This window comes from Symphodus melops, assembly GCF_947650265.1.
Source record: "Symphodus melops genome assembly, chromosome: 22".
Lineage (NCBI taxonomy): Eukaryota > Metazoa > Chordata > Actinopteri > Labriformes > Labridae > Symphodus > Symphodus melops.
The window spans coordinates 12,653,120-12,896,119 of NC_136712.1; the positions used below are offsets into that span (position 1 = coordinate 12,653,120).

The 243,000-nt window shown below is 43.8% G+C and overlaps 1 protein-coding gene across 1 annotated transcript; it reads left to right on the plus strand.

The window, feature by feature from the left end:
* Positions 1-82,817: 82,817 nt before the first annotated feature.
* Positions 82,818-209,339, plus strand: LOC306818135 (uncharacterized protein; the record flags this gene model as incomplete). Its single annotated transcript, XM_079335510.1, is given in 7 exon segments — positions 82,818-82,878; positions 195,006-195,108; positions 195,390-195,477; positions 196,457-196,532; positions 196,649-196,743; positions 196,745-196,765; positions 209,202-209,339. Coding segments are annotated over 7 exon segments (582 nt in total).
* Positions 209,340-243,000: the final 33,661 nt, after the last annotated feature.

The following is a 243,000-nucleotide window of genomic DNA, read 5'->3' on the forward strand; positions in this document are numbered from 1 at the left end:
GATTACATTTCTGATGCTGTAAAGAACCTGAATAATTTCTTATTTATTCCCTGTTCACAGTTGCATGTCGAGAGCCGACTTTCAAAATTCTTGATCAAACAAGTGACCAGGCCGTGCTGCAGTGTGTCGTTAAAGGAGCTTCTCCCTTACCTAAAGTGGAGTGGAGGGACAGTTCTGGAAACATCCTTCATACTGAAGAACCACAAGTCACTAAAAATGAAGATGGCAGCTACGACATCATCCTCCAAACGACTGTGACCAAGACCGACACCTGGTCACACAGGACGCCATCTGTCATCAGATCAACTCCAGCAACTATGTGTACATCCAAGGTGAGATTCTCCTTCATAATAATTAAATGTGTCTTTGTTTTAGTGTGCTCAGACTCAGGTCAGAGTGATTCAGCTCAAAGCAGTGTATACAGGGATTCAGTCCCATTGAGCCATCAGGTAAATGTGTCCACCTGAGAGCAACGTTCAAATCTAAACTGGGACTCTGTTTGATGAATCACCAGTGACAGGAGAGATAATGAACTGGGACCATTGAGAAATCACCAAAGTCCCAGTGAGCTGTAGTGAACATGTGTGTTTTCATCCTATCAGCTGACTGTGCAGAATAAACACACAAACCGTGACAGGATGAAATGAGGCTGAGATGAATGTCACCTTCAGTCTGAATCTCCAGACTGTCTGCACGCAACCTCTACAGACTGTCTGCACGCAACCTCTACCGTCTCTACAGATTGTCTGCACGCCACCTCTACAGACTGTCTGCACGCAACCTCTACCGTCTCTACAGACTGTCTGCACGCCACCTCTACCATCTCTACAGACTGTCTGCATGCCTTTGTATTGTAATCTTTGTATTCAGATTTTAGATGATTTAATATAACTGGATAAAGTGTTACTTTCATAGTCTGAACATGACGCATATCTGCTCTATATGTCATGCTAATAACATCACACACATTCTCTAGCTTTATATATTTTCTTTTTTCTTTCAGAGTGCATCTTAAAAGACAGAACAACGGAGGAACCAGGTGAGTCCTGATGATGTCACCCTCTGCCTGTCACGCGCTCAGGTTGACCCCACAGACCTCTACCGTCTCTACAGACTGTCTGCACGCCACCTCTACCGTTTCTACAGACTGTCTGCACGCCACCTCTACCCTCTCTACAGACTGTCTGCACGCCACCTCGACAGACTGTCTGCACGCCACTTCTACAGACTGTATGCACTCCACCTCTACCGTCTCTACAAACTGTCTGCACGCCACCTCTATGTCTCTACAGACTGTCTGCACGCCACCTCTACCGTCTTTACAGACTGTCTGCACGCCACCTGTACCGTCTCTACAGACTGTCTGCACACCACCTCTACGTCTGAGATGTATGCTTGCAAAAAAGACAGAGGACTAATGTGAATGTCTTCAGGTTGTCTACTTTAAAACAATTCCTCAACAGCAACAGCTACCATTAATAGTGGTAGTTCTAGATGCCCGGAGACATCTCTTAAAGCAGGGGAGAGTGTAATGGGTTGAAAATGCCATATCTGTAGTTCATAAGTGAACAGAAACCCCCCCCTATTTTTTTGTTTTTAATTGGAACTAATGTTAATAGATTGTGAAGGTCAGTTACACTTTTCCGCCAGTAGGTGGTGCTCTGATTCTGTTGTGGATCAACTGGAGAGATTATGCCTATACACTCTGCCCATGCGCAGTCCAGAAATAAACGCGTGAGGCATGAGGAAGACGCTAACTTTGTCCTCTCTCTGTTGATTCACAGCCATAGTACACATAAGGTTACACAGTGTTTCCTGGCCTGTGCAACCCTTGCTGCCGGTCCAGATTATCCCTAGGTCTGGTGCCGGTAACACTCGGTAAACCTGGAGGTGACAATGTCATTGAAGAGTACAACTCACGAAATTCGCTGAACCACCGCACCCGGCCACAGCTTGTCAACATATTGGCTAGCCATATGACTGAGAATCATGGGTAAGCGTTTCTTAAATACATTGTTCATTTTAAACCATTTCAGACTGAAAGGCTTTATATTAAGAAATAATGTAATGAATTTTCAAAATGCATGGCATTGAATTAACATAGCTGGGACATAGCATACAGTCATTAGTGGGGCACTTGAATTGTCTTTTTGTAGTATAAGAGTATGGTCTTGACCTGTTCTGTATGAGAAGTATTATAAGATAACTTCTGTTGGGTTTTGGTGCTCTATAAATAAAACTGACTTGAAATTAATTATTGTCTTTGCTCTAAAGGAGGATGCCTTCCCGTAAGCACAAGGAGAAATATGCCCTGGGAATTATTGCACTCTTTCCTTCGCTGAAGGATCCTTTTTCTCCAAAGGGCTATGTAAGTTTAAAAAACGCATTACTTCCTGAAAACACCAGATTTACAGACTACAGCTTTGGAATTTTAGTTAACATGATTGATGCACCATAGTTACATACTTAAACAGTGGTGAAATTTCAATATTTTTGCATTTATTCCAAGTTCTTGATACTGACCTCAAATGCCACACCTTAGTACCACTAAATTGAAACTGTGGAGTATGCTACAAAGTTCACCTTGGACATGAATATGCAAAATACAATCACATAAATGAAAAATGTTCGTAGTGGCAATCAGAATGAATTGGGTTAATAGGATATTACACATGAATTGGAGAATTGCAAAAAATATTACTTAAGTAACTGTCCTTTATTTTCACAGGGCAGTAACTGCACGTTCTGTAAGATCAATGAGTAATAGACCTTTGTAATGACTTTTTAAAAATAAAAACTTTTAACAGGAGCATCTCTATGATGGGGAAAAAGGCACTGGATATTTAGCATGGCGCCTCAAGACCATATCCAGGAAGACAGAAAAACGGCCAGCCAAGGCAGCCACAGTGGCTCAAGCACCAGGACCAAAGCGCCGGAGATTAGCAGCCACATTGCCTGAGCAGCTTGATGGAGATGCCTGCAGGGATGCTATTTCATTTCTTGTTCACTCTCCCGATGAAGCAAGTGTGTTTCAGAAGATGAAGATGACCTTGCAGCATCGCCAGGACCTAGTGCACGATCCGCAGAGAACCACAGATGTCTTTAAAGCATTCACACGATTTTTGGATGTCAAAGGACTGGTGAGTTGTTCTCCATTGTTTTGTTTGGTTGCATGTAAGCAATGAACAATACACTGACCATTGGTTTGATGTATTTGCATGTGTGTATGATCAACAGCTGAGTCAAGACTTCCTGCTCTTCTGTTTGGAGCTGAAATAGCCTCCAAGATGCTTGAGAAGTGGGACACAGCATTCAGGCCCAAAGTTATCAAAGAGGCCAAACACCTGACTCAGTCAACTGAGCTGTGCCGACTTTCAGAAGTCGCTGCTGAGAAACTCGCAGAGAACGATGACACCAGTAAGCGACATGACATGCTTGCTTTATATTCCAAACAGTTAGTGCTATTTACTTTGATAGATAAATAGCATAGGGAGATACTAATGATGTGTTTTGCTCCATTTTCTTCCTGATAGACTGGGACATGGCTTCTCTGCTGCTCCTTCTCCATCTCTTGCCACCCACAGCTGGACGGAAGAGAGCCAAGATAAGTTCCAGTGATGCAGTGGAGAAAAATGGTACACTTTCACAAGGTATGTACGTATCTCAATTAGAAAAAACCTGCAAAGGCATGTGATTCCCCTGTCTGCACGCCACCTCTACCGTCTCTACAGACTGTCTGCACGCCTTTGTATTGTAATCTTTGTATTCAGATTTTAGATGATTTAATATAACTGGATAAAATGTTACTTTCATAGTCTGAACATGAAGCATATCTGCTCTATATGTCATGCTAATAACATCACACACATTCTCTAACTTTATATATTTTCTTTTTTCTTTCAGAGTGCATCTTAAAGGACAGAACAACGGAGGAACCAAGTGAGTCCTGATGATGTCACCCTCTGCCTGTCTGCACGCCACCTCTACCATCTCTACAGACTGTCTGCACGCCGTCTCTACCGTCTCTACAGACTGTCTGCACGCCACCTCTACAGACTGTCTGCACGCCACCTCTACCGTCTCTAGAGACTGTCTGCACGCCATCTCTACCGTCTCTACAGACTGTCTGCACGCCGTCCCTACCGTCTCTACAGACTGTCTGCGCGCCACCTCTACCGTTTCTACAGACTGTCTGCACGCCACCTCTACAGACTGTCTGCACGCCACCTCTACCGTCTCTGCCTGCTCTACAGACTGTCTGCACGCCGTCTCTACAGACTGTCTGCACGCCACCTCTACCGTTTCTACAGACTGTCTGCACGCCATCTCTACCGTCTCTACAGACTGTCTGCACGCCACCTCTACCGTTTCTACAGGCTGTCTGCATGCCGTCTCTACAGACTGTCTGCACGCCACCTCTACCGTCTCTACAGACTGTCTATACGCCACCTCTACGTCTCTACAGACTGTCTGCACGCCACCTCTACAGACTGTCTGCACGCCACCTCTACCGTCTCTACAGACTGTCTGCACGCCACCTCTACAGTCTCTACAGACTCTGCACGCAACCTCTACCATCTCTACAGACTGTCTGCACGCCACCTCTACCATCTCTACAGACTGTCTGCATGCAACCTCTACGTCTCTACAGACTGTCTGCACGTCTTTGTATTGTAATCTTTGTATTCAGATTTTAGATTTAATATAACTGGATGAAGTGTTACTTTCATAGTCTGAACATGACACATATCTGCTCTATATGTCATGCTAATAACATCACACACATTCTCTAGCTTTATATATTTTCTTTTTTCTTTCAGAGTGCATCTTAAAAGACAGAACAACGGAGGAACCAGGTGAGTCCTGATGATGTCCCCCTCTGCCTGTCACGCGCTCAGGTTGACCCCACAGACCTGATACCACGCCTCCATAAAGATCAGGAAGACGAAGGTGGCCGACAGTGGAGTCTACACCTGTATTTTTCCTCATCTGATCTCATCTCATCCTCCTCAGCAGTTCACCATTGAGCTGGTTGTTGGTGAGTTTTTTTTTTAATTTATTTTTTTAATTATATTTAAAAACATTGTTAGTAAGATGACAGGTTTAAGAGTCACTGATGAACTTAAATAAGTCTCTAAATGGTGCATTCTGTTCAATAAGATGCATTGTTACACATTTTAGTTTTCCCAAGCTTGATAATGTTGATTTACTGTACAGCCCCTGCCCTGACACACCCCTTTGTCATTTGACTGCAACTCACTTGGTTCATTTTGTCTAACCCCTTTGTTGGCCCACTGCTTCTCTCTGCACTTTCTTTAAAAAACAAACAAACACATAAATTCATAATATTACATGTGTCATCCAGTAATAATAGATCCCTAGACCTTGATAAGTCAATCATCTGTCAGCATTTTCGAATGTGGCGCTGACCCGAAAAGGTGGAGCTAAACCCTGCAGTCCGTTGATTGGTTGAAAAAATCGTCACTTCCCGTGTTACGTCGGTAAACAAAACTCCGCCGTGTTTAAACCATTGACTGTAACACACAGCTGATTGTTTACGTGTGTATTTCTCCTCGCCGATCACAGCCTTCTCTGAAACAAAGCTTGATTGAGTTCTTGTAATAAAGAGTCACATGTCAGTGACAGAGAAGATGAACTGCTGGATGTCTTCCAGCGTTGGTTTTGTTTATGTTGCGTTTTTCTCCTTTGTTGAATTCATTAGTTAGCGGTTAGCTGCTATCATATGACGCTATTTACATAGCGGCTATCGTCATCCGGCTGACACGGCGTCTACCAAATAGGGCACAGGTGGCTGTAGAAACGTAAACAGGATCAGGTTTAAGCTTTTCAGTACCGGTATTCGGCAAACATATTCTTTGCCAGAATGTAGCCTAATCAGATATTTAGCGCACCCGTGTAGTAAGCACGTCTATTAAATGTAGATATTTGCACGGCCTAGGTCAAGCCGTGCAATAATTTCAAGGCCGTGTTTTTTTTAAATAGGCCGTGCAAAAAGCGGTTTCGCGGTAGGCTACCTAAATCTATGTCAAGGACTAAAGTCTGTGTACATGTGGAGTTCAAACTAACCACTTGTCCACCAGCATCCGACTCTTTGACTCTTATTACAAACAAGTCTCCTCTCTCCTGCTGCAGCTTCAGCTGATTTATAAAGTCAGAGACTGAAGCTTTGTATTCAGATTTTAGATGATTTAATATAACTGGATAAAATGTTACTTTCATAGTCTGAACATGAAGCATATCTGCTCTATATGTCATGCTAATAACATCACACACTCTCTAACTTTATATATTTTCTTTTTTCTTTCAGAGTGCATCTTAAAGGACAGAACAACGGAGGAACCAGGTGAGTCCTGATGATGTCCCCCTCTGCCTGTCACGCGCTCAGGTTGACCCCACAAACCTGATACCACGCCTCCATAAAGATCAGGAAGACGAAGGTGGCCGACAGTGGAGTCTACACCTGTATTTTTCCTCATCTGATCTCATCTCATCCTCCTCAGCAGTTCACCATTGAGCTGGTTGTTGGTGAGTTTTTTTTTAAATTTATTTTTTTAATTATATTTAAAAACATTGTTAGTAAGATGACAGGTTTAAGAGTCACTGATGAACTTAAATAAGTCTCTAAATGGTGCATTCTGTTCAATAAGATGCATTGTTACACATTTTAGTTTTCCCAAGCTTGATAATGTTGATTTACTGTACAGCCCCTGCCCTGACACACCCCTTTGTCATTTGACTGCAACTCACTTGGTTCATTTTGTCTAACCCCTTTGTTGGCCCACTGCTTCTCTCTGCACTTTCTTTAAAAAACAAACAAACACATAAATTCATAATATTACATGTGTCATCCAGTAATAATAGATCCCTAGACCTTGATAAGTCAATCATCTGTCAGCATTTTCGAATGTGGCGCTGACCCGAAAAGGTGGAGCTAAACCCTGCAGTCCGTTGATTGGTTGAAAAAATCGTCACTTCCCGTGTTACGTCGGTAAACAAAACTCCGCCGTGTTTAAACCATTGACTGTAACACACAGCTGATTGTTTACGTGTGTATTTCTCCTCGCCGATCACAGCCTTCTCTGAAACAAAGCTTGATTGAGTTCTTGTAATAAAGAGTCACATGTCAGTGACAGAGAAGATGAACTGCTGGATGTCTTCCAGCGTTGGTTTTGTTTATGTTGCGTTTTTCTCCTTTGTTGAATTCATTAGTTAGCGGTTAGCTGCTATCATATGACGCTATTTACATAGCGGCTATCGTCATCCGGCTGACACGGCGTCTACCAAATAGGGCACAGGTGGCTGTAGAAACGTAAACAGGATCAGGTTTAAGCTTTTCAGTACCGGTATTCGGCAAACATATTCTTTGCCAGAATGTAGCCTAATCAGATATTTAGCGCACCCGTGTAGTAAGCACGTCTATTAAATGTAGATATTTGCACGGCCTAGGTCAAGCCGTGCAATAATTTCAAGGCCGTGTTTTTTTTAAATAGGCCGTGCAAAAAGCGGTTTCGCGGTAGGCTACCTAAATCTATGTCAAGGACTAAAGTCTGTGTACATGTGGAGTTCAAACTAACCACTTGTCCACCAGCATCCGACTCTTTGACTCTTATTACAAACAAGTCTACTCTCTCCTGCTGCAGCTTCAGCTGATTTATAAAGTCAGAGACTGAAGCTTTGTATTCAGATTTGAGATGATTTAATATAACTGGATAAAATGTTACTTTCATAGTCTGAACATGAAGCATATCTGCTCTATATGTCGTGCTAATAACATCACACACACTCTCTAACTTTATATATTTTCTTTTTTCTTTCAGAGTGCATCTTAAAGGACAGAACAACGGAGGAACCAGGTGAGTCCTGATGATGTCACCCTCTGCCTGTCACGCGCTCAGGTTGACCCCACAGACCTGATACCACTCAGGAATATTTAAAGTATTTCTAATTCACTTCAGTGGACATTTTTCTTCAGTTTGTGACGTAAAGACTCACAACACGTCAGTTTAAAGGACTCAATCAAAGCTTTTTGTACGTTAATATAACAATGAGTCCTCCACACCTAGCAGCTCTGATGAAGGGGGTTCAGGTCAGGTGGTCTACAGGGTCCTTCAACATGTCAGCCTGCTGGGACAAATAATCTGATTTATCATTGAGACATGAATTTAGCTTCTCTATTCCTCCTTTTATAAACCTCTTTAATCAGATATGTGATGACCAGAGGATTCACATGATTACATTTCTGATGCTGTAAAGAACCTGAATAATTTCTTATTTATTCCCTGTTCACAGTTGCATGTCGAGAGCCGACTTTCAAAATTCTTGATCAAACAAGTGACCAGGCCGTGCTGCAGTGTGTCGTTAAAGGAGCTTCTCCCTTACCTAAAGTGGAGTGGAGGGACAGTTCTGGAAACATCCTTCATACTGAAGAACCACAAGTCACTAAAAATGAAGATGGCAGCTACGACATCATCCTCCAAACGACTGTGACCAAGACCGACACCTACAGCTGTGTGGTCACACAGGACGCCATCTGTCATCAGATCAACTCCAGCAACTATGTGTACATCCAAGGTGAGATTCTCCTTCATATAATTAAATGTGTCTTTGTTTTAGCGTGCTCAGACTCAGGTCAGAGTGATTCAGCTCAAAGCAGTGTATACAGGGATTCAGTCCCATTGAGCCATCAGGTAAATGTGTCCACCTGAGAGCAACGTTCAAATCTAAACTGGGACTCTGTTTGATGAATCACCAGTGACAGGAGAGATAATGAACTGGGACCATTGAGAAATCACCAAAGTCCCAGTGAGCTGTAGTGAACATGTGTGTTTTCATCCTATCAGCTGACTGTGCAGAATAAACACACAAACCGTGACAGGATGAAATGAGGCTGAGATGAATGTCACCTTCAGTCTGAATCTCCAGACTGTCTGCACGCCACCTCTACAGATTGTCTGCACGCCACCTCTACAGACTGTCTGCACGCAACCTCTACCGTCTCTACAGACTGTCTGCACGCCACCTCTACCATCTCTACAGACTGTCTGCATGCAACCTCTACGTCTCTACAGACTGTCTGCACGCCTTTGTATTGTAATCTTTGTATTCAGATTTGAGATGATTTAATATAACTGGATAAAGTGTTACTTTCATAGTCTGAACATGACGCATATCTGCTCTATATGTCATGCTAATAACATCACACACATTCTCTAGCTTTATATATTTTCTTTTTTCTTTCAGAGTGCATCTTAAAAGACAGAACAACGGAGGAACCAGGTGAGTCCTGATGATGTCCCCCTCTGCCTGTCACGCGCTCAGGTTGACCCCACAGACCTCTACCGTCTCTACAGACTGTCTGCACTCCACCTCTACAGTCTCTACAGACTGTCTGCACGCCACCTCTACGGACTGTCTGCACGCCACCTCTATTGTTTCTACAGACTGTCTGCACGCCATCTCAACCGTCTCTGCAGACTTTCTGCACTCCGCCTCTGCCTGCTCTACAGACTGTCTGCACGCCGTCTCTACAGACTGTCTGCACGCCGTCTCTACAGACTGTCTGCACGCCACCTCTACCGTCTCTACAGACTGTCTGCACGCCGTCTCTACAGACTGTCTGCACGCCACCTCTACCGTCTCTACAGACTGTCTATACGCCACCTCTACGTCTCTACAGACTGTCTGCACGCCGTCTCTACAGACTGTCTGCACGCCACCTCTACCGTCTCTACAGACTGTCTGCACGCCACCTCTACAGACTGTCTGCATGCAACCTCTACGTCTCTACAGACTGTCTGCACGCCTCTGTATTGTAATCTTTGTATTCAGATTTTAGATGATTTAATATAACTGGATAAAGTGTTACTTTCATCGTCTGAATTTACGCATATCTGCTCTATATGTCATGCTAATAACATCACACACATTCTCTAGCTTTATATATTTTCTTTTTTCTTTCAGTGCATCTTCAAAGACAGAACAACGGAGGAACCAGTTGAGTCCTGATGATGTCCCCCTCTGCCTGTCACGCGCTCAGGTTGACCCCACAAACCTCTACCGTCTCTACAGACTGTCTGCACGCCACCTCTACAGTCTCTACAGACTGTCTGCACGCCACCTCTACCGTCTCTACAGACTGTCTGCACGCCACCTCTACCGTTTCTACAGACTGTCTGCACGCCATCTCTACCGTCTCTACAGACTGTCTGCACGCCACCTCTACCGTCTCTACAGACTGTCTGCACGCCACCTCTACCGTTTCTACAGACTGTCTGCACGCCATCTCTACCGTCTCTACAGACTGTCTGCACGCCACCTCTACAGACTGTCTGCACGCCACCTTTACCCTCTCTACAGACTGTCTGCACGCCACCTCGACAGACTGTCTGCACGCCACTTCTACAGACTGTATGCACTCCACCTCTACCGTTTCTACAAACTGTCTGCACGCCACCTCTATGTCTCTACAGTCTGTCTGCACGCCACCTCTACCTTCTTTACAGACTGTCTGCACGCCACCTGTACCGTCTCTACAGACTGTCTGTACGCCACCTCTACAGACTGTCTGCACGCCACCTCTACCCTCTCTACAGACTGTCTGCACGCCACCTCGACAGACTGTCTGCACGCCACTTCTACAGACTGTATGCACTCCACCTCTACCGTCTCTACAAACTGTCTGCACGCCACCTCTATGTCTCTACAGACTGTCTGCACGCCACCTCTACCGTCTTTACAGACTGTCTGCACGCCACCTGTACCGTCTCTACAGACTGTCTGCACGCCACCTCTACCATCTCTACAGACTGTCTGCACGCCACCTCTACCATCTCTACAGACTGTCTGCACGCAACCTCTACCATCTCTACAGACTGTCTGCACGCCACCTCTACCATCTCTACAGACTGTCTGCATGCAACCTCTACGTCTCTACAGACTGTCTGCACGCCTTTGTATTGTAATCTTTGTATTCAGATTTGAGATGATTTAATATAACTGGATAAAGTGTTACTTTCATAGTCTGAACATGACGCATATCTGCTCTATATGTCATGCTAATGACATCACACACATTCTCTAGCTTTATATATTTTCTTTTTTCTTTCAGAGTGCATCTTAAAAGACAGAACAACGGAGGAACCAGGTGAGTCCTGATGATGTCCCCCTCTGCCTGTCACGCGCTCAGGTTGACCCCACAGACCTGATACCACGCCTCCATAAAGATCAGGAAAACGGTAAAGTATGACGTCATTGTTTAAAGTATTTGACCCTTTAACAGTCATTTTTAATTCCTCCGTAAAAACGAAAACCTGAGCTTTCAAACTATATATAATATGTTTGTAGCTATGTTTACAGTCATAAGAAAAAAACGTCTTTTTGTAGTTAATTAGTCTGAACGTTTGTATTTGGGGTCGCGCGCATCCTCCGCGTGTTAAAAGATTAAAGGACAGAAGAACGGAGGAACCAGGTGAGTCCTAATGATGTCACCCTCTGCCTGTCACGCGCTCAGGTTGACCCCACAGACCTGATACCACGCCTCCATAAAGATCAGGAAGACGAAGGTGGCCGACAGTGGAGTCTACACCTGTATTTTTCCTCATCTGATCTCATCTCATCCTCCTCAGCAGTTCACCATTGAGCTGGTTGTTGGTGAGTTTTTTTTTTAATTTATTTTTTTAATTATATTTAAAAACATTGTTAGTAAGATGACAGGTTTAAGAGTCACTGATGAACTTAAATAAGTCTCTAAATGGTGCATTCTGTTCAATAAGATGCATTGTTACACATTTTAGTTTTCCCAAGCTTGATAATGTTGATTTACTGTACAGCCCCTGCCCTGACACACCCCTTTGTCATTTGACTGCAACTCACTTGGTTCATTTTGTCTAACCCCTTTGTTGGCCCACTGCTTCTCTCTGCACTTTCTTTAAAAAACAAACAAACACATAAATTCATAATATTACATGTGTCATCCAGTAATAATAGATCCCTAGACCTTGATAAGTCAATCATCTGTCAGCATTTTCGAATGTGGCGCTGACCCGAAAAGGTGGAGCTAAACCCTGCAGTCCGTTGATTGGTTGAAAAAATCGTCACTTCCCGTGTTACGTCGGTAAACAAAACTCCGCCGTGTTTAAACCATTGACTGTAACACACAGCTGATTGTTTACGTGTGTATTTCTCCTCGCCGATCACAGCCTTCTCTGAAACAAAGCTTGATTGAGTTCTTGTAATAAAGAGTCACATGTCAGTGACAGAGAAGATGAACTGCTGGATGTCTTCCAGCGTTGGTTTTGTTTATGTTGCGTTTTTCTCCTTTGTTGAATTCATTAGTTAGCGGTTAGCTGCTATCATATGACGCTATTTACATAGCGGCTATCGTCATCCGGCTGACACGGCGTCTACCAAATAGGGCACAGGTGGCTGTAGAAACGTAAACAGGATCAGGTTTAAGCTTTTCAGTACCGGTATTCGGCAAACATATTCTTTGCCAGAATGTAGCCTAATCAGATATTTAGCGCACCCGTGTAGTAAGCACGTCTATTAAATGTAGATATTTGCACGGCCTAGGTCAAGCCGTGCAATAATTTCAAGGCCGTGTTTTTTTTAAATAGGCCGTGCAAAAAGCGGTTTCGCGGTAGGCTACCTAAATCTATGTCAAGGACTAAAGTCTGTGTACATGTGGAGTTCAAACTAACCACTTGTCCACCAGCATCCGACTCTTTGACTCTTATTACAAACAAGTCTCCTCTCTCCTGCTGCAGCTTCAGCTGATTTATAAAGTCAGAGACTGAAGCTTTGTATTCAGATTTTAGATGATTTAATATAACTGGATAAAATGTTACTTTCATAGTCTGAACATGAAGCATATCTGCTCTATATGTCATGCTAATAACATCACACACGCTCTCTAACTTTATATATTTTCTTTTTTCTTTCAGAGTGCATCTTAAAGGACAGAAGAACGGAGGAACCAGGTGAGTCCTGATGATGTCACCCTCTGCCTGTCACGCGCTCAGGTTGACCCCACAGACCTGATACCACTCAGGAATATTTAAAGTATTTCTAATTCACTTCAGTGGACATTTTTCTTCAGTTTGTGACGTAAAGACTCACAACACGTCAGTTTAAAGGACTCAATCAAAGCTTTTTGTACGTTAATATAACAATGAGTCCTCCACACCTAGCAGCTCTGATGAAGGGGATTCAGGTCAGGTGGTCTACAGGGTCCTTCAACATGTCAGCCTGCTGGGACAAATAATCTGATTTATCATTGAGACATGAATTTAGCTTCTCTATTCCTCCTTTTATAAACCTCTTTAATCAGATATGTGATGACCAGAGGATTCACATGATTACATTTCTGATGCTGTAAAGAACCTGAATAATTTCTTATTTATTCCCTGTTCACAGTTGCATGTCGAGAGCCGACTTTCAAAATTCTTGATCAAACAAGTGACCAGGCCGTGCTGCAGTGTGTCGTTAAAGGAGCTTCTCCCTTACCTAAAGTGGAGTGGAGGGACAGTTCTGGAAACATCCTTCATACTGAAGAACCACAAGTCACTAAAAATGAAGATGGCAGCTACGACATCATCCTCCAAACGACTGTGACCAAGACCGACACCTACAGCTGTGTGGTCACACAGGACGCCATCTGTCATCAGATCAACTCCAGCAACTATGTGTACATCCAAGGTGAGATTCTCCTTCATAATAATTAAATGTGTCTTTGTTTTAGCGTGCTCAGACTCAGGTCAGAGTGATTCAGCTCAAAGCAGTGTATACAGGGATTCAGTCCCATTGAGCCATCAGGTAAATGTGTCCACCTGAGAGCAACGTTCAAATCTAAACTGGGACTCTGTTTGATGAATCACCAGTGACAGGAGAGATAATGAACTGGGACCATTGAGAAATCACCAAAGTCCCAGTGAGCTGTAGTGAACATGTGTGTTTTCATCCTATCAGCTGACTGTGCAGAATAAACACACAAACCGTGACAGGATGAAATGAGGCTGAGATGAATGTCACCTTCAGTCTGAATCTCCAGACTGTCTGCACGCCACCTCTGCAGATTGTCTGCACGCCACCTCTACCATCTCTACAGACTGTCTGCATGCAACCTCTACCGTCTCTACAGACTGTCTGCACGCCACCTCTACCATCTCTACAGACTGTCTGCATGCAACCTCTACGTCTCTACAGACTGTCTGCACGCCTTTGTATTGTAATCTTTGTATTCAGATTTTAGATGATTTAATATAACTGGATAAAGTGTTACTTTCATAGTCTGAACATGACGCATATCTGCTCTATATGTCATGCTAATAACATCACACACATTCTCTAGCTTTATATATTTTCTTTTTTCTTTCAGAGTGCATCTTAAAAGACAGAACAACGGAGGAACCAGGTGAGTCCTGATGATGTCCCCCTCTGCCTGTCACGCGCTCAGGTTGACCCCACAGACCTCTACCGTCTCTACAGACTGTCTGCACGCCACCTCTACAGTCTCTACAGACTGTCTGCACGCCACCTCTACAGTCTCTGCAGACTTTCTGCACTCCGCCTCTGCCTGCTCTACAAGACTGTCTGCACGCCACCTCTACGGACTGTCTGCTCGCCACCTCTACCGTTTCTACAGACTGTCTGCACGCCGTCTCTACCGACTGTCTGCACGCCGTCTCTACCGTCTCTACAGACTGTCTGCACGCCACCTCTACAGACTGTCTGCACGCCACCTCTACAGACTGTCTGCACGCCACTTCTACAGACTGTATGCACTCCACCTCTACCGTCTCTACAAACTGTCTGCACGCCACCTCTATGTCTCTACAGACTGTCTGCACGCCACCTCTACCTTCTTTACAGACTGTCTGCACGCCACCTGTACCGTCTCTACAGACTGTCTGTACGCCACCTCTACAGACTGTCTGCACGCCACCTCTACCCTCTCTACAGACTGTCTGCACGCCACCTCGACAGACTGTCTGCACGCCACTTCTACAGACTGTATGCACTCCACCTCTACCGTCTCTACAAACTGTCTGCACGCCACCTCTATGTCTCTACAGACTGTCTGCACGCCATCTCTACCGTCTTTACAGACTGTCTGCACGCCACCTGTACCGTCTCTACAGACTGTCTGCACGCCACCTGTACCGTCTCTACAGACTGTCTGCACGCAACCTCTACCATCTCTACAGACTGTCTGCACGCCACCTCTACCATCTCTACAGACTGTGTGCATGCAACCTCTACGTCTCTACAGACTGTCTGCACGCCTTTGTATTGTAATCTTTGTATTCAGATTTTAGATGATTTAATATAACTGGATAAAGTGTTACTTTCATAGTCTGAACATGACGCATATCTGCTCTATATGTCATGCTAATAACATCACACACATTCTCTAGCTTTATATATTTTCTTTTTTCTTTCAGAGTGCATCTTAAAAGACAGAACAACGGAGGAACCAGGTGAGTCCTGATGATGTCCCCCTCTGCCTGTCACGCGCTCAGGTTGACCCCACAGACCTCTACCGTCTCTACAGACTGTCTGCACGCCACCTCTACAGTCTCTACAGACTGTCTGCACGCCACCTCTACAGTCTCTGCAGACTTTCTGCACTCCGCCTCTGCCTGCTCTACAGACTGTCTGCACGCCACCTCTACGGACTGTCTGCTCGCCACCTCTACCGTTTCTACAGACTGTCTGCACGCCGTCTCTACCGACTGTCTGCACGCCGTCTCTACCGTCTCTACAGACTGTCTGCACGCCACCTCTACAGACTGTCTGCACGCCACCTCTACAGACTGTCTGCACGCCACTTCTACAGACTGTATGCACTCCACCTCTACCGTCTCTACAAACTGTCTGCACGCCACCTCTATGTCTCTACAGACTGTCTGCACGCCACCTCTACCTTCTTTACAGACTGTCTGCACGCCACCTGTACCGTCTCTACAGACTGTCTGTACGCCACCTCTACAGACTGTCTGCACGCCACCTCTACCCTCTCTACAGACTGTCTGCACGCCACCTCGACAGACTGTCTGCACGCCACTTCTACAGACTGTATGCACTCCACCTCTACCGTCTCTACAAACTGTCTGCACGCCACCTCTATGTCTCTACAGACTGTCTGCACGCCATCTCTACCGTCTTTACAGACTGTCTGCACGCCACCTGTACCGTCTCTACAGACTGTCTGCACGCCACCTGTACCGTCTCTACAGACTGTCTGCACGCAACCTCTACCATCTCTACAGACTGTCTGCACGCCACCTCTACCATCTCTACAGACTGTCTGCATGCAAAGTCTACGTCTCTACAGACTGTCTGCACGCCTTTGTATTGTAATCTTTGTATTCAGATTTTAGATGATTTAATATAACTGGATAAAGTGTTACTTTCATAGTCTGAACATGACGCATATCTGCTCTATATGTCATGCTAATAACATCACACACATTCTCTAGCTTTATATATTTTCTTTTTTCTTTCAGAGTGCATCTTAAAAGACAGAACAACGGAGGAACCAGGTGAGTCCTGATGATGTCCCCCTCTGCCTGTCACGCGCTCAGGTTGACCCCACAGACCTGATACCACGCCTCCATAAAGATCAGGAAAACGGTAAAGTATGACGTCATCGTTTAAAGTATTTGACCCTTTAACAGTCATTTTTAATTCCTCCGTAAAAACGAAAACCTGAGCTTTCAAACTATATATAATATGTTTGTAGTTATGTTTACAGTCATAAGAAAAAAACGTCTTTTTGTAGTTAATTAGTCTGAACGTTTGTATTTGGGGTCGCGCGCATCCTCCGCGTGTTAAAAGATTAAAGGACAGAAGAACGGAGGAACCAGGTGAGTCCTAATGATGTCACCCTCTGCCTGTCACGCGCTCAGGTTGACCCCACAGACCTGATACCACGCCTCCATAAAGATCAGGAAGACGAAGGTGGCCGACAGTGGAGTCTACACCTGTATTTTTCCTCATCTGATCTCATCTCATCCTCCTCAGCAGTTCACCATTGAGCTGGTTGTTGGTGAGTTTTTTTTTTTAATTTATTTTTTTAATTATATTTAAAAACTTTGTTAGTAAGATGACAGGTTTAAGAGTCACTGATGAACTTAAATAAGTCTCTAAATGGTGCATTCTGTTCAATAAGATGCATTGTTACAAATTTTAGTTTTCCCAAGCTTGATAATGTTGATTTACTGTACAGCCCCTGCCCTGACACACCCCTTTGTCATTTGACTGCAACTCACTTGGTTCATTTTGTCTAACCCCTTTGTTGGCCCACTGCTTCTCTCTGCACTTTCTTTAAAAAACAAACAAACACATAAATTCATAATATTACATGTGTCATCCAGTAATAATAGATCCCTAGACCTTGATAAGTCAATCATCTGTCAGCATTTTCGAATGTGGCGCTGACCCGAAAAGGTGGAGCTAAACCCTGCAGTCCGTTGATTGGTTGAAAAAATCGTCACTTCCCGTGTTACGTCGGTAAACAAAACTCCGCCGTGTTTAAACCATTGACTGTAACACACAGCTGATTGTTTACGTGTGTATTTCTCCTCGCCGATCACAGCCTTCTCTGAAACAAAGCTTGATTGAGTTCTTGTAATAAAGAGTCACATGTCAGTGACAGAGAAGATGAACTGCTGGATGTCTTCCAGCGTTGGTTTTGTTTATGTTGCGTTTTTCTCCTTTGTTGAATTCATTAGTTAGCGGTTAGCTGCTATCATATGACGCTATTTACATAGCGGCTATCGTCATCCGGCTGACACGGCGTCTACCAAATAGGGCACAGGTGGCTGTAGAAACGTAAACAGGATCAGGTTTAAGCTTTTCAGTACCGGTATTCGGCAAACATATTCTTTGCCAGAATGTAGCCTAATCAGATATTTAGCGCACCCGTGTAGTAAGCACGTCTATTAAATGTAGATATTTGCACGGCCTAGGTCAAGCCGTGCAATAATTTCAAGGCCGTGTTTTTTTTAAATAGGCCGTGCAAAAAGCGGTTTCGCGGTAGGCTACCTAAATCTATGTCAAGGACTAAAGTCTGTGTACATGTGGAGTTCAAACTAACCACTTGTCCACCAGCATCCGACTCTTTGACTCTTATTACAAACAAGTCTCCTCTCTCCTGCTGCAGCTTCAGCTGATTTATAAAGTCAGAGACTGAAGCTTTGTATTCAGATTTTAGATGATTTAATATAACTGGATAAAATGTTACTTTCATAGTCTGAACATGAAGCATATCTGCTCTATATGTCATGCTAATAACATCACACACACTCTCTAACTTTATATATTTTCTTTTTTCTTTCAGAGTGCATCTTAAAGGACAGAACAACGGAGGAACCAGGTGAGTCCTGATGATGTCACCCTCTGCCTGTCACGCGCTCAGGTTGACCCCACAGACCTGATACCACTCAGGAATATTTAAAGTATTTCTAATTCACTTCAGTGGACATTTTTCTTCAGTTTGTGACGTAAAGACTCACAACACGTCAGTTTAAAGGACTCAATCAAAGCTTTTTGTACGTTAATATAACAATGAGTCCTCCACACCTAGCAGCTCTGATGAAGGGGGTTCAGGTCAGGTGGTCTACAGGGTCCTTCAACATGTCAGCCTGCTGGGACAAATAATCTGATTTATCATTGAGACATGAATTTAGCTTCTCTATTCCTCCTTTTATAAACCTCTTTAATCAGATATGTGATGACCAGAGGATTCACATGATTACATTTCTGATGCTGTAAAGAACCTGAATAATTTCTTATTTATTCCCTGTTCACAGTTGCATGTCGAGAGCCGACTTTCAAAATTCTTGATCAAACAAGTGACCAGGCCGTGCTGCAGTGTGTCGTTAAAGGAGCTTCTCCCTTACCTAAAGTGGAGTGGAGGGACAGTTCTGGAAACATCCTTCATACTGAAGAACCACAAGTCACTAAAAATGAAGATGGCAGCTACGACATCATCCTCCAAACGACTGTGACCAAGACCGACACCTACAGCTGTGTGGTCACACAGGACGCCATCTGTCATCAGATCAACTCCAGCAACTATGTGTACATCCAAGGTGAGATTCTCCTTCATAATAATTAAATGTGTCTTTGTTTTAGCGTGCTCAGACTCAGGTCAGAGTGATTCAGCTCAAAGCAGTGTATACAGGGATTCAGTCCCATTGAGCCATCAGGTAAATGTGTCCACCTGAGAGCAACGTTCAAATCTAAACTGGGACTCTGTTTGATGAATCACCAGTGACAGGAGAGATAATGAACTGGGACCATTGAGAAATCACCAAAGTCCCAGTGAGCTGTAGTGAACATGTGTGTTTTCATCCTATCAGCTGACTGTGCAGAATAAACACACAAACCGTGACAGGATGAAATGAGGCTGAGATGAATGTCACCTTCAGTCTGAATCTCCAGACTGTCTGCACGCCACCTCTACAGATTGTCTGCACGCCACCTCTACAGACTGTCTGCACGCAACCTCTACCGTCTCTACAGACTGTCTGCACGCCACCTCTACCATCTCTACAGACTGTCTGCATGCAACCTCTACGTCTCTACAGACTGTCTGCACGCCTTTGTATTGTAATCTTTGTATTCAGATTTTAGATGATTTAATATAACTGGATAAAGTGTTACTTTCATAGTCTGAACATGACGCATATCTGCTCTATATGTCATGCTAATAACATCACACACATTCTCTAGCTTTATATATTTTCTTTTTTCTTTCAGAGTGCATCTTAAAAGACAGAACAACGGAGGAACCAGGTGAGTCCTGATGATGTCCCCCTCTGCCTGTCACGCGCTCAGGTTGACCCCACAGACCTGATACCACGCCTCCATAAAGATGAGGAAAACGGTAAAGTATGACGTCATTGTTTAAAGTATTTGACCCTTTAACAGTCATTTTTAATTCCTCCGTAAAAACGAAAACCTGAGCTTTCAAACTATATATAATATGTTTGTAGTTATGTTTACAGTCATAAGAAAAAAACGTCTTTTTGTAGTTAATTAGTCTGAACGTTTGTATTTGGGGTCGCGCGCATCCTCCGCGTGTTAAAAGATTAAAGGACAGAAGAACGGAGGAACCAGGTGAGTCCTAATGATGTCACCCTCTGCCTGTCACGCGCTCAGGTTGACCCCACAGACCTGATACCACGCCTCCATAAAGATCAGGAAGACGAAGGTGGCCGACAGTGGAGTCTACACCTGTATTTTTCCTCATCTGATCTCATCTCATCCTCCTCAGCAGTTCACCATTGAGCTGGTTGTTGGTGAGTTTTTTTTTAAATTTATTTTTTTAATTATATTTAAAAACATTGTTAGTAAGATGACAGGTTTAAGAGTCACTGATGAACTTAAATAAGTCTCTAAATGGTGCATTCTGTTCAATAAGATGCATTGTTACACATTTTAGTTTTCCGAAGCTTGATAATGTTGATTTACTGTACAGCCCCTGCCCTGACACACCCCTTTGTCATTTGACTGCAACTCACTTGGTTCATTTTGTCTAACCCCTTTGTTGGCCCACTGCTTCTCTCTGCACTTTCTTTAAAAAACAAACAAACACATAAATTCATAATATTACATGTGTCATCCAGTAATAATAGATCCCTAGACCTTGATAAGTCAATCATCTGTCAGCATTTTCGAATGTGGCGCTGACCCGAAAAGGTGGAGCTAAACCCTGCAGTCCGTTGATTGGTTGAAAAAATCGTCACTTCCCGTGCTACGTCGGTAAACAAAACTCCGCCGTGTTTAAACCATTGACTGTAACACACAGCTGATTGTTTACGTGTGTATTTCTCCTCGCCGATCACAGCCTTCTCTGAAACAAAGCTTGATTGAGTTCTTGTAATAAAGAGTCACATGTCAGTGACAGAGAAGATGAACTGCTGGATGTCTTCCAGCGTTGGTTTTGTTTATGTTGCGTTTTTCTCCTTTGTTGAATTCATTAGTTAGCGGTTAGCTGCTATCATATGACGCTATTTACATAGCGGCTATCGTCATCCGGCTGACACGGCGTCTACCAAATAGGGCACAGGTGGCTGTAGAAACGTAAACAGGATCAGGTTTAAGCTTTTCAGTACCGGTATTCGGCAAACATATTCTTTGCCAGAATGTAGCCTAATCAGATATTTAGCGCACCCGTGTAGTAAGCACGTCTATTAAATGTAGATATTTGCACGGCCTAGGTCAAGCCGTGCAATAATTTCAAGGCCGTGTTTTTTTTAAATAGGCCGTGCAAAAAGCGGTTTCGCGGTAGGCTACCTAAATCTATGTCAAGGACTAAAGTCTGTGTACATGTGGAGTTCAAACTAACCACTTGTCCACCAGCATCCGACTCTTTGACTCTTATTACAAACAAGTCTCCTCTCTCCTGCTGCAGCTTCAGCTGATTTATAAAGTCAGAGACTGAAGCTTTGTATTCAGATTTTAGATGATTTAATATAACTGGATAAAATGTTACTTTCATAGTCTGAACATGAAGCATATCTGCTCTATATGTCATGCTAATAACATCACACACACTCTCTAACTTTATATATTTTCTTTTTTCTTTCAGAGTGCATCTTAAAGGACAGAACAACGGAGGAAGCAGGTGAGTCCTGATGATGTCACCCTCTGCCTGTCACGCGCTCAGGTTGACCCCACAGACCTGATACCACTCAGGAATATTTAAAGTATTTCTAATTCACTTCAGTGGACATTTTTCTTCAGTTTGTGACGTAAAGACTCACAACACGTCAGTTTAAAGGACTCAATCAAAGCTTTTTGTACGTTAATATAACAATGAGTCCTCCACACCTAGCAGCTCTGATGAAGGGGGTTCAGGTCAGGTGGTCTACAGGGTCCTTCAACATGTCAGCCTGCTGGGACAAATAATCTGATTTATCATTGAGACATGAATTTAGCTTCTCTATTCCTCCTTTTATAAACCTCTTTAATCAGATATGTGATGACCAGAGGATTCACATGATTACATTTCTGATGCTGTAAAGAACCTGAATAATTTCTTATTTATTCCCTGTTCACAGTTGCATGTCGAGAGCCGACTTTCAAAATTCTTGATCAAACAAGTGACCAGGCCGTGCTGCAGTGTGTCGTTAAAGGAGCTTCTCCCTTACCTAAAGTGGAGTGGAGGGACAGTTCTGGAAACATCCTTCATACTGAAGAACCACAAGTCACTAAAAATGAAGATGGCAGCTACGACATCATCCTCCAAACGACTGTGACCAAGACCGACACCTACAGCTGTGTGGTCACACAGGACGCCATCTGTCATCAAATCAACTCCAGCAACTATGTGTACATCCAAGGTGAGATTCTCCTTCATAATAATTAAATGTGTCTTTGTTTTAGCGTGCTCAGACTCAGGTCAGAGTGATTCAGCTCAAAGCAGTGTATACAGGGATTCAGTCCCATTGAGCCATCAGGTAAATGTGTCCACCTGAGAGCAACGTTCAAATCTAAACTGGGACTCTGTTTGATGACTCACCAGTGACAGGAGAGATAATGAACTGGGACCATTGAGAAATCACCAAAGTCCCAGTGAGCTGTAGTGAACATGTGTGTTTTCATCCTATCAGCTGACTGTGCAGAATAAACACACAAACCGTGACAGGATGAAATGAGGCTGAGATGAATGTCACCTTCAGTCTGAATCTCCAGACTGTCTGCACGCCACCTCTACAGATTGTCTGCACGCCACCTCTACAGACTGTCTGCACGCAACCTCTACCGTCTCTACAGACTGTCTGCACGCCACCTCTACCATCTCTACAGACTGTCTGCATGCAACCTCTACGTCTCTACAGACTGTCTGCACGCCTTTGTATTGTAATCTTTGTATTCAGATTTTAGATGATTTAATATAACTGGATAAAGTGTTACTTTCATAGTCTGAACATGACGCATATCTGCTCTATATGTCATGCTAATAACATCACACACATTCTCTAGCTTTATATATTTTCTTTTTTCTTTCAGAGTGCATCTTAAAAGACAGAACAACGGAGGAACCAGGTGAGTCCTGATGATGTCCCCCTCTGCCTGTCACGCGCTCAGGTTGACCCCACAGACCTGATACCACGCCTCCATAAAGATCAGGAAAACGGTAAAGTATGACGTCATTGTTTAAAGTATTTGACCCTTTAACAGTCATTTTTAATTCCTCCGTAAAAACGAAAACCTGAGCTTTCAAACTATATATAATATGTTTGTAGTTATGTTTACAGTCATAAGAAAAAAACGTCTTTTTGTAGTTAATTAGTCTGAACGTTTGTATTTGGGGTCGCGCGCATCCTCCGCGTGTTAAAAGATTAAAGGACAGAAGAACGGAGGAACCAGGTGAGTCCTAATGATGTCACCCTCTGCCTGTCACGCGCTCAGGTTGACCCCACAGACCTGATACCACGCCTCCATAAAGATCAGGAAGACGAAGGTGGCCGACAGTGGAGTCTACACCTGTATTTTTCCTCATCTGATCTCATCTCATCCTCCTCAGCAGTTCACCATTGAGCTGGTTGTTGGTGAGTTTTTTTTTTTATTTATTTTTTTTATTATATTTAAAAACATTGTTAGTAAGATGACAGGTTTAAGAGTCACTGATGAACTTAAATAAGTCTCTAAATGGTGCATTCTGTTCAATAAGATGCATTGTTACACATTTTAGTTTTCCCAAGCTTGATAATGTTGATTTACTGTACAGCCCCTGCCCTGACACACCCCTTTGTCATTTGACTGCAACTCACTTGGTTCATTTTGTCTAACCCCTTTGTTGGCCCACTGCTTCTCTCTGCACTTTCTTTAAAAAACAAACAAACACATAAATTCATAATATTACATGTGTCATCCAGTAATAATAGATCCCTAGACCTTGATAAGTCAATCATCTGTCAGCATTTTCGAATGTGGCGCTGACCCGAAAAGGTGGAGCTAAACCCTGCAGTCCGTTGATTGGTTGAAAAAATCGTCACTTCCCGTGTTACGTCGGTAAACAAAACTCCGCCGTGTTTAAACCATTGACTGTAACACACAGCTGATTGTTTACGTGTGTATTTCTCCTCGCCGATCACAGCCTTCTCTGAAACAAAGCTTGATTGAGTTCTTGTAATAAAGAGTCACATGTCAGTGACAGAGAAGATGAACTGCTGGATGTCTTCCAGCGTTGGTTTTGTTTATGTTGCGTTTTTCTCCTTTGTTGAATTCATTAGTTAGCGGTTAGCTGCTATCATATGACGCTATTTACATAGCGGCTATCGTCATCCGGCTGACACGGCATCTACCAAATAGGGCACAGGTGGCTGTAGAAACGTAAACAGGATCAGGTTTAAGCTTTTCAGTACCGGTATTCGGCAAACATATTCTTTGCCAGAATGTAGCCTAATCAGATATTTAGCGCACCCGTGTAGTAAGCACGTCTATTAAATGTAGATATTTGCACGGCCTAGGTCAAGCCGTGCAATAATTTCAAGGCCATGTTTTTTTTAAATAGGCCGTGCAAAAAGCGGTTTCGCGGTAGGCTACCTAAATCTATGTCAAGGACTAAAGTCTGTGTACATGTGGAGTTCAAACTAACCACTTGTCCACCAGCATCCGACTCTTTGACTCTTATTACAAACAAGTCTCCTCTCTCCTGCTGCAGCTTCAGCTGATTTATAAAGTCAGAGACTGAAGCTTTGTATTCAGATTTTAGATGATTTAATATAACTGGATAAAATGTTACTTTCATAGTCTGAACATGAAGCATATCTGCTCTATATGTCATGCTAATAACATCACACACACTCTCTAACTTTATATATTTTCTTTTTTCTTTCAGAGTGCATCTTAAAGGACAGAACAACGGAGGAACCAGGTGAGTCCTAATGATGTCACCCTCTGCCTGTCACGCGCTCAGGTTGACCCCACAGACCTGATACCACGCCTCCATAAAGATCAGGAAGACGAAGGTGGCCGACAGTGGAGTCTACACCTGTATTTTTCCTCATCTGATCTCATCTCATCCTCCTCAGCAGTTCACCATTGAGCTGGTTGTTGGTGAGTTTTTTTTTTTATTTATTTTTTTAATTATATTTAAAAACATTGTTAGTAAGATGACAGGTTTAAGAGTCACTGATGAACTTAAATAAGTCTCTAAATGGTGCATTCTGTTCAATAAGATGCATTGTTACACATTTTAGTTTTCCCAAGCTTGATAATGTTGATTTACTGTACAGCCCCTGCCCTGACACACCCCTTTGTCATTTGACTGCAACTCACTTGGTTCATTTTGTCTAACCCCTTTGTTGGCCCACTGCTTCTCTCTGCACTTTCTTTAAAAAACAAACAAACACATAAATTCATAATATTACATGTGTCATCCAGTAATAATAGATCCCTAGACCTTGATAAGTCAATCATCTGTCAGCATTTTCGAATGTGGCGCTGACCCGAAAAGGTGGAGCTAAACCCTGCAGTCCGTTGATTGGTTGAAAAAATCGTCACTTCCCGTGCTACGTCGGTAAACAAAACTCCGCCGTGTTTAAACCATTGACTGTAACACACAGCTGATTGTTTACGTGTGTATTTCTCCTCGCCGATCACAGCCTTCTCTGAAACAAAGCTTGATTGAGTTCTTGTAATAAAGAGTCACATGTCAGTGACAGAGAAGATGAACTGCTGGATGTCTTCCAGCGTTGGTTTTGTTTATGTTGCGTTTTTCTCCTTTGTTGAATTCATTAGTTAGCGGTTAGCTGCTATCATATGACGCTATTTACATAGCGGCTATCGTCATCCGGCTGACACGGCGTCTACCAAATAGGGCACAGGTGGCTGTAGAAACGTAAACAGGATCAGGTTTAAGCTTTTCAGTACCGGTATTCGGCAAACATATTCTTTGCCAGAATGTAGCCTAATCAGATATTTAGCGCACCCGTGTAGTAAGCACGTCTATTAAATGTAGATATTTGCACGGCCTAGGTCAAGCCGTGCAATAATTTCAAGGCCGTGTTTTTTTTAAATAGGCCGTGCAAAAAGCGGTTTCGCGGTAGGCTACCTAAATCTATGTCAAGGACTAAAGTCTGTGTACATGTGGAGTTCAAACTAACCACTTGTCCACCAGCATCCGACTCTTTGACTCTTATTACAAACAAGTCTCCTCTCTCCTGCTGCAGCTTCAGCTGATTTATAAAGTCAGAGACTGAAGCTTTGTATTCAGATTTTAGATGATTTAATATAACTGGATAAAATGTTACTTTCATAGTCTGAACATGAAGCATATCTGCTCTATATGTCATGCTAATAACATCACACACACTCTCTAACTTTATATATTTTCTTTTTTCTTTCAGAGTGCATCTTAAAGGACAGAACAACGGAGGAACCAGGTGAGTCCTAATGATGTCACCCTCTGCCTGTCACGCGCTCAGGTTGACCCCACAGACCTGATACCACGCCTCCATAAAGATCAGGAAGACGAAGGTGGCCGACAGTGGAGTCTACACCTGTATTTTTCCTCATCTGATCTCATCTCATCCTCCTCAGCAGTTCACCATTGAGCTGGTTGTTGGTGAGTTTTTTTTTTTATTTTTTTTTTTAATTATATTTAAAAACATTGTTAGTAAGATGACAGGTTTAAGAGTCACTGATGAACTTAAATAAGTCTCTAAATGGTGCATTCTGTTCAATAAGATGCATTGTTACACATTTTAGTTTTCCCAAGCTTGATAATGTTGATTTACTGTACAGCCCCTGCCCTGACACACCCCTTTGTCATTTGACTGCAACTCACTTGGTTCATTTTGTCTAACCCCTTTGTTGGCCCACTGCTTCTCTCTGCACTTTCTTTAAAAAACAAACAAACACATAAATTCATAATATTACATGTGTCATCCAGTAATAATAGATCCCTAGACCTTGATAAGTCAATCATCTGTCAGCATTTTCGAATGTGGCGCTGACCCGAAAAGGTGGAGCTAAACCCTGCAGTCCGTTGATTGGTTGAAAAAATCGTCACTTCCCGTGCTACGTCGGTAAACAAAACTCCGCCGTGTTTAAACCATTGACTGTAACACACAGCTGATTGTTTACGTGTGTATTTCTCCTCGCCGATCACAGCCTTCTCTGAAACAAAGCTTGATTGAGTTCTTGTAATAAAGAGTCACATGTCAGTGACAGAGAAGATGAACTGCTGGATGTCTTCCAGCGTTGGTTTTGTTTATGTTGCGTTTTTCTCCTTTGTTGAATTCATTAGTTAGCGGTTAGCTGCTATCATATGACGCTATTTACATAGCGGCTATCGTCATCCGGCTGACACGGCGTCTACCAAATAGGGCACAGGTGGCTGTAGAAACGTAAACAGGATCAGGTTTAAGCTTTTCAGTACCGGTATTCGGCAAACATATTCTTTGCCAGAATGTAGCCTAATCAGATATTTAGCGCACCCGTGTAGTAAGCACGTCTATTAAATGTAGATATTTGCACGGCCTAGGTCAAGCCGTGCAATAATTTCAAGGCCGTGTTTTTTTTAAATAGGCCGTGCAAAAAGCGGTTTCGCGGTAGGCTACCTAAATCTATGTCAAGGACTAAAGTCTGTGTACATGTGGAGTTCAAACTAACCACTTGTCCACCAGCATCCGACTCTTTGACTCTTATTACAAACAAGTCTCCTCTCTCCTGCTGCAGCTTCAGCTGATTTATAAAGTCAGAGACTGAAGCTTTGTATTCAGATTTTAGATGATTTAATATAACTGGATAAAATGTTACTTTCATAGTCTGAACATGAAGCATATCTGCTCTATATGTCATGCTAATAACATCACACACACTCTCTAACTTTATATATTTTCTTTTTTCTTTCAGAGTGCATCTTAAAGGACAGAACAACGGAGGAACCAGGTGAGTCCTGATGATGTCCCCCTCTGCCTGTCACGCGCTCAGGTTGACCCCACAGACCTGATACCACGCCTCCATAAAGATCAGGAAAACGGTAAAGTATGACGTCATTGTTTAAAGTATTTGACCCTTTAACAGTCATTTTTAATTCCTCCGTAAAAACGAAAACCTGAGCTTTCAAACTATATATAATATGTTTGTAGTTATGTTTACAGTCATAAGAAAAAAACGTCTTTTTGTAGTTAATTAGTCTGAACGTTTGTATTTGGGGTCGCGCGCATCCTCCGCGTGTTAAAAGATTAAAGGACAGAAGAACGGAGGAACCAGGTGAGTCCTAATGATGTCACCCTCTGCCTGTCACGCGCTCAGGTTGACCCCACAGACCTGATACCACGCCTCCATAAAGATCAGGAAGACGAAGGTGGCCGACAGTGGAGTCTACACCTGTATTTTTCCTCATCTGATCTCATCTCATCCTCCTCAGCAGTTCACCATTGAGCTGGTTGTTGGTGAGTTTTTTTTTAAATTTATTTTTTTAATTATATTTAAAAACATTGTTAGTAAGATGACAGGTTTAAGAGTCACTGATGAACTTAAATAAGTCTCTAAATGGTGCATTCTGTTCAATAAGATGCATTGTTACACATTTTAGTTTTCCCAAGCTTGATAATGTTGATTTACTGTACAGCCCCTGCCCTGACACACCCCTTTGTCATTTGACTGCAACTCACTTGGTTCATTTTGTCTAACCCCTTTGTTGGCCCACTGCTTCTCTCTGCACTTTCTTTAAAAAACAAACAAACACATAAATTCATAATATTACATGTGTCATCCAGTAATAATAGATCCCTAGACCTTGATAAGTCAATCATCTGTCAGCATTTTCGAATGTGGCGCTGACCCGAAAAGGTGGAGCTAAACCCTGCAGTCCGTTGATTGGTTGAAAAAATCATCACTTCCCGTGCTACGTCGGTAAACAAAACTCCGCCGTGTTTAAACCATTGACTGTAACACACAGCTGATTGTTTACGTGTGTATTTCTCCTCGCCGATCACAGCCTTCTCTGAAACAAAGCTTGATTGAGTTCTTGTAATAAAGAGTCACATGTCAGTGACAGAGAAGATGAACTGCTGGATGTCTTCCAGCGTTGGTTTTGTTTATGTTGCGTTTTTCTCCTTTGTTGAATTCATTAGTTAGCGGTTAGCTGCTATCATATGACGCTATTTACATAGCGGCTATCGTCATCCGGCTGACACGGCGTCTACCAAATAGGGCACAGGTGGCTGTAGAAACGTAAACAGGATCAGGTTTAAGCTTTTCAGTACCGGTATTCGGCAAACATATTCTTTGCCAGAATGTAGCCTAATCAGATATTTAGCGCACCCGTGTAGTAAGCACGTCTATTAAATGTAGATATTTGCACGGCCTAGGTCAAGCCGTGCAATAATTTCAAGGCCGTGTTTTTTTTAAATAGGCCGTGCAAAAAGCGGTTTCGCGGTAGGCTACCTAAATCTATGTCAAGGACTAAAGTCTGTGTACATGTGGAGTTCAAACTAACCACTTGTCCACCAGCATCCGACTCTTTGACTCTTATTACAAACAAGTCTCCTCTCTCCTGCTGCAGCTTCAGCTGATTTATAAAGTCAGAGACTGAAGCTTTGTATTCAGATTTTAGATGATTTAATATAACTGGATAAAATGTTACTTTCATAGTCTGAACATGAAGCATATCTGCTCTATATGTCATGCTAATAACATCACACACACTCTCTAACTTTATATATTTTCTTTTTTCTTTCAGAGTGCATCTTAAAGGACAGAACAACGGAGGAACCAGGTGAGTCCTGATGATGTCACCCTCTGCCTGTCACGCGCTCAGGTTGACCCCACAGACCTGATACCACTCAGGAATATTTAAAGTATTTCTAATTCACTTCAGTGGACATTTTTCTTCAGTTTGTGACGTAAAGACTCACAACACGTCAGTTTAAAGGACTCAATCAAAGCTTTTTGTACGTTAATATAACAATGAGTCCTCCACACCTAGCAGCTCTGATGAAGGGGGTTCAGGTCAGGTGGTCTACAGGGTCCTTCAACATGTCAGCCTGCTGGGACAAATAATCTGATTTATCATTGAGACATGAATTTAGCTTCTCTATTCCTCCTTTTATAAACCTCTTTAATCAGATATGTGATGACCAGAGGATTCACATGATTACATTTCTGATGCTGTAAAGAACCTGAATAATTTCTTATTTATTCCCTGTTCACAGTTGCATGTCGAGAGCCGACTTTCAAAATTCTTGATCAAACAAGTGACCAGGCCGTGCTGCAGTGTGTCGTTAAAGGAGCTTCTCCCTTACCTAAAGTGGAGTGGAGGGACAGTTCTGGAAACATCCTTCATACTGAAGAACCACAAGTCACTAAAAATGAAGATGGCAGCTACGACATCATCCTCCAAACGACTGTGACCAAGACCGACACCTACAGCTGTGTGGTCACACAGGACGCCATCTGTCATCAGATCAACTCCAGCAACTATGTGTACATCCAAGGTGAGATTCTCCTTCATAATAATTAAATGTGTCTTTGTTTTAGCGTGCTCAGACTCAGGTCAGAGTGATTCAGCTCAAAGCAGTGTATACAGGGATTCAGTCCCATTGAGCCATCAGGTAAATGTGTCCACCTGAGAGCAACGTTCAAATCTAAACTGGGACTCTGTTTGATGAATCACCAGTGACAGGAGAGATAATGAACTGGGACCATTGAGAAATCACCAAAGTCCCAGTGAGCTGTAGTGAACATGTGTGTTTTCATCCTATCAGCTGACTGTGCAGAATAAACACACAAACCGTGACAGGATGAAATGAGGCTGAGATGAATGTCACCTTCAGTCTGAATCTCCAGACTGTCTGCACGCCACCTCTACAGATTGTCTGCACGCCACCTCTACAGACTGTCTGCACGCCACCTCTACAGACTGTCTGCACGCCACCTCTACCATCTCTACAGACTGTCTGCATGCAACCTCTACGTCTCTACAGACTGTCTGCACGCCTTTGTATTGTAATCTTTGTATTCAGATTTGAGATGATTTAATATAACTGGATAAAGTTGTTACTTTCATAGTCTGAACATGACGCATATCTGCTCTATATGTCATGCTAATAACATCACACACATTCTCTAGCTTTATATATTTTCTTTTTTCTTTCAGAGTGCATCTTAAAAGACAGAACAACGGAGGAACCAGGTGAGTCCTGATGATGTCCCCCTCTGCCTGTCACGCGCTCAGGTTGACCCCACAGACCTGATACCACGCCTCCATAAAGATCAGGAAAACGGTAAAGTATGACGTCATTGTTTAAAGTATTTGACCCTTTAACAGTCATTTTTAATTCCTCCGTAAAAACGAAAACCTGAGCTTTCAAACTATATATAATATGTTTGTAGTTATGTTTACAGTCATAAGAAAAAAAACGTCTTTTTGTAGTTAATTAGTCTGAACGTTTGTATTTGGGGTCGCGCGCATCCTCCGCGTGTTAAAAGATTAAAGGACAGAAGAACGGAGGAACCAGGTGAGTCCTAATGATGTCACCCTCTGCCTGTCACGCGCTCAGGTTGACCCCACAGACCTGATACCACGCCTCCATAAAGATCAGGAAGACGAAGGTGGCCGACAGTGGAGTCTACACCTGTATTTTTCCTCATCTGATCTCATCTCATCCTCCTCAGCAGTTCACCATTGAGCTGGTTGTTGGTGAGTTTTTTTTTTAATTTATTTTTTTAATTATATTTAAAAACATTGTTAGTAAGATGACAGGTTTAAGAGTCACTGATGAACTTAAATAAGTCTCTAAATGGTGCATTCTGTTCAATAAGATGCATTGTTACACATTTTAGTTTTCCCAAGCTTGATAATGTTGATTTACTGTACAGCCCCTGCCCTGACACACCCCTTTGTCATTTGACTGCAACTCACTTGGTTCATCGTGTTTTCGTGGAAATAGCAGCGGAAAACTTTCCTATTCAAGGGAAACGCTGCTCTCGCTCCGGTCAGCGGGACAAGCCGGCATCGTTCACCCGATACCAGAGGAGCTGAGGCGGCGGTACAGAGGCTGTCGGGCCGGGGCCCTGGTAAGGGCTAAGCTCGCGGCTAAGCGATGGAGGTACAAGCCCTCGGTTCCGGTGATAGTTATGGGGAACGTAAACTGTCTAACAAACAAGACAGTTACTACAGTGAGAGCGGACAGAGACATGAAACGCAGCGGCAAACGGAAAGGAGGAGGACTCGCGCTGTTTATTAACAACAGATGGTGCCACCATGGACATATTACTGTGAAGGAGGCAACGTGCAGCAAAGACATCGAGCTGCTGGCGTTGGGTCTCCGTCCTTACTACATGCCGAGGGAATTCTCTCACGCGATCGTGCTCTGTGTCTACGTTCCTCCCCGGGCACACGCCGAAACTGCGTGTGACGTCATCCACGCGACCACCTCAAGATTACAAACGCTGCACCCGGATGCTTTCATCGCCATCTCAGGGGACTTTAACCATGTTACTTTGAACTCCACACTACCGGACTTTCACCAGTTTGTAAGCTGTCCCACCAGGAAGAACAGGACAATAGACCTCCTGTATGCAAACGTGAAGGACGCCTACACTGCCACCCCGTTACCACCTCTGGGTAAGTCCGACCACAACCTGGTCCTACTCAAGCCACAGTACAAAACTATGATCCAGAGACAACCGATAACCACACGCACCTTCAGAAAGTGGTCTCCCGAGGCAGAGGAGGCCCTCAGAGACTGTTTTGAGACCACTGACTGGAGTGCCCTACAAGAGACCCATGGTGATGACATTGAGGGGGTCACACACTGCACAACTGACTACATGAATTTCTGCATGGACGTTGTGGTTCCCACTAAAACTGTGCGCTGCTTCCCGAATAACAAGCCCTGGATCACCAGCGATGTCAAGGAGATCCTTAACAGGAAGAAAAGGGCATTCAAGGAGGGAGACCAGGCAGAGCTGAAGCGGGTGCAGGGGGAACTCAAGGTCAGACTCCGAGAGGCAAAGGAGGAGTACAGAAGGAAGGTAGAACAGAAGCTTCAGCAGAATAACATGAGAGAGGTCTGGGAGGGCATGAAGACCATCACAGGCTGCAAGAAGAAAAATAACAACGCAGAAGACGGGGACCCTGAGAGAGCAAACCAGCTCAACTTGTTTTTTAACAGGTTCGACAGCCCCGTCGCTGCAGCCAGTGCCTGTCCCCCCAGCACCCCTCTACACACCCCCTCCCCCCCTCCACACACCCCCTCCCCCCCTCTCACTCCTCCCCCCCCCAGCACCCCTCTACACACCCTCTCACTCCCCCCAACACCTCCACCAGAACAGATACAACCTCCAGTGACAATCCATCCCCCCTCCCCCCCACTATCACCAGAGACCAGGTGAGCAAGGAGCTGAAGAGACTCCGCCCCAGGAAGGCAGCAGGCCCAGACAAGGTGTGTCCCAGGATGCTAAAGGCCTGCTCTGCTGAGCTGGGGGAGCCACTTCAGCACATCTTCAACATGAGCCTGCGGCTCGGGAAGGTTCCTGTGCTCTGGAAGACCTCGTGCCTCACCCCTGTCCCCAAGAAGAAGAACCCCAGTGAGCCAGCCGACTTCAGACTTCAGACCAATCGCTCTGACATCCCACGTTATGAAGACCTTCGAACGGCTGCTGCTCCAACACCTCAGACCCCAGGTACAACACGCACAGGATCCCCTGCAGTTTGCATACCAGGCAAAGGTGGGCGTGGACGATGCCATCCTCTATCTTCTACACAGGGCTTACTCTCATCTGGACAAAGGGAGCAGCGTGATGAGGGTATAACACTGTATAACACTTCACTGTCACGGCAGGGAAGAAGCGCACGGTGATCCCTGGAATCTTTTTTCACTTTTTTCTCATTCCTCATCTGCACTGCTGACCTCAGAGTCAGCCCCCAATTTGGACACTGTAATGCATATTGATAGTCACTTTACTGAGCACTGGTCACTTTAAAGATAATCACCCTAATCATGTCTGGTTTCATCCTACTGTTGTGTTATGCTACATCTGTAATGGCTGACATGATCACCCTAATTAGGTCAAGTTTCACTCTATTGTCTCCAACACTTAATGCTAATCTGCCCCTCAATAGTTGGGTACTTAAGATAATCACCCTAAGCACTCCTGGTTTCACCATATTGTCTAGGACACTTAATGCAAATCACTGCTCCTTTAAGTGGGTGAGCCAATTTACATTCCTGCATTGACTGTTTAATGACTGTTTAACGACTGTACTCACACCTCTGGCATAAGCTCAAACACCTCTGTACATGCACATGTAACTAGTTTCTAGAAGGTCAGCACTTTGTTTCTAAGGCTCTTTAACTGTTTACAGGTCTCTTTTAATCAGCACATGTTTTTCTCTCCTCACAGGTTATGTACATTATGCTATATTAGTTTTAAGTCTAACTGCTAATGCTAACTGCACAGGTTTAACATATAATTATATTTACTCTTAGTCACATAGGGGCTGCTAAATCTTGTTTGGGGGATTTTGTATACAGAGGGGAGGGGGGACAGCGGGTGTGTATTGTAATTAATGTCTTGTGTCCTGCCTGTCTGTATACTGCTACTGGATGCCTTGAATTTCCCTCGGGATCAATAAAGTATCTATCTATCTATCTATCTATCTATCATTTTGTCTAACCCCTTTGTTGGCCCACTGCTTCTCTCTGCACTTTCTTTAAAAAACAAACAAACACATAAATTCATAATATTACATGTGTCATCCAGTAATAATAGATCCCTAGACCTTGATAAGTCAATCATCTGTCAGCATTTTCGAATGTGGCGCTGACCCGAAAAGGTGGAGCTAAACCCTGCAGTCCGTTGATTGGTTTAAAAAATCGTCACTTCCCGTGTTACGTCGGTAAACAAAACTCCGCCGTGTTTAAACCATTGACTGTAACACACAGCTGATTGTTTACGTGTGTATTTCTCCTCGCCGATCACAGCCTTCTCTGAAACAAAGCTTGATTGAGTTCTTGTAATAAAGAGTCACATGTCAGTGACAGAGAAGATGAACTGCTGGATGTCTTCCAGCGTTGGTTTTGTTTATGTTGCGTTTTTCTCCTTTGTTGAATTCATTAGTTAGCGGTTAGCTGCTATCATATGACGCTATTTACATAGCGGCTATCGTCATCCGGCTGACACGGCGTCTACCAAATAGGGCACAGGTGGCTGTAGAAACGTAAACAGGATCAGGTTTAAGCTTTTCAGTACCGGTATTCGGCAAACATATTCTTTGCCAGAATGTAGCCTAATCAGATATTTAGCGCACCCGTGTAGTAAGCACGTCTATTAAATGTAGATATTTGCACGGCCTAGGTCAAGCCGTGCAATAATTTCAAGGCCGTGTTTTTTTTAAATAGGCCGTGCAAAAAGCGGTTTCGCGGTAGGCTACCTAAATCTATGTCAAGGACTAAAGTCTGTGTACATGTGGAGTTCAAACTAACCACTTGTCCACCAGCATCCGACTCTTTGACTCTTATTACAAACAAGTCTCCTCTCTCCTGCTGCAGCTTCAGCTGATTTATAAAGTCAGAGACTGAAGCTTTGTATTCAGATTTTAGATGATGTAATATAACTGGATAAAATGTTACTTTCATAGTCTGAACATGAAGCATATCTGCTCTATATGTCATGCTAATAACATCACACACACTCTCTAACTTTATATATTTTCTTTTTTCTTTCAGAGTGCATCTTAAAGGACAGAACAACGGAGGAACCAGGTGAGTCCTGATGATGTCACCCTCTGCCTGTCACGCGCTCAGGTTGACCCCACAGACCTGATACCACTCAGGAATATTTAAAGTATTTCTAATTCACTTCAGTGGACATTTTTCTTCAGTTTGTGACGTAAAGACTCACAACACGTCAGTTTAAAGGACTCAATCAAAGCTTTTTGTACGTTAATATAACAATGAGTCCTCCACACCTAGCAGCTCTGATGAAGGGGGTTCAGGTCAGGTGGTCTACAGGGTCCTTCAACATGTCAGCCTGCTGGGACAAATAATCTGATTTATCATTGAGACATGAATTTAGCTTCTCTATTCCTCCTTTTATAAACCTCTTTAATCAGATATGTGATGACCAGAGGATTCACATGATTACATTTCTGATGCTGTAAAGAACCTGAATAATTTCTTATTTATTCCCTGTTCACAGTTGCATGTCGAGAGCCGACTTTCAAAATTCTTGATCAAACAAGTGACCAGGCCGTGCTGCAGTGTGTCGTTAAAGGAGCTTCTCCCTTACCTAAAGTGGAGTGGAGGGACAGTTCTGGAAACATCCTTCATACTGAAGAACCACAAGTCACTAAAAATGAAGATGGCAGCTACGACATCATCCTCCAAACGACTGTGACCAAGACCGACACCTACAGCTGTGTGGTCACACAGGACGCCATCTGTCATCAGATCAACTCCAGCAACTATGTGTACATCCAAGGTGAGATTCTCCTTCATAATAATTAAATGTGTCTTTGTTTTAGCGTGCTCAGACTCAGGTCAGAGTGATTCAGCTCAAAGCAGTGTATACAGGGATTCAGTCCCATTGAGCCATCAGGTAAATGTGTCCACCTGAGAGCAACGTTCAAATCTAAACTGGGACTCTGTTTGATGAATCACCAGTGACAGGAGAGATAATGAACTGGGACCATTGAGAAATCACCAAAGTCCCAGTGAGCTGTAGTGAACATGTGTGTTTTCATCCTATCAGCTGACTGTGCAGAATAAACACACAAACCGTGACAGGATGAAATGAGGCTGAGATGAATGTCACCTTCAGTCTGAATCTCCAGACTGTCTGCACGCCACCTCTACAGATTGTCTGCACGCCACCTCTACAGACTGTCTGCACGCCACCTCTACAGACTGTCTGCACGCCACCTCTACCATCTCTACAGACTGTCTGCATGCAACCTCTACGTCTCTACAGACTGTCTGCACGCCTTTGTATTGTAATCTTTGTATTCAGATTTGAGATGATTTAATATAACTGGATAAAGTTGTTACTTTCATAGTCTGAACATGACGCATATCTGCTCTATATGTCATGCTAATAACATCACACACATTCTCTAGCTTTATATATTTTCTTTTTTCTTTCAGAGTGCATCTTAAAAGACAGAACAACGGAGGAACCAGGTGAGTCCTGATGATGTCCCCCTCTGCCTGTCACGCGCTCAGGTTGACCCCACAGACCTGATACCACGCCTCCATAAAGATCAGGAAAACGGTAAAGTATGACGTCATTGTTTAAAGTATTTGACCCTTTAACAGTCATTTTTAATTCCTCCGTAAAAACGAAAACCTGAGCTTTCAAACTATATATAATATGTTTGTAGTTATGTTTACAGTCATAAGAAAAAAAACGTCTTTTTGTAGTTAATTAGTCTGAACGTTTGTATTTGGGGTCGCGCGCATCCTCCGCGTGTTAAAAGATTAAAGGACAGAAGAACGGAGGAACCAGGTGAGTCCTAATGATGTCACCCTCTGCCTGTCACGCGCTCAGGTTGACCCCACAGACCTGATACCACGCCTCCATAAAGATCAGGAAGACGAAGGTGGCCGACAGTGGAGTCTACACCTGTATTTTTCCTCATCTGATCTCATCTCATCCTCCTCAGCAGTTCACCATTGAGCTGGTTGTTGGTGAGTTTTTTTTTTAATTTATTTTTTTAATTATATTTAAAAACATTGTTAGTAAGATGACAGGTTTAAGAGTCACTGATGAACTTAAATAAGTCTCTAAATGGTGCATTCTGTTCAATAAGATGCATTGTTACACATTTTAGTTTTCCCAAGCTTGATAATGTTGATTTACTGTACAGCCCCTGCCCTGACACACCCCTTTGTCATTTGACTGCAACTCACTTGGTTCATCGTGTTTTCGTGGAAATAGCAGCGGAAAACTTTCCTATTCAAGGGAAACGCTGCTCTCGCTCCGGTCAGCGGGACAAGCCGGCATCGTTCACCCGATACCAGAGGAGCTGAGGCGGCGGTACAGAGGCTGTCGGGCCGGGGCCCTGGTAAGGGCTAAGCTCGCGGCTAAGCGATGGAGGTACAAGCCCTCGGTTCCGGTGATAGTTATGGGGAACGTAAACTGTCTAACAAACAAGACAGTTACTACAGTGAGAGCGGACAGAGACATGAAACGCAGCGGCAAACGGAAAGGAGGAGGACTCGCGCTGTTTATTAACAACAGATGGTGCCACCATGGACATATTACTGTGAAGGAGGCAACGTGCAGCAAAGACATCGAGCTGCTGGCGTTGGGTCTCCGTCCTTACTACATGCCGAGGGAATTCTCTCACGCGATCGTGCTCTGTGTCTACGTTCCTCCCCGGGCACACGCCGAAACTGCGTGTGACGTCATCCACGCGACCACCTCAAGATTACAAACGCTGCACCCGGATGCTTTCATCGCCATCTCAGGGGACTTTAACCATGTTACTTTGAACTCCACACTACCGGACTTTCACCAGTTTGTAAGCTGTCCCACCAGGAAGAACAGGACAATAGACCTCCTGTATGCAAACGTGAAGGACGCCTACACTGCCACCCCGTTACCACCTCTGGGTAAGTCCGACCACAACCTGGTCCTACTCAAGCCACAGTACAAAACTATGATCCAGAGACAACCGATAACCACACGCACCTTCAGAAAGTGGTCTCCCGAGGCAGAGGAGGCCCTCAGAGACTGTTTTGAGACCACTGACTGGAGTGCCCTACAAGAGACCCATGGTGATGACATTGAGGGGGTCACACACTGCACAACTGACTACATGAATTTCTGCATGGACGTTGTGGTTCCCACTAAAACTGTGCGCTGCTTCCCGAATAACAAGCCCTGGATCACCAGCGATGTCAAGGAGATCCTTAACAGGAAGAAAAGGGCATTCAAGGAGGGAGACCAGGCAGAGCTGAAGCGGGTGCAGGGGGAACTCAAGGTCAGACTCCGAGAGGCAAAGGAGGAGTACAGAAGGAAGGTAGAACAGAAGCTTCAGCAGAATAACATGAGAGAGGTCTGGGAGGGCATGAAGACCATCACAGGCTGCAAGAAGAAAAATAACAACGCAGAAGACGGGGACCCTGAGAGAGCAAACCAGCTCAACTTGTTTTTTAACAGGTTCGACAGCCCCGTCGCTGCAGCCAGTGCCTGTCCCCCCAGCACCCCTCTACACACCCCCTCCCCCCCTCCACACACCCCCTCCCCCCCTCTCACTCCTCCCCCCCCCAGCACCCCTCTACACACCCTCTCACTCCCCCCAACACCTCCACCAGAACAGATACAACCTCCAGTGACAATCCATCCCCCCTCCCCCCCACTATCACCAGAGACCAGGTGAGCAAGGAGCTGAAGAGACTCCGCCCCAGGAAGGCAGCAGGCCCAGACAAGGTGTGTCCCAGGATGCTAAAGGCCTGCTCTGCTGAGCTGGGGGAGCCACTTCAGCACATCTTCAACATGAGCCTGCGGCTCGGGAAGGTTCCTGTGCTCTGGAAGACCTCGTGCCTCACCCCTGTCCCCAAGAAGAAGAACCCCAGTGAGCCAGCCGACTTCAGACTTCAGACCAATCGCTCTGACATCCCACGTTATGAAGACCTTCGAACGGCTGCTGCTCCAACACCTCAGACCCCAGGTACAACACGCACAGGATCCCCTGCAGTTTGCATACCAGGCAAAGGTGGGCGTGGACGATGCCATCCTCTATCTTCTACACAGGGCTTACTCTCATCTGGACAAAGGGAGCAGCGTGATGAGGGTATAACACTGTATAACACTTCACTGTCACGGCAGGGAAGAAGCGCACGGTGATCCCTGGAATCTTTTTTCACTTTTTTCTCATTCCTCATCTGCACTGCTGACCTCAGAGTCAGCCCCCAATTTGGACACTGTAATGCATATTGATAGTCACTTTACTGAGCACTGGTCACTTTAAAGATAATCACCCTAATCATGTCTGGTTTCATCCTACTGTTGTGTTATGCTACATCTGTAATGGCTGACATGATCACCCTAATTAGGTCAAGTTTCACTCTATTGTCTCCAACACTTAATGCTAATCTGCCCCTCAATAGTTGGGTACTTAAGATAATCACCCTAAGCACTCCTGGTTTCACCATATTGTCTAGGACACTTAATGCAAATCACTGCTCCTTTAAGTGGGTGAGCCAATTTACATTCCTGCATTGACTGTTTAATGACTGTTTAACGACTGTACTCACACCTCTGGCATAAGCTCAAACACCTCTGTACATGCACATGTAACTAGTTTCTAGAAGGTCAGCACTTTGTTTCTAAGGCTCTTTAACTGTTTACAGGTCTCTTTTAATCAGCACATGTTTTTCTCTCCTCACAGGTTATGTACATTATGCTATATTAGTTTTAAGTCTAACTGCTAATGCTAACTGCACAGGTTTAACATATAATTATATTTACTCTTAGTCACATAGGGGCTGCTAAATCTTGTTTGGGGGATTTTGTATACAGAGGGGAGGGGGGACAGCGGGTGTGTATTGTAATTAATGTCTTGTGTCCTGCCTGTCTGTATACTGCTACTGGATGCCTTGAATTTCCCTCGGGATCAATAAAGTATCTATCTATCTATCTATCTATCTATCATTTTGTCTAACCCCTTTGTTGGCCCACTGCTTCTCTCTGCACTTTCTTTAAAAAACAAACAAACACATAAATTCATAATATTACATGTGTCATCCAGTAATAATAGATCCCTAGACCTTGATAAGTCAATCATCTGTCAGCATTTTCGAATGTGGCGCTGACCCGAAAAGGTGGAGCTAAACCCTGCAGTCCGTTGATTGGTTTAAAAAATCGTCACTTCCCGTGTTACGTCGGTAAACAAAACTCCGCCGTGTTTAAACCATTGACTGTAACACACAGCTGATTGTTTACGTGTGTATTTCTCCTCGCCGATCACAGCCTTCTCTGAAACAAAGCTTGATTGAGTTCTTGTAATAAAGAGTCACATGTCAGTGACAGAGAAGATGAACTGCTGGATGTCTTCCAGCGTTGGTTTTGTTTATGTTGCGTTTTTCTCCTTTGTTGAATTCATTAGTTAGCGGTTAGCTGCTATCATATGACGCTATTTACATAGCGGCTATCGTCATCCGGCTGACACGGCGTCTACCAAATAGGGCACAGGTGGCTGTAGAAACGTAAACAGGATCAGGTTTAAGCTTTTCAGTACCGGTATTCGGCAAACATATTCTTTGCCAGAATGTAGCCTAATCAGATATTTAGCGCACCCGTGTAGTAAGCACGTCTATTAAATGTAGATATTTGCACGGCCTAGGTCAAGCCGTGCAATAATTTCAAGGCCGTGTTTTTTTTAAATAGGCCGTGCAAAAAGCGGTTTCGCGGTAGGCTACCTAAATCTATGTCAAGGACTAAAGTCTGTGTACATGTGGAGTTCAAACTAACCACTTGTCCACCAGCATCCGACTCTTTGACTCTTATTACAAACAAGTCTCCTCTCTCCTGCTGCAGCTTCAGCTGATTTATAAAGTCAGAGACTGAAGCTTTGTATTCAGATTTTAGATGATGTAATATAACTGGATAAAATGTTACTTTCATAGTCTGAACATGAAGCATATCTGCTCTATATGTCATGCTAATAACATCACACACACTCTCTAACTTTATATATTTTCTTTTTTCTTTCAGAGTGCATCTTAAAGGACAGAACAACGGAGGAAGCAGGTGAGTCCTGATGATGTCACCCTCTGCCTGTCACGCGCTCAGGTTGACCCCACAGACCTGATACCACTCAGGAATATTTAAAGTATTTCTAATTCACTTCAGTGGACATTTTTCTTCAGTTTGTGACGTAAAGACTCACAACACGTCAGTTTAAAGGACTCAATCAAAGCTTTTTGTACGTTAATATAGCAATGAGTCCTCCACACCTAGCAGCTCTGATGAAGGGGGTTCAGGTCAGGTGGTCTACAGGGTCCTTCAACATGTCAGCCTGCTGGGACAAATAATCTGATTTATCATTGAGACATGAATTTAGCTTCTCTATTCCTCCTTTTATAAACCTCTTTAATCAGATATGTGATGACCAGAGGATTCACATGATTACATTTCTGATGCTGTAAAGAACCTGAATAATTTCTTATTTATTCCCTGTTCACAGTTGCATGTCGAGAGCCGACTTTCAAAATTCTTGATCAAACAAGTGACCAGGCCGTGCTGCAGTGTGTCGTTAAAGGAGCTTCTCCCTTACCTAAAGTGGAGTGGAGGGACAGTTCTGGAAACATCCTTCATACTGAAGAACCACAAGTCACTAAAAATGAAGATGGCAGCTACGACATCATCCTCCAAACGACTGTGACCAAGACCGACACCTACAGCTGTGTGGTCACACAGGACGCCATCTGTCATCAAATCAACTCCAGCAACTATGTGTACATCCAAGGTGAGATTCTCCTTCATAATAATTAAATGTGTCTTTGTTTTAGCGTGCTCAGACTCAGGTCAGAGTGATTCAGCTCAAAGCAGTGTATACAGGGATTCAGTCCCATTGAGCCATCAGGTAAATGTGTCCACCTGAGAGCAACGTTCAAATCTAAACTGGGACTCTGTTTGATGAATCACCAGTGACAGGAGAGATAATGAACTGGGACCATTGAGAAATCACCAAAGTCCCAGTGAGCTGTAGTGAACATGTGTGTTTTCATCCTATCAGCTGACTGTGCAGAATAAACACACAAACCGTGACAGGATGAAATGAGGCTGAGATGAATGTCACCTTCAGTCTGAATCTCCAGACTGTCTGCACGCCACCTCTACAGACTGTCTGCACGCCACCTCTACAGACTGTCTGCACGCAACCTCTACCGTCTCTACAGACAGTCTGTAGAGATGGTAGAGGTGGCGTGCAGACAGTCTGCATGCAACCTCTACGTCTCTACAGACTGTCTGCACGCCTTTGTATTGTAATCTTTGTATTCAGATTTGAGATGATTTAATATAACTGGATAAAGTTGTTACTTTCATAGTCTGAACATGACGCATATCTGCTCTATATGTCATGCTAATAACATCACACACATTCTCTAGCTTTATATATTTTCTTTTTTCTTTCAGAGTGCATCTTAAAAGACAGAACAACGGAGGAACCAGGTGAGTCCTGATGATGTCCCCCTCTGCCTGTCACGCGCTCAGGTTGACCCCACAGACCTGATACCACGCCTCCATAAAGATCAGGAAAACGGTAAAGTATGACGTCATTGTTTAAAGTATTTGACCCTTTAACAGTCATTTTTAATTCCTCCGTAAAAACGAAAACCTGAGCTTTCAAACTATATATAATATGTTTGTAGTTATGTTTACAGTCATAAGAAAAAAACGTCTTTTTGTAGTTAATTAGTCTGAACGTTTGTATTTGGGGTCGCGCGCATCCTCCGCGTGTTAAAAGATTAAAGGACAGAAGAACGGAGGAACCAGGTGAGTCCTAATGATGTCACCCTCTGCCTGTCACGCGCTCAGGTTGACCCCACAGACCTGATACCACGCCTCCATAAAGATCAGGAAGACGAAGGTGGCCGACAGTGGAGTCTACACCTGTATTTTTCCTCATCTGATCTCATCTCATCCTCCTCAGCAGTTCACCATTGAGCTGGTTGTTGGTGAGTTTTTTTTTAAATTTATTTTTTTAATTATATTTAAAAACATTGTTAGTAAGATGACAGGTTTAAGAGTCACTGATGAACTTAAATAAGTCTCTAAATGGTGCATTCTGTTCAATAAGATGCATTGTTACACATTTTAGTTTTCCCAAGCTTGATAATGTTGATTTACTGTACAGCCCCTGCCCTGACACACCCCTTTGTCATTTGACTGCAACTCACTTGGTTCATTTTGTCTAACCCCTTTGTTGGCCCACTGCTTCTCTCTGCACTTTCTTTAAAAAACAAACAAACACATAAATTCATAATATTACATGTGTCATCCAGTAATAATAGATCCCTAGACCTTGATAAGTCAATCATCTGTCAGCATTTTCGAATGTGGCGCTGACCCGAAAAGGTGGAGCTAAACCCTGCAGTCCGTTGATTGGTTTAAAAAATCGTCACTTCCCGTGTTACGTCGGTAAACAAAACTCCGCCGTGTTTAAACCATTGACTGTAACACACAGCTGATTGTTTACGTGTGTATTTCTCCTCGCCGATCACAGCCTTCTCTGAAACAAAGCTTGATTGAGTTCTTGTAATAAAGAGTCACATGTCAGTGACAGAGAAGATGAACTGCTGGATGTCTTCCAGCGTTGGTTTTGTTTATGTTGCGTTTTTCTCCTTTGTTGAATTCATTAGTTAGCGGTTAGCTGCTATCATATGACGCTATTTACATAGCGGCTATCGTCATCCGGCTGACACGGCGTCTACCAAATAGGGCACAGGTGGCTGTAGAAACGTAAACAGGATCAGGTTTAAGCTTTTCAGTACCGGTATTCGGCAAACATATTCTTTGCCAGAATGTAGCCTAATCAGATATTTAGCGCACCCGTGTAGTAAGCACGTCTATTAAATGTAGATATTTGCACGGCCTAGGTCAAGCCGTGCAATAATTTCAAGGCCGTGTTTTTTTTAAATAGGCCGTGCAAAAAGCGGTTTCGCGGTAGGCTACCTAAATCTATGTCAAGGACTAAAGTCTGTGTACATGTGGAGTTCAAACTAACCACTTGTCCACCAGCATCCGACTCTTTGACTCTTATTACAAACAAGTCTCCTCTCTCCTGCTGCAGCTTCAGCTGATTTATAAAGTCAGAGACTGAAGCTTTGTATTCAGATTTTAGATGATTTAATATAACTGGATAAAATGTTACTTTCATATTCTGAACATGAAGCATATCTGCTCTATATGTCATGCTAATAACATCACACACACTCTCTAACTTTATATATTTTCTTTTTTCTTTCAGAGTGCATCTTAAAGGACAGAACAACGGAGGAACCAGGTGAGTCCTGATGATGTCACCCTCTGCCTGTCACGCGCTCAGGTTGACCCCACAGACCTGATACCACGCCTCCATAAAGATCAGGAAGACGAAGGTGGCCGACAGTGGAGTCTACACCTGTATTTTTCCTCATCTGATCTCATCTCATCCTCCTCAGCAGTTCACCATTGAGCTGGTTGTTGGTGAGTTTTTTTTTTAATTTATTTTTTTAATTATATTTAAAAACATTGTTAGTAAGATGACAGGTTTAAGAGTCACTGATGAACTTAAATAAGTCTCTAAATGGTGCATTCTGTTCAATAAGATGCATTGTTACACATTTTAGTTTTCCCAAGCTTGATAATGTTGATTTACTGTACAGCCCCTGCCCTGACACACCCCTTTGTCATTTGACTGCAACTCACTTGGTTCATTTTGTCTAACCCCTTTGTTGGCCCACTGCTTCTCTCTGCACTTTCTTTAAAAAACAAACAAACACATAAATTCATAATATTACATGTGTCATCCAGTAATAATAGATCCCTAGACCTTGATAAGTCAATCATCTGTCAGCATTTTCGAATGTGGCGCTGACCCGAAAAGGTGGAGCTAAACCCTGCAGTCCGTTGATTGGTTGAAAAAATCGTCACTTCCCGTGTTACGTCGGTAAACAAAACTCCGCCGTGTTTAAACCATTGACTGTAACACACAGCTGATTGTTTACGTGTGTATTTCTCCTCGCCGATCACAGCCTTCTCTGAAACAAAGCTTGATTGAGTTCTTGTAATAAAGAGTCACATGTCAGTGACAGAGAAGATGAACTGCTGGATGTCTTCCAGCGTTGGTTTTGTTTATGTTGCGTTTTTCTCCTTTGTTGAATTCATTAGTTAGCGGTTAGCTGCTATCATATGACGCTATTTACATAGCGGCTATCGTCATCCGGCTGACACGGCGTCTACCAAATAGGGCACAGGTGGCTGTAGAAACGTAAACAGGATCAGGTTTAAGCTTTTCAGTACCGGTATTCGGCAAACATATTCTTTGCCAGAATGTAGCCTAATCAGATATTTAGCGCACCCGTGTAGTAAGCACGTCTATTAAATGTAGATATTTGCACGGCCTAGGTCAAGCCGTGCAATAATTTCAAGGCCGTGTTTTTTTTAAATAGGCCGTGCAAAAAGCGGTTTCGCGGTAGGCTACCTAAATCTATGTCAAGGACTAAAGTCTGTGTACATGTGGAGTTCAAACTAACCACTTGTCCACCAGCATCCGACTCTTTGACTCTTATTACAAACAAGTCTCCTCTCTCCTGCTGCAGCTTCAGCTGATTTATAAAGTCAGAGACTGAAGCTTTGTATTCAGATTTTAGATGATTTAATATAACTGGATAAAATGTTACTTTCATAGTCTGAACATGAAGCATATCTGCTCTATATGTCATGCTAATAACATCACACACACTCTCTAACTTTATATATTTTCTTTTTTCTTTCAGAGTGCATCTTAAAGGACAGAACAACGGAGGAACCAGGTGAGTCCTGATGATGTCACCCTCTGCCTGTCACGCGCTCAGGTTGACCCCACAGACCTGATACCACTCAGGAATATTTAAAGTATTTCTAATTCACTTCAGTGGACATTTTTCTTCAGTTTGTGACGTAAAGACTCACAACACGTCAGTTTAAAGGACTCAATCAAAGCTTTTTGTACGTTAATATAACAATGAGTCCTCCACACCTAGCAGCTCTGATGAAGGGGGTTCAGGTCAGGTGGTCTACAGGGTCCTTCAACATGTCAGCCTGCTGGGACAAATAATCTGATTTATCATTGAGACATGAATTTAGCTTCTCTATTCCTCCTTTTATAAACCTCTTTAATCAGATATGTGATGACCAGAGGATTCACATGATTACATTTCTGATGCTGTAAAGAACCTGAATAATTTCTTATTTATTCCCTGTTCACAGTTGCATGTCGAGAGCCGACTTTCAAAATTCTTGATCAAACAAGTGACCCGGCCGTGCTGCAGTGTGTCGTTAAAGGAGCTTCTCCCTTACCTAAAGTGGAGTGGAGGGACAGTTCTGGAAACATCCTTCATACTGAAGAACCACAAGTCACTAAAAATGAAGATGGCAGCTACGACATCATCCTCCAAACGACTGTGACCAAGACCGACACCTACAGCTGTGTGGTCACACAGGACGCCATCTGTCATCAGATCAACTCCAGCAACTATGTGTACATCCAAGGTGAGATTCTCCTTCATAATAATTAAATGTGTCTTTGTTTTAGCGTGCTCAGACTCAGGTCAGAGTGATTCAGCTCAAAGCAGTGTATACAGGGATTCAGTCCCATTGAGCCATCAGGTAAATGTGTCCACCTGAGAGCAACGTTCAAATCTAAACTGGGACTCTGTTTGATGAATCACCAGTGACAGGAGAGATAATGAACTGGGACCATTGAGAAATCACCAAAGTCCCAGTGAGCTGTAGTGAACATGTGTGTTTTCATCCTATCAGCTGACTGTGCAGAATAAACACACAAACCGTGACAGGATGAAATGAGGCTGAGATGAATGTCACCTTCAGTCTGAATCTCCAGACTGTCTGCACGCCACCTCTACAGATTGTCTGCACGCCACCTCTACAGATTGTCTGCACGCCACCTCTACAGACTGTCTGCACGCAACCTCTACCGTCTCTACAGACAGTCTGTAGAGATGGTAGAGGTGGCGTGCAGACAGTCTGCATGCAACCTCTACGTCTCTACAGACTGTCTGCACGCCTTTGTATTGTAATCTTTGTATTCAGATTTGAGATGATTTAATATAACTGGATAAAGTTGTTACTTTCATAGTCTGAACATGACGCATATCTGCTCTATATGTCATGCTAATAACATCACACACATTCTCTAGCTTTATATATTTTCTTTTTTCTTTCAGAGTGCATCTTAAAAGACAGAACAACGGAGGAACCAGGTGAGTCCTGATGATGTCCCCCTCTGCCTGTCACGCGCTCAGGTTGACCCCACAGACCTGATACCACGCCTCCATAAAGATCAGGAAAACGGTAAAGTATGACGTCATTGTTTAAAGTATTTGACCCTTTAACAGTCATTTTTAATTCCTCCGTAAAAACGAAAACCTGAGCTTTCAAACTATATATAATATGTTTGTAGTTATGTTTACAGTCATAAGAAAAAAACGTCTTTTTGTAGTTAATTAGTCTGAACGTTTGTATTTGGGGTCGCGCGCATCCTCCGCGTGTTAAAAGATTAAAGGACAGAAGAACGGAGGAACCAGGTGAGTCCTAATGATGTCACCCTCTGCCTGTCACGCGCTCAGGTTGACCCCACAGACCTGATACCACGCCTCCATAAAGATCAGGAAGACGAAGGTGGCCGACAGTGGAGTCTACACCTGTATTTTTCCTCATCTGATCTCATCTCATCCTCCTCAGCAGTTCACCATTGAGCTGGTTGTTGGTGAGTTTTTTTTTAAATTTATTTTTTTAATTATATTTAAAAACATTGTTAGTAAGATGACAGGTTTAAGAGTCACTGATGAACTTAAATAAGTCTCTAAATGGTGCATTCTGTTCAATAAGATGCATTGTTACACATTTTAGTTTTCCCAAGCTTGATAATGTTGATTTACTGTACAGCCCCTGCCCTGACACACCCCTTTGTCATTTGACTGCAACTCACTTGGTTCATTTTGTCTAACCCCTTTGTTGGCCCACTGCTTCTCTCTGCACTTTCTTTAAAAAACAAACAAACACATAAATTCATAATATTACATGTGTCATCCAGTAATAATAGATCCCTAGACCTTGATAAGTCAATCATCTGTCAGCATTTTCGAATGTGGCGCTGACCCGAAAAGGTGGAGCTAAACCCTGCAGTCCGTTGATTGGTTGAAAAAATCGTCACTTCCCGTGTTACGTCGGTAAACAAAACTCCGCCGTGTTTAAACCATTGACTGTAACACACAGCTGATTGTTTACGTGTGTATTTCTCCTCGCCGATCACAGCCTTCTCTGAAACAAAGCTTGATTGAGTTCTTGTAATAAAGAGTCACATGTCAGTGACAGAGAAGATGAACTGCTGGATGTCTTCCAGCGTTGGTTTTGTTTATGTTGCGTTTTTCTCCTTTGTTGAATTCATTAGTTAGCGGTTAGCTGCTATCATATGACGCTATTTACATAGCGGCTATCGTCATCCGGCTGACACGGCGTCTACCAAATAGGGCACAGGTGGCTGTAGAAACGTAAACAGGATCAGGTTTAAGCTTTTCAGTACCGGTATTCGGCAAACATATTCTTTGCCAGAATGTAGCCTAATCAGATATTTAGCGCACCCGTGTAGTAAGCACGTCTATTAAATGTAGATATTTGCACGGCCTAGGTCAAGCCGTGCAATAATTTCAAGGCCGTGTTTTTTTTAAATAGGCCGTGCAAAAAGCGGTTTCGCGGTAGGCTACCTAAATCTATGTCAAGGACTAAAGTCTGTGTACATGTGGAGTTCAAACTAACCACTTGTCCACCAGCATCCGACTCTTTGACTCTTATTACAAACAAGTCTCCTCTCTCCTGCTGCAGCTTCAGCTGATTTATAAAGTCAGAGACTGAAGCTTTGTATTCAGATTTTAGATGATTTAATATAACTGGATAAAATGTTACTTTCATAGTCTGAACATGAAGCATATCTGCTCTATATGTCATGCTAATAACATCACACACACTCTCTAACTTTATATATTTTCTTTTTTCTTTCAGAGTGCATCTTAAAGGACAGAACAACGGAGGAACCAGGTGAGTCCTGATGATGTCACCCTCTGCCTGTCACGCGCTCAGGTTGACCCCACAGACCTGATACCACTCAGGAATATTTAAAGTATTTCTAATTCACTTCAGTGGACATTTTTCTTCAGTTTGTGACGTAAAGACTCACAACACGTCAGTTTAAAGGACTCAATCAAAGCTTTTTGTACGTTAATATAACAATGAGTCCTCCACACCTAGCAGCTCTGATGAAGGGGGTTCAGGTCAGGTGGTCTACAGGGTCCTTCAACATGTCAGCCTGCTGGGACAAATAATCTGATTTATCATTGAGACATGAATTTAGCTTCTCTATTCCTCCTTTTATAAACCTCTTTAATCAGATATGTGATGACCAGAGGATTCACATGATTACATTTCTGATGCTGTAAAGAACCTGAATAATTTCTTATTTATTCCCTGTTCACAGTTGCATGTCGAGAGCCGACTTTCAAAATTCTTGATCAAACAAGTGACCCGGCCGTGCTGCAGTGTGTCGTTAAAGGAGCTTCTCCCTTACCTAAAGTGGAGTGGAGGGACAGTTCTGGAAACATCCTTCATACTGAAGAACCACAAGTCACTAAAAATGAAGATGGCAGCTACGACATCATCCTCCAAACGACTGTGACCAAGACCGACACCTACAGCTGTGTGGTCACACAGGACGCCATCTGTCATCAGATCAACTCCAGCAACTATGTGTACATCCAAGGTGAGATTCTCCTTCATAATAATTAAATGTGTCTTTGTTTTAGCGTGCTCAGACTCAGGTCAGAGTGATTCAGCTCAAAGCAGTGTATACAGGGATTCAGTCCCATTGAGCCATCAGGTAAATGTGTCCACCTGAGAGCAACGTTCAAATCTAAACTGGGACTCTGTTTGATGAATCACCAGTGACAGGAGAGATAATGAACTGGGACCATTGAGAAATCACCAAAGTCCCAGTGAGCTGTAGTGAACATGTGTGTTTTCATCCTATCAGCTGACTGTGCAGAATAAACACACAAACCGTGACAGGATGAAATGAGGCTGAGATGAATGTCACCTTCAGTCTGAATCTCCAGACTGTCTGCACGCCACCTCTACAGATTGTCTGCACGCCACCTCTACAGATTGTCTGCACGCCACCTCTACAGACTGTCTGCACGCAACCTCTACCGTCTCTACAGACAGTCTGTAGAGATGGTAGAGGTGGCGTGCAGACAGTCTGCATGCAACCTCTACGTCTCTACAGACTGTCTGCACGCCTTTGTATTGTAATCTTTGTATTCAGATTTGAGATGATTTAATATAACTGGATAAAGTTGTTACTTTCATAGTCTGAACATGACGCATATCTGCTCTATATGTCATGCTAATAACATCACACACATTCTCTAGCTTTATATATTTTCTTTTTTCTTTCAGAGTGCATCTTAAAAGACAGAACAACGGAGGAACCAGGTGAGTCCTGATGATGTCCCCCTCTGCCTGTCACGCGCTCAGGTTGACCCCACAGACCTGATACCACGCCTCCATAAAGATCAGGAAAACGGTAAAGTATGACGTCATTGTTTAAAGTATTTGACCCTTTAACAGTCATTTTTAATTCCTCCGTAAAAACGAAAACCTGAGCTTTCAAACTATATATAATATGTTTGTAGTTATGTTTACAGTCATAAGAAAAAAACGTCTTTTTGTAGTTAATTAGTCTGAACGTTTGTATTTGGGGTCGCGCGCATCCTCCGCGTGTTAAAAGATTAAAGGACAGAAGAACGGAGGAACCAGGTGAGTCCTAATGATGTCACCCTCTGCCTGTCACGCGCTCAGGTTGACCCCACAGACCTGATACCACGCCTCCATAAAGATCAGGAAGACGAAGGTGGCCGACAGTGGAGTCTACACCTGTATTTTTCCTCATCTGATCTCATCTCATCCTCCTCAGCAGTTCACCATTGAGCTGGTTGTTGGTGAGTTTTTTTTTTAATTTATTTTTTTAATTATATTTAAAAACATTGTTAGTAAGATGACAGGTTTAAGAGTCACTGATGAACTTAAATAAGTCTCTAAATGGTGCATTCTGTTCAATAAGATGCATTGTTACACATTTTAGTTTTCCCAAGCTTGATAATGTTGATTTACTGTACAGCCCCTGCCCTGACACACCCCTTTGTCATTTGACTGCAACTCACTTGGTTCATCGTGTTTTCGTGGAAATAGCAGCGGAAAACTTTCCTATTCAAGGGAAACGCTGCTCTCGCTCCGGTCAGCGGGACAAGCCGGCATCGTTCACCCGATACCAGAGGAGCTGAGGCGGCGGTACAGAGGCTGTCGGGCCGGGGCCCTGGTAAGGGCTAAGCTCGCGGCTAAGCGATGGAGGTACAAGCCCTCGGTTCCGGTGATAGTTATGGGGAACGTAAACTGTCTAACAAACAAGACAGTTACTACAGTGAGAGCGGACAGAGACATGAAACGCAGCGGCAAACGGAAAGGAGGAGGACTCGCGCTGTTTATTAACAACAGATGGTGCCACCATGGACATATTACTGTGAAGGAGGCAACGTGCAGCAAAGACATCGAGCTGCTGGCGTTGGGTCTCCGTCCTTACTACATGCCGAGGGAATTCTCTCACGCGATCGTGCTCTGTGTCTACGTTCCTCCCCGGGCACACGCCGAAACTGCGTGTGACGTCATCCACGCGACCACCTCAAGATTACAAACGCTGCACCCGGATGCTTTCATCGCCATCTCAGGGGACTTTAACCATGTTACTTTGAACTCCACACTACCGGACTTTCACCAGTTTGTAAGCTGTCCCACCAGGAAGAACAGGACAATAGACCTCCTGTATGCAAACGTGAAGGACGCCTACACTGCCACCCCGTTACCACCTCTGGGTAAGTCCGACCACAACCTGGTCCTACTCAAGCCACAGTACAAAACTATGATCCAGAGACAACCGATAACCACACGCACCTTCAGAAAGTGGTCTCCCGAGGCAGAGGAGGCCCTCAGAGACTGTTTTGAGACCACTGACTGGAGTGCCCTACAAGAGACCCATGGTGATGACATTGAGGGGGTCACACACTGCACAACTGACTACATGAATTTCTGCATGGACGTTGTGGTTCCCACTAAAACTGTGCGCTGCTTCCCGAATAACAAGCCCTGGATCACCAGCGATGTCAAGGAGATCCTTAACAGGAAGAAAAGGGCATTCAAGGAGGGAGACCAGGCAGAGCTGAAGCGGGTGCAGGGGGAACTCAAGGTCAGACTCCGAGAGGCAAAGGAGGAGTACAGAAGGAAGGTAGAACAGAAGCTTCAGCAGAATAACATGAGAGAGGTCTGGGAGGGCATGAAGACCATCACAGGCTGCAAGAAGAAAAATAACAACGCAGAAGACGGGGACCCTGAGAGAGCAAACCAGCTCAACTTGTTTTTTAACAGGTTCGACAGCCCCGTCGCTGCAGCCAGTGCCTGTCCCCCCAGCACCCCTCTACACACCCCCTCCCCCCCTCCACACACCCCCTCCCCCCCTCTCACTCCTCCCCCCCCCAGCACCCCTCCTCCCCCCCCCAGCACCCCTCTACACACCCTCTCACTCCCCCCAACACCTCCACCAGAACAGATACAACCTCCAGTGACAATCCATCCCCCCTCCCCCCCACTATCACCAGAGACCAGGTGAGCAAGGAGCTGAAGAGACTCCGCCCCAGGAAGGCAGCAGGCCCAGACAAGGTGTGTCCCAGGATGCTAAAGGCCTGCTCTGCTGAGCTGGGGGAGCCACTTCAGCACATCTTCAACATGAGCCTGCGGCTCGGGAAGGTTCCTGTGCTCTGGAAGACCTCGTGCCTCACCCCTGTCCCCAAGAAGAAGAACCCCAGTGAGCCAGCCGACTTCAGACTTCAGACCAATCGCTCTGACATCCCACGTTATGAAGACCTTCGAACGGCTGCTGCTCCAACACCTCAGACCCCAGGTACAACACGCACAGGATCCCCTGCAGTTTGCATACCAGGCAAAGGTGGGCGTGGACGATGCCATCCTCTATCTTCTACACAGGGCTTACTCTCATCTGGACAAAGGGAGCAGCGTGATGAGGGTATAACACTGTATAACACTTCACTGTCACGGCAGGGAAGAAGCGCACGGTGATCCCTGGAATCTTTTTTCACTTTTTTCTCATTCCTCATCTGCACTGCTGACCTCAGAGTCAGCCCCCAATTTGGACACTGTAATGCATATTGATAGTCACTTTACTGAGCACTGGTCACTTTAAAGATAATCACCCTAATCATGTCTGGTTTCATCCTACTGTTGTGTTATGCTACATCTGTAATGGCTGACATGATCACCCTAATTAGGTCAAGTTTCACTCTATTGTCTCCAACACTTAATGCTAATCTGCCCCTCAATAGTTGGGTACTTAAGATAATCACCCTAAGCACTCCTGGTTTCACCATATTGTCTAGGACACTTAATGCAAATCACTGCTCCTTTAAGTGGGTGAGCCAATTTACATTCCTGCATTGACTGTTTAATGACTGTTTAACGACTGTACTCACACCTCTGGCATAAGCTCAAACACCTCTGTACATGCACATGTAACTAGTTTCTAGAAGGTCAGCACTTTGTTTCTAAGGCTCTTTAACTGTTTACATGTCTCTTTTAATCAGCACATGTTTTTCTCTCCTCACAGGTTATGTACATTATGCTATATTAGTTTTAAGTCTAACTGCTAATGCTAACTGCACAGGTTATGTACATTATGCTATATTAGTCTTAAGTCTAACTGCTAATGCTAACTGCACAGGTTTAACATATAATTATATTTACTCTTAGTCACATAGGGGCTGCTAAATCTTGTTTGGGGGATTTTGTATACAGAGGGGAGGGGGGACAGCGGGTGTGTATTGTAATTAATGTCTTGTGTCCTGCCTGTCTGTATACTGCTACTGGATGCCTTGAATTTCCCTCGGGATCAATAAAGTATCTATCTATCTATCTATCTATCTATCATTTTGTCTAACCCCTTTGTTGGCCCACTGCTTCTCTCTGCACTTTCTTTAAAAAACAAACAAACACATAAATTCATAATATTACATGTGTCATCCAGTAATAATAGATCCCTAGACCTTGATAAGTCAATCATCTGTCAGCATTTTCGAATGTGGCGCTGACCCGAAAAGGTGGAGCTAAACCCTGCAGTCCGTTGATTGGTTTAAAAAATCGTCACTTCCCGTGTTACGTCGGTAAACAAAACTCCGCCGTGTTTAAACCATTGACTGTAACACACAGCTGATTGTTTACGTGTGTATTTCTCCTCGCCGATCACAGCCTTCTCTGAAACAAAGCTTGATTGAGTTCTTGTAATAAAGAGTCACATGTCAGTGACAGAGAAGATGAACTGCTGGATGTCTTCCAGCGTTGGTTTTGTTTATGTTGCGTTTTTCTCCTTTGTTGAATTCATTAGTTAGCGGTTAGCTGCTATCATATGACGCTATTTACATAGCGGCTATCGTCATCCGGCTGACACGGCGTCTACCAAATAGGGCACAGGTGGCTGTAGAAACGTAAACAGGATCAGGTTTAAGCTTTTCAGTACCGGTATTCGGCAAACATATTCTTTGCCAGAATGTAGCCTAATCAGATATTTAGCGCACCCGTGTAGTAAGCACGTCTATTAAATGTAGATATTTGCACGGCCTAGGTCAAGCCGTGCAATAATTTCAAGGCCGTGTTTTTTTTAAATAGGCCGTGCAAAAAGCGGTTTCGCGGTAGGCTACCTAAATCTATGTCAAGGACTAAAGTCTGTGTACATGTGGAGTTCAAACTAACCACTTGTCCACCAGCATCCGACTCTTTGACTCTTATTACAAACAAGTCTCCTCTCTCCTGCTGCAGCTTCAGCTGATTTATAAAGTCAGAGACTGAAGCTTTGTATTCAGATTTTAGATGATGTAATATAACTGGATAAAATGTTACTTTCATAGTCTGAACATGAAGCATATCTGCTCTATATGTCATGCTAATAACATCACACACACTCTCTAACTTTATATATTTTCTTTTTTCTTTCAGAGTGCATCTTAAAGGACAGAACAACGGAGGAACCAGGTGAGTCCTGATGATGTCACCCTCTGCCTGTCACGCGCTCAGGTTGACCCCACAGACCTGATACCACTCAGGAATATTTAAAGTATTTCTAATTCACTTCAGTGGACATTTTTCTTCAGTTTGTGACGTAAAGACTCACAACACGTCAGTTTAAAGGACTCAATCAAAGCTTTTTGTACGTTAATATAACAATGAGTCCTCCACACCTAGCAGCTCTGATGAAGGGGGTTCAGGTCAGGTGGTCTACAGGGTCCTTCAACATGTCAGCCTGCTGGGACAAATAATCTGATTTATCATTGAGACATGAATTTAGCTTCTCTATTCCTCCTTTTATAAACCTCTTTAATCAGATATGTGATGACCAGAGGATTCACATGATTACATTTCTGATGCTGTAAAGAACCTGAATAATTTCTTATTTATTCCCTGTTCACAGTTGCATGTCGAGAGCCGACTTTCAAAATTCTTGATCAAACAAGTGACCAGGCCGTGCTGCAGTGTGTCGTTAAAGGAGCTTCTCCCTTACCTAAAGTGGAGTGGAGGGACAGTTCTGGAAACATCCTTCATACTGAAGAACCACAAGTCACTAAAAATGAAGATGGCAGCTACGACATCATCCTCCAAACGACTGTGACCAAGACCGACACCTACAGCTGTGTGGTCACACAGGACGCCATCTGTCATCAAATCAACTCCAGCAACTATGTGTACATCCAAGGTGAGATTCTCCTTCATAATAATTAAATGTGTCTTTGTTTTAGCGTGCTCAGACTCAGGTCAGAGTGATTCAGCTCAAAGCAGTGTATACAGGGATTCAGTCCCATTGAGCCATCAGGTAAATGTGTCCACCTGAGAGCAACGTTCAAATCTAAACTGGGACTCTGTTTGATGAATCACCAGTGACAGGAGAGATAATGAACTGGGACCATTGAGAAATCACCAAAGTCCCAGTGAGCTGTAGTGAACATGTGTGTTTTCATCCTATCAGCTGACTGTGCAGAATAAACACACAAACCGTGACAGGATGAAATGAGGCTGAGATGAATGTCACCTTCAGTCTGAATCTCCAGACTGTCTGCACGCCACCTCTACAGACTGTCTGCACGCCACCTCTACAGACTGTCTGCACGCAACCTCTACCGTCTCTACAGACAGTCTGTAGAGATGGTAGAGGTGGCGTGCAGACAGTCTGCATGCAACCTCTACGTCTCTACAGACTGTCTGCACGCCTTTGTATTGTAATCTTTGTATTCAGATTTGAGATGATTTAATATAACTGGATAAAGTTGTTACTTTCATAGTCTGAACATGACGCATATCTGCTCTATATGTCATGCTAATAACATCACACACATTCTCTAGCTTTATATATTTTCTTTTTTCTTTCAGAGTGCATCTTAAAAGACAGAACAACGGAGGAACCAGGTGAGTCCTGATGATGTCCCCCTCTGCCTGTCACGCGCTCAGGTTGACCCCACAGACCTGATACCACGCCTCCATAAAGATCAGGAAAACGGTAAAGTATGACGTCATTGTTTAAAGTATTTGACCCTTTAACAGTCATTTTTAATTCCTCCGTAAAAACGAAAACCTGAGCTTTCAAACTATATATAATATGTTTGTAGTTATGTTTACAGTCATAAGAAAAAAACGTCTTTTTGTAGTTAATTAGTCTGAACGTTTGTATTTGGGGTCGCGCGCATCCTCCGCGTGTTAAAAGATTAAAGGACAGAAGAACGGAGGAACCAGGTGAGTCCTAATGATGTCACCCTCTGCCTGTCACGCGCTCAGGTTGACCCCACAGACCTGATACCACGCCTCCATAAAGATCAGGAAGACGAAGGTGGCCGACAGTGGAGTCTACACCTGTATTTTTCCTCATCTGATCTCATCTCATCCTCCTCAGCAGTTCACCATTGAGCTGGTTGTTGGTGAGTTTTTTTTTAAATTTATTTTTTTAATTATATTTAAAAACATTGTTAGTAAGATGACAGGTTTAAGAGTCACTGATGAACTTAAATAAGTCTCTAAATGGTGCATTCTGTTCAATAAGATGCATTGTTACACATTTTAGTTTTCCCAAGCTTGATAATGTTGATTTACTGTACAGCCCCTGCCCTGACACACCCCTTTGTCATTTGACTGCAACTCACTTGGTTCATTTTGTCTAACCCCTTTGTTGGCCCACTGCTTCTCTCTGCACTTTCTTTAAAAAACAAACAAACACATAAATTCATAATATTACATGTGTCATCCAGTAATAATAGATCCCTAGACCTTGATAAGTCAATCATCTGTCAGCATTTTCGAATGTGGCGCTGACCCGAAAAGGTGGAGCTAAACCCTGCAGTCCGTTGATTGGTTGAAAAAATCGTCACTTCCCGTGTTACGTCGGTAAACAAAACTCCGCCGTGTTTAAACCATTGACTGTAACACACAGCTGATTGTTTACGTGTGTATTTCTCCTCGCCGATCACAGCCTTCTCTGAAACAAAGCTTGATTGAGTTCTTGTAATAAAGAGTCACATGTCAGTGACAGAGAAGATGAACTGCTGGATGTCTTCCAGCGTTGGTTTTGTTTATGTTGCGTTTTTCTCCTTTGTTGAATTCATTAGTTAGCGGTTAGCTGCTATCATATGACGCTATTTACATAGCGGCTATCGTCATCCGGCTGACACGGCGTCTACCAAATAGGGCACAGGTGGCTGTAGAAACGTAAACAGGATCAGGTTTAAGCCTTTCAGTACCGGTATTCGGCAAACATATTCTTTGCCAGAATGTAGCCTAATCAGATATTTAGCGCACCCGTGTAGTAAGCACGTCTATTAAATGTAGATATTTGCACGGCCTAGGTCAAGCCGTGCAATAATTTCAAGGCCGTGTTTTTTTTAAATAGGCCGTGCAAAAAGCGGTTTCGCGGTAGGCTACCTAAATCTATGTCAAGGACTAAAGTCTGTGTACATGTGGAGTTCAAACTAACCACTTGTCCACCAGCATCCGACTCTTTGACTCTTATTACAAACAAGTCTCCTCTCTCCTGCTGCAGCTTCAGCTGATTTATAAAGTCAGAGACTGAAGCTTTGTATTCAGATTTTAGATGATTTAATATAACTGGATAAAATGTTACTTTCATAGTCTGAACATGAAGCATATCTGCACTATATGTCATGCTAATAACATCACACACACTCTCTAACTTTATATATTTTCTTTTTTCTTTCAGAGTGCATCTTAAAGGACAGAACAACGGAGGAACGGGGCGCCGATAGCTCAGCGGCAGCGACAGCGCGCGTACCATGTTGCGAGGCCTCGCTCCTCGCGCGGGCGGCCCGGGTTCGCGTCCGGCCTGTGGCCACTTTCCCGCATGTCTCTCCCCACTCTCTCCCCCTTTCCGACTCTATCCACTGTCCTATCAATAAAGGCAAAAGGCCAAAAAAAAAAAAAAAAAAAAAAAAAAGAACAACGGAGGAACCAGGTGAGTCCTGATGATGTCACCCTCTGCCTGTCACGCGCTCAGGTTGACCCCACAGACCTGATACCACTCAGGAATATTTAAAGTATTTCTAATTCACTTCAGTGGACATTTTTCTTCAGTTTGTGATGTAAAGACTCACAACACGTCAGTTTAAAGGACTCAATCAAAGCTTTTTGTACGTTAATATAGCAATGAGTCCTCCACACCTAGCAGCTCTGATGAAGGGGGTTCAGGTCAGGTGGTCTACAGGGTCCTTCAACATGTCAGCCTGCTGGGACAAATAATCTGATTTATCATTGAGACATGAATTTAGCTTCTCTATTCCTCCTTTTATAAACCTCTTTAATCAGATATGTGATGACCAGAGGATTCACATGATTATATTTCTGATGCTGTAAAGAACCTGAATAATTTCTTATTTATTCCCTGTTCACAGTTGCATGTCGAGAGCCGACTTTCAAAATTCTTGATCAAACAAGTGACCAGGCCGTGCTGCAGTGTGTCGTTAAAGGAGCTTCTCCCTTACCTAAAGTGGAGTGGAGGGACAGTTCTGGAAACATCCTTCATACTGAAGAACCACAAGTCACTAAAAATGAAGATGGCAGCTACGACATCATCCTCCAAACGACTGTGACCAAGACCGACACCTACAGCTGTGTGGTCACACAGGACGCCATCTGTCATCAAATCAACTCCAGCAACTATGTGTACATCCAAGGTGAGATTCTCCTTCATAATAATTAAATGTGTCTTTGTTTTAGCGTGCTCAGACTCAGGTCAGAGTGATTCAGCTCAAAGCAGTGTATACAGGGATTCAGTCCCATTGAGCCATCAGGTAAATGTGTCCACCTGAGAGCAACGTTCAAATCTAAACTGGGACTCTGTTTGATGAATCACCAGTGACAGGAGAGATAATGAACTGGGACCATTGAGAAATCACCAAAGTCCCAGTGAGCTGTAGTGAACATGTGTGTTTTCATCCTATCAGCTGACTGTGCAGAATAAACACACAAACCGTGACAGGATGAAATGAGGCTGAGATGAATGTCACCTTCAGTCTGAATCTCCAGACTGTCTGCACGCCACCTCTACAGATTGTCTGCACGCCACCTCTACAGACTGTCTGCACGCCACCTCTACCATCTCTACAGACTGTCTGCATGCAACCTCTACGTCTCTACAGACTGTCTGCACGCCTTTGTATTGTAATCTTTGTATTCAGATTTGAGATGATTTAATATAACTGGATAAAGTGTTACTTTCATAGTCTGAACATGACGCATATCTGCTCTATATGTCATGCTAATAACATCACACACATTCTCTAGCTTTATATATTTTCTTTTTTCTTTCAGAGTGCATCTTAAAAGACAGAACAACGGAGGAACCAGGTGAGTCCTGATGATGTCCCCCTCTGCCTGTCACGCGCTCAGGTTGACCCCACAGACCTGATACCACGCCTCCATAAAGATCAGGAAAACGGTAAAGTATGACGTCATTGTTTAAAGTATTTGACCCTTTAACAGTCATTTTTAATTCCTCCGTAAAAACGAAAACCTGAGCTTTCAAACTATATATAATATGTTTGTAGTTATGTTTACAGTCATAAGAAAAAAACGTCTTTTTGTAGTTAATTAGTCTGAACGTTTGTATTTGGGGTCGCGCGCATCCTCCGCGTGTTAAAAGATTAAAGGACAGAAGAACGGAGGAACCAGGTGAGTCCTAATGATGTCACCCTCTGCCTGTCACGCGCTCAGGTTGACCCCACAGACCTGATACCACGCCTCCATAAAGATCAGGAAGACGAAGGTGGCCGACAGTGGAGTCTACACCTGTATTTTTCCTCATCTGATCTCATCTCATCCTCCTCAGCAGTTCACCATTGAGCTGGTTGTTGGTGAGTTTTTTTTTAAATTTATTTTTTTAATTATATTTAAAAACATTGTTAGTAAGATGACAGGTTTAAGAGTCACTGATGAACTTAAATAAGTCTCTAAATGGTGCATTCTGTTCAATAAGATGCATTGTTACACATTTTAGTTTTCCCAAGCTTGATAATGTTGATTTACTGTACAGCCCCTGCCCTGACACACCCCTTTGTCATTTGACTGCAACTCACTTGGTTCATTTTGTCTAACCCCTTTGTTGGCCCACTGCTTCTCTCTGCACTTTCTTTAAAAAACAAACAAACACATAAATTCATAATATTACATGTGTCATCCAGTAATAATAGATCCCTAGACCTTGATAAGTCAATCATCTGTCAGCATTTTCGAATGTGGCGCTGACCCGAAAAGGTGGAGCTAAACCCTGCAGTCCGTTGATTGGTTGAAAAAATCATCACTTCCCGTGCTACGTCGGTAAACAAAACTCCGCCGTGTTTAAACCATTGACTGTAACACACAGCTGATTGTTTACGTGTGTATTTCTCCTCGCCGATCACAGCCTTCTCTGAAACAAAGCTTGATTGAGTTCTTGTAATAAAGAGTCACATGTCAGTGACAGAGAAGATGAACTGCTGGATGTCTTCCAGCGTTGGTTTTGTTTATGTTGCGTTTTTCTCCTTTGTTGAATTCATTAGTTAGCGGTTAGCTGCTATCATATGACGCTATTTACATAGCGGCTATCGTCATCCGGCTGACACGGCGTCTACCAAATAGGGCACAGGTGGCTGTAGAAACGTAAACAGGATCAGGTTTAAGCTTTTCAGTACCGGTATTCGGCAAACATATTCTTTGCCAGAATGTAGCCTAATCAGATATTTAGCGCACCCGTGTAGTAAGCACGTCTATTAAATGTAGATATTTGCACGGCCTAGGTCAAGCCGTGCAATAATTTCAAGGCCGTGTTTTTTTTAAATAGGCCGTGCAAAAAGCGGTTTCGCGGTAGGCTACCTAAATCTATGTCAAGGACTAAAGTCTGTGTACATGTGGAGTTCAAACTAACCACTTGTCCACCAGCATCCGACTCTTTGACTCTTATTACAAACAAGTCTCCTCTCTCCTGCTGCAGCTTCAGCTGATTTATAAAGTCAGAGACTGAAGCTTTGTATTCAGATTTTAGATGATTTAATATAACTGGATAAAATGTTACTTTCATAGTCTGAACATGAAGCATATCTGCTCTATATGTCATGCTAATAACATCACACACACTCTCTAACTTTATATATTTTCTTTTTTCTTTCAGAGTGCATCTTAAAGGACAGAACAACGGAGGAACCAGGTGAGTCCTGATGATGTCACCCTCTGCCTGTCACGCGCTCAGGTTGACCCCACAGACCTGATACCACGCCTCCATAAAGATCAGGAAGACGAAGGTGGCCGACAGTGGAGTCTACACCTGTATTTTTCCTCATCTGATCTCATCTCATCCTCCTCAGCAGTTCACCATTGAGCTGGTTGTTGGTGAGTTTTTTTTTAAATTTTTTTTTTAATTATATTTAAAAACATTGTTAGTAAGATGACAGGTTTAAGAGTCACTGATGAACTTAAATAAGTCTCTAAATGGTGCATTCTGTTCAATAAGATGCATTGTTACACATTTTAGTTTTCCCAAGCTTGATAATGTTGATTTACTGTACAGCCCCTGCCCTGACACACCCCTTTGTCATTTGACTGCAACTCACTTGGTTCATTTTGTCTAACCCCTTTGTTGGCCCACTGCTTCTCTCTGCACTTTCTTTAAAAAACAAACAAACAAATAAATTCATAATATTACATGTGTCATCCAGTAATAATAGATCCCTAGACCTTGATAAGTCAATCATCTGTCAGCATTTTCGAATGTGGCGCTGACCCGAAAAGGTGGAGCTAAACCCTGCAGTCCGTTGATTGGTTGAAAAAATCGTCACTTCCCGTGTTACGTCGGTAAACAAAACTCCGCCGTGTTTAAACCATTGACTGTAACACACAGCTGATTGTTTACGTGTGTATTTCTCCTCGCCGATCACAGCCTTCTCTGAAACAAAGCTTGATTGAGTTCTTGTAATAAAGAGTCACATGTCAGTGACAGAGAAGATGAACTGCTGGATGTCTTCCAGCGTTGGTTTTGTTTATGTTGCGTTTTTCTCCTTTGTTGAATTCATTAGTTAGCGGTTAGCTGCTATCATATGACGCTATTTACATAGCGGCTATCGTCATCCGGCTGACACGGCGTCTACCAAATAGGGCACAGGTGGCTGTAGAAACGTAAACAGGATCAGGTTTAAGCTTTTCAGTACCGGTATTCGGCAAACATATTCTTTGCCAGAATGTAGCCTAATCAGATATTTAGCGCACCCGTGTAGTAAGCACGTCTATTAAATGTAGATATTTGCACGGCCTAGGTCAAGCCGTGCAATAATTTCAAGGCCGTGTTTTTTTTAAATAGGCCGTGCAAAAAGCGGTTTCGCGGTAGGCTACCTAAATCTATGTCAAGGACTAAAGTCTGTGTACATGTGGAGTTCAAACTAACCACTTGTCCACCAGCATCCGACTCTTTGACTCTTATTACAAACAAGTCTCCTCTCTCCTGCTGCAGCTTCAGCTGATTTATAAAGTCAGAGACTGAAGCTTTGTATTCAGATTTTAGATGATTTAATATAACTGGATAAAATGTTACTTTCATAGTCTGAACATGAAGCATATCTGCTCTATATGTCATGCTAATAACATCACACACACTCTCTAACTTTATATATTTTCTTTTTTCTTTCAGAGTGCATCTTAAAGGACAGAACAACGGAGGAACCAGGTGAGTCCTGATGATGTCACCCTCTGCCTGTCACGCGCTCAGGTTGACCCCACAGACCTGATACCACTCAGGAATATTTAAAGTATTTCTAATTCACTTCAGTGGACATTTTTCTTCAGTTTGTGATGTAAAGACTCACAACACGTCAGTTTAAAGGACTCAATCAAAGCTTTTTGTACGTTAATATAGCAATGAGTCCTCCACACCTAGCAGCTCTGATGAAGGGGGTTCAGGTCAGGTGGTCTACAGGGTCCTTCAACATGTCAGCCTGCTGGGACAAATAATCTGATTTATCATTGAGACATGAATTTAGCTTCTCTATTCCTCCTTTTATAAACCTCTTTAATCAGATATGTGATGACCAGAGGATTCACATGATTACATTTCTGATGCTGTAAAGAACCTGAATAATTTCTTATTTATTCCCTGTTCACAGTTGCATGTCGAGAGCCGACTTTCAAAATTCTTGATCAAACAAGTGACCAGGCCGTGCTGCAGTGTGTCGTTAAAGGAGCTTCTCCCTTACCTAAAGTGGAGTGGAGGGACAGTTCTGGAAACATCCTTCATACTGAAGAACCACAAGTCACTAAAAATGAAGATGGCAGCTACGACATCATCCTCCAAACGACTGTGACCAAGACCGACACCTACAGCTGTGTGGTCACACAGGACGCCATCTGTCATCAAATCAACTCCAGCAACTATGTGTACATCCAAGGTGAGATTCTCCTTCATAATAATTAAATGTGTCTTTGTTTTAGCGTGCTCAGACTCAGGTCAGAGTGATTCAGCTCAAAGCAGTGTATACAGGGATTCAGTCCCATTGAGCCATCAGGTAAATGTGTCCACCTGAGAGCAACGTTCAAATCTAAACTGGGACTCTGTTTGATGAATCACCAGTGACAGGAGAGATAATGAACTGGGACCATTGAGAAATCACCAAAGTCCCAGTGAGCTGTAGTGAACATGTGTGTTTTCATCCTATCAGCTGACTGTGCAGAATAAACACACAAACCGTGACAGGATGAAATGAGGCTGAGATGAATGTCACCTTCAGTCTGAATCTCCAGACTGTCTGCACGCCACCTCTACAGATTGTCTGCACGCCACCTCTACAGACTGTCTGCACGCAACCTCTACCGTCTCTACAGACTGTCTGCACGCCACCTCTACCATCTCTACAGACTGTCTGCATGCAACCTCTACGTCTCTACAGACTGTCTGCACGCCTTTGTATTGTAATCTTTGTATTCAGATTTGAGATGATTTAATATAACTGGATAAAGTGTTACTTTCATAGTCTGAACATGACGCATATCTGCTCTATATGTCATGCTAATAACATCACACACATTCTCTAGCTTTATATATTTTCTTTTTTCTTTCAGAGTGCATCTTAAAAGACAGAACAACGGAGGAACCAGGTGAGTCCTGATGATGTCCCCCTCTGCCTGTCACGCGCTCAGGTTGACCCCACAGACCTGATACCACGCCTCCATAAAGATCAGGAAAACGGTAAAGTATGACGTCATTGTTTAAAGTATTTGACCCTTTAACAGTCATTTTTAATTCCTCCGTAAAAACGAAAACCTGAGCTTTCAAACTATATATAATATGTTTGTAGTTATGTTTACAGTCATAAGAAAAAAAACGTCTTTTTGTAGTTAATTAGTCTGAACGTTTGTATTTGGGGTCGCGCGCATCCTCCGCGTGTTAAAAGATTAAAGGACAGAAGAACGGAGGAACCAGGTGAGTCCTAATGATGTCACCCTCTGCCTGTCACGCGCTCAGGTTGACCCCACAGACCTGATACCACGCCTCCATAAAGATCAGGAAGACGAAGGTGGCCGACAGTGGAGTCTACACCTGTATTTTTCCTCATCTGATCTCATCTCATCCTCCTCAGCAGTTCACCATTGAGCTGGTTGTTGGTGAGTTTTTTTTTTAATTTATTTTTTTAATTATATTTAAAAACATTGTTAGTAAGATGACAGGTTTAAGAGTCACTGATGAACTTAAATAAGTCTCTAAATGGTGCATTCTGTTCAATAAGATGCATTGTTACACATTTTAGTTTTCCCAAGCTTGATAATGTTGATTTACTGTACAGCCCCTGCCCTGACACACCCCTTTGTCATTTGACTGCAACTCACTTGGTTCATTTTGTCTAACCCCTTTGTTGGCCCACTGCTTCTCTCTGCACTTTCTTTAAAAAACAAACAAACACATAAATTCATAATATTACATGTGTCATCCAGTAATAATAGATCCCTAGACCTTGATAAGTCAATCATCTGTCAGCATTTTCGAATGTGGCGCTGACCCGAAAAGGTGGACCTAAACCCTGCAGTCCGTTGATTGGTTGAAAAAATCGTCACTTCCCGTGTTACGTCGGTAAACAAAACTCCGCCGTGTTTAAACCATTGACTGTAACACACAGCTGATTGTTTACGTGTGTATTTCTCCTCGCCGATCACAGCCTTCTCTGAAACAAAGCTTGATTGAGTTCTTGTAATAAAGAGTCACATGTCAGTGACAGAGAAGATGAACTGCTGGATGTCTTCCAGCGTTGGTTTTGTTTATGTTGCGTTTTTCTCCTTTGTTGAATTCATTAGTTAGCGGTTAGCTGCTATCATATGACGCTATTTACATAGCGGCTATCGTCATCCGGCTGACACGGCGTCTACCAAATAGGGCACAGGTGGCTGTAGAAACGTAAACAGGATCAGGTTTAAGCTTTTCAGTACCGGTATTCGGCAAACATATTCTTTGCCAGAATGTAGCCTAATCAGATATTTAGCGCACCCGTGTAGTAAGCACGTCTATTAAATGTAGATATTTGCACGGCCTAGGTCAAGCCGTGCAATAATTTCAAGGCCGTGTTTTTTTTAAATAGGCCGTGCAAAAAGCGGTTTCGCGGTAGGCTACCTAAATCTATGTCAAGGACTAAAGTCTGTGTACATGTGGAGTTCAAACTAACCACTTGTCCACCAGCATCCGACTCTTTGACTCTTATTACAAACAAGTCTCCTCTCTCCTGCTGCAGCTTCAGCTGATTTATAAAGTCAGAGACTGAAGCTTTGTATTCAGATTTTAGATGATTTAATATAACTGGATAAAATGTTACTTTCATAGTCTGAACATGAAGCATATCTGCTCTATATGTCATGCTAATAACATCACACACACTCTCTAACTTTATATATTTTCTTTTTTCTTTCAGAGTGCATCTTAAAGGACAGAACAACGGAGGAACCAGGTGAGTCCTGATGATGTCACCCTCTGCCTGTCACGCGCTCAGGTTGACCCCACGGACCTGATACCACTCAGGAATATTTAAAGTATTTCTAATTCACTTCAGTGGACATTTTTCTTCAGTTTGTGACGTAAAGACTCACAACACGTCAGTTTAAAGGAATCAATCAAAGCTTTTTGTACGTTAATATAACAATGAGTCCTCCACACCTAGCAGCTCTGATGAAGGGGGTTCAGGTCAGGTGGTCTACAGGGTCCTTCAACATGTCAGCCTGCTGGGACAAATAATCTGATTTATCATTGAGACATGAATTTAGCTTCTCTATTCCTCCTTTTATAAACCTCTTTAATCAGATATGTGATGACCAGAGGATTCACATGATTACATTTCTGATGCTGTAAAGAACCTGAATAATTTCTTATTTATTCCCTGTTCACAGTTGCATGTCGAGAGCCGACTTTCAAAATTCTTGATCAAACAAGTGACCAGGCCGTGCTGCAGTGTGTCGTTAAAGGAGCTTCTCCCTTACCTAAAGTGGAGTGGAGGGACAGTTCTGGAAACATCCTTCATACTGAAGAACCACAAGTCACTAAAAATGAAGATGGCAGCTACGACATCATCCTCCAAACGACTGTGACCAAGACCGACACCTACAGCTGTGTGGTCACACAGGACGCCATCTGTCATCAAATCAACTCCAGCAACTATGTGTACATCCAAGGTGAGATTCTCCTTCATAATAATTAAATGTGTCTTTGTTTTAGCGTGCTCAGACTCAGGTCAGAGTGATTCAGCTCAAAGCAGTGTATACAGGGATTCAGTCCCATTGAGCCATCAGGTAAATGTGTCCACCTGAGAGCAACGTTCAAATCTAAACTGGGACTCTGTTTGATGAATCACCAGTGACAGGAGAGATAATGAACTGGGACCATTGAGAAATCACCAAAGTCCCAGTGAGCTGTAGTGAACATGTGTGTTTTCATCCTATCAGCTGACTGTGCAGAATAAACACACAAACCGTGACAGGATGAAATGAGGCTGAGATGAATGTCACCTTCAGTCTGAATCTCCAGACTGTCTGCACGCCACCTCTACAGATTGTCTGCACGCCACCTCTACAGACTGTCTGCACGCAACCTCTACCGTCTCTACAGACTGTCTGCACGCCACCTCTACCATCTCTACAGACTGTCTGCATGCAACCTCTACGTCTCTACAGACTGTCTGCACGCCTTTGTATTGTAATCTTTGTATTCAGATTTTAGATGATTTAATATAACTGGATAAAGTGTTACTTTCATAGTCTGAACATGACGCATATCTGCTCTATATGTCATGCTAATAACATCACACACATTCTCTAGCTTTATATATTTTCTTTTTTCTTTCAGAGTGCATCTTAAAAGACAGAACAACGGAGGAACCAGGTGAGTCCTGATGATGTCCCCCTCTGCCTGTCACGCGCTCAGGTTGACCCCACAGACCTGATACCACGCCTCCATAAAGATCAGGAAAACGGTAAAGTATGACGTCATTGTTTAAAGTATTTGACCCTTTAACAGTCATTTTTAATTCCTCCGTAAAAACGAAAACCTGAGCTTTCAAACTATATATAATATGTTTGTAGTTATGTTTACAGTCATAAGAAAAAAACGTCTTTTTGTAGTTAATTAGTCTGAACGTTTGTATTTGGGGTCGCGCGCATCCTCCGCGTGTTAAAAGATTAAAGGACAGAAGAACGGAGGAACCAGGTGAGTCCTAATGATGTCACCCTCTGCCTGTCACGCGCTCAGGTTGACCCCACAGACCTGATACCACGCCTCCATAAAGATCAGGAAGACGAAGGTGGCCGACAGTGGAGTCTACACCTGTATTTTTCCTCATCTGATCTCATCTCATCCTCCTCAGCAGTTCACCATTGAGCTGGTTGTTGGTGAGTTTTTTTATTTATTTATTTTTTTAATTATATTTAAAAACATTGTTAGTAAGATGACAGGTTTAAGAGTCACTGATGAACTTAAATAAGTCTCTAAATGGTGCATTCTGTTCAATAAGATGCATTGTTACACATTTTAGTTTTCCCAAGCTTGATAATGTTGATTTACTGTACAGCCCCTGCCCTGACACACCCCTTTGTCATTTGACTGCAACTCACTTGGTTCATTTTGTCTAACCCCTTTGTTGGCCCACTGCTTCTCTCTGCACTTTCTTTAAAAAACAAACAAACACATAAATTCATAATATTACATGTGTCATCCAGTAATAATAGATCCCTAGACCTTGATAAGTCAATCATCTGTCAGCATTTTCGAATGTGGCGCTGACCCGAAAAGGTGGAGCTAAACCCTGCAGTCCGTTGATTGGTTGAAAAAATCGTCACTTCCCGTGCTACGTCGGTAAACAAAACTCCGCCGTGTTTAAACCATTGACTGTAACACACAGCTGATTGTTTACGTGTGTATTTCTCCTCGCCGATCACAGCCTTCTCTGAAACAAAGCTTGATTGAGTTCTTGTAATAAAGAGTCACATGTCAGTGACAGAGAAGATGAACTGCTGGATGTCTTCCAGCGTTGGTTTTGTTTATGTTGCGTTTTTCTCCTTTGTTGAATTCATTAGTTAGCGGTTAGCTGCTATCATATGACGCTATTTACATAGCGGCTATCGTCATCCGGCTGACACGGCGTCTACCAAATAGGGCACAGGTGGCTGTAGAAACGTAAACAGGATCAGGTTTAAGCTTTTCAGTACCGGTATTCGGCAAACATATTCTTTGCCAGAATGTAGCCTAATCAGATATTTAGCGCACCCGTGTAGTAAGCACGTCTATTAAATGTAGATATTTGCACGGCCTAGGTCAAGCCGTGCAATAATTTCAAGGCCGTGTTTTTTTTAAATAGGCCGTGCAAAAAGCGGTTTCGCGGTAGGCTACCTAAATCTATGTCAAGGACTAAAGTCTGTGTACATGTGGAGTTCAAACTAACCACTTGTCCACCAGCATCCGACTCTTTGACTCTTATTACAAACAAGTCTCCTCTCTCCTGCTGCAGCTTCAGCTGATTTATAAAGTCAGAGACTGAAGCTTTGTATTCAGATTTTAGATGATTTAATATAACTGGATAAAATGTTACTTTCATAGTCTGAACATGAAGCATATCTGCTCTATATGTCATGCTAATAACATCACACACACTCTCTAACTTTATATATTTTCTTTTTTCTTTCAGAGTGCATCTTAAAGGACAGAACAACGGAGGAACCAGGTGAGTCCTGATGATGTCACCCTCTGCCTGTCACGCGCTCAGGTTGACCCCACGGACCTGATACCACTCAGGAATATTTAAAGTATTTCTAATTCACTTCAGTGGACATTTTTCTTCAGTTTGTGACGTAAAGACTCACAACACGTCAGTTTAAAGGACTCAATCAAAGCTTTTTGTACGTTAATATAGCAATGAGTCCTCCACACCTAGCAGCTCTGATGAAGGGGGTTCAGGTCAGGTGGTCTACAGGGTCCTTCAACATGTCAGCCTGCTGGGACAAATAATCTGATTTATCATTGAGACATGAATTTAGCTTCTCTATTCCTCCTTTTATAAACCTCTTTAATCAGATATGTGATGACCAGAGGATTCACATGATTACATTTCTGATGCTGTAAAGAACCTGAATAATTTCTTATTTATTCCCTGTTCACAGTTGCATGTCGAGAGCCGACTTTCAAAATTCTTGATCAAACAAGTGACCAGGCCGTGCTGCAGTGTGTCGTTAAAGGAGCTTCTCCCTTACCTAAAGTGGAGTGGAGGGACAGTTCTGGAAACATCCTTCATACTGAAGAACCACAAGTCACTAAAAATGAAGATGGCAGCTACGACATCATCCTCCAAACGACTGTGACCAAGACCGACACCTACAGCTGTGTGGTCACACAGGACGCCATCTGTCATCAAATCAACTCCAGCAACTATGTGTACATCCAAGGTGAGATTCTCCTTCATAATAATTAAATGTGTCTTTGTTTTAGCGTGCTCAGACTCAGGTCAGAGTGATTCAGCTCAAAGCAGTGTATACAGGGATTCAGTCCCATTGAGCCATCAGGTAAATGTATCCACCTGAGAGCAACGTTCAAATCTAAACTGGGACTCTGTTTGATGAATCACCAGTGACAGGAGAGATAATGAACTGGGACCATTGAGAAATCACCAAAGTCCCAGTGAGCTGTAGTGAACATGTGTGTTTTCATCCTATCAGCTGACTGTGCAGAATAAACACACAAACCGTGACAGGATGAAATGAGGCTGAGATGAATGTCACCTTCAGTCTGAATCTCCAGACTGTCTGCACGCCACCTCTACAGATTGTCTGCACGCCACCTCTACAGACTGTCTGCACGCAACCTCTACCGTCTCTACAGACTGTCTGCACGCCACCTCTACCATCTCTACAGACTGTCTGCATGCAACCTCTACGTCTCTACAGACTGTCTGCACGCCTTTGTATTGTAATCTTTGTATTCAGATTTTAGATGATTTAATATAACTGGATAAAGTGTTACTTTCATAGTCTGAACATGACGCATATCTGCTCTATATGTCATGCTAATAACATCACACACATTCTCTAGCTTTATATATTTTCTTTTTTCTTTCAGAGTGCATCTTAAAAGACAGAACAACGGAGGAACCAGGTGAGTCCTGATGATGTCCCCCTCTGCCTGTCACGCGCTCAGGTTGACCCCACAGACCTGATACCACGCCTCCATAAAGATCAGGAAAACGGTAAAGTATGACGTCATTGTTTAAAGTATTTGACCCTTTAACAGTCATTTTTAATTCCTCCGTAAAAACGAAAACCTGAGCTTTCAAACTATATATAATATGTTTGTAGTTATGTTTACAGTCATAAGAAAAAAACGTCTTTTTGTAGTTAATTAGTCTGAACGTTTGTATTTGGGGTCGCGCGCATCCTCCGCGTGTTAAAAGATTAAAGGACAGAAGAACGGAGGAACCAGGTGAGTCCTAATGATGTCACCCTCTGCCTGTCACGCGCTCAGGTTGACCCCACAGACCTGATACCACGCCTCCATAAAGATCAGGAAGACGAAGGTGGCCGACAGTGGAGTCTACACCTGTATTTTTCCTCATCTGATCTCATCTCATCCTCCTCAGCAGTTCACCATTGAGCTGGTTGTTGGTGAGTCTTTTTTTTTATTTATTTTTTTAATTATATTTAAAAACATTGTTAGTAAGATGACAGGTTTAAGAGTCACTGATGAACTTAAATAAGTCTCTAAATGGTGCATTCTGTTCAATAAGATGCATTGTTACACATTTTAGTTTTCCCAAGCTTGATAATGTTGATTTACTGTACAGCCCCTGCCCTGACACACCCCTTTGTCATTTGACTGCAACTCACTTGGTTCATTTTGTCTAACCCCTTTGTTGGCCCACTGCTTCTCTCTGCACTTTCTTTAAAAAACAAACAAACACATAAATTCATAATATTACATGTGTCATCCAGTAATAATAGATCCCTAGACCTTGATAAGTCAATCATCTGTCAGCATTTTCGAATGTGGCGCTGACCCGAAAAGGTGGAGCTAAACCCTGCAGTCCGTTGATTGGTTGAAAAAATCGTCACTTCCCGTGTTACGTCGGTAAACAAAACTCCGCCGTGTTTAAACCATTGACTGTAACACACAGCTGATTGTTTACGTGTGTATTTCTCCTCGCCGATCACAGCCTTCTCTGAAACAAAGCTTGATTGAGTTCTTGTAATAAAGAGTCACATGTCAGTGACAGAGAAGATGAACTGCTGGATGTCTTCCAGCGTTGGTTTTGTTTATGTTGCGTTTTTCTCCTTTGTTGAATTCATTAGTTAGCGGTTAGCTGCTATCATATGACGCTATTTACATAGCGGCTATCGTCATCCGGCTGACACGGCGTCTACCAAATAGGGCACAGGTGGCTGTAGAAACGTAAACAGGATCAGGTTTAAGCTTTTCAGTACCGGTATTCGGCAAACATATTCTTTGCCAGAATGTAGCCTAATCAGATATTTAGCGCACCCGTGTAGTAAGCACGTCTATTAAATGTAGATATTTGCACGGCCTAGGTCAAGCCGTGCAATAATTTCAAGGCCGTGTTTTTTTTAAATAGGCCGTGCAAAAAGCGGTTTCGCGGTAGGCTACCTAAATCTATGTCAAGGACTAAAGTCTGTGTACATGTGGAGTTCAAACTAACCACTTGTCCACCAGCATCCGACTCTTTGACTCTTATTACAAACAAGTCTCCTCTCTCCTGCTGCAGCTTCAGCTGATTTATAAAGTCAGAGACTGAAGCTTTGTATTCAGATTTTAGATGATTTAATATAACTGGATAAAATGTTACTTTCATAGTCTGAACATGAAGCATATCTGCTCTATATGTCATGCTAATAACATCACACACACTCTCTAACTTTATATATTTTCTTTTTTCTTTCAGAGTGCATCTTAAAGGACAGAACAACGGAGGAACCAGGTGAGTCCTGATGATGTCACCCTCTGCCTGTCACGCGCTCAGGTTGACCCCACAGACCTGATACCACGCCTCCATAAAGATCAGGAAGACGAAGGTGGCCGACAGTGGAGTCTACACCTGTATTTTTCCTCATCTGATCTCATCTCATCCTCCTCAGCAGTTCACCATTGAGCTGGTTGTTGGTGAGTTTTTTTTTTTATTTATTTTTTTAATTATATTTAAAAACATTGTTAGTAAGATGACAGGTTTAAGAGTCACTGATGAACTTAAATAAGTCTCTAAATGGTGCATTCTGTTCAATAAGATGCATTGTTACACATTTTAGTTTTCCCAAGCTTGATAATGTTGATTTACTGTACAGCCCCTGCCCTGACACACCCCTTTGTCATTTGACTGCAACTCACTTGGTTCATTTTGTCTAACCCCTTTGTTGGCCCACTGCTTCTCTCTGCACTTTCTTTAAAAAACAAACAAACACATAAATTCATAATATTACATGTGTCATCCAGTAATAATAGATCCCTAGACCTTGATAAGTCAATCATCTGTCAGCATTTTCGAATGTGGCGCTGACCCGAAAAGGTGGAGCTAAACCCTGCAGTCCGTTGATTGGTTGAAAAAATCGTCACTTCCCGTGTTACGTCGGTAAACAAAACTCCGCCGTGTTTAAACCATTGACTGTAACACACAGCTGATTGTTTACGTGTGTATTTCTCCTCGCCGATCACAGCCTTCTCTGAAACAAAGCTTGATTGAGTTCTTGTAATAAAGAGTCACATGTCAGTGACAGAGAAGATGAACTGCTGGATGTCTTCCAGCGTTGGTTTTGTTTATGTTGCGTTTTTCTCCTTTGTTGAATTCATTAGTTAGCGGTTAGCTGCTATCATATGACGCTATTTACATAGCGGCTATCGTCATCCGGCTGACACGGCATCTACCAAATAGGGCACAGGTGGCTGTAGAAACGTAAACAGGATCAGGTTTAAGCTTTTCAGTACCGGTATTCGGCAAACATATTCTTTGCCAGAATGTAGCCTAATCAGATATTTAGCGCACCCGTGTAGTAAGCACGTCTATTAAATGTAGATATTTGCACGGCCTAGGTCAAGCCGTGCAATAATTTCAAGGCCGTGTTTTTTTTAAATAGGCCGTGCAAAAAGCGGTTTCGCGGTAGGCTACCTAAATCTATGTCAAGGACTAAAGTCTGTGTACATGTGGAGTTCAAACTAACCACTTGTCCACCAGCATCCGACTCTTTGACTCTTATTACAAACAAGTCTCCTCTCTCCTGCTGCAGCTTCAGCTGATTTATAAAGTCAGAGACTGAAGCTTTGTATTCAGATTTTAGATGATTTAATATAACTGGATAAAATGTTACTTTCATAGTCTGAACATGAAGCATATCTGCTCTATATGTCATGCTAATAACATCACACACACTCTCTAACTTTATATATTTTCTTTTTTCTTTCAGAGTGCATCTTAAAGGACAGAACAACGGAGGAACCAGGTGAGTCCTGATGATGTCACCCTCTGCCTGTCACGCGCTCAGGTTGACCCCACAGACCTGATACCACGCCTCCATAAAGATCAGGAAGACGAAGGTGGCCGACAGTGGAGTCTACACCTGTATTTTTCCTCATCTGATCTCATCTCATCCTCCTCAGCAGTTCACCATTGAGCTGGTTGTTGGTGAGTTTTTTTTTTAATTTATTTTTTTAATTATATTTAAAAACATTGTTAGTAAGATGACAGGTTTAAGAGTCACTGATGAACTTAAATAAGTCTCTAAATGGTGCATTCTGTTCAATAAGATGCATTGTTACACATTTTAGTTTTCCCAAGCTTGATAATGTTGATTTACTGTACAGCCCCTGCCCTGACACACCCCTTTGTCATTTGACTGCAACTCACTTGGTTCATTTTGTCTAACCCCTTTGTTGGCCCACTGCTTCTCTCTGCACTTTCTTTAAAAAACAAACAAACACATAAATTCATAATATTACATGTGTCATCCAGTAATAATAGATCCCTAGACCTTGATAAGTCAATCATCTGTCAGCATTTTCGAATGTGGCGCTGACCCGAAAAGGTGGAGCTAAACCCTGCAGTCCGTTGATTGGTTGAAAAAATCGTCACTTCCCGTGTTACGTCGGTAAACAAAACTCCGCCGTGTTTAAACCATTGACTGTAACACACAGCTGATTGTTTACGTGTGTATTTCTCCTCGCCGATCACAGCCTTCTCTGAAACAAAGCTTGATTGAGTTCTTGTAATAAAGAGTCACATGTCAGTGACAGAGAAGATGAACTGCTGGATGTCTTCCAGCGTTGGTTTTGTTTATGTTGCGTTTTTCTCCTTTGTTGAATTCATTAGTTAGCGGTTAGCTGCTATCATATGACGCTATTTACATAGCGGCTATCGTCATCCGGCTGACCCGGCATCTACCAAATAGGGCACAGGTGGCTGTAGAAACGTAAACAGGATCAGGTTTAAGCTTTTCAGTACCGGTATTCGGCAAACATATTCTTTGCCAGAATGTAGCCTAATCAGATATTTAGCGCACCCGTGTAGTAAGCACGTCTATTAAATGTAGATATTTGCACGGCCTAGGTCAAGCCGTGCAATAATTTCAAGGCCGTGTTTTTTTTAAATAGGCCGTGCAAAAAGCGGTTTCGCGGTAGGCTACCTAAATCTATGTCAAGGACTAAAGTCTGTGTACATGTGGAGTTCAAACTAACCACTTGTCCACCAGCATCCGACTCTTTGACTCTTATTACAAACAAGTCTCCTCTCTCCTGCTGCAGCTTCAGCTGATTTATAAAGTCAGAGACTGAAGCTTTGTATTCAGATTTTAGATGATTTAATATAACTGGATAAAATGTTACTTTCATAGTCTGAACATGAAGCATATCTGCTCTATATGTCATGCTAATAACATCACACACACTCTCTAACTTTATATATTTTCTTTTTTCTTTCAGAGTGCATCTTTTTTTTTTTTTTTTTTTTATATTTTTTTTTTTTTAAAATTTTTTTTTAATGAATATCTTTATTAACAATAAAGCATCATATTGCCATCGTAATCATGTTACATACATTTTACTTTTTCTCCCACACACAAGACAAACACATCTGCCCCCCAGCAACTTCCCACCCCATCAACACACCCCTGCAAACTTCTACACAAGGCACAGCACAGCCCCAAATTGGTTATCAACATGGTGGATCAGACACAGAATAAACATAGATACACAGTGAGTAGATCTATACAGACAACAACAACAAAGCCTCTCCTTATCTTTCAACCATCACTCCTTGGTTTAGGAAGCACTCTCCAGAATACATTACATATTCTTGGCCCCACATAATCAAAAAACGGTGTCCATATATGATGAAATATTGTAATTTTCCCTCTAGACCAATATGTCAAATACTCCATGGGAAGCAGGTCAAATATTACCTTGTGCCATTCTGAGAGGGTTGGTGGTTTTTGTGAAATCCATTTAAGTAATAAGCTTTTCCGTGCAGCATAAGTTAGCACAGTCATCAGTTTCTGGTTATGGGTGCCCTTGATTTGTGGATGTGGCATCCCTAACAGAAGGCATACTGGGTCCAGTCTCAAATCCTTGTTAAAAATCACATTCAACTTTGAAACAATTTTCCCCCAATAATCCTGTATATGCACACAAGACCACACAGTATGTATAAAGCTACCGATCTCCTTACTACACTTAGTACACATAGCTGACTTCTGAGGGTCCATTCTATTTCTAAGCTGAGGCGATATCTGAAGACGATGTAGCAGCCTAAATTGTAGTTCTTTTGCTCTGTTACATATTGATATGTTATTAGCATGATGCCATATACCTAATCCAGTGTCCTCATCAATTTCCACCCCAAGATCCTGAGCCCATGTTTGTAAAACCGAATCACTTACTTTAGTTGACTTATAAAGGGCCTTGTAGCAACGTCCTGTTACAAACCTATTGCTGCTTACTTTAGACAACAATTCCTCAATTGGCGACATTTCTAGGCTAAACTTAGACCCAGTATGATTGTGCAAAAAGCTTCTTACTTGTAGGAACCTAAAAAAATGTGTCTGAGGAAGTCTATATTTCAGTCTTAGTTGGCCAAAGGACATGATATTGCTCCCATCAAATAAATCCTTTAGGAGTTTTATACCCGCATTTTCCCACAAAGAAAACCCATCATCTGACATTCCTGGTGGAAAATCTATATTCTTCCGTATTGGAGTGATTGCTGACAGAACGCCTGCTCTTTTTTCCCACTTTCTAATTAAGTCCCAGACTTTCAATGTGCATTTAACAATAACATTGTCGCCTACAACCTCTAATGCTTTTTTATTCAAGACAAATGGGAGACTGGCTAGTGTTAATGGTTTGCCCATATTATAAGCTTCAATTTCTAACCAAACAGATTCTGAATCGTTTCTTATCCAGTCAACCAGATAACGAAACTGAGAAGCAAGTTGATATAGCCTGATGTTCGGGACTGCCATCCCACCCCGATCAACCGGTAATTGGAGTCTTGTAAACTTAAGTCGCGGTTTCTTACGGTTCCAGATAAAAGTCCTAAACCAGCTATTTATTGTTTTAATAGTGTTATTGTTCAGCAGGACCGGAATCATTTTGAATTGGTAGAGCAGCCTGGGCAATATATTCATCTTGATCAGAGCTACCCTACCCAGCATTGACAGTGGAAGAGAAACCCATCTCTCTAGGTCATCATGAATGCGTTTCAGGAGAGGTTGAAAATTGGCTTTATACAGATTTTGAAGTGTTGGCGTGATAAATATACCAAGATAAACAAAACCTTGCGTTGCCCATCGGAACGGGGATGCTGTAGAGGAGAGAGTATAATGCACTTGACCCAACGGCATTGCCTCAGACTTACTGAAATTTATCTTATATCCAGAAAATTCACTAAATTGTTTGATGATACTCAAAGTTGAAGTGATAGATACTTCCGGCTGGGTGATAAATAACAAAACATCGTCCGCATATAATGAAATCCTATGTTGTTTGTGGTTAACACATATGCCATGAATATCCTGGTGGGTCCTGATAGCCTCGGCTAATGGCTCTATTGCAATCGCGAACAACAAAGGCGAGATGGGGCAGCCTTGCCTCGTGCCTCTTCCCAGAGAAAAATATGGAGAACATTTATTGTTTGTAATAACAGCCCCTAATGGTTCGTGGTAAAGCAGTTGTATCCAGTCAATAAAATATGTGCCTAGACCAAATTCTTTAAGGGTGAAAAACAAAAAATCCCATTCTATGCGGTCGAACGCTTTCTCTGCATCCAACGAAACCACTAGACCCTTAAGATTGTTATTCTGACACAGCTGAATAATGTTGAGAAGCCTTCTAACATTGTTGCAGGAGTCCCTCCCAGCAATGAATCCTGTTTGATCACTGTTAATAATATGTGGGAGGACTTTCTCCAGTCTTAAAGCGAGTATTTTAGATAAAAGCTTGACATCTACATTTAACAGGCTGATAGGTCGATAAGAAGAACATTCCTCCTCTGGTCTACCCTTCTTCAAAATCAGGCTGATGTTTGCCTCTGTGAGTGTTCTTGGAAGAGAGCCCATCTCCAAAGAGTGATTAAACATATTCAGGAGTGGTTTTACTAACAAAGGTCTAAAACTTTTGTAAAACTCAACACCGAAGCCATCCGGGCCCGGTGCCTTTCCCGACTGCATCATGCCTACAGCTTCAGATATTTCCTCTAATGTCAAAGAGCGGTTCAGTTCCGTCTTTTGCCTGTCGGTGGGCTTAGGAAGGGTTAACTTGGAGAAAAAACTCTCCATCAATTTTGAAACCCCTGCTGGCTGTTCGCTGGAATACAGTCTTTCATAATAGTCTGCAAAAACCTTATTTATGTTGTTGGTATCCAGCTTAACCTGGCCAGAAGCATCCTTGATTGAGGATATGTTTTGAGAGTCAGTCCTTCTCTTTACTAAATTTGCCAGATACTTGCTAGGTTTATTACCGAATTCATATAATTTTTGCTTTGACAGTCTTATATTGTGCTCTGCTATACGAGTTAGCAATGAGTTAAGTGTTGCCCTTGTAGCTAGAGTCGCTTGTAGGTTAGCTTCAGTCGGATCCTGATTATATGCATTCTCGCATTCAGATAAATGCAATTCTAGTTTCCTCTGTTCTTCTAAATTCTTCCGTTTTCTGTTTTTCCCATATGATATGATTAAGCCCCGGGAATATGCCTTACATGTCTCCCACAAGGTGGAGGGAGATACATCTGGTGTATTGTTTATAGAATAAAACACTTCAAACTCATTTTGAAAATAAGAAATAAAATGTGGGTCGCTCAACAAATGTGCATTGAATCTCCATCTCTTTGAACTTTGTTGGATTTCTCCATGTGAAATGCTTAAATAGACAGGCGCATGATCTGATATTGTAATGCTACCAATTTTACAAGACTGAACAGAATAAAGCATTGCTTTAGGGACAAACACGTAATCGATTCTGGAGCTGCTTTTGTGAGCCCCAGAAAAGAACGTAAATTCTGTGTTACCGGGATTTAGTACGCGCCAGACGTCCAGAAAACCCAACTCTTTACATGTGTCAGCCGTTGTTCTCGCCCGTTTAGAAGGATTAGTTTTTTCTCCAGGTAGTTTATCTATTTGAGGGTCAAGTATACAGTTAAAGTCTCCGCCAACAACTGACTGTGCACAATCCAGTTCTGTCAGCTCTGAAAAAGCCTTTGTGACAAGATCAGGAGCGTGTCCCGGCGGAAAATAGATATTTAAAATTGCTATATTTTCATTGAACAAACGTCCCTTTATTATAACATATCTCCCCGCATTGTCTTTAGTACACGATTCTAGTGTGAATGAAAGTCTTTTGTTAATAAGGATACAAACTCCTCTACTGTTAGAGGTAAAGGATGAAAAAAACACTTGTCCAACCCATTCTCGCTTAAGCTTTTCATGTTCTATATCTTTAAGATGCGTTTCCTGAAGTAGCGCTATATCAACCTCCTCTTTTTTAAGGTATGACAGTATTTTTTTCCTTTTAACAGGATGATGTACGCCCCTAATATTCCAAGTACAAATTTTAAGTAGAGAATTAGTCATCATTGCTGCGTTATTTTAAATAAAGCTAGGAGATGTTGTTGTCCTGACCCTGTCTCTATATTACTATCCATAACCTATCCTGCTATGCATATCAGACATGCTGATAAGTAAGCAAAAGTGCTGTGCCATCACCACCCCACTAACCAACCCCTGAACAAAACTATATACACACATACTAACCCCACGAGTAGAAGAACAACAAAAAAAAAGGGTGAGAACCTCCACTTCAGAAGAGAAACCCTTAAGTCTAGGTACTCTTAACCTTACTCTGGATGCGTAAATGGTGTTACAGAGCCCGCAAAAACAAGTGCAATCAGGTATTTAAGCAGCCCATTATATATTGGGTCACAAACTAAAACGACAAAAGAAGTGGCATCTTCCACTACAGATAATATATCTTATAGGATCTAGCAAAAACAAACAAACAAACAACAAACAAACAAAAAGAGGATACAGACATGGTTGGGTAGTCTGTACTGCCACCTAGTGGTGATATCAACATGAGTCAGTGTGAAAACGCTATTGCTCGGTTCCGGCCGTTTTCAACATGTACGACACTCCTCGTATATCACTGGCAAAGTCCACTTTTCTTCCGCAATGAATCGCCGTCGGCTCTGTCCCACTTAAGAGTCTTAACAAAATATGCAGGAACAAAAGACAGCCAAATGGGACACACCAGCCCCAAAAAACATTTTACAAGTAAACTTTTTCTTTTTTTTTTTTTTTCCCCCTACAGCTGGGAGTGTCTTGAAGGCATCCTTAGCACAAAATGAAATGAACGTCCATAAACACTGCAAATATAAACTACTCACGCTTATCCGTCAAGTGTATGTGACTCTTCCAGGGTGTTTATAAAAGCCATCGCTGCCTCTGGCTTGTCAAAAGACTTCGTAGCATTGTTTACGGTGATTCTCAAGGAAGCAGGATAATTAAGACCGTAGCTGTGTAGCCCGATCGATTGGAGCCTCTTTCTTGCCTCGTCAAAAGCCCGTCGCTTTCTCTGGGTCCCGCTGGAGAAGTCCTGGAAGAAGAAGATCCTGTTTCCCTCGAAGTTGACATTTTTCGCCCCCCTGGCTGCCTCCAGCACCCGTGCCCGGTCGCCGAAGTGATGGAACCTCACAATCATGACACGGGGATAGGGCCTCCGAGACCCGGCTTCTTTCCACGCCGACCCCGACACTCGGTGCGCCCTCTCAAGCTTAATTTTTCCGGCCTTGGTGGTGAGTGCCAGGACTTTGGGGATCCATGACTCCATAAAAGTTAGCGCCGAGCTGCCCTCGGAGGATTCCGGCAAGCCGACGATTCTGAGATTTTTGCGTCTGCTTCTGTCCTCCTGGTCGTCAAGGCGCCCCTGCAGCGACGCAACGGTTTTTTCCAAGTATGACACACGCTTATCTGTCTCAACATTTGCGTCCTCCACAGCTGAAATACGATGTTCAGCTTCGTCGACCCGCTTAATTGTTTCCTGCAGTTCTTTCGCTATGTCTCCAATTTTCTGAAGAAATGAGGCAAATTTCGTTTCTATCACGCCTGAGATGTTTTCCGTGATTGCGGTCATGGCTTTGGTCATTGCAGGGCTCAGCAGCTCCGACTCTGTCGTCTCCGCTAAGCTATCATGTGCTTTGTCAGCATTGCTAGCCAAAGTTTGCTTCTTTTCTTGGGTCTTCTTAGCGGTTTTGGAAGCCATTTTAACAAGCGAATTTCCCCAGCACTGCTCCAGGGACATCCCATAAACTTCTAACAATACTTAATGCTTGTTTGGGCTGCAACAGAAGTAAAAAAACAGGATATTTGCACCGAAAATGCGGGAGCTCTCGCCGCGCGCTGTTACTCGGTCCGCATCACCGGAAGTCCCCCCTCAGAGTGCATCTTAAAGGACAGAACAACGGAGGAACCAGGTGAGTCCTGATGATGTCACCCTCTGCCTGTCACGCGCTCAGGTTGACCCCACAGACCTGATACCACTCAGGAATATTTAAAGTATTTCTAATTCACTTCAGTGGACATTTTTCTTCAGTTTGTGATGTAAAGACTCACAACATGTCAGTTTAAAGGACTCAATCAAAGCTTTTTGTACGTTAATATAACAATGAGTCCTCCACACCTAGCAGCTCTGATGAAGGGGGTTCAGGTCAGGTGGTCTACAGGGTCCTTCAACATGTCAGCCTGCTGGGACAAATAATCTGATTTATCATTGAGACATGAATTTAGCTTCTCTATTCCTCCTTTTATAAACCTCTTTAATCAGATATGTGATGACCAGAGGATTCACATGATTACATTTCTGATGCTGTAAAGAACCTGAATAATTTCTTATTTATTCCCTGTTCACAGTTGCATGTCGAGAGCCGACTTTCAAAATTCTTGATCAAACAAGTGACCAGGCCGTGCTGCAGTGTGTCGTTAAAGGAGCTTCTCCCTTACCTAAAGTGGAGTGGAGGGACAGTTCTGGAAACATCCTTCATACTGAAGAACCACAAGTCACTAAAAATGAAGATGGCAGCTACGACATCATCCTCCAAACGACTGTGACCAAGACCGACACCTACAGCTGTGTGGTCACACAGGACGCCATCTGTCATCAAATCAACTCCAGCAACTATGTGTACATCCAAGGTGAGATTCTCCTTCATAATAATTAAATGTGTCTTTGTTTTAGCGTGCTCAGACTCAGGTCAGAGTGATTCAGCTCAAAGCAGTGTATACAGGGATTCAGTCCCATTGAGCCATCAGGTAAATGTGTCCACCTGAGAGCAACGTTCAAATCTAAACTGGGACTCTGTTTGATGAATCACCAGTGACAGGAGAGATAATGAACTGGGACCATTGAGAAATCACCAAAGTCCCAGTGAGCTGTAGTGAACATGTGTGTTTTCATCCTATCAGCTGACTGTGCAGAATAAACACACAAACCGTGACAGGATGAAATGAGGCTGAGATGAATGTCACCTTCAGTCTGAATCTCCAGACTGTCTGCACGCCACCTCTACAGATTGTCTGCACGCCACCTCTACAGACTGTCTGCACGCAACCTCTACCGTCTCTACAGACTGTCTGCACGCCTTTGTATTGTAATCTTTGTATTCAGATTTTAGATGATTTAATATAACTGGATAAAGTGTTACTTTCATAGTCTGAACATGACGCATATCTGCTCTATATGTCATGCTAATAACATCACACACATTCTCTAGCTTTATATATTTTCTTTTTTCTTTCAGAGTGCATCTTAAAAGACAGAACAACGGAGGAACCAGGTGAGTCCTGATGATGTCCCCCTCTGCCTGTCACGCGCTCAGGTTGACCCCACAGACCTCTACCGTCTCTACAGACTCTGCACGCCACCTCTACAGTCTCTACAGACTGTCTGCACGCCACCTCTACGGACTGTCTGCACGCCACCTCTACTGTTTCTACAGACTGTCTGCACGCCATCTCTACCGTCTCTGCAGACTTTCTGCACTCCGCCTCTGCCTGCTCTACAGACTGTCTGCACGCCGTCTCTACAGACTGTCTGCACGCCGTCTCTACAGACTGTCTGCACGCCACCTCTACCGTCTCTACAGACTGTCTGCACGCCGTCTCTACAGACTGTCTGCACGCCACCTCTACCGTCTCTACAGACTGTCTATACGCCACCTCTACGTCTCTACAGACTGTCTGCACGCCACCTCTACAGACTGTCTGCACGCAACCTCTACCATCTCTACAGACTGTCTGCACGCCACCTCTACCATCTCTACAGACTGTCTGCATGCAACCTCTACGTCTCTACAGACTGTCTGCACGCCTTTGTATTGTAATCTTTGTATTCAGATTTTAGATGATTTAATATAACTGGATAAAGTGTTACTTTCATCGTCTGAATTTACGCATATCTGCTCTATATGTCATGCTAATAACATCACACACATTCTCTAGCTTTATATATTTTCTTTTTTCTTTCAGAGTGCATCTTAAAAGACAGAACAACGGAGGAACCAGTTGAGTCCTGATGATGTCCCCCTCTGCCTGTCACGCGCTCAGGTTGACCCCACAGACCTCTACCGTCTCTACAAGACTGTCTGCACGCCACCTCTACAGTCTCTACAGACTGTCTGCACGCCACCTCTACCGTCTCTACAGACTGTCTGCACCACCACTTCTACCGTCTCTACAGACTGTCTGCACGCCACCTCTACCGTCTCTACAGACTGTCTGCACGCCACCTCTACCGTTTCTACAGACTGTCTGCACGCCATCTCTACCGTCTCTACAGACTGTCTGCACGCCACCTCTACAGACTGTCTGCACGCCACCTCTACCCTCTCTACAGACTGTCTGCACGCCACCTCGACAGACTGTCTGCACGCCACTTCTACAGACTGTATGCACTCCACCTCTACCGTCTCTACAAACTGTCTGCACGCCACCTCTACCTTCTTTACAGACTGTCTGCACGCCACCTGTACCTTCTTTACAGACTGTCTGCACGCCACCTGTACCGTCTCTACAGACTGTCTGCACGCCACCTCTACCTTCTTTACAGACTGTCTGCACGCCACCTGTACCGTCTCTACAGACTGTCTGTACGCCACCTCTACAGACTGTCTGCACGCCACCTCTACCCTCTCTACAGACTGTCTGCACGCCACCTCCACAGACTGTCTGCACGCCACTTCTACAGACTGTATGCACTCCACCTCTACCGTCTCTACAAACTATCTGCACGCCACCTCTATGTCTCTACAGACTGTCTGCACGCCACCTCTACCGTCTTTACAGACTGTCTGCACGCCACCTGTACCGTCTCTACAGACTGTCTGCACGCAACCTCTACCGTCTCTACAGACTGTCTGCACGCAACCTCTACCATCTCTACAGACTGTCTGCACGCAACCTCTACCGTCTCTACAGACTGTCTGCACGCCAAATCTACCATCTCTACAGACTGTCTGCATGCAACCTCTACGTCTCTACAGACTGTCTGCACGCCTTTGTATTGTAATCTTTGTATTCAGATTTTAGATGATTTAATATAACTGGATAAAATGTTACTTTCATAGTCTGAACATGACGCATATCTGCTCTATATGTCATGCTAATAACATCACACACATTCTCTAGCTTTATATATTTTCTTTTTTCTTTCAGAGTGCATCTTAAAAGACAGAACAACGGAGGAACCAGGTGAGTCCTGATGATGTCCCCCTCTGCCTGTCACGCGCTCAGGTTGACCCCACAGACCTGATACCACGCCTCCATAAAGATCAGGAAAACGGTAAAGTATGACGTCATTGTTTAAAGTATTTGACCCTTTAACAGTCATTTTTAATTCCTCCGTAAAAACGAAAACCTGAGCTTTCAAACTATATATAATATGTTTGTAGTTATGTTTACAGTCATAAGAAAAAAACGTCTTTTTGTAGTTAATTAGTCTGAACGTTTGTATTTGGGGTCGCGCGCATCCTCCGCGTGTTAAAAGATTAAAGGACAGAAGAACGGAGGAACCAGGTGAGTCCTAATGATGTCACCCTCTGCCTGTCACGCGCTCAGGTTGACCCCACAGACCTGATACCACGCCTCCATAAAGATCAGGAAGACGAAGGTGGCCGACAGTGGAGTCTACACCTGTATTTTTCCTCATCTGATCTCATCTCATCCTCCTCAGCAGTTCACCATTGAGCTGGTTGTTGGTGAGTTTTTTTTTTAATTTATTTTTTTAATTATATTTAAAAACATTGTTAGTAAGATGACAGGTTTAAGAGTCACTGATGAACTTAAATAAGTCTCTAAATGGTGCATTCTGTTCAATAAGATGCATTGTTACACATTTTAGTTTTCCCAAGCTTGATAATGTTGATTTACTGTACAGCCCCTGCCCTGACACACCCCTTTGTCATTTGACTGCAACTCACTTGGTTCATTTTGTCTAACCCCTTTGTTGGCCCACTGCTTCTCTCTGCACTTTCTTTAAAAAACAAACAAACACATAAATTCATAATATTACATGTGTCATCCAGTAATAATAGATCCCTAGACCTTGATAAGTCAATCATCTGTCAGCATTTTCGAATGTGGCGCTGACCCGAAAAGGTGGAGCTAAACCCTGCAGTCCGTTGATTGGTTGAAAAAATCGTCACTTCCCGTGCTACGTCGGTAAACAAAACTCCGCCGTGTTTAAACCATTGACTGTAACACACAGCTGATTGTTTACGTGTGTATTTCTCCTCGCCGATCACAGCCTACTCTGAAACAAAGCTTGATTGAGTTCTTGTAATAAAGAGTCACATGTCAGTGACAGAGAAGATGAACTGCTGGATGTCTTCCAGCGTTGGTTTTGTTTATGTTGCGTTTTTCTCCTTTGTTGAATTCATTAGTTAGCGGTTAGCTGCTATCATATGACGCTATTTACATAGCGGCTATCGTCATCCGGCTGACACGGCGTCTACCAAATAGGGCACAGGTGGCTGTAGAAACGTAAACAGGATCAGGTTTAAGCTTTTCAGTACCGGTATTCGGCAAACATATTCTTTGCCAGAATGTAGCCTAATCAGATATTTAGCGCACCCGTGTAGTAAGCACGTCTATTAAATGTAGATATTTGCACGGCCTAGGTCAAGCCGTGCAATAATTTCAAGGCCGTGTTTTTTTTAAATAGGCCGTGCAAAAAGCGGTTTCGCGGTAGGCTACCTAAATCTATGTCAAGGACTAAAGTCTGTGTACATGTGGAGTTCAAACTAACCACTTGTCCACCAGCATCCGACTCTTTGACTCTTATTACAAACAAGTCTCCTCTCTCCTGCTGCAGCTTCAGCTGATTTATAAAGTCAGAGACTGAAGCTTTGTATTCAGATTTTAGATTTAATATAACTGGATAAAGTGTTACTTTCATAGTCTGAACATGACACATATCTGCTCTATATGTCATGCTAATAACATCACACACATTCTCTAGCTTTATATATTTTCTTTTTTCTTTCAGAGTGCATCTTAAAAGACAGAACAACGGAGGAACCAGGTGAGTCCTAATGATGTCACCCTCTGCCTGTCACGCGCTCAGGTTGACCCCACAGACCTGATACCACGCCTCCATAAAGATCAGGAAGACGAAGGTGGCCGACAGTGGAGTCTACACCTGTATTTTTCCTCATCTGATCTCATCTCATCCTCCTCAGCAGTTCACCATTGAGCTGGTTGTTGGTGAGTTTTTTTTTAAATTTATTTTTTTAATTATATTTAAAAACATTGTTAGTAAGATGACAAGTTTAAGAGTCACTGATGAACTTAAATAAGTCTCTAAATGGTGCATTCTGTTCAATAAGATGCATTGTTACACATTTTAGTTTTCCCAAGCTTGATAATGTTGATTTACTGTACAGCCCCTGCCCTGACACACCCCTTTGTCATTTGACTGCAACTCACTTGGTTCATTTTGTCTAACCCCTTTGTTGGCCCACTGCTTCTCTCTGCACTTTCTTTAAAAAACAAACAAACACATAAATTCATAATATTACATGTGTCATCCAGTAATAATAGATCCCTAGACCTTGATAAGTCAATCATCTGTCAGCATTTTCGAATGTGGCGCTGACCCGAAAAGGTGGAGCTAAACCCTGCAGTCCGTTGATTGGTTGAAAAAATCGTCACTTCCCGTGTTACGTCTGTAAACAAAACTCCGCCGTGTTTAAACCATTGACTGTAACACACAGCTGATTGTTTACGTGTGTATTTCTCCTCGCCGATCACAGCCTTCTCTGAAACAAAGCTTGATTGAGTTCTTGTAATAAAGAGTCACATGTCAGTGACAGAGAAGATGAACTGCTGGATGTCTTCCAGCGTTGGTTTTGTTTATGTTGCGTTTTTCTCCTTTGTTGAATTCATTAGTTAGCGGTTAGCTGCTATCATATGACGCTATTTACATAGCGGCTATCGTCATCCGGCTGACACGGCGTCTACCAAATAGGGCACAGGTGGCTGTAGAAACGTAAACAGGATCAGGTTTAAGCTTTTCAGTACCGGTATTCGGCAAACATATTCTTTGCCAGAATGTAGCCTAATCAGATATTTAGCGCACCCGTGTAGTAAGCACGTCTATTAAATGTAGATATTTGCACGGCCTAGGTCAAGCCGTGCAATAATTTCAAGGCCGTGTTTTTTTTAAATAGGCCGTGCAAAAAGCGGTTTCGCGGTAGGCTACCTAAATCTATGTCAAGGACTAAAGTCTGTGTACATGTGGAGTTCAAACTAACCACTTGTCCACCAGCATCCGACTCTTTGACTCTTATTACAAACAAGTCTCCTCTCTCCTGCTGCAGCTTCAGCTGATTTATAAAGTCAGAGACTGAAGCTTTGTATTCAGATTTTAGATGATTTAATATAACTGGATAAAATGTTACTTTCATAGTCTGAACATGAAGCATATCTGCTCTATATGTCATGCTAATAACATCACACACACTCTCTAACTTTATATATTTTCTTTTTTCTTTCAGAGTGCATCTTAAAGGACAGAACAACGGAGGAACCAGGTGAGTCCTGATGATGTCACCCTCTGCCTGTCACGCGCTCAGGTTGACCCCACAGACCTGATACCACTCAGGAATATTTAAAGTATTTCTAATTCACTTCAGTGGACATTTTTCTTCAGTTTGTGACGTAAAGACTCACAACACGTCAGTTTAAAGGACTCAATCAAAGCTTTTTGTACGTTAATATAACAATGAGTCCTCCACACCTAGCAGCTCTGATGAAGGGGGTTCAGGTCAGGTGGTCTACAGGGTCCTTCAACATGTCAGCCTGCTGGGACAAATAATCTGATTTATCATTGAGACATGAATTTAGCTTCTCTATTCCTCCTTTTATAAACCTCTTTAATCAGATATGTGATGACCAGAGGATTCACATGATTACATTTCTGATGCTGTAAAGAACCTGAATAATTTCTTATTTATTCCCTGTTCACAGTTGCATGTCGAGAGCCGACTTTCAAAATTCTTGATCAAACAAGTGACCAGGCCGTGCTGCAGTGTGTCGTTAAAGGAGCTTCTCCCTTACCTAAAGTGGAGTGGAGGGACAGTTCTGGAAACATCCTTCATACTGAAGAACCACAAGTCACTAAAAATGAAGATGGCAGCTACGACATCATCCTCCAAACGACTGTGACCAAGACCGACACCTACAGCTGTGTGGTCACACAGGACGCCATCTGTCATCAGATCAACTCCAGCAACTATGTGTACATCCAAGGTGAGATTCTCCTTCATAATAATTAAATGTGTCTTTGTTTTAGCGTGCTCAGACTCAGGTCAGAGTGATTCAGCTCAAAGCAGTGTATACAGGGATTCAGTCCCATTGAGCCATCAGGTAAATGTGTCCACCTGAGAGCAACGTTCAAATCTAAACTGGGACTCTGTTTGATGAATCACCAGTGACAGGAGAGATAATGAACTGGGACCATTGAGAAATCACCAAAGTCCCAGTGAGCTGTAGTGAACATGTGTGTTTTCATCCTATCAGCTGACTGTGCAGAATAAACACACAAACCGTGACAGGATGAAATGAGGCTGAGATGAATGTCACCTTCAGTCTGAATCTCCAGACTGTCTGCACGCCACCTCTACAGATTGTCTGCACGCCACCTCTACAGACTGTCTGCACGCAACCTCTACCGTCTCTACAGACTGTCTGCACGCCATCTCTACCATCTCTACAGACTGTCTGCATGCAACCTCTACGTCTCTACAGACTGTCTGCACGCCTTTGTATTGTAATCTTTGTATTCAGATTTTAGATGATTTAATATAACTGGATAAAGTGTTACTTTCATAGTCTGAACATGACGCATATCTGCTCTATATGTCATGCTAATAACATCACACACACTCTCTAACTTTATATATTTTCTTTTTTCTTTCAGAGTGCATCTTAAAGGACAGAACAACGGAGGAACCAGGTGAGTCCTGATGATGTCACCCTCTGCCTGTCACGCGCTCAGGTTGACCCCACAGACCTCTACCGTCTCTACAGACTCTGCACGCCACCTCTACAGTCTCTACAGACTCTGCAAGCCACCTCTACCATTTCTACAGACTGTCTGCACGTCTTTGTATTGTAATCTTTGTATTCAGAGTTTAGATTTAATATAACTGGATAAAGTGTTACTTTCATAGTCTGAACATGACACATATCTGCTCTATATGTCATGCTAATAACATCACACAAATTCTCTAGCTTTATATATTTTCTTTTTTCTTTCAGAGTGCATCTTAAAAGACTGAACAACGGAGGAACCAGGTGAGTCCTGATGATGTCCCCCTCTGCCTGTCACGCGCTCAGGTTGACCCCACAGACCTCTACCGTCTCTACAGACGGTCTGCACGCCACCTCTACAGTCTCTACAGACTGTCTGCACGCCACCTCTACGGACTGTCTGCACGCCACCTCTACTGTTTCTACAGACTGTCTGCACGCCATCTCAACCGTCTCTGCAGACTTTCTGCACTCCGCCTCTGCCTGCTCTACAGACTGTCTGCACGCCGTCTCTACAGACTGTCTGCACGCCGTCTCTACAGATTGTCTGCACGCCACCTCTACCGTCTCTACAGACTGTCTGCACGTCGTCTCTACAGACTGTCTGCACGCCACCTCTACCGTCTCTACAGACTGTCTATACGCCACCTCTACGTCTCTACAGACTGTCTGCATGCAACCTCTACGTCTCTACAGACTGTCTGCACGCCTTTGTATTGTAATCTTTGTATTCAGATTTTAGATGATTTAATATAACTGGATAAAGTGTTACTTTCATCGTCTGAATTTACGCATATCTGCTCTATATGTCATGCTAATAACATCACACACATTCTCTAGCTTTATATATTTTCTTTTTTCTTTCAGTGCATCTTAAAAGACAGAACAACGGAGGAACCAGTTGAGTCCTGATGATGTCCCCCTCTGCCTGTCACGCGCTCAGGTTGACCCCACAGACCTCTACCGTCTCTACAGACTGTCTGCACGCCACCTCTACAGTCTCTACAGACTGTCTGCACGCCAACCTCTACCGTCTCTACAGACTGTCTGCACGCCACCTCTACCGTTTCTACAGACTGTCTGCACGCCATCTCTACCGTCTCTACAGACTGTCTGCACGCCACCTCTACGTCTCTACAGACTGTCTGCATGCAACCTCTACGTCTCTACAGACTGTCTGCACGCCTTTGTATTGTAATCTTTGTATTCAGATTTTAGATGATTTAATATAACTGGATAAAGTGTTACTTTCATCGTCTGAATTTACGCATATCTGCTCTATATGTCATGCTAATAACATCACACACATTCTCTAGCTTTATATATTTTCTTTTTTCTTTCAGTGCATCTTAAAAGACAGAACAACGGAGGAACCAGTTGAGTCCTGATGATGTCCCCCTCTGCCTGTCACGCGCTCAGGTTGACCCCACAGACCTCTACCGTCTCTACAGACTGTCTGCACGCCACCTCTACAGTCTCTACAGACTGTCTGCACGCCACCTCTACAGTCTCTACAGACTGTCTGCACGCCACCTCTACAGTCTCTACAGACTGTCTGCACGCCACCTCTACAGTCTCTACAGACTGTCTGCACGCCACCTCTACCGTCTCTACAGACTGTCTGCACGCCACCTCTACCGTTTCTACAGACTGTCTGCACGCCATCTCTACCGTCTCTACAGACTGTCTGCACGCCACCTCTACCGTCTCTACAGACTGTCTGCACGCCACCTCTACCGTTTCTACAGACTGTCTGCACGCCATCTCTACCGTCTCTACAGACTGTCTGCACGCCACCTCTACAGACTGTCTGCACGCCACCTTTACCCTCTCTACAGACTGTCTGCACGCCACCTCGACAGACTGTCTGCACGCCACTTCTACAGACTGTATGCACTCCACCTCTACCGTCTCTACAAACTGTCTGCACGCCACCTCTATGTCTCTACAGTCTGTCTGCACGCCACCTCTATCTTCTTTACAGACTGTCTGCACGCCACCTGACCGTCTCTACAGACTGTCTGTACGCCACCTCTACAGACTGTCTGCACGCCACCTCTACCCTCTCTACAGACTGTCTGCACGCCACCTCGACAGACTGTCTGCACGCCACTTCTACAGACTGTATGCACTCCACCTCTACCGTCTCTACAAACTGTCTGCACGCCACCTCTATGTCTCTACAGACTGTCTGCACGCCACCTCTACCGTCTTTACAGACTGTCTGCACGCCACCTGTACCGTCTCTACAGACTGTCTGCACGCAACCTCTACCATCTCTGCAGACTGTCTGCACGCCACCTCTACCATCTCTACAGACTGTCTGCATGCAACCTCTACGTCTCTACAGACTGTCTGCACGCCTTTGTATTGTAATCTTTGTATTCAGATTTGAGATGATTTAATATAACTGGATAAAGTGTTACTTTCATAGTCTGAACATGACGCATATCTGCTCTATATGTCATGCTAATGACATCACACACATTCTCTAGCTTTATATATTTTCTTTTTTCTTTCAGAGTGCATCTTAAAAGACAGAACAACGGAGGAACCAGGTGAGTCCTGATGATGTCCCCCTCTGCCTGTCACGCGCTCAGGTTGACCCCACAGACCTGATACCACGCCTCCATAAAGATCAGGAAAACGGTAAAGTATGACGTCATTGTTTAAAGTATTTGACCCTTTAACAGTCATTTTTAATTCCTCCGTAAAAACGAAAACCTGAGCTTTCAAACTATATATAATATGTTTGTAGCTATGTTTACAGTCATAAGAAAAAAACGTCTTTTTGTAGTTAATTAGTCTGAACGTTTGTATTTGGGGTCGCGCGCATCCTCCGCGTGTTAAAAGATTAAAGGACAGAAGAACGGAGGAACCAGGTGAGTCCTGATGATGTCCCCCTCTGCCTGTCACGCGCTCAGGTTGACCCCACAGACCTGATACCACGCCTCCATAAAGATCAGGAAGACGAAGGTGGCCGACAGTGGAGTCTACACCTGTATTTTTCCTCATCTGATCTCATCTCATCCTCCTCAGCAGTTCACCATTGAGCTGGTTGTTGGTGAGTTTTTTTTTAAATTTATTTTTTTAATTATATTTAAAAACATTGTTAGTAAGATGACAGGTTTAAGAGTCACTGATGAACTTAAATAAGTCTCTAAATGGTGCATTCTGTTCAATAAGATGCATTGTTACACATTTTAGTTTTCCCAAGCTTGATAATGTTGATTTACTGTACAGCCCCTGCCCTGACACACCCCTTTGTCATTTGACTGCAACTCACTTGGTTCATTTTGTCTAACCCCTTTGTTGGCCCACTGCTTCTCTCTGCACTTTCTTTAAAAAACAAACAAACACATAAATTCATAATATTACATGTGTCATCCAGTAATAATAGATCCCTAGACCTTGATAAGTCAATCATCTGTCAGCATTTTCGAATGTGGCGCTGACCCGAAAAGGTGGAGCTAAACCCTGCAGTCCGTTGATTGGTTGAAAAAATCGTCACTTCCCGTGTTACGTCGGTAAACAAAACTCCGCCGTGTTTAAACCATTGACTGTAACACACAGCTGATTGTTTACGTGTGTATTTCTCCTCGCCGATCACAGCCTTCTCTGAAACAAAGCTTGATTGAGTTCTTGTAATAAAGAGTCACATGTCAGTGACAGAGAAGATGAACTGCTGGATGTCTTCCAGCGTTGGTTTTGTTTATGTTGCGTTTTTCTCCTTTGTTGAATTCATTAGTTAGCGGTTAGCTGCTATCATATGACGCTATTTACATAGCGGCTATCGTCATCCGGCTGACACGGCGTCTACCAAATAGGGCACAGGTGGCTGTAGAAACGTAAACAGGATCAGGTTTAAGCTTTTCAGTACCGGTATTCGGCAAACATATTCTTTGCCAGAATGTAGCCTAATCAGATATTTAGCGCACCCGTGTAGTAAGCACGTCTATGAAATGTAGATATTTGCACGGCCTAGGTCAAGCCGTGCAATAATTTCAAGGCCGTGTTTTTTTTAAATAGGCCGTGCAAAAAGCGGTTTCGCGGTAGGCTACCTAAATCTATGTCAAGGACTAAAGTCTGTGTACATGTGGAGTTCAAACTAACCACTTGTCACCAGCATCCGACTCTTTGACTCTTATTACAAACAAGTCTCCTCTCTCCTGCTGCAGCTTCAGCTGATTTATAAAGTCAGAGACTGAAGCTTTGTATTCAGATTTTAGATGATTTAATATAACTGGATAAAATGTTACTTTCATAGTCTGAACATGAAGCATATCTGCTCTAAATGTCATGCTAATAACATCACACAGACTCTCTAACTTTATATATTTTCTTTTTTCTTTCAGAGTGCATCTTAAAGGACAGAAGAACGGAGGAACCAGGTGAGTCCTGATGATGTCACCCTCTGCCTGTCACACGCTCAGGTTGACCCCACAGACCTCTACCGTCTCTACAGACTTTCTGCACGCAACCTCTACCGTCTCTACAGACTGTCTGCACCACCACTTCTACTGTCTCTACAGACTGTCTGCACGCCACCTCTACCGTCTCTACAGACTGTCTGCACGCCACCTCTACCGTTTCTACAGACTGTCTGCACGCCATCTCTACCGTCTCTACAGACTGTCTGCACGCCACCTCTACAGACTGTCTGCACGCCACCTCTACCCTCTCTACAGACTGTCTGCACGCCACCTCGACAGACTGTCTGCACGCCACTTCTACAGACTGTATGCACTCCACCTCTACCGTCTCTACAAACTGTCTGCACGCCACCTCTATGTCTCTACAGACTGTCTGCACGCCACCTCTACCTTCTTTACAGACTGTCTGCACGCCACCTGTACCGTCTCTACAGACTGTCTGCACACCACCTCTACGTCTGAGATGTATGCTTGCAAAAAAGACAGAGGACTAATGTGAATGTCTTCAGGTTGTCTACTTTAAAACAATTCCTCAACAGCAACAGCTACCATTAATAGTGGTAGTTCTAGATGCCCGGAGACATCTCTTAAAGCAGGGGAGAGTGTAATGGGTTGAAAATGCCATATCTGTAGTTCATAAGTGAACAGAAACCCCCCCCTATTTTTTTGTTTTTAATTGGAACTAATGTTAATAGATTGTGAAGGTCAGTTACACTTTTCCGCCAGTAGGTGGTGATCTGATTCTGTTGTGGATCAACTGGAGAGATTATGCCTATACACTCTGCCCATGCGCAGTCCAGAAATAAACGCGTGAGGCATGAGGAAGACGCTAACTTTGTCCTCTCTCTGTTGATTCACAGCCATAGTACACATAAGGTTACACAGTGTTTCCTGGCCTGTGCAACCCTTGCTGCCGGTCCAGATTATCCCTAGGTCTGGTGCCGGTAACACTCGGTAAACCTGGAGGTGACAATGTCATTGAAGAGTACAACTCACGAAATTCGCTGAACCACCGCACCCGGCCACAGCTTGTCAACATATTGGCTAGCCATATGACTGAGAATCATGGGTAAGCGTTTCTTAAATACATTGTTCATTTTAAACCATTTCAGACTGAAAGGCTTTATATTAAGAAATAATGTAATGAATTTTCAAAATGCATGGCATTGAATTAACATAGCTGGGACATAGCATACAGTCATTAGCGGGGCACTTGAATTGTCTTTTTGTAGTATAAGAGTATGGTCTTGACCTGTTCTGTATGAGAAGTATTATAAGATAACTTCTGTTGGGTTTTGGTGCTCTATAAATAAAACTGACTTGAAATTAATTATTGTCTTTGCTCTAAAGGAGGATGCCTTCCCGTAAGCACAAGGAGAAATATGCCCTGGGAATTATTGCACTCTTTCCTTCGCTGAAGGATCCTTTTTCTCCAAAGGGCTATGTAAGTTTAAAAAACGCATTACTTCCTGAAAACACCAGATTTACAGACTACAGCTTTGGAATTTTAGTTAACATGATTGATGCGCCATAGTTACATACTTAAACAGTGGTGAAATTTCAATATTTTTGCATTTATTCCAAGTTCTTGATACTGACCTCAAATGCCACACCTTAGTACCACTAAATTGAAACTGTGGAGTATGCTACAAAGTTCACCTTGGACATGAATATGCAAAATACAATCGCATAAATGAAAAATGTTCGTAGTGGCAATCAGAATGAATTGGGTTAATAGGATATTACACATGAATTGGAGAATTGCAAAAAATATTACTTAAGTAACTGTCCTTTATTTTCACAGGGCAGTAACTGCACGTTCTCTAAGATCAATGAGTAATAGACCTTTGTAATGACTTTTTAAAAATAAAAACTTTTAACAGGAGCATCTCTATGATGGGGAAAAAGGCACTGGATATTTAGCATGGCGCCTCAAGACCATATCCAGGAAGACAGAAAAACGGCCAGCCAAGGCAGCCACAGTGGCTCAAGCACCAGGACCAAAGCGCCGGAGATTAGCAGCCACATTGCCTGAGCAGCTTGATGGAGATGCCTGCAGGGATGCTATTTCATTTCTTGTTCACTCTCCCGATGAAGCAAGTGTGTTTCAGAAGATGAAGATGACCTTGCAGCATCGCCAGGACCTAGTGCACGATCCGCAGAGAACCACAGATGTCTTTAAAGCATTCACACGATTTTTGGATGTCAAAGGACTGGTGAGTTGTTCTCCATTGTTTTGTTTGGTTGCATGTAAGCAATGAACAATACACTGACCATTGGTTTGATGTATTTGCATGTGTGTATGATCAACAGCTGAGTCAAGACTTCCTGCTCTTCTGTTTGGAGCTGAAATAGCCTCCAAGATGCTTGAGAAGTGGGACACAGCATTCAGGCCCAAAGTTATCAAAGAGGCCAAACACCTGACTCAGTCAACTGAGCTGTGCCGACTTTCAGAAGTCGCTGCTGAGAAACTCGCAGAGAACGATGACACCAGTAAGCGACATGACATGCTTGCTTTATATTCCAAACAGTTAGTGCTATTTACTTTGATAGATAAATAGCATAGGGAGATACTAATGATGTGTTTTGCTCCATTTTCTTCCTGATAGACTGGGACATGGCTTCTCTGCTGCTCCTTCTCCATCTCTTGCCACCCACAGCTGGACGGAAGAGGGCCAAGATAAGTTCCAGTGATGCAGTGGAGAAAAATGGTACACTTTCACAAGGTATGTACGTATCTCAATTAGAAAAAACCTGCAAAGGCATGTGATTCCCCTGTCTGCACGCCACCTCTACGTCTCTACAGACTGTCTGCACGCCACCTTTACCTTCTCTACAGACTGTCTGCACGCCACCTCTACCGTCTCTACAGACTGTCTATACGCCACCTCTACGTCTCTACAGACTGTCTGCACGCCACCTCTACAGACTGTCTGCACGCCACCTCTACCGTCTCTACAGACTGTCTGCACGCAACCTCTACCGTCTCTACAGACTGTCTGCACGCCACCTCTACCGTCTCTACAGACTGTCTGCATGCAACCTCTACGTCTCTACAGACTGTCTGCACGCCTTTGTATTGTAATCTTTGTATTCAGATTTTAGATGATTTAATATAACTGGATAAAGTGTTACTTTCATAGTCTGAACATGACGCATATCTGCTTTATATGTCATGCTAATAACATCACACACATTCTCTAGCTTTATATATTTCTTTTTTCTTTCAGAGTGCATCTTAAAAGACAGAACAACGGAGGAACCAGGTGAGTCCTGATGATGTCCCCCTCTGCCTGTCACGCGCTCAGGTTGACCCCACAGACCTCTACCGTCTCTACAGACTGTCTGCACGCCACCTCTACAGTCTCTACAGACTCTGCACGCAACCTCTACCATCTCTACAGACTGTCTGCACGCCACCTCTACCATCTCTACAGACTGTCTGCATGCAACCTCTACGTCTCTACAGACTGTCTGCACGTCTTTGTATTGTAATCTTTGTATTCAGATTTTAGATTTAATATAACTGGATAAAGTGTTACTTTCATAGTCTGAACATGACACATATCTGCTCTATATGTCATGCTAATAACATCACACACATTCTCTAGCTTTATATATTTTCTTTTTTCTTTCAGAGTGCATCTTAAAAGACAGAACAACGGAGGAACCAGGTGAGTCCTGATGATGTCCCCCTCTGCCTGTCACGCGCTCAGGTTGACCCCACAGACCTCTACCGTCTCTACAGACTGTCTGCACGCCACCTCTACAGTCTCTACAGACTCTGCACGCAACCTCTACCATCTCTACAGACAGTCTGCATCCCACCTCCACCGTCTCTACAGACTGTCTGCACGCCAACTCTACAGACTGTCTGCACGCCACCTCTACAGACTGTCTGCACGCCACCTCTACGTCTCTACAGACTGTCTGCACGCCACCTTTACCTTCTCTACAGACTGTCTGCATGCCGTCTCTACAGACTGTCTGCACGCCAACTCTACAGACTGTCTGCACGCCACCTCTACAGACTGTCTGCACGCCACCTCTACGTCTCTACAGACTGTCTGCACGCCACCTTTACCTTCTCTACAGACTGTCTGCACGCCACCTCTACCGTCTCTACAGACTGTCTGCACGCAACCTCTACCATCTCTACAGACTGTCTGCACGCCACCTCTACCGTCTCTACAGACTGTCTGCACGCACCTCTACCATCTCTACAGACTGTCTGCATGCAACCTCTACGTCTCTACAGACTGTCTGCACGCCTTTGTATTGTATTCTTTGTATTCAGATTTTAGATGATTTAATATAACTGGATAAAATGTTACTTTCATAGTCTGAACATGAAGCATATCTGCTCTAAATGTCATGCTAATAACATCACACAGACTCTCTAACTTTATATATTTTCTTTTTTCTTTCAGAGTGCATCTTAAAGGACAGAAGAACGGAGGAACCAGGTGAGTCCTGATGATGTCACCCTCTGCCTGTCACGCGCTCAGGTTGACCCCACAGACCTCTACCGTCTCTACAGACTGTCTGCACGCCACCTCTACCGTTTCTACAGACTGTCTGCACGCCATCTCTACCGTCTCTACAGACTGTCTGCACGCCACCTCTACAGACTGTCTGCACGCCACCTCTACCCTCTCTACAGACTGTCTGCACGCCACCTCGACAGACTGTCTGCACGCCACTTCTACAGAGACTGTATGCACTCCACCTCTACCGTCTCTACAAACTGTCTGCACGCCACCTCTATGTCTCTACAGACTGTCTGCACGCCACCTGTACCGTCTCTACAGACTGTCTGCACACCACCTCTACGTCTGAGATGTATGCTTGCAAAAAAGACAGAGGACTAATGTGAATGTCTTCAGGTTGTCTACTTTAAAACAATTCCTCAACAGCAACAGCTACCATTAATAGTGGTAGTTCTAGATGCCCGGAGACATCTCTTAAAGCAGGGGAGAGTGTAATGGGTTGAAAATGCCATATCTGTAGTTCATAAGTGAACAGAAACCCCCCCCTATTTTTTTGTTTTTAATTGGAACTAATGTTAATAGATTGTGAAGGTCAGTTACACTTTTCCGCCAGTAGGTGGTGATCTGATTCTGTTGTGGATCAACTGGAGAGATTATGCCTATACACTCTGCCCATGCGCAGTCCAGAAATAAACGCGTGAGGCATGAGGAAGACGCTAACTTTGTCCTCTCTCTGTTGATTCACAGCCATAGTACACATAAGGTTACACAGTGTTTCCTGGCCTGTGCAACCCTTGCTGCCGGTCCAGATTATCCCTAGGTCTGGTGCCGGTAACACTCGGTAAACCTGGAGGTGACAATGTCATTGAAGAGTACAACTCACGAAATTCGCTGAACCACCGCACCCGGCCACAGCTTGTCAACATATTGGCTAGCCATATGACTGAGAATCATGGGTAAGCGTTTCTTAAATACATTGTTCATTTTAAACCATTTCAGACTGAAAGGCTTTATATTAAGAAATAATGTAATGAATTTTCAAAATGCATGGCATTGAATTAACATAGCTGGGACATAGCATACAGTCATTAGCGGGGCACTTGAATTGTCTTTTTGTAGTATAAGAGTATGGTCTTGACCTGTTCTGTATGAGAAGTATTATAAGATAACTTCTGTTGGGTTTTGGTGCTCTATAAATAAAACTGACTTGAAATTAATTATTGTCTTTGCTCTAAAGGAGGATGCCTTCCCGTAAGCACAAGGAGAAATATGCCCTGGGAATTATTGCACTCTTTCCTTCGCTGAAGGATCCTTTTTCTCCAAAGGGCTATGTAAGTTTAAAAAACGCATTACTTCCTGAAAACACCAGATTTACAGACTACAGCTTTGGAATTTTAGTTAACATGATTGATGCGCCATAGTTACATACTTAAACAGTGGTGAAATTTCAATATTTTTGCATTTATTCCAAGTTCTTGATACTGACCTCAAATGCCACACCTTAGTACCACTAAATTGAAACTGTGGAGTATGCTACAAAGTTCACCTTGGACATGAATATGCAAAATACAATCGCATAAATGAAAAATGTTCGTAGTGGCAATCAGAATGAATTGGGTTAATAGGATATTACACATGAATTGGAGAATTGCAAAAAATATTACTTAAGTAACTGTCCTTTATTTTCACAGGGCAGTAACTGCACGTTCTGTAAGATCAATGAGTAATAGACCTTTGTAATGACTTTTTAAAAATAAAAACTTTTAACAGGAGCATCTCTATGATGGGGAAAAAGGCACTGGATATTTAGCATGGCGCCTCAAGACCATATCCAGGAAGACAGAAAAACGGCCAGCCAAGGCAGCCACAGTGGCTCAAGCACCAGGACCAAAGCGCCGGAGATTAGCAGCCACATTGCCTGAGCAGCTTGATGGAGATGCCTGCAGGGATGCTATTTCATTTCTTGTTCACTCTCCCGATGAAGCAAGTGTGTTTCAGAAGATGAAGATGACCTTGCAGCATCGCCAGGACCTAGTGCACGATCCGCAGAGAACCACAGATGTCTTTAAAGCATTCACACGATTTTTGGATGTCAAAGGACTGGTGAGTTGTTCTCCATTGTTTTGTTTGGTTGCATGTAAGCAATGAACAATACACTGACCATTGGTTTGATGTATTTGCATGTGTGTATGATCAACAGCTGAGTCAAGACTTCCTGCTCTTCTGTTTGGAGCTGAAATAGCCTCCAAGATGCTTGAGAAGTGGGACACAGCATTCAGGCCCAAAGTTATCAAAGAGGCCAAACACCTGACTCAGTCAACTGAGCTGTGCCGACTTTCAGAAGTCGCTGCTGAGAAACTCGCAGAGAACGATGACACCAGTAAGCGACATGACATGCTTGCTTTATATTCCAAACAGTTAGTGCTATTTACTTTGATAGATAAATAGCATAGGGAGATACTAATGATGTGTTTTGCTCCATTTTCTTCCTGATAGACTGGGACATGGCTTCTCTGCTGCTCCTTCTCCATCTCTTGCCACCCACAGCTGGACGGAAGAGGGCCAAGATAAGTTCCAGTGATGCAGTGGAGAAAAATGGTACACTTTCACAAGGTATGTACGTATCTCAATTAGAAAAAACCTGCAAAGGCATGTGATTCCCCTGTCTGCACGCCACCTCTACGTCTCTACAGACTGTCTGCACGCCACCTTTACCTTCTCTACAGACTGTCTGCACGCCACCTCTACCGTCTCTACAGACTGTCTATACGCCACCTCTACGTCTCTACAGACTGTCTGCACGCCACCTCTACAGACTGTCTGCACGCCACCTCTACCGTCTCTACAGACTGTCTGCACGCAACCTCTACCATCTCTACAGACTGTCTGCACGCCACCTCTACCGTCTCTACAGACTGTCTGCATGCAACCTCTACGTCTCTACAGACTGTCTGCACGCCTTTGTATTGTAATCTTTGTATTCAGATTTTAGATGATTTAATATAACTGGATAAAGTGTTACTTTCATAGTCTGAACATGACGCATATCTGCTTTATATGTCATGCTAATAACATCACACACATTCTCTAGCTTTATATATTTCTTTTTTCTTTCAGAGTGCATCTTAAAAGACAGAACAACGGAGGAACCAGGTGAGTCCTGATGATGTCCCCCTCTGCCTGTCACGCGCTCAGGTTGACCCCACAGACCTCTACCGTCTCTACAGACTGTCTGCACGCCACCTCTACAGTCTCTACAGACTCTGCACGCAACCTCTACCATCTCTACAGACTGTCTGCATGCAACCTCTACGTCTCTACAGACTGTCTGCACGTCTTTGTATTGTAATCTTTGTATTCAGATTTTAGATTTAATATAACTGGATAAAGTGTTACTTTCATAGTCTGAACATGACACATATCTGCTCTATATGTCATGCTAATAACATCACACACATTCTCTAGCTTTATATATTTTCTTTTTTCTTTCAGAGTGCATCTTAAAAGACAGAACAACGGAGGAACCAGGTGAGTCCTGATGATGTCCCCCTCTGCCTGTCACGCGCTCAGGTTGACCCCACAGACCTCTACCGTCTCTACAGACTGTCTGCACGCCACCTCTACAGTCTCTACAGACTCTGCACGCAACCTCTACCATCTCTACAGACAGTCTGCATCCCACCTCCACCGTCTCTACAGACTGTCTGCACGCCAACTCTACAGACTGTCTGCACGCCACCTCTACAGACTGTCTGCACGCCACCTCTACGTCTCTACAGACTGTCTGCACGCCACCTTTACCTTCTCTACAGACTGTCTGCATGCCGTCTCTACAGACTGTCTGCACGCCAACTCTACAGACTGTCTGCACGCCACCTCTACAGACTGTCTGCACGCCACCTCTACGTCTCTACAGACTGTCTGCACGCCACCTTTACCTTCTCTACAGACTGTCTGCACGCCACCTCTACCGTCTCTACAGACTGTCTGCACGCAACCTCTACCATCTCTACAGACTGTCTGCACGCCACCTCTACCGTCTCTACAGACTGTCTGCACGCACCTCTACCATCTCTACAGACTGTCTGCATGCAACCTCTACGTCTCTACAGACTGTCTGCACGCCTTTGTATTGTATTCTTTGTATTCAGATTTTAGATGATTTAATATAACTGGATAAAATGTTACTTTCATAGTCTGAACATGAAGCATATCTGCTCTAAATGTCATGCTAATAACATCACACAGACTCTCTAACTTTATATATTTTCTTTTTTCTTTCAGAGTGCATCTTAAAGGACAGAAGAACGGAGGAACCAGGTGAGTCCTGATGATGTCACCCTCTGCCTGTCACGCGCTCAGGTTGACCCCACAGACCTCTACCGTCTCTACAGACTGTCTGCACGCCACCTCTACCGTTTCTACAGACTGTCTGCACGCCATCTCTACCGTCTCTACAGACTGTCTGCACGCCACCTCTACAGACTGTCTGCACGCCACCTCTACCCTCTCTACAGACTGTCTGCACGCCACCTCGACAGACTGTCTGCACGCCACTTCTACAGAGACTGTATGCACTCCACCTCTACCGTCTCTACAAACTGTCTGCATGCCACCTCTATGTCTCTACAGACTGTCTGCACGCCACCTGTACCGTCTCTACAGACTGTCTGCACACCACCTCTACGTCTGAGATGTATGCTTGCAAAAAAGACAGAGGACTAATGTGAATGTCTTCAGGTTGTCTACTTTAAAACAATTCCTCAACAGCAACAGCTACCATTAATAGTGGTAGTTCTAGATGCCCGGAGACATCTCTTAAAGCAGGGGAGAGTGTAATGGGTTGAAAATGCCATATCTGTAGTTCATAAGTGAACAGAAACCCCCCCCTATTTTTTTGTTTTTAATTGGAACTAATGTTAATAGATTGTGAAGGTCAGTTACACTTTTCCGCCAGTAGGTGGTGATCTGATTCTGTTGTGGATCAACTGGAGAGATTATGCCTATACACTCTGCCCATGCGCAGTCCAGAAATAAACGCGTGAGGCATGAGGAAGACGCTAACTTTGTCCTCTCTCTGTTGATTCACAGCCATAGTACACATAAGGTTACACAGTGTTTCCTGGCCTGTGCAACCCTTGCTGCCGGTCCAGATTATCCCTAGGTCTGGTGCCGGTAACACTCGGTAAACCTGGAGGTGACAATGTCATTGAAGAGTACAACTCACGAAATTCGCTGAACCACCGCACCCGGCCACAGCTTGTCAACATATTGGCTAGCCATATGACTGAGAATCATGGGTAAGCGTTTCTTAAATACATTGTTCATTTTAAACCATTTCAGACTGAAAGGCTTTATATTAAGAAATAATGTAATGAATTTTCAAAATGCATGGCATTGAATTAACATAGCTGGGACATAGCATACAGTCATTAGCGGGGCACTTGAATTGTCTTTTTGTAGTATAAGAGTATGGTCTTGACCTGTTCTGTATGAGAAGTATTATAAGATAACTTCTGTTGGGTTTTGGTGCTCTATAAATAAAACTGACTTGAAATTAATTATTGTCTTTGCTCTAAAGGAGGATGCCTTCCCGTAAGCACAAGGAGAAATATGCCCTGGGAATTATTGCACTCTTTCCTTCGCTGAAGGATCCTTTTTCTCCAAAGGGCTATGTAAGTTTAAAAAACGCATTACTTCCTGAAAACACCAGATTTACAGACTACAGCTTTGGAATTTTAGTTAACATGATTGATGCGCCATAGTTACATACTTAAACAGTGGTGAAATTTCAATATTTTTGCATTTATTCCAAGTTCTTGATACTGACCTCAAATGCCACACCTTAGTACCACTAAATTGAAACTGTGGAGTATGCTACAAAGTTCACCTTGGACATGAATATGCAAAATACAATCACATAAATGAAAAATGTTCGTAGTGGCAATCAGAATGAATTGGGTTAATAGGATATTACACATGAATTGGAGAATTGCAAAAAAATATTACTTAAGTAACTGTCCTTTATTTTCACAGGGCAGTAACTGCACGTTCTGTAAGATCAATGAGTAATAGACCTTTGTAATGACTTTTTAAAAATAAAAACTTTTAACAGGAGCATCTCTATGATGGGGAAAAAGGCACTGGATATTTAGCATGGCGCCTCAAGACCATATCCAGGAAGACAGAAAAACGGCCAGCCAAGGCAGCCACAGTGGCTCAAGCACCAGGACCAAAGCGCCGGAGATTAGCAGCCACATTGCCTGAGCAGCTTGATGGAGATGCCTGCAGGGATGCTATTTCATTTCTTGTTCACTCTCCCGATGAAGCAAGTGTGTTTCAGAAGATGAAGATGACCTTGCAGCATCGCCAGGACCTAGTGCACGATCCGCAGAGAACCACAGATGTCTTTAAAGCATTCACACGATTTTTGGATGTCAAAGGACTGGTGAGTTGTTCTCCATTGTTTTGTTTGGTTGCATGTAAGCAATGAACAATACACTGACCATTGGTTTGATGTATTTGCATGTGTGTATGATCAACAGCTGAGTCAAGACTTCCTGCTCTTCTGTTTGGAGCTGAAATAGCCTCCAAGATGCTTGAGAAGTGGGACACAGCATTCAGGCCCAAAGTTATCAAAGAGGCCAAACACCTGACTCAGTCAACTGAGCTGTGCCGACTTTCAGAAGTCGCTGCTGAGAAACTCGCAGAGAACGATGACACCAGTAAGCGACATGACATGCTTGCTTTATATTCCAAACAGTTAGTGCTATTTACTTTGATAGATAAATAGCATAGGGAGATACTAATGATGTGTTTTGCTCCATTTTCTTCCTGATAGACTGGGACATGGCTTCTCTGCTGCTCCTTCTCCATCTCTTGCCACCCACAGCTGGACGGAAGAGGGCCAAGATAAGTTCCAGTGATGCAGTGGAGAAAAATGGTACACTTTCACAAGGTATGTACATATCTCAATTAGAAAAAACCTGCAAAGGCATGTGATTCCCCTGTCTGCACGCCACCTCTACGTCTCTACAGACTGTCTGCACGCCTTTGTATTGTAATCTTTGTATTCAGATTTTAGATGATTTAATATAACTGGATAAAATGTTACTTTCATAGTCTGAACATGAAGCATATCTGCTCTATATGTCATGCTAATAACATCACACACATTCTCTAGCTTTATATATTTTCTTTTTTCTTTCAGAGTGCATCTTAAAGGACAGAACAACGGATGAACCAGGTGAGTCCTGATGATGTCACCCTCTGCCTGTCTGCACGCCACCTCTACCGTCTCTACAAACTGTCTGCACGCCGTCTCTACAGACTGTCTGCACGCCACCTCTACCGTCTCTACAGACTGTCTACACGCCACCTCTACCGTCTCTGCAGACTGTCTGCACGCCGTCTCGACAGACTGTCTGCACGCCGTCCCTACCGTCTCTACAGACTGTCTGCGCGCCACCTCTACCGTTTCTACAGACTGTCTGCACGCCACCTCTACAGACTGTCTGCACGCCACCTCTACCGTCTCTGCCTGCTCTACAGACTGTCTGCACGCCGTCTCTACAGACTGTCTGCACGCCACCTCTACCGTTTCTACAGACTGTCTGCACGCCATCTCTACCGTCTCTACAGGCTGTCTGCACGCCGTCTCTACAGACTGTCTGCACGCCACCTCTACCGTCTCTACAGACTGTCTGCATGCAACCTCTACGTCTCTACAGACTGTCTGCACGCCTTTGTATTGTTATCTTTTTATTCAGATTTTAGATGATTTAATATAACTGGATAAAGTGTTACTTTCATCGTCTGAATTTACGCATATCTGCTCTATATGTCATGCTAATAACATCACACACATTCTCTAACTTTATATATTTTCTTTTTTCTTTCAGAGTGCATCTTAAAAGACAGAACAACGGAGGAACCAGTTGAGTCCTGATGATGTCCCCCTCTGCCTGTCACGCGCTCAGGTTGACCCCACAGACCTCTACCGTCTCTACAGACTGTCTGCACGCCACCTCTACAGTCTCTACAGACTGTCTGCACGCCACCTCTACAGACTGTCTGCACGCCACCTCTACCCTCTCTACAGACTGTCTGCACGCCACCTCTACCGTCTCTACAGACTGTCTGCGCGCCACCTCTACCCTCTCTACAGACTGTCTGCACGCCACCTCGACAGACTGTCTGCACGCCACTTCTACAGACTGTATGCACTCCACCTCTACCGTCTCTACAAACTGTCTGCACGCCACCTCTATGTCTCTACAGACTGTCTGCACGCCACCTCTACCGTCTTTACAGACTGTCTGCACGCCACCTGTACCGTCTCTACAGACTGTCTGCACACCACCTCTACGTCTGAGATGTATGCTTGCAAAAAAGACAGAGGACTAATGTGAATGTCTTCAGGTTGTCTACTTTAAAACAATTCCTCAACAGCAACAGCTACCATTAATAGTGGTAGTTCTAGATGCCCGGAGACATCTCTTAAAGCAGGGGAGAGTGTAATGGGTTGAAAATGCCATATCTGTAGTTCATAAGTGAACAGAAACCCCCCCCTATTTTTTTGTTTTTAATTGGAACTAATGTTAATAGATTGTGAAGGTCAGTTACACTTTTCCGCCAGTAGGTGGTGCTCTGATTCTGTTGTGGATCAACTGGAGAGATTATGCCTATACACTCTGCCCATGCGCAGTCCAGAAATAAACGCGTGAGGCATGAGGAAGACGCTAACTTTGTCCTCTCTCTGTTGATTCACAGCCATAGTACACATAAGGTTACACAGTGTTTCCTGGCCTGTGCAACCCTTGCTGCCGGTCCAGATTATCCCTAGGTCTGGTGCCGGTAACACTCGGTAAACCTGGAGGTGACAATGTCATTGAAGAGTACAACTCACGAAATTCGCTGAACCACCGCACCCGGCCACAGCTTGTCAACATATTGGCTAGCCATATGACTGAGAATCATGGGTAAGCGTTTCTTAAATACATTGTTCATTTTAAACCATTTCAGACTGAAAGGCTTTATATTAAGAAATAATGTAATGAATTTTCAAAATGCATGGCATTGAATTAACATAGCTGGGACATAGCATACAGTCATTAGTGGGGCACTTGAATTGTCTTTTTGTAGTATAAGAGTATGGTCTTGACCTGTTCTGTATGAGAAGTATTATAAGATAACTTCTGTTGGGTTTTGGTGCTCTATAAATAAAACTGACTTGAAATTAATTATTGTCTTTGCTCTAAAGGAGGATGCCTTCCCGTAAGCACAAGGAGAAATATGCCCTGGGAATTATTGCACTCTTTCCTTCGCTGAAGGATCCTTTTTCTCCAAAGGGCTATGTAAGTTTAAAAAACGCATTACTTCCTGAAAACACCAGATTTACAGACTACAGCTTTGGAATTTTAGTTAACATGATTGATGCACCATAGTTACATACTTAAACAGTGGTGAAATTTCAATATTTTTGCATTTATTCCAAGTTCTTGATACTGACCTCAAATGCCACACCTTAGTACCACTAAATTGAAACTGTGGAGTATGCTACAAAGTTCACCTTGGACATGAATATGCAAAATACAATCGCATAAATGAAAAATGTTCGTAGTGGCAATCAGAATGAATTGGGTTAATAGGATATTACACATGAATTGGAGAATTGCAAAAAATATTACTTAAGTAACTGTCCTTTATTTTCACAGGGCAGTAACTGCACGTTCTGTAAGATCAATGAGTAATAGACCTTTGTAATGACTTTTTAAAAATAAAAACTTTTAACAGGAGCATCTCTATGATGGGGAAAAAGGCACTGGATATTTAGCATGGCGCCTCAAGACCATATCCAGGAAGACAGAAAAACGGCCAGCCAAGGCAGCCACAGTGGCTCAAGCACCAGGACCAAAGCGCCGGAGATTAGCAGCCACATTGCCTGAGCAGCTTGATGGAGATGCCTGCAGGGATGCTATTTCATTTCTTGTTCACTCTCCCGATGAAGCAAGTGTGTTTCAGAAGATGAAGATGACCTTGCAGCATCGCCAGGACCTAGTGCACGATCCGCAGAGAACCACAGATGTCTTTAAAGCATTCACACGATTTTTGGATGTCAAAGGACTGGTGAGTTGTTCTCCATTGTTTTGTTTGGTTGCATGTAAGCAATGAACAATACACTGACCATTGGTTTGATGTATTTGCATGTGTGTATGATCAACAGCTGAGTCAAGACTTCCTGCTCTTCTGTTTGGAGCTGAAATAGCCTCCAAGATGCTTGAGAAGTGGGACACAGCATTCAGGCCCAAAGTTATCAAAGAGGCCAAACACCTGACTCAGTCAACTGAGCTGTGCCGACTTTCAGAAGTCGCTGCTGAGAAACTCGCAGAGAACGATGACACCAGTAAGCGACATGACATGCTTGCTTTATATTCCAAACAGTTAGTGCTATTTACTTTGATAGATAAATAGCATAGGGAGATACTAATGATGTGTTTTGCTCCATTTTCTTCCTGATAGACTGGGACATGGCTTCTCTGCTGCTCCTTCTCCATCTCTTGCCACCCACAGCTGGACGGAAGAGAGCCAAGATAAGTTCCAGTGATGCAGTGGAGAAAAATGGTACACTTTCACAAGTTATGTACGTATCTCAATTAGAAAAAACCTGCAAAGGCATGTGATTCCCCTGTCTGCACGCCACCTCTACCGTCTCTACAGACTGTCTGCACGCCTTTGTATTGTAATCTTTGTATTCAGATTTTAGATGATTTAATATAACTGGATAAAATGTTACTTTCATAGTCTGAACATGAAGCATATCTGCTCTATATGTCATGCTAATAACATCACACACATTCTCTAACTTTATATATTTTCTTTTTTCTTTCAGAGTGCATCTTAAAGGACAGAACAACGGAGGAACCAAGTGAGTCCTGATGATGTCACCCTCTGCCTGTCTGCACGCCACCTCTACCATCTCTACAGACTGTCTGCACGCCGTCTCTACAGACTGTCTGCACGCCACCTCTACCGTCTCTACAGACTGTCTGCACGCCACCTCTACCGTCTCTACAGACTGTCTGCACGCCACCTCTACAGACTGTCTGCACGCCACCTCTACCGTCTCTAGAGACTGTCTGCACGCCATCTCTACCGTCTCTACAGACTGTCTGCACGCCGTCCCTACCGTCTCTACAGACTGTCTGCGCGCCACCTCTATGTCTCTACAGACTGTCTGCACGCCACCTCTACCGTCTTTACAGACTGTCTGCACGCCACCTGTACCGTCTCTACAGACTGTCTGCACACCACCTCTACGTCTGAGATGTATGCTTGCAAAAAAGACAGAGGACTAATGTGAATGTCTTCAGGTTGTCTACTTTAAAACAATTCCTCAACAGCAACAGCTACCATTAATAGTGGTAGTTCTAGATGCCCGGAGACATCTCTTAAAGCAGGGGAGAGTGTAATGGGTTGAAAATGCCATATCTGTAGTTCATAAGTGAACAGAAACCCCCCCCTATTTTTTTGTTTTTAATTGGAACTAATGTTAATAGATTGTGAAGGTCAGTTACACTTTTCCGCCAGTAGGTGGTGCTCTGATTCTGTTGTGGATCAACTGGAGAGATTATGCCTATACACTCTGCCCATGCGCAGTCCAGAAATAAACGCGTGAGGCATGAGGAAGACGCTAACTTTGTCCTCTCTCTGTTGATTCACAGCCATAGTACACATAAAGTTACACAGTGTTTCCTGGCCTGTGCAACCCTTGCTGCCGGTCCAGATTATCCCTAGGTCTGGTGCCGGTAACACTCGGTAAACCTGGAGGTGACAATGTCATTGAAGAGTACAACTCACGAAATTCGCTGAACCACCGCACCCGGCCACAGCTTGTCAACATATTGGCTAGCCATATGACTGAGAATCATGGGTAAGCGTTTCTTAAATACATTGTTCATTTTAAACCATTTCAGACTGAAAGGCTTTATATTAAGAAATAATGTAATGAATTTTCAAAATGCATGGCATTGAATTAACATAGCTGGGACATAGCATACAGTCATTAGTGGGGCACTTGAATTGTCTTTTTGTAGTATAAGAGTATGGTCTTGACCTGTTCTGTATGAGAAGTATTATAAGATAACTTCTGTTGGGTTTTGGTGCTCTATAAATAAAACTGACTTGAAATTAATTATTGTCTTTGCTCTAAAGGAGGATGCCTTCCCGTAAGCACAAGGAGAAATATGCCCTGGGAATTATTGCACTCTTTCCTTCGCTGAAGGATCCTTTTTCTCCAAAGGGCTATGTAAGTTTAAAAAACGCATTACTTCCTGAAAACACCAGATTTACAGACTACAGCTTTGGAATTTTAGTTAACATGATTGATGCACCATAGTTACATACTTAAACAGTGGTGAAATTTCAATATTTTTGCATTTATTCCAAGTTCTTGATACTGACCTCAAATGCCACACCTTAGTACCACTAAATTGAAACTGTGGAGTATGCTACAAAGTTCACCTTGGACATGAATATGCAAAATACAATCACATAAATGAAAAATGTTCGTAGTGGCAATCAGAATGAATTGGGTTAATAGGATATTACACATGAATTGGAGAATTGCAAAAAATATTACTTAAGTAACTGTCCTTTATTTTCACAGGGCAGTAACTGCACGTTCTGTAAGATCAATGAGTAATAGACCTTTGTAATGACTTTTTAAAAATAAAAACTTTTAACAGGAGCATCTCTATGATGGGGAAAAAGGCACTGGATATTTAGCATGGCGCCTCAAGACCATATCCAGGAAGACAGAAAAACGGCCAGCCAAGGCAGCCACAGTGGCTCAAGCACCAGGACCAAAGCGCCGGAGATTAGCAGCCACATTGCCTGAGCAGCTTGATGGAGATGCCTGCAGGGATGCTATTTCATTTCTTGTTCACTCTCCCGATGAAGCAAGTGTGTTTCAGAAGATGAAGATGACCTTGCAGCATCGCCAGGACCTAGTGCACGATCCGCAGAGAACCACAGATGTCTTTAAAGCATTCACACGATTTTTGGATGTCAAAGGACTGGTGAGTTGTTCTCCATTGTTTTGTTTGGTTGCATGTAAGCAATGAACAATACACTGACCATTGGTTTGATGTATTTGCATGTGTGTATGATCAACAGCTGAGTCAAGACTTCCTGCTCTTCTGTTTGGAGCTGAAATAGCCTCCAAGATGCTTGAGAAGTGGGACACAGCATTCAGGCCCAAAGTTATCAAAGAGGCCAAACACCTGACTCAGTCAACTGAGCTGTGCCGACTTTCAGAAGTCGCTGCTGAGAAACTCGCAGAGAACGATGACACCAGTAAGCGACATGACATGCTTGCTTTATATTCCAAACAGTTAGTGCTATTTACTTTGATAGATAAATAGCATAGGGAGATACTAATGATGTGTTTTGCTCCATTTTCTTCCTGATAGACTGGGACATGGCTTCTCTGCTGCTCCTTCTCCATCTCTTGCCACCCACAGCTGGACGGAAGAGAGCCAAGATAAGTTCCAGTGATGCAGTGGAGAAAAATGGTACACTTTCACAAGGTATGTACGTATCTCAATTAGAAAAAACCTGCAAAGGCATGTGATTCCCCTGTCTGCACGCCACCTCTACCGTCTCTACAGACTGTCTGCACGCCTTTGTATTGTAATCTTTGTATTCAGATTTTAGATGATTTAATATAACTGGATAAAATGTTACTTTCATAGTCTGAACATGAAGCATATCTGCTCTATATGTCATGCTAATAACATCACACACATTCTCTAACTTTATATATTTTCTTTTTTCTTTCAGAGTGCATCTTAAAGGACAGAACAACGGAGGAACCAAGTGAGTCCTGATGATGTCACCCTCTGCCTGTCTGCACGCCACCTCTACCATCTCTACAGACTGTCTGCACGCCGTCTCTACAGACTGTCTGCACGCCACCTCTACCGTCTCTACAGACTGTCTGCACGCCACCTCTACCGTCTCTACAGACTGTCTGCACGCCACCTCTACAGACTGTCTGCACGCCACCTCTACCGTCTCTAGAGACTGTCTGCACGCCATCTCTACCGTCTCTACAGACTGTCTGCACGCCGTCCCTACCGTCTCTACAGACTGTCTGCGCGCCACCTCTACCGTTTCTACAGACTGTCTGCACGCCACCTCTACAGACTGTCTGCACGCCACCTCTACCGTCTCTGCCTGCTCTACAGACTGTCTGCACGCCGTCTCTACAGACTGTCTGCACGCCACCTCTACCGTTTCTACAGACTGTCTGCACGCCATCTCTACCGTCTCTACAGACTGTCTGCACGCCACCTCTACCGTTTCTACAGGCTGTCTGCATGCCGTCTCTACAGACTGTCTGCACGCCACCTCTACCGTCTCTACAGACTGTCTATACGCCACCTCTACGTCTCTACAGACTGTCTGCACGCCACCTCTACAGACTGTCTGCACGCCACCTCTACCGTCTCTACAGACTGTCTGCACGCCACCTCTACAGTCTCTACAGACTCTGCACGCAACCTCTACCATCTCTACAGACTGTCTGCACGCCACCTCTACCATCTCTACAGACTGTCTGCATGCAACCTCTACGTCTCTACAGACTGTCTGCACGTCTTTGTATTGTAATCTTTGTATTCAGATTTTAGATTTAATATAACTGGATGAAGTGTTACTTTCATAGTCTGAACATGACACATATATGCTCTATATGTCATGCTAATAACATCACACACATTCTCTAGCTTTATATATTTTCTTTTTTCTTTCAGAGTGCATCTTAAAAGACAGAACAACGGAGGAACCAGGTGAGTCCTGATGATGTCCCCCTCTGCCTGTCACGCGCTCAGGTTGACCCCACAGACCTGATACCACGCCTCCATAAAGATCAGGAAGACGAAGGTGGCCGACAGTGGAGTCTACACCTGTATTTTTCCTCATCTGATCTCATCTCATCCTCCTCAGCAGTTCACCATTGAGCTGGTTGTTGGTGAGTTTTTTTTTTAATTTATTTTTTTAATTATATTTAAAAACATTGTTAGTAAGATGACAGGTTTAAGAGTCACTGATGAACTTAAATAAGTCTCTAAATGGTGCATTCTGTTCAATAAGATGCATTGTTACACATTTTAGTTTTCCCAAGCTTGATAATGTTGATTTACTGTACAGCCCCTGCCCTGACACACCCCTTTGTCATTTGACTGCAACTCACTTGGTTCATTTTGTCTAACCCCTTTGTTGGCCCACTGCTTCTCTCTGCACTTTCTTTAAAAAACAAACAAACACATAAATTCATAATATTACATGTGTCATCCAGTAATAATAGATCCCTAGACCTTGATAAGTCAATCATCTGTCAGCATTTTCGAATGTGGCGCTGACCCGAAAAGGTGGAGCTAAACCCTGCAGTCCGTTGATTGGTTGAAAAAATCGTCACTTCCCGTGTTACGTCGGTAAACAAAACTCCGCCGTGTTTAAACCATTGACTGTAACACACAGCTGATTGTTTACGTGTGTATTTCTCCTCGCCGATCACAGCCTTCTCTGAAACAAAGCTTGATTGAGTTCTTGTAATAAAGAGTCACATGTCAGTGACAGAGAAGATGAACTGCTGGATGTCTTCCAGCGTTGGTTTTGTTTATGTTGCGTTTTTCTCCTTTGTTGAATTCATTAGTTAGCGGTTAGCTGTTAGCGGTTAGCTGCTATCATATGACGCTATTTACATAGCGGCTATCGTCATCCGGCTGACACGGCGTCTACCAAATAGGGCACAGGTGGCTGTAGAAACGTAAACAGGATCAGGTTTAAGCTTTTCAGTACCGGTATTCGGCAAACATATTCTTTGCCAGAATGTAGCCTAATCAGATATTTAGCGCACCCGTGTAGTAAGCACGTCTATTAAATGTAGATATTTGCACGGCCTAGGTCAAGCCGTGCAATAATTTCAAGGCCGTGTTTTTTTTAAATAGGCCGTGCAAAAAGCGGTTTCGCGGTAGGCTACCTAAATCTATGTCAAGGACTAAAGTCTGTGTACATGTGGAGTTCAAACTAACCACTTGTCCACCAGCATCCGACTCTTTGACTCTTATTACAAACAAGTCTCCTCTCTCCTGCTGCAGCTTCAGCTGATTTATAAAGTCAGAGACTGAAGCTTTGTATTCAGATTTTAGATGATTTAATATAACTGGATAAAATGTTACTTTCATAGTCTGAACATGAAGCATATCTGCTCTATATGTCATGCTAATAACATCACACACGCTCTCTAACTTTATATATTTTCTTTTTTCTTTCAGAGTGCATCTTAAAGGACAGAAGAACGGAGGAACCAGGTGAGTCCTGATGATGTCACCCTCTGCCTGTCACGCGCTCAGGTTGACCCCACAGACCTGATACCACTCAGGAATATTTAAAGTATTTCTAATTCACTTCAGTGGACATTTTTCTTCAGTTTGTGACGTAAAGACTCACAACACGTCAGTTTAAAGGACTCAATCAAAGCTTTTTGTACGTTAATATAACAATGAGTCCTCCACACCTAGCAGCTCTGATGAAGGGGATTCAGGTCAGGTGGTCTACAGGGTCCTTCAACATGTCAGCCTGCTGGGACAAATAATCTGATTTATCATTGAGACATGAATTTAGCTTCTCTATTCCTCCTTTTATAAACCTCTTTAATCAGATATGTGATGACCAGAGGATTCACATGATTACATTTCTGATGCTGTAAAGAACCTGAATAATTTCTTATTTATTCCCTGTTCACAGTTGCATGTCGAGAGCCGACTTTCAAAATTCTTGATCAAACAAGTGACCAGGCCGTGCTGCAGTGTGTCGTTAAAGGAGCTTCTCCCTTACCTAAAGTGGAGTGGAGGGACAGTTCTGGAAACATCCTTCATACTGAAGAACCACAAGTCACTAAAAATGAAGATGGCAGCTACGACATCATCCTCCAAACGACTGTGACCAAGACCGACACCTACAGCTGTGTGGTCACACAGGACGCCATCTGTCATCAGATCAACTCCAGCAACTATGTGTACATCCAAGGTGAGATTCTCCTTCATAATAATTAAATGTGTCTTTGTTTTAGCGTGCTCAGACTCAGGTCAGAGTGATTCAGCTCAAAGCAGTGTATACAGGGATTCAGTCCCATTGAGCCATCAGGTAAATGTGTCCACCTGAGAGCAACGTTCAAATCTAAACTGGGACTCTGTTTGATGAATCACCAGTGACAGGAGAGATAATGAACTGGGACCATTGAGAAATCACCAAAGTCCCAGTGAGCTGCAGTGAACATGTGTGTTTTCATCCTATCAGCTGACAGTGCAGAATAAACACACAAACCGTGACAGGATGAAATGAGGCTGAGATGAATGTCACCTTCAGTCTGAATCTCCAGACTGTCTGCACGCCACCTCTACAGATTGTCTGCACGCCACCTCTACAGACTGTCTGCACGCAACCTCTACCGTCTCTACAGACTGTCTGCACGCCACCTCTACCATCTCTACAGACTGTCTGCATGCAACCTCTACGTCTCTACAGACTGTCTGCACGCCTTTGTATTGTAATCTTTGTATTCAGATTTTAGATGATTTAATATAACTGGATAAAGTGTTACTTTCATAGTCTGAACATGACGCATATCTGCTCTATATGTCATGCTAATAACATCACACACATTCTCTAGCTTTATATATTTTCTTTTTTCTTTCAGAGTGCATCTTAAAAGACAGAACAACGGAGGAACCAGGTGAGTCCTGATGATGTCCCCCTCTGCCTGTCACGCGCTCAGGTTGACCCCACAGACCTGATACCACGCCTCCATAAAGATCAGGAAAACGGTAAAGTATGACGTCATTGTTTAAAGTATTTGACCCTTTAACAGTCATTTTTAATTCCTCCGTAAAAACGAAAACCTGAGCTTTCAAACTATATATAATATGTTTGTAGTTATGTTTACAGTCATAAGAAAAAAACGTCTTTTTGTAGTTAATTAGTCTGAACGTTTGTATTTGGGGTCGCGCGCATCCTCCGCGTGTTAAAAGATTAAAGGACAGAAGAACGGAGGAACCAGGTGAGTCCTAATGATGTCACCCTCTGCCTGTCACGCGCTCAGGTTGACCCCACAGACCTGATACCACGCCTCCATAAAGATCAGGAAGACGAAGGTGGCCGACAGTGGAGTCTACACCTGTATTTTTCCTCATCTGATCTCATCTCATCCTCCTCAGCAGTTCACCATTGAGCTGGTTGTTGGTGAGTTTTTTTTTAAATTTATTTTTTTAATTATATTTAAAAACATTGTTAGTAAGATGACAGGTTTAAGAGTCACTGATGAACTTAAATAAGTCTCTAAATGGTGCATTCTGTTCAATAAGATGCATTGTTACACATTTTAGTTTTCCCAAGCTTGATAATGTTGATTTACTGTACAGCCCCTGCCCTGACACACCCCTTTGTCATTTGACTGCAACTCACTTGGTTCATTTTGTCTAACCCCTTTGTTGGCCCACTGCTTCTCTCTGCACTTTCTTTAAAAAACAAACAAACACATAAATTCATAATATTACATGTGTCATCCAGTAATAATAGATCCCTAGACCTTGATAAGTCAATCATCTGTCAGCATTTTCGAATGTGGCGCTGACCCGAAAAGGTGGAGCTAAACCCTGCAGTCCGTTGATTGGTTGAAAAAATCGTCACTTCCCGTGTTACGTCGGTAAACAAAACTCCGCCGTGTTTAAACCATTGACTGTAACACACAGCTGATTGTTTACGTGTGTATTTCTCCTCGCCGATCACAGCCTTCTCTGAAACAAAGCTTGATTGAGTTCTTGTAATAAAGAGTCACATGTCAGTGACAGAGAAGATGAACTGCTGGATGTCTTCCAGCGTTGGTTTTGTTTATGTTGCGTTTTTCTCCTTTGTTGAATTCATTAGTTAGCGGTTAGCTGTTAGCGGTTAGCTGCTATCATATGACGCTATTTACATAGCGGCTATCGTCATCCGGCTGACACGGCGTCTACCAAATAGGGCACAGGTGGCTGTAGAAACGTAAACAGGATCAGGTTTAAGCTTTTCAGTACCGGTATTCGGCAAACATATTCTTTGCCAGAATGTAGCCTAATCAGATATTTAGCGCACCCGTGTAGTAAGCACGTCTATTAAATGTAGATATTTGCACGGCCTAGGTCAAGCCGTGCAATAATTTCAAGGCCGTGTTTTTTTTAAATAGGCCGTGCAAAAAGCGGTTTCGCGGTAGGCTACCTAAATCTATGTCAAGGACTAAAGTCTGTGTACATGTGGAGTTCAAACTAACCACTTGTCCACCAGCATCCGACTCTTTGACTCTTATTACAAACAAGTCTCCTCTCTCCTGCTGCAGCTTCAGCTGATTTATAAAGTCAGAGACTGAAGCTTTGTATTCAGATTTTAGATGATTTAATATAACTGGATAAAATGTTACTTTCATAGTCTGAACATGAAGCATATCTGCTCTATATGTCATGCTAATAACATCACACACGCTCTCTAACTTTATATATTTTCTTTTTTCTTTCAGAGTGCATCTTAAAGGACAGAAGAACGGAGGAACCAGGTGAGTCCTGATGATGTCACCCTCTGCCTGTCACGCGCTCAGGTTGACCCCACAGACCTGATACCACTCAGGAATATTTAAAGTATTTCTAATTCACTTCAGTGGACATTTTTCTTCAGTTTGTGACGTAAAGACTCACAACACGTCAGTTTAAAGGACTCAATCAAAGCTTTTTGTACGTTAATATAACAATGAGTCCTCCACACCTAGCAGCTCTGATGAAGGGGATTCAGGTCAGGTGGTCTACAGGGTCCTTCAACATGTCAGCCTGCTGGGACAAATAATCTGATTTATCATTGAGACATGAATTTAGCTTCTCTATTCCTCCTTTTATAAACCTCTTTAATCAGATATGTGATGACCAGAGGATTCACATGATTACATTTCTGATGCTGTAAAGAACCTGAATAATTTCTTATTTATTCCCTGTTCACAGTTGCATGTCGAGAGCCGACTTTCAAAATTCTTGATCAAACAAGTGACCAGGCCGTGCTGCAGTGTGTCGTTAAAGGAGCTTCTCCCTTACCTAAAGTGGAGTGGAGGGACAGTTCTGGAAACATCCTTCATACTGAAGAACCACAAGTCACTAAAAATGAAGATGGCAGCTACGACATCATCCTCCAAACGACTGTGACCAAGACCGACACCTACAGCTGTGTGGTCACACAGGACGCCATCTGTCATCAGATCAACTCCAGCAACTATGTGTACATCCAAGGTGAGATTCTCCTTCATAATAATTAAATGTGTCTTTGTTTTAGCGTGCTCAGACTCAGGTCAGAGTGATTCAGCTCAAAGCAGTGTATACAGGGATTCAGTCCCATTGAGCCATCAGGTAAATGTGTCCACCTGAGAGCAACGTTCAAATCTAAACTGGGACTCTGTTTGATGAATCACCAGTGACAGGAGAGATAATGAACTGGGACCATTGAGAAATCACCAAAGTCCCAGTGAGCTGCAGTGAACATGTGTGTTTTCATCCTATCAGCTGACAGTGCAGAATAAACACACAAACCGTGACAGGATGAAATGAGGCTGAGATGAATGTCACCTTCAGTCTGAATCTCCAGACTGTCTGCACGCCACCTCTACAGATTGTCTGCACGCCACCTCTACAGACTGTCTGCACGCAACCTCTACCGTCTCTACAGACTGTCTGCACGCCACCTCTACCATCTCTACAGACTGTCTGCATGCAACCTCTACGTCTCTACAGACTGTCTGCACGCCTTTGTATTGTAATCTTTGTATTCAGATTTTAGATGATTTAATATAACTGGATAAAGTGTTACTTTCATAGTCTGAACATGACGCATATCTGCTCTATATGTCATGCTAATAACATCACACACATTCTCTAGCTTTATATATTTTCTTTTTTCTTTCAGAGTGCATCTTAAAAGACAGAACAACGGAGGAACCAGGTGAGTCCTGATGATGTCCCCCTCTGCCTGTCACGCGCTCAGGTTGACCCCACAGACCTCTACCGTCTCTACAGACTCTGCACGCCACCTCTACAGTCTCTACAGACTCTGCACGCCACCTCTACCATTTCTACCATCTCTACAGACTGTCTGCATGCAACCTCTACGTCTCTACAGACTGTCTGCACGTCTTTGTATTGTAATCTTTGTATTCAGAGTTTAGATTTAATATAACTGGATAAAGTGTTACTTTCATAGTCTGAACATGACACATATCTGCTCTATATGTCATGCTAATAACATCACACACATTCTCTAGCTTTATATATTTTCTTTTTTCTTTCAGAGTGCATCTTAAAAGACAGAACAACGGAGGAACCAGGTGAGTCCTGATGATGTCCCCCTCTGCCTGTCACGCGCTCAGGTTGACCCCACAGACCTCTACCGTCTCTACAGACTGTCTGCACGCCACCTCTACAGTCTCTACAGACTGTCTGCACGCCACCTCTACAGTCTCTACAGACTGTCTGCACGCCATTTCTACCGTCTCTGCAGACTTTCTGCACTCCGCCTTTGCCTGCTCTACAGACTGTCTGCACGCCGTCTCTACAGACTGTCTGCACGCCGTCTCTACAGACTGTCTGCACGCCACCTCTACCGTCTCTACAGACTGTCTGCACGCCGTCTCTACAGACTGTCTGCACGCCACCTCTACCGTCTCTACAGACTGTCTATACGCCACCTCTACGTCTCTACAGACTGTCTGCACGCCACCTCTGCAGACTGTCTGCACGCAACCTCTACCATCTCTACAGACTGTCTGCACGCCACCTCTACCATCTCTACAGACTGTCTGCATGCAACCTCTACATCTCTACAGACTGTCTGCACGCCTTTGTATTGTAATCTTTGTATTCAGATTTTAGATGATTTAATATAACTGGATAAAGTGTTACTTTCATCGTCTGAATTTACGCATATCTGCTCTATATGTCATGCTAATAACATCACACACATTCTCTAGCTTTATATATTTTCTTTTTTCTTTCAGTGCATCTTAAAAGACAGAACAACGGAGGAACCAGTTGAGTCCTGATGATGTCCCCCTCTGCCTGTCACGCGCTCAGGTTGACCCCACAGACCTCTACCGTTTCTACAGACTGTCTGCACGCCACCTCTACCGTCTCTACAGACTGTCTGCACCACCACTTCTACCGTCTCTACAGACTGTCTGCACGCCACCTCTACCGTCTCTACAGACTGTCTGCACGCAACCTCTACCGTTTCTACAGCCTGTCTGCACGCCATCTCTACCCTCTCTACAGACTGTCTGCACGCCACCTCGACAGACTGTCTGCACGCCACTTCTACAGACTGTATGCACTCCACCTCTACCGTCTCTACAAACTGTTTGCACGCCACCTCTATGTCTCTACAGACTGTCTGCACGCCACCTCTACCTTCTTTACAGACTGTCTGCACGCCACCTGTACCGTCTCTACAGACTGTCTGCACACCACCTCTACGTCTGAGATGTATGCTTGCAAAAAAGACAGAGGACTAATGTGAATGTCTTCAGGTTGTCTACTTTAAAACAATTCCTCAACAGCAACAGCTACCATTAATAGTGGTAGTTCTAGATGCCCGGAGACATCTCTTAAAGCAGGGGAGAGTGTAATGGGTTGAAAATGCCATATCTGTAGTTCATAAGTGAACAGAAACCCCCCCCTATTTTTTTGTTTTTAATTGGAACTAATGTTAATAGATTGTGAAGGTCAGTTACACTTTTCCGCCAGTAGGTGGTGATCTGATTCTGTTGTGGATCAACTGGAGAGATTATGCCTATACACTCTGCCCATGCGCAGTCCAGAAATAAACGCGTGAGGCATGAGGAAGACGCTAACTTTGTCCTCTCTCTGTTGATTCACAGCCATAGTACACATAAGGTTACACAGTGTTTCCTGGCCTGTGCAACCCTTGCTGCCGGTCCAGATTATCCCTAGGTCTGGTGCCGGTAACACTCGGTAAACCTGGAGGTGACAATGTCATTGAAGAGTACAACTCACGAAATTCGCTGAACCACCGCACCCGGCCACAGCTTGTCAACATATTGGCTAGCCATATGACTGAGAATCATGGGTAAGCGTTTCTTAAATACATTGTTCATTTTAAACCATTTCAGACTGAAAGGCTTTATATTAAGAAATAATGTAATGAATTTTCAAAATGCATGGCATTGAATTAACATAGCTGGGACATAGCATACAGTCATTAGCGGGGCACTTGAATTGTCTTTTTGTAGTATAAGAGTATGGTCTTGACCTGTTCTGTATGAGAAGTATTATAAGATAACTTCTGTTGGGTTTTGGTGCTCTATAAATAAAACTGACTTGAAATTAATTATTGTCTTTGCTCTAAAGGAGGATGCCTTCCCGTAAGCACAAGGAGAAATATGCCCTGGGAATTATTGCACTCTTTCCTTCGCTGAAGGATCCTTTTTCTCCAAAGGGCTATGTAAGTTTAAAAAACGCATTACTTCCTGAAAACACCAGATTTACAGACTACAGCTTTGGAATTTTAGTTAACATGATTGATGCACCATAGTTACATACTTAAACAGTGGTGAAATTTCAATATTTTTGCATTTATTCCAAGTTCTTGATACTGACCTCAAATGCCACACCTTAGTACCACTAAATTGAAACTGTGGAGTATGCTACAAAGTTCACCTTGGACATGAATATGCAAAATACAATCACATAAATGAAAAATGTTCGTAGTGGCAATCAGAATGAATTGGGTTAATAGGATATTACACATGAATTGGAGAATTGCAAAAAAATATTACTTAAGTAACTGTCCTTTATTTTCACAGGGCAGTAACTGCACGTTCTGTAAGATCAATGAGTAATAGACCTTTGTAATGACTTTTTAAAAATAAAAACTTTTAACAGGAGCATCTCTATGATGGGGAAAAAGGCACTGGATATTTAGCATGGCGCCTCAAGACCATATCCAGGAAGACAGAAAAACGGCCAGCCAAGGCAGCCACAGTGGCTCAAGCACCAGGACCAAAGCGCCGGAGATTAGCAGCCACATTGCCTGAGCAGCTTGATGGAGATGCCTGCAGGGATGCTATTTCATTTCTTGTTCACTCTCCCGATGAAGCAAGTGTGTTTCAGAAGATGAAGATGACCTTGCAGCATCGCCAGGACCTAGTGCACGATCCGCAGAGAACCACAGATGTCTTTAAAGCATTCACACGATTTTTGGATGTCAAAGGACTGGTGAGTTGTTCTCCATTGTTTTGTTTGGTTGCATGTAAGCAATGAACAATACACTGACCATTGGTTTGATGTATTTGCATGTGTGTATGATCAACAGCTGAGTCAAGACTTCCTGCTCTTCTGTTTGGAGCTGAAATAGCCTCCAAGATGCTTGAGAAGTGGGACACAGCATTCAGGCCCAAAGTTATCAAAGAGGCCAAACACCTGACTCAGTCAACTGAGCTGTGCCGACTTTCAGAAGTCGCTGCTGAGAAACTCGCAGAGAACGATGACACCAGTAAGCGACATGACATGCTTGCTTTATATTCCAAACAGTTAGTGCTATTTACTTTGATAGATAAATAGCATAGGGAGATACTAATGATGTGTTTTGCTCCATTTTCTTCCTGATAGACTGGGACATGGCTTCTCTGCTGCTCCTTCTCCATCTCTTGCCACCCACAGCTGGACGGAAGAGGGCCAAGATAAGTTCCAGTGATGCAGTGGAGAAAAATGGTACACTTTCACAAGGTATGTACGTATCTCAATTAGAAAAAACCTGCAAAGGCATGTGATTCCCCTGTCTGCACGCCACCTCTACCGTCTCTACAGACTGTGTGCACGCCTTTGTATTGTAATCTTTGTATTCAGATTTTAGATGATTTAATATAACTGGATAAAATGTTACTTTCATAGTCTGAACATGAAGCATATCTGCTCTATATGTCATGCCTTCTCACCTGTGCGCCGACGTGAGTGGCCGCACATTCAGTAGCTCCGTCCCTGTCGTACTTGTCTGATATGTTATTCGTTTGTTGTGGCTCTGTGCCAACTTCTACGTTTATAGTTTTTATAGTACTATACTATATAGTTTTTATAGTACACCTTCAGTGTATAACTTTATGTATCCTATGGATACTTTTTCGTGTTTTCGTGGAAATAGCAGCGGAAAACTTTCCTATTCAAGGGAAACGCTGCTCTCGCTCCGGTCAGCGGGACAAGCCGGCATCGTTCACCCGATACCAGAGGAGCTGAGGCGGCGGTATAGAGGCTGTAGAGCCGGGGCCCTGGTAAGGGCTAAGCTCGCGGCTAAGCGATGGAGGTACAAGCCCTCGGTTCCGGTGATAGTTATGGGGAACGTAAACTGTCTAACAAACAAGACAGACGAGCTGGCTGTTCTCGTGAGGAACAACCGGACATTTAGAGAGTGCAGTTTAATGTGCCTCACAGAAACCTGGCTGACTCAAAACACCCCAGACGCTAACGTGGATCTACCGGGCTTCACTACAGTGAGAGCGGACAGAGACATGAAACGCAGCGGCAAACGGAAAGGAGGAGGACTCGCGCTGTTTATTAACAACAGATGGTGCCACCATGGACATATTACTGTGAAGGAGGCAACGTGCAGCAAAGACATCGAGCTGCTGGCGGTGGGTCTCCGTCCTTACTACATGCCGAGGGAATTCTCTCACGCGATCGTGCTCTGTGTCTACGTTCCTCCCCGGGCACACGCCGAAACTGCGTGTGACGTCATCCACGCGACCACCTCAAGATTACAAACGCTGCACCCGGATGCTTTCATCGCCATCTCAGGGGACTTTAACCATGTTACTTTGAACTCCACACTACCGGACTTTCACCAGTTTGTAAGCTGTCCCACCAGGAAGAACAGGACAATAGACCTCCTGTATGCAAACGTGAAGGACGCCTACACTGCCACCCCGTTACCACCTCTGGGTAAGTCCGACCACAACCTGGTCCTACTCAAGCCACAGTACAAAACTATGATCCAGAGACAACCGATAACCACACGCACCTTCAGAAAGTGGTCTCCCGAGGCAGAGGAGGCCCTCAGAGACTGTTTTGAGACCACTGACTGGAGTGCCCTACAAGAGACCCATGGTGATGACATTGAGGGGGTCACACACTGCACAACTGACTACATGAATTTCTGCATGGACGTTGTGGTTCCCACTAAAACTGTGCGCTGCTTCCCGAATAACAAGCCCTGGATCACCAGCGATGTCAAGGAGATCCTTAACAGGAAGAAAAGGGCATTCAAGGAGGGAGACCAGGCAGAGCTGAAGCGGGTGCAGGGGGAACTCAAGGTCAGACTCCGAGAGGCAAAGGAGGAGTACAGAAGGAAGGTAGAACAGAAGCTTCAGCAGAATAACATGAGAGAGGTCTGGGAGGGCATGAAGACCATCACAGGCTGCAAGAAGAAAAATAACAACGCAGAAGACGGGGACCCTGAGAGAGCAAACCAGCTCAACTTGTTTTTTAACAGGTTCGACAGCCCCGTCGCTGCAGCCAGTGCCTGTCCCCCCAGCACCCCTCTACACACCCCCTCCCCCCCTCCACACACCCCCTCCCCCCCTCTCACTCCTCCCCCCCCCCAGCACCCCTCCTCCCCCCCCCAGCACCCCTCTACACACCCCCTCCCCCCCTCTCACTCCCCCCAACACCTCCACCAGAACAGATACAACCTCCAGGGACAATCCATCCCCCCTCCCCCCCACCATCACCAGAGACCAGGTGAGCAAGGAGCTGAAGAGACTCCGCCCCAGGAAGGCAGCAGGCCCAGACAAGGTGTGTCCCAGGATGCTAAAGGCCTGCTCTGCTGAGCTGGGGGAGCCACTTCAGCACATCTTCAACATGAGCCTGCGGCTCGGGAAGGTTCCTGTGCTCTGGAAGACCTCGTGCCTCACCCCTGTCCCCAAGAAGAAGAACCCCAGTGAGCCAGGCGACTTCAGACCAATCGCTCTGACATCCCACGTTATGAAGACCTTCGAACGGCTGCTGCTCCAACACCTCAGACCCCAGGTCCAACACGCACAGGATCCCCTGCAGTTTGCATACCAGGCAAAGGTGGGCGTGGACGATGCCATCCTCTATCTTCTACACAGGGCTTACTCTCATCTGGACAAAGGGAGCAGCGTGATGAGAATCATGTTCTTTGATTTCTCAAGCGCTTTCGACACCATCCATCCCCTCCTACTGAGAGACAAGCTGACCGAGATGAGGGTGGACTCGCACCTGGTGAGGTGGATCACAGACTACCTCACAGAGAGACCACAGTACGTCAGACTGAAGGACTGCACATCTGACACTGTGGTCAGCAGCACCGGAGCACCACAGGGGACCGTGCTCTCCCCCGTCCTGTTCACCCTGTACACCTCGGACTTCCAGTATAACTCTGAGCTCTGCCACATGCAGAAATACTCGGACGACACTGCGATAGTTGCTTGTGTCAGGGATGGACAGGAGGAGGAGTACAGGAGCCTGATCGAGGACTTTGTGACGTGGTGCAGTGCCAACCATCTGCAGCTAAACACCTCCAAGACCAAGGAGATGGTGGTGGACTTCCGAAGGAAGAAACCACATCTTGAACCTGTTTCCATCGGCGGGGTCGACGTGGAGGTGGTCAGGACCTACGGGTACCTGGGGCTGCAGCTGGATGACAAGCTGGACTGGTCGCCTAACATGGACACTACCTGCAGGAAGGGACAGAGCCGTCTGTACTTCCTGAGAAGGCTGGGGTCCTTCAACATCTGCAAAAAGCTGCTGCAGATGTTCTACCAGTCTGTGGTGTCCAGCGTCCTCTTCTACGCCGTGGTGTGCTGGGGAGGAAGCTGCAAGAAGAGGGACGCAGCACGCCTGGACAGACTGGTGAGGAGGGCCGGCTCTGTGGTGGGCACAGAGCTGGACTCACTGGTGACAGTGGCAGAGAGGAGGTCTCTGGACAAAATGCTCTCCATCATGGACAACACACACCACCCTCTGCACAGCACCTTCACCGGGCAGAGGAGCATGTTCAGCGAAAGACTGCTGTCACAGTCGTGCTCCACGGACAGACTCAAGAACTCTTTTGTCCCCCTGGCAATAAGACTGTATAACACTTCACTGTCACGGCAGGGAAGAAGCGCACGGTGATCCCTGGAATCTTTTTTCACTTTTTTCTCATTCCTCATCTGCACTGCTGACCTCAGAGTCAGCCCCCAATTTGGACACTGTAATGCATATTGATAGTCACTTTACTGAGCACTGGTCACTTTAAAGATAATCACCCTAATCATGTCTGGTTTCATCCTACTGTTGTGTTATGCTACATCTGTAATGGCTGACATGATCACCCTAATTAGGTCAAGTTTCACTCTATTGTCTCCAACACTTAATGCTAATCTGCCCCTCAATAGTTGGGTACGTAAGATAATCACCCTAAGCACTCCTGGTTTCACCATATTGTCTAGGACACTTAATGCAAATCACTGCTCCTTTAAGTGGGTGAGCCAATTTACATTCCTGCATTGACTGTTTAATGACTGTTTAACGACTGTACTCACACCTCTGGCATAAGCTCAAACACCTCTGTACATGCACATGTAACTAGTTTCTAGAAGGTCAGCACTTTGTTTCTAAGGCTCTTTAACTGTTTACAGGTCTCTTTTAATCAGCACATGTTTTTCTCTCCTCACAGGTTATGTACATTATGCTATATTAGTTTTAAGTCTAACTGCTAATGCTAACTGCACGGGTTATGTACATTATGCTATATTAGTCTTAAGTCTAACTGCTAATGCTAACTGCACAGGTTTAACATATAATTATATTTACTCTTAGTCACATAGGGGCTGCTAAATCTTGTTTGGGGGATTTTGTATACAGAGGGGAGGGGGGACAGCGGGTGTGTATTGTAATTAATGTCTTGTGTCCTGCCTGTCTGTATACTGCTACTGGATGCCTTGAATTTCCCTCGGGATCAATAAAGTATCTATCTATCTATCTATCTATCTATCTAATAACATCACACACATTCTCTAACTTTATATATTTTCTTTTTTCTTTCAGAGTGCATCTTAAAGGACAGAACAACGGAGGAACCAGGTGAGTCCTGATGATGTCACCCTCTGCCTGTCACGCGCTCAGGTTGACCCCACAGACCTCTACCGTCTCTACAGACTGTCTGCACGCCACCTCTACCGTCTCTACAGACTTTCTGCACGCAACCTCTACCGTCTCTACAGACTGTCTGCATCCCACCTCTACCGTCTCTACAGACTGTCTGCACGCCAACTCTACAGACTGTCTGCACGCCACCTCTACAGACTGTCTGCACGCCACCTCTACGTCTCTACAGACTGTCTGCACGCCACCTTTACCTTCTCTACAGACTGTCTGCATGCCGTCTCTACAGACTGTCTGCACGCCACCTCTACCGTCTCTACAGACTGTCTATACGCCACCTCTACCGTCTCTACAGACTGTCTGCACGCCACCTCTACAGTCTCTACAGACTCTGCACGCCACCTCTACCATTTCTACAGACTGTCTGCACGCCACCTCTACCATCTCTACAGACTGTCTGCATGCAACCTCTACGTCTCTACAGACTGTCTGCACGTCTTTGTATTGTAATCTTTGTATTCAGAGTTTAGATTTAATATAACTGGATAAAGTGTTACTTTCATAGTCTGAACATGACGCATATCTGCTCTATATGTCATGCTAATAACATCACACACATTCTCTAGCTTTATATATTTTCTTTTTTCTTTCAGAGTGCATCTTAAAAGACAGAACAACGGAGGAACCAGGTGAGTCCTGATGATGTCACCCTCTGCCTGTCACGCGCTCAGGTTGACCCCACAGACCTGATACCACTCAGGAATATTTAAAGTATTTCTAATTCACTTCAGTGGACATTTTTCTTCAGTTTGTGACGTAAAGACTCACAACACGTCAGTTTAAAGGACTCAATCAAAGCTTTTTGTACGTTAATATAGCAATGAGTCCTCCACACCTAGCAGCTCTGATGAAGGGGGTTCAGGTCAGGTGGTCTACAGGGTCCTTCAACATGTCAGCCTGCTGGGACAAATAATCTGATTTATCATTGAGACATGAATTTAGCTTCTCTATTCCTCCTTTTATAAACCTCTTTAATCAGATATGTGATGACCAGAGGATTCACATGATTACATTTCTGATGCTGTAAAGAACCTGAATAATTTCTTATTTATTCCCTGTTCACAGTTGCATGTCGAGAGCCGACTTTCAAAATTCTTGATCAAACAAGTGACCAGGCCGTGCTGCAGTGTGTCGTTAAAGGAGCTTCTCCCTTACCTAAAGTGGAGTGGAGGGACAGTTCTGGAAACATCCTTCATACTGAAGAACCACAAGTCACTAAAAATGAAGATGGCAGCTACGACATCATCCTCCAAACGACTGTGACCAAGACCGACACCTACAGCTGTGTGGTCACACAGGACGCCATCTGTCATCAAATCAACTCCAGCAACTATGTGTACATCCAAGGTGAGATTCTCCTTCATAATAATTAAATGTGTCTTTGTTTTAGCGTGCTCAGACTCAGGTCAGAGTGATTCAGCTCAAAGCAGTGTATACAGGGATTCAGTCCCATTGAGCCATCAGGTAAATGTGTCCACCTGAGAGCAACGTTCAAATCTAAACTGGGACTCTGTTTGATGAATCACCAGTGACAGGAGAGATAATGAACTGGGACCATTGAGAAATCACCAAAGTCCCAGTGAGCTGTAGTGAACATGTGTGTTTTCATCCTATCAGCTGACTGTGCAGAATAAACACACAAACCGTGACAGGATGAAATGAGGCTGAGATGAATGTCACCTTCAGTCTGAATCTCCAGACTGTCTGCACGCCACCTCTACAGATTGTCTGCACGCCGTCTCTACAGACTGTCTGCACGCCACCTCTATGTCTCTACAGACTGTCTGCACGCCACCTCTACCGTCTTTACAGACTGTCTGCACGCCACCTGTACCGTCTCTACAGACTGTCTGCACGCAACCTCTACCATCTCTACAGACTGTCTGCATGCAACCTCTACGTCTCTACAGACTGTCTGCACGCCTTTGTATTGTAATCTTTGTATTCAGATTTTAGATGATTTAATATAACTGGATAAAGTGTTACTTTCATAGTCTGAACATGACGCATATCTGCTCTATATGTCATGCTAATAACATCACACACACTCTCTAGCTTTATATATTTTCTTTTTTCTTTCAGAGTGCATCTTAAAAGACAGAACAACGGAGGAACCAGGTGAGTCCTGATGATGTCCCCCTCTGCCTGTCACGCGCTCAGGTTGACCCCACAGACCTGATACCACGCCTCCATAAAGATCAGGAAAACGGTAAAGTATGACGTCATTGTTTAAAGTATTTGACCCTTTAACAGTCATTTTTAATTCCTCCGTAAAAACGAAAACCTGAGCTTTCAAACTATATATAATATGTTTGTAGTTATGTTTACAGTCATAAGAAAAAAACGTCTTTTTGTAGTTAATTAGTCTGAACGTTTGTATTTGGGGTCGCGCGCATCCTCCGCGTGTTAAAAGATTAAAGGACAGAAGAACGGAGGAACCAGGTGAGTCCTAATGATGTCACCCTCTGCCTGTCACGCGCTCAGGTTGACCCCACAGACCTGATACCACGCCTCCATAAAGATCAGGAAGACGAAGGTGGCCGACAGTGGAGTCTACACCTGTATTTTTCCTCATCTGATCTCATCTCATCCTCCTCAGCAGTTCACCATTGAGCTGGTTGTTGGTGAGTTTTTTATTTTATTTATTTTTTTAATTATATTTAAAAACATTGTTAGTAAGATGACAGGTTTAAGAGTCACTGATGAACTTAAATAAGTCTCTAAATGGTGCATTCTGTTCAATAAGATGCATTGTTACACATTTTAGTTTTCCCAAGCTTGATAATGTTGATTTACTGTACAGCCCCTGCCCTGACACACCCCTTTGTCATTTGACTGCAACTCACTTGGTTCATCGTGTTTTCGTGGAAATAGCAGCGGAAAACTTTCCTATTCAAGGGAAACGCTGCTCTCGCTCCGGTCAGCGGGACAAGCCGGCATCGTTCACCCGATACCAGAGGAGCTGAGGCGGCGGTACAGAGGCTGTCGGGCCGGGGCCCTGGTAAGGGCTAAGCTTGCGGCTAAGCGATGGAGGTACAAGCCCTCGGTTCCGGTGATCGTTATGGGGAACGTAAACTGTCTAACAAACAAGACAGTTACTACAGTGAGAGCGGACAGAGACATGAAACGCAGCGGCAAACGGAAAGGAGGAGGACTCGCGCTGTTTATTAACAACAGATGGTGCCACCATGGACATATTACTGTGAAGGAGGCAACGTGCAGCAAAGACATCGAGCTGCTGGCGTTGGGTCTCCGTCCTTACTACATGCCGAGGGAATTCTCTCACGCGATCGTGCTCTGTGTCTACGTTCCTCCCCGGGCACACGCCGAAACTGCGTGTGACGTCATCCACGCGACCACCTCAAGATTACAAACGCTGCACCCGGATGCTTTCATCGCCATCTCAGGGGACTTTAACCATGTTACTTTGAACTCCACACTACCGGACTTTCACCAGTTTGTAAGCTGTCCCACCAGGAAGAACAGGACAATAGACCTCCTGTATGCAAACGTGAAGGACGCCTACACTGCCACCCCGTTACCACCTCTGGGTAAGTCCGACCACAACCTGGTCCTACTCAAGCCACAGTACAAAACTATGATCCAGAGACAACCGATAACCACACGCACCTTCAGAAAGTGGTCTCCCGAGGCAGAGGAGGCCCTCAGAGACTGTTTTGAGACCACTGACTGGAGTGCCCTACAAGAGACCCATGGTGATGACATTGAGGGGGTCACACACTGCACAACTGACTACATGAATTTCTGCATGGACGTTGTGGTTCCCACTAAAACTGTGCGCTGCTTCCCGAATAACAAGCCCTGGATCACCAGCGATGTCAAGGAGATCCTTAACAGGAAGAAAAGGGCATTCAAGGAGGGAGACCAGGCAGAGCTGAAGCGGGTGCAGGGGGAACTCAAGGTCAGACTCCGAGAGGCAAAGGAGGAGTACAGAAGGAAGGTAGAACAGAAGCTTCAGCAGAATAACATGAGAGAGGTCTGGGAGGGCATGAAGACCATCACAGGCTGCAAGAAGAAAAATAACAACGCAGAAGACGGGGACCCTGAGAGAGCAAACCAGCTCAACTTGTTTTTTAACAGGTTCGACAGCCCCGTCGCTGCAGCCAGTGCCTGTCCCCCCAGCACCCCTCTACACACCCCCTCCCCCCCTCCACACACCCCCTCCCCCCCTCTCACTCCTCCCCCCCCCCCAGCACCCCTCCTCCCCCCCCCAGCACCCCTCTACACACCCCCTCCCCCCCTCTCACTCCCCCCAACACCTCCACCAGAACAGATACAACCTCCAGTGACAATCCATCCCCCCTCCCCCCCACCATCACCAGAGACCAGGTGAGCAAGGAGCTGAAGAGACTCCGCCCCAGGAAGGCAGCAGGCCCAGACAAGGTGTGTCCCAGGATGCTAAAGGCCTGCTCTGCTGAGCTGGGGGAGCCACTTCAGCACATCTTCAACATGAGCCTGCGGCTCGGGAAGGTTCCTGTGCTCTGGAAGACCTCGTGCCTCACCCCTGTCCCCAAGAAGAAGAACCCCAGTGAGCCAGGCGACTTCAGACCAATCGCTCTGACATCCCACGTTATGAAGACCTTCGAACGGCTGCTGCTCCAACACCTCAGACCCCAGGTCCAACACGCACAGGATCCCCTGCAGTTTGCATACCAGGCAAAGGTGGGCGTGGACGATGCCATCCTCTATCTTCTACACAGGGCTTACTCTCATCTGGACAAAGGGAGCAGCGTGATGAGAATCATGTTCTTTGATTTCTCAAGCGCTTTCGACACCATCCATCCCCTCCTACTGAGAGACAAGCTGACCGAGATGAGGGTGGACTCGCACCTGGTGAGGTGGATCACAGACTACCTCACAGAGAGACCACAGTACGTCAGACTGAAGGACTGCACATCTGACACTGTGGTCAGCAGCACCGGAGCACCACAGGGGACCGTGCTCTCCCCCGTCCTGTTCACCCTGTACACCTCGGACTTCCAGTATAACTCTGAGCTCTGCCACATGCAGAAATACTCGGACGACACTGCGATAGTTGCTTGTGTCAGGGATGGACAGGAGGAGGAGTACAGGAGCCTGATCGAGGACTTTGTGACGTGGTGCAGTGCCAACCATCTGCAGCTAAACACCTCCAAGACCAAGGAGATGGTGGTGGACTTCCGAAGGAAGAAACCACATCTTGAACCTGTTTCCATCGGCGGGGTCGACGTGGAGGTGGTCAGGACCTACGGGTACCTGGGGCTGCAGCTGGATGACAAGCTGGACTGGTCGCCTAACATGGACACTACCTGCAGGAAGGGACAGAGCCGTCTGTACTTCCTGAGAAGGCTGGGGTCCTTCAACATCTGCAAAAAGCTGCTGCAGATGTTCTACCAGTCTGTGGTGTCCAGCGTCCTCTTCTACGCCGTGGTGTGCTGGGGAGGAAGCTGCAAGAAGAGGGACGCAGCACGCCTGGACAGACTGGTGAGGAGGGCCGGCTCTGTGGTGGGCACAGAGCTGGACTCACTGGTGACAGTGGCAGAGAGGAGGTCTCTGGACAAAATGCTCTCCATCATGGACAACACACACCACCCTCTGCACAGCACCTTCACCGGGCAGAGGAGCATGTTCAGCGAAAGACTGCTGTCACAGTCGTGCTCCACGGACAGACTCAAGAACTCTTTTGTCCCCCTGGCAATAAGACTGTATAACACTTCACTGTCACGGCAGGGAAGAAGCGCACGGTGATCCCTGGAATCTTTTTTCACTTTTTTCTCATTCCTCATCTGCACTGCTGACCTCAGAGTCAGCCCCCAATTTGGACACTGTAATGCATATTGATAGTCACTTTACTGAGCACTGGTCACTTTAAAGATAATCACCCTAATCATGTCTGGTTTCATCCTACTGTTGTGTTATGCTACATCTGTAATGGCTGACATGATCACCCTAATTAGGTCAAGTTTCACTCTATTGTCTCCAACACTTAATGCTAATCTGCCCCTCAATAGTTGGGTACTTAAGATAATCACCCTAAGCACTCCTGGTTTCACCATATTGTCTAGGACACTTAATGCAAATCACTGCTCCTTTAAGTGGGTGAGCCAATTTACATTCCTGCATTGACTGTTTAATGACTGTTTAACGACTGTACTCACACCTCTGGCATAAGCTCAAACACCTCTGTACATGCACATGTAACTAGTTTCTAGAAGGTCAGCACTTTGTTTCTAAGGCTCTTTAACTGTTTACAGGTCTCTTTTAATCAGCACATGTTTTTCTCTCCTCACAGGTTATGTACATTATGCTATATTAGTTTTAAGTCTAACTGCTAATGCTAACTGCACGGGTTATGTACATTATGCTATATTAGTCTTAAGTCTAACTGCTAATGCTAACTGCACAGGTTTAACATATAATTATATTTACTCTTAGTCACATAGGGGCTGCTAAATCTTGTTTGGGGGATTTTGTATACAGAGGGGAGGGGGGACAGCGGGTGTGTATTGTAATTAATGTCTTGTGTCCTGCCTGTCTGTATACTGCTACTGGATGCCTTGAATTTCCCTCGGGATCAATAAAGTATCTATCTATCTATCTATCTATCTATCTAATAACATCACACACATTCTCTAACTTTATATATTTTCTTTTTTCTTTCAGAGTGCATCTTAAAGGACAGAACAACGGAGGAACCAGGTGAGTCCTGATGATGTCACCCTCTGCCTGTCACGCGCTCAGGTTGACCCCACAGACCTCTACCGTCTCTACAGACTGTCTGCACGCCACCTCTACCGTCTCTACAGACTTTCTGCACGCAACCTCTACCGTCTCTACAGACTGTCTGCATCCCACCTCTACCGTCTCTACAGACTGTCTGCACGCCAACTCTACAGACTGTCTGCACGCCACCTCTACAGACTGTCTGCACGCCACCTCTACGTCTCTACAGACTGTCTGCATGCCGTCTCTACAGACTGTCTGCACGCCACCTCTACCGTCTCTACAGACTGTCTATACGCCACCTCTACCGTCTCTACAGACTGTCTGCACGCCACCTCTACAGTCTCTACAGACTCTGCACGCCACCTCTACCATTTCTACAGACTGTCTGCACGCCACCTCTACCATCTCTACAGACTGTCTGCATGCAACCTCTACGTCTCTACAGACTGTCTGCACGTCTTTGTATTGTAATCTTTGTATTCAGAGTTTAGATTTAATATAACTGGATAAAGTGTTACTTTCATAGTCTGAACATGACGCATATCTGCTCTATATGTCATGCTAATAACATCACACACATTCTCTAGCTTTATATATTTTCTTTTTTCTTTCAGAGTGCATCTTAAAGGACAGAACAACGGAGGAACCAGGTGAGTCCTGATGATGTCCCCCTCTGCCTGTCACGCGCTCAGGTTGACCCCACAGACCTCTACCGTCTCTACAGACTGTCTGCACGCCACCTCTACAGTCTCTACAGACTGTCTGCATGCCACCTCTACGGACTGTCTGCACGCCACCTCTACAGTTTCTACAGACTGTCTGCACGCCATCTCTACCGTCTCTGCAGACTTTCTGCACTCCGCCTCTGCCTGCTCTACAGACTGTCTGCACGCCGTCTCTACAGACTGTCTGCACGCCACCTCTACCGTCTCTACAGACTGTCTGCACGCCGTCTCTACAGACTGTCTGCACGCCACCTCTATGTCTCTACAGACTGTCTGCACGCCACCTCTGCCGTCTTTACAGACTGTCTGCACTCCACCTGTACCGTCTCTACAGACTGTCTGCACGCAACCTCTACCATCTCTACAGACTGTCTGCATGCAACCTCTACGTCTCTACAGACTGTCTGCACGCCTTTGTATTGTAATCTTTGTATTCAGATTTTAGATGATTTAATATAACTGGATAAAGTGTTACTTTCATAGTCTGAACATGACGCATATCTGCTCTATATGTCATGCTAATAACATCACACACACTCTCTAGCTTTATATATTTTCTTTTTTCTTTCAGAGTGCATCTTAAAAGACAGAACAACGGAGGAACCAGGTGAGTCCTGATGATGTCCCCCTCTGCCTGTCACGCGCTCAGGTTGACCCCACAGACCTGATACCACGCCTCCATAAAGATCAGGAAGACAAAGGTGGCCGACAGTGGAGTCTACACCTGTATTTTTCCTCATCTGATCTCATCTCATCCTCCTCAGCAGTTCACCATTGAGCTGGTTGTTGGTGAGTTTTTTTTTAAATTTATTTTTTTAATTATATTTAAAAACATTGTTAGTAAGATGACAGGTTTAAGAGTCACTGATGAACTTAAATAAGTCTCTAAATGGTGCATTCTGTTCAATAAGATGCATTGTTACACATTTTAGTTTTCCCAAGCTTGATAATGTTGATTTACTGTACAGCCCCTGCCCTGACACACCCCTTTGTCATTTGACTGCAACTCACTTGGTTCATTTTGTCTAACCCCTTTGTTGGCCCACTGCTTCTCTCTGCACTTTCTTTAAAAAACAAACAAACACATAAATTCATAATATTACATGTGTCATCCAGTAATAATAGATCCCTAGACCTTGATAAGTCAATCATCTGTCAGCATTTTCGAATGTGGCGCTGACCCGAAAAGGTGGAGCTAAACCCTGCAGTCCGTTGATTGGTTGAAAAAATCGTCACTTCCCGTGCTACGTCGGTAAACAAAACTCCGCCGTGTTTAAACCATTGACTGTAACACACAGCTGATTGTTTACGTGTGTATTTCTCCTCGCCGATCACAGCCTTCTCTGAAACAAAGCTTGATTGAGTTCTTGTAATAAAGAGTCACATGTCAGTGACAGAGAAGATGAACTGCTGGATGTCTTCCAGCGTTGGTTTTGTTTATGTTGCGTTTTTCTCCTTTGTTGAATTCATTAGTTAGCGGTTAGCTGCTATCATATGACGCTATTTACATAGCGGCTATCGTCATCCGGCTGACACGGCGTCTACCAAATAGGGCACAGGTGGCTGTAGAAACGTAAACAGGATCAGGTTTAAGCTTTTCAGTACCGGTATTCGGCAAACATATTCTTTGCCAGAATGTAGCCTAATCAGATATTTAGCGCACCCGTGTAGTAAGCACGTCTATTAAATGTAGATATTTGCACGGCCTAGGTCAAGCCGTGCAATAATTTCAAGGCCGTGTTTTTTTTAAATAGGCCGTGCAAAAAGCGGTTTCGCGGTAGGCTACCTAAATCTATGTCAAGGACTAAAGTCTGTGTACATGTGGAGTTCAAACTAACCACTTGTCCACCAGCATCCGACTCTTTGACTCTTATTACAAACAAGTCTCCTCTCTCCTGCTGCAGCTTCAGCTGATTTATAAAGTCAGAGACTGAAGCTTTGTATTCAGATTTTAGATGATTTAATATAACTGGATAAAATGTTACTTTCATAGTCTGAACATGAAGCATATCTGCTCTATATGTCATGCTAATAACATCACACACACTCTCTAACTTTATATATTTTCTTTTTTCTTTCAGAGTGCATCTTAAAGGACAGAACAACGGAGGAACCAGGTGAGTCCTGATGATGTCACCCTCTGCCTGTCACGCGCTCAGGTTGACCCCACAGACCTGATACCACTCAGGAATATTTAAAGTATTTCTAATTCACTTCAGTGGACATTTTTCTTCAGTTTGTGACGTAAAGACTCACAACACGTCAGTTTAAAGGACTCAATCAAAGCTTTTTGTACGTTAATATAGCAATGAGTCCTCCACACCTAGCAGCTCTGATGAAGGGGGTTCAGGTCAGGTGGTCTACAGGGTCCTTCAACATGTCAGCCTGCTGGGACAAATAATCTGATTTATCATTGAGACATGAATTTAGCTTCTCTATTCCTCCTTTTATAAACCTCTTTAATCAGATATGTGATGACCAGAGGATTCACATGATTACATTTCTGATGCTGTAAAGAACCTGAATAATTTCTTATTTATTCCCTGTTCACAGTTGCATGTCGAGAGCCGACTTTCAAAATTCTTGATCAAACAAGTGACCAGGCCGTGCTGCAGTGTGTCGTTAAAGGAGCTTCTCCCTTACCTAAAGTGGAGTGGAGGGACAGTTCTGGAAACATCCTTCATACTGAAGAACCACAAGTCACTAAAAATGAAGATGGCAGCTACGACATCATCCTCCAAACGACTGTGACCAAGACCGACACCTACAGCTGTGTGGTCACACAGGACGCCATCTGTCATCAAATCAACTCCAGCAACTATGTGTACATCCAAGGTGAGATTCTCCTTCATAATAATTAAATGTGTCTTTGTTTTAGCGTGCTCAGACTCAGGTCAGAGTGATTCAGCTCAAAGCAGTGTATACAGGGATTCAGTCCCATTGAGCCATCAGGTAAATGTGTCCACCTGAGAGCAACGTTCAAATCTAAACTGGGACTCTGTTTGATGAATCACCAGTGACAGGAGAGATAATGAACTGGGACCATTGAGAAATCACCAAAGTCCCAGTGAGCTGTAGTGAACATGTGTGTTTTCATCCTATCAGCTGACTGTGCAGAATAAACACACAAACCGTGACAGGATGAAATGAGGCTGAGATGAATGTCACCTTCAGTCTGAATCTCCAGACTGTCTGCACGCCACCTCTACAGATTGTCTGCACGCCACCTCTACAGACTGTCTGCACGCCACCTCTACCATCTCTACAGACTGTCTGCATGCAACCTCTACGTCTCTACAGACTGTCTGCACGCCACCTGTACCGTCTCTACAGACTGTCTGCACGCCACCTCTACAGACTGTCTGCACGCAACCTCTACCATCTCTACAGACTGTCTGCACGCCACCTCTACCATCTCTACAGACTGTCTGCATGCAACAGCTACCATTAATAGTGGTAGTTCTAGATGCCCGGAGACATCTCTTAAAGCAGGGGAGAGTGTAATGGGTTGAAAATGCCATATCTGTAGTTCATAAGTGAACAGAAACCCCCCCCTATTCTTTTGTTTTTAATTGGAACTAATGTTAATAGATTGTGAAGGTCAGTTACACTTTTCCGCCAGTAGGTGGTGATCTGATTCTGTTGTGGATCAACTGGAGAGATTATGCCTATACACTCTGCCCATGCGCAGTCCAGAAATAAACGCGTGAGGCATGAGGAAGACGCTAACTTTGTCCTCTCTCTGTTGATTCACAGCCATAGTACACATAAGGTTACACAGTGTTTCCTGGCCTGTGCAACCCTTGCTGCCGGTCCAGATTATCCCTAGGTCTGGTGCCGGTAACACTCGGTAAACCTGGAGGTGACAATGTCATTGAAGAGTACAACTCACGAAATTCGCTGAACCACCGCACCCGGCCACAGCTTGTCAACATATTGGCTAGCCATATGACTGAGAATCATGGGTAAGCGTTTCTTAAATACATTGTTCATTTTAAACCATTTCAGACTGAAAGGCTTTATATTAAGAAATAATGTAATGAATTTTCAAAATGCATGGCATTGAATTAACATAGCTGGGACATAGCATACAGTCATTAGCGGGGCACTTGAATTGTCTTTTTGTAGTATAAGAGTATGGTCTTGACCTGTTCTGTATGAGAAGTATTATAAGATAACTTCTGTTGGGTTTTGGTGCTCTATAAATAAAACTGACTTGAAATTAATTATTGTCTTTGCTCTAAAGGAGGATGCCTTCCCGTAAGCACAAGGAGAAATATGCCCTGGGAATTATTGCACTCTTTCCTTCGCTGAAGGATCCTTTTTCTCCAAAGGGCTATGTAAGTTTGAAAAACGCATTACTTCCTGAAAACACCAGATTTACAGACTACAGCTTTGGAATTTTAGTTAACATGATTGATGCGCCATAGTTACATACTTAAACAGTGGTGAAATTTCAATATTTTTGCATTTATTCCAAGTTCTTGATACTGACCTCAAATGCCACACCTTAGTACCACTAAATTGAAACTGTGGAGTATGCTACAAAGTTCACCTTGGACATGAATATGCAAAATACAATCACATAAATGAAAAATGTTCGTAGTGGCAATCAGAATGAATTGGGTTAATAGGATATTACACATGAATTGGAGAATTGCAAAAAAATATTACTTAAGTAACTGTCCTTTATTTTCACAGGGCAGTAACTGCACGTTCTGTAAGATCAATGAGTAATAGACCTTTGTAATGACTTTTTAAAAATAAAAACTTTTAACAGGAGCATCTCTATGATGGGGAAAAAGGCACTGGATATTTAGCATGGCGCCTCAAGACCATATCCAGGAAGACAGAAAAACGGCCAGCCAAGGCAGCCACAGTGGCTCAAGCACCAGGACCAAAGCGCCGGAGATTAGCAGCCACATTGCCTGAGCAGCTTGATGGAGATGCCTGCAGGGATGCTATTTCATTTCTTGTTCACTCTCCCGATGAAGCAAGTGTGTTTCAGAAGATGAAGATGACCTTGCAGCATCGCCAGGACCTAGTGCACGATCCGCAGAGAACCACAGATGTCTTTAAAGCATTCACACGATTTTTGGATGTCAAAGGACTGGTGAGTTGTTCTCCATTGTTTTGTTTGGTTGCATGTAAGCAATGAACAATACACTGACCATTGGTTTGATGTATTTGCATGTGTGTATGATCAACAGCTGAGTCAAGACTTCCTGCTCTTCTGTTTGGAGCTGAAATAGCCTCCAAGATGCTTGAGAAGTGGGACACAGCATTCAGGCCCAAAGTTATCAAAGAGGCCAAACACCTGACTCAGTCAACTGAGCTCTACCGTCTCTACAGACTGTGTGCACGCCTTTGTATTGTAATCTTTGTATTCAGATTTTAGATGATTTAATATAACTGGATAAAATGTTACTTTCATAGTCTGAACATGAAGCATATCTGCTCTATATGTCATGCCTTCTCACCTGTGCGCCGACGTGAGTGGCCGCACATTCAGTAGCTCCGTCCCTGTCGTACTTGTCTGATATGTTATTCGTTTGTTGTGGCTCTGTGCCAACTTCTACGTTTATAGTTTTTATAGTACTATACTATATAGTTTTTATAGTACACCTTCAGTGTATAACTTTATGTATCCTATGGATACTTTTTCGTGTTTTCGTGGAAATAGCAGCGGAAAACTTTCCTATTCAAGGGAAACGCTGCTCTCGCTCCGGTCAGCGGGACAAGCCGGCATCGTTCACCCGATACCAGAGGAGCTGAGGCGGCGGTATAGAGGCTGTAGAGCCGGGGCCCTGGTAAGGGCTAAGCTCGCGGCTAAGCGATGGAGGTACAAGCCCTCGGTTCCGGTGATAGTTATGGGGAACGTAAACTGTCTAACAAACAAGACAGACGAGCTGGCTGCTCTCGTGAGGAACAACCGGACATTTAGAGAGTGCAGTTTAAAGTGCCTCACAGAAACCTGGCTGACTCAAAACACCCCAGACGCTAACGTGGATCTACCGGGCTTCACTACAGTGAGAGCGGACAGAGACATGAAACGCAGCGGCAAACGGAAAGGAGGAGGACTCGCGCTGTTTATTAACAACAGATGGTGCCACCATGGACATATTACTGTGAAGGAGGCAACGTGCAGCAAAGACATCGAGCTGCTGGCGGTGGGTCTCCGTCCTTACTACATGCCGAGGGAATTCTCTCACGCGATCGTGCTCTGTGTCTACGTTCCTCCCCGGGCACACGCCGAAACTGCGTGTGACGTCATCCACGCGACCACCTCAAGATTACAAACGCTGCACCCGGATGCTTTCATCGCCATCTCAGGGGACTTTAACCATGTTACTTTGAACTCCACACTACCGGACTTTCACCAGTTTGTAAGCTGTCCCACCAGGAAGAACAGGACAATAGACCTCCTGTATGCAAACGTGAAGGACGCCTACACTGCCACCCCGTTACCACCTCTGGGTAAGTCCGACCACAACCTGGTCCTACTCAAGCCACAGTACAAAACTATGATCCAGAGACAACCGATAACCACACGCACCTTCAGAAAGTGGTCTCCCGAGGCAGAGGAGGCCCTCAGAGACTGTTTTGAGACCACTGACTGGAGTGCCCTACAAGAGACCCATGGTGATGACATTGAGGGGGTCACACACTGCACAACTGACTACATGAATTTCTGCATGGACGTTGTGGTTCCCACTAAAACTGTGCGCTGCTTCCCGAATAACAAGCCCTGGATCACCAGCGATGTCAAGGAGATCCTTAACAGGAAGAAAAGGGCATTCAAGGAGGGAGACCAGGCAGAGCTGAAGCGGGTGCAGGGGGAACTCAAGGTCAGACTCCGAGAGGCAAAGGAGGAGTACAGAAGGAAGGTAGAACAGAAGCTTCAGCAAAATAACATGAGAGAGGTCTGGGAGGGCATGAAGACCATCACAGGCTGCAAGAAGAAAAATAACAACGCAGAAGACGGGGACCCTGAGAGAGCAAACCAGCTCAACTTGTTTTTTAACAGGTTCGACAGCCCCGTCGCTGCAGCCAGTGCCTGTCCCCCCAGCACCCCTCTACACACCCCCTCCCCCCCTCCACACACCCCCTCCCCCCCTCTCACTCCTCCCCCCCCAGCACCCCTCCTCCCCCCCCCAGCACCCCTCTACACACCCCCTCCCCCCCTCTCACTCCCCCCAACACCTCCACCAGAACAGATACAACCTCCAGTGACAATCCATCCCCCCTCCCCCCCACCATCACCAGAGACCAGGTGAGCAAGGAGCTGAAGAGACTCCGCCCCAGGAAGGCAGCAGGCCCAGACAAGGTGTGTCCCAGGATGCTAAAGGCCTGCTCTGCTGAGCTGGGGGAGCCACTTCAGCACATCTTCAACATGAGCCTGCGGCTCGGGAAGGTTCCTGTGCTCTGGAAGACCTCGTGCCTCACCCCTGTCCCCAAGAAGAAGAACCCCAGTGAGCCAGGCGACTTCAGACCAATCGCTCTGACATCCCACGTTATGAAGACCTTCGAACGGCTGCTGCTCCAACACCTCAGACCCCAGGTCCAACACGCACAGGATCCCCTGCAGTTTGCATACCAGGCAAAGGTGGGCGTGGACGATGCCATCCTCTATCTTCTACACAGGGCTTACTCTCATCTGGACAAAGGGAGCAGCGTGATGAGAATCATGTTCTTTGATTTCTCAAACGCTTTCGACACCATCCGTCCCCTCCTACTGAGAGACAAGCTGACCGAGATGAGGGTGGACTCGCACCTGGTGAGGTGGATCACAGACTACCTCACAGAGAGACCACAGTACGTCAGACTGAAGGACTGCACATCTGACACTGTGGTCAGCAGCACCGGAGCACCACAGGGGACCGTGCTCTCCCCCGTCCTGTTCACCCTGTACACCTCGGACTTCCAGTATAACTCTGAGCTCTGCCACATGCAGAAATACTCGGACGACACTGCGATAGTTGCTTGTGTCAGGGATGGACAGGAGGAGGAGTACAGGAGCCTGATCGAGGACTTTGTGACGTGGTGCAGTGCCAACCATCTGCAGCTAAACACCTCCAAGACCAAGGAGATGGTGGTGGACTTCCGAAGGAAGAAACCACATCTTGAACCTGTTTCCATCGGCGGGGTCGACGTGGAGGTGGTCAGGACCTACGGGTACCTGGGGCTGCAGCTGGATGACAAGCTGGACTGGTCGCCTAACATGGACACTACCTGCAGGAAGGGACAGAGCCGTCTGTACTTCCTGAGAAGGCTGGGGTCCTTCAACATCTGCAAAAAGCTGCTGCAGATGTTCTACCAGTCTGTGGTGTCCAGCGTCCTCTTCTACGCCGTGGTGTGCTGGGGAGGAAGCTGCAAGAAGAGGGACGCAGCACGCCTGGACAGACTGGTGAGGAGGGCCGGCTCTGTGGTGGGCACAGAGCTGGACTCACTGGTGACAGTGGCAGAGAGGAGGTCTCTGGACAAAATGCTCTCCATCATGGACAACACACACCACCCTCTGCACAGCACCTTCACCGGGCAGAGGAGCATGTTCAGCGAAAGACTGCTGTCACAGTCGTGCTCCACGGACAGACTCAAGAACTCTTTTGTCCCCCTGGCAATAAGACTGTATAACACTTCACTGTTACGGCAGGGAAGAAGCGCACGGTGATCCCTGGAATCTTTTTTCACTTTTTTTCTCATTCCTCATCTGCACTGCTGACCTCAGAGTCAGCTCCCAGTTGGACAACGTAATGCATATTGATAGTCACTTTACTGAGCACTGGTCACTTTAAAGATAATCACCCTAATCATGTCTGGTTTCATCCTACTGTTGTGTTATGCTACATCTGTAATGGCTGACATGATCACCCTAATTAGGTCAAGTTTCACTCTATTGTCTCCAACACTTAATGCTAATCTGCCCCTCAATAGTTGGGTACTTAAGATAATCACCCTAAGCACTCCTGGTTTCACCATATTGTCTAGGACACTTAATGCAAATCACTGCTCCTTTAAGTGGGTGAGCCAATTTACATTCCTGCATTGACTGTTTAATGACTGTTTAACGACTGTACTCACACCTCTGGCATAAGCTCAAACACCTCTGTACATGCACATGTAACTAGTTTCTAGAAGGTCAGCACTTTGTTTCTAAGGCTCTTTAACTGTTTACAGGTCTCTTTTAATCAGCACATGTTTTTCTCTCCTCACAGGTTATGTACATTATGCTATATTAGTTTTAAGTCTAACTGCTAATGCTAACTGCACGGGTTATGTACATTATGCTATATTAGTCTTAAGTCTAACTGCTAATGCTAACTGCACAGGTTTAACATATAATTATATTTACTCTTAGTCACATAGGGGCTGCTAAATCTTGTTTGGGGGATTTTGTATACAGAGGGGAGGGGGGACAGCGGGTGTGTATTGTAATTAATGTCTTGTGTCCTGCCTGTCTGTATACTGCTACTGGATGCCTTGAATTTCCCTCGGGATCAATAAAGTATCTATCTATCTATCTATCTATCTATCTAATAACATCACACACATTCTCTAACTTTATATATTTTCTTTTTTCTTTCAGAGTGCATCTTAAAGGACAGAACAACGGAGGAACCAGGTGAGTCCTGATGATGTCACCCTCTGCCTGTCACGCGCTCAGGTTGACCCCACAGACCTCTACCGTCTCTACAGACTGTCTGCACGCCACCTCTACCGTCTCTACAGACTTTCTGCACGCAACCTCTACCGTCTCTACAGACTGTCTGCATCCCACCTCTACCGTCTCTACAGACTGTCTGCACGCCAACTCTACAGACTGTCTGCACGCCACCTCTACAGACTGTCTGCACGCCACCTCTACGTCTCTACAGACTGTCTGCATGCCGTCTCTACAGACTGTCTGCACGCCACCTCTACCGTCTCTACAGACTGTCTATACGCCACCTCTACCGTCTCTACAGACTGTCTGCACGCCACCTCTACAGTCTCTACAGACTCTGCACGCCACCTCTACCATTTCTACAGACTGTCTGCACGCCACCTCTACCATCTCTACAGACTGTCTGCATGCAACCTCTACGTCTCTACAGACTGTCTGCACGTCTTTGTATTGTAATCTTTGTATTCAGAGTTTAGATTTAATATAACTGGATAAAGTGTTACTTTCATAGTCTGAACATGACGCATATCTGCTCTATATGTCATGCTAATAACATCACACACATTCTCTAGCTTTATATATTTTCTTTTTTCTTTCAGAGTGCATCTTAAAGGACAGAACAACGGAGGAACCAGGTGAGTCCTGATGATGTCCCCCTCTGCCTGTCACGCGCTCAGGTTGACCCCACAGACCTCTACCGTCTCTACAGACTGTCTGCACGCCACCTCTACAGTCTCTACAGACTGTCTGCATGCCACCTCTACGGACTGTCTGCACGCCACCTCTACAGTTTCTACAGACTGTCTGCACGCCATCTCTACCGTCTCTGCAGACTTTCTGCACTCCGCCTCTGCCTGCTCTACAGACTGTCTGCACGCCGTCTCTACAGACTGTCTGCACGCCACCTCTACCGTCTCTACAGACTGTCTGCACGCCGTCTCTACAGACTGTCTGCACGCCACCTCTATGTCTCTACAGACTGTCTGCACGCCACCTCTGCCGTCTTTACAGACTGTCTGCACTCCACCTGTACCGTCTCTACAGACTGTCTGCACGCAACCTCTACCATCTCTACAGACTGTCTGCATGCAACCTCTACGTCTCTACAGACTGTCTGCACGCCTTTGTATTGTAATCTTTGTATTCAGATTTTAGATGATTTAATATAACTGGATAAAGTGTTACTTTCATAGTCTGAACATGACGCATATCTGCTCTATATGTCATGCTAATAACATCACACACACTCTCTAGCTTTATATATTTTCTTTTTTCTTTCAGAGTGCATCTTAAAAGACAGAACAACGGAGGAACCAGGTGAGTCCTGATGATGTCCCCCTCTGCCTGTCACGCGCTCAGGTTGACCCCACAGACCTGATACCACGCCTCCATAAAGATCAGGAAGACAAAGGTGGCCGACAGTGGAGTCTACACCTGTATTTTTCCTCATCTGATCTCATCTCATCCTCCTCAGCAGTTCACCATTGAGCTGGTTGTTGGTGAGTTTTTTTTTTAATTTATTTTTTTAATTATATTTAAAAACATTGTTAGTAAGATGACAGGTTTAAGAGTCACTGATGAACTTAAATAAGTCTCTAAATGGTGCATTCTGTTCAATAAGATGCATTGTTACACATTTTAGTTTTCCCAAGCTTGATAATGTTGATTTACTGTACAGCCCCTGCCCTGACACACCCCTTTGTCATTTGACTGCAACTCACTTGGTTCATTTTGTCTAACCCCTTTGTTGGCCCACTGCTTCTCTCTGCACTTTCTTTAAAAAACAAACAAACACATAAATTCATAATATTACATGTGTCATCCAGTAATAATAGATCCCTAGACCTTGATAAGTCAATCATCTGTCAGCATTTTCGAATGTGGCGCTGACCCGAAAAGGTGGAGCTAAACCCTGCAGTCCGTTGATTGGTTGAAAAAATCGTCACTTCCCGTGCTACGTCGGTAAACAAAACTCCGCCGTGTTTAAACCATTGACTGTAACACACAGCTGATTGTTTACGTGTGTATTTCTCCTCGCCGATCACAGCCTTCTCTGAAACAAAGCTTGATTGAGTTCTTGTAATAAAGAGTCACATGTCAGTGACAGAGAAGATGAACTGCTGGATGTCTTCCAGCGTTGGTTTTGTTTATGTTGCGTTTTTCTCCTTTGTTGAATTCATTAGTTAGCGGTTAGCTGCTATCATATGACGCTATTTACATAGCGGCTATCGTCATCCGGCTGACACGGCGTCTACCAAATAGGGCACAGGTGGCTGTAGAAACGTAAACAGGATCAGGTTTAAGCTTTTCAGTACCGGTATTCGGCAAACATATTCTTTGCCAGAATGTAGCCTAATCAGATATTTAGCGCACCCGTGTAGTAAGCACGTCTATTAAATGTAGATATTTGCACGGCCTAGGTCAAGCCGTGCAATAATTTCAAGGCCGTGTTTTTTTTAAATAGGCCGTGCAAAAAGCGGTTTCGCGGTAGGCTACCTAAATCTATGTCAAGGACTAAAGTCTGTGTACATGTGGAGTTCAAACTAACCACTTGTCCACCAGCATCCGACTCTTTGACTCTTATTACAAACAAGTCTCCTCTCTCCTGCTGCAGCTTCAGCTGATTTATAAAGTCAGAGACTGAAGCTTTGTATTCAGATTTTAGATGATTTAATATAACTGGATAAAATGTTACTTTCATAGTCTGAACATGAAGCATATCTGCTCTATATGTCATGCTAATAACATCACACACACTCTCTAACTTTATATATTTTCTTTTTTCTTTCAGAGTGCATCTTAAAGGACAGAACAACGGAGGAACCAGGTGAGTCCTGATGATGTCACCCTCTGCCTGTCACGCGCTCAGGTTGACCCCACAGACCTGATACCACTCAGGAATATTTAAAGTATTTCTAATTCACTTCAGTGGACATTTTTCTTCAGTTTGTGACGTAAAGACTCACAACACGTCAGTTTAAAGGACTCAATCAAAGCTTTTTGTACGTTAATATAGCAATGAGTCCTCCACACCTAGCAGCTCTGATGAAGGGGGTTCAGGTCAGGTGGTCTACAGGGTCCTTCAACATGTCAGCCTGCTGGGACAAATAATCTGATTTATCATTGAGACATGAATTTAGCTTCTCTATTCCTCCTTTTATAAACCTCTTTAATCAGATATGTGATGACCAGAGGATTCACATGATTACATTTCTGATGCTGTAAAGAACCTGAATAATTTCTTATTTATTCCCTGTTCACAGTTGCATGTCGAGAGCCGACTTTCAAAATTCTTGATCAAACAAGTGACCAGGCCGTGCTGCAGTGTGTCGTTAAAGGAGCTTCTCCCTTACCTAAAGTGGAGTGGAGGGACAGTTCTGGAAACATCCTTCATACTGAAGAACCACAAGTCACTAAAAATGAAGATGGCAGCTACGACATCATCCTCCAAACGACTGTGACCAAGACCGACACCTACAGCTGTGTGGTCACACAGGACGCCATCTGTCATCAAATCAACTCCAGCAACTATGTGTACATCCAAGGTGAGATTCTCCTTCATAATAATTAAATGTGTCTTTGTTTTAGCGTGCTCAGACTCAGGTCAGAGTGATTCAGCTCAAAGCAGTGTATACAGGGATTCAGTCCCATTGAGCCATCAGGTAAATGTGTCCACCTGAGAGCAACGTTCAAATCTAAACTGGGACTCTGTTTGATGAATCACCAGTGACAGGAGAGATAATGAACTGGGACCATTGAGAAATCACCAAAGTCCCAGTGAGCTGTAGTGAACATGTGTGTTTTCATCCTATCAGCTGACTGTGCAGAATAAACACACAAACCGTGACAGGATGAAATGAGGCTGAGATGAATGTCACCTTCAGTCTGAATCTCCAGACTGTCTGCACGCCACCTCTACAGATTGTCTGCACGCCACCTCTACAGACTGTCTGCACGCCACCTCTACCATCTCTACAGACTGTCTGCATGCAACCTCTACGTCTCTACAGACTGTCTGCACGCCACCTGTACCGTCTCTACAGACTGTCTGCACGCCACCTCTACAGACTGTCTGCACGCAACCTCTACCATCTCTACAGACTGTCTGCACGCCACCTCTACCATCTCTACAGACTGTCTGCATGCAACAGCTACCATTAATAGTGGTAGTTCTAGATGCCCGGAGACATCTCTTAAAGCAGGGGAGAGTGTAATGGGTTGAAAATGCCATATCTGTAGTTCATAAGTGAACAGAAACCCCCCCCTATTCTTTTGTTTTTAATTGGAACTAATGTTAATAGATTGTGAAGGTCAGTTACACTTTTCCGCCAGTAGGTGGTGATCTGATTCTGTTGTGGATCAACTGGAGAGATTATGCCTATACACTCTGCCCATGCGCAGTCCAGAAATAAACGCGTGAGGCATGAGGAAGACGCTAACTTTGTCCTCTCTCTGTTGATTCACAGCCATAGTACACATAAGGTTACACAGTGTTTCCTGGCCTGTGCAACCCTTGCTGCCGGTCCAGATTATCCCTAGGTCTGGTGCCGGTAACACTCGGTAAACCTGGAGGTGACAATGTCATTGAAGAGTACAACTCACGAAATTCGCTGAACCACCGCACCCGGCCACAGCTTGTCAACATATTGGCTAGCCATATGACTGAGAATCATGGGTAAGCGTTTCTTAAATACATTGTTCATTTTAAACCATTTCAGACTGAAAGGCTTTATATTAAGAAATAATGTAATGAATTTTCAAAATGCATGGCATTGAATTAACATAGCTGGGACATAGCATACAGTCATTAGCGGGGCACTTGAATTGTCTTTTTGTAGTATAAGAGTATGGTCTTGACCTGTTCTGTATGAGAAGTATTATAAGATAACTTCTGTTGGGTTTTGGTGCTCTATAAATAAAACTGACTTGAAATTAATTATTGTCTTTGCTCTAAAGGAGGATGCCTTCCCGTAAGCACAAGGAGAAATATGCCCTGGGAATTATTGCACTCTTTCCTTCGCTGAAGGATCCTTTTTCTCCAAAGGGCTATGTAAGTTTGAAAAACGCATTACTTCCTGAAAACACCAGATTTACAGACTACAGCTTTGGAATTTTAGTTAACATGATTGATGCGCCATAGTTACATACTTAAACAGTGGTGAAATTTCAATATTTTTGCATTTATTCCAAGTTCTTGATACTGACCTCAAATGCCACACCTTAGTACCACTAAATTGAAACTGTGGAGTATGCTACAAAGTTCACCTTGGACATGAATATGCAAAATACAATCACATAAATGAAAAATGTTCGTAGTGGCAATCAGAATGAATTGGGTTAATAGGATATTACACATGAATTGGAGAATTGCAAAAAAATATTACTTAAGTAACTGTCCTTTATTTTCACAGGGCAGTAACTGCACGTTCTGTAAGATCAATGAGTAATAGACCTTTGTAATGACTTTTTAAAAATAAAAACTTTTAACAGGAGCATCTCTATGATGGGGAAAAAGGCACTGGATATTTAGCATGGCGCCTCAAGACCATATCCAGGAAGACAGAAAAACGGCCAGCCAAGGCAGCCACAGTGGCTCAAGCACCAGGACCAAAGCGCCGGAGATTAGCAGCCACATTGCCTGAGCAGCTTGATGGAGATGCCTGCAGGGATGCTATTTCATTTCTTGTTCACTCTCCCGATGAAGCAAGTGTGTTTCAGAAGATGAAGATGACCTTGCAGCATCGCCAGGACCTAGTGCACGATCCGCAGAGAACCACAGATGTCTTTAAAGCATTCACACGATTTTTGGATGTCAAAGGACTGGTGAGTTGTTCTCCATTGTTTTGTTTGGTTGCATGTAAGCAATGAACAATACACTGACCATTGGTTTGATGTATTTGCATGTGTGTATGATCAACAGCTGAGTCAAGACTTCCTGCTCTTCTGTTTGGAGCTGAAATAGCCTCCAAGATGCTTGAGAAGTGGGACACAGCATTCAGGCCCAAAGTTATCAAAGAGGCCAAACACCTGACTCAGTCAACTGAGCTCTACCGTCTCTACAGACTGTGTGCACGCCTTTGTATTGTAATCTTTGTATTCAGATTTTAGATGATTTAATATAACTGGATAAAATGTTACTTTCATAGTCTGAACATGAAGCATATCTGCTCTATATGTCATGCCTTCTCACCTGTGCGCCGACGTGAGTGGCCGCACATTCAGTAGCTCCGTCCCTGTCGTACTTGTCTGATATGTTATTCGTTTGTTGTGGCTCTGTGCCAACTTCTACGTTTATAGTTTTTATAGTACTATACTATATAGTTTTTATAGTACACCTTCAGTGTATAACTTTATGTATCCTATGGATACTTTTTCGTGTTTTCGTGGAAATAGCAGCGGAAAACTTTCCTATTCAAGGGAAACGCTGCTCTCGCTCCGGTCAGCGGGACAAGCCGGCATCGTTCACCCGATACCAGAGGAGCTGAGGCGGCGGTATAGAGGCTGTAGAGCCGGGGCCCTGGTAAGGGCTAAGCTCGCGGCTAAGCGATGGAGGTACAAGCCCTCGGTTCCGGTGATAGTTATGGGGAACGTAAACTGTCTAACAAACAAGACAGACGAGCTGGCTGCTCTCGTGAGGAACAACCGGACATTTAGAGAGTGCAGTTTAAAGTGCCTCACAGAAACCTGGCTGACTCAAAACACCCCAGACGCTAACGTGGATCTACCGGGCTTCACTACAGTGAGAGCGGACAGAGACATGAAACGCAGCGGCAAACGGAAAGGAGGAGGACTCGCGCTGTTTATTAACAACAGATGGTGCCACCATGGACATATTACTGTGAAGGAGGCAACGTGCAGCAAAGACATCGAGCTGCTGGCGGTGGGTCTCCGTCCTTACTACATGCCGAGGGAATTCTCTCACGCGATCGTGCTCTGTGTCTACGTTCCTCCCCGGGCACACGCCGAAACTGCGTGTGACGTCATCCACGCGACCACCTCAAGATTACAAACGCTGCACCCGGATGCTTTCATCGCCATCTCAGGGGACTTTAACCATGTTACTTTGAACTCCACACTACCGGACTTTCACCAGTTTGTAAGCTGTCCCACCAGGAAGAACAGGACAATAGACCTCCTGTATGCAAACGTGAAGGACGCCTACACTGCCACCCCGTTACCACCTCTGGGTAAGTCCGACCACAACCTGGTCCTACTCAAGCCACAGTACAAAACTATGATCCAGAGACAACCGATAACCACACGCACCTTCAGAAAGTGGTCTCCCGAGGCAGAGGAGGCCCTCAGAGACTGTTTTGAGACCACTGACTGGAGTGCCCTACAAGAGACCCATGGTGATGACATTGAGGGGGTCACACACTGCACAACTGACTACATGAATTTCTGCATGGACGTTGTGGTTCCCACTAAAACTGTGCGCTGCTTCCCGAATAACAAGCCCTGGATCACCAGCGATGTCAAGGAGATCCTTAACAGGAAGAAAAGGGCATTCAAGGAGGGAGACCAGGCAGAGCTGAAGCGGGTGCAGGGGGAACTCAAGGTCAGACTCCGAGAGGCAAAGGAGGAGTACAGAAGGAAGGTAGAACAGAAGCTTCAGCAAAATAACATGAGAGAGGTCTGGGAGGGCATGAAGACCATCACAGGCTGCAAGAAGAAAAATAACAACGCAGAAGACGGGGACCCTGAGAGAGCAAACCAGCTCAACTTGTTTTTTAACAGGTTCGACAGCCCCGTCGCTGCAGCCAGTGCCTGTCCCCCCAGCACCCCTCTACACACCCCCTCCCCCCCTCCACACACCCCCTCCCCCCCTCTCACTCCTCCCCCCCCAGCACCCCTCCTCCCCCCCCCAGCACCCCTCTACACACCCCCTCCCCCCCTCTCACTCCCCCCAACACCTCCACCAGAACAGATACAACCTCCAGTGACAATCCATCCCCCCTCCCCCCCACCATCACCAGAGACCAGGTGAGCAAGGAGCTGAAGAGACTCCGCCCCAGGAAGGCAGCAGGCCCAGACAAGGTGTGTCCCAGGATGCTAAAGGCCTGCTCTGCTGAGCTGGGGGAGCCACTTCAGCACATCTTCAACATGAGCCTGCGGCTCGGGAAGGTTCCTGTGCTCTGGAAGACCTCGTGCCTCACCCCTGTCCCCAAGAAGAAGAACCCCAGTGAGCCAGGCGACTTCAGACCAATCGCTCTGACATCCCACGTTATGAAGACCTTCGAACGGCTGCTGCTCCAACACCTCAGACCCCAGGTCCAACACGCACAGGATCCCCTGCAGTTTGCATACCAGGCAAAGGTGGGCGTGGACGATGCCATCCTCTATCTTCTACACAGGGCTTACTCTCATCTGGACAAAGGGAGCAGCGTGATGAGAATCATGTTCTTTGATTTCTCAAACGCTTTCGACACCATCCGTCCCCTCCTACTGAGAGACAAGCTGACCGAGATGAGGGTGGACTCGCACCTGGTGAGGTGGATCACAGACTACCTCACAGAGAGACCACAGTACGTCAGACTGAAGGACTGCACATCTGACACTGTGGTCAGCAGCACCGGAGCACCACAGGGGACCGTGCTCTCCCCCGTCCTGTTCACCCTGTACACCTCGGACTTCCAGTATAACTCTGAGCTCTGCCACATGCAGAAATACTCGGACGACACTGCGATAGTTGCTTGTGTCAGGGATGGACAGGAGGAGGAGTACAGGAGCCTGATCGAGGACTTTGTGACGTGGTGCAGTGCCAACCATCTGCAGCTAAACACCTCCAAGACCAAGGAGATGGTGGTGGACTTCCGAAGGAAGAAACCACATCTTGAACCTGTTTCCATCGGCGGGGTCGACGTGGAGGTGGTCAGGACCTACGGGTACCTGGGGCTGCAGCTGGATGACAAGCTGGACTGGTCGCCTAACATGGACACTACCTGCAGGAAGGGACAGAGCCGTCTGTACTTCCTGAGAAGGCTGGGGTCCTTCAACATCTGCAAAAAGCTGCTGCAGATGTTCTACCAGTCTGTGGTGTCCAGCGTCCTCTTCTACGCCGTGGTGTGCTGGGGAGGAAGCTGCAAGAAGAGGGACGCAGCACGCCTGGACAGACTGGTGAGGAGGGCCGGCTCTGTGGTGGGCACAGAGCTGGACTCACTGGTGACAGTGGCAGAGAGGAGGTCTCTGGACAAAATGCTCTCCATCATGGACAACACACACCACCCTCTGCACAGCACCTTCACCGGGCAGAGGAGCATGTTCAGCGAAAGACTGCTGTCACAGTCGTGCTCCACGGACAGACTCAAGAACTCTTTTGTCCCCCTGGCAATAAGACTGTATAACACTTCACTGTTACGGCAGGGAAGAAGCGCACGGTGATCCCTGGAATCTTTTTTCACTTTTTTTCTCATTCCTCATCTGCACTGCTGACCTCAGAGTCAGCTCCCAGTTGGACAACGTAATGCATATTGATAGTCACTTTACTGAGCACTGGTCACTTTAAAGATAATCACCCTAATCATGTCTGGTTTCATCCTACTGTTGTGTTATGCTACATCTGTAATGGCTGACATGATCACCCTAATTAGGTCAAGTTTCACTCTATTGTCTCCAACACTTAATGCTAATCTGCCCCTCAATAGTTGGGTACTTAAGATAATCACCCTAAGCACTCCTGGTTTCACCATATTGTCTAGGACACTTAATGCAAATCACTGCTCCTTTAAGTGGGTGAGCCAATTTACATTCCTGCATTGACTGTTTAATGACTGTTTAACGACTGTACTCACACCTCTGGCATAAGCTCAAACACCTCTGTACATGCACATGTAACTAGTTTCTAGAAGGTCAGCACTTTGTTTCTAAGGCTCTTTAACTGTTTACAGGTCTCTTTTAATCAGCACATGTTTTTCTCTCCTCACAGGTTATGTACATTATGCTATATTAGTTTTAAGTCTAACTGCTAATGCTAACTGCACAGGTTATGTACATTATGCTATATTAGTCTTAAGTCTAACTGCTAATGCTAACTGCACAGGTTTAACATATAATTATATTTACTCTCTAATCACATAGGGGCTGCTAAATCTTGTTTGGGGGATTTTGTATACAGAGGGGAGGGGGGACAGCGGGTGTGTATTGTAATTAATGTCTTGTGTCCTGCCTGTCTGTATACTGCTACTGGATGCCTTGAATTTCCCTCGGGATCAATAAAGTATCTATCTATCCTATCTATCTATCTAATAACATCACACACATTCTCTAACTTTATATATTTTCTTTTTTCTTTCAGAGTGCATCTTAAAGGACAGAACAACGGAGGAACCAGGTGATCCTGATGATGTCACCCTCTGCCTGTCACGCGCTCAGGTTGACCCCACAGACCTCTACCGTCTCTACAGACTGTCTGCACGCCACCTCTACCGTCTCTACAGACTTTCTGCACGGAACCTCTACCGTCTCTACAGACTGTCTGCATCCCACCTCTACCGTCTCTACAGACTGTCTGCACGCCAACTCTACAGACTGTCTGCACGCCACCTCTACAGACTGTCTGCACGCCACCTCTACGTCTCTACAGACTGTCTGCACGCCACCTTTACCTTCTCTACAGACTGTCTGCATGCCGTCTCTACAGACTGTCTGCACGCCACCTCTACCGTCTCTACAGACTGTCTATACGCCACCTCTACCGTCTCTACAGACTGTCTGCACGCCACCTCTACAGTCTCTACAGACTCTGCACGCCACCTCTACCATTTCTACAGACTGTCTGCACGCCACCTCTACCATCTCTACAGACTGTCTGCATGCAACCTCTACGTCTCTACAGACTGTCTGCACGTCTTTGTATTGTAATCTTTGTATTCAGAGTTTAGATTTAATATAACTGGATAAAGTGTTACTTTCATAGTCTGAACATGACACATATCTGCTCTATATGTCATGCTAATAACATCACACACATTCTCTAGCTTTATATATTTTCTTTTTTCTTTCAGAGTGCATCTTAAAAGACAGAACAACGGAGGAACCAGGTGAGTCCTGATGATGTCCCCCTCTGCCTGTCACGCGCTCAGGTTGACCCCACAGACCTCTACCGTCTCTACAGACTGTCTGCACGCCACCTCTACAGTCTCTACAGACTGTCTGCATGCCACCTCTACGGACTGTCTGCACGCCACCTCTACTGTTTCTACAGACTGTCTGCACGCCATCTCTACCGTCTCTGCAGACTTTCTGCACTCCGCCTCTGCCTGCTCTACAGACTGTCTGCACGCCGTCTCTACAGACTGTCTGCACGCCGTCTCTACAGACTGTCTGCACGCCGTCTCTACAGACTGTCTGCACGCCACCTCTACCGTCTCTACAGACTGTCTGCACGCCGTCTCTACAGACTGTCTGCACGCCACCTCTACCGTCTCTACAGACTGTCTATACGCCACCTCTACGTCTCTACAGACTGTCTGCACGCCACCTCTACCATCTCTACAGACTGTCTGCACGCCACCTCTACCATCTCTACAGACTGTCTGCATGCAACCTCTACGTCTCTACAGACTGTCTGCACGCCTTTGTATTGTAATCTTTGTATTCAGATTTTAGATGATTTAATATAACTGGATAAAATGTTACTTTCATAGTCTGAACATGAAGCATATCTGCTCTATATGTCATGCTAATAACATCACACACATTCTCTAGCTTTATATATTTTCTTTTTTCTTTCAGAGTGCATCTTAAAAGACAGAACAACGGAGGAACCAGGTGAGTCCTGATGATGTCCCCCTCTGCCTGTCACGCGCTCAGGTTGACCCCACAGACCTGATACCACGCCTCCATAAAGATCAGGAAAACGGTAAAGTATGACGTCATTGTTTAAAGTATTTGACCCTTTAACAGTCATTTTTAATTCCTCCGTAAAAACGAAAACCTGAGCTTTCAAACTATATATAATATGTTTGTAGTTATGTTTACAGTCATAAGAAAAAAAACGTCTTTTTGTAGTTAATTAGTCTGAACGTTTGTATTTGGGGTCGCGCGCATCCTCCGCGTGTTAAAAGATTAAAGGACAGAAGAACGGAGGAACCAGGTGAGTCCTAATGATGTCACCCTCTGCCTGTCACGCGCTCAGGTTGACCCCACAGACCTGATACCACGCCTCCATAAAGATCAGGAAGACGAAGGTGGCCGACAGTGGAGTCTACACCTGTATTTTTCCTCATCTGATCTCATCTCATCCTCCTCAGCAGTTCACCATTGAGCTGGTTGTTGGTGAGTTTTTTTTTTAATTTATTTTTTTAATTATATTTAAAAACATTGTTAGTAAGATGACAGGTTTAAGAGTCACTGATGAACTTAAATAAGTCTCTAAATGGTGCATTCTGTTCAATAAGATGCATTGTTACACATTTTAGTTTTCCCAAGCTTGATAATGTTGATTTACTGTACAGCCCCTGCCCTGACACACCCCTTTGTCATTTGACTGCAACTCACTTGGTTCATTTTGTCTAACCCCTTTGTTGGCCCACTGCTTCTCTCTGCACTTTCTTTAAAAAACAAACAAACACATAAATTCATAATATTACATGTGTCATCCAGTAATAATAGATCCCTAGACCTTGATAAGTCAATCATCTGTCAGCATTTTCGAATGTGGCGCTGACCCGAAAAGGTGGAGCTAAACCCTGCAGTCCGTTGATTGGTTGAAAAAATCGTCACTTCCCGTGTTACGTCGGTAAACAAAACTCCGCCGTGTTTAAACCATTGACTGTAACACACAGCTGATTGTTTACGTGTGTATTTCTCCTCGCCGATCACAGCCTTCTCTGAAACAAAGCTTGATTGAGTTCTTGTAATAAAGAGTCACATGTCAGTGACAGAGAAGATGAACTGCTGGATGTCTTCCAGCGTTGGTTTTGTTTATGTTGCGTTTTTCTCCTTTGTTGAATTCATTAGTTAGCGGTTAGCTGCTATCATATGACGCTATTTACATAGCGGCTATCGTCATCCGGCTGACACGGCGTCTACCAAATAGGGCACAGGTGGCTGTAGAAACGTAAACAGGATCAGGTTTAAGCTTTTCAGTACCGGTATTCGGCAAACATATTCTTTGCCAGAATGTAGCCTAATCAGATATTTAGCGCACCCGTGTAGTAAGCACGTCTATTAAATGTAGATATTTGCACGGCCTAGGTCAAGCCGTGCAATAATTTCAAGGCCGTGTTTTTTTTAAATAGGCCGTGCAAAAAGCGGTTTCGCGGTAGGCTACCTAAATCTATGTCAAGGACTAAAGTCTGTGTACATGTGGAGTTCAAACTAACCACTTGTCCACCAGCATCCGACTCTTTGACTCTTATTACAAACAAGTCTCCTCTCTCCTGCTGCAGCTTCAGCTGATTTATAAAGTCAGAGACTGAAGCTTTGTATTCAGATTTTAGATGATTTAATATAACTGGATAAAATGTTACTTTCATAGTCTGAACATGAAGCATATCTGCTCTATATGTCATGCTAATAACATCACACACACTCTCTAACTTTATATATTTTCTTTTTTCTTTCAGAGTGCATCTTAAAGGACAGAACAACGGAGGAACCAGGTGAGTCCTGATGATGTCACCCTCTGCCTGTCACGCGCTCAGGTTGACCCCACAGACCTGATACCACTCAGGAATATTTAAAGTATTTCTAATTCACTTCAGTGGACATTTTTCTTCAGTTTGTGACGTAAAGACTCACAACACGTCAGTTTAAAGGACTCAATCAAAGCTTTTTGTACGTTAATATAGCAATGAGTCCTCCACACCTAGCAGCTCTGATGAAGGGGGTTCAGGTCAGGTGGTCTACAGGGTCCTTCAACATGTCAGCCTGCTGGGACAAATAATCTGATTTATCATTGAGACATGAATTTAGCTTCTCTATTCCTCCTTTTATAAACCTCTTTAATCAGATATGTGATGACCAGAGGATTCACATGATTACATTTCTGATGCTGTAAAGAACCTGAATAATTTCTTATTTATTCCCTGTTCACAGTTGCATGTCGAGAGCCGACTTTCAAAATTCTTGATCAAACAAGTGACCAGGCCGTGCTGCAGTGTGTCGTTAAAGGAGCTTCTCCCTTACCTAAAGTGGAGTGGAGGGACAGTTCTGGAAACATCCTTCATACTGAAGAACCACAAGTCACTAAAAATGAAGATGGCAGCTACGACATCATCCTCCAAACGACTGTGACCAAGACCGACACCTACAGCTGTGTGGTCACACAGGACGCCATCTGTCATCAAATCAACTCCAGCAACTATGTGTACATCCAAGGTGAGATTCTCCTTCATAATAATTAAATGTGTCTTTGTTTTAGCGTGCTCAGACTCAGGTCAGAGTGATTCAGCTCAAAGCAGTGTATACAGGGATTCAGTCCCATTGAGCCATCAGGTAAATGTGTCCACCTGAGAGCAACGTTCAAATCTAAACTGGGACTCTGTTTGATGAATCACCAGTGACAGGAGAGATAATGAACTGGGACCATTGAGAAATCACCAAAGTCCCAGTGAGCTGTAGTGAACATGTGTGTTTTCATCCTATCAGCTGACTGTGCAGAATAAACACACAAACCGTGACAGGATGAAATGAGGCTGAGATGAATGTCACCTTCAGTCTGAATCTCCAGACTGTCTGCACGCCACCTCTACAGATTGTCTGCACGCCACCTCTACAGACTGTCTGCACGCAACCTCTACCGTCTCTACAGACTGTCTGCACGCCACCTCTACCATCTCTACAGACTGTCTGCATGCAACCTCTACGTCTCTACAGACTGTCTGCACGCCTTTGTATTGTAATCTTTGTATTCAGATTTTAGATGATTTAATATAACTGGATAAAGTGTTACTTTCATAGTCTGAACATGACGCATATCTGCTCTATATGTCATGCTAATAACATCACACACATTCTCTAGCTTTATATATTTTCTTTTTTCTTTCAGAGTGCATCTTAAAAGACAGAACAACGGAGGAACCAGGTGAGTCCTGATGATGTCCCCCTCTGCCTGTCACGCGCTCAGGTTGACCCCACAGACCTGATACCACGCCTCCATAAAGATCAGGAAAACGGTAAAGTATGACGTCATTGTTTAAAGTATTTGACCCTTTAACAGTCATTTTTAATTCCTCCGTAAAAACGAAAACCTGAGCTTTCAAACTATATATAATATGTTTGTAGTTATGTTTACAGTCATAAGAAAAAAACTTCTTTTTGTAGTTAATTAGTCTGAACGTTTGTATTTGGGGTCGCGCGCATCCTCCGCGTGTTAAAAGATTAAAGGACAGAAGAACGGAGGAACCAGGTGAGTCCTGATGATGTCACCCTCTGCCTGTCACGCGCTCAGGTTGACCCCACAGACCTGATACCACGCCTCCATAAAGATCAGGAAGACGAAGGTGGCCGACAGTGGAGTCTACACCTGTATTTTTCCTCATCTGATCTCATCTCATCCTCCTCAGCAGTTCACCATTGAGCTGGTTGTTGGTGAGTTTTTTTTTTAATTTATTTTTTTAATTATATTTAAAAACATTGTTAGTAAGATGACAGGTTTAAGAGTCACTGATGAACTTAAATAAGTCTCTAAATGGTGCATTCTGTTCAATAAGATGCATTGTTACACATTTTAGTTTTCCCAAGCTTGATAATGTTGATTTTCTGTACAGCCCCTGCCCTGACACACCCCTTTGTCATTTGACTGCAACTCACTTGGTTCATTTTGTCTAACCCCTTTGTTGGCCCACTGCTTCTCTCTGCACTTTCTTTAAAAAACAAACAAACACATAAATTCATAATATTACATGTGTCATCCAGTAATAATAGATCCCTAGACCTTGATAAGTCAATCATCTGTCAGCATTTTCGAATGTGGCGCTGACCCGAAAAGGTGGAGCTAAACCCTGCAGTCCGTTGATTGGTTGAAAAAATCGTCACTTCCCGTGTTACGTCGGTAAACAAAACTCCGCCGTGTTTAAACCATTGACTGTAACACACAGCTGATTGTTTACGTGTGTATTTCTCCTCGCCGATCACAGCCTTCTCTGAAACAAAGCTTGATTGAGTTCTTGTAATAAAGAGTCACATGTCAGTGACAGAGAAGATGAACTGCTGGATGTCTTCCAGCGTTGGTTTTGTTTATGTTGCGTTTTTCTCCTTTGTTGAATTCATTAGTTAGCGGTTAGCTGCTATCATATGACGCTATTTACATAGCGGCTATCGTCATCCGGCTGACACGGCGTCTACCAAATAGGGCACAGGTGGCTGTAGAAACGTAAACAGGATCAGGTTTAAGCTTTTCAGTACCGGTATTCGGCAAACATATTCTTTGCCAGAATGTAGCCTAATCAGATATTTAGCGCACCCGTGTAGTAAGCACGTCTATTAAATGTAGATATTTGCACGGCCTAGGTCAAGCCGTGCAATAATTTCAAGGCCGTGTTTTTTTTAAATAGGCCGTGCAAAAAGCGGTTTCGCGGTAGGCTACCTAAATCTATGTCAAGGACTAAAGTCTGTGTACATGTGGAGTTCAAACTAACCACTTGTCCACCAGCATCCGACTCTTTGACTCTTATTACAAACAAGTCTCCTCTCTCCTGCTGCAGCTTCAGCTGATTTATAAAGTCAGAGACTGAAGCTTTGTATTCAGATTTTAGATGATTTAATATAACTGGATAAAATGTTACTTTCATAGTCTGAACATGAAGCATATCTGCTCTATATGTCATGCTAATAACATCACACACACTCTCTAACTTTATATATTTTCTTTTTTCTTTCAGAGTGCATCTTAAAGGACAGAACAACGGAGGAACCAGGTGAGTCCTGATGATGTCACCCTCTGCCTGTCACGCGCTCAGGTTGACCCCACGGACCTGATACCACTCAGGAATATTTAAAGTATTTCTAATTCACTTCAGTGGACATTTTTCTTCAGTTTGTGACGTAAAGACTCACAACACGTCAGTTTAAAGGACTCAATCAAAGCTTTTTGTACGTTAATATAGCAATGAGTCCTCCACACCTAGCAGCTCTGATGAAGGGGGTTCAGGTCAGGTGGTCTACAGGGTCCTTCAACATGTCAGCCTGCTGGGACAAATAATCTGATTTATCATTGAGACATGAATTTAGCTTCTCTATTCCTCCTTTTATAAACCTCTTTAATCAGATATGTGATGACCAGAGGATTCACATGATTACATTTCTGATGCTGTAAAGAACCTGAATAATTTCTTATTTATTCCCTGTTCACAGTTGCATGTCGAGAGCCGACTTTCAAAATTCTTGATCAAACAAGTGACCAGGCCGTGCTGCAGTGTGTCGTTAAAGGAGCTTCTCCCTTACCTAAAGTGGAGTGGAGGGACAGTTCTGGAAACATCCTTCATACTGAAGAACCACAAGTCACTAAAAATGAAGATGGCAGCTACGACATCATCCTCCAAACGACTGTGACCAAGACCGACACCTACAGCTGTGTGGTCACACAGGACGCCATCTGTCATCAAATCAACTCCAGCAACTATGTGTACATCCAAGGTGAGATTCTCCTTCATAATAATTAAATGTGTCTTTGTTTTAGCGTGCTCAGACTCAGGTCAGAGTGATTCAGCTCAAAGCAGTGTATACAGGGATTCAGTCCCATTGAGCCATCAGGTAAATGTGTCCACCTGAGAGCAACGTTCAAATCTAAACTGGGACTCTGTTTGATGAATCACCAGTGACAGGAGAGATAATGAACTGGGACCATTGAGAAATCACCAAAGTCCCAGTGAGCTGTAGTGAACATGTGTGTTTTCATCCTATCAGCTGACTGTGCAGAATAAACACACAAACCGTGACAGGATGAAATGAGGCTGAGATGAATGTCACCTTCAGTCTGAATCTCCAGACTGTCTGCACGCCACCTCTACAGATTGTCTGCACGCCACCTCTACAGACTGTCTGCACGCAACCTCTACCGTCTCTACAGACTGTCTGCACGCCACCTCTACCATCTCTACAGACTGTCTGCATGCAACCTCTACGTCTCTACAGACTGTCTGCACGCCTTTGTATTGTAATCTTTGTATTCAGATTTGAGATGATTTAATATAACTGGATAAAGTGTTACTTTCATAGTCTGAACATGACGCATATCTGCTCTATATGTCATGCTAATAACATCACACACATTCTCTAGCTTTATATATTTTCTTTTTTCTTTCAGAGTGCATCTTAAAAGACAGAACAACGGAGGAACCAGGTGAGTCCTGATGATGTCCCCCCTCTGCCTGCTCAGGTTGACCCCACAGACCTGATACCACGCCTCCATAAAGATCAGGAAAACGGTAAAGTATGACGTCATTGTTTAAAGTATTTGACCCTTTAACAGTCATTTTTAATTCCTCCGTAAAAACGAAAACCTGAGCTTTCAAACTATATATAATATGTTTGTAGTTATGTTTACAGTCATAAGAAAAAAACGTCTTTTTGTAGTTAATTAGTCTGAACGTTTGTATTTGGGGTCGCGCGCATCCTCCGCGTGTTAAAAGATTAAAGGACAGAAGAACGGAGGAACCAGGTGAGTCCTAATGATGTCACCCTCTGCCTGTCACGCGCTCAGGTTGACCCCACAGACCTGATACCACGCCTCCATAAAGATCAGGAAGACGAAGGTGGCCGACAGTGGAGTCTACACCTGTATTTTTCCTCATCTGATCTCATCTCATCCTCCTCAGCAGTTCACCATTGAGCTGGTTGTTGGTGAGTCTTTTTTTTTATTTATTTTTTTAATTATATTTAAAAACATTGTTAGTAAGATGACAGGTTTAAGAGTCACTGATGAACTTAAATAAGTCTCTAAATGGTGCATTCTGTTCAATAAGATGCATTGTTACACATTTTAGTTTTCCCAAGCTTGATAATGTTGATTTACTGTACAGCCCCTGCCCTGACACACCCCTTTGTCATTTGACTGCAACTCACTTGGTTCATTTTGTCTAACCCCTTTGTTGGCCCACTGCTTCTCTCTGCACTTTCTTTAAAAAACAAACAAACACATAAATTCATAATATTACATGTGTCATCCAGTAATAATAGATCCCTAGACCTTGATAAGTCAATCATCTGTCAGCATTTTCGAATGTGGCGCTGACCCGAAAAGGTGGAGCTAAACCCTGCAGTCCGTTGATTGGTTGAAAAAATCGTCACTTCCCGTGTTACGTCGGTAAACAAAACTCCGCCGTGTTTAAACCATTGACTGTAACACACAGCTGATTGTTTACGTGTGTATTTCTCCTCGCCGATCACAGCCTTCTCTGAAACAAAGCTTGATTGAGTTCTTGTAATAAAGAGTCACATGTCAGTGACAGAGAAGATGAACTGCTGGATGTCTTCCAGCGTTGGTTTTGTTTATGTTGCGTTTTTCTCCTTTGTTGAATTCATTAGTTAGCGGTTAGCTGCTATCATATGACGCTATTTACATAGCGGCTATCGTCATCCGGCTGACACGGCGTCTACCAAATAGGGCACAGGTGGCTGTAGAAACGTAAACAGGATCAGGTTTAAGCTTTTCAGTACCGGTATTCGGCAAACATATTCTTTGCCAGAATGTAGCCTAATCAGATATTTAGCGCACCCGTGTAGTAAGCACGTCTATTAAATGTAGATATTTGCACGGCCTAGGTCAAGCCGTGCAATAATTTCAAGGCCGTGTTTTTTTTAAATAGGCCGTGCAAAAAGCGGTTTCGCGGTAGGCTACCTAAATCTATGTCAAGGACTAAAGTCTGTGTACATGTGGAGTTCAAACTAACCACTTGTCCACCAGCATCCGACTCTTTGACTCTTATTACAAACAAGTCTCCTCTCTCCTGCTGCAGCTTCAGCTGATTTATAAAGTCAGAGACTGAAGCTTTGTATTCAGATTTTAGATGATTTAATATAACTGGATAAAATGTTACTTTCATAGTCTGAACATGAAGCATATCTGCTCTATATGTCATGCTAATAACATCACACACACTCTCTAACTTTATATATTTTCTTTTTTCTTTCAGAGTGCATCTTAAAGGACAGAACAACGGAGGAACCAGGTGAGTCCTGATGATGTCACCCTCTGCCTGTCACGCGCTCAGGTTGACCCCACAGACCTGATACCACTCAGGAATATTTAAAGTATTTCTAATTCACTTCAGTGGACATTTTTCTTCAGTTTGTGACGTAAAGACTCACAACACGTCAGTTTAAAGGACTCAATCAAAGCTTTTTGTACGTTAATATAGCAATGAGTCCTCCACACCTAGCAGCTCTGATGAAGGGGGTTCAGGTCAGGTGGTCTACAGGGTCCTTCAACATGTCAGCCTGCTGGGACAAATAATCTGATTTATCATTGAGACATGAATTTAGCTTCTCTATTCCTCCTTTTATAAACCTCTTTAATCAGATATGTGATGACCAGAGGATTCACATGATTACATTTCTGATGCTGTAAAGAACCTGAATAATTTCTTATTTATTCCCTGTTCACAGTTGCATGTCGAGAGCCGACTTTCAAAATTCTTGATCAAACAAGTGACCAGGCCGTGCTGCAGTGTGTCGTTAAAGGAGCTTCTCCCTTACCTAAAGTGGAGTGGAGGGACAGTTCTGGAAACATCCTTCATACTGAAGAACCACAAGTCACTAAAAATGAAGATGGCAGCTACGACATCATCCTCCAAACGACTGTGACCAAGACCGACACCTACAGCTGTGTGGTCACACAGGACGCCATCTGTCATCAAATCAACTCCAGCAACTATGTGTACATCCAAGGTGAGATTCTCCTTCATAATAATTAAATGTGTCTTTGTTTTAGCGTGCTCAGACTCAGGTCAGAGTGATTCAGCTCAAAGCAGTGTATACAGGGATTCAGTCCCATTGAGCCATCAGGTAAATGTGTCCACCTGAGAGCAACGTTCAAATCTAAACTGGGACTCTGTTTGATGAATCACCAGTGACAGGAGAGATAATGAACTGGGACCATTGAGAAATCACCAAAGTCCCAGTGAGCTGTAGTGAACATGTGTGTTTTCATCCTATCAGCTGACTGTGCAGAATAAACACACAAACCGTGACAGGATGAAATGAGGCTGAGATGAATGTCACCTTCAGTCTGAATCTCCAGACTGTCTGCACGCCACCTCTACAGATTGTCTGCACGCCACCTCTACAGACTGTCTGCACGCAACCTCTACCGTCTCTACAGACTGTCTGCACGCAACCTCTACCGTCTCTACAGACTGTCTGCACGCCACCTCTACCATCTCTACAGACTGTCTGCATGCAACCTCTACGTCTCTACAGACTGTCTGCACGCCTTTGTATTGTAATCTTTGTATTCAGATTTTAGATGATTTAATATAACTGGATAAAGTGTTACTTTCATAGTCTGAACATGACGCATATCTGCTCTATATGTCATGCTAATAACATCACACACATTCTCTAGCTTTATATATTTTCTTTTTTCTTTCAGAGTGCATCTTAAAAGACAGAACAACGGAGGAACCAGGTGAGTCCTGATGATGTCCCCCTCTGCCTGTCACGCGCTCAGGTTGACCCCACAGACCTCTACCGTCTCTACAGACTCTGCACGCCACCTCTACAGTCTCTACAGACTCTGCACGCCACCTCTACCATTTCTACAGACTGTCTGCACGCCACCTCTACCATCTCTACAGACTGTCTGCATGCAACCTCTACGTCTCTACAGACTGTCTGCACGTCTTTGTATTGTAATCTTTGTATTCAGAGTTTAGATTTAATATAACTGGATAAAGTGTTACTTTCATCGTCTGAATTTACGCATATCTGCTCTATATGTCATGCTAATAACATCACACACATTCTCTAGCTTTATATATTTTCTTTTTTCTTTCAGTGCATCTTAAAAGACAGAACAACGGAGGAACCAGGTGAGTCCCCCCTATTTTTTTGTTTTTAATTGGAACTAATGTTAATAGATTGTGAAGGTCAGTTACACTTTTCCGCCAGTAGGTGGTGATCTGATTCTGTTGTGGATCAACTGGAGAGATTATGCCTATACACTCTGCCCATGCGCAGTCCAGAAATAAACGCGTGAGGCATGAGGAAGACGCTAACTTTGTCCTCTCTCTGTTGATTCACAGCCATAGTACACATAAGGTTACACAGTGTTTCCTGGCCTGTGCAACCCTTGCTGCCGGTCCAGATTATCCCTAGGTCTGGTGCCGGTAACACTCGGTAAACCTGGAGGTGACAATGTCATTGAAGAGTACAACTCACGAAATTCGCTGAACCACCGCACCCGGCCACAGCTTGTCAACATATTGGCTAGCCATATGACTGAGAATCATGGGTAAGCGTTTCTTAAATACATTGTTCATTTTAAACCATTTCAGACTGAAAGGCTTTATATTAAGAAATAATGTAATGAATTTTCAAAATGCATGGCATTGAATTAACATAGCTGGGACATAGCATACAGTCATTAGCGGGGCACTTGAATTGTCTTTTTGTAGTATAAGAGTATGGTCTTGACCTGTTCTGTATGAGAAGTATTATAAGATAACTTCTGTTGGGTTTTGGTGCTCTATAAATAAAACTGACTTGAAATTAATTATTGTCTTTGCTCTAAAGGAGGATGCCTTCCCGTAAGCACAAGGAGAAATATGCCCTGGGAATTATTGCACTCTTTCCTTCGCTGAAGGATCCTTTTTCTCCAAAGGGCTATGTAAGTTTAAAAAACGCATTACTTCCTGAAAACACCAGATTTACAGACTACAGCTTTGGAATTTTAGTTAACATGATTGATGCGCCATAGTTACATACTTAAACAGTGGTGAAATTTCAATATTTTTGCATTTATTCCAAGTTCTTGATACTGACCTCAAATGCCACACCTTAGTACCACTAAATTGAAACTGTGGAGTATGCTACAAAGTTCACCTTGGACATGAATATGCAAAATACAATCACATAAATGAAAAATGTTCGTAGTGGCAATCAGAATGAATTGGGTTAATAGGATATTACACATGAATTGGAGAATTGCAAAAAAATATTACTTAAGTAACTGTCCTTTATTTTCACAGGGCAGTAACTGCACGTTCTGTAAGATCAATGAGTAATAGACCTTTGTAATGACTTTTTAAAAATAAAAACTTTTAACAGGAGCATCTCTATGATGGGGAAAAAGGCACTGGATATTTAGCATGGCGCCTCAAGACCATATCCAGGAAGACAGAAAAACGGCCAGCCAAGGCAGCCACAGTGGCTCAAGCACCAGGACCAAAGCGCCGGAGATTAGCAGCCACATTGCCTGAGCAGCTTGATGGAGATGCCTGCAGGGATGCTATTTCATTTCTTGTTCACTCTCCCGATGAAGCAAGTGTGTTTCAGAAGATGAAGATGACCTTGCAGCATCGCCAGGACCTAGTGCACGATCCGCAGAGAATCACAGATGTCTTTAAAGCATTCACACGATTTTTGGATGTCAAAGGACTGGTGAGTTGTTCTCCATTGTTTTGTTTGGTTGCATGTAAGCAATGAACAATACACTGACCATTGGTTTGATGTATTTGCATGTGTGTATGATCAACAGCTGAGTCAAGACTTCCTGCTCTTCTGTTTGGAGCTGAAATAGCCTCCAAGATGCTTGAGAAGTGGGACACAGCATTCAGGCCCAAAGTTATCAAAGAGGCCAAACACCTGACTCAGTCAACTGAGCTGTGCCGACTTTCAGAAGTCGCTGCTGAGAAACTCGCAGAGAACGATGACACCAGTAAGCGACATGACATGCTTGCTTTATATTCCAAACAGTTAGTGCTATTTACTTTGATAGATAAATAGCATAGGGAGATACTAATGATGTGTTTTGCTCCATTTTGTTCCTGATAGACTGGGACATGGCTTCTCTGCTGCTCCTTCTCCATCTCTTGCCACCCACAGCTGGACGGAAGAGGGCCAAGATAAGTTCCAGTGATGCAGTGGAGAAAAATGGTACACTTTCACAAGGTATGTACGTATCTCAATTAGAAAAAACCTGCAAAGGCATGTGATTCCCCTGTCTGCACGCCACCTCTACCGTCTCTACAGACTGTGTGCACGCCTTTGTATTGTAATCTTTGTATTCAGATTTTAGATGATTTAATATAACTGGATAAAATGTTACTTTCATAGTCTGAACATGAAGCATATCTGCTCTATATGTCATGCCTTCTCACCTGTGCGCCGACGTGAGTGGCCGCACATTCAGTAGCTCCGTCCCTGTCGTACTTGTCTGATATGTTATTCGTTTGTTGTGGCTCTGTGCCAACTTCTACGTTTATAGTTTTTATAGTACTATACTATATAGTTTTTATAGTACACCTTCAGTGTATAACTTTATGTATCCTATGGATACTTTTTCGTGTTTTCGTGGAAATAGCAGCGGAAAACTTTCCTATTCAAGGGAAACGCTGCTCTCGCTCCGGTCAGCGGGACAAGCCGGCATCGTTCACCCGATACCAGAGGAGCTGAGGCGGCGGTATAGAGGCTGTAGAGCCGGGGCCCTGGTAAGGGCTAAGCTCGCGGCTAAGCGATGGAGGTACAAGCCCTCGGTTCCGGTGATAGTTATGGGGAACGTAAACTGTCTAACAAACAAGACAGACGAGCTGGCTGCTCTCGTGAGGAACAACCGGACATTTAGAGAGTGCAGTTTAATGTGCCTCACAGAAACCTGGCTGACTCAAAACACCCCAGACGCTAACGTGGATCTACCGGGCTTCACTACAGTGAGAGCGGACAGAGACATGAAACGCAGCGGCAAACGGAAAGGAGGAGGACTCGCGCTGTTTATTAACAACAGATGGTGCCACCATGGACATATTACTGTGAAGGAGGCAACGTGCAGCAAAGACATCGAGCTGCTGGCGGTGGGTCTCCGTCCTTACTACATGCCGAGGGAATTCTCTCACGCGATCGTGCTCTGTGTCTACGTTCCTCCCCGGGCACACGCCGAAACTGCGTGTGACGTCATCCACGCGACCACCTCAAGATTACAAACGCTGCACCCGGATGCTTTCATCGCCATCTCAGGGGACTTTAACCATGTTACTTTGAACTCCACACTACCGGACTTTCACCAGTTTGTAAGCTGTCCCACCAGGAAGAACAGGACAATAGACCTCCTGTATGCAAACGTGAAGGACGCCTACACTGCCACCCCGTTACCACCTCTGGGTAAGTCCGACCACAACCTGGTCCTACTCAAGCCACAGTACAAAACTATGATCCAGAGACAACCGATAACCACACGCACCTTCAGAAAGTGGTCTCCCGAGGCAGAGGAGGCCCTCAGAGACTGTTTTGAGACCACTGACTGGAGTGCCCTACAAGAGACCCATGGTGATGACATTGAGGGGGTCACACACTGCACAACTGACTACATGAATTTCTGCATGGACGTTGTGGTTCCCACTAAAACTGTGCGCTGCTTCCCGAATAACAAGCCCTGGATCACCAGCGATGTCAAGGAGATCCTTAACAGGAAGAAAAGGGCATTCAAGGAGGGAGACCAGGCAGAGCTGAAGCGGGTGCAGGGGGAACTCAAGGTCAGACTCCGAGAGGCAAAGGAGGAGTACAGAAGGAAGGTAGAACAGAAGCTTCAGCAGAATAACATGAGAGAGGTCTGGGAGGGCATGAAGACCATCACAGGCTGCAAGAAGAAAAATAACAACGCAGAAGACGGGGACCCTGAGAGAGCAAACCAGCTCAACTTGTTTTTTAACAGGTTCGACAGCCCCGTCGCTGCAGCCAGTGCCTGTCCCCCCAGCACCCCTCTACACACCCCCTCCCCCCCTCCACACACCCCCTCCCCCCCCTCTCACTCCTCCCCCCCCCCAGCACCCCTCCTCCCCCCCCCAGCACCCCTCTACACACCCCCTCCCCCCCTCTCACTCCCCCCAACACCTCCACCAGAACAGATACAACCTCCAGTGACAATCCATCCCCCCTCCCCCCCACCATCACCAGAGACCAGGTGAGCAAGGAGCTGAAGAGACTCCGCCCCAGGAAGGCAGCAGGCCCAGACAAGGTGTGTCCCAGGATGCTAAAGGCCTGCTCTGCTGAGCTGGGGGAGCCACTTCAGCACATCTTCAACATGAGCCTGCGGCTCGGGAAGGTTCCTGTGCTCTGGAAGACCTCGTGCCTCACCCCTGTCCCCAAGAAGAAGAACCCCAGTGAGCCAGGCGACTTCAGACCAATCGCTCTGACATCCCACGTTATGAAGACCTTCGAACGGCTGCTGCTCCAACACCTCAGACCCCAGGTCCAACACGCACAGGATCCCCTGCAGTTTGCATACCAGGCAAAGGTGGGCGTGGACGATGCCATCCTCTATCTTCTACACAGGGCTTACTCTCATCTGGACAAAGGGAGCAGCGTGATGAGAATCATGTTCTTTGATTTCTCAAGCGCTTTCGACACCATCCATCCCCTCCTACTGAGAGACAAGCTGACCGAGATGAGGGTGGACTCGCACCTGGTGAGGTGGATCACAGACTACCTCACAGAGAGACCACAGTACGTCAGACTGAAGGACTGCACATCTGACACTGTGGTCAGCAGCACCGGAGCACCACAGGGGACCGTGCTCTCCCCCGTCCTGTTCACCCTGTACACCTCGGACTTCCAGTATAACTCTGAGCTCTGCCACATGCAGAAATACTCGGACGACACTGCGATAGTTGCTTGTGTCAGGGATGGACAGGAGGAGGAGTACAGGAGCCTGATCGAGGACTTTGTGACGTGGTGCAGTGCCAACCATCTGCAGCTAAACACCTCCAAGACCAAGGAGATGGTGGTGGACTTCCGAAGGAAGAAACCACATCTTGAACCTGTTTCCATCGGCGGGGTCGACGTGGAGGTGGTCAGGACCTACGGGTACCTGGGGCTGCAGCTGGATGACAAGCTGGACTGGTCGCCTAACATGGACACTACCTGCAGGAAGGGACAGAGCCGTCTGTACTTCCTGAGAAGGCTGGGGTCCTTCAACATCTGCAAAAAGCTGCTGCAGATGTTCTACCAGTCTGTGGTGTCCAGCGTCCTCTTCTACGCAGTGGTGTGCTGGGGAGGAAGCTGCAAGAAGAGGGACGCAGCACGCCTGGACAGACTGGTGAGGAGGGCCGGCTCTGTGGTGGGCACAGAGCTGGACTCACTGGTGACAGTGGCAGAGAGGAGGTCTCTGGACAAAATGCTCTCCATCATGGACAACACACACCACCCTCTGCACAGCACCTTCACCGGGCAGAGGAGCATGTTCAGCGAAAGACTGCTGTCACAGTCGTGCTCCACGGACAGACTCAAGAACTCTTTTGTCCCCCTGGCAATAAGACTGTATAACACTTCACTGTTACGGCAGGGAAGAAGCGCACGGTGATCCCTGGAATCTTTTTTCACTTTTTTTCTCATTCCTCATCTGCACTGCTGACCTCAGAGTCAGCTCCCAGTTGGACAACGTAATGCATATTGATAGTCACTTTACTGAGCACTGGTCACTTTAAAGATAATCACCCTAATCATGTCTGGTTTCATCCTACTGTTGTGTTATGCTACATCTGTAATGGCTGACATGATCACCCTAATTAGGTCAAGTTTCACTCTATTGTCTCCAACACTTAATGCTAATCTGCCCCTCAATAGTTGGGTACTTAAGATAATCACCCTAAGCACTCCTGGTTTCACCATATTGTCTAGGACACTTAATGCAAATCACTGCTCCTTTAAGTGGGTGAGCCAATTTACATTCCTGCATTGACTGTTTAATGACTGTTTAACGACTGTACTCACACCTCTGGCATAAGCTCAAACACCTCTGTACATGCACATGTAACTAGTTTCTAGAAGGTCAGCACTTTGTTTCTAAGGCTCTTTAACTGTTTACAGGTCTCTTTTAATCAGCACATGTTTTTCTCTCCTCACAGGTTATGTACATTATGCTATATTAGTTTTAAGTCTAACTGCTAATGCTAACTGCACAGGTTATGTACATTATGCTATATTAGTCTTAAGTCTAACTGCTAATGCTAACTGCACAGGTTTAACATATAATTATATTTACTCTTAGTCACATAGGGGCTGCTAAATCTTGTTTGGGGGATTTTGTATACAGAGGGGAGGGGGGACAGCGGGTGTGTATTGTAATTAATGTCTTGTGTCCTGCCTGTCTGTATACTGCTACTGGATGCCTTGAATTTCCCTCGGGATCAATAAAGTATCTATCTATCTATCTATCTATCTATCTAATAACATCACACACATTCTCTAACTTTATATATTTTCTTTTTTCTTTCAGAGTGCATCTTAAAAGACAGAACAACGGAGGAACCAGGTGAGTCCTGATGATGTCACCCTCTGCCTGTCACGCGCTCAGGTTGACCCCACAGACCTCTACCGTCTCTACAGACTGTCTGCACGCCACCTCTACCGTCTCTACAGACTTTCTGCACGGAACCTCTACCGTCTCTACAGACTGTCTGCATCCCACCTCTACCGTCTCTACAGACTGTCTGCACGCCAACTCTACAGACTGTCTGCACGCCACCTCTACAGACTGTCTGCACGCCACCTCTACGTCTCTACAGACTGTCTGCACGCCACCTTTACCTTCTCTACAGACTGTCTGCATGCCGTCTCTACAGACTGTCTGCACGCCACCTCTACCGTCTCTACAGACTGTCTATACGCCACCTCTACCATTTCTACAGACTGTCTGCACGCCACCTCTACCATCTCTACAGACTGTCTGCATGCAACCTCTACGTCTCTACAGACTGTCTGCACGTCTTTGTATTGTAATCTTTGTATTCAGAGTTTAGATTTAATATAACTGGATAAAGTGTTACTTTCATAGTCTGAACATGACACATATCTGCTCTATATGTCATGCTAATAACATCACACACATTCTCTAGCTTTATATATTTTCTTTTTTCTTTCAGAGTGCATCTTAAAAGACAGAACAACGGAGGAACCAGGTGAGTCCTGATGATGTCCCCCTCTGCCTGTCACGCGCTCAGGTTGACCCCACAGACCTGATACCACGCCTCCATAAAGATCAGGAAAACGGTAAAGTATGACGTCATCGTTTAAAGTATTTGACCCTTTAACAGTCATTTTTAATTCCTCCGTAAAAACGAAAACCTGAGCTTTCAAACTATATATAATATGTTTGTAGTTATGTTTACAGTCATAAGAAAAAAACGTCTTTTTGTAGTTAATTAGTCTGAACGTTTGTATTTGGGGTCGCGCGCATCCTCCGCGTGTTAAAAGATTAAAGGACAGAAGAACGGAGGAACCAGGTGAGTCCTAATGATGTCACCCTCTGCCTGTCACGCGCTCAGGTTGACCCCACAGACCTGATACCACGCCTCCATAAAGATCAGGAAGACGAAGGTGGCCGACAGTGGAGTCTACACCTGTATTTTTCCTCATCTGATCTCATCTCATCCTCCTCAGCAGTTCACCATTGAGCTGGTTGTTGGTGAGTTTTTTTATTTATTTATTTTTTTAATTATATTTAAAAACATTGTTAGTAAGATGACAGGTTTAAGAGTCACTGATGAACTTAAATAAGTCTCTAAATGGTGCATTCTGTTCAATAAGATGCATTGTTACACATTTTAGTTTTCCCAAGCTTGATAATGTTGATTTACTGTACAGCCCCTGCCCTGACACACCCCTTTGTCATTTGACTGCAACTCACTTGGTTCATTTTGTCTAACCCCTTTGTTGGCCCACTGCTTCTCTCTGCACTTTCTTTAAAAAACAAACAAACACATAAATTCATAATATTACATGTGTCATCCAGTAATAATAGATCCCTAGACCTTGATAAGTCAATCATCTGTCAGCATTTTCGAATGTGGCGCTGACCCGAAAAGGTGGAGCTAAACCCTGCAGTCCGTTGATTGGTTGAAAAAATCGTCACTTCCCGTGCTACGTCGGTAAACAAAACTCCGCCGTGTTTAAACCATTGACTGTAACACACAGCTGATTGTTTACGTGTGTATTTCTCCTCGCCGATCACAGCCTTCTCTGAAACAAAGCTTGATTGAGTTCTTGTAATAAAGAGTCACATGTCAGTGACAGAGAAGATGAACTGCTGGATGTCTTCCAGCGTTGGTTTTGTTTATGTTGCGTTTTTCTCCTTTGTTGAATTCATTAGTTAGCGGTTAGCTGCTATCATATGACGCTATTTACATAGCGGCTATCGTCATCCGGCTGACACGGCGTCTACCAAATAGGGCACAGGTGGCTGTAGAAACGTAAACAGGATCAGGTTTAAGCTTTTCAGTACCGGTATTCGGCAAACATATTCTTTGCCAGAATGTAGCCTAATCAGATATTTAGCGCACCCGTGTAGTAAGCACGTCTATTAAATGTAGATATTTGCACGGCCTAGGTCAAGCCGTGCAATAATTTCAAGGCCGTGTTTTTTTTAAATAGGCCGTGCAAAAAGCGGTTTCGCGGTAGGCTACCTAAATCTATGTCAAGGACTAAAGTCTGTGTACATGTGGAGTTCAAACTAACCACTTGTCCACCAGCATCGGACTCTTTGACTCTTATTACAAACAAGTCTCCTCTCTCCTGCTGCAGCTTCAGCTGATTTATAAAGTCAGAGACTGAAGCTTTGTATTCAGATTTTAGATGATTTAATATAACTGGATAAAATGTTACTTTCATAGTCTGAACATGAAGCATATCTGCTCTATATGTCATGCTAATAACATCACACACATTCTCTAACTTTATATATTTTCTTTTTTCTTTCAGAGTGCATCTTAAAGGACAGAAGAACGGAGGAACCAGGTGAGTCCTGATGATGTCACCCTCTGCCTGTCACGCGCTCAGGTTGACCCCACAGACCTGATACCACTCAGGAATATTTAAAGTATTTCTAATTCACTTCAGTGGACATTTTTCTTCAGTTTGTGACGTAAAGACTCACAACACGTCAGTTTAAAGGACTCAATCAAAGCTTTTTGTACGTTAATATAACAATGAGTCCTCCACACCTAGCAGCTCTGATGAAGGGGGTTCAGGTCAGGTGGTCTACAGGGTCCTTCAACATGTCAGCCTGCTGGGACAAATAATCTGATTTATCATTGAGACATGAATTTAGCTTCTCTATTCCTCCTTTTATAAACCTCTTTAATCAGATATGTGATGACCAGAGGATTCACATGATTACATTTCTGATGCTGTAAAGAACCTGAATAATTTCTTATTTATTCCCTGTTCACAGTTGCATGTCGAGAGCCGACTTTCAAAATTCTTGATCAAACAAGTGACCAGGCCGTGCTGCAGTGTGTCGTTAAAGGAGCTTCTCCCTTACCTAAAGTGGAGTGGAGGGACAGTTCTGGAAACATCCTTCATACTGAAGAACCACAAGTCACTAAAAATGAAGATGGCAGCTACGACATCATCCTCCAAACGACTGTGACCAAGACCGACACCTACAGCTGTGTGGTCACACAGGACGCCATCTGTCATCAGATCAACTCCAGCAACTATGTGTACATCCAAGGTGAGATTCTCCTTCATATAATTAAATGTGTCTTTGTTTTAGCGCGCTCAGACTCAGGTCAGAGTGATTCAGCTCAAAGCAGTGTATACAGGGATTCAGTCCCATTGAGCCATCAGGTAAATGTGTCCACCTGAGAGCAACGTTCAAATCTAAACTGGGACTCTGTTTGATGAATCACCAGTGACAGGAGAGATAATGAACTGGGACCATTGAGAAATCACCAAAGTCCCAGTGAGCTGTAGTGAACATGTGTGTTTTCATCCTATCAGCTGACTGTGCAGAATAAACACACAAACCGTGACAGGATGAAATGAGGCTGAGATGAATGTCACCTTCAGTCTGAATCTCCAGACTGTCTGCACGCCACCTCTACAGTCTCTACAGACTGTCTGCACGCCACCTCTACCGTTTCTACAGACTGTCTGCACGCCATCTCTACCGTCTCTACAGACTGTCTGCACGCCACCTCTACAGACTGTCTGCACGCCACCTCTACCCTCTCTACAGACTGTCTGCACGCCACCTCGACAGACTGTCTGCACACCACTTCTACAGACTGTATGCACTCCACCTCTACCGTCTCTACAAACTGTCTGCACGCCACCTCTATGTCTCTACAGACTGTCTGCACGCCACCTCTACCTTCTTTACAGACTGTCTGCACGCCACCTGTACCGTCTCTACAGACTGTCTGTACGCCACCTCTACAGACTGTCTGCACGCCACCTCTACCCTCTCTACAGACTGTCTGCACGCCACCTCGACAGACTGTCTGCACGCCACTTCTACAGACTGTATGCACTCCACCTCTACCGTCTCTACAAACTGTCTGCACGCCACCTCTATGTCTCTACAGACTGTCTGCACGCCACCTGTACCGTCTCTACAGACTGTCTGCACGCAACCTCTACCATCTCTACAGACTGTCTGCACGCCACCTCTACCATCTCTACAGACTGTCTGCATGCAACCTCTACGTCTCTACAGACCAGTGATTTAGGCAGAAATGGGAAAACAGGGGGTGCAAAAAAAAATACAGGGGGTGCAAATTTTTTTCAGTGTCACTAACGGCGGCACGGCGGTTATGTGCTCCCTAACACACTAGTTTTGAAGAAAACTGAATAAGTCTCTAAATGGTGCATTCTGTTCAATAAGATGCATTGTTACACGTTTTAGTTTTCACATTTTAGTTTTCCCAAGCTTCATAATGTTGATTTACTGTACAGCCTCTACCCTGACACACCCCTTTGCCATTTGACTGTCACTCACTTGGTTCATGTTGTCTAAGCCCTTTGTTGGCCCACTACTTCTATCTGCACTTTCTTTAAAAAACAAACGACAAACACATAAATTCATAATATTACATGTGTCATCCAGTAATAATAGATCCCTAGACCTTGATAAGTCAATCATCTGGAGCTAAACCCTGCAGTCCGTTGATTGGTTGAAAGAGTCGTCACTTCCTGTGTTACGTTGGTAAACAAAACTCCGCCGTGTTTAAACCATTGACTGTAACACACAGCTGATTGTTTACGTGTGTATTTCTCCTCGCCGCACACAGCCTTCTCTGAAACAAAGCTGGATTGAGTTCTTGTAATAAACAGTCACATGCCAATGACAAAGTGGATGAACTGCTGGATGTTTCCAGCGTTGGTTTTGTTTATGTAGCGTTTTTCTCTTTTGTTGGATTTATTAGTTAGCGGATAGCTGTTAGCGGTTAGCTGCTACCATCTGACGCTATTTACATAGCGGCTATCGTTATCCTGACATTCCGCCTACCAAATAGGGCACGGGTGGCACCGTACAGAAACCCGTGTAGTAAGCACGTCTATTAAATGTAGATTTTTGCACGGCCTAGGTCAAGCCGTGCAAAAATTTCAAGGCCGTGTTTTTTTATAATAGGCCGTGCAAAAAGCGGCTTCGCGGCAGGCTACCTAAATCAGTGCTACAGACTGTCTGCACGCCTTTGTACTGTAATCTTTGTATTCAGATTTGAGATGATTTAATATAACTGGATAAAGTGTTACTTTCATAGTCTGAACATGACGCATATCTGCTCTATATGTCATGCTAATAACATCACACACATTCTCTAGCTTTATATATTTTCTTTTTTCTTTCAGAGTGCATCTTAAAAGACAGAACAACGGAGGAACCAGGTGAGTCCTGATGATGTCCCCCTCTGCCTGTCACGCGCTCAGGTTGACCCCACAGACCTCTACCGTCTCTACAGACTGTCTGTACGCCACCTCTACAGACTGTCTGCACGCCACCTCTACCCTCTCTACAGACTGTCTGCACGCCACCTCGACAGACTGTCTGCACGCCACTTCTACAGACTGTATGCACTCCACCTCTACCGTCTCTACAAACTGTCTGCACGCCACCTCTATGTCTCTACAGACTGTCTGCACGCCACCTCTACCGTCTTTACAGACTGTCTGCACGCCACCTGTACCGTCTCTACAGACTGTCTGCACGCAACCTCTACCATCTCTACAGACTGTCTGCACGCCACCTCTACCATCTCTACAGACTGTCTGCATGCAACCTCTACGTCTCTACAGACTGTCTGCACGCCTTTGTATTGTAATCTTTGTATTCAGATTTGAGATGATTTAATATAACTGGATAAAGTGTTACTTTCATAGTCTGAACATGACGCATATCTGCTCTATATGTCATGCTAATGACATCACACACATTCTCTAGCTTTATATATTTTCTTTTTTCTTTCAGAGTGCATCTTAAAAGACAGAACAACGGAGGAACCAGGTGAGTCCTGATGATGTCCCCCTCTGCCTGTCACGCGCTCAGGTTGACCCCACAGACCTGATACCACGCCTCCATAAAGATCAGGAAAACGGTAAAGTATGACGTCATTGTTTAAAGTATTTGACCCTTTAACAGTCATTTTTAATTCCTCCGTAAAAACGAAAACCTGAGCTTTCAAACTATATATAATATGTTTGTAGCTATGTTTACAGTCATAAGAAAAAAACGTCTTTTTGTAGCTAATTAGTCTGAACGTTTGTATTTGGGGTCGCGCGCATCCTCCGCGTGTTAAAAGATTAAAGGACAGAAGAACGGAGGAACCAGGTGAGTCCTAATGATGTCACCCTCTGCCTGTCACGCGCTCAGGTTGACCCCACATACCTGATACCACGCCTCCATAAAGATCAGGAAGACGAAGGTGGCCGACAGTGGAGTCTACACCTGTATTTTTCCTCATCTGATCTCATCTCATCCTCCTCAGCAGTTCACCATTGAGCTGGTTGTTGGTGAGTTTTTTTTTTAATTTATTTTTTTAATTATATTTAAAAACATTGTTAGTAAGATGACAGGTTTAAGAGTCACTGATGAACTTAAATAAGTCTCTAAATGGTGCATTCTGTTCAATAAGATGCATTGTTACACATTTTAGTTTTCCCAAGCTTGATAATGTTGATTTACTGTACAGCCCCTGCCCTGACACACCCCTTTGTCATTTGACTGCAACTCACTTGGTTCATTTTGTCTAACCCCTTTGTTGGCCCACTGCTTCTCTCTGCACTTTCTTTAAAAAACAAACAAACACATAAATTCATAATATTACATGTGTCATCCAGTAATAATAGATCCCTAGACCTTGATAAGTCAATCATCTGTCAGCATTTTCGAATGTGGCGCTGACCCGAAAAGGTGGAGCTAAACCCTGCAGTCCGTTGATTGGTTGAAAAAATCGTCACTTCCCGTGTTACGTCGGTAAACAAAACTCCGCCGTGTTTAAACCATTGACTGTAACACACAGCTGATTGTTTACGTGTGTATTTCTCCTCGCCGATCACAGCCTTCTCTGAAACAAAGCTTGATTGAGTTCTTGTAATAAAGAGTCACATGTCAGTGACAGAGAAGATGAACTGCTGGATGTCTTCCAGCGTTGGTTTTGTTTATGTTGCGTTTTTCTCCTTTGTTGAATTCATTAGTTAGCGGTTAGCTGCTATCATATGACGCTATTTACATAGCGGCTATCGTCATCCGGCTGACACGGCGTCTACCAAATAGGGCACAGGTGGCTGTAGAAACGTAAACAGGATCAGGTTTAAGCTTTTCAGTACCGGTATTCGGCAAACATATTCTTTGCCAGAATGTAGCCTAATCAGATATTTAGCGCACCCGTGTAGTAAGCACGTCTATTAAATGTAGATATTTGCACGGCCTAGGTCAAGCCGTGCAATAATTTCAAGGCCGTGTTTTTTTTAAATAGGCCGTGCAAAAAGCGGTTTCGCGGTAGGCTACCTAAATCTATGTCAAGGACTAAAGTCTGTGTACATGTGGAGTTCAAACTAACCACTTGTCCACCAGCATCCGACTCTTTGACTCTTATTACAAACAAGTCTCCTCTCTCCTGCTGCAGCTTCAGCTGATTTATAAAGTCAGAGACTGAAGCTTTGTATTCAGATTTTAGATGATTTAATATAACTGGATAAAATGTTACTTTCATAGTCTGAACATGAAGCATATCTGCTCTATATGTCATGCTAATAACATCACACACTCTCTAACTTTATATATTTTCTTTTTTCTTTCAGAGTGCATCTTAAAGGACAGAACAACGGAGGAACCAGGTGAGTCCTGATGATGTCCCCCTCTGCCTGTCACGCGCTCAGGTTGACCCCACAGACCTCTACCGTCTCTACAGACTCTGCACGCCACCTCTACAGTCTCTACAGACTCTGCACGCCACCTCTACCATTTCTACAGACTGTCTGCACGCCACCTCTACCATTTCTACAGACTGTCTGCACGCCACCTCTACCGTTTCTACAGACTGTCTGCACGCCATCTCTACCGTCTCTACAGACTGTCTGCACGCCACCTCTACCGTCTCTACAGACTGTCTGCACGCCATCTCTACCGTCTCTACAGACTGTCTGCACGCCACCTCTACAGACTGTCTGCACGCCACCTTTACCCTCTCTACAGACTGTCTGCACGCCACCTCGACAGACTGTCTGCACGCCACTTCTACAGACTGTATGCACTCCACCTCTACCGTCTCTACAAACTGTCTGCACGCCACCTCTATGTCTCTACAGTCTGTCTGCACGCCACCTCTACCTTCTTTACAGACTGTCTGCACGCCACCTGTACCGTCTCTACAGACTGTCTGTACGCCACCTCTACAGACTGTCTGCACGCCACCTCTACCCTCTCTACAGACTGTCTGCACGCCACCTCGACAGACTGTCTGCACGCCACTTCTACAGACTGTATGCACTCCACCTCTACCGTCTCTACAAACTGTCTGCACGCCACCTCTATGTCTCTACAGACTGTCTGCACGCCACCTCTACCGTCTTTACAGACTGTCTGCACGCCACCTGTACCGTCTCTACAGACTGTCTGCACGCAACCTCTACCATCTCTACAGACTGTCTGCACGCCACCTCTACCATCTCTACAGACTGTCTGCATGCAACCTCTACGTCTCTACAGACTGTCTGCACGCCTTTGTATTGTAATCTTTGTATTCAGATTTGAGATGATTTAATATAACTGGATAAAGTGTTACTTTCATAGTCTGAACATGACGCATATCTGCTCTATATGTCATGCTAATGACATCACACACATTCTCTAGCTTTATATATTTTCTTTTTTCTTTCAGAGTGCATCTTAAAAGACAGAACAACGGAGGAACCAGGTGAGTCCTGATGATGTCCCCCTCTGCCTGTCACGCGCTCAGGTTGACCCCACAGACCTGATACCACGCCTTCATAAAGATCAGGAAAACGGTAAAGTATGACGTCATTGTTTAAAGTATTTGACCCTTTAACAGTCATTTTTAATTCCTCCGTAAAAACGAAAACCTGAGCTTTCAAACTATATATAATATGTTTGTAGCTATGTTTACAGTCATAAGAAAAAAACGTCTTTTTGTAGCTAATTAGTCTGAACGTTTGTATTTGGGGTCGCGCGCATCCTCCGCGTGTTAAAAGATTAAAGGACAGAAGAACGGAGGAACCAGGTGAGTCCTAATGATGTCACCCTCTGCCTGTCACGCGCTCAGGTTGACCCCACAGACCTGATACCACGCCTCCATAAAGATCAGGAAGACGAAGGTGGCCGACAGTGGAGTCTACACCTGTATTTTTCCTCATCTGATCTCATCTCATCCTCCTCAGCAGTTCACCATTGAGCTGGTTGTTGGTGAGTTTTTTTTTTAATTTATTTTTTTAATTATATTTAAAAACATTGTTAGTAAGATGACAGGTTTAAGAGTCACTGATGAACTTAAATAAGTCTCTAAATGGTGCATTCTGTTCAATAAGATGCATTGTTACACATTTTAGTTTTCCCAAGCTTGATAATGTTGATTTACTGTACAGCCCCTGCCCTGACACACCCCTTTGTCATTTGACTGCAACTCACTTGGTTCATTTTGTCTAACCCCTTTGTTGGCCCACTGCTTCTCTCTGCACTTTCTTTAAAAAACAAACAAACACATAAATTCATAATATTACATGTGTCATCCAGTAATAATAGATCCCTAGACCTTGATAAGTCAATCATCTGTCAGCATTTTCGAATGTGGCGCTGACCCGAAAAGGTGGAGCTAAACCCTGCAGTCCGTTGATTGGTTGAAAAAATCGTCACTTCCCGTGTTACGTCGGTAAACAAAACTCCGCCGTGTTTAAACCATTGACTGTAACACACAGCTGATTGTTTACGTGTGTATTTCTCCTCGCCGATCACAGCCTTCTCTGAAACAAAGCTTGATTGAGTTCTTGTAATAAAGAGTCACATGTCAGTGACAGAGAAGATGAACTGCTGGATGTCTTCCAGCGTTGGTTTTGTTTATGTTGCGTTTTTCTCCTTTGTTGAATTCATTAGTTAGCGGTTAGCTGCTATCATATGACGCTATTTACATAGCGGCTATCGTCATCCGGCTGACACGGCGTCTACCAAATAGGGCACAGGTGGCTGTAGAAACGTAAACAGGATCAGGTTTAAGCTTTTCAGTACCGGTATTCGGCAAACATATTCTTTGCCAGAATGTAGCCTAATCAGATATTTAGCGCACCCGTGTAGTAAGCACGTCTATTAAATGTAGATATTTGCACGGCCTAGGTCAAGCCGTGCAATAATTTCAAGGCCGTGTTTTTTTTAAATAGGCCGTGCAAAAAGCGGTTTCGCGGTAGGCTACCTAAATCTATGTCAAGGACTAAAGTCTGTGTACATGTGGAGTTCAAACTAACCACTTGTCCACCAGCATCCGACTCTTTGACTCTTATTACAAACAAGTCTCCTCTCTCCTGCTGCAGCTTCAGCTGATTTATAAAGTCAGAGACTGAAGCTTTGTATTCAGATTTTAGATGATTTAATATAACTGGATAAAATGTTACTTTCATAGTCTGAACATGAAGCATATCTGCTCTATATGTCGTGCTAATAACATCACACACACTCTCTAACTTTATATATTTTCTTTTTTCTTTCAGAGTGCATCTTAAAGGACAGAACAACGGAGGAACCAGGTGAGTCCTGATGATGTCACCCTCTGCCTGTCACGCGCTCAGGTTGACCCCACAGACCTGATACCACTCAGGAATATTTAAAGTATTTCTAATTCACTTCAGTGGACATTTTTCTTCAGTTTGTGACGTAAAGACTCACAACACGTCAGTTTAAAGGACTCAATCAAAGCTTTTTGTACGTTAATATAACAATGAGTCCTCCACACCTAGCAGCTCTGATGAAGGGGGTTCAGGTCAGGTGGTCTACAGGGTCCTTCAACATGTCAGCCTGCTGGGACAAATAATCTGATTTATCATTGAGACATGAATTTAGCTTCTCTATTCCTCCTTTTATAAACCTCTTTAATCAGATATGTGATGACCAGAGGATTCACATGATTACATTTCTGATGCTGTAAAGAACCTGAATAATTTCTTATTTATTCCCTGTTCACAGTTGCATGTCGAGAGCCGACTTTCAAAATTCTTGATCAAACAAGTGACCAGGCCGTGCTGCAGTGTGTCGTTAAAGGAGCTTCTCCCTTACCTAAAGTGGAGTGGAGGGACAGTTCTGGAAACATCCTTCATACTGAAGAACCACAAGTCACTAAAAATGAAGATGGCAGCTACGACATCATCCTCCAAACGACTGTGACCAAGACCGACACCTACAGCTGTGTGGTCACACAGGACGCCATCTGTCATCAGATCAACTCCAGCAACTATGTGTACATCCAAGGTGAGATTCTCCTTCATAATAATTAAATGTGTCTTTGTTTTAGCGTGCTCAGACTCAGGTCAGAGTGATTCAGCTCAAAGCAGTGTATACAGGGATTCAGTCCCATTGAGCCATCAGGTAAATGTGTCCACCTGAGAGCAACGTTCAAATCTAAACTGGGACTCTGTTTGATGAATCACCAGTGACAGGAGAGATAATGAACTGCGACCATTGAGAAATCACCAAAGTCCCAGTGAGCTGTAGTGAACATGTGTGTTTTCATCCTATCAGCTGACTGTGCAGAATAAACACACAAACCGTGACAGGATGAAATGAGGCTGAGATGAATGTCACCTTCAGTCTGAATCTCCAGACTGTCTGCACGCCACCTCTACAGATTGTCTGCACGCCACCTCTACAGACTGTCTGCACGCAACCTCTACCGTCTCTACAGACTGTCTGCACGCCATCTCTACCATCTCTACAGACTGTCTGCATGCAACCTCTACGTCTCTACAGACTGTCTGCACGCCTTTGTATTGTAATCTTTGTATTCAGATTTTAGATGATTTAATATAACTGGATAAAGTGTTACTTTCATAGTCTGAACATGACGCATATCTGCTCTATATGTCATGCTAATAACATCACACACACTCTCTAACTTTATATATTTTCTTTTTTCTTTCAGAGTGCATCTTAAAGGACAGAACAACGGAGGAACCAGGTGAGTCCTGATGATGTCACCCTCTGCCTGTCACGCGCTCAGGTTGACCCCACAGACCTCTACCGTCTCTACAGACTCTGCACGCCACCTCTACAGTCTCTACAGACTCTGCAAGCCACCTCTACCATTTCTACAGACTGTCTGCACGTCTTTGTATTCTAATCTTTGTATTCAGAGTTTAGATTTAATATAACTGGATAAAGTGTTACTTTCATAGTCTGAACATGACACATATCTGCTCTATATGTCATGCTAATAACATCACACAAATTCTCTAGCTTTATATATTTTCTTTTTTCTTTCAGAGTGCATCTTAAAAGACAGAACAACGGAGGAACCAGGTGAGTCCTGATGATGTCCCCCTCTGCCTGTCACGCGCTCAGGTTGACCCCACAGACCTCTACCGTCTCTACAGACTGTCTGCACGCACCTCTACCATCTCTACAGACTGTCTGCATGCAACCTCTACGTCTCTACAGACTGTCTGCACGCCTTTGTATTGTAATCTTTGTATTCAGATTTTAGATGATTTAATATAACTGGATAAAGTGTTACTTTCATAGTCTGAACATGACGCATATCTGCTTTATATGTCATGCTAATAACATCACACACATTCTCTAGCTTTATATATTTCTTTTTTCTTTCAGAGTGCAAATTAAAAGACAGAACAACGGAGGAACCAGGTGAGTCCTGATGATGTCCCCCTCTGCCTGTCACGCGCTCAGGTTGACCCCACAGACCTCTACCGTCTCTACAGACTGTCTGCACGCCACCTCTACAGTCTCTACAGACTCTGCACGCAACCTCTACCATCTCTACAGACTGTCTGCACGCCACCTCTACCATCTCTACAGACTGTCTGCATGCAACCTCTACGTCTCTACAGACTGTCTGCACGTCTTTGTATTGTAATCTTTGTATTCAGATTTTAGATTTAATATAACTGGATAAAGTGTTACTTTCATAGTCTGAACATGACACATATCTGCTCTATATGTCATGCTAATAACATCACACACATTCTCTAGCTTTATATATTTTCTTTTTTCTTTCAGAGTGCATCTTAAAAGACAGAACAACGGAGGAACCAGGTGAGTCCTGATGATGTCCCCCTCTGCCTGTCACGCGCTCAGGTTGACCCCACAGACCTCTACCGTCTCTACAGACTGTCTGCACGCCACCTCTACAGTCTCTACAGACTCTGCACGCAACCTCTACCATCTCTACAGACAGTCTGCATCCCACCTCCACCGTCTCTACAGACTGTCTGCACGCCAACTCTACAGACTGTCTGCACGCCACCTCTACAGACTGTCTGCACGCCACCTCTACGTCTCTACAGACTGTCTGCACGCCACCTTTACCTTCTCTACAGACTGTCTGCACGCCACCTCTACCGTCTCTACAGACTGTCTGCACGCAACCTCTACCATCTCTACAGACTGTCTGCACGCCACCTCTACCGTCTCTACAGACTGTCTGCACGCACCTCTACCATCTCTACAGACTGTCTGCATGCAACCTCTACGTCTCTACAGACTGTCTGCACGCCTTTGTATTGTATTCTTTGTATTAAGATTTTAGATGATTTAATATAACTGGATAAAATGTTACTTTCATAGTCTGAACATGAAGCATATCTGCTCTAAATGTCATGCTAATAACATCACACAGACTCTCTAACTTTATATATTTTCTTTTTTCTTTCAGAGTGCATCTTAAAGGACAGAACAACGGAGGAACCAGGTGAGTCCTGATGATGTCACCCTCTGCCTGTCACGCGCTCAGGTTGACCCCACAGACCTCTACCGTCTCTACAGACTCTGCACGCCACCTCTACAGTCTCTACAGACTCTGCAAGCCACCTCTACCATTTCTACAGACTGTCTGCACGTCTTTGTATTCTAATCTTTGTATTCAGAGTTTAGATTTAATATAACTGGATAAAGTGTTACTTTCATAGTCTGAACATGACACATATCTGCTCTATATGTCATGCTAATAACATCACACAAATTCTCTAGCTTTATATATTTTCTTTTTTCTTTCAGAGTGCATCTTAAAAGACAGAACAACGGAGGAACCAGGTGAGTCCTGATGATGTCCCCCTCTGCCTGTCACGCGCTCAGGTTGACCCCACAGACCTCTACCGTCTCTACAGACTGTCTGCACGCACCTCTACCATCTCTACAGACTGTCTGCATGCAACCTCTACGTCTCTACAGACTGTCTGCACGCCTTTGTATTGTAATCTTTGTATTCAGATTTTAGATGATTTAATATAACTGGATAAAGTGTTACTTTCATAGTCTGAACATGACGCATATCTGCTTTATATGTCATGCTAATAACATCACACACATTCTCTAGCTTTATATATTTCTTTTTTCTTTCAGAGTGCAAATTAAAAGACAGAACAACGGAGGAACCAGGTGAGTCCTGATGATGTCCCCCTCTGCCTGTCACGCGCTCAGGTTGACCCCACAGACCTCTACCGTCTCTACAGACTGTCTGCACGCCACCTCTACAGTCTCTACAGACTCTGCACGCAACCTCTACCATCTCTACAGACTGTCTGCACGCCACCTCTACCATCTCTACAGACTGTCTGCATGCAACCTCTACGTCTCTACAGACTGTCTGCACGTCTTTGTATTGTAATCTTTGTATTCAGATTTTAGATTTAATATAACTGGATAAAGTGTTACTTTCATAGTCTGAACATGACACATATCTGCTCTATATGTCATGCTAATAACATCACACACATTCTCTAGCTTTATATATTTTCTTTTTTCTTTCAGAGTGCATCTTAAAAGACAGAACAACGGAGGAACCAGGTGAGTCCTGATGATGTCCCCCTCTGCCTGTCACGCGCTCAGGTTGACCCCACAGACCTCTACCGTCTCTACAGACTGTCTGCACGCCACCTCTACAGTCTCTACAGACTCTGCACGCAACCTCTACCATCTCTACAGACAGTCTGCATCCCACCTCCACCGTCTCTACAGACTGTCTGCACGCCAACTCTACAGACTGTCTGCACGCCACCTCTACAGACTGTCTGCACGCCACCTCTACGTCTCTACAGACTGTCTGCACGCCACCTTTACCTTCTCTACAGACTGTCTGCACGCCACCTCTACCGTCTCTACAGACTGTCTGCACGCAACCTCTACCATCTCTACAGACTGTCTGCACGCCACCTCTACCGTCTCTACAGACTGTCTGCACGCACCTCTACCATCTCTACAGACTGTCTGCATGCAACCTCTACGTCTCTACAGACTGTCTGCACGCCTTTGTATTGTATTCTTTGTATTAAGATTTTAGATGATTTAATATAACTGGATAAAATGTTACTTTCATAGTCTGAACATGAAGCATATCTGCTCTAAATGTCATGCTAATAACATCACACAGACTCTCTAACTTTATATATTTTCTTTTTTCTTTCAGAGTGCATCTTAAAGGACAGAACAACGGAGGAACCAGGTGAGTCCTGATGATGTCACCCTCTGCCTGTCACGCGCTCAGGTTGACCCCACAGACCTCTACCGTCTCTACAGACTGTCTGCACGCCACCTCTACCGTTTCTACAGACTGTCTGCACGCCATCTCTACCGTCTCTACAGACTGTCTGCACGCCACCTCTACAGACTGTCTGCACACCACCTCTACCCTCTCTACAGACTGTCTGCACGCCACCTCGACAGACTGTCTGCACGCCACTTCTACAGAGACTGTATGCACTCCACCTCTACCGTCTCTACAAACTGTCTGCACGCCACCTCTATGTCTCTACAGACTGTCTGCACGCCACCTGTACCGTCTCTACAGACTGCCTGCACACCACCTCTACGTCTGAGATGTATGCTTGCAAAAAAGACAGAGGACTAATGTGAATGTCTTCAGGTTGTCTACTTTAAAACAATTCCTCAACAGCAACAGCTACCATTAATAGTGGTAGTTCTAGATGCCCGGAGACATCTCTTAAAGCAGGGGAGAGTGTAATGGGTTGAAAATGCCATATCTGTAGTTCATAAGTGAACAGAAACCCCCCCTATTTTTTTGTTTTTAATTGGAACTACTGTTAATAGATTGTGAAGGTCAGTTACACTTTTCCGCCAGTAGGTGGTGATCTGATTCTGTTGTGGATCAACTGGAGAGATTATGCCTATACACTCTGCCCATGCGCAGTCCAGAAATAAACGCGTGAGGCATGAGGAAGACGCTAACTTTGTCCTCTCTCTGTTGATTCACAGCCATAGTACACATAAGGTTACACAGTGTTTCCTGGCCTGTGCAACCCTTGCTGCCGGTCCAGATTATCCCTAGGTCTGGTGCCGGTAACACTCGGTAAACCTGGAGGTGACAATGTCATTGAAGAGTACAACTCACGAAATTCGCTGAACCACCGCACCCGGCCACAGCTTGTCAACATATTGGCTAGCCATATGACTGAGAATCATGGGTAAGCGTTTCTTAAATACATTGTTCATTTTAAACCATTTCAGACTGAAAGGCTTTATATTAAGAAATAATGTAATGAATTTTCAAAATGCATGGCATTGAATTAACATAGCTGGGACATAGCATACAGTCATTAGCGGGGCACTTGAATTGTCTTTTTGTAGTATAAGAGTATGGTCTTGACCTGTTCTGTATGAGAAGTATTATAAGATAACTTCTGTTGGGTTTTGGTGCTCTATAAATAAAACTGACTTGAAATTAATTATTGTCTTTGCTCTAAAGGAGGATGCCTTCCCGTAAGCACAAGGAGAAATATGCCCTGGGAATTATTGCACTCTTTCCTTCGCTGAAGGATCCTTTTTCTCCAAAGGGCTATGTAAGTTTAAAAAACGGATTACTTCCTGAAAACACCAGATTTACAGACTACAGCTTTGGAATTTTAGTTAACATGATTGATGCGCCATAGTTACATACTTAAACAGTGGTGAAATTTCAATATTTTTGCATTTATTCCAAGTTCTTGATACTGACCTCAAATGCCACACCTTAGTACCACTAAATTGAAACTGTGGAGTATGCTACAAAGTTCACCTTGGACATGAATATGCAAAATACAATCACATAAATGAAAAATGTTCGTAGTGGCAATCAGAATGAATTGGGTTAATAGGATATTACACATGAATTGGAGAATTGCAAAAAAATATTACTTAAGTAACTGTCCTTTATTTTCACAGGGCAGTAACTGCACGTTCTGTAAGATCAATGAGTAATAGACCTTTGTAATGACTTTTTAAAAATAAAAACTTTTAACAGGAGCATCTCTATGATGGGGAAAAAGGCACTGGATATTTAGCATGGCGCCTCAAGACCATATCCAGGAAGACAGAAAAACGGCCAGCCAAGGCAGCCACAGTGGCTCAAGCACCAGGACCAAAGCGCCGGAGATTAGCAGCCACATTGCCTGAGCAGCTTGATGGAGATGCCTGCAGGGATGCTATTTCATTTCTTGTTCACTCTCCCGATGAAGCAAGTGTGTTTCAGAAGATGAAGATGACCTTGCAGCATCGCCAGGACCTAGTGCACGATCCGCAGAGAATCACAGATGTCTTTAAAGCATTCACACGATTTTTGGATGTCAAAGGACTGGTGAGTTGTTCTCCATTGTTTTGTTTGGTTGCATGTAAGCAATGAACAATACACTGACCATTGGTTTGATGTATTTGCATGTGTGTATGATCAACAGCTGAGTCAAGACTTCCTGCTCTTCTGTTTGGAGCTGAAATAGCCTCCAAGATGCTTGAGAAGTGGGACACAGCATTCAGGCCCAAAGTTATCAAAGAGGCCAAACACCTGACTCAGTCAACTGAGCTGTGCCGACTTTCAGAAGTCGCTGCTGAGAAACTCGCAGAGAACGATGACACCAGTAAGCGACATGACATGCTTGCTTTATATTCCAAACAGTTAGTGCTATTTACTTTGATAGATAAATAGCATAGGGAGATACTAATGATGTGTTTTGCTCCATTTTCTTCCTGATAGACTGGGACATGGCTTCTCTGCTGCTCCTTCTCCATCTCTTGCCACCCACAGCTGGACGGAAGAGGGCCAAGATAAGTTCCAGTGATGCAGTGGAGAAAAATGGTACACTTTCACAAGGTATGTACGTATCTCAATTAGAAAAAACCTGCAAAGGCATGTGATTCCCCTGTCTGCACGCCACCTCTACGTCTCTACAGACTGTCTGCACGCCTTTGTATTGTAATCTTTGTATTCAGATTTTAGATGATTTAATATAACTGGATAAAATGTTACTTTCATAGTCTGAACATGAAGCATATCTGCTCTATATGTCATGCTAATAACATCACACACATTCTCTAGCTTTATATATTTTCTTTTTTCTTTCAGAGTGCATCTTAAAGGACAGAACAACGGATGAACCAGGTGAGTCCTGATGATGTCACCCTCTGCCTGTCTGCACGCCACCTCTACCGTCTCTACAAACTGTCTGCACGCCGTCTCTACAGACTGTCTGCACGCCACCTCTACCGTCTCTACAGACTGTCTACACGCCACCTCTACCGTCTCTGCAGACTGTCTGCACGCCGTCTCGACAGACTGTCTGCACGCCGTCCCTACCGTCTCTACAGACTGTCTGCGCGCCACCTCTACCGTTTCTACAGACTGTCTGCACGCCACCTCTACAGACTGTCTGCACGCCACCTCTACCGTCTCTGCCTGCTCTACAGACTGTCTGCACGCCGTCTCTACAGACTGTCTGCACGCCACCTCTACCGTTTCTACAGACTGTCTGCACGCCATCTCTACCGTCTCTACAGGCTGTCTGCACGCCGTCTCTACAGACTGTCTGCACGCCACCTCTACCGTCTCTACAGACTGTCTGCATGCAACCTCTACGTCTCTACAGACTGTCTGCACGCCTTTGTATTGTTATCTTTGTATTCAGATTTTAGATGATTTAATATAACTGGATAAAGTGTTACTTTCATCGTCTGAATTTACGCATATCTGCTCTATATGTCATGCTAATAACATCACACACATTCTCTAACTTTATATATTTTCTTTTTTCTTTCAGAGTGCATCTTAAAAGACAGAACAACGGAGGAACCAGTTGAGTCCTGATGATGTCCCCCTCTGCCTGTCACGCGCTCAGGTTGACCCCACAGACCTCTACCGTCTCTACAGACTGTCTGCACGCCACCTCTACAGTCTCTACAGACTGTCTGCACGCCACCTCTACAGACTGTCTGCACGCCACCTCTACCCTCTCTACAGACTGTCTGCACGCCACCTCTACCGTCTCTACAGACTGTCTGCACGCCACCTCTACCGTTTCTACAGACTGTCTGCACGCCATCTCTACCGTCTCTACAGACTGTCTGCACGCCACCTCGACAGACTGTCTGCACGCCACTTCTACAGACTGTATGCACTCCACCTCTACCGTCTCTACAAACTGTCTGCACGCCACCTCTATGTCTCTACAGACTGTCTGCACGCCACCTCTACCGTCTTTACAGACTGTCTGCACGCCACCTGTACCGTCTCTACAGACTGTCTGCACACCACCTCTACGTCTGAGATGTATGCTTGCAAAAAAGACAGAGGACTAATGTGAATGTCTTCAGGTTGTCTACTTTAAAACAATTCCTCAACAGCAACAGCTACCATTAATAGTGGTAGTTCTAGATGCCCGGAGACATCTCTTAAAGCAGGGGAGAGTGTAATGGGTTGAAAATGCCATATCTGTAGTTCATAAGTGAACAGAAACCCCCCCCTATTTTTTTGTTTTTAATTGGAACTACTGTTAATAGATTGTGAAGGTCAGTTACACTTTTCCGCCAGTAGGTTGTGATCTGATTCTGTTGTGGATCAACTGGAGAGATTATGCCTATACACTCTGCCCATGCGCAGTCCAGAAATAAACGCGTGAGGCATGAGGAAGACGCTAACTTTGTCCTCTCTCTGTTGATTCACAGCCATAGTACACATAAGGTTACACAGTGTTTCCTGGCCTGTGCAACCCTTGCTGCCGGTCCAGATTATCCCTAGGTCTGGTGCCGGTAACACTCGGTAAACCTGGAGGTGACAATGTCATTGAAGAGTACAACTCACGAAATTCGCTGAACCACCGCACCCGGCCACAGCTTGTCAACATATTGGCTAGCCATATGACTGAGAATCATGGGTAAGCGTTTCTTAAATACATTGTTCATTTTAAACCATTTCAGACTGAAAGGCTTTATATTAAGAAATAATGTAATGAATTTTCAAAATGCATGGCATTGAATTAACATAGCTGGGACATAGCATACAGTCATTAGTGGGGCACTTGAATTGTCTTTTTGTAGTATAAGAGTATGGTCTTGACCTGTTCTGTATGAGAAGTATTATAAGATAACTTCTGTTGGGTTTTGGTGCTCTATAAATAAAACTGACTTGAAATTAATTATTGTCTTTGCTCTAAAGGAGGATGCCTTCCCGTAAGCACAAGGAGAAATATGCCCTGGGAATTATTTCACTCTTTCCTTCGCTGAAGGATCCTTTTTCTCCAAAGGGCTATGTAAGTTTAAAAAACGCATTACTTCCTGAAAACACCAGATTTACAGACTACAGCTTTGGAATTTTAGTTAACATGATTGATGCGCCATAGTTACATACTTAAACAGTGGTGAAATTTCAATATTTTTGCATTTATTCCAAGTTCTTGATACTGACCTCAAATGCCACACCTTAGTACCACTAAATTGAAACTGTGGAGTATGCTACAAAGTTCACCTTGGACATGAATATGCAAAATACAATCGCATAAATGAAAAATGTTCGTAGTGGCAATCAGAATGAATTGGGTTAATAGGATATTACACATGAATTGGAGAATTGCAAAAAATATTACTTAAGTAACTGTCCTTTATTTTCACAGGGCAGTAACTGCACGTTCTGTAAGATCAATGAGTAATAGACCTTTGTAATGACTTTTTAAAAATAAAAACTTTTAACAGGAGCATCTCTATGATGGGGAAAAAGGCACTGGATATTTAGCATGGCGCCTCAAGACCATATCCAGGAAGACAGAAAAACGGCCAGCCAAGGCAGCCACAGTGGCTCAAGCACCAGGACCAAAGCGCCGGAGATTAGCAGCCACATTGCCTGAGCAGCTTGATGGAGATGCCTGCAGGGATGCTATTTCATTTCTTGTTCACTCTCCCGATGAAGCAAGTGTGTTTCAGAAGATGAAGATGACCTTGCAGCATCGCCAGGACCTAGTGCACGATCCGCAGAGAATCACAGATGTCTTTAAAGCATTCACACGATTTTTGGATGTCAAAGGACTGGTGAGTTGTTCTCCATTGTTTTGTTTGGTTGCATGTAAGCAATGAACAATACACTGACCATTGGTTTGATGTATTTGCATGTGTGTATGATCAACAGCTGAGTCAAGACTTCCTGCTCTTCTGTTTGGAGCTGAAATAGCCTCCAAGATGCTTGAGAAGTGGGACACAGCATTCAGGCCCAAAGTTATCAAAGAGGCCAAACACCTGACTCAGTCAACTGAGCTGTGCCGACTTTCAGAAGTCGCTGCTGAGAAACTCGCAGAGAACGATGACACCAGTAAGCGACATGACATGCTTGCTTTATATTCCAAACAGTTAGTGCTATTTACTTTGATAGATAAATAGCATAGGGAGATACTAATGATGTGTTTTGCTCCATTTTCTTCCTGATAGACTGGGACATGGCTTCTCTGCTGCTCCTTCTCCATCTCTTGCCACCCACAGCTGGACGGAAGAGGGCCAAGATAAGTTCCAGTGATGCAGTGGAGAAAAATGGTACACTTTCACAAGGTATGTACGTATCTCAATTAGAAAAAACCTGCAAAGGCATGTGATTCCCCTGTCTGCACGCCACCTCTACGTCTCTACAGACTGTCTGCACGCCTTTGTATTGTAATCTTTGTATTCAGATTTTAGATGATTTAATATAACTGGATAAAATGTTACTTTCATAGTCTGAACATGAAGCATATCTGCTCTATATGTCATGCTAATAACATCACACACATTCTCTAGCTTTATATATTTTCTTTTTTCTTTCAGAGTGCATCTTAAAGGACAGAACAACGGATGAACCAGGTGAGTCCTGATGATGTCACCCTCTGCCTGTCTGCACGCCACCTCTACCGTCTCTACAAACTGTCTGCACGCCGTCTCTACAGACTGTCTGCACGCCACCTCTACCGTCTCTACAGACTGTCTACACGCCACCTCTACCGTCTCTGCAGACTGTCTGCACGCCGTCTCGACAGACTGTCTGCACGCCGTCCCTACCGTCTCTACAGACTGTCTGCGCGCCACCTCTACCGTTTCTACAGACTGTCTGCACGCCACCTCTACAGACTGTCTGCACGCCACCTCTACCGTCTCTGCCTGCTCTACAGACTGTCTGCACGCCGTCTCTACAGACTGTCTGCACGCCACCTCTACCGTCTCTACAGACTGTCTGCATGCAACCTCTACGTCTCTACAGACTGTCTGCACGCCTTTGTATTGTTATCTTTGTATTCAGATTTTAGATGATTTAATATAACTGGATAAAGTGTTACTTTCATCGTCTGAATTTACGCATATCTGCTCTATATGTCATGCTAATAACATCACACACATTCTCTAACTTTATATATTTTCTTTTTTCTTTCAGAGTGCATCTTAAAAGACAGAACAACGGAGGAACCAGTTGAGTCCTGATGATGTCCCCCTCTGCCTGTCACGCGCTCAGGTTGACCCCACAGACCTCTACCGTCTCTACAGACTGTCTGCACGCCACCTCTACAGTCTCTACAGACTGTCTGCACGCCACCTCTACAGACTGTCTGCACGCCACCTCTACCCTCTCTACAGACTGTCTGCACGCCACCTCTACCGTCTCTACAGACTGTCTGCACGCCACCTCTACCGTTTCTACAGACTGTCTGCACGCCACCTCGACAGACTGTCTGCACGCCACTTCTACAGACTGTATGCACTCCACCTCTACCGTCTCTACAAACTGTCTGCACGCCACCTCTATGTCTCTACAGACTGTCTGCACGCCACCTCTACCGTCTTTACAGACTGTCTGCACGCCACCTGTACCGTCTCTACAGACTGTCTGCACACCACCTCTACGTCTGAGATGTATGCTTGCAAAAAAGACAGAGGACTAATGTGAATGTCTTCAGGTTGTCTACTTTAAAACAATTCCTCAACAGCAACAGCTACCATTAATAGTGGTAGTTCTAGATGCCCGGAGACATCTCTTAAAGCAGGGGAGAGTGTAATGGGTTGAAAATGCCATATCTGTAGTTCATAAGTGAACAGAAACCCCCCCCTATTTTTTTGTTTTTAATTGGAACTACTGTTAATAGATTGTGAAGGTCAGTTACACTTTTCCGCCAGTAGGTGGTGATCTGATTCTGTTGTGGATCAACTGGAGAGATTATGCCTATACACTCTGCCCATGCGCAGTCCAGAAATAAACGCGTGAGGCATGAAGAGGACGCTAACTTTGTCCTCTCTCTGTTGATTCACAGCCATAGTACACATAAGGTTACACAGTGTTTCCTGGCCTGTGCAACCCTTGCTGCCGGTCCAGATTATCCCTAGGTCTGGTGCCGGTAACACTCGGTAAACCTGGAGGTGACAATGTCATTGAAGAGTACAACTCACGAAATTCGCTGAACCACCGCACCCGGCCACAGCTTGTCAACATATTGGCTAGCCATATGACTGAGAATCATGGGTAAGCGTTTCTTAAATACATTGTTCATTTTAAACCATTTCAGACTGAAAGGCTTTATATTAAGAAATAATGTAATGAATTTTCAAAATGCATGGCATTGAATTAACATAGCTGGGACATAGCATACAGTCATTAGTGGGGCACTTGAATTGTCTTTTTGTAGTATAAGAGTATGGTCTTGACCTGTTCTGTATGAGAAGTATTATAAGATAACTTCTGTTGGGTTTTGGTGCTCTATAAATAAAACTGACTTGAAATTAATTATTGTCTTTGCTCTAAAGGAGGATGCCTTCCCGTAAGCACAAGGAGAAATATGCCCTGGGAATTATTGCACTCTTTCCTTCGCTGAAGGATCCTTTTTCTCCAAAGGGCTATGTAAGTTTAAAAAACGCATTACTTCCTGAAAACACCAGATTTACAGACTACAGCTTTGGAATTTTAGTTAACATGATTGATGCACCATAGTTACATACTTAAACAGTGGTGAAATTTCAATATTTTTGCATTTATTCCAAGTTCTTGATACTGACCTCAAATGCCACACCTTAGTACCACTAAATTGAAACTGTGGAGTATGCTACAAAGTTCACCTTGGACATGAATATGCAAAATACAATCGCATAAATGAAAAATGTTCGTAGTGGCAATCAGAATGAATTGGGTTAATAGGATATTACACATGAATTGGAGAATTGCAAAAAATATTACTTAAGTAACTGTCCTTTATTTTCACAGGGCAGTAACTGCACGTTCTGTAAGATCAATGAGTAATAGACCTTTGTAATGACTTTTTAAAAATAAAAACTTTTAACAGGAGCATCTCTATGATGGGGAAAAAGGCACTGGATATTTAGCATGGCGCCTCAAGACCATATCCAGGAAGACAGAAAAACGGCCAGCCAAGGCAGCCACAGTGGCTCAAGCACCAGGACCAAAGCGCCGGAGATTAGCAGCCACATTGCCTGAGCAGCTTGATGGAGATGCCTGCAGGGATGCTATTTCATTTCTTGTTCACTCTCCCGATGAAGCAAGTGTGTTTCAGAAGATGAAGATGACCTTGCAGCATCGCCAGGACCTAGTGCACGATCCGCAGAGAATCACAGATGTCTTTAAAGCATTCACACGATTTTTGGATGTCAAAGGACTGGTGAGTTGTTCTCCATTGTTTTGTTTGGTTGCATGTAAGCAATGAACAATACACTGACCATTGGTTTGATGTATTTGCATGTGTGTATGATCAACAGCTGAGTCAAGACTTCCTGCTCTTCTGTTTGGAGCTGAAATAGCCTCCAAGATGCTTGAGAAGTGGGACACAGCATTCAGGCCCAAAGTTATCAAAGAGGCCAAACACCTGACTCAGTCAACTGAGCTGTGCCGACTTTCAGAAGTCGCTGCTGAGAAACTCGCAGAGAACGATGACACCAGTAAGCGACATGACATGCTTGCTTTATATTCCAAACAGTTAGTGCTATTTACTTTGATAGATAAATAGCATAGGGAGATACTAATGATGTGTTTTGCTCCATTTTGTTCCTGATAGACTGGGACATGGCTTCTCTGCTGCTCCTTCTCCATCTCTTGCCACCCACAGCTGGACGGAAGAGGGCCAAGATAAGTTCCAGTGATGCAGTGGAGAAAAATGGTACACTTTCACAAGGTATGTACGTATCTCAATTAGAAAAAACCTGCAAAGGCATGTGATTCCCCTGTCTGCACGCCACCTCTACGTCTCTACAGACTGTCTGCACGCCTTTGTATTGTAATCTTTGTATTCAGATTTTAGATGATTTAATATAACTGGATAAAATGTTACTTTCATAGTCTGAACATGAAGCATATCTGCTCTATATGTCATGCTAATAACATCACACACATTCTCTAGCTTTATATATTTTCTTTTTTCTTTCAGAGTGCATCTTAAAGGACAGAACAACGGATGAACCAGGTGAGTCCTGATGATGTCACCCTCTGCCTGTCTGCACGCCACCTCTACCGTCTCTACAAACTGTCTGCACGCCGTCTCTACAGACTGTCTGCACGCCACCTCTACCGTCTCTACAGACTGTCTACACGCCACCTCTACCGTCTCTGCAGACTGTCTGCACGCCGTCTCGACAGACTGTCTGCACGCCGTCCCTACCGTCTCTACAGACTGTCTGCGCGCCACCTCTACCGTTTCTACAGACTGTCTGCACGCCACCTCTACAGACTGTCTGCACGCCACCTCTACCGTCTCTGCCTGCTCTACAGACTGTCTGCACGCCGTCTCTACAGACTGTCTGCACGCCACCTCTACCGTCTCTACAGACTGTCTGCATGCAACCTCTACGTCTCTACAGACTGTCTGCACGCCTTTGTATTGTTATCTTTGTATTCAGATTTTAGATGATTTAATATAACTGGATAAAGTGTTACTTTCATCGTCTGAATTTACGCATATCTGCTCTATATGTCATGCTAATAACATCACACACATTCTCTAACTTTATATATTTTCTTTTTTCTTTCAGAGTGCATCTTAAAAGACAGAACAACGGAGGAACCAGTTGAGTCCTGATGATGTCCCCCTCTGCCTGTCACGCGCTCAGGTTGACCCCACAGACCTCTACCGTCTCTACAGACTGTCTGCACGCCACCTCTACAGTCTCTACAGACTGTCTGCACGCCACCTCTACAGACTGTCTGCACGCCACCTCTACCCTCTCTACAGACTGTCTGCACGCCACCTCTACCGTCTCTACAGACTGTCTGCACGCCACCTCTACCGTTTCTACAGACTGTCTGCACGCCACCTCGACAGACTGTCTGCACGCCACTTCTACAGACTGTATGCACTCCACCTCTACCGTCTCTACAAACTGTCTGCACGCCACCTCTATGTCTCTACAGACTGTCTGCACGCCACCTCTACCGTCTTTACAGACTGTCTGCACGCCACCTGTACCGTCTCTACAGACTGTCTGCACACCACCTCTACGTCTGAGATGTATGCTTGCAAAAAAGACAGAGGACTAATGTGAATGTCTTCAGGTTGTCTACTTTAAAACAATTCCTCAACAGCAACAGCTACCATTAATAGTGGTAGTTCTAGATGCCCGGAGACATCTCTTAAAGCAGGGGAGAGTGTAATGGGTTGAAAATGCCATATCTGTAGTTCATAAGTGAACAGAAACCCCCCCCTATTTTTTTGTTTTTAATTGGAACTACTGTTAATAGATTGTGAAGGTCAGTTACACTTTTCCGCCAGTAGGTGGTGATCTGATTCTGTTGTGGATCAACTGGAGAGATTATGCCTATACACTCTGCCCATGCGCAGTCCAGAAATAAACGCGTGAGGCATGAAGAGGACGCTAACTTTGTCCTCTCTCTGTTGATTCACAGCCATAGTACACATAAGGTTACACAGTGTTTCCTGGCCTGTGCAACCCTTGCTGCCGGTCCAGATTATCCCTAGGTCTGGTGCCGGTAACACTCGGTAAACCTGGAGGTGACAATGTCATTGAAGAGTACAACTCACGAAATTCGCTGAACCACCGCACCCGGCCACAGCTTGTCAACATATTGGCTAGCCATATGACTGAGAATCATGGGTAAGCGTTTCTTAAATACATTGTTCATTTTAAACCATTTCAGACTGAAAGGCTTTATATTAAGAAATAATGTAATGAATTTTCAAAATGCATGGCATTGAATTAACATAGCTGGGACATAGCATACAGTCATTAGTGGGGCACTTGAATTGTCTTTTTGTAGTATAAGAGTATGGTCTTGACCTGTTCTGTATGAGAAGTATTATAAGATAACTTCTGTTGGGTTTTGGTGCTCTATAAATAAAACTGACTTGAAATTAATTATTGTCTTTGCTCTAAAGGAGGATGCCTTCCCGTAAGCACAAGGAGAAATATGCCCTGGGAATTATTGCACTCTTTCCTTCGCTGAAGGATCCTTTTTCTCCAAAGGGCTATGTAAGTTTAAAAAACGCATTACTTCCTGAAAACACCAGATTTACAGACTACAGCTTTGGAATTTTAGTTAACATGATTGATGCACCATAGTTACATACTTAAACAGTGGTGAAATTTCAATATTTTTGCATTTATTCCAAGTTCTTGATACTGACCTCAAATGCCACACCTTAGTACCACTAAATTGAAACTGTGGAGTATGCTACAAAGTTCACCTTGGACATGAATATGCAAAATACAATCGCATAAATGAAAAATGTTCGTAGTGGCAATCAGAATGAATTGGGTTAATAGGATATTACACATGAATTGGAGAATTGCAAAAAATATTACTTAAGTAACTGTCCTTTATTTTCACAGGGCAGTAACTGCACGTTCTGTAAGATCAATGAGTAATAGACCTTTGTAATGACTTTTTAAAAATAAAAACTTTTAACAGGAGCATCTCTATGATGGGGAAAAAGGCACTGGATATTTAGCATGGCGCCTCAAGACCATATCCAGGAAGACAGAAAAACGGCCAGCCAAGGCAGCCACAGTGGCTCAAGCACCAGGACCAAAGCGCCGGAGATTAGCAGCCACATTGCCTGAGCAGCTTGATGGAGATGCCTGCAGGGATGCTATTTCATTTCTTGTTCACTCTCCCGATGAAGCAAGTGTGTTTCAGAAGATGAAGATGACCTTGCAGCATCGCCAGGACCTAGTGCACGATCCGCAGAGAATCACAGATGTCTTTAAAGCATTCACACGATTTTTGGATGTCAAAGGACTGGTGAGTTGTTCTCCATTGTTTTGTTTGGTTGCATGTAAGCAATGAACAATACACTGACCATTGGTTTGATGTATTTGCATGTGTGTATGATCAACAGCTGAGTCAAGACTTCCTGCTCTTCTGTTTGGAGCTGAAATAGCCTCCAAGATGCTTGAGAAGTGGGACACAGCATTCAGGCCCAAAGTTATCAAAGAGGCCAAACACCTGACTCAGTCAACTGAGCTGTGCCGACTTTCAGAAGTCGCTGCTGAGAAACTCGCAGAGAACGATGACACCAGTAAGCGACATGACATGCTTGCTTTATATTCCAAACAGTTAGTGCTATTTACTTTGATAGATAAATAGCATAGGGAGATACTAATGATGTGTTTTGCTCCATTTTCTTCCTGATAGACTGGGACATGGCTTCTCTGCTGCTCCTTCTCCATCTCTTGCCACCCACAGCTGGACGGAAGAGGGCCAAGATAAGTTCCAGTGATGCAGTGGAGAAAAATGGTACACTTTCACAAGGTATGTACGTATCTCAATTAGAAAAAACCTGCAAAGGCATGTGATTCCCCTGTCTGCACGCCACCTCTACCGTCTCTACAGACTGTGTGCACGCCTTTGTATTGTAATCTTTGTATTCAGATTTTAGATGATTTAATATAACTGGATAAAATGTTACTTTCATAGTCTGAACATGAAGCATATCTGCTCTATATGTCATGCTAATAACATCACACACACTCTCTAACTTTATATATTTTCTTTTTTCTTTCAGAGTGCATCTTAAAGGACAGAACAACGGAGGAACCAGGTGAGTCCTGATGATGTCACCCTCTGCCTGTCACGCGCTCAGGTTGACCCCACAGACCTGATACCACTCAGGAATATTTAAAGTATTTCTAATTCACTTCAGTGGACATTTTTCTTCAGTTTGTGACGTAAAGACTCACAACACGTCAGTTTAAAGGACTCAATCAAAGCTTTTTGTACGTTAATATAACATTGAGTCCTCCACACCTAGCAGCTCTGATGAAGGGGGTTCAGGTCAGGTGGTCTACAGGGTCCTTCAACATGTCAGCCTGCTGGGACAAATAATCTGATTTATCATTGAGACATGAATTTAGCTTCTCTATTCCTCCTTTTATAAACCTCTTTAATCAGATATGTGATGACCAGAGGATTCACATGATTACATTTCTGATGCTGTAAAGAACCTGAATAATTTCTTATTTATTCCCTGTTCACAGTTGCATGTCGAGAGCCGACTTTCAAAATTCTTGATCAAACAAGTGACCAGGCCGTGCTGCAGTGTGTCGTTAAAGGAGCTTCTCCCTTACCTAAAGTGGAGTGGAGGGACAGTTCTGGAAACATCCTTCATACTGAAGAACCACAAGTCACTAAAAATGAAGATGGCAGCTACGACATCATCCTCCAAACGACTGTGACCAAGACCGACACCTACAGCTGTGTGGTCACACAGGACGCCATCTGTCATCAGATCAACTCCAGCAACTATGTGTACATCCAAGGTGAGATTCTCCTTCATAATAATTAAATGTGTCTTTGTTTTAGCGTGCTCAGACTCAGGTCAGAGTGATTCAGCTCAAAGCAGTGTATACAGGGATTCAGTCCCATTGAGCCATCAGGTAAATGTGTCCACCTGAGAGCAACGTTCAAATCTAAACTGGGACTCTGTTTGATGAATCACCAGTGACAGGAGAGATAATGAACTGGGACCATTGAGAAATCACCAAAGTCCCAGTGAGCTGTAGTGAACATGTGTGTTTTCATCCTATCAGCTGACTGTGCAGAATAAACACACAAACCGTGACAGGATGAAATGAGGCTGAGATGAATGTCACCTTCAGTCTGAATCTCCAGACTGTCTGCACGCCACCTCTACAGTCTCTACAGACTGTCTGCACGCCACCTCTACCGTCTCTACAGACTGTCTGCACGCCACCTCTACCGTTTCTACAGACTGTCTGCACGCCATCTCTACCGTCTCTACAGACTGTCTGCACGCCACCTCTACAGACTGTCTGCACGCCACCTCTACCCTCTCTACAGACTGTCTGCATCCCACCTCTACCGTCTCTACAGACTGTCTGCACGCCACCTCTACCGTCTCTACAGACTGTCTGCATCCCACCTCTACCGTCTCTACAGACTGTCTGCACGCCAACTCTACAGACTGTCTGCACGCCACCTCTACAGACTGTCTGCACGCCACCTCTACGTCTCTACAGACTGTCTGCACGCCACCTTTACCTTCTCTACAGACTGTCTGCACGCCACCTCTACCGTCTCTACAGACTGTCTGCACGCCACCTCTACAGACTGTCTGCACGCAACCTTTACGTCTCTACAGACTGTCTGCACGCCACCTCAGAGACTGTCTGCACGCCACCTCTACCGTCTCTACAGACTGTCTGCACGCCACCTCTACCGTCCCTACAGACTGTCTGCACGCCACCTCTACCGTCCCTACAGACTGTCTGCACGCAACCTCAACCGTCTCTACAGACTGTCTGCCACACCACCTCTACGTCTCTACAGACTGTCTGCACGCCACCTCTACCGTCTCTACAGACTGTCTGCACGCCACCTCTACAGACTGTCTGCACGCCACCTCTACCGTCTCTACAGACTGTCTGCACGCCACCTCTACAGACTGTCTGCACGCCACCTCTACCGTCTCTACAGACTGTCTGCAAGCCACCTCTACGTCTCTACAGACTGTCTTCACGCCACCTCTACCGTCTCTACAGACGCTCTGCACACCACCTCAACCGTCTCTACAGACTGTCTGCCACACCACCTCTACGTCTCTACAGACTGTCTGCACGCCACCTCTACTGTCTCTACAGACTGTCTGCACGCCACCTCTACAGACTGTCTGCACGCCACCTCTACCGTCTCTACAGACTGTCTGCACGCCACCTCTACAGACTGTCTGCACGCCACCTCTACCGTCTCTACAGACTGTCTGCAAGCCACCTCTACCGTCTCTACAGACTGTCTGCACGCCACCTCTACAGACTGTCTGCACGCCACCTCTACCGTCTCTACAGACGCTCTGCAAACCACCTCTACCGTCTCTACAGACTGTCTGCACGCCACCTCTATGTCTCTACAGACTGTCTTCACGCCATCTCTACCGTCTCTACAGACTGTCTGCACGCCACCTCTTATATCAAGAAGACAAGTCCCTGAACCTTTTAGTTCTTTGAAGAGAAGTCCCTGAACCTTTTAGTTCTTTGAAGAGAAGTCCCTGAACCTTTTAGTTCTTGGAAGAGAAGTTCCTGAACCTTTTAGTTTTGAGAAGTGAAGTCTCTGAACCTTTTAGTTCTTTAAATAGAAGTCCCTGAACCTTTTAGTTCCTGAAGAGATGTCCCTGAACCTTTTCATGGAAACGAACTGGTTCACTCTCATGTTTGTGTTTCAGTTCAAGTGACGGTGAAAGAAGACAGTGATGCTGTGTTACCGTGTTCCCTCAGCACCAAGGAGAACATCCAGACCACGGCCTTTGACTGGAAGAAAGGAGGTCAGGATGTGTTCTTTTACAATGGAAGAGATTTTAACAGTCAGCTTGAAGGTCGAGTGTCACATTTTAATGAGGAGCTGAAGAACGGTAACGCCTCCATAAAGATCAGGAAGACGAAGGTGGCCGACAGTGGAGACTACACCTGTATTTTTCCTCATCTGATCTCATCTCATCCTCCTCAGCAGTTCACCATTGAGCTGGTTGTTGGTGAGTTTTTAAAAAAAAAATGTTTTATTATATTTAAAAACATTGTTAGTAAGATGACAGGTTTAAGAGTCACTGATGAACTTTATTTATTTTCTGCACAAACGAGATGTGACGTGATTCAGGGAGTTTTTATGGGGGGGGGGGAGAGGGAGGAGAGGGAGAGGGAGAGGGAGAGAGAGAGGGAGAGGGAGAGGGAGAGAGAGAGAGAGAGAGAGAGAGAGAGAGAGAGAGAGAGAGAGAGAGAGAGAGAGAGAGAGAGAGAGAGAGAGAGAGAGAGAGAGAGAGAGAGAGAGAGAGAGAGAGAGAGAGAGAGAGAGAGAGAGAGAGAGAGAGAGAGAGAGAGAGAGAGAGAGAGAGAGAGAGAGAGAGAGAGAGAGATTGAATCTGGTCCACCTGCTTCAAGGACTAAAGTCTGTGTACATGTGGAGTTCAAACTAACCACTTGTCCACCAGCATCAGACTCTTTGACTCTTATTACAAACAAGTCTCCTCTCTCCTGCTGTAGCTTCAGCTGATATAAAGTCAGAGACTGAAGCTTTGTATTCAGATTTTAGATGATTTAATATAACTGGATAAAATTTTACTTTCATAGTCTGAACATAAAGCATATCTGCTCTATATGTCATGCTAATAACATCACACACATTCTCTAACTTTATATATTTTCTTTTTTCTTTCAGAGACATTCTTTACATTACCATATATTTTTGCCTCTCGATGTAACAGTTTTAGTTTGTTTATGCTGATTGGATGTTACGAGGCAGACACATGTTCATATCATCAGGAGAAAGTAAAGACTCTGAGGGTTCATGTAGTGTGTTAGCCTTTCTTGAATCCTCGATTCAGGACGTGTGATAAATGATTTATCAGACAAAAAGTTTTCTTTTGCTTTTTTTTTCTTTATTTCCATTTTTAAAACACAATAAATGTACCATACAACGGGTCATTAGGTTGAAATGTTCAGGATATTTTACTCAACTTGTCTATAATATCTGAAGTTTCATGTTGACAGACTGAACAGGCTCAGAGATATTTGACAAAGTGCAGTACAGAGCATGTCCAGCAGGTGTCCACAGAGCACTCTTAAACTTTTATAAAGTTACCAAAATAAGATAATTCACCACACTTTGAATCAACAAAAAGTGATTTAAAATGTGTGAAAGTCTTTGATTCTGCCTTTAACAATAAATGTTTGTAATTTAATTACATTTTATACAGGTTTTATAAATTACTTACACCTCTACAAATATTTAAATCAAGTTTTTGTGATTCGTTTATGTCCCACTGTTGCTCACATTACGTAACGGTTAACTTCTGTATATGCTCAGGCAGTCAAATTCGCTGTGTCCCATTCCAGAGGCTGCAGCCTTCGGAGGGTGTGGCCTTCGCGGTCCATGAAGGCCACACCCTCCGTGGACCGCGAAGGCTGATCCACGCGGTCTCCTAGCAACCCTGAGAGTGTCCGTTTTTTGATTGCACCGTTTTATCAACACAACTCAACCGCAAACACCTAATTTTTATATTTATATTTGTTTTAGATTTACAATGGAGCCAGGAGATATAATTAATTTATTTATTTTGATAGTACAGTTTTTTATGATTCTGAAAAAGAGAGAGAGGGAGAATTATATGCGCCGACGTGTGCTTTATCTCCGGCTGAGTCAGCACCATGGACAGGTGAGTTTACCTTCAGATTGGTTAACATGTTTGTACTTTAGCTTTAATTTGATCTCCTCAAGACCTGGAGGCAGTTTCCCGTGGGTTTGCAGGGCTGGCGAGACACAGGGCCTTCAGAGGAGCAGCTGGAGCGATAGACGGCTGCCATGTCCGCATCAAGCCACCGGGCGGCCCTGATGGTCAGTGCTATAGGAACAGAAAACTATTCCCTTCCATCATCCTGCAGGCTGTTTGTGACCATCAGGGCCGTTTCAAGGACACCTATGTGGGCTGGCCTGGGTCTGTGCATGATGCACGAGTGCTCAGGCACAGCCCACTCTATAGGCGTGGACTCTACCCTCCTCCAGGGCAGTTCATCCTGGCAGACGGGGGGTATCCGTGCCTCCAACACCCACTTCCCCTCATCACTCCCTACAAACAGCCTGTACGAGGTGTGGGAGCCCAGCGCTTCAATGTCTGTCACTCCAGGGCACGCTCCATTATAGAGCATGCTTTTGGGATGATGAAGACGAGGTTCCGTGCCATCTTCCTGCAAGCGCTGGAGGTGCACCACACCTTTCTACCACATGTAAGTAATCATTTAATAGGACATTTTACAATTGTTAATAACAATAAATCAAACAGGAGGATTTATTTTTCAGGTGCTATAATCTTTTCCTTTTTTTATCATTTACTATTTCAGGTCATAACAGCATGTGCCATCCTCCACAACATCTGCCTCGGGGCAGGTGACATCGTGGCCCCAGAGGATGAGGCTGAGGAGGATGGGGCAGAGGATGAGGGGGAGGACGGTTTGGAGACAGTCAGTGGTGCTCCCTGGCGGGACCAGCTGTCTGCAGAGGTGTCTGCCCTGGAGGAGGTACCACCAGACCACCAATATTTGTGACATGGCAACCGTCAGTCGAGTCAGCCCTGCAAACCCGGTCATTAGACGATGCGGTGGACAGTGTAGAATCCCAAACACTCTGGAGACCACCACTTGCCAGCCAGAAGAGTGTCTCCATTTCCTGGTAGAAGGCCCAGCAGCACTAAAATCAGGACGTGTGTCCGGCTGTCCAGCACAGGCAGAGCCAGGTTTATCCTGTAGTATACCTTTTGTTTTTAATCAAAATAAATGTAAATAACAGATTCATGTACATAATATATTGATATTAAGATTTTAAATTACATTGATTTTACTTTAGTTTTTTTTATTTATTAATAAATCAAAGTTTAATTTATATTCTGCTGGTTGTTTTCATTATAGCTATACCAGTTCATGTTGATAATTGACACAATAGAGGTTATATTTTGGACAGTATAATACTGTGAAACATGGTTACAATAATACTCTTCATACGGATACAAGCATCATGGTTTTGATATTGTTTTCTTAATTCAATCAGAAAGTCCATTTCCCTGTAGTGCCAGACTAAGCGTGGTATTTTATACGGAAGCTCTGAGGATTGGATTAAGTGAAAGCGCAGAACTTTCATGATATGCTTACCTTGTTGTCCAGTGAGAAACTATGATCAGCGGCTCCTTGATACCTCACTGGACTTTCTGTAGATCTAGTCACATCCTTTTAGTCATTTATAATTAAAAATATTAAGACACGTCTGGTTATTTTCTGCTCTCCAATGTAGGAAGCTAGAGCATAAAAACAGCAATATAATAGAAACTGATCATATCTGAATTACATTTAAAGGATTTGAATTAAATAAAAAGTACATTAAACATAGCAAACTTAACTATGAAACAAAACAAACTGTTTTAAATCAAAAAAATTATTTTCATTATTTTTCAATTAATCGTTCTAGCAAGGAAAACATCTGCGCCATCTGATCCTTGGTCTCCTGTGCCCTCTTCTCTTCTGTCTCTCTTTGATACTTTATGTCCTCCTTAATCAACTCCATAAGCTCTTTGTGGTTGTCACTTTCTCGCTTCCTCTTTCCTCCTGTCTGGCTTCTCTCTCTCTCTCTGACCTCTCCTCCTCCTGGTCTCCCACTGCCGCGCTGGGCCCTGAAGTGTTCTCAGGGATGGAGGCGATTAGGACTGGGGGTGAGATTGAATGCCTCTGTCCCAACACCTCATCCATGAGGACAAACCAGTGGGTTTCCCACTCACGCCCTCGCCTGACCCTGGACACTTGCAATCCTAAGGTAGAGGAAATCAATCATGGCAGTTGACTACAACAACAATAACCGCAGTAAACACAAATGTTATCAATTTGTATGGATAGAACTAATATAAATTACATTTCAATGCATAGATTACATACTTTGTATTTCTTTTTCAGGTTGTCCCATTTCTTTTTTGCCTGCATAGGTGACACACTGCCATCCAGGCCCATTGTCTGTAAAATAGTTCTTATTACAGAGATAACAGAAAAGAGAAATCATGTTAGCACAGGGGTGAAAACTCACACACATCCCTCTGACATTATTTATTTTAGTCATCAGTTTTCATTATTTACTGGGTGTCTTATTATTGTGGCCTTTATGATGAGGACCAATTACAGCTTTAAGTACAAGATGGTCTAATGGTGATAATACTGCCCGTTGTTTTTCTTAATTACCTCCAAGCAAAGCTGGCTGTGTGTTTTGCTCCTGTGAAAAGGTGATCTGTTTCCCCCGCAGCTGTATAAACTGAGCAGTATGCTCCTTGCTCCCTGAAATCAAACGAAAAATGTTTAAGTAAAAATAACGTTAAATTATGCTTCACTCTAACAAACGTTTGAGCCAAACGTTTAAAAACCGTTTGGCTACTGGAGTTATATTCAACTGAAAACCAGAGTTCACAACCTGTCTAAATGTTTTTAACTTGTTAAAGTTAACTCTGTTAACTGAACTAAAAACAAAGCAAAGTAAGTTAAACTAATGTTAAGAGATGCAAAGTAAAATAAACTGTTATCTCAACAATCGTTAGGTCGAGTTGATAGTTTAACGTTATCTAACGTGTCCAACCTTACAGCATTAACGTTACAGCTCCCGCATCATCAGTGAGCATGAATCAACACATATCGGCTGTGTCCCATTCCAGGGGTTGCAGCCTTCGTGGGCTGCATTCTAAGACCGATTACGTCACACCGGCGCGACAAGTGCTGTCCCAATTCAGCGGCTCCTTCGAATGCAGCCGAGAAATGCAGCCTTCCTTTCCCCGATTTTGGAGGCTTCAACGGTTGGATCCTTTGCAGCCTTCCCTTCCCAAGATGCATTGCGCGCAAGGGACGTTCAACATGAATGTAAACAATGGCATCCTCAAGCCCGACCTGCGGAGCTGATCTGAATTTCACTATTAAATGCAAGTATTTGATTTTATTTCATTTAAATAGTTAAAGATATCCATGTTTAAAGAGGAAGGCGACTGTTTGTTGATTCCTGCTCACTGACGATGCGGGAGCTGTAAAGTTAATGCTGTAAAGTTAGCGATAAGTTAGGCTAAAGTTACAACTCGACCTGATGTTTGTTGAGTTAACGTTAGTTTTTTTCTTACTTTACTTTGTTTTTAGTGGAGTTAACAGACTTTGCTACGTACACAAATGATCAAGTTAAAAGCATTTCGACGGTTTGATATGACTCCAGCAGCCAAACAGAGTAAAGCATAATTTAACGTCACATTTCTTAAACATGTTTTGATTTTAGGGAGCAAACTGCTTAGATGGTCCAGCTGCAGGGGAAACATGATCATCTGTTCACAGGAGTGAAGAACACAGCCAGCTTAGCTTGGAGGTAACATTAAGGAAAACAACCATATTATCACCATTTAACCATCTTGTACTTAAGGCTATAATTAGTTCTCATCCCATGTAAAGCCCACAATAATATGGATAATATAATGGATGCAAACTAACTTTCTGTTTTTTAAATCCAAAATAGGGCATCCAAATAGATCATTTTTGAGGCCTGTGTGTTATTGTTCACCCTGGTGTAAACCTGCTTTCCCTTTTCTAGTGTTTTCTCTGTAACAGGAACTATTCTGGAGTCAACGGGCTGGAAGTGTGTCCAGTCAGGCTGTCTGTCTGTCCAGGGCCAAAAAAAAAGGGACAACCTTAAAAAGAAATACATGTCATCTGTGCATTCACTTGTGAATGTGTATAAGTTATATTCACACGAATGAATAAACTGACTTTTGCTAACATTTCTGTTGCTGTTGTTGTCAACTGTCATGATTAATTTCATCTGCAAGTGTCCAGGATCAGGAGAAGGTGCGAGTTTGGCCCTGGTTTGTCCTCATGGATGAGGTGTTGGAAAAGAGGCAGTCCACCTCAACCCCTGTCCTTATCGCCTCCATCCCTGAGGACAAACCAGGGCCCAGCGAGACGGGGGACCAGGAGGAGGAGAGGTCAGGGAGAGAAAGAGAGGAGAGCCAGGCAGGAGAAAAGAGAGGGACTTCGAAAGGCAGCTGATGGACCCAATCAAAGAGGACTTGAGGTTTCAGTAGGAGGCAGCAGAGCGAGGAGCTGATGGAGAAGAAGTTCTCCCTGCTGCAATGTTTAATAGAAAAACTATATAAATAAAAAATTCAAATAGAAATGATTTATTTTGTTACATATTTGTTATGTTTGCTATGTTTAATATTATTTTAATCTATGTTTTAATTTTATCTGGACTATGAATGCATGAAAGTTATTGAACAAGAAAAGAATCGAATTGATAACTTCATTGATTAACTCATTTGGAGAAATGCAGCATGATTCACTACAGGTGCAAAACTAAATCACAAGAAAATAATCTGAGCTTCCTCGCTGTCACACACTGCTTTAATCCTCCAAGAAAATATTTAGATTGCACACTATTTACTGTACTGCCAGCTACCTAACTTAGAGAGCAGACAATAAGCAGACTTGTTTCAATATTTAAAATGATCAATAAAAGGATGTGACATAAAGCTTCAGTTCCAGTGATGAATAAGTATCAAGGAGTCGCTGCTCGTACTTTGCCTCAGGAAAACAAGGTAAGAATATCAGAAATACAAGAGCAGGTTGGAAGCATCTGAGTTTTCTCTTCTTCCAGTCCTCATAGCTTCCATACTGTATACAGTTAGCCTGGCACTATAGGGAAATGGAATTACGAAAAATGATAACCTAATGGTAACAGTATGAAGAGAATTATTACAACCTTGCTTCACTACTGTGAAGCAAGGTTGTAATAATTCCTGTCTATTGTGGAGATTATCAACATGAACTAGTATAGCTATAATAAAAACAACCAGCAGAAATGAAGTTAAACTAAACTTTGATTTATTTAACACAAAAAGGTAAAGTCTATTTCTATTATTTAAAAATCTATCGCTAATATTCTATATTTATTATATTGGGGTATTTACATTAAATTTTATTCAAAGAAAAAAACAAACCCAGGCTGTCCCTGTGCTGGACCACAGCTGGACAGCCGGACTCTCAGCCTTATTCTCACGCTGCTGGGACTTCTCCACCATGAAACAAACCAACGTATTGATCTGTCAGAAACTGACGCTGTCAGGGTTGCTAGGAGACCGAACAGTTAGTGACGCAAGTAGGAAGACCAGACCGTCTCATTTCGGAGACTGCGTGGATCAGCCTTCGCGGTCCACGGAGGGCGTGGCCTTCGTGGACCGCGAAGGCCACACCCTCCGAAGGCTGCAACCTCTGGAATGGGACACAGCCATCAGTTGAAATAAATTAGAAGAAATAAAACCCAATACTTGCATTTAAAAGTAAAATTCGTATCAGCTGCGGAGGTCTGGGTTGGGTTCACCGTGGATGCCATTGTTGATGTTTACCGTTGCGCGCAATGCATCTTGGGAAGGGAAGGCTGCAAAGAATCCAACCGTTGAAGCCTCCAAAATCGGGGAAAGGAAGGCTGCATTTCTCGGCTGCATTCGAAGGAGCCGCTGAATTGGGACAGCACTTGTCGCGCAGGTGTGACTTAATCGGTCTTAAAATGCAGCCCACGAAGGCTGCAACCTCTGTAATGGGACACAGCCATTGATTGCTTACACATTTTGGGCTTTGTCATAGCGTTGACTTCTCATTGGCACAAGCTAGCTGTCAATCAAAGTTAAGGAGGCACGAGTACAGATGCAATGGTTTAATTGGCTGATTCAGATGACAGTCCGACAGGCTCGCGGCTCCTGTTCATAGAAAAACGCTGATTGGTCTGTTTGGTTGCTGGGCGTTTACTGATCGCAGAGATACCGAACATGATTGGTCCAAAGTTTGTTGTTAGCTGTTTCGGTAGATTGACAAACTAGCGTGAAATTAACCGTAGGACACGGTGGACTATTCTTTAATGAATTTGTTATTCAACTTTAGCACAAAGCAGCTGTTTTTAATCAGCGGAATGTTTTTTTAGTGAAATGAGCCTGAGTTTGTTTAAAATGTCTGGTTTTCAGTCTATAAATACATTTGAACGGCGGTTCGTCGTGAGAGCTTCTGAGATGCTAAGGTTTAAAACGGTAAAGAGTTTATTTTTATAAACCTCTTTAATCAGATATGTGATGACCAGAGGATTCACATGAGTACATTTCTGATGCTGTAAAGAACCTGAATAATTTCTTATTTATTCCCTGTTCACAGTTGCATGTCGAGAGCCGACTTTCAAAATTCTTGATCAAACAAGTGACCAGGCCGTGCTGGTCACAAACAAATGAGATGACAGGTTTAAGAGTCACTGATGAACTTAAATAAGTCTCTAAATGGTGCATTCTGTTCAATAAGATGCATTGTTACACATTTTAGTTTTCCCAAGCTTGATAATGTTGATTTACTGTACAGCCCCTGCCCTGACACACCCCTTTGTCATTTGACTGCAACTCACTTGGTTCATTTTGTCTAACCCCTTTGTTGGCCCACTGCTTCTCTCTGCACTTTCTTTAAAAAACAAACAAACACATAAATTCATAATATTACATGTGTCATCCAGTAATAATAGATCCCTAGACCTTGATAAGTCAATCATCTGTCAGCATTTTCGAATGTGGCGCTGACCCGAAAAGGTGGAGCTAAACCCTGCAGTCCGTTGATTGGTTGAAAAAATCGTCACTTCCCGTGTTACGTCGGTAAACAAAACTCCGCCGTGTTTAAACCATTGACTGTAACACACAGCTGATTGTTTACGTGTGTATTTCTCCTCGCCGATCACAGCCTTCTCTGAAACAAAGCTTGATTGAGTTCTTGTAATAAAGAGTCACATGTCAGTGACAGAGAAGATGAACTGCTGGATGTCTTCCAGCGTTGGTTTTGTTTATGTTGCGTTTTTCTCCTTTGTTGAATTCATTAGTTAGCGGTTAGCTGCTATCATATGACGCTATTTACATAGCGGCTATCGTCATCCGGCTGACACGGCGTCTACCAAATAGGGCACAGGTGGCTGTAGAAACGTAAACAGGATCAGGTTTAAGCTTTTCAGTACCGGTATTCGGCAAACATATTCTTTGCCAGAATGTAGCCTAATCAGATATTTAGCGCACCCGTGTAGTAAGCACGTCTATTAAATGTAGATATTTGCACGGCCTAGGTCAAGCCGTGCAATAATTTCAAGGCCGTGTTTTTTTTAAATAGGCCGTGCAAAAAGCGGTTTCGCGGTAGGCTACCTAAATCTATGTCAAGGACTAAAGTCTGTGTACATGTGGAGTTCAAACTAACCACTTGTCCACCAGCATCCGACTCTTTGACTCTTATTACAAACAAGTCTCCTCTCTCCTGCTGCAGCTTCAGCTGATTTATAAAGTCAGAGACTGAAGCTTTGTATTCAGATTTTAGATGATTTAATATAACTGGATAAAATGTTACTTTCATAGTCTGAACATGAAGCATATCTGCTCTATATGTCATGCTAATAACATCACACACACTCTCTAACTTTATATATTTTCTTTTTTCTTTCAGAGTGCATCTTAAAGGACAGAACAACGGAGGAACCAGGTGAGTCCTGATGATGTCCCCCTCTGCCTGTCACGCGCTCAGGTTGACCCCACAAACCTGATACCACGCCTCCATAAAGATCAGGAAGACGAAGGTGGCCGACAGTGGAGTCTACACCTGTATTTTTCCTCATCTGATCTCATCTCATCCTCCTCAGCAGTTCACCATTGAGCTGGTTGTTGGTGAGTTTTTTTTTAAATTTATTTTTTTAATTATATTTAAAAACATTGTTAGTAAGATGACAGGTTTAAGAGTCACTGATGAACTTAAATAAGTCTCTAAATGGTGCATTCTGTTCAATAAGATGCATTGTTACACATTTTAGTTTTCCCAAGCTTGATAATGTTGATTTACTGTACAGCCCCTGCCCTGACACACCCCTTTGTCATTTGACTGCAACTCACTTGGTTCATTTTGTCTAACCCCTTTGTTGGCCCACTGCTTCTCTCTGCACTTTCTTTAAAAAACAAACAAACACATAAATTCATAATATTACATGTGTCATCCAGTAATAATAGATCCCTAGACCTTGATAAGTCAATCATCTGTCAGCATTTTCGAATGTGGCGCTGACCCGAAAAGGTGGAGCTAAACCCTGCAGTCCGTTGATTGGTTGAAAAAATCGTCACTTCCCGTGTTACGTCGGTAAACAAAACTCCGCCGTGTTTAAACCATTGACTGTAACACACAGCTGATTGTTTACGTGTGTATTTCTCCTCGCCGATCACAGCCTTCTCTGAAACAAAGCTTGATTGAGTTCTTGTAATAAAGAGTCACATGTCAGTGACAGAGAAGATGAACTGCTGGATGTCTTCCAGCGTTGGTTTTGTTTATGTTGCGTTTTTCTCCTTTGTTGAATTCATTAGTTAGCGGTTAGCTGCTATCATATGACGCTATTTACATAGCGGCTATCGTCATCCGGCTGACACGGCGTCTACCAAATAGGGCACAGGTGGCTGTAGAAACGTAAACAGGATCAGGTTTAAGCTTTTCAGTACCGGTATTCGGCAAACATATTCTTTGCCAGAATGTAGCCTAATCAGATATTTAGCGCACCCGTGTAGTAAGCACGTCTATTAAATGTAGATATTTGCACGGCCTAGGTCAAGCCGTGCAATAATTTCAAGGCCGTGTTTTTTTTAAATAGGCCGTGCAAAAAGCGGTTTCGCGGTAGGCTACCTAAATCTATGTCAAGGACTAAAGTCTGTGTACATGTGGAGTTCAAACTAACCACTTGTCCACCAGCATCCGACTCTTTGACTCTTATTACAAACAAGTCTCCTCTCTCCTGCTGCAGCTTCAGCTGATTTATAAAGTCAGAGACTGAAGCTTTGTATTCAGATTTTAGATGATTTAATATAACTGGATAAAATGTTACTTTCATAGTCTGAACATGAAGCATATCTGCTCTATATGTCATGCTAATAACATCACACACTCTCTAACTTTATATATTTTCTTTTTTCTTTCAGAGTGCATCTTAAAGGACAGAACAACGGAGGAACCAGGTGAGTCCTGATGATGTCCCCCTCTGCCTGTCACGCGCTCAGGTTGACCCCACAAACCTGATACCACGCCTCCATAAAGATCAGGAAGACGAAGGTGGCCGACAGTGGAGTCTACACCTGTATTTTTCCTCATCTGATCTCATCTCATCCTCCTCAGCAGTTCACCATTGAGCTGGTTGTTGGTGAGTTTTTTTTTAAATTTATTTTTTTAATTATATTTAAAAACATTGTTAGTAAGATGACAGGTTTAAGAGTCACTGATGAACTTAAATAAGTCTCTAAATGGTGCATTCTGTTCAATAAGATGCATTGTTACACATTTTAGTTTTCCCAAGCTTGATAATGTTGATTTACTGTACAGCCCCTGCCCTGACACACCCCTTTGTCATTTGACTGCAACTCACTTGGTTCATTTTGTCTAACCCCTTTGTTGGCCCACTGCTTCTCTCTGCACTTTCTTTAAAAAACAAACAAACACATAAATTCATAATATTACATGTGTCATCCAGTAATAATAGATCCCTAGACCTTGATAAGTCAATCATCTGTCAGCATTTTCGAATGTGGCGCTGACCCGAAAAGGTGGAGCTAAACCCTGCAGTCCGTTGATTGGTTGAAAAAATCGTCACTTCCCGTGTTACGTCGGTAAACAAAACTCCGCCGTGTTTAAACCATTGACTGTAACACACAGCTGATTGTTTACGTGTGTATTTCTCCTCGCCGATCACAGCCTTCTCTGAAACAAAGCTTGATTGAGTTCTTGTAATAAAGAGTCACATGTCAGTGACAGAGAAGATGAACTGCTGGATGTCTTCCAGCGTTGGTTTTGTTTATGTTGCGTTTTTCTCCTTTGTTGAATTCATTAGTTAGCGGTTAGCTGCTATCATATGACGCTATTTACATAGCGGCTATCGTCATCCGGCTGACACGGCGTCTACCAAATAGGGCACAGGTGGCTGTAGAAACGTAAACAGGATCAGGTTTAAGCTTTTCAGTACCGGTATTCGGCAAACATATTCTTTGCCAGAATGTAGCCTAATCAGATATTTAGCGCACCCGTGTAGTAAGCACGTCTATTAAATGTAGATATTTGCACGGCCTAGGTCAAGCCGTGCAATAATTTCAAGGCCGTGTTTTTTTTAAATAGGCCGTGCAAAAAGCGGTTTCGCGGTAGGCTACCTAAATCTATGTCAAGGACTAAAGTCTGTGTACATGTGGAGTTCAAACTAACCACTTGTCCACCAGCATCCGACTCTTTGACTCTTATTACAAACAAGTCTCCTCTCTCCTGCTGCAGCTTCAGCTGATTTATAAAGTCAGAGACTGAAGCTTTGTATTCAGATTTGAGATGATTTAATATAACTGGATAAAATGTTACTTTCATAGTCTGAACATGAAGCATATCTGCTCTATATGTCGTGCTAATAACATCACACACACTCTCTAACTTTATATATTTTCTTTTTTCTTTCAGAGTGCATCTTAAAGGACAGAACAACGGAGGAACCAGGTGAGTCCTGATGATGTCACCCTCTGCCTGTCACGCGCTCAGGTTGACCCCACAGACCTGATACCACTCAGGAATATTTAAAGTATTTCTAATTCACTTCAGTGGACATTTTTCTTCAGTTTGTGACGTAAAGACTCACAACACGTCAGTTTAAAGGACTCAATCAAAGCTTTTTGTACGTTAATATAACAATGAGTCCTCCACACCTAGCAGCTCTGATGAAGGGGGTTCAGGTCAGGTGGTCTACAGGGTCCTTCAACATGTCAGCCTGCTGGGACAAATAATCTGATTTATCATTGAGACATGAATTTAGCTTCTCTATTCCTCCTTTTATAAACCTCTTTAATCAGATATGTGATGACCAGAGGATTCACATGATTACATTTCTGATGCTGTAAAGAACCTGAATAATTTCTTATTTATTCCCTGTTCACAGTTGCATGTCGAGAGCCGACTTTCAAAATTCTTGATCAAACAAGTGACCAGGCCGTGCTGCAGTGTGTCGTTAAAGGAGCTTCTCCCTTACCTAAAGTGGAGTGGAGGGACAGTTCTGGAAACATCCTTCATACTGAAGAACCACAAGTCACTAAAAATGAAGATGGCAGCTACGACATCATCCTCCAAACGACTGTGACCAAGACCGACACCTACAGCTGTGTGGTCACACAGGACGCCATCTGTCATCAAATCAACTCCAGCAACTATGTGTACATCCAAGGTGAGATTCTCCTTCATAATAATTAAATGTGTCTTTGTTTTAGCGTGCTCAGACTCAGGTCAGAGTGATTCAGCTCAAAGCAGTGTATACAGGGATTCAGTCCCATTGAGCCATCAGGTAAATGTGTCCACCTGAGAGCAACGTTCAAATCTAAACTGGGACTCTGTTTGATGAATCACCAGTGACAGGAGAGATAATGAACTGGGACCATTGAGAAATCACCAAAGTCCCAGTGAGCTGTAGTGAACATGTGTGTTTTCATCCTATCAGCTGACTGTGCAGAATAAACACACAAACCGTGACAGGATGAAATGAGGCTGAGATGAATGTCACCTTCAGTCTGAATCTCCAGACTGTCTGCACGCCACCTCTACAGATTGTCTGCACGCCACCTCTACAGACTGTCTGCACGCAACCTCTACCGTCTCTACAGGCTTTCTGCACGCCACCTCTACCATCTCTACAGACTGTCTGCATGCAACCTCTACGTCTCTACAGACTGTCTGCACGCCTTTGTATTGTAATCTTTGTATTCAGATTTGAGATGATTTAATATAACTGGATAAATTGTTACTTTCATAGTCTGAACATGACGCATATCTGCTCTATATGTCATGCTAATAACATCACACACATTCTCTAGCTTTATATATTTTCTTTTTTCTTTCAGAGTGCATCTTAAAAGACAGAACAACGGAGGAACCAGGTGAGTCCTGATGATGTCCCCCTCTGCCTGTCACGCGCTCAGGTTGACCCCACAGACCTCTACCGTCTCTACAGACTCTGCACGCCACCTCTACAGTCTCTACAGACTCTGCACGCCACCTCTACCATTTCTACAGACTGTCTGCACGCCACCTCTACCATCTCTACAGACTGTCTGCATGCAACCTCTACGTCTCTACAGACTGTCTGCACGTCTTTGTATTGTAATCTTTGTATTCAGAGTTTAGATTTAATATAACTGGATAAAGTGTTACTTTCATAGTCTGAACATGACACATATCTGCTCTATATGTCATGCTAATAACATCACACAAATTCTCTAGCTTTATATATTTTCTTTTTTCTTTCAGAGTGCATCTTAAAAGACAGAACAACGGAGGAACCAGGTGAGTCCTGATGATGTCCCCCTCTGCCTGTCACGCGCTCAGGTTGACCCCACAGACCTCTACCGTCTCTACAGACTGTCTGCACGCCACCTCTACAGTCTCTACAGACTGTCTGCACGCCACCTCTACGGACTGTCTGCACGCCACCTCTATTGTTTCTACAGACTGTCTGCACGCCATCTCAACCGTCTCTGCAGACTTTCTGCACTCCGCCTCTGCCTGCTCTACAGACTGTCTGCACGCCGTCTCTACAGACTGTCTGCACGCCGTCTCTACAGACTGTCTGCACGCCACCTCTACCGTCTCTACAGACTGTCTGCACGCCGTCTCTACAGACTGTCTGCACGCCACCTCTACCGTCTCTACAGACTGTCTATACGCCACCTCTACGTCTCTACAGACTGTCTGCACGCCGTCTCTACAGACTGTCTGCACGCCACCTCTACCGTCTCTACAGACTGTCTGCACGCCACCTCTACAGACTGTCTGCATGCAACCTCTACGTCTCTACAGACTGTCTGCACGCCTCTGTATTGTAATCTTTGTATTCAGATTTTAGATGATTTAATATAACTGGATAAAGTGTTACTTTCATCGTCTGAATTTACGCATATCTGCTCTATATGTCATGCTAATAACATCACACACATTCTCTAGCTTTATATATTTTCTTTTTTCTTTCAGTGCATCTTAAAAGACAGAACAACGGAGGAACCAGTTGAGTCCTGATGATGTCCCCCTCTGCCTGTCACGCGCTCAGGTTGACCCCACAAACCTCTACCGTCTCTACAGACTGTCTGCACGCCACCTCTACAGTCTCTACAGACTGTCTGCACGCCACCTCTACCGTCTCTACAGACTGTCTGCACGCCACCTCTACCGTTTCTACAGACTGTCTGCACGCCATCTCTACCGTCTCTACAGACTGTCTGCACGCCACCTCTACCGTCTCTACAGACTGTCTGCACGCCACCTCTACCGTTTCTACAGACTGTCTGCACGCCATCTCTACCGTCTCTACAGACTGTCTGCACGCCACCTCTACAGACTGTCTGCACGCCACCTTTACCCTCTCTACAGACTGTCTGCACGCCACCTCGACAGACTGTCTGCACGCCACTTCTACAGACTGTATGCACTCCACCTCTACCGTTTCTACAAACTGTCTGCACGCCACCTCTATGTCTCTACAGTCTGTCTGCACGCCACCTCTACCTTCTTTACAGACTGTCTGCACGCCACCTGTACCGTCTCTACAGACTGTCTGTACGCCACCTCTACAGACTGTCTGCACGCCACCTCGACAGACTGTCTGCACGCCACTTCTACAGACTGTATGCACTCCACCTCTACCGTCTCTACAAACTGTCTGCACGCCACCTCTATGTCTCTACAGACTGTCTGCACGCCACCTCTACCGTCTTTACAGACTGTCTGCACGCCACCTGTACCGTCTCTACAGACTGTCTGCACGCAACCTCTACCATCTCTACAGACTGTCTGCACGCCACCTCTACCATCTCTACAGACTGTCTGCATGCAACCTCTACGTCTCTACAGACTGTCTGCACGCCTTTGTATTGTAATCTTTGTATTCAGATTTGAGATGATTTAATATAACTGGATAAAGTGTTACTTTCATAGTCTGAACATGACGCATATCTGCTCTATATGTCATGCTAATGACATCACACACATTCTCTAGCTTTATATATTTTCTTTTTTCTTTCAGAGTGCATCTTAAAAGACAGAACAACGGAGGAACCAGGTGAGTCCTGATGATGTCCCCCTCTGCCTGTCACGCGCTCAGGTTGACCCCACAGACCTGATACCACGCCTCCATAAAGATCAGGAAAACGGTAAAGTATGACGTCATTGTTTAAAGTATTTGACCCTTTAACAGTCATTTTTAATTCCTCCGTAAAAACGAAAACCTGAGCTTTCAAACTATATATAATATGTTTGTAGCTATGTTTACAGTCATAAGAAAAAAACGTCTTTTTGTAGTTAATTAGTCTGAACGTTTGTATTTGGGGTCGCGCGCATCCTCCGCGTGTTAAAAGATTAAAGGACAGAAGAACGGAGGAACCAGGTGAGTCCTAATGATGTCACCCTCTGCCTGTCACGCGCTCAGGTTGACCCCACAGACCTGATACCACGCCTCCATAAAGATCAGGAAGACGAAGGTGGCCGACAGTGGAGTCTACACCTGTATTTTTCCTCATCTGATCTCATCTCATCCTCCTCAGCAGTTCACCATTGAGCTGGTTGTTGGTGAGTTTTTTTTTAAATTTATTTTTTTAATTATATTTAAAAACATTGTTAGTAAGATGACAGGTTTAAGAGTCACTGATGAACTTAAATAAGTCTCTAAATGGTGCATTCTGTTCAATAAGATGCATTGTTACACATTTTAGTTTTCCCAAGCTTGATAATGTTGATTTACTGTACAGCCCCTGCCCTGACACACCCCTTTGTCATTTGACTGCAACTCACTTGGTTCATTTTGTCTAACCCCTTTGTTGGCCCACTGCTTCTCTCTGCACTTTCTTTAAAAAACAAACAAACACATAAATTCATAATATTACATGTGTCATCCAGTAATAATAGATCCCTAGACCTTGATAAGTCAATCATCTGTCAGCATTTTCGAATGTGGCGCTGACCCGAAAAGGTGGAGCTAAACCCTGCAGTCCGTTGATTGGTTGAAAAAATCGTCACTTCCCGTGTTACGTCGGTAAACAAAACTCCGCCGTGTTTAAACCATTGACTGTAACACACAGCTGATTGTTTACGTGTGTATTTCTCCTCGCCGATCACAGCCTTCTCTGAAACAAAGCTTGATTGAGTTCTTGTAATAAAGAGTCACATGTCAGTGACAGAGAAGATGAACTGCTGGATGTCTTCCAGCGTTGGTTTTGTTTATGTTGCGTTTTTCTCCTTTGTTGAATTCATTAGTTAGCGGTTAGCTGCTATCATATGACGCTATTTACATAGCGGCTATCGTCATCCGGCTGACACGGCGTCTACCAAATAGGGCACAGGTGGCTGTAGAAACGTAAACAGGATCAGGTTTAAGCTTTTCAGTACCGGTATTCGGCAAACATATTCTTTGCCAGAATGTAGCCTAATCAGATATTTAGCGCACCCGTGTAGTAAGCACGTCTATTAAATGTAGATATTTGCACGGCCTAGGTCAAGCCGTGCAATAATTTCAAGGCCGTGTTTTTTTTAAATAGGCCGTGCAAAAAGCGGTTTCGCGGTAGGCTACCTAAATCTATGTCAAGGACTAAAGTCTGTGTACATGTGGAGTTCAAACTAACCACTTGTCCACCAGCATCCGACTCTTTGACTCTTATTACAAACAAGTCTCCTCTCTCCTGCTGCAGCTTCAGCTGATTTATAAAGTCAGAGACTGAAGCTTTGTATTCAGATTTGAGATGATTTAATATAACTGGATAAAATGTTACTTTCATAGTCTGAACATGAAGCATATCTGCTCTATATGTCATGCTAATAACATCACACACACTCTCTAACTTTATATATTTTCTTTTTTCTTTCAGAGTGCATCTTAAAGGACAGAACAACGGAGGAACCAGGTGAGTCCTGATGATGTCACCCTCTGCCTGTCACGCGCTCAGGTTGACCCCACAGACCTGATACCACTCAGGAATATTTAAAGTATTTCTAATTCACTTCAGTGGACATTTTTCTTCAGTTTGTGACGTAAAGACTCACAACACGTCAGTTTAAAGGACTCAATCAAAGCTTTTTGTACGTTAATATAACAATGAGTCCTCCACACCTAGCAGCTCTGATGAAGGGGGTTCAGGTCAGGTGGTCTACAGGGTCCTTCAACATGTCAGCCTGCTGGGACAAATAATCTGATTTATCATTGAGACATGAATTTAGCTTCTCTATTCCTCCTTTTATAAACCTCTTTAATCAGATATGTGATGACCAGAGGATTCACATGATTACATTTCTGATGCTGTAAAGAACCTGAATAATTTCTTATTTATTCCCTGTTCACAGTTGCATGTCGAGAGCCGACTTTCAAAATTCTTGATCAAACAAGTGACCAGGCCGTGCTGCAGTGTGTCGTTAAAGGAGCTTCTCCCTTACCTAAAGTGGAGTGGAGGGACAGTTCTGGAAACATCCTTCATACTGAAGAACCACAAGTCACTAAAAATGAAGATGGCAGCTACGACATCATCCTCCAAACGACTGTGACCAAGACCGACACCTGGTCACACAGGACGCCATCTGTCATCAGATCAACTCCAGCAACTATGTGTACATCCAAGGTGAGATTCTCCTTCATAATAATTAAATGTGTCTTTGTTTTAGTGTGCTCAGACTCAGGTCAGAGTGATTCAGCTCAAAGCAGTGTATACAGGGATTCAGTCCCATTGAGCCATCAGGTAAATGTGTCCACCTGAGAGCAACGTTCAAATCTAAACTGGGACTCTGTTTGATGAATCACCAGTGACAGGAGAGATAATGAACTGGGACCATTGAGAAATCACCAAAGTCCCAGTGAGCTGTAGTGAACATGTGTGTTTTCATCCTATCAGCTGACTGTGCAGAATAAACACACAAACCGTGACAGGATGAAATGAGGCTGAGATGAATGTCACCTTCAGTCTGAATCTCCAGACTGTCTGCACGCAACCTCTACAGACTGTCTGCACGCAACCTCTACCGTCTCTACAGATTGTCTGCACGCCACCTCTACAGACTGTCTGCACGCAACCTCTACCGTCTCTACAGACTGTCTGCACGCCACCTCTACCATCTCTACAGACTGTCTGCATGCCTTTGTATTGTAATCTTTGTATTCAGATTTTAGATGATTTAATATAACTGGATAAAGTGTTACTTTCATAGTCTGAACATGACGCATATCTGCTCTATATGTCATGCTAATAACATCACACACATTCTCTAGCTTTATATATTTTCTTTTTTCTTTCAGAGTGCATCTTAAAAGACAGAACAACGGAGGAACCAGGTGAGTCCTGATGATGTCACCCTCTGCCTGTCACGCGCTCAGGTTGACCCCACAGACCTCTACCGTCTCTACAGACTGTCTGCACGCCACCTCTACCGTTTCTACAGACTGTCTGCACGCCACCTCTACCCTCTCTACAGACTGTCTGCACGCCACCTCGACAGACTGTCTGCACGCCACTTCTACAGACTGTATGCACTCCACCTCTACCGTCTCTACAAACTGTCTGCACGCCACCTCTATGTCTCTACAGACTGTCTGCACGCCACCTCTACCGTCTTTACAGACTGTCTGCACGCCACCTGTACCGTCTCTACAGACTGTCTGCACACCACCTCTACGTCTGAGATGTATGCTTGCAAAAAAGACAGAGGACTAATGTGAATGTCTTCAGGTTGTCTACTTTAAAACAATTCCTCAACAGCAACAGCTACCATTAATAGTGGTAGTTCTAGATGCCCGGAGACATCTCTTAAAGCAGGGGAGAGTGTAATGGGTTGAAAATGCCATATCTGTAGTTCATAAGTGAACAGAAACCCCCCCCTATTTTTTTGTTTTTAATTGGAACTACTGTTAATAGATTGTGAAGGTCAGTTACACTTTTCCGCCAGTAGGTGGTGATCTGATTCTGTTGTGGATCAACTGGAGAGATTATGCCTATACACTCTGCCCATGCGCAGTCCAGAAATAAACGCGTGAGGCATGAGGAAGACGCTAACTTTGTCCTCTCTCTGTTGATTCACAGCCATAGTACACATAAGGTTACACAGTGTTTCCTGGCCTGTGCAACCCTTGCTGCCGGTCCAGATTATCCCTAGGTCTGGTGCCGGTAACACTCGGTAAACCTGGAGGTGACAATGTCATTGAAGAGTACAACTCACGAAATTCGCTGAACCACCGCACCCGGCCACAGCTTGTCAACATATTGGCTAGCCATATGACTGAGAATCATGGGTAAGCGTTTCTTAAATACATTGTTCATTTTAAACCATTTCAGACTGAAAGGCTTTATATTAAGAAATAATGTAATGAATTTTCAAAATGCATGGCATTGAATTAACATAGCTGGGACATAGCATACAGTCATTAGTGGGGCACTTGAATTGTCTTTTTGTAGTATAAGAGTATGGTCTTGACCTGTTCTGTATGAGAAGTATTATAAGATAACTTCTGTTGGGTTTTGGTGCTCTATAAATAAAACTGACTTGAAATTAATTATTGTCTTTGCTCTAAAGGAGGATGCCTTCCCGTAAGCACAAGGAGAAATATGCCCTGGGAATTATTGCACTCTTTCCTTCGCTGAAGGATCCTTTTTCTCCAAAGGGCTATGTAAGTTTAAAAAACGCATTACTTCCTGAAAACACCAGATTTACAGACTACAGCTTTGGAATTTTAGTTAACATGATTGATGCACCATAGTTACATACTTAAACAGTGGTGAAATTTCAATATTTTTGCATTTATTCCAAGTTCTTGATACTGACCTCAAATGCCACACCTTAGTACCACTAAATTGAAATTGTGGAGTATGCTACAAAGTTCACCTTGGACATGAATATGCAAAATACAATCACATAAATGAAAAATGTTCGTAGTGGCAATCAGAATGAATTGGGTTAATAGGATATTACACATGAATTGGAGAATTGCAAAAAATATTACTTAAGTAACTGTCCTTTATTTTCACAGGGCAGTAACTGCACGTTCTGTAAGATCAATGAGTAATAGACCTTTGTAATGACTTTTTAAAAATAAAAACTTTTAACAGGAGCATCTCTATGCTCCTGGGAAAAAGGCACTGGATATTTAGCATGGCGCCTCAAGACCATATCCAGGAAGACAGAAAAACGGCCAGCCAAGGCAGCCACAGTGGCTCAAGCACCAGGACCAAAGCGCCGGAGATTAGCAGCCACATTGCCTGAGCAGCTTGATGGAGATGCCTGCAGGGATGCTATTTCATTTCTTGTTCACTCTCCCGATGAAGCAAGTGTGTTTCAGAAGATGAAGATGACCTTGCAGCATCGCCAGGACCTAGTGCACGATCCGCAGAGAACCACAGATGTCTTTAAAGCATTCACACGATTTTTGGATGTCAAAGGACTGGTGAGTTGTTCTCCATTGTTTTGTTTGGTTGCATGTAAGCAATGAACAATACACTGACCATTGGTTTGATGTATTTGCATGTGTGTATGATCAACAGCTGAGTCAAGACTTCCTGCTCTTCTGTTTGGAGCTGAAATAGCCTCCAAGATGCTTGAGAAGTGGGACACAGCATTCAGGCCCAAAGTTATCAAAGAGGCCAAACACCTGACTCAGTCAACTGAGCTGTGCCGACTTTCAGAAGTCGCTGCTGAGAAACTCGCAGAGAACGATGACACCAGTAAGCGACATGACATGCTTGCTTTATATTCCAAACAGTTAGTGCTATTTACTTTGATAGATAAATAGCATAGGGAGATACTAATGATGTGTTTTGCTCCATTTTCTTCCTGATAGACTGGGACATGGCTTCTCTGCTGCTCCTTCTCCATCTCTTGCCACCCACAGCTGGACGGAAGAGAGCCAAGATAAGTTCCAGTGATGCAGTGGAGAAAAATGGTACACTTTCACAAGGTATGTACGTATCTCAATTAGAAAAAACCTGCAAAGGCATGTGATTCCCCTGTCTGCACGCCACCTCTACCGTCTCTACAGACTGTCTGCACGCCTTTGTATTGTAATCTTTGTATTCAGATTTTAGATGATTTAATATAACTGGATAAAATGTTACTTTCATAGTCTGAACATGAAGCATATCTGCTCTATATGTCATGCTAATAACATCACACACATTCTCTAACTTTATATATTTTCTTTTTTCTTTCAGAGTGCATCTTAAAGGACAGAACAACGGAGGAACCAAGTGAGTCCTGATGATGTCACCCTCTGCCTGTCTGCACGCCACCTCTACCATCTCTACAGACTGTCTGCACGCCGTCTCTACAGACTGTCTGCACGCCACCTCTACCGTCTCTACAGACTGTCTGCACGCCACCTCTACCGTCTCTACAGACTGTCTGCACGCCACCTCTACAGACTGTCTGCACGCCACCTCTACCGTCTCTAGAGACTGTCTGCACGCCATCTCTACCGTCTCTACAGACTGTCTGCACGCCGTCCCTACCGTCTCTACAGACTGTCTGCGCGCCACCTCTACCGTTTCTACAGACTGTCTGCACGCCACCTCTACAGACTGTCTGCACGCCACCTCTACCGTCTCTGCCTGCTCTACAGACTGTCTGCACGCCGTCTCTACAGACTGTCTGCACGCCACCTCTACCGTTTCTACAGACTGTCTGCACGCCATCTCTACCGTCTCTACAGACTGTCTGCACGCCACCTCTACCGTTTCTACAGGCTGTCTGCATGCCGTCTCTACAGACTGTCTGCACGCCACCTCTACCGTCTCTACAGACTGTCTATACGCCACCTCTACGTCTCTACAGACTGTCTGCACGCCACCTCTACAGACTGTCTGCACGCCACCTCTACCGTCTCTACAGACTGTCTGCACGCCACCTCTACAGTCTCTACAGACTCTGCACGCAACCTCTACCATCTCTACAGACTGTCTGCACGCCACCTCTACCATCTCTACAGACTGTCTGCATGCAACCTCTACGTCTCTACAGACTGTCTGCACGTCTTTGTATTGTAATCTTTATATTCAGATTTTAGATTTAATATAACTGGATGAAGTGTTACTTTCATAGTCTGAACATGACACATATCTGCTCTATATGTCATGCTAATAACATCACACACATTCTCTAGCTTTATATATTTTCTTTTTTCTTTCAGAGTGCATCTTAAAAGACAGAACAACGGAGGAACCAGGTGAGTCCTGATGATGTCCCCCTCTGCCTGTCACGCGCTCAGGTTGACCCCACAGACCTGATACCACGCCTCCATAAAGATCAGGAAGACGAAGGTGGCCGACAGTGGAGTCTACACCTGTATTTTTCCTCATCTGATCTCATCTCATCCTCCTCAGCAGTTCACCATTGAGCTGGTTGTTGGTGAGTTTTTTTTTTAATTTATTTTTTTAATTATATTTAAAAACATTGTTAGTAAGATGACAGGTTTAAGAGTCACTGATGAACTTAAATAAGTCTCTAAATGGTGCATTCTGTTCAATAAGATGCATTGTTACACATTTTAGTTTTCCCAAGCTTGATAATGTTGATTTACTGTACAGCCCCTGCCCTGACACACCCCTTTGTCATTTGACTGCAACTCACTTGGTTCATTTTGTCTAACCCCTTTGTTGGCCCACTGCTTCTCTCTGCACTTTCTTTAAAAAACAAACAAACACATAAATTCATAATATTACATGTGTCATCCAGTAATAATAGATCCCTAGACCTTGATAAGTCAATCATCTGTCAGCATTTTCGAATGTGGCGCTGACCCGAAAAGGTGGAGCTAAACCCTGCAGTCCGTTGATTGGTTGAAAAAATCGTCACTTCCCGTGTTACGTCGGTAAACAAAACTCCGCCGTGTTTAAACCATTGACTGTAACACACAGCTGATTGTTTACGTGTGTATTTCTCCTCGCCGATCACAGCCTTCTCTGAAACAAAGCTTGATTGAGTTCTTGTAATAAAGAGTCACATGTCAGTGACAGAGAAGATGAACTGCTGGATGTCTTCCAGCGTTGGTTTTGTTTATGTTGCGTTTTTCTCCTTTGTTGAATTCATTAGTTAGCGGTTAGCTGCTATCATATGACGCTATTTACATAGCGGCTATCGTCATCCGGCTGACACGGCATCTACCAAATAGGGCACAGGTGGCTGTAGAAACGTAAACAGGATCAGGTTTAAGCTTTTCAGTACCGGTATTCGGCAAACATATTCTTTGCCAGAATGTAGCCTAATCAGATATTTAGCGCACCCGTGTAGTAAGCACGTCTATTAAATGTAGATATTTGCACGGCCTAGGTCAAGCCGTGCAATAATTTCAAGGCCGTGTTTTTTTTAAATAGGCCGTGCAAAAAGCGGTTTCGCGGTAGGCTACCTAAATCTATGTCAAGGACTAAAGTCTGTGTACATGTGGAGTTCAAACTAACCACTTGTCCACCAGCATCCGACTCTTTGACTCTTATTACAAACAAGTCTCCTCTCTCCTGCTGCAGCTTCAGCTGATTTATAAAGTCAGAGACTGAAGCTTTGTATTCAGATTTTAGATGATTTAATATAACTGGATAAAATGTTACTTTCATATTCTGAACATGAAGCATATCTGCTCTATATGTCATGCTAATAACATCACACACGCTCTCTAACTTTATATATTTTCTTTTTTCTTTCAGAGTGCATCTTAAAGGACAGAACAACGGAGGAACCAGGTGAGTCCTGATGATGTCACCCTCTGCCTGTCACGCGCTCAGGTTGACCCCACAGACCTGATACCACGCCTCCATAAAGATCAGGAAGACGAAGGTGGCCGACAGTGGAGTCTACACCTGTATTTTTCCTCATCTGATCTCATCTCATCCTCCTCAGCAGTTCACCATTGAGCTGGTTGTTGGTGAGTTTTTTTTTAAATTTATTTTTTTAATTATATTTAAAAACATTGTTAGTAAGATGACAGGTTTAAGAGTCACTGATGAACTTAAATAAGTCTCTAAATGGTGCATTCTGTTCAATAAGATGCATTGTTACACATTTTAGTTTTCCCAAGCTTGATAATGTTGATTTACTGTACAGCCCCTGCCCTGACACACCCCTTTGTCATTTGACTGCAACTCACTTGGTTCATTTTGTCTAACCCCTTTGTTGGCCCACTGCTTCTCTCTGCACTTTCTTTAAAAAACAAACAAACACATAAATTCATAATATTACATGTGTCATCCAGTAATAATAGATCCCTAGACCTTGATAAGTCAATCATCTGTCAGCATTTTCGAATGTGGCGCTGACCCGAAAAGGTGGAGCTAAACCCTGCAGTCCGTTGATTGGTTGAAAAAATCGTCACTTCCCGTGTTACGTCGGTAAACAAAACTCCGCCGTGTTTAAACCATTGACTGTAACACACAGCTGATTGTTTACGTGTGTATTTCTCCTCGCCGATCACAGCCTTCTCTGAAACAAAGCTTGATTGAGTTCTTGTAATAAAGAGTCACATGTCAGTGACAGAGAAGATGAACTGCTGGATGTCTTCCAGCGTTGGTTTTGTTTATGTTGCGTTTTTCTCCTTTGTTGAATTCATTAGTTAGCGGTTAGCTGCTATCATATGACGCTATTTACATAGCGGCTATCGTCATCCGGCTGACACGGCGTCTACCAAATAGGGCACAGGTGGCTGTAGAAACGTAAACAGGATCAGGTTTAAGCTTTTCAGTACCGGTATTCGGCAAACATATTCTTTGCCAGAATGTAGCCTAATCAGATATTTAGCGCACCCGTGTAGTAAGCACGTCTATTAAATGTAGATATTTGCACGGCCTAGGTCAAGCCGTGCAATAATTTCAAGGCCGTGTTTTTTTTAAATAGGCCGTGCAAAAAGCGGTTTCGCGGTAGGCTACCTAAATCTATGTCAAGGACTAAAGTCTGTGTACATGTGGAGTTCAAACTAACCACTTGTCCACCAGCATCCGACCCTTTGACTCTTATTACAAACAAGTCTCCTCTCTCCTGCTGCAGCTTCAGCTGATTTATAAAGTCAGAGACTGAAGCTTTGTATTCAGATTTTAGATGATTTAATATAACTGGATAAAATGTTACTTTCATAGTCTGAACATGAAGCATATCTGCTCTATATGTCATGCTAATAACATCACACACACTCTCTAACTTTATATATTTTCTTTTTTCTTTCAGAGTGCATCTTAAAGGACAGAACAACGGAGGAACCAGGTGAGTCCTGATGATGTCACCCTCTGCCTGTCACGCGCTCAGGTTGACCCCACAGACCTGATACCACTCAGGAATATTTAAAGTATTTCTAATTCACTTCAGTGGACATTTTTCTTCAGTTTGTGATGTAAAGACTCACAACACGTCAGTTTAAAGGACTCAATCAAAGCTTTTTGTACGTTAATATAGCAATGAGTCCTCCACACCTAGCAGCTCTGATGAAGGGGGTTCAGGTCAGGTGGTCTACAGGGTCCTTCAACATGTCAGCCTGCTGGGACAAATAATCTGATTTATCATTGAGACATCAATTTAGCTTCTCTATTCCTCCTTTTATAAACCTCTTTAATCAGATATGTGATGACCAGAGGATTCACATGATTACATTTCTGATGCTGTAAAGAACCTGAATAATTTCTTATTTATTCCCTGTTCACAGTTGCATGTCGAGAGCCGACTTTCAAAATTCTTGATCAAACAAGTGACCAGGCCGTGCTGCAGTGTGTCGTTAAAGGAGCTTCTCCCTTACCTAAAGTGGAGTGGAGGGACAGTTCTGGAAACATCCTTCATACTGAAGAACCACAAGTCACTAAAAATGAAGATGGCAGCTACGACATCATCCTCCAAACGACTGTGACCAAGACCGACACCTACAGCTGTGTGGTCACACAGGACGCCATCTGTCATCAAATCAACTCCAGCAACTATGTGTACATCCAAGGTGAGATTCTCCTTCATAATAATTAAATGTGTCTTTGTTTTAGCGTGCTCAGACTCAGGTCAGAGTGATTCAGCTCAAAGCAGTGTATACAGGGATTCAGTCCCATTGAGCCATCAGGTAAATGTGTCCACCTGAGAGCAACGTTCAAATCTAAACTGGGACTCTGTTTGATGAATCACCAGTGACAGGAGAGATAATGAACTGGGACCATTGAGAAATCACCAAAGTCCCAGTGAGCTGTAGTGAACATGTGTGTTTTCATCCTATCAGCTGACTGTGCAGAATAAACACACAAACCGTGACAGGATGAAATGAGGCTGAGATGAATGTCACCTTCAGTCTGAATCTCCAGACTGTCTGCACGCCACCTCTACAGATTGTCTGCACGCCACCTCTACAGACTGTCTGCACGCAACCTCTACCGTCTCTACAGACTGTCTGCACGCCACCTCTACCATCTCTACAGACTGTCTGCATGCAACCTCTACGTCTCTACAGACTGTCTGCACGCCTTTGTATTGTAATCTTTGTATTCAGATTTGAGATGATTTAATATAACTGGATAAAGTGTTACTTTCATAGTCTGAACATGACGCATATCTGCTCTATATGTCATGCTAATAACATCACACACATTCTCTAGCTTTATATATTTTCTTTTTTCTTTCAGAGTGCATCTTAAAAGACAGAACAACGGAGGAACCAGGTGAGTCCTGATGATGTCACCCTCTGCCTGTCACGCGCTCAGGTTGACCCCACAGACCTGATACCACGCCTCCATAAAGATCAGGAAGACGAAGGTGGCCGACAGTGGAGTCTACACCTGTATTTTTCCTCATCTGATCTCATCTCATCCTCCTCAGCAGTTCACCATTGAGCTGGTTGTTGGTGAGTTTTTTTTTTAATTTATTTTTTTAATTATATTTAAAAACATTGTTAGTAAGATGACAGGTTTAAGAGTCACTGATGAACTTAAATAAGTCTCTAAATGGTGCATTCTGTTCAATAAGATGCATTGTTACACATTTTAGTTTTCCCAAGCTTGATAATGTTGATTTACTGTACAGCCCCTGCCCTGACACACCCCTTTGTCATTTGACTGCAACTCACTTGGTTCATTTTGTCTAACCCCTTTGTTGGCCCACTGCTTCTCTCTGCACTTTCTTTAAAAAACAAACAAACACATAAATTCATAATATTACATGTGTCATCCAGTAATAATAGATCCCTAGACCTTGATAAGTCAATCATCTGTCAGCATTTTCGAATGTGGCGCTGACCCGAAAAGGTGGAGCTAAACCCTGCAGTCCGTTGATTGGTTGAAAAAATCGTCACTTCCCGTGTTACGTCGGTAAACAAAACTCCGCCGTGTTTAAACCATTGACTGTAACACACAGCTGATTGTTTACGTGTGTATTTCTCCTCGCCGATCACAGCCTTCTCTGAAACAAAGCTTGATTGAGTTCTTGTAATAAAGAGTCACATGTCAGTGACAGAGAAGATGAACTGCTGGATGTCTTCCAGCGTTGGTTTTGTTTATGTTGCGTTTTTCTCCTTTGTTGAATTCATTAGTTAGCGGTTAGCTGCTATCATATGACGCTATTTACATAGCGGCTATCGTCATCCGGCTGACACGGCGTCTACCAAATAGGGCACAGGTGGCTGTAGAAACGTAAACAGGATCAGGTTTAAGCTTTTCAGTACCGGTATTCGGCAAACATATTCTTTGCCAGAATGTAGCCTAATCAGATATTTAGCGCACCCGTGTAGTAAGCACGTCTATTAAATGTAGATATTTGCACGGCCTAGGTCAAGCCGTGCAATAATTTCAAGGCCGTGTTTTTTTTAAATAGGCCGTGCAAAAAGCGGTTTCGCGGTAGGCTACCTAAATCTATGTCAAGGACTAAAGTCTGTGTACATGTGGAGTTCAAACTAACCACTTGTCCACCAGCATCCGACTCTTTGACTCTTATTACAAACAAGTCTCCTCTCTCCTGCTGCAGCTTCAGCTGATTTATAAAGTCAGAGACTGAAGCTTTGTATTCAGATTTTAGATGATTTAATATAACTGGATAAAATGTTACTTTCATAGTCTGAACATGAAGCATATCTGCTCTATATGTCATGCTAATAACATCACACACACTCTCTAACTTTATATATTTTCTTTTTTCTTTCAGAGTGCATCTTTTTTTTTTTTTTTTTTTTATATATTTTTTTTTTTTTAATTTTTTTTTAATGAATATCTTTATTAACAATAAAGCATCATATTGCCATCGTAATCATGTTACATACATTTTACTTTTTCTCCCACACACAAGACAAACACATCTGCCCCCCAGCAACTTCCCACCCCATCAACACACCCCTGCAAACTTCTACACAAGGCACAGCACAGCCCCAAATTGGTTATCAACATGGTGGATCAGACACAGAATAAACATAGATACACAGTGAGTAGATCTATACAGACAACAACAACAAAGCCTCTCCTTATCTTTCAACCATCACTCCTTGGTTTAGGAAGCACTCTCCAGAATACATTACATATTCTTGGCCCCACATAATCAAAAAACGGTGTCCATATATGATGAAATATTGTAATTTTCCCTCTAGACCAATATGTCAAATACTCCATGGGAAGCAGGTCAAATATTACCTTGTGCCATTCTGAGAGGGTTGGTGGTTTTTGTGAAATCCATTTAAGTAATAAGCTTTTCCGTGCAGCATAAGTTAGCACAGTCATCAGTTTCTGGTTATGGGTGCCCTTGATTTGTGGATGTGGCATCCCTAACAGAAGGCATACTGGGTCCAGTCTCAAATCCTTGTTAAAAATCACATTCAACTTTGAAACAATTTTCCCCCAATAATCCTGTATATGCACACAAGACCACACAGTATGTATAAAGCTACCGATCTCCTTACTACACTTAGTACACATAGCTGACTTCTGAGGGTCCATTCTATTTCTAAGCTGAGGCGATATCTGAAGACGATGTAGCAGCCTAAATTGTAGTTCTTTTGCTCTGTTACATATTGATATGTTATTAGCATGATGCCATATACCTAATCCAGTGTCCTCATCAATTTCCACCCCAAGATCCTGAGCCCATGTTTGTAAAACCGAATCACTTACTTTAGTTGACTTATAAAGGGCCTTGTAGCAACGTCCTGTTACAAACCTATTGCTGCTTACTTTAGACAACAATTCCTCAATTGGCGACATTTCTAGGCTAAACTTAGACCCAGTATGATTGTGCAAAAAGCTTCTTACTTGTAGGAACCTAAAAAAATGTGTCTGAGGAAGTCTATATTTCAGTCTTAGTTGGCCAAAGGACATGATATTGCTCCCATCAAATAAATCCTTTAGGAGTTTTATACCCGCATTTTCCCACAAAGAAAACCCATCATCTGACATTCCTGGTGGAAAATCTATATTCTTCCGTATTGGAGTGATTGCTGACAGAACGCCTGTTCTTTTTTCCCACTTTCTAATTAAGTCCCAGACTTTCAATGTGCATTTAACAATAACATTGTCGCCTACAACCTCTAATGCTTTTTTATTCAAGACAAATGGGAGACTGGCTAGTGTTAATGGTTTGCCCATATTATAAGCTTCAATTTCTAACCAAACAGATTCTGAATCGTTTCTTATCCAGTCAACCAGATAACGAAACTGAGAAGCAAGTTGATATAGCCTGATGTTCGGGACTGCCATCCCACCCCGATCAACCGGTAATTGGAGTCTTGTAAACTTAAGTCGCGGTTTCTTACGGTTCCAGATAAAAGTCCTAAACCAGCTATTTATTGTTTTAATAGTGTTATTGTTCAGCAGGACCGGAATCATTTTGAATTGGTAGAGCAGCCTGGGCAATATATTCATCTTGATCAGAGCTACCCTACCCAGCATTGACAGTGGAAGAGAAACCCATCTCTCTAGGTCATCATGAATGCGTTTCAGGAGAGGTTGAAAATTGGCTTTATACAGATTTTGAAGTGTTGGCGTGATAAATATACCAAGATAAACAAAACCTTGCGTTGCCCATCGGAACGGGGATGCTGTAGAGGAGAGAGTATAATGCACTTGACCCAACGGCATTGCCTCAGACTTACTGAAATTTATCTTATATCCAGAAAATTCACTAAATTGTTTGATGATACTCAAAGTTGAAGTGATAGATACTTCCGGCTGGGTGATAAATAACAAAACATCGTCCGCATATAATGAAATCCTATGTTGTTTGTGGTTAACACATATGCCATGAATATCCTGGTGGGTCCTGATAGCCTCGGCTAATGGCTCTATTGCAATCGCGAACAACAAAGGCGAGATGGGGCAGCCTTGCCTCGTGCCTCTTCCCAGAGAAAAATATGGAGAACATTTATTGTTTGTAATAACAGCCCCTAATGGTTCGTGGTAAAGCAGTTGTATCCAGTCAATAAAATATGTGCCTAGACCAAATTCTTTAAGGGTGAAAAACAAAAAATCCCATTCTATGCGGTCGAACGCTTTCTCTGCATCCAACGAAACCACTAGACCCTTAAGATTGTTATTCTGACACAGCTGAATAATGTTGAGAAGCCTTCTAACATTGTTGCAGGAGTCCCTCCCAGCAATGAATCCTGTTTGATCACTGTTAATAATATGTGGGAGGACTTTCTCCAGTCTTAAAGCGAGTATTTTAGATAAAAGCTTGACATCTACATTTAACAGGCTGATAGGTCGATAAGAAGAACATTCCTCCTCTGGTCTACCCTTCTTCAAAATCAGGCTGATGTTTGCCTCTGTGAGTGTTCTTGGAAGAGAGCCCATCTCCAAAGAGTGATTAAACATATTCAGGAGTGGTTTTACTAACAAAGGTCTAAAACTTTTGTAAAACTCAACACCGAAGCCATCCGGGCCCGGTGCCTTTCCCGACTGCATCATGCCTACAGCTTCAGATATTTCCTCTAATGTCAAAGAGCGGTTCAGTTCCGTCTTTTGCCTGTCGGTGGGCTTAGGAAGGGTTAACTTGGAGAAAAAACTCTCCATCAATTTTGAAACCCCTGCTGGCTGTTCGCTGGAATACAGTCTTTCATAATAGTCTGCAAAAACCTTATTTATGTTGTTGGTATCCAGCTTAACCTGGCCAGAAGCATCCTTGATTGAGGATATGTTTTGAGAGTCAGTCCTTCTCTTTACTAAATTTGCCAGATACTTGCTAGGTTTATTACCGAATTCATATAATTTTTGCTTTGACAGTCTTATATTGTGCTCTGCTATACGAGTTAGCAATGAGTTAAGTGTTGCCCTTGTAGCTAGAGTCGCTTGTAGGTTAGCTTCAGTCGGATCCTGATTATATGCATTCTCGCATTCAGATAAATGCAATTCTAGTTTCCTCTGTTCTTCTAAATTCTTCCGTTTTCTGTTTTTCCCATATGATATGATTAAGCCCCGGGAATATGCCTTACATGTCTCCCACAAGGTGGAGGGAGATACATCTGGTGTATTGTTTATAGAATAAAACACTTCAAACTCATTTTGAAAATAAGAAATAAAATGTGGGTCGCTCAACAAATGTGCATTGAATCTCCATCTCTTTGAACTTTGTTGGATTTCTCCATGTGAAATGCTTAAATAGACAGGCGCATGATCTGATATTGTAATGCTACCAATTTTACAAGACTGAACAGAATAAAGCATTGCTTTAGGGACAAACACGTAATCGATTCTGGAGCTGCTTTTGTGAGCCCCAGAAAAGAACGTAAATTCTGTGTTACCGGGATTTAGTACGCGCCAGACGTCCAGAAAACCCAACTCTTTACATGTGTCAGCCGTTGTTCTCGCCCGTTTAGAAGGATTAGTTTTTTCTCCAGGTAGTTTATCTATTTGAGGGTCAAGTATACAGTTAAAGTCTCCGCCAACAACTGACTGTGCACAATCCAGTTCTGTCAGCTCTGAAAAAGCCTTTGTGACAAGATCAGGAGCGTGTCCCGGCGGAAAATAGATATTTAAAATTGCTATATTTTCATTGAACAAACGTCCCTTTATTATAACATATCTCCCCGCATTGTCTTTAGTACACGATTCTAGTGTGAATGAAAGTCTTTTGTTAATAAGGATACAAACTCCTCTACTGTTAGAGGTAAAGGATGAAAAAAACACTTGTCCAACCCATTCTCGCTTAAGCTTTTCATGTTCTATATCTTTAAGATGCGTTTCCTGAAGTAGCGCTATATCAACCTCCTCTTTTTTAAGGTATGACAGTATTTTTTTCCTTTTAACAGGATGATGTACGCCCCTAATATTCCAAGTACAAATTTTAAGTAGAGAATTAGTCATCATTGCTGCGTTATTTTAAATAAAGCTAGGAGATGTTGTTGTCCTGACCCTGTCTCTATATTACTATCCATAACCTATCCTGCTATGCATATCAGACATGCTGATAAGTAAGCAAAAGTGCTGTGCCATCACCACCCCACTAACCAACCCCTGAACAAAACTATATACACACATACTAACCCCACGAGTAGAAGAACAACAAAAAAAAAGGGTGAGAACCTCCACTTCAGAAGAGAAACCCTTAAGTCTAGGTACTCTTAACCTTACTCTGGATGCGTAAATGGTGTTACAGAGCCCGCAAAAACAAGTGCAATCAGGTATTTAAGCAGCCCATTATATATTGGGTCACAAACTAAAACGACAAAAGAAGTGGCATCTTCCACTACAGATAATATATCTTATAGGATCTAGCAAAAACAAACAAACAAACAACAAACAAACAAAAAGAGGATACAGACATGGTTGGGTAGTCTGTACTGCCACCTAGTGGTGATATCAACATGAGTCAGTGTGAAAACGCTATTGCTCGGTTCCGGCCGTTTTCAACATGTACGACACTCCTCGTATATCACTGGCAAAGTCCACTTTTCTTCCGCAATGAATCGCCGTCGGCTCTGTCCCACTTAAGAGTCTTAACAAAATATGCAGGAACAAAAGACAGCCAAATGGGACACACCAGCCCCAAAAAACATTTTACAAGTAAACTTTTTCTTTTTTTTTTTTTTTCCCCCTACAGCTGGGAGTGTCTTGAAGGCATCCTTAGCACAAAATGAAATGAACGTCCATAAACACTGCAAATATAAACTACTCACGCTTATCCGTCAAGTGTATGTGACTCTTCCAGGGTGTTTATAAAAGCCATCGCTGCCTCTGGCTTGTCAAAAGACTTCGTAGCATTGTTTACGGTGATTCTCAAGGAAGCAGGATAATTAAGACCGTAGCTGTGTAGCCCGATCGATTGGAGCCTCTTTCTTGCCTCGTCAAAAGCCCGTCGCTTTCTCTGGGTCCCGCTGGAGAAGTCCTGGAAGAAGAAGATCCTGTTTCCCTCGAAGTTGACATTTTTCGCCCCCCTGGCTGCCTCCAGCACCCGTGCCCGGTCGCCGAAGTGATGGAACCTCACAATCATGACACGGGGATAGGGCCTCCGAGACCCGGCTTCTTTCCACGCCGACCCCGACACTCGGTGCGCCCTCTCAAGCTTAATTTTTCCGGCCTTGGTGGTGAGTGCCAGGACTTTGGGGATCCATGACTCCATAAAAGTTAGCGCCGAGCTGCCCTCGGAGGATTCCGGCAAGCCGACGATTCTGAGATTTTTGCGTCTGCTTCTGTCCTCCTGGTCGTCAAGGCGCCCCTGCAGCGACGCAACGGTTTTTTCCAAGTATGACACACGCTTATCTGTCTCAACATTTGCGTCCTCCACAGCTGAAATACGATGTTCAGCTTCGTCGACCCGCTTAATTGTTTCCTGCAGTTCTTTCGCTATGTCTCCAATTTTCTGAAGAAATGAGGCAAATTTCGTTTCTATCACGCCTGAGATGTTTTCCGTGATTGCGGTCATGGCTTTGGTCATTGCAGGGCTCAGCAGCTCCGACTCTGTCGTCTCCGCTAAGCTATCATGTGCTTTGTCAGCATTGCTAGCCAAAGTTTGCTTCTTTTCTTGGGTCTTCTTAGCGGTTTTGGAAGCCATTTTAACAAGCGAATTTCCCCAGCACTGCTCCAGGGACATCCCATAAACTTCTAACAATACTTAATGCTTGTTTGGGCTGCAACAGAAGTAAAAAAACAGGATATTTGCACCGAAAATGCGGGAGCTCTCGCCGCGCGCTGTTACTCGGTCCGCATCACCGGAAGTCCCCCCTCAGAGTGCATCTTAAAGGACAGAACAACGGAGGAACCAGGTGAGTCCTGATGATGTCACCCTCTGCCTGTCACGCGCTCAGGTTGACCCCACAGACCTGATACCACTCAGGAATATTTAAAGTATTTCTAATTCACTTCAGTGGACATTTTTCTTCAGTTTGTGATGTAAAGACTCACAACATGTCAGTTTAAAGGACTCAATCAAAGCTTTTTGTACGTTAATATAACAATGAGTCCTCCACACCTAGCAGCTCTGATGAAGGGGGTTCAGGTCAGGTGGTCTACAGGGTCCTTCAACATGTCAGCCTGCTGGGACAAATAATCTGATTTATCATTGAGACATGAATTTAGCTTCTCTATTCCTCCTTTTATAAACCTCTTTAATCAGATATGTGATGACCAGAGGATTCACATGATTACATTTCTGATGCTGTAAAGAACCTGAATAATTTCTTATTTATTCCCTGTTCACAGTTGCATGTCGAGAGCCGACTTTCAAAATTCTTGATCAAACAAGTGACCAGGCCGTGCTGCAGTGTGTCGTTAAAGGAGCTTCTCCCTTACCTAAAGTGGAGTGGAGGGACAGTTCTGGAAACATCC